A 232,814-nucleotide genomic window follows, 5' to 3' on the forward strand; every position below is an offset into this window, starting at 1 on the left:
GGGGCCATCCGCTCCCTCCGGTAACGCACAGCTGCCTCCTCGGGCCCCGCGTTTCCAAGAGCGACCCAACGCCTGCGGCCCCCCGGCACGCGGGCTGCCGGGGCCGGGGCCGCGCCTGCGCGGTACCGCCGCTCGGCACCCGCGGGGGGGCGGAGCGAGGCGGTGACGAAGCGCGTGACGCGGGGGCCGGGTGGGCACGCCCAGTGCCGGCGCGCGGGGCTCCGCCCCTTCCCCCGCGGCAGCTCGCGCGGGCCGGCCGGCCGGTGTGTGACTGTCAGACGCCGCCGCGCCGGGGCCGCCGCCGTCCGCCTTCCCCCGCCGTCCCTGAGGAGAGACCGCGGGCGGCCATGAAGATCTGGAGTTCGGAGCACGTGTTCGGGTGAGGGGCCGGGCCGGGAGGGCTGAGGGGCGGCCAGCCCCCCGCGCCCGGCGGCCGTTGAACGGCGGGCCGCCGCTCCAGCGCCGCACCGGGCTGGGACGGGCCCTGCGGGGGAAGCGGGGCCCTGGCAGGGTGCGGGCGGAACTAGGAAATGCCGCGGGCGCGGCCGGAGGAGGGAGGCTGGCAGCCGTGGTGGCTCCTGACCGGTTATACCGGCACCAGGGCTCGGCCGGCAGCCGGGGAGGGGGAAGGGGGGGCGCCGGCTTCTGGCGGCGTTCGATCCTCCGGTGAATGGGGTGGGCTGGGGACGGTCCCCGGCGGTGCGCCAGCGCTGCCCCCGCCGCCCAGCTTTCATCGCCTGAAGCTTTTTCCTGCGTGGTCGGACCCCGTGCGAGGGCTTCTCCCACCTCCTGCCGCTCGCGGCGGGAAATACCATTCCAACAGGCAGTGGTAGAGCTGGCCCGGCAGTGTAATTGCTTGATAAAGCTGCGGGTATTTAAGGAAAAATAACTTTCACACTACAAAAACAAAAAAAATATCCCAAACTACTAACATACTTGATGATATATTCCAAGAGGTATGGACAGAATGTATCTTACCTTAGCCGTCAGATACTCTCGCAGAGATGCCTAGCAGACAGCCATTGAGTGATAGCTGAGTAAGTTTTCTTACCGTCAGTCCTTTCCTGCATTGAACGTGTTTTGAACGTGTCGTGGTCATCCAATTCCACTTTTGTGTAAGGAGGGAACAATAGGCAAAAGTACCAACAGGTATGTAACAAGCTATGCCAGGGAGCTGATGTGGAGGATGGCAGCAGCTCTAGTGCAGAGCTTAAAATGCCACCAGTAACTCATCTGCTACAGGTCTCTTAAAAATCTCGAAACCTGAAGAGCACTGGGGGTGATAGTACTTAAAATGTTTCCAAAATATCCCAGATGTGCAGTTTTACACTTCTTTAATTACTTTTACACAACTGAATTCATTACACTGACATAGGTATTAGGTGTTTAACATCAGTCTGGTGTAAGTAAACTAGCTTCTAATATGAAATGACAGGCAGAGGCTAGTAAAGGCTGCTTGTGTATGGCACAACTTCTGAGTTTGAGATGAATATCTGGGAAGTACAATCGATTTTTATTTGGCATTTTCTCAACGAGATCCGTATTGGAACACCCCCATATTACAGTGTGCAGGTGTAGATAGTTCAGTTCAGGGGTTAATAAAACCTTGTTGTGCCTTATCAGATCTTTGACTCTTAAAATCCCTCAAGGACACTTAACAGAAATTTGACCTTTTCAGTTTGTGTATCTTCTGTTGATTATGATGTATAGTCTCTGAAGATAAGAAGGAATGGTCCTCCAGCTCTCCTGATGTAGGAATTGAGGGCTTTATTGTTCCTTCTTGCACCAATAAAGCTGAAAAACCTTTTCTTACTCTTCTTGCTGGAAAAAGAACTTATTTTTCCAAGCTTCTGTTTGCTCTGGCGGTGGTGTACTGTTGATACCCTTGTGTACTGGTCTATTTTAAGACCAAAATTAGTGTTCATAAAAATCAAATCCATTTAGGGCCCTTAAGTGCAGCTCCTATGCACAAGTTGGCACCCTTAAAGCCTTGTTAAGTAAGGTATCAATAGTTGAATTTTTGAAAGTACCTTTAAAGGTTACAAACCTTTCGTTCCACATCTATCAGTTACTCTGAATACAGAAATCATTGCTTAGGGACAGAATTTCTGTATTGGGTCAAGTCCATGATTTCTCTAGCCTCTTCTGTTTCAGAAGAAGATACATGAAGTCCCACACCAAGAGCTATGTGGACAGCCTGTCCTCCAGTACCGGGGCTGCTCTGATCCCAGGAGTCTGAGGTTATCAAAACTGGTTTCACAAAACCAGTTCCGTATTGGGAAGAGTATCCGTAAATGTAACTCATGCTACCAAGCTGCTGGAATCAGTAGTACAGGTGCAGACTTATGGCAGTGAGCTGATCTGGTTTCTGAAAATCTGTTTCTTTATTTTGAACTTCCTGATTTTTTTTTTTAGTTGAATTAAATTTCAGTTTGCTTTTTTGCTATAGGAAGAAACAGAAGCTAATGGTGTTTTCTTTGATTTATTTGGTGTTTATTCTTACTTGGTATATTTATTCTATAATTCTAAATTAGAGAAGAATTTATGTTGGAGTAGACTTCTGGAGGTCATCTAATCCAGCCCCCTTCCCAAAGCTAACTTAAATGTTATGTCAGGTTGCTTTTCCGGTTGGGTTTTGAAATGGATCAAGATTCAACAACCTCTGTGGACAGCTACCCTGTCATTGTGGTGTTTTTGCATAGCTAATTGGAATGTCACTTGTAGCAATTCGTGACTATTGCCCCTTGCCCTTGTTTCTGTTAGTCTTGGGTTAATAATTCCTTTCTTCATGCTAGGGAAAGGAATTTTTTTTTTTCTGTTTCTGTATCAATACTTTCCTATTGCCTTTCCAAGCATCACTGAATTCTGAAGGGACTTTTGGGAGCTACGAAGTTGAGCAGCACATGCCATATTACGCAAGCTAGATCCCTCGTTTAGTGTTGCCTGAATACTTGCAATTAAATACAAAATACTTACAAGTATTGTCTCCTTTTTACAGACACCCCTGGGATACGGTGATCAAAGCTGCTATGAGAAAGTACCCCAACCCAATGAATCCGTGTGTGGTAGGAGTAGATGTCCTTGACAGAAGCCTTGATAACCAGGGGAGGTTGCATAGTCACCGTCTTCTCAGCACGGAGTGGGGATTGCCAAGTATCGTAAAAGCGGTACACTTTTATAGTCTTCATCGTTTATTAAGGGTGCATTTTTGTGTTATCATCTGAATTGGAGCTGAATTCAAAGTAAAAGCTTAATTTATAGGAAATATCATCCACAAATATCACATAAGCTGTAATTAGCATATGTAATAGTGAGAATATGTTGTGGGCTTTAATATGCCTATAGTGTGTCTATGTCTATACGTGCCTTCCAGACTGGTCTGTGTCATGCTATATGATGGATACAACCTACCAGGGTGTAGTCTTACCACTGTGCTCTGATATCCATTAACTACTTCGTATTTATTTGGGGTCACTAAGGCCTTGATGTTAATGCATTTCAGGTTTTTTATTTAAGTTTTGGTACTTTTAAACATTTTTTTATTTCTTCACTTTCAGATTTTAGGAACAAGTAGAACTCTGACTTACATTGAGGAACATTCTGTGGTAGATCCAGTGAAAAAAAAGATGGAGCTTTGCTCAACTAATGTGAGTGGTAGCTTAAGAGGTTTCGGGTAATTAGTTCTGGAGATTAGATGTTTTGCTCTTAACATTTAGGTTAGAAATGTGTTTGCATCTTCCATCAGGAGGTGGCAATTTCTGTGTCTTAGTTGGCATCTTAGCTCTTTTTTTTCCCCCTCCTTCTTCTTCCCACAAATAGGGAGCGTTAAATAGTTTGGGATCAAACATCTGTGAATGTAAGAATATTTCTCAGAATGCATGTAAAATAGTTTGACTTTTAGATAAATAACATGTTCTACATTACACTGTCATTTACAACAAAAGTTTTAATTTGAAATGCCTTTTTTCACAAAATGTAAATGAAGAATTATGCTCTAATTTGGTATCCTGGGAACTTGTAGCTATCAGATTTAAAGTGGCGTTGTCTGTAGGAGAGCCTTGTGTCTGTACAAGAGGCACTGTCTTTCCTGAGTATTATATTTCTGTACACTCCCAATAGTGTTATGGTGGTCTTGGTCTTGAAGAGCCTCTCGGAATCTCATGCCATAAATCAGAGAAGACTCAACATTCAGAGAAAATAAATGAAAAGCTGTTTGTACTTTGTACTGTGAATAGGAACTTAGCTTGATATAATTAGATCTAGGATAGGAGAAGATGCATCACCCTTTTAGGTCTTTTTACTGACTGTGTTCCGGGTTTTATATTCTGTGTACACTGCTTTGTTGCTCTGCTATTGAGTAGTGCTGTTGATAAGAGGAGAATGAAAGGCGGGAAGTGAGGATTTCAGCTCTTTTTTTTCCTTTGTAAGATTACTCTCACAAACTTGGTGTCTGTTGATGAGAGACTGGTTTACACGCCTCATCCTGAAAACCCTGAAAAGTAAGTAAGGATATTTGTGTGCTTCTTTGTGTATAGGAGACATTATGTTAGTCCAGTTCAGTTTAGGTATTAACTTTTCTTTATTCTCTTACAGAACTGTGCTAACTCAAGAAGCAATTATTACTGTTAAAGGCATTAGTTTGAGCAGTTACCTGGAAAGCTTAATGGCAAGCACAATATCTTCTAATGCCAGAAAGGTACATCTTTATTCTGTTTTCTCCCTCTCTCTCCCCACCCCTTCCTTTCTTTTTGTTGAAATAGTAATTGTCAATCACGCATGCTGAATACTGTATTTAATTTCACTAAACTTTGTGCACAGAGTTTCAACTGATTTTTTTTGTAGGACCTTGGCAAGTAGAATATAATTTCCCAAAGTATGAAGAAGTCTCACCACTAAATCTCTGTGTTTCAACCAGAAGTGCACAGCAGAACAAACTTACTTCTATGAGTGTGCTAGTTACATATCACACATACATATTAGCTGGTTTTGTTTGGTTTTTTTTTTCCAAAGCACCTTTTTAAACACTAACCTCCAATTTTCAGGTGTTAGTGCTAGTAGTGAATATAGCTTCCTTTTCAGCCTTTATAATCTGGATTCAGCAGTTAATGCTAGCATATTTTTTGTGCTGCTTTGTCAGTTGTTCCAGTTCCTGTCCATTATTGAGCTGCCTCCTTGCCTTTGACTGAACGTAATGTAGTGTAAGCAGAGGCATATTCTTTGAAGAGGTGAAACTGTGCTGGCTTTCGTAGGTAACACTACACCGACTCCTCTGTCTTGTGCTTGCTTTTTCTACTTGGCTTGCAGCCATGGAGCTGCACTTCAGCACAGGCAGAGCTACAGGAGTGCTTATTCTTGGGCACTTTGTCCTATCCTTCTTTGAGGAGGGTGGGGAAGAGAAGGGGTTGCTAGAGTCTCTGCCTAACAGCAAGATGAGTGCACCTGAAATTTCAGTTTGTGCTCTGCATTGTTGGAGATGTTCAGCACAGTGGGAATCTGGCCCAGGTAACTCCTACTCTGCCAGAGAGTCTGTGCTTTGGCTGGCCCTTTGTCCTTGTGAGAGATGTTGCTTGACCAAGGCGGTGTAAGCCAACTTGGTAGGAGGTATTGACCAACTAGATCAGAGAGGAGAAAATCTCCTTTTCCTTCCTTCTATGTGCTTTTCCAAAAATGAGAGGAAAACAGGTTAAAATCAGGGAATGAGGAAGGAGTGATGGGTAACTTCCAGACACTGAGGAGTAACTTTAACTAGCTGAGCGCTCTCTGTGTTGGTTTGAAAGTCATAAATGGAATGTATTTCAGATAAATTACAATTCTGTTCGGATCCAATTTCCATTTAAAAGCCTGTATGGGGCATATATTCTTGAAAGAGGAGTCCAAACTCTGGCTTACAACCAAACTTCGGGCAGACTCAGAGGTAGCAAAGCACTAGCGAGTTGGAATGGCCAGATCAACTAGGCACACTTGAAAGCGCTGGCTGAATTCCTCTCACGGCGTCTGTCACATTTGCATGTCTCTACTGAACTCAGAGAGTGTAAATATTTCTTGGTACCTGTTCAGGTGCTGCCTGTGTGAGCTCGATTTCTTTTAAAGATCGGTCTTCTGTTCTGCCATTTTCAAGGAACACACTGGCTCACAAGCTTCCTGCAAATAAAAACCACTTTGTCCTGTGTGCCTCACTGAGGAGTCTCATTAGAGATGTTGAACTTGGCAGGAATTTGTGCTTGCTGTTACCAGTCCTTTCTTTGCTAGCCAGTAACCTACTCTGCTATTACTAGCTCTTCTCACATGCTGTGCTGTGCCTCAGTGTTCTTAGCACCCCACTTAAACTTCATGAAAGTTGCTGAAAAATGTTTTGTTGTTCTGAAGAAATAGGAAGTAAGTATTGAGATTTTGCTCTGAGGTAGAAGTGGCAGATGATGCGTTATTATTTGTAATGATGATGGAGAAAATCATTTGCCATATCTTGTAAATCTTTTCTGTGTTACTCCAGGGGTGGGATGCTATTGAGTGGATAATTCAAAATTCTGAAAGCGCTCTAAGCTAGCAGTTCTCCACATCTACAGTTTGTACTAACTAGTGGTAATGCCAGCATTCTTCTTCTTGGTACAGCATTTCAGCTTTCTAGCAAATATGTGCATGGATTGTTGTCATGTGAATTTCATGAATTAACCTGCATGTATGTTTTATATACATTGCATACAGGAATGGCAAACATGTTCATTACACTGCAGTTGTAGAGAGTGAGAGTAGGTCCGATCTAGACTGGATCAGTTAACCCCTGCTTATGCCACTGGACAGCCAACCTGCTGCAGCCATGTCTTGTGCCACACAGCCTTGCTTATGGTCTGGAGGTGGAACAATGACTGCAGATAACTAGGCACGCGGATGAGTCCCTCCAGCAAGTGTCTGATCTGGTCCTAGTTTCTGTGACTTCAGTATGTAAAACTGGAACCTGAATAAATTAATGAATTGGTTAGTGACTGGAATTGGCATTATAAAAATGAAACAGAATTGTATTCTTAGGGTGTAAAATTGATTTCTTGAAACAGGTTGCCTAACAGGGGTAATCTTTTGCATAGTGAAATTGTATTCATTTTTCTTATGCCTGAAGAATATTGTTGCCCTTCTGTGAACTTCTGTGGAAATCTGTACAAAGCTTGAAGCTGTCAGAATGCCAGACTGTCCGTGTTTTTCATTGGTCTCGTAGTTATATTCATTTCGGTAGTGACGTGTCCCTTAAGCGATGTGACTATGAAAAAAATCTGACTTCAAGGTTGAGAGAACGGAGTGTACTTGCCTCTATGAAGCCTCTGTGCAGACTGTTTTCCTTCCACTAGTCAGTGTAGCCTGTCTCTGTCATTCCTGTATTGGCTTATGCTTCAACTAATAAGATTCCTTAAAAAAAGAAAAAATTCCTTATGCTGCTTCTCCTACTTAAGAATGTAGGGTTTTTTACACTGCTTACTTTGAGATCAGTGTATGCCATGAGTGTTTGCTTTTAGTTCTCATTCCACTAAGCTTTTATGGCTGTTTTTCTGGAAAACATCAACTACAAAGGCTCAGCATTTATCAGTCACTTAAGCTCTACCAACAAATCTTCACATGCAGCGTTTGGTCTGCCAAACACATCATACTGCTAACATATGCAATAAAGACTAATATAATATGCATGCTTGGTTATGAATGTGCTTGCTTAATGACTTACTACAGATTTTGTTGTACCGTATGAAACTTTATAGATCAATCCTCTGTCAGATTTTTTTTTTTTTGTTGTAACTGGGTAGTTCTACAGTACAGGCTTTGCATCTTGTTGAGATTTGTAACTTAATTTCCCATGCAGAATATTCTTGAAATCTTCCTTGCCAATATCACTAGTTTATTCTTAGCTGCAAATTACAGCATATAGCATATGCAGGTCTATGGAAACATGCAGACCTATGTAGTCTCAAAAGCTTAAGGAAGTACCTTGGTGCTCCAGTTGGATGCTGTGGCTTTTTAAAAAATGTTATTTAATCTTGTCAACATATATATCAACTAAAACACTATGACCTGGTTGTTTCATAGCCAGGGCCTGTAAAGAATCTCTGTTTTCGTACTGAGTGTTATCTACGTCAAAGGTGTTTGACTTCCTGACAGGTCGTCTTTGCGTGATTAGACAAATAAAACATCTAAGCTGTTGCTGTCTTACTCAGTTCTCTGTGCCTGTGTCACCTAAGAGAGGACATTCTAACCTGACTTTTAAATATCCAAATGCGTACTTCCTGAAAGATGATTCCCCCTCTCTCCCCCCACTTTGTTCCTTACAGAGCTCTCCACCGCTAGGCTGATTCAAGGCTAGTTACAATTTGTTGCTATGCACTAGCCTACTCCTGTCTGGGTGCTTTTATCCAAGCTTTGCTGGTGTTCCCAGGTCTTGCACAGGATGTAGAGACGGTGGAAGTTATCACCTGCTGAAGCATGGTCGATTTGGTGCTCAAATGGAAGGAACTCAGAAGTTAGATCATATTCTACGGATTTTTTTTCAGCAACCCATACTTAAACTGGACAATTTAAATCATGTTTTCTTGATTATTTTTGGTATTTTTTAAAGGCATATCTTGAACTAAGTTAACTTAAAGATTCTTGAGGTAATTCTGGATAGAGCTGAATCCCCCTTTCTGAGCTCTGGCCAAGAGTTGAACACTTTGTTGGGATACGTGGATAATTTTTCTCAGGTTAAGGACTGGCTGCCAGTGCAGACATAGCAATTACTGTTTATTCTGTCAGTCCCTGTAATATGAAAAACCTGAAGAGAAACAGAGTCAGCCCTTCACTGAACTTAGTGAGGGTCTTGAGATAAATATGCTCTTATTCATACTAAAACTTTATTTCTTTTAATAGGTTACACTTTGCAACCTGGAGCTGAGCCTTTAATATTATTCCAGGGGTTCTAGCCTCCAAAAAATTCTTCAAGAGTATGGGGGCGGGTGGGTGGGGGGGGTGTTGGCCTTTTTTTTCTTTCTTTTTTTATGTTTAAAGTTTTCACAGAATCACAGAATTCTGTAATTCTGTGTGTAGGACTGTCCTCCCCCTTTCCTTCAGTCTCTGCAGAGGCCTTGAACACTGACACTGGCTCCCCTGAAGTTTGGGTTCAGACCCTTTATCTCCAGAACTCCTCAAGACTTGGCCAGAGCCATGTGGCTCCCAGTTACTGCTCTCCACTGTTTGTACTTCTTAGTAGCGTAATAGAGGTGAATGTCTCTTGGCTTCTCTTTAAGTGAAAAAAGACCAGGTGTTTTGCTGGTCTGATCCCATCTGCTTGTTTTGGCAAAAGCTGTCATTCTGAGATTGTGGAGCTCTAAAATCTTGCACTTTTGTTTACTTAAAGTGCCCCTCTTTATTTTCTTGGCTTGATTGTGCAGCTGACTGCGTGCTCATCTCGTGGTCATTGGAGTGCAGCTGCTACAGGGTCTTCTTCAGGTAAAAGGTTTTTGACACGCTTATTTTTCTGGATTCCCCAGCTCTTACTAAAGCATTGGCTGTCAATGCCCAGCTTTGAGGCACTCCCATTCTGAGAACTGAACAGAGAAAGACCATGTCTTGATATAAAATGTGCGACTGTACTCTCTCAATTCGTCTTGTTTTATATGCTGAAAAGTTGATGTGCGTGAGTATAGAATTCAGTGCAAGTCCATCTCTGGATTCCTGCTAGGTATCAAACCAGTTAGTTGCTACTTCAAATAGTACTTGGAAGACTATCTTTCTTTGTTCTGGATCTTCTCAAAAACTGTCCATATAACTTGGTTAATGGATCTGAGAACAGAATCTAGACTTTGCCATAGATTTGCTGATATTCTTTGGGTGGTGGGAGCAGCAAACTGTAAAAACAGCAATACTCTTACATAAGGGAACTTGACTGCTGAATCAGGCTTTTTGCCTAGGCACGCTACTGGGAGCTCACACCAATATTGCATTTACTTCTTGCTTATGGGTTAAGCACACGCCCTTGCAGTGAAGTTTCCATAAGAAGATGCTAAGAAATTATCCATATAATCTGGTATCGAGCTACGCAGGGCATGAAATTAATTTTAAACTTAGTCTTGTGTCTGACAGAGGAAAAACTATAGAAACGCGAGCAGTGGTGGTGTATCTGTTCTGATCCTAAACTCCGGTGTTTTCCTGGCAGGGTCGGGATGCCCTGGAGTGGGTGATCAGCAAACTAAACACAGAATTGGAGGAGCTGAAGTCAACGCGTGAGGGCATGAAACCAGCCATGGCAGCAGCATCAACAGAAAAATAAAACCAAAAATACCAAGTAACTGACAGAAGAGTTTTATCCTGCAGACGGCTTTGTAGATCTCCCTTCCAAGGCTGATCTGCAGAAGTTTTATATATTTATAAGAATATTGGATCAGCGGAAAAGTAACCTCATCCATCATCTCCACAGCAGCTCCTGTTGCCTACTGAAGATTAAATTGACCTCCTGCACATGCTCTTTTCATTTAAACCATTTGTTTTTAACACTGGAAACAAAACATTTAGCACATTTAAAAATGCCTAAATGTGCCTTTTATAACAAAGAGAGTATGTTATATTTACACCATCTTGTTTTTTCGAACTCAAACTTGAAAAGAATGCATGTGTGATATTAAGGGTTTTCCATGTGAACGTTTGTTCTGTGAAAGGCCAATAGGTACTAGAGCACTGGATTTTGTCTGTTTTGTAATCTAAGAGTGTTTTATGACCATTTAAAGGGAACTACAGGAGTCAGAACATGATACTGTAGCATTAGATATCTATCTAGAGGATCATCCCAAAAAGCTAAAACTTGTGTGGTACTAACTTTTCATATGTTGTTTAAATGTGCTGCCTGAACATGACACACTGATACTTTACCTCTTAGATGTTTGTATCCAAACAAAGATAAAGTTTCTATTGATGTTAATAGCCTAATACAGTTTTTTGGTGGGGAGAAAGGTATAATTTATTTTCATATTTATTAACTTGCCCTAGTTTCTCCCCTTCCAATGGGGAGGGGAGTAGTAATTCCTGGAAGGTGCTGGAAAATACTTCTCTTATTTATCTCCAAGAAGGATACTTGTAGGCTACTCGAATGAAGAGACTGTGCTGTTCCACTGGTTCTTGCTCTTCACATCGTGTCTTAACTGAGGGAGAGAATGAAGCCACAATCAGAAGAGTTGAAATGTGAAATAAGCAGGAAATTTGAAATCCAAATGGTAAGGTTTTGTGAACATGTACTTTTCATGCCCTGAATGGAGAAAACAAGATTACAAGAGGAACAAATGGACTCTCCTTCTTGAGTGCTTTCTACTGACAACCAGTGTAACTGAATTTTTTCAGCACTTTTCCACGTTGGTACAAAATGGTTTTAGGATCATTTTAAATGCTTCTCATTATCTGGAAAAATACTCCAGTAACTACAGAAATTGCTTTCTATAAAACACGCATAAATATATACTGGTAACAGTCCTAGCCTTGTCTGAAGTTCACAGAATATTCATATTTGGTCCAGGTGTAGTATACATTTCTTAGACAGCCCTGTTAGGGCATTTTAACTTATTTTTGGTGTGCACGCAAAGCGAAATAAATGTTGCAAGGATGTTTACTTGTTCAAGTGGCAAGCATGTGTCTAGGAAGCTGTTAAGAGCATGAGTAACTTCTGAAAAACTAGAAGAGTAAAGTGTTGGTCACTGTTTTGATCTGGTAATTTTAAAGTGTCTGTAGCTTAAGGGAAATTTCAGCCTTCGTATTCTGGTTAGTTTGAAAGTGAACATTAATTTGGGTGTAACTATAGTCTTACTAAATTATATGATCCTAATGAATAAACTTAATTTAAAAATATATATATATATTAGTCGAAAGCAATTAAATGAGTAGCTAATATTTACATTGCTCTTTTTATATGGACCTAAAGCCTTTCTTATTTGGAACAGAAACTTAGAGCTTAAAGTCTGATAGCAGCTCCTTTCAGGAAGATTCACTGGAGAGCTTTGGTGCAGGTCAGTTGTGCTTCTCAGAGGAGTGATGCCGCATCCTGGATAAAGAATGCAGAAGATGTTCTAGCTCCTGGTGGTGTCCTGCTAGGAAGGGGAGAGCAGCTCTGGCAGAGCTCTGCAAACGAAAGGGAAAGATGAGTAAGTGCATGCATGTGTGGAAACCTGTACTACAGCATTTCCATACGAGCCTACTGGAGATGATGAAAACATAACTGGTGGGGGCGGGGGGATAGAAAAGTCTTTGGAGAGGTTTATGTATTGCTTCAGTTTGGAAAAAGAATTGTCTAAAGCTGCTGCTTGCATCAGGTTTGAAATAATTGTGTAGTGTTGACTTAAAGCCGACTGACTTGTGGATAGCACCTTCCAGCACTGGCTGGTGTCCCAGAAAAGACACCCCCGGCTCCTGTATTCTGTCAGGGCCGAACTCCTCTGCTGCACCTTAGGGTCAGCACCAGTTATGCATCAATTTTCTGGATTACTTTGAACTTTGTTCCTTCTTCCAGAAACAAATCCTTATCTGCTGGTGTTGCAGCATCTCCTTTCTGTTTCATTCCCCACCGGTTTTGGGCTGCTTCCTCTCCACGTTCCATGCTGCTTGTGAACTCTATGGCTAGGTGCTCAGGTTTCCAGTCTGTGTGCTGCTCCACTTGCTGCGGATCAGCAGCTTGCCTGCTTGTGCTCAGTCCTCTTCTGCTTTTCTCTAGGCTAAATGGGAGTGGGGAAGCTTTGGGTAAGAAAAAAGACTAATTTCTTCCAGAGGCCATTTCCATCACCCAGCTGCCTTTCCACTGTCGGACAGTGCTGCTGCTTCTCACCTTCTTTGGGGTAGGTGACACTCCTGCACCTCTGGGCTTAGTGATCTTCCTGTGGTTGGTCGTTTTGCCAGTGTGTACAAAGGATCTTGCAGGCAGTGGTCACAGTGGGACCAGTGTTTAGCAGATGAAGTGATTCATAATTTCCCGGAACTTTCCTGGACACTTTCACTCTTTTCCTTTCTGCCCATCTCATTTGCATACGGGGCTTCCACCCTTCTCCTCCCTTGACCATGTGACTCTTCTCCATGGGATCTGTAGCTCTGTGTTCCGCCCTGCTGTGTGTAACCCTGCTTTTGAAGCACCCCGTTTCCCACTCCAGGTCTGTCACTGTTAAGAGTCTGAGCTGACCCTTGGGGCAAAACAACCCTACCTTTAGAGTTGCTTATCTTGTTCCTTCCCTATGGAAACTCCCCATCTTTTCTTTAATTAATGGAAATGGCTAAATATAATTTCTAAAGTCAGCTTTATGTCACAGGCATTGAATGAGGTGTCTGTTAAAGACAAAAAGCCACATGTGAGGGCAAGCATTAGGCTGCTTGCAGGAGCAGGGCAGGGTGTAGCTTTTTTTTGATTGATATAGAAACAGCCACGTACGTAGGAGGAAAATAATTTCTAAAGAAGAAACGGCATTAAGTCAACACTCATTAACTTGGAAGGCTCTTGAAGTGCTGGGGACCAAGCAGAAGAAAGCTCAGCATTTGTAACCATGCTGATTAATGGGTAGCAAGTGCCATTTTGAATAAGAATTCTGCGCTTTGAGAGTTGGAAATAGAATTAAAGTAGAGTTTTGTGTGTTGGGGAGGAAGGTTGTTTGCTGCTACTGCTGCTCTTCAAGCCACCGAGGCTTGCAGTTGGGTGTTTCTGAGCCATTAGGTTGCAGTTCATGGGAAAGTGGGAGATGTGTGTGTAGGGAGGTGGTTTGGTTTTAAGGATTTAGTGCCAGTGTATCAGGTCTCCAGCCTGGTTAGGAGCATGGCTGCTCAGCCTGCCCGGTAACTCCAGCTGCACGGCACACGCCTGCTGCGGAAGGCTGAAGCTGGGCAGAGCTGGTTCCCGGCTGCGGGGGAAGCAGTGAGGGAAGATAGCAGCGGTGGTTCCCAGAGCGTGGCAAAGTGGGCAGGTAAGCTCTTGGCCCTGGAGGATCTCAAGATGTTGAAGATACCGAACTGGACGTAAACTCTGGTTTCTGGTTGATGTCTATTTTTTTGTGCTAGTGCAGACAGGCTCATGTTAGCAACAAAAGGCATTAACTTAAAACAGTGTAATCAAATGGTCTTGTGTGTAATGGGTTTTGTGTAGACTATCCCTTTTTTTTTTTCTTCTCTTTTTTTTTATTGACTTGCCCTTGTGCCAGTGCGAGTCCTCCATGCTCCCCCATACTTCTTTTCCCCCATCAGGTCAGCAGGCACAAGGCGGGGAAGGGTCATATTTGTTGGGAAAACGGGCAATCCTAGCGTCAGTTGCAGTATTCTTGACAGACTTGCATAATGCAAGTAAAGGCACTGAACTGCAGCGCTAAGCATGTATTGATGGATAGCACATAGCAGGCATTGATGCATCTGACGATGTAATAAAGTAGCACTGGGTAGGATCACCAGTGACAGTCCTTGATGTGACACTTCTCATTTAACTCCTCAGGTGGAGCAGTGAGTAACACCGTTCCTATTCTTGCATCTTCCTAGATTGTAAGCTGTGAAGGGCAGGACTCTGTAAAGTGTCTGTGTACACTGTGGTGCTATCTTAAATAAATGACATCCTAAGTTTAAAAAAAACCACTTCTGGGTGTAACTGCTGTCATATAAAATGGGCTGTTGGTTTTCAAAGAAGGCTGCATAAAAATTATTCGCGTTAGTCTGTGCTGGGTAAGGAGCAGGACCCGGTACCAGGCTCCCTGGAACGCACTGTGAGCCACACGCAGTACTGGTAGAAAGCTCTGCAGGGCTCCTCTGTGCCTCAACTGGTAACTCCAGCGGGCGCTGGCAGCTGCTTCATTCTGCAGTAAAACAGAAGGAGTCATCTACAACTACTAGCTGTGACTTGCAAACAAGACCTTATTTATCTAATAAATGATGTTCTTACCCCACCAACACTGCTTGACACCAGTCAGAATCATGCAGGTTAGGGGCTGGCCTTTTAATCACAGCTCCAGGAAGTGGGTCATGCTTTTGCTATGAATTTGTTCGATGAAAAGGCATTTTTGTGAAGCACAAGTCCTGTCCTCTTAATTTTTCCACAGCTGAGGTGACTGAGGTATGATTTTCATTTCGTTGGAAGGCAAGTGAAATCATCAGTAAGGGCTCTGCCTGACCAAGCAAATGTGGAACATGCCCGTACCAGCTATGCTGTGTAAGAAATGATGCTCGCCCTCCTTACAGTTAGCTCAAGAAATGAAGAGCAACGCAATGTCATTTTAAAGAACTTTTTATTAGTAACGCATAAACAAGGAATTGCATTTCAGTACCACGTAACATGAGAACAAGCAGAAGACAATTCTATTGCCTTTCTCTGTTAGAGCTGATGCCCCGGGTGTACCTGAAGCCGCGCAGATGGTACATGTGCAGTGACAGCACAGAAGCAGGAGAAGTTCAAAGGAGAAGGGTTTGTGCTTTGGGCCTGTTAATGTCCAAAAAGTGCATCTCCTGTTTGGGATTTTTTTTTTTTTCTTTATTAAAAGAGGGGGGGTTGGGGAAGGGGAACCAGCTTTAACAGAAATACAGCTCAAATACACTCCTCATTGTATCTTCATTTTGCTTTCTAATTCACAGGTAATGTAACCACCAGCCCTTCAATAGGAACGTGCCCATCTTAAATGTCTCAGCCGAAGCTGGGCCTTGGCCTCTACCTGCCCTGTAAGCTGGGCCATGAGAATGCAGCCTCTCTCTATATACGCGTCAACTTAACCGGTGCTTATTTCCACCAGTCTTTGGAAGCCAACTTCCTGCAGAAGTTGCACCAACTCAGGCCCACGTCCTTTATTTCTAGATTTAGCAGCTCCTGAAATCCAGTTTAACCATCCCACACTGCAATGTTTGGCCTACAGCCTGTCCTGCAAAAGCTGAAGCACTGCTGGCTCCCATGGCTGAGCATTGACCTGACTGGTTAGAGAAACGCCAGGAGGACCCATAGCTTAATGTAAACGCTACAACTGCATGGGAAGCACCAAGAATGTATTTTTTCATACTGGATGCTCACCTTCTTGCACTTGCAGGGGTTTTTTTTAATCAGTTGGTTAATAAACCAGGTCTTTTCCAGCTGTGACTATACATTAAATAGCCTGGCACCTTGAAAGACTTATCTGCTTAAAAATGTATTTTTTTATTAGCTACAGAAAGGCCTGTTCCACATGGCTTCCTCTAGAACTGTTCTACAAAAACTGTCTTGATGCCCGTTGCAGACGGCAGCGGCTTCTGTTGTTATTTCAGGAGAGAGGGCCCCGGCTCCCTGCGTACCCGACACAGTGCAGCCAGGCACTGCCACTGCCGAACAGCCCGGCCCGAGGAGAAATGGGAAGGTTACCGAATTGCAGCTCAGTGCAAATAAACAGGCAAAGCTACCGCCACATAAAATTTGCTGTGTCTATTTGATAACTATTTAGCTCCAGCTCCCAATTATGCCCTATGACACTTGTTGAGTGTGGACTACCATGGTAGAATTCATTCACAAAGCTTTGCTTGTCAGTGTTGTAAAGTTTCAACTATCTGGAATTCAGTGCTGCTGGAAGTGGCGCTAATTGTTTTCAAGTACTGAAAGCTGATGGAAACTTGCAGTGCAGGATCCTGTCAGCTCAGACACTGAGCCCTCACCTCTCTGGCAGCAGCTCTCAAAATTCTTTAAGGTGTTGTAACCACATTGTAGTCCCTGTTTTTGCAGAAGGGGACCCTGGGGCAGGGAAAGGCTCACAGATTGCACCAGGTCAACTAAGCAGCAAGAGCAGCTCCAGAATTGTACAATGTCAAGCCGAGAGCGCAGGGAGGGCAGTGGGCTCCCTTTGCTTTGGGCTGCCGGAGCCTGTGGGTGCTGCTCAGTGCCTGCCCTGGCCCACGGGAGCTGGCACCAGCTCTCCCAGCAGGAGGGACTGCAGCACTGGACTCGACTGAGCTGCCACAGGGACAACGCTCATGAACTTGCGCTTACGTGTCAGGAAAAGGGTTCTGTGTCTTTGTGTATCACGTCAGACTGAGCTAATGCCCCTCTCGTGGTTCTTCTACCAGGAAATTCTGGTGAGTAGTAATTTCAGGTACCCAAAAAACTCTGAAACAACAGTAGTAAAAATCAGACAGAAACAACAAAACAGATCTTTATAGATGGAATCAATATTCGTAAACATTCTCAGATTGGCCTTAAGATACATACATACATACAAAAGAAGAAATAAACTAGAGCAGCTCCAAGTTACCAACATGGAAATACTATAAAATTTTATGGTAACATTAACATAATCCATATGCTGTAGCACCAGAGCGTACAGTCGCAGCACCTTTCCCTCATGCCTGTGTGCTGTGACTGTTTCACAGATGAGACTGAGCTCGTAAGAAACATTCCTAAAAGATGTACAGAGCTGCTGGATGAGGTAAAGCATGAAGGTAGCCAGCAGGAGTCTGAAGTTGGAGCTTTTAAATTAGTTTTAACCTACAGAGCATGCAGCCAGTAACTACCCCTGGAAGCTGATGCTGAACTTGCCTGGGGAAAAAGGGGAGCTTGAAATAAAGGAGAGGACAACATAATAGTGGTGATAAAAATGTTCTTTCCACTTCTGGTTTAAAAACTAAAAACAATCAAAAAACCTCTCCAAGAGACTGCCAACATCTCTCTCCCAAAGATGAGGGATGGAGATTTCCCAAAGCCTGTACTACATGCAGGACAAGCGCGCCTCAGCTACAGACCATCAGTGGTGGAAGCAGCAACACCCGGTTGGTAACAGAGGAAGGTGGATGGAAATGCTGACTAGGAGCTAATCACATCACTGGGGTTACACAAGCGGTTTTATTGCTATTCTAAGAGTACTTCGACATGTTTCCATCCCTTCATGCAGTGCAGCCACTGTTCAGCTGTTATTCAATCATTTTCATTAACAATTCTTTGCCAAAAGAAACATCTGACTGATCTTACAAAACTATAAAAGCATGAAAAAAAGGAGACACACAGAACCTTTAAATCAGCTTCCACATGAATAATTAACACAGACAAGGGCTGTAACGGAATGGCATTTTATTTTCACCAGGTAACACCCTTCCCTGTATAAAGGAAGTAATGGGGAAAGGGAAAAAACCCACCAAACCCCCAAAGCACTACTGTCACCAGGATCATTTAAAAGGTGAGGTTTGAGAGCTGTAGCAGAGGCCCGCTCACTTCCTCCATCGCTGCTGTGAGGCAAAGCTGGTTTTGAATTCTCCACAACCAGGTTCACTTACAAAACAACAAGACTGATGCTGCCAGTGGCATTTTTAACTCCTTGGGTCTCCTACGATATATTTAAACAGAGCTTGGGCACATTAATAAAGCTAAAAAAAAATTAAAATATTTTTAAAATTCATGGAAGGGAGCTCACTGTGCGAGTCCCACATTCTTTTCAGCAGTAATTCACTCTAAAATGCTTATGGAGTGCAAACTGTATTAGGGGGCTGAAAGCGTTAACTCTAATAAAGATAATAACCAACACACATATAAATAAGACTCATTTCCTTTTTAAAACATCCTGGGAAAATCAATTCCCATTGCATGACTGATGGAGACTTCCTAAATATTAATAAATATATTACACATATTTACAAGCTTCTGATTTCATCCTCTGACGCCAATGCGAAGTTCAAACTGTAAATAGGACACGCTGGGCAGCACCGCGGGGTGCGCAGGCAAATGGCTGCAGTGGATTTGGGATGCTAGCGCAAGCGGCGAGATGGAAAGCTAAAAATAGCCCACTCCGCAGAGAGCCAGGCAACCAGCGAGATGAGCTCCTTCAGGCTTTGTGTGACAAACCAACCCGCTGCTTTTTCTTCTGCAGAATGAAATGCCAGGATAATGTAGAGCAACTGTGCCAGAGAGGAAGGGATGGGAGGGAAGGGGAGAGTCAGCCCTTCGCACCACGTTTTCTGGAGCCTGCCACAGCGTGTGTCAGCAGCCTGGAGAGTTTTTCCCAGGTAAAAAGGGAGGTTATTCAGGCCCTGCCTCATGGCAGCTCTGCGTGAACAACACAGAGTGGTTTGTACAACCACCACGTTGTTGTCAGTGTTTGTGCCTTGCCCGGCCCTGAGCCAAGGGCTGCCGGGCATCCCGGGAAGGCAAAGGCCGGATGGCGAGGCTCTGCCGCTTCCCTCAGCCGCCCCGGGCACTGCCAAGGCGGAGGGGGGCACAGCTGGGCCGTGAGGGACTCATTTCCCTTCGCACACTCAGAATTTACTTAGTCCTTGATCCTGCCTGCTCTGCAACATCCTAAATCCCTCTCAAAGGGGAAATAAACATGCTGGATACCCTGCACCTCAGTGGCTTGAGGATGCCAGGGAAGAGGACTGCGAGCAGAGGACTGAGTGATTGTAACGTGTGGCTGGGGCATTTCCAGGAGAAAACGATAACAACAACAGGGGAGATGCAAAGTGAGATTTCCTGTGTTCCTTTCAATCTAGTTTTCCCGATGCACTGTGCAGCAAACACACGGCCTGGTTTTGGCACAGAAACAAGAAAAAGTGCTGATGTGACTTGAGATCAGGCAACTCTTCCAGCAACAGGAGACCTTTCAAATCAGCCTGTCTGTGCCGCTCACCCCCTGCAGTCCTACATCCTCATCTCACGCCAGTACGCCAGGTGCTTTAACATACAAGACACTTTTCCAGAGGTACCCCGAGGAGAGGGCCATGACAGCTGACCTTACACGGGACAGCTATGAGGGAGTTAGCCTTGAGCCCTGCTTTTCCTGCTTGCATTGGTTCAGAAAAATTAAAAACATTATTTCAACAAACCCTGCGTATGCAAAAATTATCATTTTCCAAGGGGGTGTTTAAAGAAAAATAAGGATGGATGAGTCCCTGGGAAGGTTTAAGAAGACTTTTGCCTGTGCTTTTCAAATCAACTTAGAGGATATGAGTGGCTGCTCCGAAGGCTGCAATGTAACATGCAAATACATTTTGAAGGGGAAACCTTCTTCCCCTGGGCAGCAGGAGGCAGCCCACAGTGGGACTGGAGCCCAGCGACCGTGGGGGAGACAACCACCCCTGGCACCCCACGGCCCCCACACCGTGCCTTACCAGGACAGTCTGCCTTCTCTTGGGCTCTTCAATGCACGAGATTTGGGCAAGAGAATTTGTTTTGATTAATACATCTTTAAAATCATGTTACAGAAATCTAGTCCCAGCTACTTTGGAGCAGTTCTGAGGTATCTCTCATTAATCCGAAGTATAGAAATGTTAATAAATAGATCTGAAACTCTTCTGCTATGTCATTCTATAATACACTGCTATATAGATATTAAATATGCCTCAGGGTATTAAAAAAATTATGAAAAAGTTACAGTAGTTGATTTTCAAGTATCATTAACTTGGCTATGTTAGCTTGTTTTTAAACACCAAAATGATCTGGCCCCAAATTATTGACTAAACTCTGGCTATGCCTGAATTTAAAAAAAAGAATTTTGAATTTAAAAAAAGTGCAAAAAAGCATAAGATGTCAGTTAACATTGTAACATTGTTGGAACTTCTAAACAACTAGTCTAGCACTCTTTCATGAGTGAATTAAAAATGGAAAAAGAATGAAAAAAGATTAAAGAAAAAAAGAGAGATTGCTCCCAATCTGAGACAGCACTGTCCCAAATTTCAGCAGAACATGAATTTTTACAGCCAAGTTATAAACCCCAGAAAAAATGGGGTTATCAGTGGATATGCTGTCAGACATAACTATAGCAGTATTTGTGTGCTCCATTATAATACAAATGTACACCTTACCCACCATTTTCTCTGAGTAACCACGAGAACAACTTTATAGGTATTCAGTTAAAATTAGAAGCCTCCCTTATTTCCCATCCTCCCCGTAAACTGTACAACTCTGTCTACTACTAAAATTCACTGCTACTAGTAGTCATCATCATACATTCAAGATAGAAAGTAAACTACTAAAACCTGCTCAGGAGACACTTAGAAGTACACTAAGGCTTAAAAAGTACAGCAGCTCAGGGGAGTGGCCAACCACACGGGTGAAGAGCTTTGTCGTGTGTTTTGCCCCAGGACACAGATTTGTAGAGTCCTGTGCTGAACCCTGATCTCAGAGCAACCGAAACAGTTCAAAGATAGTTTTGACCACAGCTGCTCACACTCAGTGTCTGGTGTGGGATACAACCCTCTGCTGTTTCAACTAGGACGTGAGCATTACTAGGGTGGTAATGCCAATATGACTTACTGTTTGCTACTGCGCTAACACTGACACTTGGTTAGATTTGGTTCTCCATTAAACATAGTTTTCAGCTCATCTCCTGAAACATGATTCAAAGCATGATTAAAAAAAGATTGAAAGCAAGAAAAGGCTTTCTAGTTTTAACACACACATACAAAAGAGGCAACAATTTCAAACTATTGATTTTCTTCCAGTGCGAACAGCTGACCCGTTGCGTATCATTCTGCACAGATCTAAACATCACGTTCTGTGTCTCTGCGAACCATCGGAGTAGGAAATCCTGTGATCTAATGCAAATTCAAGCCAGTCAAGTGAAAACGAAGCAACGGAATGGTAATCCAGTTTCAGTGACCTTGCCTGTGGATGATGACCTCATGAAGACGAAAGCAAAGAAAAAGGCACAAGGCTCAGATCTCATTGATAGTCCTTTCAGACGGGCAGTATTCAGAGGTTCCCGGCGACGACATGTAGAAGGACTGCGTTTTCCTTTTTAACCTGGCTCGCTTGTTGGCCAGAGATAGGCTGCGCCGGCTTGAATTGATGATTTCTGAAATAAACTTCTTGCAGTCCACACACACCTCCATCGTGCTCCAGTCCTCCATCAATTCTTTGGGAAACTCTTCATGTGACTTATCCACAGATTTGGACCTTGAGGTCAACCTGAAAGGCAAAAGAGCAGGACCTGTCACATTGTTTAGCAGCACGGCAGTGGGCCCAAGGGATCCCTTCAGGAAACAGCACATTGGAACGGTCTGGATATAAATCTTCCTTTCTCCTGTCCCAGAAATGACACCAAGAGACCAAACACCAGAGAGGGCAGCTTCTGCCTGGTTCGGCAAGACTGCAGCGTCACTGACTGAGGGCTTGTGTAACACTTACCTTGGCAAAAACAACCTGACTAATAACTATAAATAGATGATGTGTTTGACTAATTTGACACAGCATCATAGCACTAGTGATTAATGCAGAGGGTTTATACTGTAGATCCCCTCAAAAAGGAGCATTTCTTTTATATTTAATTTCTCAGATTAGCTTTGACAATCATCTGTGTATAAGATATAACACCAGTAGATAACTTCATAACACCAAAGTGAAAAAAACTAGTGAAAATTAGAATTAGAAAAATTAAGGGGGAAAAAAGATAAATCTGTGCAAGACATCATTGAATTCCCATTCAGTGCGTGATTCTAGCCCGTGAGATTTATCTCTGGAGAGTCTATTCACACCAGAAAAAAGACACGCTAAGGATATTTTTGCAGAGGTGCTACAGAAATACAGTTATCCCAGACTCATATAATTTTTCACCTGTAACCTGAAAAGGTTTAAGACATGCTGTTACTATTGCTATTTCTGTAAATCAAAGCAATGAGTGGAAGAGACATGGAGTTTCAGGCTTCAGAAAAATTACTACAAGCATTAGAAACACTGGCAACTACAAAACAGGTAGCCAGCATCTTCTTAATGATTGATAACTCAATATGAAACACTTAGGAAGCACATGAGCTTGGGTTCTTTCTCACCTGGACATGCTCCGCAGTGAATGGCGGTGACTGGTAGAGGGTTTCTCCGGCCTCATAAAGCTGTCTCCTCTTTGCAGGGTTGAAGGTCCCAGTGAGAAGATGGGGAGAGTAGAATATGGCTTTGATGGCAACCGCATCTGCGAGAATAGCAGAAGAAACATGCAGGATCATTGCAAAGATAACAGCTTTTTAGAAAGGGTCTAACCATAAGCTTACTTACTTTTTTGCAACACTGTGAGCATACAGGCCTGTGTAAGAAAGCAAGAGCATGAATCATTTCACTGGGAAAAATTACATTTAAATCAAGAATAAGGGATAAATATTTTCAGGAATTAGAATCCTCCTCCATCCCCCCCTTAAACAAACATTTCCATTTTTAAAGCTTCTTCAATGTAATAACTTCATTCAGAACACGAAGCCAAAACCAAGGAGAAATGCTAAACAAGAATTACATCTAAATTAAAAGCTATTAAAAAAAACAAAGCTGTTTTTCCTCTAAAGAAACCTCCTTTGGTAAGTGAGACAACAAGTCAGTGATTCCATAGCTCTCCAGACTTACTGTCTCACTGTTCAACTTAAAATTTTTCATTTTGCCTGCAAATGATTCCTTTTCCCTTCTCCCCCAGCCAATACTCCAAAAAGAATATAAAAGGTAAATTGCCTTGAAATGTTTTCCCCAACACCAGATATTATGGAACTGTTGATTAGGGAGCCTGAGTAAATTCCATCTCGCTCCCCCATGAGCATAAAAAAAACAGACGAGCGTTTCTCTCACTTTTAGCCAAGAATTTCAGTCCAAGGAAGCAATTCTGTCACTTAGGAAGGAACTGCTTTTGCATAATTTCTTTTTAACATCAGATGTTACAGAAATAAAAGCAATCAACAGTATACAGTGGCAACATTTGAGGGTTCCTAACGTGTAAATCAAGTTGTCCCTCTGAAACCATACTCGTTTATTAACAGATATTAAATATTTACCTCTTACAGAACTGGCAAGTGTAAGACCAGGTAAAGAAAGAAAACCTTCTTGTTCGACAGCAAAAGCAGAGCTAAAAGAACAGAGGAGTCCACAACGTTAGGCAAGGTCCCGCACAGTAATGACTTCATCTATCAGCTGCTATCAGTGAGACCACAGTTGCAGTACTACATCCAGTTCTGGGGTCCACACTTCTAAGATGATATTGAAAAGAATGGTCCAGAATTGTATCTTCATATATTTAGAAATACTCCTTTAATATTTTACCTAAATTAAATACTTGCCAGTTAATTTATTAACTTACTTTTACTTCTCTCTCACTGATGTTTATATCATTACTACACAAAAAAGCAACGGGAAGGTAAGAGTAACAGGAGTAAGGAAGAATAACTGTTATGATGGAAGAACACAAGAACAAATGGGCGTAAATTCCATAAATTCAGACATGAATACATTTAGGCTGGAAGTGGTTCCTAACCATCTGGGTCATGATCTGAGACACAAAATTTTTGCCTCTGACAACATTTGATGATTTTCTTCCAATCCTACATTCTTGAAAACTAGAGGACGTGCAGGAAAGAGCTATAATAGCAATCCTACTTGATGAAAACTTGCTTTAAAGTGGGATAATAAATCCCATCTATTCAGTTTATTCAAAGGAGGGGTAGGGATCACAGCTTAAGAACATTTCTAGGAAGGAAAGGCATTGAACAATGAAAATTTGTGCAGTCAAACAAAAGATGACATATTAAGATCCAGAGATGCAGGTGAGGCTACATAAATTTGGTTAGAAATAAAAGTGAACAATTTTAATAGCGGGGTAAATTAATTAAAGCATCAGCTTATGTTGAGATTTGATAAAAGCTCATTACTAAGCTTTATATATCATGACAAAAGGCAACAGATGAATCTAACGAATGACATTTTAAGATTCTTGTTCCTCCACCTTAAATGTATTAGATCTTTAAATTAAATCTGCATACTAGACACAAGTAGGCCTGTAGGCAAAATACACTGTGAAGTCAAAATACAGTTCCTGGAGGTATTCTAGCAGAACTAGTCAAAAGCGTGAGAAAAGGACACTGCTTCTATTCATAAATACCAATTCCCAATCTGCAGTTTACAGAAAAAAAAAGTGTTAGTGAATGGATTCTCTAATACTAAACCTCCTTCTGGGGTCACATGTTGTCTGACTTCTCTGCAGGCTTTCATTCCCTCTTTGCTTGATAGTAAGGATTCATATAGTTTTCCTACTGCTATCTGTAATTCTATTTTTTGAAACAGAAATGCTAAGCAATACCACAGAAGGCATGGTGACAGAAATCACTTCAGTCAACGAAGTTTAAAACATACACACACAAATATGCTCTGATAATTACAGATGTTACTGCATTTTTATAAACAATCTGAACAAATAAGCTATTTCCATGAAAAGTTTTGATGTTTCTGCACATAATTCAAGGAAGCTGACCCATGTGTCATACATTTAAGGGGATGCTTGGTGGATCTCTCTTCTTTCTCTCCAATACAGGGTAAGAAACAAATGTGTAAATGGGAGGCTTGTGTGACCGGCCTCCCTCAATAAGCTTCGGAGCCTCAGCCCTACCTTCCCTTTCTTGAGAGCAGTGTAGACATCTTTATATTGCTGGTACTTTTCCAGCTCCGCCTTCACCAGCACCTGACGGATGTGCATGACCTCCTCCACCGTCAGAGCCAGACATTCCACCGGGTAACAGAACTCCTCCTGGAAGCCAAAAAACCTGTATTATTTCAAAGCCAAATGGCTTCTTCCAGACTTCAACCTAGACAACCAGCCACCTGGTTAGTAACTCCAGAAACAGAGGGTTTCTCCCTTCCAACTGGAATAGCACTGGCTCATTCATGGGCATCACATGAGTTCCAAACCATTGGAGGCTGTGTAAGTGTGACCTAGATGGTCTGATGTTCAGCCTTCACAACAATGACAATTTCTTCATCTTTTCTCCTCAAAGTCGTTCCTTATGAAGATTTGTTTCAAACCAATCAATGTTCAGGTTTATAGTTTGAAAGGGAAAAGGTAATTTGGCAGATGGCGTTACTTTTAAGTATACTGTTTGAAGACACGCAATTTCTCTGAGACTCTGTGATGCCCAGAGTGGCCAAGGAAAGTTGTTAGTAGCCCATTCTAGCAGAAATTTTTATTCAGTGGTACCACGTCTTGGTGCTCACATGATCAGAATCCCACCAAGACTACAAAACATTACGTCACTTCAGGCAGAAAAGTTCTCCTTTCTGCCCCAGGAAAGTAACAGTAACAATTTAGGCTTTATAGAATAATCTGCAAATATAAAGCAGGAGGACTGGTTACCCAGTGTTGCATTAATAATGGCAGAGGCTCAAATAGAGAATAACAACACAACCTTCCACTCACGAAATTTTGCATCTGTTCTGTATTACAGCATTTAGGAGAATATTGAGTAGAGAACTCCTGAATTTGGTACCAGAGAATAAAAAGCACTAACCCAATTTGTAATCCAGCCCTGTAGTTGATTATACATTTCCAACAGAAAGACAGAAACCTCTGTGGGAACTTCCATCGCTTTATGCTTAGTGAACCTTTTCAGTCAACCCAGAGGGGCTACTGGGCAGTAATGACAATGACATGTAATGCTCTCTGAATAAATGAAGGAAATTTCTCCTGCAAATACAAAGATGTGGCTGACAGTTTGGAGATCTCGTTTACAAATTGAAGTGATGAATTGGACTAGTAGTGAAATGCTACATTTCCATGTAGTCAGAGGTCTGTTCTGTCTTTCCATTAGATTCAAAAGAAAATCTTTCCATGTTGCAGACCTGGCAAACATTAGCATTTAGGAACCACCACATTTTTAAAAACTGTTGTCTTACCTATCTAGAAAGGGAACACAAAGAAACTTCACTCTGTTTAAGGTACCCCACAAAAGACTAGAATTGAATTAACTTTGTTAGATTTGCCAGCTAAACCTTTGGGGTATAGAATCACTAGTTGTCTGGAAAGAACAAACTACATCAAAAGCAACTGCAGTTTGCTCTGAGGTGTAAAACTGCACAGCCAAAACAAAGTAACTTCTGTTCCTTATGAGCAACTTTGCAGCCAACCAGCAGCCCTCAGCATTTCATTCTGGGTTCTCCCCATAGCAACTGCCTCGCTATGGAGAAGGCACGGCTGAAGGCTGGGGCGAGACGGGAGAGGAAGTGGGTGGGAAAGCGTGATGCATACAATGCCAGCAACACCCCTCGATTCTGCATCGTGGGAGACTGAGAGAAACTGTCCGAGGTGAATGAGGCTGACTGAATGCTTGTAATCAATCAGAGCTTTAAGTCATTTAGAAATACATTTCTTACTTGAAGCTCTTCCTTCCCCCTCATGAACGCCCATTCCTTTAATTTACAGAACGATGATGTCAGGGAATATTGCTCCTTGGAAGAAAGTCTGCGGATCTGCTACAGGTGTAGAGCAGGTACTAGGGGAATAGTGTGGGCCTGTTGTTGTACCAATCGGAAATGATTATCACTGAAGCAAATAGCAATAGCTAGCAGGCAACAGGGGAAACATAGAAAATGTTCACATGTTTAAATGCTAATGTTTTAATTCCAGAGGTTACACAAGGACAACAAAATGTTAATGCAACATTAAATGGAAGATAAATATTATGCTGATTTCAGAAAAGAGCGTGATATTTTTTTTCCCTTTTCAGAATAGAAGTAAGTACATAAGAAAATATTTTGTTTCTACACTACCTCTAAGCCATTGAAATTAATTAAAATTACGCTAAGCACTGACTAAACTTCATTAAACAAAGATGCTTTGGAGTTATTGCTCAAACTTCCAACAATAATCTACACTCAAGTTAGGCAGCTCCAAGTGAGAGAACTTCAGCTCTCTGTAACACTTGCATACAACAGAACGTACTAAAGATAAAATGTGGTTTGAATGGTCTTGATTTTCTGGAACTGTACTCAACACACATTTTAATATTAAAGAGACAAGTCAGTACTCTTATTTTTAAAGGAAAAAAAAAATCTTACTTAGAAATAGTATTTTGAACTTGAAGTTTCCAAGATCCTCATGAGAATTGGCTTAACACTTTGACTGTGCAGTGTTATTATCAACACCGTAATCGCTTAAGGTGTGTATGTGTATTTTTTTTTTTGCTCGGGAAAAGCAAGTAGTAAGAATTACATATGCATAATGTGAAATAAAGTGCTTTGTAGGTCATTCTCAGCATACATGCACCTAATAGCTCCTTATGACTAACACATTTTTACACTAATACATTCCTTGTAAAACTTCTCATTATAGGGTGACACTAGGCAATCAGATGAGCTGCCCCAGTGAATTGCAATACGAAGAAGTGCCAGACTGGCCTCTAAATTCTGCAATTCACAATTCAAGCACTCTAAACTCTCGTTGCTTTTGCAGACTGCAAGTTTCTAAGAAGTCAGCTGGATATCTCAACTATAAACTCTCCAACAGGTTTTACACTTTCACTTACTGGTTGAGACAAGAAAAAGAAGGAAAAAATTAAATTATTCATGTTCACTTCTACATAGTGGAAAATGATTCAGTTTTTCTTTTTAGTGGATTTGCCTTCCCTAGTACATAGCTATTAGTTATTCTACAAGTTCTGATATGTAAGTGTGCTGAGGACCAAAACCATATGTAGGTTTTCAAGTAAAACAGATTGCAAATGCCCTTCCATTCTACATAGTGTATCTTGTTAGAAACATAAAACCTTATTCTTTTCAACATAGTCCAAGGATTACAATAGTTTTGCTGGATTTTTGCTGCAGAATCTTCATGTGCTGTAACATTTAAGGTCTGTTCCATTGATAATCTTGTGATGTTGCATTTTTAGTTTGCTGTCCTTTCAGAACTGATTTCTTTTCCCCGTGAGGTGATTGAAGACAAACAAATATCCTACACACACTGAAATCAATGTCAATCAGGTGCAACGTCCCAGCCTAAGCTTTAATTCTTGCCACAGCTTAGGAAGTGCTCCCCTAGGAGGGAACATGCTGGTGAAGGTGATTTCCAAAGCCAGCAAAAAGAGGCAAACCTTTGCGGGTTTCCACCTGCTGGCAAAAGCTCTCTCACAGAGATAGTACATAGCCCCTGCCACCCCACACATGGCTGCTTCAACGGGATGAGAGCTGAGCAGAGAAGCTGTTTGCATAGTTGAAAAAAGTGGTCTGAAAGTCATCCTTGGAAATAAACTGGTTATCCTAGGAACCTGAACAGTAGATAGGAAGCAGAGAAGCGAATGCTGTGTATAAACGAAACCATTAGCTTTGGTCCTCTGGGTCATGAAAAATAATAATGATAATAATAATTAAAAAAGCAAACAGACTACAAAGGCATTCATATGTACAACGCAGGACACTGGCTTCATCTCACTGATTAAGCACTGAGTCAGCTCACAACAGTGAGCACATCACAAGGCTGACCCCCTGAAAAATCACTGAGCTGCCCCTGCCTTTCCATGGAGCGCTGGAGGGTGACATATCAAAAGGACTATGTTTGGCATCTTTCCAAGTCTGTTTCCCCTCCCCACCTACTTAGGTCTAACTCCTTCTGTCTGATGAGATGCCAGTTCACAAAACCATCGTTAGTATGCAAGGCAGACCAGTTTCTTGCTAATCCTGCTAAGAGACTGTAGCAAACTCCTGCCTGTTTTCACTGGCATTGAGGGCTATTTATTGACGAGGCCTCTTTCACCTTGGAGAGAAACTGCGGTCACAGGATCAGGTGATAAGAAATGAAACTCCATCAATCCTGGAGGAAGGGATGAAGAAGTGTGAAGTCAAATATAAAGTAAATCATGTTCGGCACTTATTGAGAAGCGTTCACTCCAGGAACGGCAATGTTACATACACAGCATCTGGCGCAGCCACGGAAAGAAGCTGGCATCCCTCCGGGGAAGGAAAGACTTGCAGTAAGCCACAGCATGGAACTGGGCCAGTGCCAGCATATCAGAAATCATCTACCAAAACTAAAAATAAAAGTATTGTGGGAGTTGTCTGTCACACCCTAGAGGGCACTATTGCCAAGTTAAAGAATTAGCTCTCTAGGCATTAAATAAAATAGGTTCTTATTAACAGAATATCATTTCACTACCGATTTTCCTTCTTTCTCACTTCATAGCCAAAACAAAGAGAGGTGACAGTTCTCTAAAGATTAAAAAAGCCCAAACAAACGAAAAAACCCCAAGCACAAAAGAAACTAGTAAAACCTTCCCCATGTGTTCCCACATTAGCCTGACTTACCTAATGGCTTTTTCTCCCTTTTCCTTTAGTATTTTTAAGAGGGAGTGGAATAATTGGGTTAGTTTTTCTGCAATGGTTTTATTTTGTATGTATTTTTCTAGGCATATGTCAGTGAACAGACTGACAGAGCGAAAAATACTTATGTCATCAAAAAGGTCCTGTTAAGAACTTGATTGACCTATTTAAAATAAACAGTCTCATATATAAGATTTTTAAGTTGCATAATTCCCTCAAATACATATGAGATCAATATTATGATGCAACATATTTAGATACACTAAAAGTGTGATGGAGCAAATGCCTCAGTATAACATATAATGCTCTCTCCCCTCCTCCCGTTAAACAGTATGTCTGTGAACGACTCAGCCTATCAGAAAATAAAGCTTGTGCTTCCATATATAGTGAGTGCAGCAGGCAATGATGGGCAATCCATTTTATATGATCATGTCTCCAAATGCATGCTGAAGGAAGCCTTCAGCTTGGTTCTGGTGTGATACATCCTGCTCCAAGTTCAGTTTGGCAGAAGTCTACTTTTGTTGTGTGTTTATCAACATGCTACTACCTGACCTTCACCTGGAATGAGCAACTACATTCTACTTGGAAGGATATAATAAACAAAACCCAGCAGAGCCTCTGAAAAGAAGAGGAGGAAGCATGTTGTGGGAATATTTGAGATTATTTTCTTGTTCAACTTCATCGTCTAATAGGTTTGAATCCCAGTCACCATCTCTTGGGCCAACAAAAACACTCTTCAAAGCCTAATAATACCACTGCACTACAAGACAAGGCAAGTGAATATTCCCTTCCTTTCAAAACTAGGATGTGTTTATCGATTTTTCTATTCACCAGCACCTCATGGGGCATACTTTGATGCCCTGCTGGTAGAAAAAGAGATGAGGAACATATCCTGCATGAAATTACAAAGCACTAATCAGTATGTCAGCATAAACGAACCAGGATTTCATATCCTTTGCTGTTTATACTCTGTTGGAAAACAGCTCTCAATTAAAGCTAATTGATCAAATGTACTGTACTTTCTTTTCAAGCAATAATAAAGGTTCTTGCCTCAGTAACTTCAACAAAGTAACACAGACAAACCTTGATTTGGATTACTGAAAGAGCTTTCATATATATAAACATTACCACACAAGTTCTTAAGGTGGGAGGAAAAGAAACCATTCCATTCATTCAGACATTAACTAAAATACTTCCAACAACTAAAAAATTCCCCCAAATCCCCAAATATATCACTGCTTTGGAATTGTCTCTATTCAAATGGAAGATCAGTAAGGTGAAGTTCGTCTGGTTTGATAACATTCTGAAATAAAATCAAGACACATGGCTTTACCCGGAGTCCTAATCAAAGTGCAAATGTTTTCTGAGGCACCTGTACCTGGGATTTTGGATAAATATGCTAGAGACACAAAGTTCAAATCTAGGTTTCACAATGTCTTTAGTAGCCAAGGGCTGTTTCTGAATTGAGGAGTTTTCTTTGAGTCAAGTTCTAATCACACTGAAGCCAAGTTTTAATTTTCATTATACTCTTAGCATGCCTCTTTTTCTCTCTCCTACCACCCACTCCACTTACAAGTGATCTGGAGCTCTGTTTTGAAGGTGGTAGGAACTGTCTCACATTGGTTGGCGTTTCCTTTTCAATGGAGTGTCGTCTCTGAGGTGGCTGCCGTCTCTCAGGCTGTGGTGTAGATGATATGGGCAAGAACTTTGGAGGCACTAAAGATTCAACCAGTATAAAAAAATTAGTTCTTATAAGACAGACTGTTGGATAAGATTGCTCAGTACTTAAACCAGTCATTGATTTGATAGAATTCCCACCATTGATGGCTGAAGTTTCACACCCATACTCAGAGCATCTTCAAGTCAAGTATTATATTAATCACATTCTCCAGGTTGAGAGAATAGGAATACTCATAAACCTAGCAAATATGGGCATGCTACTGTCCAGCTACCATTGCAAATAAATTCGATGTTTCAGGGTATTGGCTTATTCTACTTATTTCACCATGGTCCACAGAAAACACGGGCACAGATAACATGTTTCATTACAAAACCTTTCCATTGAAACTGAACCACTTGGAAACAAATTAAAAACATTGTTACACAGTAAAGCCTACAATAACTGTGCCTGAAAAAAAAGAACAGATCCTCCCCACTTCCCAGTAAGTACTTATGAGAAATACTGGTGATTGCTATGTGTCTTTCAAACAAGTACAGTCACTGCCATGGTGACAGAGATGCAGGAAACATTGAAATTGGGTCTTAGGTTAGAATGTGTTTCTGCAGCAACAAATTCTTTTACGAGATGACCATAGGGAAACTAGCCCCTTTTCACTTGTGACTTCCTCTGCAGTTCCACACCAACTTCAAGCATGAAACCTGTTTCACAAAGATATCCACATACAGTGAAGGCTAATGCCTTCCAATCGTTAATCACATTTGATCTATTCAGCAGATTCTAGGGTTCAGCTTTAGAGATTTATTCCATTAACAACACTCAGCTTCAGCTTTCTATAAAAGTTTCAGATAAAGTTCATAGAACAGAAGACAACAGAAGTGTCTAAAAGCAGCCACTGGGTGTTCTCATCAAAACTCACTCTTTCTGCTGCTGGTACCTTCTTGAGAGGGGTCTTCCACTTGTGAGGGAGAGATGCTGCTGCTACTCGCTGATTTGTGCACTGATTCCTCCTGTATGGCAAGAGGAAAAGAAAGAGAATTCCCCAGGGATTGTTTTTTCTTCTCTTCCTGCTTCTTAGCACACAGAAATCACAAGCTATCAAAGGTATTTTGCTCCATTCAATCACTCAAAGCCCTAGAAGAAGTCCTGAGGAAAACATTGACACTACACAGCACTGAGTAAATGGCATTTTCAACGCTCAATTTTTTTTGAAACTGGGATAAATGGTACATAGTTTGGAATTCAGTGTATTTAACTATACCATGAAAGAACAAGATCAGAAGAGAGGTGCATGAATACACTGTAACCTGTTAATTTTCCTCATTGTATTCAAGGACTTCTAAGGATTTGTAGCTACAGCAGACATGTTAACTCAACTTTATTTCTCACACTTGGCAAGGAATCAGCACTTGGATTTCTCTGGTCTCCAAAGGAATGAGAGCCACTCATACAAATGACTTGGGTAAAGAGAAATTAGTCTCATCTCCACTGCACTGTTCTCTAATCCCTAATCCTGTTGCGTTTCTCCTTTCTTCTGTATTTAAAAGAAAACTCATGCATCATATAAGCATGTTTCATCACAACAGCCAAGAGCAATTCCTGCAAGTGAATGAAAGTGAAAAAGGCTTTGACTAACACCTTTCAGACATCTAAAGCACCCAAATTATTAAATCCTTTGCTTTCCCCTAAAAACTCTGTCTTCAGCCACCAGATACCGGCAAGATACACATCATCACAGGAGCCTCCCAAAGGAACAGAGATGAAGGACTGAGTGTGAATGCTCTTTAGCTCTAATGTGAATGCTTTTAACCGAAGAGACTTATGTCATTTAAACTGTCAAGATTTACAGATCAAATAAGTGACCTGCTCTAAAATCCAGCAAGTGACTGAGCTTCTCTCTCGTAGATTTCCTTAGTTACATGAATCGCAAGCAGGAAAACCTCCACTGGCTGAAAGACTGCCGCCTTTGGTAACAGCAAGTCAGAAAAGAAGAGTTGCAGGATCATCTCAATGAGCACCATGCATCACAGCACAGAGGCCTCTACAAATTCCCATCAGGTGATCTGTACTTTATGCTTAGCCCAAGAGTCTGCGTTGTATGTGAGGACACTGATGTACACCGTTCCCACATACATCCCATAACACAGTATTCTGCAAAGGGACTCAAACCAGCTCAGACCCCAAAACAATATATTCACTGTAACAGATCAAGTGTGACCGCACAAAACAGTTACGATGGGGAGCTTGTAGGGAAGCTTGAGCAGCACATTTAGCTACACCAGCTATTTTACTTCCAGAAACCAGCACAGTTTAGCTACAGAGCTAGCTCAGATAGCTTTGCATATCACTTCATGCTGCACGGTTGCCTTAAACAACCACTGGAGAACTTGTAAGACAATTGGATGCACTGTTCTTTAGAAGGGGTGGAACAATGTTCACAAGTCTAGAGTTAAAAATTTAAATTTTGTGAAAGAGAATAACCCCTGGACAAAGGGAACTACTCAACTTTTCACTTTGTAGAAGTCAGATTCTTCTGACTGGAAGACTACTTGTCCATTGCTGGAGAAGCTAACAAGCTAAGACAAAGAACTAAGTAACCTATCAAATTAAAAAACATAACCATAGTGCTGTGCTGCTCATTTTTATGAACGAAGAGCACCAGAGCTTCAGAGACAGCTTTCTGAGGATCAGGCAGGGAACAGTTGTATCTGGAGCACAATCCAAGCAATCCCGGCTCTAGAGAAGTCTCTTGTTCTGTGGGACTCTATCTAGTCCTGATCAAAAACTACAAGTGCTTCAGTTGTTGGTGTCTTATGCTGTAGAGTTCTACAAAACACTGAATCATGATTCAAGCAACAGTCTATGCATTGAGTTTATTTTCATGCTTTTCTGGGGTTTTTTATTCTTTTTTTCTTCCATTCTTCCTGTGTCTGAAACACTGGGACAGAGAGAAGAGAGACAAAACAAGGTGCACAACTGAGAATATCAAAAGCCTACATATATTTTAATGTAAAACTCTAAAATAGGGATTACAGAAATGTTTCACATGTCCATCTAATTTGGATAATTGCCATCTTTCAATGGGAAGAAATAGCTATTGACCATTCTTCATTCCACTTCTGAACTCAAGATGGACATGACGTCTCAGTCACATGTTGCAAAACTAGGTAGCACACAGATGTCTCCATCTTGCTCCCACTGTTGTGAAGGATTTCTAGTTACTTCCTTCGTAATAGATGAACACTGGCTATTCCAGTGGCCTAGGAGTCTCAAAAAAAAAAAAAACCAAAAAAACAGAGGGAAAGAAATGGACAAAGAGAGTAAGGGGCTCCTCTATGGTAAAGACCTGAAAGAAAGATTCCAGGAGCCACACTTCTTATTCTAAAGAATGAGATGGAATGAACTGTCACAGCCAATGGCTAAGTATAAAAAGTAGTAAGTATAAACAACCAACCCAGGGAGAATGGAAGCCAGGAGTATGTTAAATTTAACATATCAATCTACTTAGATAACAGGTATTCCTGGTTTGCCATTTCAAATGTTTGTGCGCTTTTTCTGTGCACAAACACATGCACTGAAAATGCTATTACTGCTCTACGATTTCTCAAACATGGAAGGCTTTTTTGAGAATGAAGTCTTGTGTAGGAAGCACTGATGAGCCATCATATGAATTTCTTCATATCAATACTGTAACTGTGGACTATTATGGTAGACTATCTGACATTTTATATTTGATGTTGGATCAACCCAATATCCAGGACCGTGCATTTCTCCACAGAGCGCTAAACAATTAGCATTTTACATGTATTTGAGAAAGCTGCAGCTTTAAAGGCATCACCTTAAAACATACGAATATGTTACTGACATGATTTTTGTCCAGGTAACTGTAGCTTCATTAGGAAGATACCGTTTTTATGTCTGTATCAAAAATTACTATTAGATTGCTACTCCTCTTAGCCAGACAAAGCAAAATGGCATTTCCTGCTCCCCCTCTGAAACTGTGATCCTAATGATGATGCAGAAAAAAGCAAGGACAGAAAGCAAGAGCGATTCATACAATATTCCTCCTTGCCAGCAAACGGGCATAGGGCTGTATTAGACCTTCCCTTTCACCGCTGGCTGGGAACACTGAATGTTGGGGCGTAGCCTGCATCACAACACAGCTGAGAGAAGAACAAAGGGGATGCAGGGGGAAGAAAACGTGTCTGCATCATAGCTCATTTGGAGGTCCATAGCTCAGCAGTGCAGATATTTGCAGTCTGTAATTTAGGGCATTTGTAATGACAATTTAACTCCCAGTGAGTAACTCTAAATAGGTTAGGCCCAATTCAAATTGCAGGCAAAGAGGTGGCCGAGTCATTTATAGGCAACAGGACAACACGTACACTCTTCTGTGTGTTACATACAAAGTAAAAGTCAGGAAAGAAATAAGACATTTTGACAGAGTCACTTTCTTCAAATGTTCTGTGTCCTACCCCCTTCAACATCTCAGAAAATGTCACCCAAACTCCCTTCAGCTTGTTTATTTACAATAGTTTAGCAGTGTTCCTGAGCCCCAACCAGTATTCTGCTGAGCGTCTTAATTGCTTCATCAGCTACTTCTGTTGACTCAAACCAGTACAGCATCTGTTCCCTATGACAGCTTGATGTGCCTGATTTATTTTAAATTTCTCTTTTGCTCTATGTTCCAGAGCTTATTCTATATGACTTTGCTTGCCTATACAGCATTCCCTAATCAATAGCCACAGTCAGACATCTTATTTTTCCCTCCTACAAGAATCACTTCCTTTATTTCCCTTTACAGAATTTTCTTTTACTGACTTTTACTCCTTTTCCCGTGTGAAATATCATGCTGCATTAGCTTCAGGATGCAAGGAGCTACAAGCTGGGAAGCTGTAAGTTCAAGATCCAACTCTCACTGACAGGTCTTAATATTCCTGCAGCCTGCCCAGCTTCATTCATATTAAAAAACCTCATATAGCCTCTATTGTAATTTTAAAGACTGCTGAGAGATTTCAGAATGCAAATCTCTTCTGCTTTCAGAACAGATGCACCAAATATGCACCCACATAAGTCACCCATAGGATAACCCCTAATACAAAGAGGGCCAACCTTTCAAAGATCAAGAAAGTATGCAAAGAGATAAATTTCTCCCCACATATATTTCTCCTCAGCCTCCTATCTTCCAGCTTAGACGCTTTTGTAAGTGCCCTGTCAGGAAACCCCTCCTTCTGCATTTACTATAGAGAAAGAGAGTCAGGGAAGACTGCCTTCCCCAGGCTAAAATCAGCCTCTGTGAATAAACCCTGCCTGCATGTGCTTTCCAGACAGCTTAACTTTCAAACTCAATTAATAATACCACTGGTCCAGAAGACAAAGCTCATTCTTGAGGATGTAATGTTGGTACTTCTTGAGGATCATATATAATGCAGCTTTCAAGCTAGATAGCTTTTTTAAGCTTTTTTCCTTTTTATGCTTTTTAAAATCTTTAACTCTCCATTGAGAGAGGATGGATTCAAAAGTTGTTTCTCTATCTAAGTGGTATTTGCTTGTCCCTGTCTATGAAACATTTGTTGGATGTTACTTCCCAAGCCTATATATCAAACTAACATGCTGACCAAACTGCAACCACTCTGGCACAGCTGATGCTCTTTATTTAATAGCTGGTACTGTGACAGTGGCCTCACACCTGAGTCCTTTAGTGACAGTTCCTGCATGGGTGCCAGAAGGGTGCAACACATTTGCCTATATTCCCAAAAGTATAATTGCTACATATACACTGTGGACAGATACTGGGCATTTAGAAAAATAAGTAAATACTGGGTTTAAGGCCAAAATTAGCATTTTATCTCTACAAAGAATATTCTAAGTTTTGAGGTCTTATCTAATATTTTTGAAATTCTGTGGGCTGACAAAGCAGTCATGGAAAATTCAGATGATAATCTCTAAAGTTACTTCTCAGCCGAGCAATTCAGCCGGTTAAGGAATAACAATCAATTCTGACAAATCAAGAAGCAAGTTGTGTCCTGATTTTTTTACCTCTGAATCTGAGCTGCCAAGTTCAGCCAACGTGGGAGCCTTAAGGAGTCTCTTGCGTTGTACTGTCACTTGTGTGGCCCCATTCTGCTTTCCTTGTGGTGCCAGGCCACCGTTCACTACAGAGGCATCCACTAACTTTCTTCCAGCCTCTGGTGTAGATACATCTAGCAAAAGAAACAGAACAGTTGGTGTTTGTACTTAATTTTGCCTTCTCAAATCTTACTGTCAAGGCAATACACACAAAAGGAAAAAAAATCATTGTGATAGTTGTTTGTGTGCAATTATTTTACTTTAGCAATACATTGCTCAGAGAACTACAGGCAATAGCTTGTGGCACAGAAGCAGCATGAAAGAATGAAAGCAGTGGAAAAAGCAGCAGACTAACACCAATCAACTTTAAAATAAAAATCCTGTGTTAAACCCAAAAATATCCTTCCTTCAACTTATAGTCTATAATTAACTATATAACAAGTATCAGAAGAATGCACAACCGTATCTGGACAAGTCGGCTTCCAGAGAATCTGAAGACAACGCCACACAAAAATTAGGAGGTTTAGCATGGAGTAAACCTAGTTTTTCCTGTGAGGACAGAACTACGCTTTATTTTGCAGTATACAGAAAAGGAATGAAAATGAGCTAAATAACTAGCATTCATCAAAAATATGCACAATTCTTAGGCTTGCATGGTCATTTATATTAAAAATATGTCTGTGATGTCTAATCTTCATGTAACAGCAGAAACATTAGGCTCCAGCTCCATTTTCATCTACATGAGTTTTACAAGGATGTAATGCCACTGAGTGAATTACTAGGGATTTCTGCCAGCATGCAATGAAGATGCATCTTGGATAACGTAAGCATTGGGCCTGCTGTGCTTAGCCTGTGCTTAGACACTAAGATAATGACCTAGGCTTTGATATTTTAAGAGAGCTTACAGTTTGGTCTGATAAATCAGTTTTATCCCTGTAAAAGTACGAAGTGCAGCATTACAATCTGAAGAAAATTATGTCGGAGGTAGAAGGAAGAGAAGCTCTTAAGCTCCCATTTGCATGTATGCCTCAGCATCTGGTCTTTCTACAAATGTGTTTTTCTACCCATGTAATTATAGGACTCCTTCCCCAGTCTTGTAATAACAAAGTACCTCCAGGTATTTTAAGGCTAAGGCAATGATGAGTTATTATTCCCATTTTTATACCTGGTGAAAAGAGGCACAGAAGGTCAAATGACTTGTACCTTAGGTTACTGGGAGGACTATGACAGAGAAATGATATCATCCAGATATCCCCAGTGCCAACAATGTAAGTACTCACACATCATTTGGAGTTACTCACATAGTTGCCCTGGTATAAACAGACTCAGTCACTGCTGCTACAACACAATTTGCATTGATAAAAGCCATTCTTGCACTAGGTAAATTAAAACTACACAGTCTAGACAAAGCCTCAGTTGCAGTAGTAGGTCTCTTTTACAACATTCTCACCGGAGTAGCTATTGAAAAGGAATAAGAAAAGGAATAAGTTAAATCAGTATATATTTTAAAGAATTAATTAGGTTATTGTTAAACGCTGAAAACAGAGCTAGAAAGGACAGGATATATATTGAAGTTCCTCTATAAATCATACCTTCAACTGGGAGTATAAGAAAAGGTGATTATTTGGACTATTAAAGTCATGGTGACATTCCAAGCCTATGAATCTGTGTACTACAGTGTTATTACTGCCTTCAGGTCCTCCCTACAAAGAGTTGCAATCAAAGACTTAGACTCTCTAACCCTTAGTTCCTATCTTCAAAGGCTTTGCTAATGGGTGTCCTGACTAGCACTATGGCTTATAGGTCATTTTTTTCCTCCTAGATTTCTGCGAGTAGAGCATGGGCGTCCTCCACATCAAATGCATTCCTGCTCTAACAACTGCTCAACGCAATCCCAGAAAGCGACAGCAGGAAAACAAAACCTGAACTGCCTCACCTCCCTGCTGCCAATACCACTTCTTGAGACCTCATAATTAGCTGGCAGGCAGTTGATTGAAGAAGCTCAGGGTTTCCCAAATGAGCAAGAGAAAAACCTTTGATTTGTCTCTTGATTGCACAGGGTGGTTCCTGAACAGACAGTCCAATGAAGCAGCCCCAGCACCACCAACACAACAGCCAAAGGTGGTGTCCCTTCTCCGAAAAACTTCCTGGTTGGTGACTCCCCTGCCTGATGGCAGGGAGGGTGAAGAATGGCCTGTAAGTACTGTTGGACTCACTAAGAGAATCAGTGATGGGAAGGCCAACAGTATTGCCTTCCTTCCAAAAAAATAAAACACACGATAGGTCTGGGGAAAGGAAAGAGGAGGGAACATCCACCAGACATCCCCTAGCACTATAGGAGGTGATGGAATGGATATCCAGGGTACATTGTAAATTGTCTTCTGTGGGTTTTGTTGTAGGTTTTGGTTGGGGGGGGGGGACGGGGGGTGGGGGGGTGGGTGGTGTTGTTTTGTTTTCTGAGAGTTTAGGCCTCAAAAATGGAAACTTCTGATCCATTTTGGAGGGAATTTATGTAGCCAATCACTATCTACAAAGCCTAAATCAGTTGTTAAATTCACACATGTATGAGTTGTTCGTATGTTGGTTTATAAGTCTTCGGAAAGACCAGAAAAGTTTTAGGTAAATCGAGAAGACAATCCACCATATTCCAACTCAACATTTATCCAACCCAACATATTCCAACCCAACATTTATCACCATTCTTTTGTCTAAAGAAAAAAAAAAAAAAAAAAAGGAGTTTTTACAACTTGCAAGCACTAAAGAATAAATAAAAAAAAAGAGTAAAATTAGAAAAACATCCAATTTATAAAATCCGTTTTGTCAACAGTGGTCAAGTTCAGTTTATCATTCCTGCACTTACAGTACTGGATATACATGAACAAAGGGATTATCATAATTTAAAGAAAGGAATTTGAAATCTTACAGTTTCAGCAAACAGATTTCAACAAAAATAACTTGTTCCAAAATTAAAACCAGAATTTGTTAGCAGACACAGACCAAAAAATTATTACTTTAAGCTATTTTAGTGATGTACTCAGACAACAGAAACATTACCGGGTGGCAAATAATCGTATATCATTGTAAACAAGATAAAATTAATCAGGATAAACAAGTCAGAAACAACCAATAGACTAATGCTTATAAAAATTAATATGAAAGATTAATGGACAATTCTTTGAAACAAAAAAATACTTTTTTTTTTTTTTCATGGATAGTAGTTCACAATCTCTAGTTTCATAGATCTAAATGTTTTGAAGATGATTCAAATGATATTAAAAAAGGCCTTGTGTGAGTAACAGCCCGGGGTTAAGATTTTATTAGAGAGTCAGACACAGTGGGAGAGTGTCATTTCTCTGTGTTTTCAGGCAGCAAGTACAATGAACAGTACCTGCAAACTGGATGAAAACATTTGGTTTCTTTTGAGTTTCTTCTAAGCTATCATTACAACAGGCAAATGAAAGAAGAGAAGGTCTTGATTTGGTTACTTGATCTTTGTGTTGGCCTTCCTTGACCAGCCTTAAGAAAGGAGAGACAAAAAACCCACTCTAGGATAATATGAGATGCACCTTTATTTACATGTAAGATTACGACTCTTACGAAACAAGGAATTAAGCAGACCACAGATTACATGCAAACCACAGCAGTCATGTAACCATATGCTGTCTGCCTCCTAATCAGATCTCCTTGGCAAATAATGACAACAGAAACCTGAAATTTGTTCTATACAGCAAACAGAAAGTCCTCAACCTTATCATTTTTACACTGAGTTCAAAAGAAGGCTAAAATGGATTTCCAGAATTAATATAGGTTTACTTTTTACTAGTTATGATGACGATAATATACTGGGAAAGATTACATAATGAACAATGGTAACAGAGATGTGCTGTTCCTTTCAATGGACTTAGATGTTGAAGTCAAACCTGAGAACTAATAAATCAGTATACCAAACTGCTAGTCTTTTGCTGGTGTTTGCATCACATTTATTATTGTGTTATTTAAATTAAAAGGTTACCAGGACCTGGTGGAGTTCCTTCCTCACACTGGTCTGAGGCACAGATCATGTAAAGCCAACAGTGATACACATCACCTCACGGGGTTCAGAACAACAGGAATAATCCCCATGAAATTTGGCGTTAAATGTTTCAGTTTCCTTTTTCTTCTCTCCCTGCACTCCCTCCACCCAAAAAATGTACAGACTGTTTCTGAAGTAACAACTTCAAAGCAGCCGTGCATACAGCTTTGAGGTAAGAACTTGAGTGTTAAGAGTGGGAATGACTGCTCTTTTGAGCTGCATTCAACATAGTTAGCTTAAAAGCAGCTTAATGTCGATTATTTTTCTATTAGAGGAAGTGGGCAATGACTGCCCTGGTCCCTAGCTGATGAGTATCCCTCAGATTACTCTCATTACAGGTGGCTACTGATTGCTCCTTCTATTCTACCAGTACAAAACAGTAGTGTAAAAGAAGGTCCCGGGCACCCCTCCTCTCTTCTTCAGGATAACAGCAGGCAGATGCATGGAGCCAGGCACTGTGCCATACCAACTACACCGGCTCAGTGCCAGCAAAGATCTTCTCAGAATTTGTCTGCATCATCCCAGTCACAGGCAGCAAGCATAATATAAGCCTGCACCTGTCCTTTAGCACTTAGTAGGAAACACTTCTGTTTTTCAGCTGGTTTGCCTTTTTTTATGACAGCAATTCCATCAAGCAGAGAGCAATGAAAGCAGTGAAAAAGCAAATATGTGGAAACAGTGATGAAAGCACGGTATAGCTTCCCCACCTCCAAAATAATGAAAAAAGTAAAAGCACACAAAGCAACAACATTTAAAACTACTGTTATCTGCTTACTATCGACATCCCAACCCATCTAATTCATCTGTACTGCTCATCTGGTGTTTCACATCTACTTAACTGGAATGTTTTAATCATCTTGAATTTACTTCTAAAGACAATTTATCAGATCACTCCGTCACACCATATGATATGAGAACCACGTGACTTGAAAAAACAAAACCAATCACATTTGGAAGATGGATAAAGAAAACAAGAAGAGTTCTTCGGTGGTCAGTCAAAAAGAGCAAATCGAAGTACAGTATAGATTGCTATGAAGCTGCTTCTTTAAAATAAAAACATTATGGTAATGAATTAATGGATTATGAAGGGAGATTTTACAAAATACTGTTTGAATTTAAACATGAGGATGTCTCAGGATTCTTAGAAATAAAAGGCAAAAGAAGCACACAGACACATGTAGAAGGACAGATCTGAACATTTCCCTTTTGATGGTCACTGGTGCATTCAGTTTTATAGTCTTAAAACTGAAGGAACTTTTGGCATATCTGAAAGTAGCAATACTTTTTGAAAACTGAAGTTTGCCTGTTTATGCTATTATCTGAACCCCTGGGGACCCTTCAGCTTTCAGTGGAGTAAAACATGATACCAAGCACATATATAATTTGAATCCCACCAGACAGCTGTAGTAGCTGTAAAATACGCCATGAGTGTAAGGTTTCACAAAAGGGCTTGAGCTGGATTAACAGCTTGCCACCACCTCTGACGGGGAGAGCCTGTTCCTTCCTCCCATCCACCCATGCTCATCACCTGCCCTCAGCCAGCTCTCTGATCATCTGATCAGATAGTAAGCAGGTTTAAATCACTAAAAGAACAGAAAACCAAGCTGGTAAAAAAATATAGGTATTGTTCCTGGGTTACATGAGTTTAATCAGGTCATCTTATGAATAAGTGAGCAGGACTGGCACAGAGAAGGAGGGAGAATCACACGCTTAGAGGGGAGCATGAGGAGGAGAGGGAGCAGCGAGAGCCCCTCCTCACCTCTTGACAGTGGCAAGTTGTTTACTTGGCTCAGCCAGAACATGAAGCCATGTTCACAGATAGGTCACTTGTGAACTTGACTTCCATATTACAAAACTACTGTAATTTTTTTGTTATGGTAATCAAAAAACTTTTATATAGTCTTTCTAGTTCACAATATGGTAGCATTTCAGTCAGATTATGCCTTTCTATGGGGAAAAATAACTACATGAGGTTAAAGGGTGCATGGAGAAAGGGAGGATGAAAACTCTGCAAAAGGCCCAGATGAGATGTTTCTACATGCAACTGGAAGGAAGTGGGGAGGGTACAGCTGCTGTTGCTTCTTCACAAAATGAGAGCATGGATTTATTTGGAGACTATTTTTCTCAGGAGTCACCTAGAGGAAATTAGGTAAGAGCTAGCGTAAGAGCTGTCCTCAGAGGACAAACCTTTGAGCCTAATGTAGAATATTCTCAACCTCAGTGAGGGGTTGGGCCTGAGTATCCTGGAAAGTTAGTGTACAGTCAGGGAGGAATGAATTTATTTTCTGGCTAGTAGGCACAAACTCTCTCTGATGTTGTTGTCTCTGAAGTAGAACATGTTCATACAGTTACTGCACGTCCTAACTAATGGCCCACCAAGACGAAACTTTAAATTTGATATTAGATAGGTGATGAAGGTTCAGCTATTGAATCCTCTGTATCAGCTGTTACCAGCAAACCTTAGCAACTTATTTTGCTAACCAGTAAAGGAAGGTTTAGCCTCTTTTGAGTGAACGGCTTTGATTTCATGACTCACGAAGCATTTACTGTAATGATGCTCAAAAGAACTGAAGTTCTTTTCTAGATTAGCATTCATAGGTGTATTTCATTTAATCTAGAAAGGTAAATGAGTTCAAAATGAGCTTTTGGATCCTCGTTACAAATGAAGTACTGCAAAAGACAGTCTAATCAAAAAGTGAGTGTAAAGACACAAAGGTCAGATTAATAAATAAATAAATCAGACTTGAAGGTGACACTGATTTCTGCAATCCTTTCTAGAGTTTGGAATAGCTCTCGGCCACCTTATTTTGATTATTTAAACAGAATTCCAGCACTCTAATTCAGGTGAAATACAGTTGTTTCCTATACCTAGTCGTCCTTTTGTGGCAAGGGAAATGTAGGTATTAATAAGTAATTTATCTTAATTTTTATTTTCACTGACCATATCTTGGAAGAATCCCTTCAAGTTTCTTTCTTAAATGGGAATTCAACAAACAGATGGAACAAATTTCACAATAAGCACAATAACCACGTCAGGTGTTGTTGCACCTTTTACCTGACAAGTCAAAACTGTAAGACATGCTAAGTGGCCGCATTGCTGTAAAAAAGAAACAAAAACAACAAAAAGAAAACGATTCAGCTATTAGAAAAGCAGAGGAGTAATGAAAACAAAAGATTAACTCCACTTGAGACATTTTGAATTTTGTTGCCTAAATCCAAAATGTGTCAGACATGCTATTGCTTTACTGTAGTATAGCTCAAAGTCTGAAAACTACAGTAGCATAAATGGGACTTGCAAACAGAGCAATTATAAATATATTTGCATAGTTGTAGAATGAGGTTTTTGGAATTCAATAAATCAAATATTAAAACAAGAGGCAAGTATCTTAAAAATGGAATATTTTCAATTAAATTGCCATGAAACAGAGAAAGGGGAGAAGGAAAAGAGAGAGAGGAGACAGAGCTGGAAAAAAATTGAAAGTACAAAGCCACATTTCACACAAGTTTCAGTGACCTGAAATAAAGATATTTCTAATTTTTTTAAGCATAATCTCCGATGATTATAATTAAACTAATAAAGAGAGACACTCAAGCTGAACTTGAGCAGTAGTTTCCTTGAAAAGGATGGAAAAAAAGGCCAAACACAGTGTGATTTGTGCTGATTCTTGTTCTTTTTGAAAACCTTAGGTGGACTTAGCCGTTAAATGTATCCATAATATTATCCTCTTCTTTTTGGGTCTGTAACCATTTTATTCCTAGACAAGAAAGTGGTCAGATGTTCTTTATTTCTGGAAACACCTATCTATATTTCCAATTAAACAGTGTAATTCAGGGAACAGACACGCAAAATATTTCTCATCTGAAAACAAAATTTCAATGTGCTAATCCAAATAAGCAGGCCAAGCCCAGTTACAAGAATGTACAACAATGAATCAAAACTGACATCAGCTTATCTGTCTAACTTGAAAGGTGATAAACATGCAAGCTATGTTTAGGTATGAAAGGGCATGTCAGCCACACATACCACTGCATTAAAAGATGTTTAAAAAAAGGTTGTGCTGGGACAAGTTTTGCTCATGAAAATAAATCTATGTGGTGAACACAGTAGGTGGCTGACTTAGAGCCAAATTTGGAGTCAGGGTATTTTTCCTGTAGTTCATTAACTAGACAACATCAGTCACAGATTAACAGTATCTAAATCCCTGACCAAACATAGCATAAAGGCAAATACATGTTAAAGCATAAGGGTGTTTATCACCTAATGCTGAGTCCTAACTGAAGGTTGATAAAACATGTACATGAAAAAGTTTTCTCCAAGCTCCATTAGCTCAACTTGCTTGAGTCACAAATCCATGCTTTTAAGTAAAAGGACATGAACCTCAAGGCTGTGTTTGTCTCGATAGCTTACTCTGATGATTTTATGAGGTCATTTGAAAGCTCACTCCAATTCTTCTACTCAAACCTCTCCCTTTGTGAGAACAGCTTCCAAGATTAAATTAAATCTCCAAAGAAGTTTTAGACTGAGAGCAGCCAGCCACAGGCTGGCTTTTCTCAGTGGCAGCTCAGGGTACAGAAGATCTTACCTGTATGCATGTGTTGTGCAGAGCAGAGGGACAAAACCTGTGGCTACTGGGAAATCCGTGCCATAGGTCCACCCATACTGCCAAGGAGGAACTGCAAGAGTAGAGTCCCCCTCACTCCAATAGTCAAGTGTAGTTGTGCACCTGACTGCTATAAACTGAGCAACAAGGAGTAACTCTGGGACATGTGCAACATACTTTATATTCCCAAATATTTCACTCTAACACTCTTTTTCTTCCTTCTTTTTAATAGCAACAAATATTTCTCTCCAGATGGTGCAAGTGCCCCACATGGTGTTTCTACTTAGATTTATAGTCCTTAAACCTCATTACCTTACATGTTGTTACACTAAATGACATTCAGTGGTCATCTAAACTATGTGGCTGATCTATCTGTACCATACTGAATGTCACTAGCATTACTCCATTCCCAATTCTGCACAAACACATTTTATTCTAAAGGGAACTTTGGACATAACAATCATTTTGATGTGAGAAAGAACAAAACCTCATATTTCAGCACAAGATAAAACTACCTTCAAGGCCTTTTGCTCTTTTCTTTGTGCCAGCAGCAAATAAAGACTTGGGAAATAAAACTTGCATGCGTGCCCTTTTACACCTCCAGTAATATGGCATTTAATCCAAACAATTCACTGGACTGAAGGGGAATTACCACAGTTTCAAACCTCAGAAATTTAATTCTTTAATAAAAAATGAAGAATTGGTGCAAGACAGCTATCCCTCATTGGAGGCCATGCCCTGAAATGAGCCCATGAAGCCCTAACCAGTAATACTCCAAAATTTGACATTGTTTTTAGAAACTGATTACTAAATGGGTTTGATGTCATTTGTATCAATTAGAAATTTTAAAGATCTATTAGATCAAATCTGCTGTCCCTGAAAGGACATGATACTTCCCAGATGGAGAACATTTAAAATACTGAAATTGAATGTTTGGAAGAAAAGGCATTGTTCCACATTTTTAGAAGCTTTGTACATTAGGAAAAATGTCTAGGCCTATTACAAACATTAATTGATACAGCAATCATAAACTGAACCCAAACCAGAAACTGGAAGGCCCAAAGAAACAATATTCAAACCACCATGCTTTTAAAAATGCACCCAAGCATTCACCAAACTCTACCAAGCATTTCAAAAACAATTCAACAAAGCAAGACTGATGAAACTGTTTTTCTCCAAAGACAATGGATTGTTACAATCCACATGAATCTGGACCAGTGCCTTTAAGCACATGTGGCAAGCATGAACAGTCAGCAAAAAGCAGCAATAGGGAGTACATACATGGATTATTTCATGCTTTTCAGCCATAAAATGCCACTTTTGCTCTTCAAAAATCCAGCTAGCTCAGTTTTTCTGATACAGATAAATACTGTGCTCTTAAAGAAACGTAAGTCACAATGTAAGACTGTATTTGTCATGCTTTTGTCATCAGAACCACTGAACTTATGTAAATTGGTGATCGTTGGAAAGCATAGTATTTGTATAATTTCATAGTGGGTTGTTGAACATATACTGCAGAAATTAAATGCTTTGTAGTGCAAGTCTGAATTATTTGCTGAAAATATATACAAACACACATTCCATAACTTGGAAAATGAAGCAAAGATTTAGATTCAAAATAAAAGCAATAGATTCAGCAAACAAAATATAAGCAGATTTTAAATTAAGGAAGTTGATGATGCTAACAACAGGAAACAAAGAGAATAAAATTAATCAAAACCAGACATGTAAAGATTACTTGCAGATATGTAAGGAATATTGCACTGGGCAGAAGTAATACCCATTCCATTCTGAGCAAATCTAATATTAACTGTCATGTGCAACAAACACTATAATGCCATTAAATTTATCTAATACTTACATGAAAACAGTATCTTATTTTTAAATATAACTTAGCACAAAGATTGCATAGCCCTAACAAAGCCTGTAGGTTCTTTCTTTTTCTAAAGGGATGAGAATAATTTTATCTTCCATGACATCTACACAGACATTGCTAATATTACTGCTTCTTATGTGGGAAATTTTCTGTGGATGCTGCAGGTAAGAACTAGCAGTGTGCTTACCCAGCCTGCTACGCCTTATCTCATCAGGTGAGACCGGACGTAGCTTCCTCTCTGCCTTGATTTCCTCCAGAATCCTTTCATGAAGGCTGCGTGGCCGTGGTGGGGTTGGTTTCAGTTTTCTTGCCGAGGCCTCAGGATATAAAGATAATCATATTTACATAAAACAGTGCTTCCTTGAAAGTAGATGTCACACTCTTTCAGAAAGAAAAGTGGAACATTGTGATATGATTTTACATGCAATCAATTGTAAAGTTCACATAAATTCGAAAGAGGATTGTATTTTTCCCCAATTCATCACGATTTCCCAGAGATAAAGGGCTGCTGGTAATAACAGCTATTAACTGGTAGCTGCAAGATACTACACACTGTTCTTTCAAGAGATCATGTTCTATATACAGAAGACAATATTTTTGAAAGTCCATGTCAGAAAATGTAATATTTAACCTATTCCCTGGACACAAACATGCTCTAAAAAGCCACATCTTTGTCAGGAATGAAGCCCACTTACAGGATTTAATGGAGGTCGCGATCGGATGAAATCCAGGATTATTTCATGGGCACTCTTTTTTAATCGGGGTGGAATGTCACCGTTGACCTGGAAAGGAGAAAGTGAAATATATATTTCCATCTTTTGCATTCATATTCATGCAGATGATGAGATCATTTGAAAATTCACAACAAACCTGACAGAGCTTGCAGTGTTCTAACACCTGCACAGACGTAAAACCCCACCAGTCCTGAGCAGAGCAATAATCCATATGCAGAGCACAGGCTAGCAAAAATGTTGACAACAGTTTTTCAGCTTTGCAGATAGCTGCAGAATAACCACAACGGCAGCAGCTTTTATCAGCAATACTTAGAATTCTGAAATTATGAAATCAAATGTCAAGGCTGCAATCATGTCTATGGGATAATGCAGATGAAGACTGTATCTTGCTTGGAGGAAAAGTTGACAACATCATTTTTCAGAACAACTATTTGCATCGTGTCTCACTGCCAACCATTACACAGTCTCTGATACTCTGTGTTCTTAGCCTCTGAGGAAACGTGGATGCTCTTTAAGGCCCCAGTTTTCTTGATCTCCTTACCATCTCCCAAGCACTGATGAAAGCAAAGCTAAATCTGGCACAATCACCAATGATTTGCTTGTAGCAATGGATAAAAAATATGTTCTCCTTGGTTTTTTGTCTCTGCTGCTCTAGCCATGAAGAGGTGTCCCTGTGTTTAAATCCCAGAAGGAGAGGAAAGCCCTGAGCATGATTTCACAGCTACCTCTTCACCTGCACTTTAAAGATTACTCAAGTGTAAACCAAAGTTTGTTAATATGTCTAGAAAGCAAATCACTAGAATGCTATGGCATGCCACTGGAAGTCACGAAGCGTGTTTCCTCACTGTAAATTTCTGTAGAAGAGGGGCTGAGTGAGGGTTGTTTGCTTGGTTTTCTCCAGAGACACAAACATTTCTTTCTATGATACCTCATTTAGACATAAAACCATATAAAAGACATCACAGGAGAGTCAGCAATTCACTATATGTCCAGGATATAAAAGGCAGCAATGGAACTTTTCCTATCATATGAAGCATTTGTAAATTGTAAACTAGGAATAAGTGTATGGATTTGCTTAAAAAAATCCACCTCAGGTTTAGTGTTCATACAGCACAGCGCCCAAGAGCACACAGTTGAGGATGAGACAGCATCCCCTACCATACATACTCCTGGTACCTTCTATTACTACACAGTAGCTGTCTATCAGCCCTGTCTTCCAATTTGACAGGAATTCCCATGACACTATATTTCTTAGACCAAGTGTCCCAAATTTCAGCATTTTTTTTTTCTTTTTTCTTTTCTAAGGATCAGTTGGCTCATTTTTCTTTGGGAGACTCTATTCATACAACCTCTGTAGCCAGAAAATATATGTAAAGACACAGCTCTGGTTTGTCATATCACATGCACTTTTACTAACCAGAAAGAATGCTGCAGTCAGAAAAATGGGTTTAAACACCCATAATATGATACCTGAATATGATCCCTAACTGAACTTCACTAATGCCATGCAGCTTCCATATAAGCTCTGCTCACCTCAGACATGCCCTATGTCCAGGCTGATGCAGAGCAACAGACTCCCAGAGAAGATTCATCCCTTCCCCGGTAAGGAAGCAGATGCAGAGTCCCTCCTGGAAAACAATTCATTGCTTTCCCAGGGACTTTTTCTGGAGGTATCCTACCCCAGACATGATCCAAATTCTGTTTGTTCCCCCACCCTCTTAGCTTCCTTAGACTGAATTTCATATAGCTTGGCAGAGAATACCAAGCTGCTAAACTCTGCAACATGCATCACCTTCCTAAAAATAGTGCGAAAAATTAAAATTTAAAAGGTTTATATTAAACAGTGATTTGACATTTTATGTTGAGGAAAATATTATTTTAAGCAGTGTGATTGACTATTCCCGTTTAAAGACTGAGCAATTTTTTGAGGCCAGCATGCTTTACAGGATTGTTAATGAAATGAGAAGTCTCTCTTCCCCGAGTTACTGTTCATCAGATGTCAAAGTTGATAGCTGAAGTTGAGAGTTATTACCATTAGAACAGCCATTTTGTAAACTGATAATCCCTGTTCCAGCCTTGGGGAACAACCTTCTGCATGACAATAGGAAATAAATAATACATGGATCTGAGCCTTTCACCTCAGGGCACTCTACAGCCCTGACAATGTCACGAGGGTATAATTAGTATCAGTATTCCCATTTGATTGGAAAAGGAGAACTGTAAGATTTGCTTAAGTGATTTTCCACAGGATACATGGGGAGCTGGTGGCAAAGCAAGTGGATGTTTTGCAGTCAACAAACCAAGAGCAGGAGTGCCTGTGGCAGAACCTACTTTCTCATACTTGGCACCCAAACAAGAAACTGATATGAAAGACACTGAAGGGAAGCTTTTAGCCTCTCTCTCCACACTAGATCTATTTCTTTACTCAAACTAACTCTCTCTGTAATGAGCAATTTCACATACATCTTTTAATTAATTAAAATTCACGGCTCTTGATTAAAGTCTAAATCCGCGATATCTTCCGCAGATACAGCCACGATACGTGCAGGGGAAAAAAAACAACGAACAAAATTATCTTTTTTTTCACATACCAGATTGGACCCAACTGCAAACTAATATTTAAATAAATACATCAAAACACTGTAAAACTATCTTAAGTCCTCACATGTGTAAAACTGCTTTTGTACAGCAGTATGCATTAAAACTGGCAGTGTGGGGAAAGCATAACTAATGGTTATAAAAATCAACCTGAAATTTACAGATCTAATCAGCTAAAGCACAGAAAAATTACCATGTAATCATGTCCTCACTCACAACCTGCTACCCCCACATTTTAATATATAAATATGGATTTGCAGTTTAAAAAATAACGGCAAATGATACTTAGTAACCTTTGGCTGAAGCCCGAGCTTTAAAAATGGTGATCCCAAACAAGAAGTACATTGCACATGATTTTCACAAAAAAATAGATCCCTTATCACTGACATTCAATTATCTCAGCCATTTATTCGTCTCACTATAAAAGGTGACAGCATTAAGTAGGAGAGTGCTCTCTCTAAATAACAGGCAACATGAAACTGAGAGTTTTGAACAACAGTTTTGTACTATCTAAAAATTTTCATTTAAACTTAAATTGCACGGACACTGAAACAGACAAGAGAGGGCATAATTCCCATTTCCAGAACAGCTCATGATAAAGTTCTGTTGTGAATTAAAGTATTCCAAGTAGGTAAATATTTTCCATCTTTCAGTATGCAGACAGTATAGTGCTTTTGTTAACACAGTCGTAACACAGTTGTTACACAGTGCATATTTGACACCCCACAGCAAGCTCAAGCAGCAGCGTCCAAGAATGAAGTGCTTTGGTACTTCACATCGTAAGCCACTGTATCCACACTGCTGCATATCTTACAGATACAAGTTTATGATACCACATGATAACCACAGTACTTACACTCCTCCTCTGAATGCCCCTAAAGCATGATTAGGAACTGTAAAGCTCACTGCTTTACCTAGGATGACTCCTAACTTCTGCAAAAACACGTGATGAAGGCAGTAAATGAAAAAGGATAGTTCCTTGCTTAAAAGCAGCTGAATACCACTCAGTAAAACTGAGACCTGGGCGTCAAGAGAACAACAGATCTACAATGCCCAGCTGGACTAACCAGTCAGTCTTTTCCTCACATTCTCCAAGTCCAGCTTGAAACATCTGAAATCTTGCTTATGAAAACACTGTCCATGCACAGCTGTTATTGCAACTTAATGAAAGTACTGTAAGATGCTAAATACTGTAAAGAAATAAATAATTTTTTGTTAAAAATACTCAAACAACCACGCCACGGGATTCTCAGAGTAAACATTCAAATAACTGGATATTTTTGATAATAATAGCTTCAACCTATATGCTGAAATTCCCCTTTTTGCAACATGGCCAAGATAATACCACTGCATCACAGGTATTTGTGAAGAGCTTGACTATGAAGACAAGAGCATCATTATCCATGAAGAATTTAACTGTTATGCAATGTAATGCTGAGTTTCAATACTACATAAAAGGTACCTTATGGCCATGCACTGCATAAATAACATAAGAGTTATCAGTTACTGTTCAATAAGCACTGCTCAAGAAATGTAGTAAACAGTGCACATCTTAGAGGAAGGGAGGTGAGCAGGAAAGAGAGCTAATTGTGAATCAATGTGGAATTAAAAGCTGTAGCTTAACACATATGCATAATAAAGAAAAATTAAGCCTGTAAGAGTAATTTAATTCTTAAATTTCCCCATTACCAAGTGTTGAATCTAACATTGTTCATAATTTTTAACTTTTTGGGAGTGAGTGCTCCACAGGAGAAAAATGCTATTACATCTCTCCATGTGGACATTTAAAGATTATAAAATGCCAGAATGCAAGTTATGTTGTTCCCACAACAACCATAGAAACAAGGACTCTTGCATCGGGATAGAGTGGACAAGTTTTAAATTATTTTCATATGTACTGAAATAGAAATGCCAATGTCACTGAAACTAATGAAACCAGATATTTACAAAAAGCCCAGAATTTGACGTTTTACATCTTCAGAACATTTTGAATATTTGCACTATGACAGAAGATAGGCAAGAACAGACAGCTCCAGTTATTGGCATCTGTTAACTCAACACTTTTGATAGGAACTATTTTGGACTAAGTAATGTACCTTTCCTCACTTCTACTGAGAGTACTGAGCAGTCGGGGACAGATCAAGCTACTCTTTGAAAGACAGCATTATATTAATAACAAGAACAGTAAAGACTTCAGGTTGCATATCATTTACTTAAAAAATGTACTTCACCTCTTGTTATCATTAGTAGCATATGCATTTTCACAACTTACCAAGCCTAAAAATACTACCTATAAATTTAAAGCAAAAATTGCTTTTAATAAAAATTCTGCCCAACTTCTGTTTGGACTGATGGAAAGAAACATAATCCATCTTTCCCAGGCTGCCTTAAAATTCAGATTTAGGATTCTTGTCCCATTCTCCTCTTCTCAAGAACCATGACAGTTTTCTCTGATGGGAATATATATAATCAGCTTTGACCCATGACGGTCAGCTAAAAGATGCTGTATTTATGCAACCTAACTAGTAATTCTGTGTGAATCCTTCAGGCTCCACACATTTCATGTCAAGCTGCACTCCATTGTGCATGCTTTGCACATTCTTCAAGCAGACCCTGCAGCAGAATCCCAGTTACTGAATTTAAGGTTTCTAATAGGAAAGAAGTTATTTTTCTAACACAATGTCATTAATAGTTGTCAGACTAAGCCAGCAATTGCATCACAGACAGTCCTATAGGTACTGTACCTGCAGCTGACTGTAATCCCAATTCATGTTTACGCCCAGGGGTCACTTGGAACAATCTACCTAGTAGACAAGATAGCAGGACAAAAATAGATGCTTGCAGGGATTTTGTATACAGCGAGAGTCTGGATGAGCAGAGGAGCAGCTGTGCCTCCAAGACCTACCATATAATGAAGAAAATCTCTTCTGAAGAGGCAGGAGCTTGCTCAGCATAAGATGAATTAAGGGCTAGTCAGACAAAAGCAAAATTAGATGACCCAGGGGTTCCCATTCAAATAAAACTACTATCCTGACTGCATACAGTAATCAAGGTCCTGAGGGGACTGTTCCTCTTTTGCAGTGGGTAGTAGGAACACTTAACACAGTTCTCTGAATTGTTAGTGGAAAGACAGACAACATCATTACCTGGGTATATATTTTACCCTATCGATTTAACATCTAAGCAACATCTGCTGCAGAAAATAAATACAATCTAATAGTCTAAATCCAGATCTTGACTAGGAAAGTACTTTCAGCTCATACATAAAAGGCATTTGTATTTGTAACAGAACTCATTTATTTGCTCCCCATGCAGTTGTTCCAATTTTTGCCTCCTTTATTCTTTTTTATAATGATCTCTGATAGGACAAACTGTCTCTCGTCCTGTCTCCACCCCCACCTCTGAATTTTTCTGCTGGAATCACAGTTTTCTCACTAATAAAGGTTGTGTGAGGTTTTGTCAGGAAACAAAATACATCTGAACACCGAATATTCTAAGACAATGCTTCCACTGTAACTAATAACAGGCAAAGATAAGCAAGTGCAAGGTATAAATATTGACATCGACCAAATACATGCTCTCTGACAAAGGCATTAAAAATGTCCTATTAGGAACAAGGAGGCCTTTAGATCAGTTGCTAGCATATCAAGAACAACATCTTAATGTTGAACACAATATAAACCAAAAGGAAAGAAAGAACGGGGGGACACCAGTACGTATCAAATAGGTTCCGATAAGAGTGCCTCAAGTCAATCTCACGCGCACCTTTATGAGTATCTAGGAGGAGGAGACCCATCAACACTGTCTGGCTTGCTTTGGCATATTGTCTTGACTTGAAAGCTGCAATAGGATACACTGAAAATAATTAAGCTCAACTTCTACAAACTGAAGATCTAAAATTTTTACATAAAGTATTTCTTGAAAATTCCTAACAGATCATGGTAACATAACGCCATAATATAGGTAGTAGGTAATATAAGTTTTCAGCCGCTGTAGGTTTTACTTTCCTATCACAGTATCACTCATGTAACATGGTAGCACTTTATATCCTGGAATTCCAAAAATTATGTTGTAGCTCAAAATAAATATTCTCCCCAATAAGAAAACCTGAAACAATCTCTCCGTGGAAAGCGTAACATGTCTTTTGATATGACTCTTAAGGTTATCATAAACCCAGCACAAGTAATTTGTTCAAGCATATGATATGTAGGTATGTCTGTCAGAATTTTAAATGCCTGCCATATGGAAAACAAAATACACAACATTTGTTGGTTTCATGTTTTTCCCCTCAATGTACTATGTAAATTTAAGATGCCATACAAAAAACATGAACATTACTATCTACATGAAATCGTAATTTCAAGGTTCTCAGAAAAAAAGAGAAGAAACAAAGAAGATAAAAAAGGAAAAGAACATTTCAGATTTTAAAAATTCTAGTGATTCTCTTGACTTACCATGACCTTCCTTAAGGTATAGCGTTTGGATCTAATATCATCCATCAGCATTTCATAGGGTGTGAGCTGATATTCTATTGGGAGCGGGTTGTACTGACGCTCTTGAACCTTCTTAAGTTTAACACCATTCCGTAAATCTCGCATCACTTGTACCCAAAAACGAGCCTGAAGAGAAAAGAGAAAGTGTTTTATTTGATACCTTACCCTTGAATATCACCTCAGGTTAAACCAGAGTTGTTCATTCCCCTTTCAGGACACCACCAAATACGTACAGCTGTACTGTTTTATTTTTAGCACATCAACTAAAACCCAATTTATTCTATGTAAGCCTATTTTTAACCCTCATGAACGTAATAAAACTTTGCAGCAACTCAGCAGGACTGGGGAGTCTCACTTCGATTGATGTTCATCTCTAAGATAATACACAAAAAGGATTTGAAATTCTCATACCATAGATCTATATTTTCATTTCAAGTGTACTGCAAGCACGTCAGAAAAGTTTCTAGACTTATAGCTAATACTATGTGAATTAAAACAGCGATTGAATCCAAAACTTTGTTTCCCTTAGGCCCAGAACTAATTTTGGAATGGACTCCAAATCTTAAGGTCTAGCATTATCCTCTTAGTACTTAACTTCCTTTTGCTCTGCCTGTAAGAGCACCATACACTAACACCTCCCTCTCATTTTCTGGGCAGTGAGAATGGCTGGAGAGGAGGAGGAAGAAGTGGTAGACAGAAGATTGGGAAATTGAAATCAAATACTTTTAAGAACCTCATAATATTCCTCTATGAACTGGCAAGAATAATAACTAGAAAATAAAACAAACTACTTTCTATTAAGATTTTTTCTTTAATATTTTTCTTTTACCACTGGAGCAGCTCAGCTGGTGGCTCTGTGTACTGCCTGGCTGCCCCTTTGAAGGGCAGTCAGCATGCTACCTGTCTAAATGTCCAGTCTTTTTAAATTGCAAGAGCCTCTCCATGAAAACAGTCTAAAGAAAAAAATGTAATGCTTGGATACTTGTATTGTTTCATTTGTCTGCGAAGGTAGGCTGAGACTCCCATTTGGTTCTAACTTGACATGAGTTACTATTAATTCATATGTTAAAAAAAACAGACACTGATTTTAACACAAAACAAACAACTTTAGGTAGGCATTATAAAGAAATATAAACTACTAGTAATGATGCTGAGTCACTATTCAATTGTTGTCTTACCCAGTCAGCATTTTTTAAGTCATCAAGATCTGTGCTGGATTCATCACTTGCCTCTTTGTCCATTTCTTGAATCTTCTTCAGATTCTGCCAATGAAAATAAAATGAGTCAATAAATGAATGGTAGCATTAGTCTCAAGTAAGACTGAAGCTTAATTTTTGACATCTGTTGAATTATGTCGTTTGTGTATTCTAATGAACATTTTATGACTTGAATAGTAATACTGTAAAAGTAACTTGAAATACTATTTGAATATATTTCTCTTAACTGCAAAGTGGACCTTAAATGCTGGAAAAAAAAAATCTTACATTTTGAGTATGAAATTACTTCAGATGAGGAGAAGACAGAGGAAAAACTATACATAGAGATGTTAATATTCCTAAAATTGGGCTATGCACAGAAAAAAACCAACCACCTAGCACATCTGTTAAGCTACAACACAGAAAACCTTACTGACTTGGTAGGGATCCCACTCATACCAGAATTACTGTTATTTGTTGAATTCAAGACAGCTCGTTTTTGTAGAAGGAGAAATTCCCAGAACGTTAGTTGTGAGGAGAAATGAACTATGAGAAATCCTTTGAACTGGATAGTGACTTGCATGTATATTGAAATCATGGTTATAGATTCTGAGTAATAAAATCATGTAAGGAAGAGAAACAAAGGTAAAAAAGAGAATCAAAGGTAAAAACTACTATTTATGAACAAGATCAGATTGGGCAAGTATGATAAAGATTGTCTGCAAAGGAGCACAAAAAAAGCTTTCATACTAACAAGAATATGAAAAATGATCAAACATTACAGCACACCAAAGAATAGTCAAGCCTGCACCCAGACAAAAGCAAGCAAAAGATTTAAAAGGCTGTGGCTTTACGGAAATTATCTTATACACATAAACAACTGCACATTCAAAACGCTATTTTTGGTTACTTCTGTATTGAAATGTTCTGGTATCAGCTGTACAAACTCCCAATACTTCATTTACAGTTTTACAGAGTTTTCCAGAAAATCTTTAACAATGTTTAATTTGATCTGTTTTCTAAGTACTCACTAACGTATTCAAGCAACAGGTCAGAGGTCTGACAGATATATTTATTTATCAAAAATCTTTTTCTCACTTTTAAGCACTCAAGGCCTTCCTTCAATGGAACTGAACAAACAGTCTCAATTTAGCTTTTGAACTTCCCAGAAAACTTAAAAATAAGCGTATTTTGTAAAAAAATATTTTTCCTGGAAGTAGTTCCAAAACTGCCAACGTTTCTGTGGAAAAAATGGAAGCACTGGAAGAGTGCTTAACTTGCACACTTAACAGAGATAGCACATGTGAGTCAGCAACCACAGAAGTTTTAGAAAGAGAGCAGATGGGTATTTATTGTCTTAAGTAACACACTTGCTTTCATATCAGAGAAGAAATACTACTATTGTCCTATAAAAATAAAATATGTAATTTACAGGAAGACTCTAAAAAAACCCCATAAATCACCTACACTACAGAAGCAAATATATCATCTGACAATGCAGGAATGCTTTGTCATGACTTGCAGTGTCACCACAGGATACCCAACTGGGAAAGAATGTCTTTATGGAAACTTGTGTTGGTCTTGTTGCTGCAGTCAGCAGTCAGTCTGACATTTACACCCTTTTCCAAGGGAAAAAAAGAAAAATGGAAAGAACAAGTAACATAAAGGCCTCGCTTATATCTATTTTGCCATCCAGGGTTTTTTCTTTTCTGTATTATACAGTTGCAGAGTATCTGTGAACTGTAAATTACTTGCTTTCTTACAAACCGCTAACATTTATTGATAAACTGCAAAACAAAATCCTTCTGATACTTCCTCCTTTTCTTCTTTGCAATCAAAAATCTAACCTCAGTAAATGAGCTCATAACTGTCAGATTTGCTCCTCCTTTCCCTACTGGAAGGTACACATTCATTTTAAAAAAATTAACATGTTCTAGCTGCGTTTTAACCTCTACTTTGACTGTTCAGTAAGAATTGCAGCAACTACCCATCTCATCAACCATGTTCCCTACCATACAGTTTACTGTGCTGGTTTATGCCCAAAGGCTGATGCCTTTTGACTGACATAAATATTCCATGAATCTAAAAGATTACAACCTGTTTTTCTTAACAGCAGAAAGTAAGAAGGGGAAAAAAAACCAAACCTGAACAGCTGAAAGATCTTCCACATAAGACAACCGTCTAATTAGTTTCTCTGGAACATAGCTAGAGGGGGTTTCTACCCGAGAAAGCACAGGTGTAACTGATGCTGGCTACCACACACTGGAGAGTTGCAGAGCAAAACCTGCCAGCCAAGCGGTAAGTCCCTCAAAGTGTAGTTTTATGATACAAATGAGCTGATAAAAGCACAGGCTACTACCAAAGCCGGGCTCCTATTACTTCCCATCCTAGTGCTGAGTGCTCTGGCTGCTTCCCTCCTACTGGCACAGACACCCACTTTGTAGGGACAGTACATTCCCCTCCCCAGCACCTAGCTCAGACCCCTAAACACAGCTCCTCATGCAATTAGTATAGAACAGTAGAAAGGAAAGAAATTTCTATCATTACAGAAGTTAGAAAGTTTTGGAGGGCTGGGAAGAAAAAGAAACAGCAAATGCTCTATCCTTGCAGCCAGTGCTTAGGAAGGCTTCCCTAAATCTTCTCCACCTGTCATGTGCTGCTTAGGAAGGAATAAATTTACTGTGACAAATGATTATGTTTAAACTTCTAGACTAAATGAAATAGTATCATTTCCCTCCAGCACCCCAAGCCAGCATCTGTGAGTTTCGCATTTGTTTCAATCGTAAATTGTGAAAACCAACACATTTACAAGAGACCATTTACTAGAACTTAACTGTGATCCAAAACCTGTGAGTAACCTCAGCTGCTGTAGCCACTTGTACTTACCCTTTGGACAACAGCTTAAGAAAAGCTGTTCCAGTATAATAAATACATGGTCTAAATGGGTTTCCATTTCAGAAAGCAGAAACATCTTAAAAGGGTTTTTCTAAATGATCCCAGAACCTCAGACCCATACCACAGACCTATTACAGCCTGGGTGTTCATTCAGGAAATAAGGGTTGGATCTGTAGGAAGTGAGTGTTTCAACAGCTTTGGCTTTTTTAAAACCATTACAGCATTTGGCCATATTTTTTTAAAAAAGCTGCATTTTGTGACAAAAGCTAGTAATAAAAATACCAAATGTCTTCAAGTGTCTTGCTGCAGTATTAAAAGCAGGCAGTTGATTTGCTGCTGCTGTGTGTCCCACATTTGAGACGCGCTCTTCTGTGCTCAGTGACAGATGGGAGTTTATATAAGACACTTGTCAGCACAGCGTCAAAGACTCACTTCCACAAAATGCTCTCTAAAATGCAATGTTTTAATGAAGATGGAATTCTTGGGAATCCAGATCTGGACTTTGCCTTTCACCAGTTGCAGAACACCGTCTACTGCAGTTCCCAGTTTATAGTTGCAATTAGGAATCCTTTTGTTCACTGATGCAAGTAATTCTTATGCTGCTATCTGTGAAACTAATGAAATATTCTTGGACCTCTAGGCTCAATTAAAAAATATAGAACCTGCACAAAGGGGAAAAACTGCGTATATATATATCTTCAGCTATTCCACTTGGGTTTAAATACCAAGGGCTTGGCCAGCAGCATTACTCTATTTCTTTGAAAAGACCCAAACCCCATTTAATTCAAATGTGGGAATAGGATCAGTTAAATCAGTCCCTGAAAACCTCTCAAGTGGGTATCAGACAAAGTTCCTCATATATAGTGGTACGGGTTGATGCACTTTGCTCAGCTCTGGAAAGGGCAATGGTCACCATGTTGCTCAACATAACTATTTAAGAAGAGGCAAATAACCCCAAACCAAATGCATGTAACACTTACCTGCATCACTTCAGAGAAAAAAAAACAACACTCCACACCCCCAAAAAACCCAAAACAGCAGCCTTTTCCTTTATTAAAGCTCCTAAACTGAGGGATCAAACGTCGCAGTGGGGGTGCAAGCCTGACAGAAACACAGTTTCAGAAGTGGAGTCATTGGAAAGCTAGAAGTATAGGCAAAAGTGAAGTTAGGAGCAAAGTTTGTGAATCAATTTCTTTCCCCAGCTGTGCTTTCTGAAAACCTGAGCAGCAGGGTATTTAACAGCTTTTACAGTCACGAGACTATTAAGAGTAACTTGGCTAATGACAGTATTTCCAAAATAAGTTAGCCATTGACACTGTTTTGGTACCTATTAACTACCTCTATTATCATATTTTGTACAAATGATACACCAGTATAGCCATGGTAAGTGGAAAGTAACACTTCACTTTTTTAATTAACTGTTTTCCAATTGAGTCTTTGCATGGCATGAAACTAAGAAAAAAAGAAAGGAACAATTTCATTTCTACTTGTGTACTTAATTAGAATTTGTACGTTTACATTTTCATACAGATCTGATTGAAATATATCCAGGCAGACTGAAAGAATAATGTTTTCACATCAGAAGGGACAGAAATGAAAGGCGGCATGATTTAAAAGAACAGTACAAAGATGACAGATTGGGAGCTTTATCTGTATTGTACCAAAAACTTAATTACAAGGCATACTGTGGATAATGAAATTATGGACGATTTTTTGATTAATATGGATTTTCACTGCAATTGAAGATGTAGGCAATTATAAAACTATACAAAGTATTAATTAGCTTGGAAGAAAATTAAACTTGATGTGTACATCAATCTCTAAAAATTTTTGATATGAGTCCAACCTACTGCAGCAGATTAAGACACATCTGCCTACTGGAAACTTCTTGTATTTCATGCTGGCCAGCATCATATGGTGTCTTTGAGCACCAGCTCTGCCAGTTGTGGAGTTTATCACCCACAGCCCACTCACAAATGCTTAGCTCTGCTACAGGCTGGCATCACTATTTACTGGTGCCACTCACAGACTCACAGACCGTTTGAGGTTGGAAGGGACCTCTGGAGGTCAGCTGGCCCAGCCTCCCTGCTCAGGCAGGGCCACCCAGGGCCAGTTGCCCAGCATGACATCCAGGCAGCTTCTGAATATCTTGAAGGATGGAGAGTCCACAGCCTCCCTGAGCAACCTGTGCCCATACTTGGTAACCCTCACAGTGAAAAAGTATTTCCTGATGTTCAGAGGGAACCTCCTGTGTTTCAGATTGTGCCCACTGCGTCTGGTCCTGTCACTGGGCACCACTGGAAAGAGCCTGGCTCAGTTCTCTTTGCACCCTCCCTTCAGGTATTTATAGACAATGGTAAGATCCCCCTGAGTCTTCTCTTCTCCAGGCTCAACAGACTCAGGTCTCTCAGCCTCTCCTCATATGTGACATGCTCCAGTCCCTTCAGCATCTTTGTGGCCCTTTGTTGGACTCTCTCCAGTATGTCCATGTCTCTCTTGTACTGGGGAGCCCAGAACTGGACACAGCACTCCAAGCGTAGCCTCAGCAATGCTGAGTAGAGGGGAAGCACCTCCCTTGACCTGCAGGCAACATTTCTCCCAACGAAGCACAAGAGACTGTAAGGCTTCTTTGCAACAAGGGCACATTGCTGGCTCACTCAGCTGTTAAGTGCACGTGGAGCATTAATTCCAGTAGAAGGCAAGACTGGGCAGTAACAGGGAGCTGAAGGAGGGCTAGGGCAGATGCTCTCTCAGTAAAGCAGGTTCACAGTGTGGACAGCAGATCAGGTGGATCCCCGGTTCAATCCAGAGCAGCAATTTCTGCCTTCTTATGCTTGCATAGTCTCTCCCCGTCTCTCTCAGTCACACTTGATGCCATTTCCGAGCAACGTGTGTGACCTTTTCAGATACTCCACAGAACAAACATTTGCTTTATCTCATGGACATCACTTATTTGGCCTACAGTTCTATCTATGGCTAGGTGCCAACAAAGGTAGCCTCAATGACTAGAATGATCCTGAAAAAGATAAATCTTTTCTTTTACAAGGCCCATTTTTAGCAGATATTCAAACTATCTTTCCCCTCACCACACGTGCATGCATTTCCTCCGCCTTGTTGACCATTCTCACACACACACAATCAAAAACAAAGGGAGAGATCTCTTTTTCATTAAATTCTCCTATTGCGATTTTAAAAGCTCACTGCTTGAGATAAGAAACAAGCTGTACTCCATTTCTGTCATCAGCTGTAAATGCTTAAAGAGCAGAACACAGTTAGGAGATCTTGGCCCATCAAAAGACCACTTCTGGATGGCAGCAGATGGTACCCAGGGTGGATCTGCAGCAAGGGCACCTTCCACAGAGCCTGAGCATCATACAGATGCTGCCAGCAAGCTGAGAAAACACCCCAGTAAACTTGCTAGAAAAACTTCACCTTGCAAAAAGACGCAAAATTAGATCAGGTAAGTTAACTGAATTTCAACCCTACCTTTGGAGTTGCTGCTGCTATTCCACAGAAATACATCTTTTTATTACTGTTACTCTATTTATTTTTATTTTTTTGCTATTGCAATAGTAGTATCACGCCCTTCTGAACTCTGACTTGAGTCCTGTCCTGTGCATCCACTACATTAAGCATTTCATTCTCTTTAAGAATGGAAGTACCACCTCCCTGTCTGCAAGTCAGCTTTACTGCTGACCTTATATACGCAAGGAATCAGACTGGAAATAAAAACCGCATGGCATCAAGTACATGACAAAGTGCCTAAAACATTTTATTTGACATCCATGGAGATGACCTGAACAGCTCACTCATTGCTTCATCATTTCTGATTAATGCACTCACTCAAATGCATACCAGTAAAACCCCTTCTGAAACTACGCTCCATTTGTTATATGACAGTGACGTTCACATGGCGGACTGGAGAGCACATGACTACTCAGTATATATATTAGTAACAAAACATATTACAACCCTATAGGCCTAATCCCTCCTTCCTCCTGCAACTTTCAAAATCCTGGCAAGTTTTTATAGTGCCAAATTGAAAACAGCATCACAGCAATATTTTTTCTGCCTCTTTCACAGTTTATTTGCCTTCTAAACTTGTCCTGGGCTGTAGTATAAGATAGATCAGATTTGGTCCACTTCTAGCAAGTGAATTTCTGCAGATAAAAATTATCCCTCTTCTACACAGTGAAGTTGGCTGTTAAGTGTCCACTGAACAGAAAATATGAACTTCATATACCTGGGAAACAGATACCCAGATGCCATCCAGTGGCCCTAGAAGGAACCCAAGGAATTTCCAAAGTAGTTTTTATTCATAGGAAAGTTATTTTAAGTAATTTTAGAGGATTTTCCCTCCTTTTTAGTGTTTTTAATTTCACTTTGATCTCACGTCCACAACTATGTCTAGGTCTGAGGGATTCTAAAGGAAGCTCTCCAAGTAAAGCTGCCAGTTTTTGAAATTGTCCTGGTTTAACCAGGATAGGGTTAAGTTTCCCCAGCAGTGGGGGAGGAAGCTCTAGCCGGGTTATTCATATGCCATGCTGACCTCAGGCGCCAGAGCGAGGGAAGAATCGGTGATCGCATGGTTTGTGCCGCCAGGTTTTCTCTCACTGCTGTATTGGTAGATATTTTGCCCTGTTCATTGTTATTACTATTATTCTTAGTGTTATTGTTGTTGTTTGTTGTGTTGCTATTGCACTGCTGTATTAAACCTGTCCTTATCTCAGATCGGGGCTTTGTATTTCACTCCCTTTGTGGGGGAGGGGCAGCGGACGCGTGGTCTCAGACCCCAGCAGGGACTAAACCATTACAGAAATAAACTAAGAGACTAAAACTCCTGGCATCTTCAGTGTCACAAACACAATATTACACAGTATAAGGCTTTTTTAACTGGAGTTGATGTAAGTAACTTGGGTTTTTTCCCCCAGTTATCTGTCAATGCAATCACCACAAACTCATGACAAAAAAATATCCTTACTGAAGTATTGTTTCTCTGTTTTATACCCAATACTCATATGACCACAACAAAAAGAAAAAGGAATTTATTGACTTTAATTGTATTTAACTGTATTCTTCATGAATTAAGATTCTTCTATGTATTTGAGAGAGAGAAGAGCATATAAACAATACCACAGCTTTTACTGGCACAAATCAAGTGTGATCATATGATTCCTGCTTGTCTCAAGTATAAACTAAGAGGTAATTTTAAAATGGTGTAACAAGATTTACAGCATTCCACCTCATATTTTCTTCATACCTATTTTTGTCTTTGTATGCTACATTATTTTCAAAATTAAATACATTCCAAATCTATAGTTGGATAAGAGCTATAAGCAAGAATCAAGTGCATTACAAAACCAAAGTATTCAGATTCCAGAAGCTGCTTGTAAGATAATTTTCTTGGTCACTTCTTGTATGCCTACTGGGGGACTGATTCAGAATAAAATGAAAACAAAAGATCAAAATTCTGGCCTTGGTTAGGCACAGCAATAAAAGTCTTGCTGATTTCAGTAGGGCCAAAATTCCATCTATAAGGATTACTTCCTTTGACCTAAATGTGCTTTGAATCAATCCCTAATAGCCTTTGGGAGGCAAATGGTTTCTTTCATTTGGGATTAACTCATAGTATGCTGTACGGTGTGATCAGATGTTGTTGGGTTTTTACATCCAATTACAAGGTGATTAAATAATTTGCAAATTCAAAACACCCCTCTACTTTTTAAATAAATTTTAAAAAATATATTGTTAAGACTTAATTTTAAATGGTTATAAAACACAATATTTTACTTTGACATTGACACAGAGATGCTTTATTAATGCTTACTCTGGCCAAAATGTTCAAGAATTACTGGAAACATATTCCCCTCTGAGCAGAAAGAACTCCAAAGAGTCTTATCTTTGAGCCTCAACATGGACTTGCAATAGCTGTTAGTTGAGGTGTTTCTAGCACAGGTCTCTCAATGGTCAGAACACTAAGGAGCAGTCAAAAGCCAAGATGTGAAATTAAGGACATCAAGGTTCAGGATACAGATGTAGCACAGAGACACTGTATCCTGTTTGCTCTCTTTATCAGGGGCACTGGATGCAGATGAACCGTAACACAGGCACTTCAGAAAACAAGTGGCTCTTTAGCCATGCTGATGCTATCAAAATTATCCTTGTATGATACTGCTTCAGTTTAAAAATTGCTTTCAGTTTGAGTAGGACTGGAGGAAAAGGGGAGGTGAAACTTCACCCCATACAACAAAAAAAAACCACCTCTGAAGGATTCTCCTCCTTGGATGGATGCATCTCAACCAGGAAGGAAAGACAGCACCAGTCCCTTATGCCTCTGACTGGTTTGTGTCTTCCACCACCAGCATGAGGATAAAAGCTCTCATGTGCTGCTCTGAGGCTCAAATGACCCTTTAATGAGCTGATTCAGCTCATTAACCTGATAAGGAATCACTCATTTTTTTTTCGTTTGGTATTTGCTGTGTTTGTTTCTTAGAACCAGAGGAAAGAAAACAGTGGAAGCATGTGTGTGTGGGTGGAACAGCTCTGCCTCTTTCAGCAGCAAAATTTTTAGATCAGCCTGTAAAATTGTATCTTGCTTTTCAAAAGTCCTGTAGATCTTGACTTAGAAAAGAAAAGAAAATCCTTCGGGGATTTTTTAAAAAGAAAAATTATGCAAGTGTTGTTACTTGACAAGTTGGCTTTGGTGAAGAAAGCAGCTTTAGGAACCATGCCCTTTCCCTCACCCACCAGTTTTCCAATGTAACCAAGATCTGCACTGTGTTAATACAATTGTTTATGGAGCCATTTTGCAGGCCAGACCACTGAAGCTATCTTCATTAAAAATCATCTGCCCACCCTCAAGGTTATTCTTCAGTCAAACCATTTAATTGCATTGGATGGCCTTTCAGGCAACAGTAAAAGCCAAGCAGGCAGTGAACATAAGCATCATGACCTACATGTGGAAATTTTTCACACTGGCTCTGTGGTGAAGCCTATGTAACAGACAAACAAGCCAATCATACATCAAAAGTAAGGGAAGCTGCTAACAGGAGACAAAACATGAGCAAAAAGAACCTTAGATAATTCTCAGCCAGACAAGGCACGAGAAGGAGCCGAGGAACAAGAGGCAGAAGAGCTTTGACACTTCACGACATCCCTGAAACGCCAGACAAGTTTTAGACTCAAATATATATACGCAGGAATGGATGCACATATGTAATGTGTAACCTTCCAAGAACAACTTCTGGTTTACTCCCAGATAAACTAGTTGCAATTAATAACAATTTCTGTGAGACATCTGTATATGGTTACAGGCCAAAAGAAAAAAAAAACCTCAGCTGTAGAACTGCTCTCCCTGAACACTACGGATAATTTCCTCAAGCATCTGACATTCACTACTGGCTGGGTACAGAAGCGATTTTGTAAGCCTAATTCACACAGTAATGAGCTCAAAAGCGGAAAACCTTCTCAGACCGCTTACCTCTTTTGCACTTTTAATTTTGGCCAAGAAAGTGTACAGTTCCATTGTTTCAGCAAACAGAGCCCGACATACTGCTTGATAATGGTTCGGCGCCTCTGATCGGGTTGGCAGGTGGGCAGCACACAGCTAGAGAGAAAAATAAATAGCAATATCAAAACAATGTCCCATTGCTTTCATGTATGTTACAGAGCACGAGATAACATGAAAGCAAATGCAACAGAATATTTAGGGCACAAAACTCTGTGAGACATTTAAGTTTAGGCAGAAATTGGGGTGTATTTTCTAAACCTTCTGCTACCATTTATTTTCTGAGAAGAGTTCTGTAAGGACGCCAAGGGGACTGGTTGACCACATCCTGGAAAACTCTGAAAACCAAGACATTGCCTTTTCATTAAAAAGAAAAAACAGAAACATAATTGTGATGGGGAAAAAAAGCAATCTTGCAGTATGAAATTTTGGGAAAATGTACTTAATTCAAACCAGCTTTAACTGCAAGTGTTGTTTAGCTTCCTATGGATGTGAAAGAGAACTGTATCTCTACTAGTTTATGAAAGGATGGAAGGTGAAGCAAGGAAAAAAGTGAAGTGTTATCATCAAGCTGAAACTCTGATTTAGCTTATTTCAAGCAATACAAAGATGTTAAAAATCAGCAGGACTCATGGAAGCATAGGCTTATTGCTTCACCTCAGACATTCATTAACATTTCCAGACACAGGCACAGCTGATGTAAACATCGATAGATGTTTTCATATATGCTAAACCTGCAAAACTCTGAAAGCCTACTCAAATCACTAATAATCATTCACAACTCCTGTTAAGCAGTCAGTCCAGCACTGCTTTTAAAGTAAAACATGCAGCTCCTATTTCTGACGAGAAGCGTCACTGCAATCAGCCTTTATATTTCAGAGAACCCAAATGGTGTGAGCAACATCCAGCCTCATGAACATGAACATCCAGAATAGCTCAGCACTGATGCTAATAGTTGTAATATCTTTTTCCCCTAAGTCAAATCCATCACCTGTAAGTATTTGTCATGGAAATCTTGGCTGGAAAATGACAGAACAAAATAACATCTACAATTTGTTCCTTAAACAGTTTTAAATCAAAAAAACCCAAAGCTGAAACTAGAGCACCCATATCATATATCATACTAGTGTATATATTAAAATAAAACATAATCTTAATCAAGGTCTTAAAATCTGTCTTGTTACTGTGGTTTTACAGTAGCTATTTATTATATAAATAGCTGTGTTTATAGCTATAGAGCTAAAAACTAAGAACAAGCCAAAACCTGAGGCAGTAGATGGCTACATTCAGACCTCCAGAACTAAAGCTTGAGACAAAAGCCTCTTCAGGAGAGCAACCCTTAATTAGCTGAGTGGCACATTTGCCTAGATCTCTCCTGTTATTACAGTGAACACTGTGGTTACTGAACACTGTGGTTAACAAGGGGCACAATGCATGTAAAGCTTGGGCTGCTTTTTCATATTGTTTTCAGTTTGACTTAAATCCACACTGCCACTAAAAGGTGTGGTCCTGTGGCCTCCAGCTGTATGCGTCCACTGATGCCCTCATGCTGGCACCAGAGTTCATGCCCTAACTCAGAGAGGATTACTCACCCCGACAAAAATTAACAACGTGAAGGAAGTGGAGGAGACAATTACTCTTCGTGGCATGGACACACACACAGTAGCGCAGGCAAAAAGGAGCAAGGGGAACACACTGCCAGCGTGTGGAAAGGGAGGAAGGGCTGAACAATTGCTTTTGGTTGCAGGCAGATTTAGATTGGCTCCATCTCACTGACAAGTTGCTTTCTAAGGCCATAAGCCCCTTGTTATCTTTTATTTCTTCCGATTAGTATAACGTGACAGAGTTCAGGGGTCAGATTTGGTCAACTTCTCTGATAAATTTTTACAAGCACAATTTGGAGTCCTGCAATATCCTATGCTGATTACTGCACCCATATATATACATATCCTTTTAGTGGTAAAAAAGAATATATGTAAAGTAAGGTTTTATGTGTGTGTGTGTTTTCCTCCTTTCCTATATCCCTTCCCTACATAAAGGGAATGCAAGGCAGAGATGTTCACAAAACCACCCTTGATTCCTCCCTTTCAAATTTTTGATGATGGCCAAAATTTTCTTATACACTTCAAATTTATTTCTGGATAATCACAAGGACATAGTTGACAGAAAAAAAAAAAAAAACCACTTTTTACTTTTTTCCTTTCTTTTTTCTTCCTTTTTCTTTCTCCCTCTCCCCCCTTTCTTTTTCCCTATTTTCATTTCTTTTTTTCCTTTTTAACAAATCATAACATCTCCTTTGCAGGTAAAGGGAGAAAAACTGAAACAGATACACCTCTAATGTGTGCTGCAGTGACAATGCACACCACGAAGAAGCTATTAAATACTTCCCTTGACTTAATGAAAAAGTCAGAACATTTAAAAGACCAAATTCTAAGTATGGTTAATTTGTGTTCCTTTCTCTCAATAACTAATTAATGTCCTTACCTGCCTCACTATGTTTTCAGTAAGCTATTTCTGGATCTTAATTATAGTACAGATAAAAAGGGGTTCATTCTAAAATACACCACTTAACAGGAATAACAATAAATATAATAACAACAGCAGTTTCAAAAAGCTTATAAAATGGTACAAGTCTTCATAGCTGAGAATAAAATTTATTATACAGATCGCACATGGGTTTTTAAGAATGCTTTTTTTCTTTATTTAGAAGCATGTTAATTAGAAACAATTTGCATCAAATATTGAGAAAGTTAATGAAATGCAGCAGTGGCAAGTTCAAGCAGGGGATGGATATAATCTTGATTCTATTATTGAACACGAAGTAAAGCAAAAAAAAATTAAACAGCTGCTGCTGAACTTAGTTACAAAAGCAACCACATAAAAAGTTAACCATTTGGTTGGTAAACATTAGACTGCAGATATTAAAAGGTGGCCAGCAGCTCCTACTAACTTTCATGTTCTGAAAAAATCAATCTCTGAGTGATCTTATATTATGTGAAGATGCATTACATACAAAAATCCCTTGTGGTAACATTAAGTGATTTAGCATAAATTTTGGATTGGGAAAGGTAAGCCTGAACAAAAAGGAAAATGCAAATAGGACAGACTGATTTTTTTCCCCCTTTGTTGTAATATATTGTACTTGCATGTTGTTCAGAGCGCTTGACAAGTTATAACTTCTAAATGAAAAGATACTGTAAAATCTAGGCAGGCAAGGCAAATCAAGTACGAACTGTCACTTCTAGCCTGAGCCCAGCATATTTATCTACATAAAAATTTAAAATCACATCTTTAATTTTATGACAGTAGTGTTTGAAAAGCTATGTTACTGTAACAGACCACAAAAATCAGAGTCAGGATGTTTTAATAATTGAGATATGAAAGGACAGCCACCTAATGAACTCCTCCCTCCTCTTACCATGTCATAGCAGTCGTGGTGCAAGAAGGATTAAAATCAGGTCTGCAGTCTTTTCCAGCCGTTTAGAGTTCATCAAGGAAAGGAAGCCTCTGTATGCTGCTTATTCTGACACTTGCCTTTTCATCCCTCATGATACAACTTAAAACTATCCTAACGGGAATGAAAGCAAACAGTGCCCAGAGCTTGATACAAGGGCTGTTTGTTCTGTTTCCAAGAAGTCTCAAAAAGTATGGTTGAAAACAAATGATGTGATCTTTGCAAACTGGAGAAATATTAAAAATATTATCAAATACTGAAACATTAACTAGCTCAGTCTGTAAGTATTTCCATTTGCAATCACTGTGAAGAGCTGGGATTTTTTTAAAACTTTTTTTTCTTCTACCTGAGCCTACCCAAAACCCAGCTTGACCCAAAGCATTCAATCTTTGCTTAGATCACTAAGAAGATTAGAGACTGTTTCCATCCACATTCAGGGTTCACAGAAAAAAAAGGCATTATGTAAATACCATAGCCTTGCCAGCTCCTCTATCCAAATTCATCCTCAATTGACTAGGAAACAGTGCACCAAGCCAAAACAGTGTTAACAGAAATCACAATTTAAGCATTCAAAGAGATCAAACACTATTTCTTGCATCTGTCTGAATATATTCCATCAAGGGCACCGTAAAATTACAAAAAATATGATTGACTCACCCACTAAAATTCAGGTAAGTTTTGCAAAACCATTTTGGCTAGATATATATTGGAAGCTTCATCAAAACACCTGGTCTGCTGGAATTAAGATTTCAAAAGACAAAAAGTGTTTCCACTTGCAGCCATCATGGGCAGAGGGCCTGTGTGAATGCACCACAAAAAAAAAAAAAAAAAGGATTTCTTTTTCCCATGGGCCACAAAGACAAGCTATTGATATTATGGAAAACATACTACCAGCCTGCAAATGCCAAGCTTGTTAAGTGTTTTGAAAGCCTTGGAGTATCAACATAGGCTTAAAAGATGTACTTTTTCTTAAACAACAAGAAAAAATTACTTTAACCAACAGATCACTGAACATGCAACTGTACTAGGTATCTGCCTCATCCTTTGCAGTGTGGTACTGCAACAAGTTCAAAGAATTCAACTTGAGAATCCATCCCATCAAGGTTATTTTCTGAAAGATTTTATCTCTGTGCAGATAAACTAGACCTTGTTGGTTTGGCTTTTTTAAAAAAAATATATATATCTTTTTATTCTTATGAATATGAACTTCAAGGAGACATCTGCCTTACCAGAAAAATCTTACCAAGACAATACCTGGGCACCTGTAAAACTCAAACGAGCATTTTGCTTCACTTTACTATCCAGAATAATGTTAAGGGATGACGTCCTTCCAGTACTTAAAGGGGGCCTACAGGGAAGATGGGGGGGGACTTTTTGCAAGGACATGTAGTGATAGGACAAGCGGTAATGGCTTTAAACTGAAAGAGGGTAGATTTAGATTAGATATAAGGAAGAAATTCTTTCCTGTGAGGGTGGTGAGACACTGGAACAGGTTGCCCAGAGAAGCTGTGGATGCCTCTTCCCTGGCAGTGTTCAAGGCCAGGTTGGACGGGGCTTTGAGCAACCTGGTCTAGTGGAAGGTGTTCCTGTGCATGGCAGGGGGGTTGGAACTAGATGATCATTAAGGTCCCTTCCATTCAGAGGAATAAGAAGTGTTTTGACATGAGCCTGTAAGATGTTTCTGCCTGCTAGGACCACCCCAGTGCATAGTATGCAGGACATAGGCACAGTGCAAGTTTTGAGGTGGCTTTCAAGCAGCCAGCTTGCCTGCTCCCTACCAGTTCACAGAGGCTCTCTCAGAATTTGCCCCTGGCTCCACCACTTGTAACTGCAGTGGGCCAAGGACTAGATGATCCCTCTGATAAAGGACATTCTGGGAATACTAGTGAGGTAAGACCATGATAACACAAAAGGGATGGGAGCAGAGTTAGCTATTAATCCACAAAATAAATTCACAGAAAGTACAGAAAGTAGTCACAAAAAGGTACCCTTCACAGAGAGCTACCTGCAGAAGCTTTGTAACTTTTAAAATTGATATTCTAAATGATCATCTCAAGTGCCATGGAATGTCCAATTGCTTGACATGTAAGCTCCTAATTAATTTTACACACGTCAAGGAAAAAGTAGGTTTTGTGGAAATTGAGGCAAATTGCTAGTTTGCTGGTGTCAAACACATCTACTTCATTATTTAAGTATTCACCAGCAATCTGGTAGGGCCTTCCCTTCGTGCTGGTATTTGTTGTTTTGATCATGTTTTTCATTGCTTTGAGGTGGACAAGAGAAGAACTATGTAGTTCTCTACTTACACAAGTTCAGAATTTAACAGTTTAAGTGATCCTCCCTGTAAAATGGCTTTACAAATACATTATTTCTTTACTGATCTTCATTTCTAATACGAAAACCCAAATGCAGCAGCAAAGCTATTGCATTTAGCAGTAACAAGTACAATTTGATGAAATAGTGGCCTTGGTTGGTTCCCTCTTTCAGGATTGTAAAAGAAAGAAAAAAATGTAGCCGTTGAAATTAAAGCCAAAACTGCAAATGGGAATTAGATGATGCAAGGACTGAAAACAGTGCTTTGCATAAGATCTTGATCCTTAAAGAAATGTCCAGTTGTCTGTATCATACAATCTTCTTCATCATCATTAACTACACTCTGCTTTGCAAACTCTGAGGATTATAGGCCTTGAGCAAACTATTTATATATATGCTTAAATGCCAAGCAGGAATGGACTAACAAATGTTTGCAAATGCTCTCCTGAGTCAAAACTTAAGTGAGTGTGGAAGTAGAGTTGAAAGACTCAGGTGAGTAGACTGTGTTTGGGAATTGCTACAGTGCTATTTCATATGCTGTAGTTGTTTTTAGAAATACAAAGCAAAGCTTGAGCAATTCAGCAATACTCAGGATGAAACTGGTGCACACCAAAGGACTCTCCTCCACTATTTTCTTCTAAACAGAACATCCATCCTGACATGGTTTCCTCCAGGTACTGATTGCCTTGAGGTGCTTAGCACTGTGATACATTTTCTTTCATAAAATCTTACATTTCACAGCTGTTTGAAGAGTCTTAACTACTTTTCCACGCTATTAGACAGAATTTTAGCAGTCATGAAAATCTTGATAAAATTTCAACAGACAGGAGCTGCAAGACTAACACCTCACTAAACCCTTTCCCTTATAAACTAGAACCTTTTCCAATGACAAAAACAATTAAAGGTGAAGACAATTTGTATTCTGCTACATTTATACAATACTATCTTTAGGGAAACAAGTCTTACAAATATTTAACACAATTATGGACACTTTTGAAAGCATTTAAAACTTAAATGGGTGTTAAGAAATTGAAAGCAAACTACAGTATATATTACTGACTACATTTCAATTTTTAAGCCCAATATGTATTTTTCATGCTCAGTGAACCATATTTTTATTCTTTTTTAGCTTTCTAAGTACAGAATTAACACCTTGACGATCAAAATAGACTTAAAATGAAGGTCAACCTATGTTTTTGTGAGAAGATATTTCCACTAGACATTTTGACATTGATTTTTCAATGACGAATTTTATGTGCTAGCACATACTTCTTGACAAAGCTGTGTTTGCATAAATTCTCATTTCTTCTTGAAAACTATTAAGCTATTTTTACCCCTCAAATACACACCACCCTCACACATACAGCTGTTTCTGGAATACGTGTTAGGTGTATTGTTACACTGTCTTTACACAGTGGACTAACAACATCCTGCTTCTCAAAGACGCTTGTTTCAAAAGAGCCAATTAAGTGAAAACCAATTCTACATTCTCTCTTAGTTTCAGAGAAACTGTGCTCTGTTGTTTCTTAGCAGAATAATGGAGGAATTAATAATATAAATATGCAGCAATCTGAACTGGCTAACTCTTGTTGCCTATTCAGTGGAACATCAATGAGATTATTCATAAGCAAGAGCAAAATCCTACATTTTTTTTTTCCATTCTTTAACATGAAATGTCAACCCCTGTAACATTTAGCAAAACCACTAGTTTGCCTGTCAGCAGCAACCATTTTCTAAAGCTCTCTGCTTCACAACAAGGCAACAGCTCTGTGTGCATTCAGCAGCTCTCATCTGTACCACTCACACATCCTCATTTCATGCAGGAGCAGCAGCGCGAAGGACGGGATGGAGGCATCTGGATAAGAAAACTACCTTCAGAAGTGGAGTAGACGTGTAGATGAGGAAACATGATAAAATTGGATAATTAAAGGAGAAAGGGAGTGGCTGTACATATTCACAGGGCTACCTGTAGTCATTTAGCTAAAAGGCCATTAAGATGTGGAACCACCCTTTGCATTATTAAATCACTTAGACCCAAACAACCGAGAGCAGAGATGCACCCCTGTAATGTCATTTTATATGGTTGTCTACCATGCTTCTCAGGACCTCCTTAGGGCTGGAGGGTGCCTTCTTACTGGAACTACTCTTCTGTCCAGCAGAAAAGAGAGATCGTTTTGTACCAGGCATACGCAGCAGAGAATGAGAGCAGCATAGATGCCCTTCTTTCTTCCCCTCTCCCCAAGCCTCCATACAAGCATATAAAACAGCCATTACAGTCACGGTACTGCTTGAAAAAAACCAAACAGAGCATCTCTGGAAAAACATGAGAAAATAGTGGATTTTTCAAACAGAACAAAAGAGAAAACAATTTTATCAAAAGGCAACAGAAAATGGGGGGAAATGACTCTCAAATCAGAAACCAAATCTCACTGACACACATAAAAAAAGGGAGAATAACGCAGAAGAGAGGTTGTTTATCAATTTTCCAATAATGCCCATCAATGTCATTACTAAACAGTTCAGATGTTTGCATACTTACTAAATGAGAGACGATATATTAATGTAGGCCAGTTTTATTCATGAGCCACTTAAAATCCAATTAAAATATATCAACTAAAATAAAAACACGCGCTTTCCTTGGCAGCAATTTACAGTTCACATATAGAGCTTTAAAATGTATGTGTGTGGGAAGCTTGTTTGTTTTTATGTAAAGCACTGAAACTTCTCTCAGCAGGCATAATAATAATTTGCTTTCATGTTTTGTCCTGAAGCATGACTTTTTATTCCTATCCAAAAAAACAGATTTCCAGCTGCATAACCAAACAAACTGCATTACTAAACATAACAACTTCACTTCCAATGAATAAATCCAGCAACTTCTAACCAGTCTCATTTTGCTTTCATTAGATTTCAGTGTGTAGAAACCTATTCTATTCCTTCATGTATGCCATACACCTTATTTGTAAGTACCTTTGTCAGGGAAATCAGGTCTTGAAACTGACTGCATGAAAAAGGCCTACAGAAAAATTCTTCCTCTTCTTCTAGGCAAGTATACTTAACTTTTTTTTTTTTCAATTTATAGCCATTGAATCTACATTGCAATTGTCTTGTCAAGCATATCAGTTACATAAATGTTAATACTTAAAACATAACGCCACTTTAAGATAGGTGTGAACAAAATTATTTAACTCACAATTGATTAAAAAATAAAATACTGTAATTTTGATTCAAATACATATCCTTGTTTATTCAAGCAGAACAGATATCCAATAAGTCAGAATTTAAAAGGTGTTTTCTCCTGAATTCCCTCTATTTCTATGATGCCCTTTTCTGTCCTTTTCCTCTATGCACACTTCATTCCTGGAAATTGTCTCCAGTATGGTAATTACTAGAAATTGAATTATCTGGAGTCAATGGCTTTGACATACACCCTGTATATAGGTGGGATTAAACACCTGTAGGGACTGCAGATGGTGTTTATACTGCCCTGACTGCTCAGAGACTTGACAGAAAGGCAGCTTTACTGCTTTGCTTTTCTTGCCAACAGCAGCAACAGGAGTAAAATCACCACTCTGTCAAGTATTCAAGGCCACTTCATATATCCCAAACTGCACCAAGGCTACACCACGGGGACTGTAGTCGTGCCATAGGGGCTCCATCACAGTAGTTGCCTCGCAGTTGATGCTGCATGGATTCTCTCATCCTTGTGACAGTAGGAATTACCAATACCCTTCTTCCAACAGAGATCTGAGGCCAATGCAAAGCCCACTGAGCTGGTCAGAAATCTTTTCTAATAAAGAAAATTTTAAAATTCTGCATCAAAGACATAGCTGATCAAGTCACATAGGATGCTACAGCATATTTTTCCATCATGTCGTCCCTGCTTTGTTGCTCCATTTGCACTCCTATCTGCCAGAAAGATTTCAGTCTGCATATGAAAATTTAGAATGGACAACTGTAGTGAATTATTATGCATCTCATACTAATTGGTGGTTTTCATGAAATCTTAGGTCCTGAACTCGTATGAATACATATGAAATGCAATCTTCAATATTTCTAATTAAGCGATTATAAAGATTCTAGTATAATCTAAAGGCTGACCCCTTGCTCCAATCTTAAAATATATTAGTTTTATTTTAACATCATGACTCCTTGGAGGGGATAGAAATGAGTCCCTGCTTCTAAAATGGATGAACAACACAGACATCAACACAAGATGAGAGCCCAAAGATACAGAACAAGAGAGATCCTCTCTTGCTAATAAACTAGGTTCAGAAACATTTCTTCTTCTTCTTTCCTAGGGTTTGGCTGTTCTTTCTAACAGTTAGCTTGCTTATTTCAAAATATGTCATTTGTCAATTGAGGCAAAGCCATGCACCATGGCCAATCTCTGATTGCAAAAACAAGTGAAGTTTGTTATATTTTCAAAAAGAGCTACTTGCACTTTCAGATGCTGAGCATTCTTTTTGAAATTAATTTCTTTGCACGCTCAAAAAAAATGCATTGGAACAGAAATACATAAAGTATTTGAAGAGTCTTCCCAGCTCTTATTACCTTGCTTTTAATTAACAGAAAATAATTTTGCACGTTAGCTTATTTCAACCACATCAGATAAGTCTTACCATGCTTATCTAAGAAGGAGCCTTGTAGAAACAAGCACGTCCTGCAGTAAAAGAGATGTGTCCTTGACAGAGAAAAGTTAAGGGAAAAAACGAACAATGAAAAACAACAATAAAAAAAATACACACCACAACCCAGCTACCAGCCACCTCTTCACAAAAACCTTATTATCTGAAGGGAAAAAGAAAAAAATAGAAGGAGGCAAATCACTTTCCTAGTTCTCCAGTCAATTGCTGCATGGAGTGCTTTGTTTTCAAACACAGCTCTTAAAATAATTAAACTATTTCATGCCAAGTATTCTAAGGACCTGTACCATAGATAATTATTTACCTGTTCTCAGTTACATATCATGAAAGATGTATCTCTGCAAGTCAGGCAGGAACTCCCAGCTCAGTTCTTCAACTTCAAAGCTACCTTTAAAACCCCTGGCACTTGCAGAGGCATCTACTACATGTCCATTGAAATAGATGCTTTTTCATTATATGTTTACCAATGCCTTCCAAAGCAGAAATATAAAAGGAATTAAATCTCTGGAAGGTAATTAATACTGTAGTGACCTCAGTCCATAGAGAGTAAGGTTATCAAAGGGGTGATCGTGGTAGAGCACTCTCCTGCATGTAGTCAAAGACCAATTGTTACTCTTGGGTAACTCTTTTCTGTACTGACAATTTTCAGGATAAAGCCACTTCTGAGGGCCAAAACTCAGGGCAGTTATTTTTAAAATAAACAAGACTTAAGAGCAAAGTACAGGTAACTAGAAATGCAAATATATAAATCTATTTCAAACACTGCTACCTTCAGCAACATGAAAGACGGTTTAACATCAACTTCATACAGAAGAACTTGATAGCAACGGATAAAGGGACAAATCTAAGTCACTAGCAAAGTGCCTCAACTGGAGTTTGTTGACAGCTCTGAACTGAATTTAGAATGTACCATCACATCTACAAAGAGTCTGGTGTAAAACCGATGAGTGTTAAAGCTTACAGCTTGTTCTGCCAGCAAAGATAGCTGAAAACATCACTCGCTTGTCAAAAAGCCCCAAACTAAGTGTTTCTAAAGGATTTCTTGCCAGTATCCTTAAGTGTACCTCAGGGTCTCGTAAGAAAGATGACTTCAAATGGAAGCTGGGGTAGGCGGGGAAGGTGAGGGGGGTTCAGTTCCCTCAAACTCTGCATGACACCAGCAGGGAACTGCCAAGAAACCACTCTGCTTGCAGCATCTTCATTAAAAGGCCTAGATAGCTGCCAAATTAACCTCAAAGAGAGGTTATTGTTATCTGTCAGAGTGGTGAAGAAAATTATTAATCATTTTATTGTGGTAGGCATGTAAGACAATAGAGGTTAGTGAGGGGGTGGCCTAGTTATCTTGCCAGTTATCTCACCTCAGCAGTTCACTGCTGTGCACCCAGGCAGAAGTAATACCCAGTGGGAGACTACAAACCTCTTGAGTTTCATCTGGACGCCACAGAGACACTAGTCCTGTTTTACCTGCTCGTTTGACCCTAGAGACAGCCAAGGACAGATGGGTGCCATCCATCCCCTGGCCACCGGGAGAGCACCTTGAAGGAGCGGGCACATCCCCCTGCCTTCTTCAGCCACTCATGACAAAAAGCAGGCCCAGGTAGCAAAGACAAACCAACCCACAGTGTTCAGAGGTACAGTTTTTGAACTATTTTCCAGTTTGTTTTTTTTAAAGGTTTCCTGTAAGGGCAGATTTCAGCACTTGTGCTGAAGGTGACACTATGAGGCCAAGTGCCTCTGGCAGCCAGACTCTTCACTGGAAAGTCCCAGCAAAGTGTCTTGGCTCCAAATGCAGTAAGCACCATCTCCAGGGCAAGAAATTGCAATAAACACCCCTCCTTTGCTCACTAACACATTCAAATGTGAAAAGGACTGACATCACCCTTTTAAAACGAGCACAGTGGTTATTTTCAAAGTAAAGCAGACCACGTGTTGACCTCCAATTACACTGCCTAGAATGAAGAAAGAGGACAACTGTTTAAGACACCAAATGACATCACTTTAATTAATGAAACCTGTCTATCAACATAATTCACTTAAACACTTGTCACATTCAAAGCTGCTTTAAAATTACAGTAAAGGGATTTACACAAACTGTCCCCAGCTTTCTTGATCAAGCTAAGGTACAGTAATCCCTTCACTTTCTGTACAGGTTTATAAGAAATTAATCAGTAACACAAGGGCAAAATTAAATTACTGAATATTTTCATTTCCAAATGTGTGTGTTGCCTGGAAAATGTATTTTGTTGTGTTTTTTTTTTTTACCTCTGAGCCATTAAAAATATTTCTACTGTGACACAATTCCTCTGTCCAGACATGAAAAGACTTAATAAATCATGCTGACTAATACTCTTCTGAACTTAATTTTTTTAATTTGTTTGTTAAGATTACATGCTACCACAGAAGTCAAAGTTTTTTAAAAAAACAAACCCTATAGCTCATTTTCTTTCCACAATGCCATCATGTTTTCAAACATCACCATAATTTTTCCATTTTAAAAAGTGGATTGAGGACAGTAGCATTTTACATCTACCTGTGCAAGTGTATATGACTGTATAAAATACATATATGGGGGCTTGTTACACACATATGATATAGTGGACTGATCAACATGAATTGATTAGAAGAGACCAGTTCATAAAAAGGTTTGGCTTCATGAGAATGTGCTCATCTAAAGCAAGTGTTGGTCTTAGTGCTCACATCAAGAAATCTTGGCGTGCTGAAAAGGAAAAACAAATACAATTGCTCACTAGGACCTTCTTGTCCCTACTCCAAGCTTGCTTTGTCCGAAGAGAAAGCAAGGCAAAAAACCATAGAACTCTCTTTTGGCTTAAATCACCCAAAGTATCTTGTTCTTCCTTGCCATCATGAACTCAATAACAATAAAACAAATGCCTGTTTTTTCTAGTGTTTAAAATCAAGTTTCTAGCCTCCTTCTCAGAAATGCAAATACATAAATAACAATAAAACAAAGGGGGTTGTCTTCTCTTCAGGGCAAAGGCAAAAAAACTCCTCTGTTTTTCATCCAACCAGACTTCCAAAAAAAAAAAAAAAAAAATTCTTTCTAGTGCCTTCTTTACAGGCTTTACACAAAGCAAACTCAGCAACGTATGAAGCATTGGCCCCTGTGTGTAGCAGTGCCCCCATGTGTAGCTGCTTTCCTTTAGCACGGTCCCTTAGCTCCCTGCCCTTGCCAAACCCTCAGATAAATCTTTTTTGTATGATTTAGTTTGGGCCTCCAAACAACAAGCAGCCATGGTCCTGCCAGTTCGCTTCACCTCCCCACACAAAATCCCTGAATTCCTGTTCCTGCTGTCTTCCTATAGCATTCCAGGCTAGCCTACACCTTCCCTTCAACAAATGCTCTGTCAAACTTAGTAGATTCAAGGAGTTTGTCTCTTGGGACCATTTTGTTCAATTGCACAAGTTAGTGCAAGTTAGTAGGAAGGCTGCTAGATTAAAACGTATGCATACTTGTGGAGAACTTTGAACAAGGCTCATCTGCACAGATGCACAAGCGATGCAGTAAAGCAAAGCTAAAATTGCCCAAGAAATGCACTGAAGCCATCACCCAGAATAATACTGCTTTTCCCATTGTGTTATTTCATTTAAAATATTTACAAATCAATCGTTTAAAAATACAGAGGGCCATGCATCCTGCGGACAATAGTCTTTTGAAAGCTTACCCCTTTAGACTGCTTCAGTTACAATACTATTTAAGGATGTTGCAACTACATGTTTTAAACAAAAAACTACTGTAAAAATCCTTTTACTAAGAAATGCAAAACATTCCCTGCCTTCAGACCAATCTTTGGGATAAATATGATATTCTGACTTTCAGATTCAGATCTTCAGGAGACAGAGCAATCTAATGTACACTGTGTATTTCTTTGTATCAAATGGCTTTATCTCACTCAAATATTTTTCTAAAACACAGCATGCAACAGTGCACTAAGCAAAAGGGAGCAGAAAATAGCATCATGGGAACACAGTAATCAAGAGCATATTAAAAAAATCACATAGCTAAAATAAAGAGATTATTATTCTGGAAAATTAGTGGTACTTTTAAGTCAATTCAAACAACTTTCCTCCAAATGTTTCATTTCTTTTAATACTGTTACAGGCACTGAAATAAATGCACCTAAAGAAACTTTGCCTCAAGCCCAAGGTTCGCTCTTGAATAATTCAAAAGCAAGAAGATCACAGTGGCTTAATTAAAGGGCCCTCACTCCATTTCTACACTTTTCCCATGTTGCTCTTACAGTACAACATGCCTCTATAAGGAATTAAGTGATTTTGTAGCATCTGTGCTACTTTCACTTTCTTTGGCAATGCAACCATATCATCCTTAAAGTGACTGTGAACTAGCAATACTGACAACTGAAATACCCATAGTTTTTTACACAACTGCTATCATCAAGAAAAACTTCAGACCATGTTCAAATTTAGTCATTTGTGTCTTGACAAGAACTAGAAAACGGAAAGCTTCCACAGCCACTTTTCTTGACCCCTCTCCTGAACAGGGTGGTGGATTGTGAGGCTCTAACACCTCACAGAAGTTAGAGACTCCAAAATTTATAGGGGACAAGCACTTGGAGATTCTGCTGTTGGACCTTTCATTTCAGCCTGGAAGGACTAACGTTTTTTCCCCCAGCTAATTCAGTTGGCCTACTTAAGAAGTTCGCCCCCACCCCATAAATCTTGCTTCTCTCATGCTTGTAGAGCATTACAGCTACAAGAACACCTATACTGCTCATTTCAAAGAAGAGCTGTATATGCACAACTTAAACTGCAGAAACAAGTTAATCTACTGTTTTGAATATGGTCTGTAAGAGCAGCTACTGGGAACCTTCAACACATAACGCTATACGAGAGAAAATGGTACAGCAATTTTGCATGTCACCGTTAATTTGTCTACTAAAACATATATCACACACATAATGTAAATAACACAAACAAGTATTGCTAAGGTATATAGGATATTCCCTACTGGGATGTTGGCATTACATGGAAATCTTTCAAAGAACACTTGTGCCTTACAAACCTAATAGAAGATATCATGTGAATCTGTAAAAAAATGGCCTGCTACTTTTTAAAGTAGCAAAAGGAGCCAGTAGAGCTAAAAAGCTAGCTGCAACACGACGAACATTCGAGACTGCAAAGTCTACACTAGACTCTGACAAGATGAACCTTTGCCAAACCCTAACGCAAGACAAGCTGCTGTCCTGGCTAATTTTTCTGAGCAGATCTACTGCCTTTACCAGAGTGACAGTGAATCTGAAAAATCCATCACAGCCTTCTGTGCGCTTATCAGTTTCAACACCTGGAGAGGGGAGGCGGTTGCAAGTTGAAGAGACTGTCAGGCAGATCCCTTCAGCTTTGGACAGGTCAGTCTGCACTGCCAGGCTGAGTGCTGGAGTTAATCAGTAGGGCAGAGAAGATACCAGTCACTTTTGTAAAGGCCGCTCTGCTCTTTTTTTACTTTGCTATGGGTCACTACAGCATTAGTGTGTTAATTGACCATTACCCTGATTTCCAGTCATTAGTTAGAATTTCAAATTAATCCGATCAAACAAAACGTACCTTGTGAAAGTAAACACTCATTGATCTTCTGTAGTCTCCAGGGTCTATTTTAGGCAGCGCAGGCTAACACAGGTTCTTTGATACTTCAGATTAAACCTCGTATTCAGATGTGTTATTTCTAACAGCTTGCTTTGCACGTTTTAGACATTTGTATTTTTAAAGGGAAAACTGGAGCTCTGTCATGACAAATCTGCATTTTATACACTACAGGACACCATTACCACCAAAGAATCCTTCCACCTCCACTAAAAACTGGAATTTTATTTTTACCCATGTATAAATTATTTATAATAATTGCAGCATAAAACAGATAGAAAAAAAAGTCCATAACCTACTCAGCTTCTTTTAGATGCATAAAGGCCACACACAAATTTAAGGTGTATTCTTACCTCCCCATACATAAAAATAATCTGAACACTCAATCTGTGTTTCCTGTTTTTGTTGGACAACTCCTTGGATTCCTCAGACTATTTTAGACCTTAGACAGGTTATACCAGTATAATTACATGAATTATGGGTACAAGGGTTTTTAACTGGTGTAGATGCATTACTGTGAGCCATAATGGGAAGGTAAAAGTCACCACAGAAAAGGTGATTTGGTTTTGTCTCCCAGCCTGGAATAAGACACTCCAATCCATCTAAACCCACACCAATGGAAGGGATGTTTCCACTGTTTTGTGTGAGAATAATCAAAGCAAGGAAAAAAAAAAGCAAGCCCTTTTTTTAATGGGAAGACTGAAGTCATGAGGGACAACTCCTTTGCAAGTACATTTGGTATAAAACAGTTCTAAGCAAAACCTCTCAAAAGAAATGCTGCAAACAGTACAAAATTACTTCCGCTTCTACTTATCTTTCCTTGCAATTGTCATAAATCCACTTGCTCTGCAGCTGTTTATAAAGCCCTTCATATCAAAACACAACTACTGTTGTTAAATAATTTTATTTTAAAACCCACAACATGGAGATATTGCTCATACATTATGAAGATTCAAACATGCTTTATTTTGCACCATCTGTCCCCAGCGCAGCTCCCTGGGCCTGCACAGTACCAGTTTCAAATGCTGACTCCTTTCATGACTGAGCCAACAGCACAGTTTACTCCACCAGTCCTTCAGTTGTGCCTGTACAAATGTTTGAGGTGCAAAACAGATGTTTGCAGCAAAACAGATGAAAAAACTGATAGAGTTAAAAAACCAAAACCAACCAAAAAAACTTTCAGGATGCTTTGACTAAATATAGGTGACATGGATCCCAGCCAAGGTGACAGCACAGACAGAAGAAACACACTATGGTTTGAATGAATAACCATGATGTACAAGGCTTGCTTGGACAAGAGAAAAACAGCAGGTTTACCGCATTTCTAAGAAGCCAAGCTAGCTCAAAGAATGGAGAAGGAATAAGAAAATGCCTGTGGATGGGGTCCTATTCAGTCAAGATCTATATATGCCTTTGTTAACTAATCTCAGCAATTTTTTTTCTGGGATCTTCACAATGTCTCTGTGTCTGTCTGAAGACACTGGGTAGTTGACACAAAAAAGGTGTACTCTCAGTCAGTATGCTTTGGGAGGGTAAGAGCCCAAAAGGGAATGTTTTTAAGCCTCTGAGCGCAGCAGATGAGCACTGGTCCTTGGGACTTCGCTGCTGAACTCAGAGGTCCTACTTCTGTCAGTGCAGCACAGAGAAAAAGGGTGGCCAGGGAGTATTGTCAACATAAGTCGTCTACCTGCTCAGACCAGCACTATGAAGGTCCACCTTCAGAGGCCCCAACTCCCCAGGGGCATCCATCTGGGGGTGCCCCATCATAGCAATATGACATGGGGGTGTGTTCATAAAATCATTTTGGGTTTCTTTCTAGCTTACAGTCCCCAAAGAGTTAAAATGCAAAATGGAATAGCCAAAGGAGAACTTGTGCCCTCACAACTTAAGAGCTATAAAAATTAGATAGTTGCATTTTCAGGGACCCAAACAGTTGGGACAGGAGGTTCCTCGACATTACAAAAGGGGTCTCAGACACCAGGTCTTTGTGGACAATTGAAGACCCACAGGTAGAAGATGATGAATTTTTGGTCAAGCCAGCAAATCAAGCTCAAGTACTGTGACAACCAAAATTAAGGAAAACAAAGACTTCCAACCCACTGTAATTTAAAATTTTCTCCCCATCAATATGTGGAGACATAGATTGCCTTTTTCTAAAAGAAGATGCATCAAGATAAAGATTAGCAGCTGACATTTAAGTACACTGAGAACAGGACTCAAGAGAAGACAGTTAATCACTTGTCTTTACTGAGCACAATGATTTTCACAAATGCCCAGTGTTGTTGCCTTTCTTTTTAATATAAAATGTACTAACATAATTTGGGGCATTGGTTACCATCTCAGTAAGGTTCCAAAATATTCACCAGCTTCAGACAGAGTTACAGGGTACACCGCAAGTTACTTGTTTTGAAATGAAGCATAAATACTGTTCTGCAGGCTCATATAAAAATGCTAAAGCCAACACAGCCTTAAACAGAATTACACTCAACAGAAAGGTGCATCTTACTAACTTTAACGTCATGGACTAGGCAAAATTATGGGCCTTTGAATTCGTGTAACTTGAACTCTTTAACTGTCTGTCATAAACAAATACCCAGACTTGGTTTTAACTGCATTTTCTGGTTCCTCTCTGACACGTCCCCATATTATACTTACATGGGGTCATACTGTACATACGATAATAATGTATGTCCTTGAACTCAGAGGGAACCTCCAAAATACTTAGATCTAAATGCAGATCTTCTCATCCCACCTGTTATTACATGGAGACAGGACATACTCTCCTTTTCCTCTACAACTCTACACATGCCATAGATAGTTGATCTGTACTACCATCGGGGTACTCAAAACAAAACACAAGCAGATCAGTATCACCACTGTAAGTTTCTGTTCCTTCCAGCTGAAAGAAGTCAGTCATATACTTGAACTACCAAGGCAGACAAGTCACCTAGACTTACAAGTTTCTCATTTTAGAGACCATGCCAATGATTAAAAGACAATTAAAATATCTGAGATATGGGGGATTTTTTGACAAACATAATTTATTCTTCCTCTTTGCTTAAATGGAGAGCACAAACATGAATTTCCACCAATAAAAATATTGCAAACCATAATCTTGCTTACGTTTGTTATAGCGAGATAACACAATAACGCACATGTTGCTCTGAAAATAATTTTCATACAAATTAAGAAGTCAGCACAGAGATTTCCTAAGTACAAGTTTTGTTTACTATGGGATCTGGGTCACTAATTCATCATTGTGAAGCAGCAGTTGCACGACAGTTAAATTTTGGTCAGAATTAATGAACATTATTACTGCACTACCTGAAAGTGATTATTTAGATAAGGCCTGGGACCAGAGGCCACTGAGCACTGGGGGCCATCCACCTATATTTGTCTCTGAGACAAAAAGGTGTGGCTCAGGTACAGATCAGGTTCCTGTTAAAGTTGAATTTACTTTCAGGATGAAAGGTGAACATAAGTAAGAGCAACATATTGGTACAGGTAAAGCACTGCCTCCTTACGTATCTTCTACAAGACCTGCAGAAAAAGGTAGCAGAGGCAGTGACAGAGGTTAGTGTCACAACTTGCAGATACTACTGACAAGACCTCTAGGTTAAGTCTAGTACTGGCAGTAGTGATTTGGCTACAATGACATTCAAAGCTGGAAGAAATGACAGGACTAGGGCTAGGATAGCAGTTCAGCCCAGCAAACACCAGCACAGAATAAAACCTGCTATCAGAGGGTAATGTGGCTTTAGTTACATCTGGAATTAGAAGAGGGTGCTGGCCTAGAATAAAGGATAATACTGGAATTGGGTTTAGGGTTGGGGCTCAGGCCAGCAGATATCAATAAACTACAGCTTAGAAAGCGCCTCCAGGTTAATAGGAAAAGTGGTGCTGGCTTAAACCATCTGACTGCAGAGATCTGTGGGATAAGGAGTGAGATAATGTTAAGATTAGGAGTGGAATTAGTGTTTGAACACACTCTGGAAGAGGTTGATAAACTGCATCATCTCGTTTCAGTATCAGGGAGGGCCACACGCCATGATAAAGGTGCCACATGACAGGACTTCACACACCCTTAGCAAGCCCAACACCACCCAGCACGCCAGGCCTACTCTGTCTATATCCTCTGTTGACCCAAGGCTCCCCAAGCCATACATATGCTGTCAACCTGATGCACTCCCGACCCCTCAGGATTACTGTATATGTACACTTCCGTCCTTGTGTATGTGCACAGCAAACCTGGCGCTCCCGAGATGTACAGCTTTCCTGTACCGTATGTGCACGGTGTGTATGTACTGCGGATGGGGGCAGGGAAGAAGGCCCCAAACAAGGAAAGCATCTGTCTGAAAATGTCCAGTTCTTACTGTCTCTATTTCTCCCTTCATTTGCACTAGGGCCACCATATCTGAAATACATCAAAGACTAAAAAAGTTAATTGTCTGGCAACCTATGTCTCCCCTCTTCATAGATGCTCTTTTAAAAACAGTGAATTAAGTCTGTGCAGCAGGTTGGTCCTGCCAAGGAAATCAAAAGCCGAATCAGCCAAATTATACCAAGAAGCAGCACAAAAGCTTGTCTGTGTCTTCTCCAAACAGGAGCTTTGCCAGTGATGATCTTGGCAGAAGTATTTAGCACTCACCCTTTTCCCAGTTCTTGGGAATAGGTGTCCACCACGTTACTCAGTATTTTCCAGATTAGGGGAGGGTTCAGGATTGACCTTGTCTACTTCACATTACAGAAACACCTGATACACATCTTACCTATCTCTGTGTTTTAATCGTAAAATAGGCTCACCCACCCACATTAGTGATTAATGGTGAAAAATTCAGTCTTGGCGACAGACAGGCCCTGGACCTGACAATGACACTTTCTGCAGAAGGACAAAATATATAATCACATTTCAAGGACAACATCATGTCCATACTGGAGACTATATAGTCAAAAACTTAAAAATAAATAGAAGTAGCATACAGCTTATCTCCACCATTTTCCAAGCTTGCAACTTAAGAGAATGCAGGGTAGGCAAGAATGACAGTTGCTCAATTCAACAAGCAAACCTGCTTCAGCATTCACTACAAAGTGTAGAGGAGAAAGCTTCACAGTGAGTCTTGCCAAGAGGGAATTACAATAATCGAGCCTCATGGTCACAAGACCACACACCACTGTTGTGAAACAGTCACTGGGTAAATAAGGGTGTAGCCTGCACCCACAGCTGGGGAAAAAAAACCCCACACGTAAAACATGGTCATACCCCTGAAAAGGTACAAAGTCAAGAAAAAATGATCTTATAAATCTGCACTCATGTCAATAATGTGTCAGAATGATGTTGCCATGCTAGTACTGTCAATGCAGTAATCACACAGAGTAGGGAATAAAGGTGAGTCACAGAGTTAAGCCTGCAGCAAGTAATTTAGGGAAAAGCAACAACAGCAAGAAAAGAGAATTCCAAGGGATGGAGCAGTAAAAGTTAGGATGATGCAGAAATGACAGCTGAACTTCAGTTCACTAAGGTGACATCATAAAAGCGATACATTTCCAGAATGATAAAAAATGAATAGCAAATAATAAAAGTTAAAATGTAAGATGCTGATTTTAAAACATATAAATAGGCAGGTACCTCAGACTAGCAGGGATGCACGTTAACAAAGCAGAACCAAAAAGACACCATTCAGCAGCCTTAACAGTTGAAACCTGACCAAACATTTTCTTATCGTTTTTCTATTTCAGGGATATGTACCAGTGTAACTGAAGGAGTTCAGCAAAGTTTTCCAAACTTATCTTTTCTTGTTTGCAGAAATCAAGTAAAGAACTTGCAACATAAATCACCTCTATAAGCCACTGCCCTCAGCTCTGTGTATACAATGTTCTCGTCTGCCTCTGCACTAAGAAAAACTTCCTCTAATGAACCAACTTTTATTGTCCCACCAATTCATGGCATTTTTGCCAAACTAGGGGGAAAGAGGATATATTGCATTCATCTTCTACCTAACACCATGCTGTTAGGAGCAGCCCCCATGGGGGCTTAGCAGGGTGCTGCTGGCCACTTCTAGAGAAGGTGACTGGGCGACGGAGAGCGGCCAAGGGAGGAGAGAGCAAAGTACCTGCCCGCAGCAAGGGTACTGACTCAGCAAGGCTGGGAGTGGCAGGGGCTTCAAGGGTACTTCAGCCAGCCAGGCCCACCCCATCACAGGGGAGCAAAAAGCCATTTCATTCATTTCTCACTCTGACCCCTCCTTTCTCTGAGGGAGGGAGAAAAAACAAAGCCGTTAAATATTTAGCATTATTTCTAATGCAAGGATACAAAAGCATCTCAAACAAAAGTTACTCCCATTCCAATCTCGTAAGGGCTTCCCTCTTTACTATAAACCCATCAGAAATGGCAGGTTTTAGTGGGCTCTTGTTTCTGTACGCTAATGTGCCCTGATGTGCGACTGGGCTCAGCTTCCACCACTACACTCTTAATTTCTCTGACACACTAAGCTTCCAGTCCTTAGATACGACTTGCATTTACGAAGAAGCAATATACAGGCTTCAATCACCTGGTACAAGTTAGCATACAGTTTTCCAACCTCTATTAAACTCTCAGATTATTTGTGAGGTAAACCAGTTAAGCATGGATTTTGACAAAATTTGTACATTAATACCTTTGTCTGTGCTAAGAGCTCACTGGGCTCTAAAATTTGTACTGAAGACTACTCCATAGAAAATAGAGGGTTAATACTTTTAAATGATTGTTCATGGTAGCCCAGATAACATTAAAGAACCTGTTGCAATTAAAATTCATAAGCTCTATTTCCAAATCTCACAACTCAGGTCAAGAACCACAACCATAATGATCATCAGTGAAATACTGTATCCTGACTCACTCCATACAAAGTACTCTTATAAAAGCACTCCTTTGCTTCAGTAGAGGAGGGTGGCAAAGGAAGAAACTGATAAGGAATAATTAAACTAATACCGCACTAATGAAAAGGTGAATTAATTGAAATAGCCCATGAAGTATCCAAGTGTACACAAAGTAATTCAACAGACATTACACTGGAAGGCTGACTATCCAGTGCACGGATGAAATCACAATGTGATATTAACAGCACATCCAACGATAAAGCTGATCATGGATTTTCTGTTGCTTACTGTCAAACATGAAATACTACTGCATGTCATTTTTGCAAGCAAACCTTCCAGAATGACCAGGGAAATCAGAAAACTATATAGCCAGTATCACACTGGACAATAACATGGAAAATAGAGTTGATTTTCTCATTGATAAAAGCAGTGACATATCATATAAACTGCTCATTACTGTACCTTCATTACATCTTTATAGGAATGAATGGCCTCAACTTCCTCTTTGTCATCATCATCATCCTCCACACCTTCATCCAGAGCATCATATCCTTCATCCCTGCTTCCATCTGTTTCTGTGGTATTAGTCATGTGGTCAATAAGCTGCTCCAGGGGAGGACTTAATTCCCGCTCTTCATTGTCCTTCAAACCATAGTCCAGGGCTTTATATATAATAATCCCTAGTGATTCAATAACCTATAAAAGTGAAAAAGAAATATTTATTAATGCCATTTATATGAATGGATAGGTCAGCCTAGGAACACCCTTTTCTGATGTTTGTATAACAAACTTTGGAACCAAGAAGGCATTAAACATCAAAGTTAGAGGAAAATGGTCCTCTAACATCTACAGTAGTTCTTCAGTAATGCAAGATAAATCATGCAAGAGCAGGTCATACCACATACCTACCGCTTTCTTATTTCAAAGTTTGAAATAAAAAAAAAAAAAAATCACAATTTAAAACAAAGCAGAACCTTGTTAGAATATTTTCCCTTTTTCCTTCTAGTATGACAAACTTCAAAGTAACATTACTCTAGACTTTGTAAGACAATATTACATGCCTATGACCTTTACAGGGGGGGGGGTGGGGGGGGGGGGGGCAGGTGGGAAGAAACTACAAGAAAGAATAAACTAACATGAGATGCCTCCCTCCTCCCACAAATTAAAGACACTTGGAAACTGTGCCCCTTCAGTTTCTGTATTGACCTGGGGGTGTCTGGACACAGCTGTGAACATCTCAGTACTAATTCACTAAGCACTGGGACATCAGCCCATAAGAATTCCTTTGCCTGTCGCATAGCCGGTGGAGGCACACATGTTCCACTGAAACTACTAACAACTGGACTTCATAGTCATGATGTAGGACCTTGATTTCTCATTGAGCTTGAGGCTTCTTTTTTGTGCTCTGTCAAGAGCAAAGCAAACAGACGACCTATTACTCAGTGTAAGCCAGCAAAAAATTGTCATCAACATCCCAAAACGCTAAATGCGCATTTTCTTTCTTGGCATTAATTATTTTCCTTCCAAGTAATATTGAAGCTTCTAGCATTTTAAAGATGTAAAGAGATGGCATTTCAGACTGAGGAGCTTGGAATTGGGTATTAATGGAGAGGGAAGGGAAAAAAGGCTTGCAAGAGTAAACCACAGGAAGGTAATGTCACTGCTGGGAGATCCTTGTCTGACAACGGAAGTAGGACTGGAGTTACTGCGTGTAATATCTGATCTTCCTTGTGTGCTGTGATGGCTAGCATGTCACACAAATGACTCCAGTGTAGGAGTAGCTGGCACTAGAGCAACTTTAATAACAGGAGCATTTCTAAACATACCAGACCTTGTCATCAAATTTTCTCTCATCTGGCTTTCAGTACTATCCTGGTCAACACAGTTTTTAATACAGATTTTTGAAATTCTGTTTGGGTAAACAGAACAACACAAATGGATTCTTAAAATATTAAATTTGACTCCAAGCTTACTTATTTCAGCACAACAAAATATTTTTGGTCTGAGAATCTGGAGGTTAGCAAAGACTTAAAATGATATTATACCTAGACAGACAATTTAATGAATGAGCTATAGTCTGACAGATTTACACTTGCATACTTCATTCCTCTGTTGAGATTACTTTGCAGTGCAAATTCACTTTGCAAGACAGTGGCTAATAAATAAACAAACAAACATAAAACCCAATACATTAAAAACATCCTTTTATAATTTTTTCCAATAATTTTGATAACTCAAATATAAATAGTTTTCCTATGCTATTCTTAAAATGCAGTTAAGAAAAGTGATCAGGCAAATTAATGAAAAAATTGGCTTTATTTATTTAGTTCAAAGAACAGCTTCTGACTTGGGAAATGCTTGTGAGACAGCAACGTACACCAGGGAAGCATCACTGCATGCTTGCTCAGTGCTCATATCCTTCCCCAGACTTCTGCCATGACCCACTTTGGAGACAGGACACTGCACCATATAGATCTTAAAAATAGCTGTAACGGATCAAACTTAAATTTGCTGTGTATCTGGCTTGCTTCTTAGAGAAGCTATTTTGTAATAACTGCCCTGTAAAACTTGTATTGTTAACAAAAAAATGTAAAAATGTGAAAATTTCACAAAATAAAATATATTCTACTGGTAGAAATGTATGTTTCCTTTAACTCAGGTTCCAAGTACAATCTCAACATCCCCTTCAGCAACTAAAAGGGAACAAAGAATACCAAGTTAATTCCAATTTGAAGTAGACCTAAAAGAAAATGAAGTACAATTGAATAATTGCTTTGATATTTTAAACACTTGGGAGTAAACACAATGTGAGTAATTTCTAACTTTAATAAAAACTCAATTTGAAAGAACTTGGTGTACATGAGGAAGACTGAAATGTCCAAATTAAATGCAAAGAAAATAATGTCTTGTGCCATGCAGCGCTGGCTGCTGAACACAGCTTCTGCATTTTGCTACACCAACACTTCAAAAAAATAGAAGGGGGGCCTATAAAGAAACTGCACTCTCTCTGCCTCCTTCTGTTTGGGAAGAGGATTAAGGCATTCAAAAGCACCGTGGCTAAAACTGGATGACAGCTGCTGCTTTCTTTGATGTATCAGCAGTGGAGCTTTTGCAGTTCAGTAATATGGTTTGTGCATTTTTACATACTATGAGCAGATTTCATAATACATGTAAAATTAACACAACACGAAAGCCTGCAACGGCACCAATTCAGACCTATATTTCAGTCTCTCAGCTCCTTATTTAGTTGTAATCAAACCCACATTTATTCAGTGTCTGTCAGTATCACAGATTCTTCTTGCTGAAAGACAAAGCAGCAAACATCTCAACTGAGAAATTTTGCTTTGACTTGCATTAAAACTGAAAACATTCAGCGCTCTCAGTAATACTGGCTTACCAAGTATCTTGTAAAACCACAAGTGCCATAGGAATATCAAACAAAAGTCACAGAATCGTCAACGCTTCTTCACATGTACAAAACCACTACAGCAACTTCACACAAATAAAACTTCTAGGTCTATATAACTAGAAACAAAATATACAAGGTTAGACAGCCAGCTCATCGCTGCTTAAACGCATGAGTGCTGTCCCTTTGCCTGTAATACAAACCAAATACAAACAAAAAAGGAAAAGCTTTTCACAGCTGAATGAATTGATAAATTTGTGATTTTTTGAGTTGGATAATCAGGGACTATCACTTTTTTTTTTTATAAAAAAGCATCAATTATTTACAAGGAAGTCACTGGTTCTAAACTGCACTGTGTGCCAATTTCACACAAAATAAATACTTCTGGCACCTAACAAGTGACAAGCACTAGCACAGTTTTCGATTATATCTGTGAAAGCAGAGGATAAGAAGTGACATATCAAGGCTCTTGTAAACCACAGAGTCGTACACTGATCCACCAAAACAACTTCATGACACTGAAATAAGTGCCAGCACTAATGATAAAAGATGCAGCTTGATTCAGATGGAAAAAAAAAAAAAAAAATCAAGTTCTGCAACCTGAATTTTAGAACTTACTTGTTCCCCATTGATTTAAATTTTGGTGAAGGACCTGATCTTTGCAAATCAATCAGTGGCTAAATAACTTTAAAAAATAAACAAGAAAGTCTGCATTATTATGCTTTACACCTTCTCACCAAGTTCTTTTGAAAGTCATGGCTTCAAAAAAAAAAATTTCCTACATTTCCCACAGATTGAACTAGTACTCTGTGTGCTTAAATCATTAGTGAAAGGGGAATTTTGTCTCACCGTAAGTGCATGTTCTTTCAGTTCTTACACCAGTCTGGGCTTGTATTATAACAAGTTGCGATAAAGTTGCTAGAACACTTTGATTTCAAACATGATGTAAAAGCAATATCCTCATGCTCATTTTACACACACAGTAAAAATAAAACTCAAACCATTCAGACAATTTTCATACACAAATACTTCATGGAACTTTCCATTCCATGTACCTTCCTCCAACACATTGAGGTACAACTCCTGGAAAGGTGTTCATTAAGGTTTTAGGTCTTTTATATGACACAAATTATGTTCTTCCAGTGAACTCTGCCAATCTCAAAAACTCTTCAAACATACAGCCTTTGTATAGGAACCGAACATGCTTGAGACTTACAAATCCCGAGTGAAATTACTGTACTTCACTTATCTTCTTTCCCCTTTTTTAAAAAAATTTCAGTGAAGAATCCTTTTTCCCCCTCAACATACATATCTCTGACTCTGAAACATAGATGAGAACAGGCAGAATCCACATGCCATTCCCCCCACTCACTGCACACACAATAGGGCGCTGTCTGAGCTTTCATCCCCTTCCTAGGCTTTGCCTCAAATTTTAAACAAAGCAACAAAGCCTAAGGACAGGCTTGTACTTACAGCAGCAAAGGGGTTTTTTTCAGCTCAAATGCCTGTCCCTCCCTAGAGTTCTCCCCTCCTCCAAAAGCCACTCAGGTTTTGTATCCCTAAACTGGGATTAAAGATGCCGTAAAGCTCCAGCTCCTAAAGTGAGTCAACTAACTTTGAACTTTCCCACAGGGACCTCAGATACGCAACCAGTCACAACAATATTTGCATTAGAACTACACTGTCTTTTATGAATTCTAATAAATTTTTTATTAAAAAGTTATACTACAATTATTATTATTTTTAAGTGCTCCCATTTCTTACCAGCAGATCTCCAATGCACCTTATGAAAGAGAATCACTCTGCCCTATGGCAACAATGCCGAGAGCCCAGAGCTGGCGTTAGCCATGGCACTCCTTAGGGCAGAGCTCCTCTCTGCCACCACCCCTGGTATTAGGCAGCACTTAGTCAATCTGCAAAGGCCAACCTGTCCCACTGCTAACTCTAAATTAGCCTGCCAGGAGCTCCACACAGCGTAAATATATCCATAGACACTCTTGAAGTCAAGAGTATCTTAAATTTTCTATGGCACATCAGGAGAAGACACACAAACATGCACAAGTTTTTGTGACAAAATTCTGTAATACAGTCCAAAAGACAGGCACGTTAAAATTTTATGTAAACCCAGCTGTTCCTCTCCAGCAAATGACAGAGGGAGCAAGCCATTGCTCTGATTATCATTTCTATTTGTAACAAAATAATCTGTTGCTTCTTCAGTATCCCATTCTGGAACTAAAAAAGACCATGCTTTTAGGAAGGGTGAACACTTTTTGGTTATCTACCTCATCCTTAGATGCCCTACATAACTCTCAAGAGAACCTCATGGAAGAGTATGTCTAAATAGGTTGCTACAAGAGATGTACTGCTGTCACTGCATACCTTGGGTATACGAATGTAGTTTTTACCACAGCATTCTCCAGTGGAAACAGGCTAGCATCACCCAGGTTTTAATAGCTGGGGACATTGCTAAATTTAAATATGACCTTCACTAAATTAGAACAACTTGAAACAGACTGTCAAATGAGAACAGAAGTGAGAAAACTTCCAAGTGCTTCCAGGTAAGCAGCAAGGATTTGGAATATTTCCAATGAATCAGATGAATCACTCATTTCCACAGAATATAGACATAAAATACAGGATTATTTAACTTCTGGGTGATGTTGGTTTGCTACTGAAATAACGAGATGCTGATTTCTGCAATATAATGGGCCTTGCTATTTAAGACAAAGCAGTAATAAAAGTAAAGCAAATTAAAAAAATCAGGGTATGTCAGGTCTAATAGAAAATAAATATGAAAGGAAGTTAAATACACCATTTTAACAAGATTCAGTCTGGTTTAGATACATTCAGAGTTAGGAAAAATTCTCTACCATATTCAAGGGAGATCTTTTTTCAAAGTATTTTATATCCAAGAATCTTTGAATGCACTAAGTGGGTAGAGACACCTGCTTACTGAATTCTTTTTACTATTCAGGCATACATTAAAGAGATTCAGTGGAAGAACTCCTGATCAAAGACACAAAATAAGCCTAAAACATACAAAGGGGAACCTTGCTTTTTGCTTTTTTGAGTTGTATTTTGTTTCCCCCCAAAGTGAATATGCAGAAATTTAAGCAGTTAAACGCTGTTGGACTCACTTCCCTCTAAATAAAGTAGCAGTAATTTAACTGTAAATTTATTAAGGCTCAAGTGTAATATAACTCTCCAATTTATTCAAAGGTTCTGATAATTATAAACATGGTTTTGGATGTTCAAGTTTCACTACAGATATTATCTAAGGAGAACTATAATTTATTAACATAGATGAATACAGAATTTATTTCATTGTATCAGTCTCAACTTACATTTTATCTGCTGCATTAAAACCCTCACTTTTCTTCTACTTTTTGTTCATAGATTATAATCCCCAAGATTAAGACAAATCGTTACTCTGTTATTAAGGAATTTATCTGACCTGAAGGAATTTCACCAAAGTGACAGTTCATCCCCAGAGAAAAACAAAATTAAATTCCCCAATTTAACCATGGAGACTCCAGTAATAGCTGAAGCTCCGGTAGAAGAATTAGGCGCAATAATTAAGTAACACAGATGGTGAAAGTAATTTGAAAGTTCTTAAACACACCTCTATTCATATCGTGGTTTTAAATACAGGTCATATTATCCTGATCCCATTTAAGCAAATGACAGAGATGGCAATTACATTAAGAATTCCAAGGTTGGAATATATTTTCTGAAACAAATAGGCAGAATGAGTATATTGTTACATTTCCCTCTAGGCTTAAAACTATGTGAAAATGGTTTTAAAATATCCTACCTATTTAAGATTTTAGGCACAGTATCTCATCTTGATTTTTTAAGAAACATTTTATTATCACAGTCTATAAAGACAATTTGCACAAAAACTTCATTCAAAATCTTAGTGGCTTCAAAATTAAGTACATCAAAGTTAAGTTCATGAAAGCCCCAATGACTGTGGAAATACTGTTTTAAAATATAAGGAAAATATGGTTTTTATCTTAAGTTAAAGACAAAATCAGACCATGTCACAAACTTCTGTTCTTGTTCCCTTCTCATGTACACCACAGCCATAAATCTGCTATTACTCTTCAGAGTAATGCTTCTTACACGAGGTATTTTTTTAAAGAAAAGTTTCAATACAGTATTAGTCTGATAAATCAACAGGTAACATTATTACTTCAGAATCATTTAATACTACACCTGTCCAATCAAATCAATTACTATTCTGTTGAGCACACGTAACCCTTCAGTATTGTACTAAATAAAGTTAGGTCCGAACAAAGTTTTTGTTGTCTTTTTTTTAAATTATGAAATATAGTTAAACATCTATATATAGTTTTATATAGAAATAAAAAGCAATCAGGTGAACTCCCTGAGTAAGTGAACAGAAGGAGCAAAGACTTTAGTTGACTACCAACAACATGACCAGGCCACAGAAACTCCAATGGGGTCAAAGGGTATAAAACACAGAAATTGCTGTTTGCCATATAAAGCTTTTGAATAAAGCTTTATCTAGATTACACGAGAGTATCAGATTAACTACAGTAAAAGATTTTGTAGTGAGCGAGAAAAGTGACCAGCTCAAGGAAAACTGGTATAAAGGAGTGTGAGACTAGTTCAGTAGCTCTGATCCTGAGAATTCGTGTGCGACTGCTTTAAATTTGGCTCATATTGCATACCTGCCTACGGTCTGTCAGACAAGCTATAGAAGAAAGATAATAAAATACTTACAGTAGCTTTGATTCAGTTCAATTTATGGTAGTCATGAAGCAATGCAAAATCAATGCCACTTTTATTCAAAATATCTACACAGTTCAACTAATCTACTCAAAAAGTCAGTTTGCATTAACTTCTCAGCCTTCCCACACAGATTTCATTTAAACCACTACAATTGCCTACTACAGGCTTGGCCCCCATTTAATTAATCCAAAAATTGAAGTGAGTAAACACCTGCTGCAATATAAACCATTTCTTCTCCTGTGAGTCAAGAACTTTCTCACACCTATTTTTCCCAAAATTAACAACTACAAAAGCCAAGCAAACAAAATACCTGCACAATGAAAGCTGTTCTTTTAAACACAAATTCTTGATTAGTTAAAGTTTTACATTTGCATGTATGTCTTATGAGCTTTCCAGCAACAGCCCTCAACAGACTTTACAAAAGTTAGGCTGGTTTCACCATATTTGTCAGACGTATGTATTTCAAGCATTGCACAGATGATGAACTTCAGAGACAGATGAAGCACCTGAACAAGCTCACACAGAGTTCCCAAACTCTTCTGGTTTGACTGTAGCTTTTCTAAAATCCGTCTCCTTCTATTCCTGAAAAAATGTGTCCTTCTGACTCCTAACAGGCTTGTCAGTCAAATTGTTGTAATTCCAAGATTTCATGCCTAATCTCAATGATGTCAAGAAACCAGTCCAAATGCAACCACACAACCGATCCTTTTCAAAGTGATGTGCCACAAAAGAAGGCTGACATATGCTGCTCCTTTCTAGTGACTGGAGTATTCATTAACCACACACAAAGCAATACAAATTTAATGCCACTTGTCTTAAAGGTACTGACTGAATGCTGATGGGAAGTCAAAATACCACCAGTAAGAAGGTTGCCCTTTTCAATCATACTGAAGGATAAACTTCAAAGGTGTCTATGGGATGTTGACATTTATTACGTAGCCACCCAAGATGAACCATGCACAGCTACCTCCACTGTCCTATGGAAGAGCACTCAGCCATACCTAGGCAGATATCTATATGTGACTTCTAAAGAACCTAAGGGGAATTTGCACATACAGCCCTTGAACAAAAAGCCAAAAAATTCAAGACTCTTACTTAGAGGTTTTTTGTTAGTCAGATGTGCAAGGAAACTTCAGCTTAACATTAAGGACATAACTTGATCATGAAATATGTGAATTTTCACATGCACTATCACGATAGTCCAAGGAGTTACTAATGTGCCAGCTATTCATTTAGGTCACGTATGATCTCTAACTATGTCATACAAACATAACACTGCAGGCTGACAAAGCCTCTGCAAAGCTCCTGATTTTATGAATATTCTTTCACGTCCTCTTCCCCATAAGCAGCAACATCCAATACAGGCATTTGGATCACTGGCATTCAAATGAATACACCTCCAAGACTGAATGCCTAAGTGAACATAAAATATTTTAGTAACGAGCAAAGGGAGTTACTGCACAATTAATTACCTTTGAGCTCTCACAGTGGCCTCGTTGGAAAGACTGGCACTTGCTAGAATAATTCAAGAAGGCACCAGTAGGCACTGTTGACAAGTTATCTACTCATAAGAAGATATAAGCTTGACATTATTTTTTAGGTCTGAAATTCAGATACAATCATAGCAGGAAGGCTGACTTACCTAAACCAAAGAGCAACAGAACATGTGGCCAAGCCTCCACAAAAAGCTTACTACCTGCTCTTTGGGCTGCAAAACCCCACAGAATCCATTTATGAAATGACACTCAAGAGTTTTCTATTTCTGTTTCTTTCTGAACAGTGAAATCTCCCCAGAAGAAATCCATATTAAAACATACCTTTATCACAGTTAAAAGTTATTGATACATAAAACATACAGTTTATAACCTCAGGCATGAAGTACCTTCGCACAAGATATTCTAGCACCTGCCACCTCCCAAAGTCATCAAAGTGCTGAACTGTGACAGTTTATTATCCTTAATGGGACAGCCATATTCCTGGATGACAAATGGCTGAGCATTATTTTATTGCTCTCTGACAATAACGACAATATCCATGTATTCTAGCACAGTGATGCTAACAAAGATTTGTTTACAGTCACAGTACAGAAGTGCTATGCTATTTAAAAAAAAAAAATCATATGCATTTTATGCTTAGATTAAAAAAAAAAAACACCACACACAACAAAACCAAACCAAAGCATTTCTAACTTTGGCTCTCTGTAGAAACCTGTATCACACAGCCAGATTTTCTACAATGCTCAGCACTTGGCCTTAGACTAGAGTAGAGATATTATCTAGATAATTCATTTAGCTGCCTAGAGAGCAGCCAAGTTACTAAATATCTAACCATTGGTTGAGAGGGATTAATTCCAACACTTACATCTATTTAAGCTGTAGAGGTAGCTGGGAACAAAAAGAAGGCTGAAGTTTAAAGAAAAAAAAGGTTTATGCATACCAATTAACTAGACTTACTGCCTCAAAATCTATAGTGAAACTCTCTGTCCTATTCAGTGAGCATTTTGCCATGCTTGGGAAACTTGACAGTCTCATAAAATTAGGCCTAAAAGAGCCAATCCTGAATTTCCGTTGTGCTAAAGTTAGTTCCTGTACAAGTCACTCTCTCACGCTCAGCCCCAGGAAAAGCAAGATATGTGTACTGGAGGTAACATGGTAGCAAGGGGAATGGGGAACACCAGAGCAGACTGACCTGTCACATGCACAGGACCACTATAGGACAGCTTTAATGCAGTCCTACACAATTCATCTCTAGTTTAAGGATTCACAACAAGCTCCTCAAGGCTTCCTTGATGGCTTGTAAAGAACAGAGCTGAGCTCAGGTGTACAGGGAGTATAAATCCCCTTGGACTTCTCATGCTTTGGAAATTAAAATACTGCTGCAATATCACCCTGTCTTTCTAGCTGCGTTATCATCCTTTAAGTGACAGAATGGGATCTCTATCTGGAAAGAGAAAGTCAAGGTGTTATGTTCATACTGTGGCGATTTTCCCGATTTTGAAAACATCACACTTCTTTTGTAAAATATCAGCTACAATTCAGAGTTTATAATTTCCAAGTAGGTGTTGTCAGAGCACCTTTAAGTCAGAATATAGTTGCCTTCACAATTTTCTTGCCTTCACAATTTTCTTAACACAAAACAACCAAAGAATTCAAATCTTTACACCCCCAAACTCCCCAGAAAAATAAGCTGAACTGCCCTTCCTAACCACGTTGTAAAACACAGGCATTGCCTCTCCCATCCAGTACTTGAGCCCATTTCAAATCTAGGAAGCATATGGGGCTGAAGGTCCTGTGGGGTTTCCTAACTGCTCATTTCTTGTGAAACCTCACACTGGTCATTTCCCCTCTCCTACAACAGTTTTACCACCTGTTATATGAGGATATTGACCCATTTTCAAAGCTCTGGATGAGAAGCGCTGTGCAAGTCTAAATTATATTTCTGCATGTCACGCACACAGGCTTAAACTCAGCTGGAAGTGCCTCTAATTATCCAGTTTTCCCTAAGACTTTTGTTCCCTATAAACTAGGGGAAGGAAAAATGAAGAAAAGTACATGCCTGAGGCTAATGGTTAGGCTTATCAGCTCGGTGCAACGCAACACACAAAACTGCTTTTCTTTAAGAATATAAATCAAGACATAAGAGTGATTTATTTAAATGTAAGTAGCACAGGTAGCCAGAGAAAATAGCTACTAAGATTAGACTATCAGATTGTTCTAAACTTAACAGGAAATAAATTCTGACAGCATCATCCCTTTGTCTCATTATACCAATGTAATTATACCTACCAGTCTACACTCTAGAGAATGAATGTCTTGAAGTTTAAGAAATGGGAAAAATAGCAAGGTTTTAATAATTTTGGACATTGTGGCTTTAAATTGTGATCCTTAATTTAATTAAGGATCCCTAATTATTTTTAATATCCTTTAAGAATTTAACATTTTACAAATTCTACCATATCCACACACCCTTTTGGGAATACCTTTTGTAATACATACAGCACGACAGTTCATACTATAGCTCAAAAAGAAATTGCCTGGCAATTTCTAAACTAAACAAAATGAAAAAAAAAAAAGCTGTTTCTTCAGATAGTTCTCTAACAAGAAATAATTTTCCTGGAGGGAATTTAAAAAAAAAAAAAAAAAAGGCAAAAAGCAATGTAACAGTCAGAAGGTCCATTACAAGAAGGAACACTAAATTCTGCTGGACCTTCATAGGAACCACAGCTTTGGAATAGCAAAAACATCCCTGCCTAGCCAATAAACAAGTTACTCAAAAGTAATCTCCTTAAATACAGAGACACATCTATTTGATTCCATCAGAGAATCTTTTTTTCTTGTTCTCTTATTTTGTAGCCCCCCAAAAGTTTAAGAAATGTAAGAATAAAAGAAAAATATCATCATATTACAAACATAAGCCTTGATTTCTTTAACTAAATGAGCACAGTCATCAATACTCTTTAAAGAGTTAAAGATACTCAATCAAATCAGTTTGAAAGAGCATCTACTCAACTATCTCCAGGGAAACAAATGTTCAGCATTTCAAGTGCCAGTGAACAATTTATATCCATGAATTCCGCAGCTCAGAGTAATGGCAGAATTTGTTTTTATTTTCTTCTCATTAACCCTTTTGCACAGATTATTTCTCACTTTTGTCCAGTCGTACTATATTTCATTAAGCAGCATGTTCTCATGTAAACTACCAAACAGGCAACAACATGAAAATGTTAGTTTATGCGAAGGCAAAACCTCACAAAGGAGTGGTCTTTTATAAGGATTGGGACCACAATTAAGTCTCAAACTGCAGTGACACCATTTCAGAGAACACTGGTTTTAAGGAATAACTGTTACTTCCCAAACCAGGGGGTGTGGGTGGGTGTCATCTTCCCCTCTCCATCTACCCTCTGCTAACATCATAGTGCTTGTGTTGCAGTGTGGTCTGCCAGATCAGAGAATTGACTTTGCTGAAAAGTCAGCCTTTCCAGCTTAGGAAAAGAAAAGGGGAAAAAACCCCAACAAATCCAACACCCAACTCTCTATGCTACCATATGCACTCTCTATGCATGTGCATATGCATGCTCTGTGCTACCATACATCAGCTTTGGCTTTAGGCCAAAAGAAAGCATAGCACTGCAGAAACCTCAAAGCTATGCTTACAGATAAAAGAAATGTCTATTTTAACTGGAAGAGCTAAAATTAGCCTTAACAAGGACTGACAGCATGACTGTTTGCCATAACTATTTAATATTCTTAGATAAAATGCTTGGTGTAAACATAATCCTTTATCTGACAATTTTTCTATGTTTTTACAATACACTGTCTTCCCTAATCTCCAGTTTTACCTCTGAACAAGGTTTTTTACCAAACACTTGTTATGACAGTTAGAGCTATGAGGAGGAAATGTTAGGAGGTTTTGCTTTGTATAGGTAAGATTAAAAAAAACCCCAAGTTTGGTTATTTTAAAAGTAGTATATAAAAATGAATCAAGTCAACCAAAAGCAAGACATGGTAAAATGAAAAAGCCTAATTCAAATCATAACATTATTTTAAACTAATATTTATTAGTAAAAGAAATCTAATAATTTTTAAGAGATTTCAAAGTGGAGCAAAATACTCCAAATACAGTGTTTTCTTTTAGATTTTAATTTTTTTTTAACAGAATTAAATAAACATCCTTAAAAAATTTCTAAGGGTTTTTCCATTTCACTTAAAGGTGTTTTTATGAAGTTATATGTGACATTCCAACAAAGCTCAGGTGCAAAGGAACAAGCAGACTGGAAACACAACCTTCCCTGCTCATTGCCCTTATCTAATTAAGCTAATAAAAAGTATTCTACTAGAAGAAATTAAGCTTTTCTCTGTCCCAGAAAGCTCTCTATTTTTAGATGGTGAAACCGAGGGAGTGAATAATGTTTATAATCATTTTAAACACATCTCCCAGCTAAAATATTTATTCCATGAATTGACCAACCAATGGAACTACATAAGTGTCTGACCTAGAAACTTGTACAAAAAAAAAAAATCCAAGAGAAGAATAATTTTTTTTTTCTTATGCAGAAGGTATACCTTGATTACTGCTCACTAGAAAGCATGGCCTCGGAGAGAAACTTCCTCCAGCGAGCAGATGCTTCAGCAATTGCTGCATATGTGGAAACACTACACAAAATCTGTGTCAGGCAGGATGGCCAGCAGCTACCATAACTCCTGAGACATCTTTAACTGAAGGCAAGACAGAATATTCTTAAGAGTATATATGGTATTTGCCCAAATCTCTCTGGCCATCTGACTACAGCTAATTTTTCTGGACTGATTTACAGCTGCTTCCTCCAAACGTACCTCATCTTACTATGAAACTTCCAGTTAATCCTCTATGGGACTATTTTGCTCTTCTCCAAAGTTTAAAAAATTCTGGTCAAATGTTAACATGAAGCTGTGCACAACAGACCACTTGTCACTCTTTTCTAATGAACAGTAGCCATTCAAACTAGGAGAGGTAACTTGAGATGAATATCTGACCTACCAGGTCTGCTACAAACATTTATCAATTTTGCAGCATTCATTACTGAGGGCCTGCATTTATGTCTCTTGTCCGGTCACATTTTTTGGCTACAGCATTAAACAAACACTGGACCTGTAAAAAATATTTTCTTTCTCTTCTATAACTCGCTAATTAGGAAGTAACTGCTTATGAATTGTAAATGCATAGAAATTACATTCACAGTCCTGTTTCTGCATTCATTACCCATCTCGTGATGAATGGGCTACAAAGTGGAATGATGTTTCAGACTTACTGTGGGTTGCTAAACTGAGGTTGGCACATGCTTGGATAAAGCACCCACAGTCACTAAAGGGTACTACAGCACTTCAGTTTTCAAGTAAAATGGGCTTTTATTAACCTTACTAGAACAGACTTTTGACTGATCACATTCCTCTTTGGGCAACTCCCACTAGCATTTGCATTAACAGATCAGAACAGCGCTTTTGAAGTGAAGCTCTCTGAGCTTTTGGGTTGCATCATGGAGTACTGTGCAAAATGGGGCTCCTTTTGGATGAAGATAAAACGGAAGATGAAATCCAGAAGCTCACCTAATGTACCCATTTTGCTAATGGCATACTCAGCCTAAGGCTCTCAGAAGAGAGCTAATTTGAAATAAAGCAACTGGGACACACATTCCATGGACACTGGGTCCTCAACACCAACTTTCTTGCTCTATAGACTTGCAACATGATATTTGTTAATGCAATGGACCGAGTCGAGACTGAAATACCATAAATAACTTTAACGTGAGACTAAAGAACAACTGAAAAGTTGTAAAATAAGCACAAAACTATTAAGCCAGTACAGAAAGAGTAACAGCTGCCATTATCTTGGACAAAATTTTGTAATAAAAAAACTGTGGTTTTAGTTGGGCAGCTCAGATGCAGTCTATACTTAGTTTCTGTCTAAATGGAAATTTATGGCAGGTGGCTGAACCTCTGGGGTATCTGGGTCAGCACTTACACCCTGTGATGAAAATCTAGCAGCATCCACTAGAGTTCCTTCCCCTAGCTGGAGGAGGATCAATAGCATTATGGATATGCTGATGGTAGAGAAGACAGTTTAATCACTATCTATAAGCTAGTACAGTAATGTTAAAGCATTCTACTTTTGAGTCAACACACACACTCAGCAAGGTAATGGGAAAGAAAGAAAATGTATTTTATATCCTTCACCTTAATCACAAAGTACATTGGAAAGAGAACACAAATTTGGTAAGGTAAAATACTTGAGAAATCAATTTAAAATACTCCCTTGCAATATAAGTGAAAATACTGACAGAACAGGAAAATTCTCTTTAAGATGAAAACCACAGCCCTATTTTGCAAACCTTTATCCTCCCATAGTACAGTATATCCTCCCATAGTATAGTACAAAATGATGCCTTTCACCAGTTTTTACAAAGTGCATTAAATTCAGTCAAATCACTGTCTGATTCCCCTCCTACACTTTAGCTTCTACTCTGATAGAAACTTCAGAAATTCTTAAAAATGTGAAGTGGATGGTTATGATCATTACAAAATATTTTTAATCCAGTAGAACAAGTGAAAGAGCTAATGTTTCTTTTAAAACCAGAAATGTTGATAATTCAGACATTTTAAACAAAATAGACTGGTTTTCCTCCTTTAACATCAGTATATTTTCTTGCTGCTACAAGTGTTGTGAAACTGCAAGTAATTATCATCAATGTAAAATTACCAGGGGAATGTAACAACCACCCCATAATCTAACAGATCTAAAATAGAATTTGGAGCTTTGGATATTAAAGGGTGAAATAATACAGGTATACCTATACTGCAGTTCAAACCAGCACCACCCACCCACTCTTCTTTACCCTACGTGAAGGAAATAATATGCAGACTAGGCAATGGATACTTTAACTTAAGTAAAAAAAAAATAAAAAAAAAAACCCACACCAAAACTAAAACAAAATGGGTAGCTTAACATCAATGACAAACATTGAGTTTTTTAAAATTAAATACCAGTGTATATATACACACTGTTCAGCCATCTATTTGGCTTCTTTTAGGACATCTATGTTCCTTACTGCAGGTCCAATTTCAATGGGACTACATATAATGAAATATGGATGAAATAAGGTTATAGTTATATGCTAAACATTTAGAATGTCCTGTGAATAATTAAGGCACTGTAGTTATAGTCTCCCAAGCCACACCCATCCCATACAGGATTCTTTTCACCTATGTAGTACCCAGCATGCAACTCTGGGATCTCTTCTCTGCTGAGTCCCTGCTTGCTGAGCAGAAGACTGAGATGGGAGTGATGCAGGAGAAGGAATTCACTGCGACTTGGCCGCTTCTACAACTGTGGTTAAATCTTCTAGTACCTAAAACAAGGGATTCAAGAAGGCTGGAGGGATTCTGGATTGTCTGCACTCACCAAATCTAGTTCCTCTTCCCACCCCAAGGTTAAATTACTTAACACTTTTCAATCAGCAATTGGGAAAACAGCTTCTCAAAGAAGCCAAAACAGGGACTGCAAGTTAAATTCTCAAAATTTTTCCTCTCTCCTCTGCAAAATGAAATCATGGCATTCATAACCTTAAAAAGGCAGGAAAGGAGGTATATGAAAACTAACAATTTTGAATACTAACAATGCTTAATTAAAACACAAGTGGAGCAAAAATATTCCCCACCAAAAAGTTCCTCAGGGTAGAAAAGAAGGCTTCTTTTGTCTGTCCTACAGAGCCTCTCAAACACTAATAAGCACTTGCTTCATGACAACAAATATTATCGGATGACTTTGGACACTATATAATATTTTTTTATTTCATCTCACAGTGATAAACTCACCCCGCTCTTCCAAAATCCTCCTCTTTATACCACAGACTTTGCAATAGGTTAAAAATCCCATACAAACAAAAAACCCCACATTTTTATCTACATAACCCTTACCTGAGATAACCTGTTTCCTATAGGAAATACCTGTATTTGAAAATAAATCCTCAGATAATGTGTCATCTCAGAAAACCTGCACATGTGGTGGTATCACAAAGAAGAGTAAGGGAGCTTTTGAGGGATCAGAATCAGGGGTGGGAAAGGTGAGGAGGACTGCAAAGAAACAGGGTGCTTGGTAGTAACTTACACCTTATACAACCACTCACACATACGTGAAACTGCACTGCTGAATCTCTGTGGGAAAAAAAAAGAATCAAAAAGCCAAGTGAAAACTGATAATCTGTGTGAAACGCACCTGAAAATACAGTCATTAATTGTGATCCATAGTCTCTAAAACAAATGGCATTGGGAACACAAGTGGATGCAGTGCTCTAAGCCACTTCATCGCACAGATCTTTACCAGAGAGATCCCCCTCAAATGAGCATTTATTCCAAAGAGGAGATAACTTCTGAGCAGATAAGCATTTGTCCGACATCACCTTGAACAGTTTGCCAGGCTGGAGCTACACTACAAGAGACTATAAAGGACTCTAATGAGGACTTGACTCACAAAGCAGCATTGATGTACAAATCTACTTTACAAGTAGTTATTGTAGTTATTTCACAATGCCCAGCCTGTGAGATGCAATCTCAGGTGGTCTACACCTGTTCTGCAGGGCTTTGGGCTGTCAAGGTCAGATATCTTGAGCTGGTTGTAACTCGAACTCTGGCAGAGTTCAGATAAATGCAGTTAAAGAGGGAAGAGAAAGCTTTAGCGTCTCTCAAGTATCCTATTCCAGCAAAGAGCAAAGGGAAACAGAGTTTGTAACACAGGCTTGGCTCTGTCTTTTTTCCTTTCCTCTCCTGTCCCCAAACCCACAGGCATTGTTAGATGTCTAACTTTAGTCTCAGATAGCAGATATCTTTTTCATAGCTTCTCCAAGCAAAATTAAGTAATAGAGGGTTCTTAAAATTTTAAAAGGGCAGAAGAGAATCTGTTGAATCTCTTGCTGTTACCATTAATTATAGGCACTAAACAGATTTAATTAGACCAACCAAACAGAAAAACATGTAATCTATGCCTTTGGCATAGTGTGAACCATGCAAAGGGCAATGAAGCAACCCCCTGCCAGACAATTTCATTAATTTTAAGAGGAATACTCAGACCAGGATTCAGCAAGGATATTTCTATTAACTGATACACGATCACTGTTTCGAAGAGTAAGCTTTAAAACCACAGTACGTTTTGAGACAGTAGAATGCCTCATCATGATACATGAAAATCTTGTTATGTGAGCACAAGAGGTTTCCTACTGTGACTGAATGGGCAACACTAATGTTGCTGTTTCCCTGTCTCCCAACTCTCACATGCATGAGTTCATAGGTTTTATTTTGTGAAATGAAGGGGGGGGGGGGGGGGGACGGGACACACACTAACAAAAATGAGATCTCTCAAAGCATTACTATCAAGACAGCTGTAAAACTGTAACCCTGGATATAAGCACAATATAATGCTCCTATCTTCCAACTTTGACTGTTTTATCCCTGGCAGGTATTTGCAGAAGGAGAGCTCCCTGACACTTCTGACCAGGAACATTTCAAAAGCATGTGGCCTGTCTCTTCCACCCCCGTGCTCTTCAACCCATTCTTCACCCTGTTTGTTTTCATAATGGAAAAAATTAAGATATAATGTGTTAAGATCAGGCAACCTTTTATGGGTAAAACTTTAGTCCCCACTGATTGAAAGACTGGCTTAAAATGTACATGGGTGTCCATGGCTTTGGTTTTCAGGCATGACTTTTCTTAGCTTTAATAAAATCTTCTACCATTTAGTCACAGTAGACCTTTACAAAGACCAGCTGCACATACTTAGTACAGTTAGCCGCTAAATTTTATACCCTTCTCTTCCTGTAAGCTTGATTTGATAATACAGGTCTGAACAACAGAGGCACTGAACCACCAGAGCTGAAATGGAAATCAGTGAAAGCTGTGCTCTTGGAGCTTGAAGTGCTGAATAGCATTAAGTACTCTAAAAGTCAGGCTCTAGGTATTCAGAATGGGGCATCTAAAATTAGATTATCTGTACAACAAAATGAAAACATATTATGAAAATATACATTTGTAAAACCTTTTGAAATTACAACAGTTAATATAATGGTAAAGCCCATGAAAGAGTCAACCCTTCTTTGAAAATTGATTTGAATGTTGCAACTAGAACACAAGATGACTCTGTGAAAATCCTGTGGAAAACCTGTAAGATGATGCAAACACAGAAAGGAACCAAACTGCTCTTGCAAGGCCACCAACAATTAAGGGCATTCTTAGTTTGTGAACTCTTGAATTTACAACCTCCATAAGTTTTTCCTTTTTTTAACATGCATGTATGTAAAAATAGTATCACACACAGACCTTACTTCAAAAGGATCTTTTAAAATATATCTGTACACAGCCCACTACTACTGTTTTGATGTGCACATACGGTATGCACACATGTGAGTGCACACGTGCACATACACACAGAAATACCATTACCCACAGCAGTTAATTATTTTCCTGTCTATCCCCTGCTACAGCTTTGAAGCTAAGCTGCTTATTTTAAAAGAGTTGAACCTACTCTATTTACTCTGGAAGCTTATTAGAAGGAGCAACTTTAGAGTGTAACTGTTAGAGGGATAATTGCTTTTAAAAAGCAAACTGAAACAAAAAGTAGGTTTGCATTTTTCTGAAGACCGTAAAATGTTCCACCCTCTGTCTAGTGCCCGGGTACTTCACAAAGTAAAGACCAAACCTGTACTTCAGCAGTTTTATTCCTGTGGGAGAAGCTACTATAGAGAAGACAGGCAGCCTTTGAGATAACACTGTCTGAGCCCATTTAGGACTTTGAACATAAACTGCCGGATTTAGAGCCACACCCAGGATACAACTGGCAGCTGAGAGCAATGCAGGGCACAGGCACGGCACTAAGCGCTCTCACCCGTGAGCTCCACACAGTAAAATTGGCATTTGTTCCCTTCATGTGGCCTCTTAGTCATGCAATAGTGAGCTACAGATGCCACAATTCAGTCCTTCAAAATAGGACTATTAACTACAGCTAAAGAAGCAGTCAAGAGGAAGGGGTTTGGAGCCCCATCAGCAAAAGGTATCAGATGTTAACCATCACCATTAGTTAGCAGCTTGCTTTAAATTAAAACCAATAACTTAAAGGAACACAAGTGGATGCAGCGCTCTTAAGTTCCAGCCTAGTACCACCCACAAATTTCAAGCATAAGGTCAGTTCCACAGAGCTTGTGAAAATCAGCTTATGCTTTTTTAATGCTTAACTTTAGCAAGTCTTGTTTACAAGTGTTTTACAGTGTGATTACGCAAATTGTAAATTCAAGCATAGTTTGAACGTACAGAAGTTCCATTTATGAAACGTGACTTGCAAAGGTATTACATGGATTTAATTGGGAAGACAATAATCATCTAGAACATAGTAATTACGTTGTAAAAATTAAACCCTTAGCCAATTCACAGCTATCCAGAATTAGGGAGTTCAGAGTTAATGTATCTAATACACTACTGTTCTTGATGTTCCTTTTTTTGTTTGGTTGTTTTTTTTAAAGGAACAGCTGTAAGGCCTGTTATAAGACGAACCTTTATAATCCTATTGCTCTTTCAAATTAATGATGCCATACAGGGAACAAAAGAACAATTATTTCTAGACATTTAACAGACTTAAAAGATTTTTAAATCAGCTCTTAATAAGATCATGGATTCACATGTGAACTTCCACACCTCTTCAAAGATACATGAGGAGAAAGACAAGCATTTCAGTCAATACAAGCATTACCAGCAAGCTGAAATGGGAGATCTTTGTTGTGACAGAATGGTTTAATTTTTTGCACATGCTTTTCATGTGTACCTATTCACATCAAAATATTCTAAGGATTCCACTGCAACATAATTTCAAACACTTCTGCCAGCAATGATAGAGAAAAAAGTCAAGGGTGATTACGTATGTCCTGCAGAATTTTGTGCAATTAAGAGTGCCTGACAGTAGGAGAAAATAATTTTGGAAGTATATGCAAATATTTCACCTAATAAAAATATCATCTAAACAATGTTACAATTACACAGAATAGATAGCACCAAAGAGGATCTCCTGGTAATTTTTAATTAGGGAGTTTGTTAGTAAACACCATGACTAGTAGCATAACTAGGAATCTTGCTCTGTGCCTGCAAGGACAGAAAGGTTAAGTGCACAAAGCTTCTTTTTTATGAGCAGGAAGAAAGAAGGTGTCACAAAAGGATTTTTTTTCCCCTCCTTGCTTTAAAAAAAAAAAAAAAAAAAAAAAGGGATTGGAGAAAAGCTTGGTTAACTTTTTATCAACACTGAGAATTTTCTTGTTCACACAAAGAAGCAATTTTATTACAGCAAGTACCTCTACTGTTTTGCCTCTATACTAAAAAACAATAAATCCCAAGAGCATCTTGAACATTATCAGTTTCAAGAATTCAAAACAAAGAGTATCAGAATAACTGCTAGCAAAATGATAAAGATCTTTTGTTTTTAAAAGCACACAGACCTTCCTGCAGAATGTTTCCTTCACTGACAGACTGCTTTCCCAACACGACATACTGTTTCCATGAGCACTAATTCAAAACTACTGATGTATCTCATACGTCTCCACTTATTCTTAGAGTTCATTTAAACAAAGCCTTGATGAAGCAATCCAAGAAAGTCTCTAGAAAAAAAATTATATGAGTGGTTACAACAGATTCAAAAGTCAAGCAAACAGATAATCAGATAATATGGGAGAGCCTATTATACTGCATGGTTCAAAAGCTTAAAAACCCTCCTCATTAAGATTTCATCTTTAATCATTAAAATACCCTGTATCCTTATCATAGTAAGGTTCTTATATCTTTTAATGCCACATTTCAAAGCAGTGAGTTCCCAGACCAGGCTTTGGCTGTGAATAGCCTGAGTTCCCTTTCTGCTCGACTTCACAAAGTTCTGGAGGTGTTCCTTTCCGCCTCTCCTCTCCCCTACTCTGCTCTAATTAGCCCCTTAGTGTTATTTTACAGTCTCTTAAAAAATAATTTGTTGAAAAATATTTTTTAAAAAATCATAAAACCCAAGAATTAAAAAGACAAGGGGAACAGTCCCTGGATGAGACTGTCTTTATTTCCTTTATTATAGATGGTTGGGTGCTGGAGCATTTGCCATTAGAGGAGAGGCAGATGGACCTGGGCTCCTTCAAAGCTGCGGAAGAGAAAGTTTTGAGGGAGCTAAGCATAGCCTGCCAATCAATACCTACAAGGTGATCACTGAGAAGACAGAGCCAGGCTCTTCACTGAATTGCACAGTGTGAGAACAAGAGACAGCGATCATAAAGTGAAACAGGAGAGGTTCAGACTGGACATAAATTTAAAAAAAAAAAAAAAAAAAATCACCTGGGGGAAAACTAAGCCCTGCAACAGGCTGTCCAGAGATATTGTGGAACCACTTTCCTTGGAGGTTTTCAAAACCCAACTAGACAAAAAGCCTCAAGTAACCTAGTCTGAACTTAGAGTTGACCAGAGGACCCTTCCAACCTAATGGTCTCTGGAAATTTTTAGGCAAATGTTTATCTTTAAATTTTAATATTGCAGTTGCAATGGAAACAGTGGTTGGCCTAAAGTAATCATATTGATGGCCATAGCTAACTTGTGAGAAGCAGCAAATACAGAAACAAGGGATTTTCTTTTGCTAGAAATATAATGATTAATCATCATATAGATATGATTTTAAAAAGATTGTCCCTTAAACCCCAAGTCTTAGAGGCTGTCTGCATTTATTAGGTTTTACCTTTTCTTAAGATGCCATCTTTTCATGGACATGAGTTCATGCACATGCATACAGTATTATTATCTCTTTATTGAATAAGTGCTATTCTTGTGTGTTATTTAAATGAAAATATAGAAGTCACTATATATTCACGTATGGCTATTTGGCAATAAAACTGTTTACAGGATTGGTGTTTTGTCTGGCTGACAGAGAATAAAGCATTTTCCTGGCAAACTGATTAAAAATTTGCACATGACAATTCATAAATTATAAACTGATAATTTATACAGTCTTAAAAGTACAATTTACATCAAATAGAGTGCAAATAATTATCTATAAAAAGTTACCCCCCCTTTTTTTAAATACTTGAATCCCTGTATTTTTTCTACTATTATTTTATGTGCCCTGATGATAGCAATGTACTGAAGAACTTCCAAACATTTTGCTAAATTATAAGGGAAAGCCACCAAACATGCCAAAGAACTAAAAGTCACTAAAAATCTGTAAGAGCCAGAACCTACTCCTGATGTAGTAACTCCTTTTGCACCATCTGATTTAGCTGCCTGCTCTGCAGTAACCAAACATAAATGCATCCACCTTGTTTCCAAGCCTTTATCTTAACAGGGACAAGACCAACTTGAACACAGTCAACTTAACTGAAGATGGTACGGCACCATATCATATTTGAAGGACAGCAAGTAGGAATAGATTGGACATAATGGGGAACACATCTAGGAAGATTCTGGTATATTCAGGAGAACTCCTGAGTTATGTAGATATTTTATAAAAAAGATCAATATTGACCGGTTTGATAAAGCTTTCCTCATCTGAACAATTAAATACTTCAATCAACTCGCAGAAGTGCTGCTGTTTGACAGCCAACTCTCTGAAATACTGTGTAGAGTCATACTATAAAATCCAGGTCACTGTCTCTTCTCAATAATTATGGAATGCATGTTTCCACCAGAACAGCCAGTCTGTACCAGCATCACAAAAATATGTGTTAAAAGCAGAAATTATGCCAATGTATTCTGACTTTGCCAGATGAAGGTTCAATTTATGAGTCATATCCAGAAGTGGTTCACAAAAAATACCTTTATTTCCATCCCCCCACCCCCCCCAAAAGGAGGCTAGGAGGCTTCATTGCAAAGATATAAGTCTTCAGACAACTCTTTGTTCAAGGACACTTGTTATTTTGCTGTTCTTGATGCCATTTTTGGGTAGCATAAAAATGCTACTTCTCCCATTTTTTTTCTAAAATATTATGTTTACTTCCAGTAATATGGTATAGCATATTTTAGTTGTATCAGATGACTGTAGTAATACAATTTATGTTCCAGACATTCCTTGGGAGTCCAATAAAACTTGTCTTGAAAAATGTTTAATGAAAATGTAAAAACAAACCCTTAAAATACACAGATCTTGGTTTAAGACAACTGGTAAGGTCTGTAGCACAGCAGCTATGAAAAAGCTATCTAGTTACATTTGTACTAAAACCTTTTCTGTCTTGAGACATCTTTCCAATTGCACTTGAGATATTAGTTACCAGTTCTCATGATTTCATCAAAAGACTCATGCAATTTAGCCTGTTCCTTACAGTCCCAATTCCCGAGTTGTACAACAGAGTTTAGGGATTTTTGGATGTTCATTTTACAGTGGGGTTTTTTTAGCCTTAGAAGTTCAAGTAAATAAAAACCAAAAATCAAACCCCAGGAATTCTAAAAGGCTTGGGGCTTTAAGGAGGAAATGAAAGAATTCAAACTCATGAATTTCCGAGGAGAAAAGTTTTTTCTAAAGCCTGACCCAATTTCAAATGCTTGGATTTTATACTACTGTTTTGCTTCATTTCAGATTTATTATGCCCATACTAATTGTTATATAACTTCTACTTTTTAACAGCTGCAGATTTTCTAGGGATGCTTAAGATATACAGGCTCTATATACATTTTACACCAACGTTATAAGTGCTAGGGAGGAAAATGAAAAAGAAGAAAAACCCAAAGCTGCACTATCCCACTATCAACATTCTTGCTTCTACAAACATTAAGCTATTTTTAAACACCAGTCAAATCCTGCCCAAGAAGGACTGTATTACTAGTGACTATAATTATAATACTTCCCCAGTATTTAACTAACCAAGGCAAAAACACACTACGTTGCAAAACCCAAGCTTACTGCACCCTGTATGCTAATTGCATGCAGTAAATTCACAGACTTTCAAGCAATTAACGTAGCATACAGAATAAAAGCAGAATACAAAGGGAAAAAAAAAAAAAAGAAATGCACCATTCTTCAAAAATCATTAAGCATTCAAAAAACAGTTTTTACATTAAACCTCTCCTGAACTTAATCTTAGCTAGCTTTTCACTCTGTCACTTCCTCAGACATAGACCAGGCAGCCCTTTATTGTATCCAAAGGATTTAAAGAATCTGGAAATATCATCAAGAGGATAGAATATTTACAGCACAGGTGGTAGATCTATTGTGTTACGTTAACCCAAAGGCATGAAAGCCACCACTTAGAAAGCAAAAGATAAGGATTCACATGCCTTCATAGCTTCTTTTTTTTTTTTTTTATTACTATGAGCATTAATCTTTCATGGTAGAGAAAGCAAGAACCAAGAGGAGCAGCACAGCAATAAGCAAGCAAATTGACAGGAATAAACATGTAAATCAACTACTTCCCCAAGAAGAAACCATCTAGTGAGTGAAAGGTGATGGCAGATGGCATAATTTAAGACTTTTTTTCTGCTTCCACATGGAAGGGAGAATTATATAAGATTTCTAAAAGTCCGTTCTATCCACATGTTTATGATTCTGTGCTTAAAACAGCTTCAGGCAGCTATAATCACCAAAGACTCCCACACTGAGTATGCAAGATGTCATGAGACCTAAGAAACAGAATGTTTCTATTGTTCTGATGAGATGGCAATATCCTAAAAAATATTTTCACCATTCTTCCTAAAAGGCAGATGCGATGTATTTATAGCATGGCATTATTCTCTTAGAAGTTTATCTATCTTGCAGAATTTCATGTAGGACCTGCAGTCTTGTGAGATTTCCCACTTTCACGTTCTGCTGCTAACAGAAGAAAAAGCAGCTTCAACCAGCCATCCACAGTATGACAATTTTTGACTTATCGTAGGATATGACATTAGTTTTGGGCACATCTGTTAGGTTAGCGCATGTAAGTACTTCTATTGCAAAGTGACTTCTGTCTAATCTTCCTTTGGAAAGTACATTTACATAATCATATGAAGTTTGTATAAAGATATTGCTAACGTTCACAGGGTAGCCCACCAACATTATGTAACAGTGAAATAATACTATTTAATAATGAAATTGCGAGTCATCTCATCTCATTTTTTCTTGCTCATATTGGAGAACTGCTGCAACAGGCAAAGTCACAGTCATCAAAAAAGATTAAAAAAAGAAAAACAAGTTTTGCTAGAAATATAAAAATCAGTTGTTCCCTGCCTCCCTGGTACTTCTAAGTACCTTGAATATCTTCTCCCATAACTATAGTAAGTTTGACTCCTCGATCATACCCTACATCAGAGAAGGACTCTACATCCAGTTTTGCAACTAAAGAGCACTTTTCAACAGCAAGTAGTGTATCTATTCTGCGTTGACTTTGAGTGTACAAAGTATATGCCCACACTGTGCACACTACCAAAATTTCCAGCAAGCTACAGCTCACACCAGAAAACTATCTGTCGCACTAACCAAGAGCTGCTGCAGGCAAACCAGTTTACAGCAGTGTGCCCAATGTGGAGCTGTGGGCCACCACGGTTACCTGCATTCAGAAATAGCTCAGGCAAAACTAAGAGCCCAGTATTCCCTGTGGTTACAAGTATTAAATTTTGATTTTCTGTTTGGGAACTATGGCTGTCATAATCTTTCGGCAAGACAGACTCGGAGTCCAAAACTCCTGCACAAACACTGAAACTCTTACATTGCAAGGCATCAGTGAGCCAAGAGTTAGTTACGTTTCCAACTGAGGTAACAGGCATTTATCCAGTAATGGTGGTCCTTCTATATTAGATATTAATATATAGATGGCCACATCACAGCTACATAGATTTTTTTTTAATTTTTTTTGAAACTTTTCTAAGTATTTGGTTTCCAGAAAAATTGCATGCTCAAATCCAAAGCATTGTAATCTCTGCTCCGTTAAGCCTTGAAGGCAGCCCAAATACATCAGTCATGTCAAGATGGGAGAATCTCAACTACAACTTATTGGTTGGGGAATTTCTGCCCACTCTACGTCAATTAGGATGTACTCAGTCATGGCAAAAAGAGTGGTCCTCTTGCAACACAGCTACCAAAAAATATCTGTACACCATTTCATACTCCAACCACTCTCCCTGGTTCACAGCCTCAGCCAGTGTGCAGTCAATCTGTAGATACTTTAGTCCAAAAAATACTTTTTTAATGTAATATATGGGTATTTTCTGCTCTTGTTTTTAATGAAAGTCTATATTCATAAAATAGCAACGTCTAATTAGAGGAGCCAGAATGGCAGAAAGATGTGAAAAAGGTGGCATCAGATGATGATGGGATGCTCACCTTGTAAGATTTGTTAATATAATCAGCTGACTAAATAACAGATTCTTCCTTTAACGCATAGGATTCTTCTATTCATAGAGCAGCCACACAGTTCAGAAAACAACTGTCATCTCTGCTGAGCTCTTCTAAAATATTGTCTTAGGAACTGAGAAAAGGAAGATTCTGTTCCTTTGCCAGTTTGCAATAATAGCATAAGCAAAGCTATCTAATAAATATTTCTAGCTTAAGAGCTCCACAGATACGTGAAGTATGTTATCATTCCTCTTTGGAGAGCAATGAAAATGGGCAAAGGATGACTTTGTGTTCTGCAGAATCCAAAATTATTTTGGTATGAAAGTAGGGCTAGTTTTGACTAATACATTAACACTATGGAAGTTGCAAAACTGACATTCCTTGAAAACAGCTCCCAGTTTAAATGTCGCAAGAGGAGAACGGGCATAGCATTCACTTTGTTATGTATACTTAGGAAAGGCTTTTACTGTTCCTGTTTACAGTAACTGAAGTTCCCTCTCTGCATGTACTATCCTCTTTTCAGAGAGGGGACACAAAATGTATTAGTTCGCTTTAAAACTGTTTTTTGCAGTACTGTGTGATAATGTTAACATGCTAATGAAAGTAAGTGGGGGGTACTTACAGTATTAGATGAGATGATTTAGTATTTTCTTTATTATTTTTTGTTGGCCTAAGAGTTTAAGCCTACTCTTTTCTGACTCATAAAGTAAGACATCATAAAGACATCATAATTTCTCTTCTCAGGAGTTCAGTGAGAACATTTCTCTCCAAATATAATTTGCTATGAAACAATTGAGATGTTTGGTTTTCCACACAGGAATTTCTCTCAATCACAAACAAGTCCCTGACCTTCAAGCAAACAGGCACAATGATCCCAGTAATAATCTAAAATTATATTGTGACCTGTTCACAATGGCCACATAAAACAGACATCAAGGGCGGGAAGGTGGAAAAATGGATAGGCTACAGTCATCCCACTGGCTGGTTGGTGGCTCTTCTACAGATGTTGCTCCTGTCATCATGGCATCTCCACTGGCTGGAGAGAGGATGCAGATGTAAAATACTGCAACAAACCTGGGATGAATTTCTCAGACACTGGGGCATGCTGACTCCTGTCAGCAGTTAGGGCATGGTAATGCACCAGGACATAAACAGGACAACACAATATTTACTTTGATATACCACTATGATACTTTAAAGGTGGATAAGGCATTAAAGCTGACCTTTCCAGATCATTCATAACTTTACCTTAAAATCCTTTGTACTCTGTGTTCTGCAAACCTGTACTCGCATGCACGTGTTGGCTGCCACGGCTGCAGGGAGAGAAAAGGAGTGCGTGTATCCCCACCTACAGGGTTCAGCATCCACACATGTCTGTATTTTTATGCTGTGATCAGAGAAAGGAAGCATGCTTCCCTGTATTTGAATGTGCAAAGAAAACCACGTGAGGAAGCAGCAAGGGAAGGTGAGTCAGGAGCTGAGGATGACCACAACAGAGGCAGGGACAGTGCCCTCAGTGACCAAGGACGCAGTCCCAGGTATCCAAACAGGAAAAGCAGAGCAGGTCTGGTGACAGAAACCAGGGTCAGCCACAGTCCACAATCACCAAAGAAGTCCCAACAGTGATGAAGCAGGTCTGAGGCTTGGCCAAGAAGGCAAGCCAGCGGGTCAGGTCCAGCCAGGGACATGGCTGGGCACAGGAAGAGCTGCAGCATAGCTCAAAAGACAAAATGCAAAGGCTCAGCTTAAATGTTGCTCCTCAGAAAAAAGGAGGAACACCTGAAATGAGGCTTCTCATGGCTCTTCACAGCTCTGACATGGCTGTTTTCACAGCCACCTGATCCAAGGTTATATCTGTCCCACAGCAGAGCTGGCCTTGGGCACAGGCAGCCCACCCCTACCAGGGGTGTGTGCACAGGGCCCTGGCACAGGATCCTGTGGTTTGGCGCCAGGAAATACCAACACGCTAGGGAAAAAGTGTGCATTCTATTGAACAGTATGTGGCAACTATTAGAAAATAAAGTGTTACTGAAAAATCAGATGTCTGAAGTCAAGATCAAGAACAATCCAGTGTTCAGACATAACATCAGATACTGAAAAATATATATGGACTTTGAAAGTTAGCTTGTGAGAGAGCTGCATTGAACTTACCTTGAGTTTTCTTGACCTATGAGACAAAATAGGTCCTCATGTTCTTCAGGAAGAGAAAAACTTCATCGTCCTGAATGAAAATTTGGCAATTTGCTCACTACACTTGTTTCATAACTGATCATGAGACCTACTAACAAACCCGTGTTGTTCATTTTTTAATTAAATGAAGTCTATTGTATTTGGGAATCTCCTGGAAAATACTTGAAATAAAGTCATTGATGGGTTTGTGTGAGAGAACAATAGCCTTCTTAATTCAATACTGTTTATGAAACTAATGCCAATTAGATCCATCAACAGTATCACATAAGCAAGACCTTCCTTTAGAAGAAAGGATACCAACAACTGTTGCAGGAATTACTGAAAACAAACATGCGCACAACTTTCACATCCGCAAATCAGTTTTGGGTATCACACTACTGTGACTCCTGCCCTGGCAGACTCATTTCAGGTAGCGCGAGCCTCTCCAACGCACACATGGGTGATGTAGCAACAGTATCTTCACCCCGTTCAAACTTTATCCTTCATATGGGCCTCTGACTCTCTTTAAATTGTTTTAGCCAACATCATGGCTCATTCCTTCCAGCCATCTGACCATCCTACGCTCCAGTGACACTCTGTGAGTCAGCCAGTAGTCTGTGCAGCCAGGGCAACGCTGCTGCCTCCTCCCTGAAACCTCCCTGCACCATCTCTGACACCTCATCTCCGTGGGCGAGGTCAGCGTGGGCGTCCCAAGCTATTAAAATATTTCAGGACTCCCGTGTTTCAGGACTCTCTCTCTCCTCTCTGAACCTGGTAAACAACCAAACTTTATTTCCATCAAATACTTGGAGCGGATAATGCAGATGAATAAATACACAGCTAGTATTCAAGGAGCAATAAAAAGGATTGATTTACACACATGGATTTGGTCTTTTTTTACATAAACTATTTCATTACAGCAACATGAACTAACAAATCACCAAAGTGCTCCAAAAAGCATATGTTTGGACTGGTTTAACAAAATGAGCAGCTAAGAAAACATTACTAGTATCTGGGAAATATATAAAAATCTTTGCTTATCTTGAAGCCTTTTCATTTTAGAACTTATTTCTCTATATAGGCATATATATGAGCAAATATTCTATAACACATGCTGCTTGCTGTTGAGCAGAGGTCCTTCTATGAGAAACAGAAAATAATCTCAGGTATGTAAAGTCTATACAAATAATCACTGGCAAACATGTATCTAAATTTGAGACATCCATGTGGGGAAAAAAAAAAAAAAAAAAGGATGCATACAACAAAGTGAGAAAGATCTAGGATACACAAAGAGTTCTTAGTTTATGTAGAAACTGTCCAGTCTCATACGTCTGGAAAACATTTCATCACCAGCTTCACTGCAAGTAAGAAGTGATACAATCTAAACCAGAAAATGAAATATATCCAACTGTCTAATGACAATGGTTGCCTAACAGTCTTTTTAAGATCATTCGATTAAATTTGAAACTGGCTGCATTATGGTAATATGTTAGGTATTTTAAATATTAAGTAACAACAAACTTTATGTAACATTAGATTCAGTGATTTGAAGTCTCTTCTAAAACTTGTGATCAGTCACAAGGCTCTATGACTCTTCAGACTACCATTTCACTTAAAGGGAAACTGTTTTTTCCCCCCAGATATTTACATATTCAGAATGAGCACATATCTACTTGCCACAGCTTAACAAAAAGCTACCAAGTCTCACTTTACTTTTTCCATGTGCGACACGCTAATTCCTGATGTTGTTTTACATGTGTGCGAACCAAACAATACAATTCCGCTGCTAACGGGAAACACCAGCGTAGCCCCTATGCCTTCTTTTTCTCTGCTATTTCACCATGACAAAAACCAATATAAATACATACAAACACGTGTATGTGTTTTTGTTTGCTATGCATGATAAAACATGAGCTTTGTATCGGAAAAAGAAAAAAACAACAAAGAATACCTTAGAACGATTTGCAAAGTTTAAATAAGATCACTCATTGAGGACTGGCGTGAAATCACTAGAATGAAAACCATGTCAACCATTTTCTAAACATACAAGTACAAGGTTATGTGCTGAAAGGACAAAAGTTATATTAAGTTTTACTAAGAACAAAAGGTTTATTACCAGTGATCTGAGTTGCTCAAGATCTGTATCCCAAAGTTTCAGTACAGAAGGGCACTAGAGTTTGGAAAGTTTATTTCTAGCTTTAACAGTACTCTGAGAAGAAGCTCATGCCTTTGGTCTTTCATGTTGTGCTGCCATATCAATGCTGTGCTCTAAGCACTAACCTCCATGCCCTCAGTATTTCTCAACCTGCAATTCAAAACAAATGCTAGTAGATTAAATAGAAGACAGAAAGAATATACCCATACCTGTGGATTACATTTTCAAGTAACTACAGCTACTGCTAAGAACTTCTTTTTTCTGTGTTTGGGTTGTCATCTGCATATGTATTCTTCACAATGAGAGTGGCAAAACAGGGGAGTAGATTTCCCAGAGAGGTTATGGGATCTCTGACCTTGGATGAAATCAAAACTTGACTGGACAAAGTCTTTATCAACCCCATTTAACTTGAGGTTAGCGTTGTCTTCAGCATGCAGATCATCTGGTCCACCCCAGATGACCAGAAATCCCTTCTAACTATGTTATTCTACGAATCAATCGCATTGTAAGTTTGGCCAATTTCAAGCCCTGTCTTGCACGTTTACATTAAAGAGCAGATCACAGAGGCCTTCGTACATGGGAGGATCCAGAATCCAGCACAGTCCTTAGTAAACAGCATTGTTGCCAGAGTTTTCAGCAACGCCACGCAGCTTAATGAAGTTACAGAACTCCTGGTGGCCATGCCGAACAAGTCAGTGCTGGAAACCTTCCCAACATCAACTCCAATGCAGCTAAGACTCTGATAAAATAAAATCGAAATCAACAAAGCCAGGATGACCACAGCTAATATAAATCAGTCTTGGCACAACACATTAGCCATGTCAAAAGGATTTGAATAGGGATGGCCAACTCCCACAGTGGAGACAAAAATCTGAGAGACACTGTGAAGGACTTAGACCTGTGAATGTTAAAAGACTATTTTTCACATTCAGAGCAAGTAAATAAAGCTCATAAAACTTTGTGCATCCAGAAGGAAAACAGAAGTTAATTGTCTATATAGGAACAGCTGGCATAGGATCTTCAATGTCTCCTCAGAAACAACGCTGTGGTTAACAGGAAGACCAACTTCATAGAAAGACTAGCAAATATGTTGCCAAAGGTAAAAATTCAATAGGATGTTGTATCATTCAGTGTCTCATGATATAGGAAATAGGTTGTTTAGCATCTTATGCCCCAACTGTGTTCTCTGCAGGCTGGAAAAGGACAGCGCTTGTTTTTTTTGACCTGGAAGACATCCTTAAGTCAGTCACTGTAATGGATGAAGCTGAAGAAATTAGAGACATTATGTAGTAATTACATGTCTAAAATGGACTGCAGCAGCATGAGTTATTTCCCCACCTCAGTGTCATGAGGACGCAGTGCCATGCAGCAGGAGTCATGGAGGTCAGATGCCAAGGACATACAATAGACAGAAGGTATTAATCGGGACATCGCCTCCATAAGAGTCAACCATACATTCAGGATCCTCTCCCCCTGTAGCCGCAGGTGTCATGAAAGAGTGAAATGGCAGCAGTTGCTAGGCTTAGGGCAGTCAGAATTTAGCAGAACTTGTGGCTGAGGGCAATCATTTGCTGTATCCATTTGTATCTGTTCCTTTTGCTCAGTTTTTTTGCTCAGGATACCCTCATGAGATCTGCAGGTGAAATCCTGCACTAGGATGCCGAGGACTCCTGCAATTTGTAGCCTCTAGGGCCACGGCAAAAGTGGGTTGAGCCAGGGACAACAGTGAAATTAGCCTGGAACATCAATGGGGCCAACATGGTCTAAAAAGCCACCCGTCACCTTTACAAGGAGGGATTCCGCAGATACGGGCTTTTCCCCCCCTCTCTTTGTGGGACTTGAAACCAGTGACAACTCTGTGCTTACTGGATCTGTCCAGAGCAGCAGAGACACTCAGAGCATGACTGGATGACAAGAAGCATGCTTTGAGGAGGCTGTTTTCAGGAGGTAGATTGCTGTCTACCAGCAATTTAAAGAAAAGCAGAAAAAAAGGCAGGCTGGGATCTTCATTCACTGAGGAGCTAAAGAGGTCTGGCACTAAGAGGTGACAGGCAAAGTAATTAGAAAATAATTATTTTAAGGGAGAAAGGGATGCAAAAGAGTAGAAGTGAGTCAAGATCATTCCAACAGAATGAATCATAAAAACATACACTCAGAAAAGAACACGTCCACAATACGCAGTTCCTGTTGCCCTGGGTGATTCAGAAGGACAGACAAGCTCTTAACTAGATCTTCGGCACATCACAGGGATCCACAACGGAGCAGCTTGGGCGAGTACTGTAAGGATCTCTGATCGTGTATGTCTGTGGTGTACAATAACCCAGGTCCTGAATAAACATGGGAACTATCACTGAGAGATGAAGTATCATTTCTCATCCAAATTTATGTATCACTGCAAATGTAATTGCACATGTAGTTGCTTTGCATATAGGATTGGGACCAGAAAAACATAATTTTTGAGGAAAACAATAAATACTCTGTTAGTTTCTGTATAACTGATGTTAGGGCTTTTTATTTCGAAGTCTAACAATTCTCAGTTTCACTGCATCAAAGCCACAGAGGTTATAACTACCATAATGCCTGAAGCAGCTGATGTTCTTTGTTCCTGTAGCCATTAAAGAGGGAAAAAGCACAGCAATCAACACTTTTCTGTCTTCTATTCAGAAACCTTTTTGAAAATTTGCTTTCACAGTCACTTTATAAAATCTGTAATAGGCTATGTCAAACAAAAACCCCAGTGTCTCATAAATTCAGCCACCTTTGGTGAACAGTATCTTTTAGTTATACACAACAAAAATACAAGTACAATTGTCCATTAATCCATAACATCCACGTTTCCATGCCAAAATAGGAAATGCAAGACTCTGTGTGTGTGTTTATCTGCTGCAGTGCCTGTCTGGTAAGAACCACCTATCTAGATACTCACATAGATGTAAGATTGAAGAACCAAGATCTTCATACATATACAAGTTGTCTTTTTCAAAAACAAAAGGATGAGCCACTGACAGGAAAGTGCCTGGAATCTCATTAATTTGACACTTTGTGTTTCCATATGACATTTGAAATGCTAGAAGAATACCAAAATGCTGTGCTGCACTGTAAATCCACACTGAGGTTCAAGCTTGTTGTAATGATTATATCCTTGTTCATGAAACATCTGCTGAAAAATGATACCAGTCCTCTGAAGCAGATTTTGTGAAATTAAATTCTATTTTTAGGACCACTAGGTTGCTCACTTCTAACAGATCTTTTTTCTTCAAGTTCTCTGTCCTACTACTTATTACTAGAGTATTACCAAACTGTGAAGATAAACATTATTTCATCCATATTTTAATGACAATATGCGTCATTTGTTTCACTGCCTTCCAAATGCTGCAGTAAAGAAAGATTTCCTTATTCTGTTTTAGTTTTTTTAGTTATTAGTTTTTTACACTTATTTCCCTTTCACTTATTATTAACATAGTTTCCCTTTTCTCATGCCTAAATGACTCTTACTTCAAATCCCCCCAAGGTTGCTCTTTTCTTCTACGAAGCTATTAATTTTAATTTTCCCAAACATTCTACATCAGTTTTGAAATGCTTTCTCTGTTTGAAACATATACAGGAAATTTAGGGGTAAGTTAGTCTTCTGTGTAGGAACAAAGCTCAGTCTATATGCTGCCAGCAAGTGAACAATAGCAAGTAAAGTCTGCTTTTGTAATAGCATGGCAACATCTACATGTATGACCCTGAAAGATAAGAGATTTATTTTGAAAGAGAATGGGCTACTACTTCTAAAGAATTTTAAAGTATTTAAGAAATATACACAGAAAAAAAGGGATAGCCTAGCCTGCAAGTAAATTCCTAGTATCTTGATAAATGTCTCTCAAGGGAATTGGTATTTTCTTGTCAGTAAAGTTACAGGCTTGTTATTTTGGATAGTATTTAAAATCTGAAGAAAGATTTTTGGTTTTGTGACCAAAGCTTAAATAATCTAGATTCTATGCTGGATCCACCATGCAGCCCACATGTCACACTGGGCAATTTGCCTGATGTCTTCAAACTTATTTTTCTTTCTCTAAAATGAGAACAGCATTTATGTTCTCCCACCAAACATTCATCTTGCCTACTTTAGTGTCCATATAATTAAGTCACTGAGGCAACTCATAGAACCTCAAGTTCATCACACACTTCATTTACTGCTGGTCTGGGTTTTAAGTTGTGAAGTCTGCTACTGTATTTCCATATATAACTAGCCTAAAAAGACACAGCAATCAACTGGAGGATCTCAGAGTTGCAAGCAGAAAATACTCCAGAAAGCTGGGTGTCCAGGGATTAAAAACACCTTAACTTTTAAACAAGCATTTGCCTTGTGTAAGAGAATGAACTACTCTAAACTGAAAAACAATTTTGCTATTATCCCTCTAAGTTTAAAGTGGTAACATTCTCTCCATCACAGCGGCATTATTTTCTCCCTTTCTCTCATTTTTCAGAATAACTTTTTATTTAACATCCAGTAATGAGTCTGAAACATGAAAACCAAATTGTGTTCCCAATACATTTTCCTAGTGTCAATGCTTTAAATATTACAGGCATAAACATGCAGCTGACTCTCCATGAGCATGCAGTGTTACTGTTCAAATGTCCTTTAGACTGTGCAATAAAAGCACCAGACTCTGCATAAAGAAAGCCAGGCTCAGCACTAGCTCTGTCTACCAGATCTGAATAAAAAGCTAACTAAGAGCTGACAAAAGTGAAGGCAAAATCTTGAAGAAAGTGTATTACAGTAAGAAGTTTGTTAAATAAAATCATAGCAGAAGTTCTCAAGCACATTAAGTTGGACAGCGAAAGACAAAAGTATTATTAAAAAGTAATGCTGTATGTTCTGAACACATTCTGGCCAAGAATTGAGAACATTATTTCTGTTAGTGTACAAACAGATAAAAAGAGAAAGAAGAAGGGAGAAAAGAACTATTTTCTGCATACCTTACTAGTTGTCGGTTTAAAGCCAACTCCAATAGCAAATAATACAAAGAGCTATAAAAACAAGAGCAGCCATTTGGAAAATAAGGCAAAAAGGTGGCCAAGGACCAGAGGCCACAATTACTTCACTGTTTTCATGCAGTTTCAACTGTATTTATTTTCTCCATGCCCAGCTAAATAAAACATTTCTGTAAGACCTAGGAATTGCATGGAGCTTTCATTCCAAGAATAAAACTGAAATACTCAAATATTCAAACAGAAGCAAAACAAATGCTCAGAAAACCAAATGTAATCTGACATGCTACAAAATATAATCAAAGGAAAGTAGTGATTCACAGTCACCAAATGGTGAAGGACTTAGAAATACATAGTTTAGAAGAATACACACACATTTTTCTCATCTATGTTCTCTGAAACATTTGTAAGAGCTTTGCTCCAAAGCAAACAGAACACACAGCGCAAGGAATGACACATCTTCCTAAATGAAGAGACCAGATGGAGCAACTTATTTACTTTGCAGTGAGTGTCTGCTCCAGACCTACAATAGTAGGAAGAAGACAGTCTGAATGTGCAAGCCAGAGGGGAAGAGAAAAGGAACATATAACAACCCCAAAACTATGATGCAGCCAGAGGAGGGTCTTTCAAAAAACTTTGAAGAACTATTTTACATCATTGCCACGAAAGGAGTAGGTGGCAGGCAGTTTGCATTAGCCAAAGCAACCCAGCAAAAAAACACACAAAGCCTGAATTATCATCTTGGCAACAGAGAAGAGAGGGGTGCTTTAGCAGACGGCAATTAAGGATTTGGCAAGCATCTGGAGGAAAGGAAAGAGTGTGAGTCAAAGATAACGCTAATATCACAAGTCCAGATAACAGAGAAAGATAAAGACACAATGAGAAATACATAGCAGAGGAATAATGAATTCAGGTAGCAGTACAACATCTACTAGGACCAACAGAAGAAACAAGCAGAAGTGCAGGGAGCTGTGAAAGAACACATTTGGAGCAGAGAGTCATCTCTGTAATGTTGAGAGTCATCAAATGTTGCGTGGAGGCAGTAACACACACCCACAAAAGCAGATGATTAACTTTTTGGTTAGGGAGAAACAGAAATAGAGGAAGTTAATGAATGAACTATAAAAGATTTTGAAAGAAAACAGGAGAGGGAGGCTTGGAAGTAAAGGTACAATACAGATGAGAAACGGTGATTGGAGACTCAGACAAGGGTGTTTCAGGGTTAGGAACAAATACATGGAAGAGAAAAACTGTCAGTTTAACAGAATATCCCCACCTACCTAAAGGAAGCAGGAGTTAATCTACGAAGTGTGAACAGCTTGCCTTGTCCTAGTTAATTATTTAACCCTCACTTCTTGCTGAGGGTGAAGTACTAAAAGCTTTACAGGTGCTTCATAATTACTACTGGTTAATAGAAGAAGGGGACATGATGAAATACACATTTAGAATTCAGTCACCCCTTTGTTTTATCTGTATGTTTAATTTACCTTCTGTATTTCCTTTTGGTAAATGTAAGTACTTTACTTCACATGCCACAGCACACAGCAACACTAAATGATAATCGAAGAGTTCAGCACTGAACATCTTCTAGAGTCCTTCCTTCACACCGTTAAGGAGAGATCTTGGAGCTTGCTTTGTTTTCTCATGATTGACATTACAAACATGTAAGTGGCAGACAAAATTAAACAGTTTAAGATGAAAACGTTCACACTGGTAGGTCATGGGGAGCACAGAAACTTAGCAATTGCTAAAAAGTTCACTTCGGAACAAAAGCTCAAATGTTTTTGTTCACTGTGTCAAGTCAAACAAAAGAAAAGTACACTAAGAAAGAAAACTAACAAAAACTCCTTTTTGCCTCAGTGAGCCCCAAGACTGATTCAGTATCCTCTCTGCCAAAGAAAGCACACAGTGCTGCACACTCTCATGACTCGACTGCAAATCTTGCTTTAACATCTCAACTTCTCAGGTCAAGTGATTTAGATGAAAAAGCTACATGTTAGTGTTCATGTGATGAAAAACATTTAGTCATAGAACTGAAAAAAAAAAAATTATCTGAGCATGTATTAACCAAAACCTAGGAACTAACATAAAAACCCACAAAAAAACCATTATTTTCAACAGTTTGTTTTCCACTGATCTCACTGTATGCTAAAATAAGCCTTATGATTTTTGAATGCTCAGAGACAGTGTTACTGGGAATTTCTGAACTGGCCACCATGACCTGCCCTGTTATTAACCAACTGAAAATGAGTATCTGACTAAAATTCCAGTTAAGTTTACTCTTAGTATTTTCCTGAGTAGCCTTTGGAAATCCTGCGAGGGGATACCATATTTCTCCTCCCTTCTGTTGCAGTAACTGAAGCTTCTGCATGTTCACAACCAGAGGACAGCAGCTCTTCTTGCTCCCAGGACAGAAACAAGATAGCAGAAGGCTGCAAGAGAAATTAAAAGCTAAACAAAGATTAACTACACTGTCTACTCGTTCATAAAAATTCTACATGTTCATCTGCATTAGGTCAGCTAAAGCTGCATTTAAAAAAAGCCCTTCATAATGTTATTTTCCCAAGTATAAATTGCTGGGGGTTCTACACATGTAAAGTGGCTAACTAGAATTTTGTATGATAAAATACGATCTACATCATACAAGAATGGTTTAGATGAACTAGATCAATATTTCTAGACACATTCAAAGCAGGAATGTTAGAATGACTCAGTGTTAATATAAGTTATCACCAAAAAGAGGAGCACAGGTGTCATTAAACAAAGTAGGTGGGAGCATTCTGGATTTGACTCATTCATAAATAACTACGTCTCTCACTTTAAATCTCTTCACATTTTGAAAATAAACTTACTGATATTATTAGTTTCACCTTCCAATCCTTGCCTCTTTTTCTTTCTGGCTAAATTTAAAACAACATTTACTTTGAAATTATAAATTGGGAAGACGGTACCTGGTAACTGAACTGCTGAAGTGAGTTTGGCTTTCTTGAGTTCCTGTTTTCTTTGACCACTGACCAAATTCAAAACTGATAAACAAGCAATTAGGTTATCTTAGCTATGTTACAATTAGCCTAATCCAGTAATGCTATAGTTGAAATAATGCTGCTTAGATATTCAAGGGCCTTTATGTTAAGAGTCAGAGAGCTACTAAATCCAGCCACCCAGAACTAAGAAAAATTAAACCTCAATTAGGAACACATACACACAAAAATGTCTATTTGAGCAATTTTCTCTCTTAAGGTGATTTAATAATCTAATAGGACCATAACATTAAAAAAAAAAAGTTTGTTCTTCATAAAACATCACTAATACCCACTTCAGTCAGAGGAAGTTACTCATGTTCTGCAGCAAGATAACTATGATATCAAAAGTAGTACATCTGGAAGGAAAAATGCAGTACAAAATGAATGCAATATATATTCAGATACTTAATCAGCTCAAAGTGCTCCTTGCTCTCCTAAAAAAGTATGTAGTAAAGTCCGATTTCACTTGGTTTCCCAAAAATCAAACCACCCACTGAACTGATTCAGTACTCCCATCTTCATCACTGCAAGTGTAAATGCTGTGTGGGTTGAAGTGGTGCAGGGGAAGAATGGCTGTAAAAGGAAACCTTCAGAGATTCAGCTTCTTTGTGTGCTTTTCATCTGACATTTAATCTACATTTTATGTAGTTTATTCTTATCACCTGTAAATCTTCTGCATACTTTTTACATGATGGATGTTGGACTTCTGAGTGAATAGAGATATTCAAGAATAGAAGATTTGGGTTGGTTTTTGTCCCCCAGAGATCAAAAAGCCAACACTATCAGGTCAAACTTACCACTGAAACTGAACTTACCGAACTCCATGGTTGTATTTTACCTCAGTTTCAGAATTGCCCTAGGCAAAATCCACCAAGAAATAACAAAGAGCTCTCTCCATGCAATTGCCTGAACCACCATTACATCAGATTTCTATTCATCCCCAGAAAGCATACTCCTTGTCTGGATTATGTTTTTACTGTTAACTATTTGGTACTTAGCAAAGAGGCAGGAAAACACAGCATCTCTAACAGAAAACTCGCAGACTTCATAGAAAAACAATGTCATATGATCTCAGAAGCCTCTGAGGGATATAGCAGACCGGAAATGTAGTTATAACTTTTGTTGCTTAAAATTTATTTGCAATAACAAGCAAAAAAAAAAAAAAGTATGAAACATAGCATTCTCATCTCATACGGATACTCTAAACTTTTATTATATACAACAACAAAGGACCATACAACAACAAAGTACAACATACAAAGAGCCATTAAATTGTAGGCATGCAAACAATATCTAAAGCTTAATTTTTCCCTGCAGTTTGAATGACCGATCTTTTGGTCTGAACAGACAGGTAAACATGTCCACTGGCACTGTTCTACTAAAAAGCCAGCACCTTATAGCTACTTAATACGATCAATCAGTACATATGATAGCTACCATAGAGAGAATAGCATGCCATTGATATGATAGGTATTCATATAGAAAAGGTTCTGCAAAAACTGAAGACCTGTACAAGTTACCTTATTCTCACAACACTCTGATATCCCTTTCAGAGTCACATAAACTATATTTGCAAACTTTCACATTTAATATCGTGAAAAAACTGGGTAATTCTGTAGTTACCACAGGGTAACTATATAGGGAATATTTTTGTGCTTTAAGATTTAAAAAAAACAAAACAAAAAAACATCAAAAAACCACTACTACCACCTAACTTAATGTTCCATGCTCTGTTATTTGTGCATTTCACAGGCAAAATGTTCCCCAGGGGGACCAAAGTTAAGCAAGACCTAGTTTTCCACCAGCCATTACCTGAAACTGTCAGAAGACCAAGGCTAAAATCTGCCTCTGGACTCTTCCCCAACTGATTGAAAGGTTTACCAGTGGCATCACTGGAATGAAGATTTCATCATAAATCCTGTGTGACTTTAGGGCGCGTAGATTATTAAGGGCATGTTGTACTACATGGCAAAATTGCAAAGCCTTTCTTTACAAGGAACAGTTGAATTCTCTTAGACTCTGGACAGATGGCAGGATTTGACTATCACTAAATCAGCTTAGTCAAATACATTATTAGTTCTCCGGCCCAATATTCACTGTGTATTCCTAATGAAATTGCTGAATGAAAAGGGCGATGCGCCAACCTTATAACAAGTAAACAACAGAAAAACATTTTCTTCCAAGATCAACCTCCTCCTGATGTGCTGTAAATGCTTATGGAAATTACAAAAAGCAAAGCTTCTCTTTAAAAAGCAGCCCATCACAAAACACAAAAGATCAAAACCTGAATTCTACCTCTTTGTGTGTTTATTATTTAATCAAGTGTCTGTTAAGCTGCTTCTTTGTGACTATGAAATAATTCAGGAAAATCAGGAGGTCAGACTGACTGCCACAGAACCACTATATCAGTGAACAAGCATAATGGGCTTTCAGGTATCTAAAATAACAGGTCCCTAAAAGGCTGGACATGCAGCTTCTCTGTGAGATAATTCCATCAGCATGGGATGAGCGCTTCACTTACCAGATCTGGCACATAATGCCCAAGCACGACTTGATGCTCACAAGAAAAGATGCATGATTCTACTTTGATTTCTAGAAGGCAATCCTGAGTTCATGTTAGTTCTCTTAACAGCACAAGAAATCAAAAGCTTTGATAGAACTACCAGGTTTGTAACCAACCATTCACACAGAATTTTATTTTTTCAATGCATAATCAAAACAACTTATTTTGATAGAAGTCCACTCAGTTATATTTTACTATTTCTCATAAAAACATTTTCGCCTGTCCTCCGTGTGCTGACAATTCTTCTCCCTTGTCACCATTAGGTTAATGCTCAGGAAGTAGAATGAAGTGATTATCATTGTGCATGACAAAGATTGTTTGCTGCAGCAATTACCCCTCAATCAGAATGTTACTTTTGTTTACACTCAACAGGGATAAAAAAATGAATCCTCGATATTAGTATATGCTAAATACACATATTTTACACAGCTTGAATTCTGAGCAGGTGACACACTTTAATGTAGGTGTGGCATTATTTTTAATGCAAAATTATGACACCTCTTTTGAAATTCTAACATCCTGTGCTATTAAATACATGCTCTCATTTTCATCAGCATGACAGAGGTAGTTGATTTTGTTTGCATCTATACAGTGAACTAACAAGTATATTCCTCTTTATACCAAAGTGAGCACAGTATCCTTATAACCTATATATATTTATCTCCCTAAATTTTTAACTGAAATATAGTCAATATTTCAAGTTCCCAATGAAAAGGTAAAAAAAAGCAATTTTAGCTCCATAGACAAGTATTATAATTTTCACTGTATGTTAAGATTTTTAATAATTAGAGATACATATAACTGATAGCTCATGAATAGAATTTGCATACAGAGCACACGAAGTCTCCCTTCAACTGTAGAAAAAAACATTTCTACAGTTGATTCCTTTTGTGATTTGACATGAGCTGAATGGTGTTGAACAATTTATTCACCATTGTTCAGGACAGGCTATTTAATTAATTTTTGACTTCTCAACAAATGGGAGAGGTTGCACCTATCTTTATATTAGCATACATACTGGTTAACTGCATTAATCATGCACAACAGGCTTGTGCTCAGTTAGGTGAGTCTTTTCAAATACACAGCAATTAAACTCTCCTACATATGAATCACTTAGTATTCACAGAATACTTTCAATATGGAGTACTAAATGTTTACAAATGAGGCTGGCATATTTTATATAATCTTCACCACCTTGGTTGAGACGCCTGAGCGCTATTATTATGTGTACGTAACAGAGTCATAGACAGATGCAGATTAAATAAGATCACCTTATTCCTTACTCCCATCTTCCCATTATGGCTATGGCATCTAGACTCTGAACTTGACACAGCACTCACACTGCTCGCTTGAAATAAATGGTGTATCAATTCAGGATAGTTTACATGTTTTGCAAAAATGTTATGATTGTTATTAGTTTCAACTTTCACACAAATTCTAAGACATTCAATCAGGCCACACTCTTTTCCACAGGAATCGAAAAAGTGACACAGGCTGTCTCTGCTGAATTCCTAGTTCTGAAAAACACAAACATCATCAACTCTAAGTCCAAAGCTGCAGCCCCAAAGGAATTTTGGAGGAGGAAAAAGCCACTAACTCCTTCACAGCCTCCTTCAAAATGACAATTATAAACAGAAGAGTCAATGGTCATTGTGCTGCTTATTAGAGACAATTTAAAATGAAGCCTCTGTCTCCTAGGAAATTCTAATCTGCTTTTCTTTCCAACTATCAACAAAAAAATATTTTTAAAAGATCAAAAGTAAAAAACTCTTTTCCCAGGGAAGATGAAGTACAACATATCCAACTGACTCTCACTAGACATTTTCATTTGAAACAAAAGGACTTTTAACTTTCCCAAAATGAAATATTTTACATTTTGTTAAAAATATTTTAACAGGGTTTTATCATTATCTGTATTTTTAGTGTTGGGGCCTTTCATCACCTTCCATTAAAAAATGCAAAGCAAAACTGTAAACAATATTTAGTATGCAAAGCAAATGACACACTAGATTATCATTTGTAAATAAGGTATTAGATTTATGAACTGAGATTTTACGAATGCTGATACAAAACCAGGATGCATTTGCTTAAACTGAACCACAGGAAGAAACAAAATGTGCCTACTTCCAACTTCTGTACTTACATCAGTTAGGAATTACTCCTTACACTGTATCCTGCTGAAAGGACGTTTCCTTTCTTTATTAAGACTTGCAAAAATCTGGATGGCCTTAGCATCATACCATTTGTAGTTCAATTAGCTGGCCTTTCATTTTGTCGTTAAACCAGACATTTTCATGAACAGTTTATCCATGTATAAACCATTCAGTAACAGCAGTTTGTCACCTTCATATATATTATTGATGAGAAAACAGACAACCCACCAATTAAGATGCATGCGCTTGCCCCATCTCCAGGCTCAGCCCGAGGTACTGATGGAACACTTGAAGTAAAAACTCAGTTTTACATCTCAAAGAAGGTTCAAAGGCAGTGAGAAAAGACTGCCCTGCAAAGGACACTAAAATTGTATTTATTGCTGGAAAAGTTTTTTTAAGGAGTAGACCGTATTATTTACTCTGTATGATAATAAAAATTGTATCATATATAATGAAAATTATATACATCTTGTTCAGCAAGACATTCTACTTAGTTTTCCTTTCAGTCTTGGATTAAATCTACAAATCTACAAAATGATAGTTTGAACATTCTTAGAACATTAGTCACAGCTTAGTATCAAAGATACACAAATAATGGTCAAGATATAAATCAAGCAGATTAACAGGATTTGTGTTCAGGATTTTTTCATTCCACAACCTACTAGTCCTTTCTAAAGTAAGTATAACAAGGGAACTTATCCAACAGAAATTATCTAAAATAAAATATTCTGCTGCAAACATATTTTAAAGAAATTAACATCAAATGAGATTACATTGTCTGCATAAGGTATCTCTAACCTTGTTTCTGGAAAACTACATGGCCTTTCTTTCCTCTCTTTCTGAACATAAGACTAAATATCCTATGTTAAGATACATTCATGCAGCTGTTAATGAAAGTCATAAACACAACAGACATTTCAAGATACAACTTCGCAATGATAAGTCCACATTTATAAATGCACCACATTTACACTATAAGTTCATGAAAAATTGCTGAGCTAAATCATAACTAGCAGAGAGCACAAAATACTTCTTACCTCCATTTCTGTGCAGTGTAAACGGCTCGATTTATCTGTAATATGAAAAAAAAGTTTTCAGAATAAGTAAAAGACTATGGACAAATAAAAGTAAAAGCTTGAGTAACTTTTTTGAGTAATTGCCACATATTCTTTGCCTTACTTTAAATCATACATTTCAATAATACTTCCATTATATATGCATCACAGAATTAACAACAAGAAGGCCCTGCCCTTTTTATTTGGATCCTTCACAATACTCCTTTTTAAAAAGATGTGTCTTTAATGCCGGGCTTCATTATTTAAATTGTATGGCTGATGCTTGGCCATAGAGAGAACATGAAAACATGCTGGCTTAAATTAAGTAGCAGCAAATAATTATTTCAAGAGAAAAAACAACATTAATTCAAAAACCAGGGAAAAGCTACTGTTTCATCTGATACTTCTGGGATATCAAAGAGTTCAAAAACAACATGACGCTCAAGCAAATTAAAGTTGAAGCATTACTGTAATATTTTTGTAAGTCCCTCTTGTTAATTTCTGCATTTCCTCCAAGTTCAGAAACATCAGTCTGGAATTTATATAATACAGAAAAATTCAGTTTCTGAATTGTTTCATCAAATTGAAATCTCAATTTTCTCAAAGACAAAACACTTTGGTGTAAGTGGTTTGACAGCTTACAAAAAATAAGACTGAAATTTCACAGCATATTAGGAAGGTACCATTTCACTAAAAGCAGCAAGCTTATCATTTCATATTCATAATTCATATCAAAGTAGGGTGAAGTAATTCTGACAGGATGATATTCTGTTGGAAGAAGATATTCAAGAAAGTCAAGTATTCCACAGAAGTATATCCATTTCAAAGGGGGACTACCCAGAACTTTAATTTCAAAACACACAGATACTGAATTTTACTCTTTTCATTGGCTTTTTAGCTGCATTTCACCCGCACTGCTAGTTTAAAATTTACGACTTTGGGCCTAATGGCACTCACCCTAGGCAACGTGTGACACAATTCTGAGTCCCCACGTACTCAAAAACTAGAACAGCACATGTTCGCTTGACTGTGCATACACTAAGAGTGTATGTTACAGGTAACAGTTACTGAACATCACCCAGTGTGGTCAAAGGATTTACTGCAATAGTTTGGAAAAGCCCGCAATTTGTAGCCATAACTGGAAGGACTGTTTTATCAGATTGCCTGGCAAGTCCAAGGAAGTTCAACCAACTGGTTAGCATAATGTCTGCACAGAGGATTGATCATGCTGACTTCATATGTTAAATCTGAATGGCATGCAAAACCATTGGCACTAAGGAAGACTCACCTGTACAGAAAAAAGATTAATTTTTCATATTGAACTGGTCACCTTCCCTTTGAAGCTAAAGGTTAAACACATTTTGAATGAATAGAGAACATCGACCTAACAGTTAAAGCTGTTTACCTTCATTCTGAACTGTTGCCAATGCAAGCTGAATGCTTAGCACTGGTGTCTGACTTCAAAGTGAAGAACAGAAGACTGACTTAAAAAGGTAGCTTTTGCATCACATATCTTCTTTTCAAAAGGACTCATGATTCTGGCTGATTCACTTCAAGATCCACATAAGGGGTTTTTTTGCGTTTAAAATGGTAACATTAATGTGATTGCTATAAATAATAAATGGAAGAAATTTACTGAGAAAATTTTTAAATACTCCTATAATTATTAGCAGATTTATTAATATTAGGGGCTATTTCTGGGAAACTCAAGTGACAGATGACCAAACCAATGTATCTCCATGATACAGGATGATACTAGACTAATTCAAAGAAATGTAGTCAAGATGGGGGAAAAAAGTGTGCTGCCTTTTTTGGAAAAAACAGTACTATTTTTTTTTAATGACTACTTCAGAAAAAAGTAGTAATTTTAAACCTGTAATGATGCAATGGCATACAGAAGGCCAGCAATGTTTGCAACCACGGACAATTTAAAATATCTTGACTTGCATCTCCTATGGTCTAATGGAACAGGAGTCAAACTGTCTATTAGATCCTCTCAGTGGCACAGACACAAAGTACTCATTGTTACACCTCACAGCAATGCTGAGATCCTATGAAGATCCTTTTAATAGAAGTCCTAATCAAGTCCTGAAGCACGAAAACAAATAAATCGGCCCAGACCAAAATAAGTAAGGCAAAATTTGGATTTCTAAAAGGAATAGCCAGAAGCTTATCTCACAAGCCCCTTTGATAGATCTTCCTTCAGAAACTTCCATGAAAGCTGTTCTTCAAGGAAAAGCACTCACTCCGGAAACTTTCCTTATTTCATTTACGGTACTATCAAAATCTACTACTGCTGTCAGAGCAAATCATAATTCAATTTTTGTTTTGTTATAAAAATATAGGGAACATTTTAAACTGGATTATTTATTCCCACTCATACCAGCGTTTTAAAAAACAATACTACTGTCATGATTCCACATGCTGGGGAAGGAAGGTGGAGTGGTAAGTAGTTTAAGTCTCACACCAGCTCAAATGCACCGCAGACAGTATTCTAGACAGGTGCAAAGTACTAATTGACTTACAACATTTTAATATATACTGCATTATGGTAATTATTAACCATACCATTCCATACACCTCTGTACCTTGAGTCCACTTAGCAGATTTCCCTGAGCTGTTGGCACTGACTTATGGACCCCCTTCATCAGGAATTTCCTACACTTCTGAAGAGGCCAGCATTAACAGTATTGACCCAAGAAACATGCACTCTACTTGCATCTATCAAGCCTGAAATGAATTCGCTTTTGTATGGCCTATGCAAGCCAGTCTACTTATACTGGCTGGAAGTAGAAATTTCTCTTCTCTTCAGCTGACATGACTGAAAAAGCAGAATCTCTTAAATGTAGCCTAAGGGTCACACTTTCTGCATTTGACTGGGAGAAAAAAAGAACATCCCTGTAAGAAGTAATAGAATATTACTGCAAGCAGTATTAAGTGCTTATCTGGTAAATAGGTGAACACTTGTAAAATTATTTCAGCTTCTGCTTCTTAACATAGATGCAGACTGCTACAGACTTCACAACCATTCAACTAGATCCTAATCTGTGCAGCATTTTCACCACTCTTACTGCCAAAAAAGATTCAACAGTATTTTTCCATGACAGTTTTCAAATAGTGATTAATGCATTCAGTTACTAGTAAATAGCATAACTTTAACTGTGAAGTTAACTTCAATTTACAAACAAGCTACACTCTGGAAGATTATATGATTTTTTCACTCAGACTGTTGAAATGCAAAAAATGAACAGTTTTTGCAAGGAAAGAGCCTTAAATTGGAGGTTTCCTGTATCTCTGAAAACAGTCCTCAAAGAGACATATTTGCCAACAAAAAAAAAAAAAAGAAACCCCAAACCATCCAAACCATCACATTCATTTTCCATCCCTCAAAATTTCTATTTGAAAATTATTCTTATTTCAAACCCTCAACAGGAGGAGTCCTGCCAAACTTTCATCAGGCATTAGGGCACACTGTCTCATCCCTCAAGGCAGGAGCTTCAGGCTGCTATTTAGACTGGAAAAAATAATTCTTTTCACAAAATCTCCCAGAATGCTGTTAAAAAGAGACTATACTCAATTTATCTATAGCCTGTGCTTCACTGAAGCACTATTTCCCTGCCTTCTAAGGATTAACAGGTCACAGTTAGAAAGGGTCTTCATAGATTTAAAAAAAAATAGCGAGCATATTATGTACTGCTGCCAACAGTAAGAAGCACACATTTAAGACCGAATTTTAAAGGCAAAATAGAAGCATGTTGAAATGGACTGACACAGGATATTTGTAAGAAAATATGCAGGATGTGCAAAACCATTTGCACTCTGCTATCCGACGGAAAATTAAGCTACAGAGTTGGTGTTAGTGATGTGACACCACAATCTCACAGCCACTGTTTCAGCTGTAACCAGCTGCTCTAACAGCCCTGCAGCTGAGAGCCTCAGAGCATCTTCCTAGCCTTCCTCTAGTGGCTCAGATTTCTCTGCATAGATCCAAAAGTATGTGCCTCAAGACAACTTCTTGCAGAGCTGATATTATTAGCACTTGATTTTTCAGGCAACAGTGTAGCTGATGTACACATTAGCAACAAACCTGAAACTCACTTTGTCTTAAAGACTAATATTTTAATTCAATGCCACAGCCCATTTCTGCAGGTTTTGTGTGAAATCAAGCTGGTATTTCCACGATAGCAGAATTCAAGTTGCCTTCAGAAAAGACAGCCACTGCCCCTAGGTACTGGAGGACAGTGGAAGAAGGTGACCGAAGAAGGAACACAAAAGCTAATCAAAGGAAAGGGAGCAAGGGAGAACGCAGGAGTCACTAACTCAAGATCCTTAAATTGAACAGTCTTTAGACAGGCCCCCAAATTAACGGTAAATTGAATTTTATTTGCTTTCTAGCTTTTCAAGGGGCACTGTAGCTACAATAGTAAGCTTTTCCCTGCCCTTAAGAGAATGAGGAGCTCCTTTTAAGAATAGAAAAAGTAAAAAAGTTTAGACTCGCATTTAATCGTCTGATTGCAGGAACTGGAGCATGAGTTACCAAATCTGACAAGATGGTCAATACAAAAGTCAAGATTAGTACTAATAAAAGGAAAGGAAAAGAATGCAGAAAGCAAAGGTGACCAAGCAACTTAAGGAAAAGAGATGAATATGCAAAGAACAGGATTCATAATTAAATGAAGGGGAAAATATTGATGTAGCAGGAGTGAACCAGACTTCTGACAGAGGACAGATATTACAAGATAAACAGAGAAGGACAGAGAAATCTTGCATAATAAAAAGAAACAGAAAAAAGCGAAAACTACAAAGACAAATTAGGTAAAGTATAGCTTAGGAGTAAGAGACATCAGGCTGCAGGGAAGAAGGTCAAGAGCAGCGAGAACACAAGGAAGTGGAAGGAAGCAGACTGGATTAGGAGAGGTAATCGGAGACCTATCAGAGCAGTGAGCATAGAGACCCGTGTTTTTAAGTAAAACACTTAGGCTTTGAGGATCAACATAGCCTTCCTTTAAACTGTGTAATTAGAAGGCAACAACAAATGGAATGAGTTTTTACAGCTTGTGGCTTTTTGGATCTGATTAATGATTTCTCTATCAGCCTACAGCTGATGATTTAGAAATGGCATGCCTCATTTTTCCAGAGGAAAAAGGAAAGAGAAAGAAATTTGTAAGAAGAAACAAGAAAAATTCTTAGAGAGGTTACTAGACCAAAGGCAGCCAGAACTTTCCTTCCCCGTGTCAACCTTTTTTCCAGCCAGAACTTTCCTTCCCTGCATCAACTTTTTTTCATGCCTTCATCCTTCTCCTTGCAACATTTCACTGAAGTCACTCCTCATTTTGTACAGTCATAAGCCATCCTCTTGTACATTGCACAAAGAAAAGGTATTGACTAATAGGTCTTCAGTGTTAATACCCAGTTAAATTCTGTAATAAAAATTATTTTAAAATAATCTTTAATTCCAAATTAACAAATACATACTACCTCAGTGCTACCTTCTAAGATATAATTGAATGGTCACTCTTTGTCTTGTCCCATTTCTACTCTGCACAAGAAAACTAGCTGTGGTCACCGTACAATTCTTTCTATGTTCTGCTGCTCAACCTCTTTAGCAAACCTGTAAGTTTACCTAGGGATCACATCAATTTTTGTTAGTCTAAGATAAATACTGTGGTAGATACACATCTCCCAGTGCTACCGAGCTCTATTTGTAGCTGCCAGTCTCTTCTGCAGATGTTTAAGTACAGATACTACATTCACTTTCCTCTGGCCTGTCCAGGTATCAACCCTTCCCAGAAAGGGTGAATTTGCAGAGTTCACTTGTCTCAATTTTCAACTTTTTTTAAAAGTTCTGTCACTCTAATCATATTCTAATTTTTTCCAGGACCTATCCGCATGCCTGCTCATTCAACAAGTATGTGTGCTTGTGGCAGAATTCTGACCCCATTGAAGTCATCGGTAGTTTCTGCCATCATGTTTGATGGATCCAGAGTTTCAAGCAGTTTACAGTTTTTTTAAACTGGTAACACAGCACTGTTGGATCTGTTAAGAACTTTCACCAGCTGTTAATAAACTCTCTCAAGTAGATGAAAACATAGTTCTCTTAATTCTTCTCTACCTCAGCTATGTCTCTGCAGTCTTGTATTTACACTGTACAAACTGACTCATCTCCTTTTGTTCCTCTTAAATTGATCAGTAATAAAATTCAATAACATAGCTGTGCGTGTCATGCTAACTAACTTAAGGTTTTATCAGGAATAGAACAATATTTGTTTTGTCTCCTTACCAGATCCAGTGCTGTAATGTGATAAATTAACTCAGAAACAAAGAGTGAACACTCACCAGTTTCCTTTTAACAGGTATTATGAAAAAGCTTCCCCACTTTTATAAAGATATGTTCATTGCCAGCGTGGATCCAGGATATTATGTACTTTTAATCCTCTTGTCACCTGCAACATACCTACCACACAATTGGCAAATGCAGTCACTCACACTCGGGCCATGAGGGTCATTTTCACTGCCTGTCGCTCTGATCACATCGTGCTCTCTGAATCGTCCTGTTAAAGGTGTGCACTCTCTCTCTGTCACATCATACACTGCTACCGTCTTCATTTTCAAAGCCCTTCTCCTGCTACCCGAGTCCTACCCATCACCTCTCACTGGGTACTGTGGAGCAAACTGTCACCTCCAGCCAGCCCCTGAAGTTGCACTCCATTACCATTACTTTTTTTTTTTTTTTTTAAAAAAAAAAAAAAAAAAAAAAAGTACCTTTGTGCTTTCTCCAGTCATGCCCCATAGGGACATCACATTAACTCTCTGCAACATCATGGCAGATGTCTCATTTTTCACCCTACTCTTCGATCACCATTAACAATGACAACTACAATTCCAATTTCCATTTCTACAACAACATTTTTTCTGCACTAGTCAAGAAAACCTCCATTAAATTACACGTGTTATCTTTTAAGTTGTTATGAACGTCGGGCCCAAAACTCCTTAAAGTTCTTTGCTCTTAAGTTTCATTTAGGAACAAAGGCAGATTTCAGACAACACCAAATTACTCTTTATTCCTTCACTGCCTACTTACCATCTTCAACATTTCTGCATACAAATATAGGTAACCAAGGTCACCTACCACTGTTGGCAACTTCCTTACATTTCTTTTGTGCAGGCATTTGGAATATGCTGCTTTTTTTTTTTTTTTTAGCCAAAGACATTATTTTGTTATGTTGGGATCTTTTCTTTGCTTATTTTGTCCTCCCCCACCAGAACTGTCTACAATAGGGTCCCTAGCCATCTGCCTACATTCACAGAGAGCCCACGTAACCCCCAATGCGCAGGATGCATCAGCATAAGCCATGACTGGAAGCCTTCCAGTTCACCCTTAAGTACTGGGAACCACACTGATGGCAGCAAGCCTAGCATAAATAAGGCCTAAGCTTTCTCTCTTCCACAGATCAGCAGAGCAAGCGAGCAGAGATAAAGTATCAACTCACTGAGGCTCCTCTCTGCTGTCTAGTGCCATTTTCTTCCTATCTTGATTTCCAACATTAACATATCTGTATAGATCTATATAAATAGATATCTATCTATCTTAAAAGCCTTGCAGGAAAAGGGAAGGCTCAACACATCAAACCTTACTATTTCTAAATACAGATGTTTCTGAATACCCTTGAATAAAATCTGAATTCAGAGCATGATTAAGTCTTAATTCTAGAGGTACTATTTATTTTAGCAGTATTCATAGCAACCCTTGTTTTGAAATTTAAACAGCACACAAGACTACTCCCATCCATTATCTTTCAAAAGGGTCAACAAAATTATAAGCAAAGAGTCAGTACATTCATTTTCCTCTAAAAATCCTGCATATTTTTTCTCAGTGCTCCACAAAAGACTGACAGATGAGAATGTCTTGATGCACACAAGCTAAATTTGCATTTATTCATCCTATATTTCTCCAAGCTGCCTTCCAATACCTGGGCACACAAGGGTGTAAGAAGGACATGGAAGTCATTAAAACCGCCAAGACAACGTAAGCTATTCCTCTCCAGTGTGTCTCACCCTGAGCCCTCTGAGTACCGTGAAAGCCACCGCACAGTCAACTTTTCTGTGATCTTTTTGATTCAAAGCCAGAATACTCCATGCATTATGCCCTCCCGCTGAACACCTGGCATATTTCCAAGCAAAAAAATCTGCATAGTGCTTGCTTCTGATAAAACCAGCAGTAATTTCCCTCTGTGCTTTCTCCTCTAGGGCTAGAGGACAGGGAAAAAGAAGGGCCATCGACACTACCTGCAGAGGCACGCTCTCAGGTGAGAGAGGGAAGGCTGAAGAGCGCTGCATGCGCACCAGCCCTCAACAGCCAATGGCTGGAAGTCAGCATGGTTTGGTTTTCCAAATACCCACCTTTGCTCCTTCCCAAGATCCTCATGACTGTTCTTCTTTAGGAGCTCAGTGCAATGTCCAAAATCAGTGGCTGCCTTTGCTAAGTCAGGGATCTGGCACTAACAAAACATGTGGGGAGAACTCTCGGTTTTCCAAGCCTGCTCATCCCCAAAATTGTCCTGCGGGAAGGAAGGGGCACAGCTGGCACGCTGAGAAGCAAGAACCCCTTACCTAGCTCACAGTGACAACACGACCCCAATGAAACAGCCTCCTGTGCCCTATGGCATCCTGCTGCCACTAAATACTGGGCACGAGGTCAACTGCTGCTCTTGTGGGTTTTCTACTCCTGTATCTATCACTTTGTTATTGCTTCAAGTTTATAAAAACGCTTATAAGTTCTGTTCCACAAGAAGAGAGCTTGGAGGAGTCAAACCACATGTTTACACCAAATGTTTTAGCTTATTCAGAAGTTATTTTTGATTGCATCTGGCACTTTACTAGATGCCACCATTAGCTCATTTCATACAAAATGCAAGTAACAAAGAGACAGCTAACCACCCATTAGGTGAAATACATTCTACATTGTATCTCCAATTTCATCGTGGGTACGTCTAAGCAACCCACATTTCTGTGGTATTTAGATGTCAGACAGTTACAATGATTCATAACTGAGGTGACCACAGTGAGCTCTTCATTTTTTGTATATTCATGTTTATTTCTTACTCACTTCAGTTCTGTCAAAATGATAAGGTTTGCACCACGCCGTGAAAACATCACTTCGTGAGCGTCGCTAAAGCAAACTCTGTGACACAGCTGCATTTGCTCCTGACTTTGTCCGAGCCCCATTGACAGGCATGACTGATCACATCGTTCTTTGCAATCCTGAACAAAGCCCGAATGTTCGCTACCCAAAGACACCATTCTTCCGGGAATCTTTTATTTGCCCTCACAGGATTCTGTTGTTTACAAAAATAGAAACTAACAGCCAATATTTGTTCCTATGAATTACCCAAACCTATGCACCAACGTACAGCTATACATTTTTTATGTATCACTAGAACAAAATAGCTTTACAGCTCGGGGCATTAACCCGCAGAACCCCTCTTGCTCCAACAGACCTCCTGACACAGGCACTTAAACCTAAGTTGTCTGAAATACAAAAGCAGGAAAACAATTAGCAGGAATCCTTCCCGATGCTCCTCTTGCCAGGGATTCAGGTAATATCAATGCTTACATGAAAATGAATAACTGAGTGACATTTTCATTCTTTTTACATTTATTTAGCCAAAACCTTGCTGATTTTTTTTTTTTAAACATGATAACCAAATATTAATAGACCACATAGATAAAACTGGAAAGATCTAAGAATCAGTCTCTGGTTTTGGTTAAGGACAGGGATTCAAGTCCAAGGTTGTTTTTTTGCCCCGGTACCAGTGAAACTCATCTTTGTTTCCTATCTCAAGGACATTTTCTTCAATTTCTAGGTATTTTTACTTGGAATGTCAAGTATTGCGCATTAACCAGAAAACTGCTTTGTAGAAGTACCATTCAGTTTCTACATAATCAGTACTTCTCTTTAAGACAACCTTAATTTGTATCTCAAGAGTAAAATTAATGTGGCCAGACAGCTTCAGGGCCTATGCTACGATGTACTGCTCCTCAAGTAATAGCACCAGGGCAATGGTTCTTCTCTCATTGCTACTAAGCAGAATACATGAGCCTAAGAATAAATACCCAATTCAAGAGGCTCAGGCTGAAATTGGCTCAGAAAGCTCATTAATCATCCCCTAAGGACACCACAGTGAGCAATAAGGAAAAGAACTGGGACAGTTCAAAAGATACCAAAGAGAAGCAAGGCCACTGTCAACTCTTCAATATTCAGTATAGTGAATTACCAACATTCACTGCATCACACACACACGATATCTTCCAGGAAAAGCCTGTTACGGGTTCCACAAACCAAAGAAGAACAAAAGCCAGCTGACTAGGACCACCTTTGTTTCATGTTGTTGAGTGTTAACTCCCACGAACACACAAATCCTTTGTGAAAGCTTGAAGGCTGAGCAATGGCCTGTACTGAAGAAGTCTATTCAAAGTTCAGGAGATGAGGAAGACCAGGGACAGGGAGAGGACCCCAGGAGGAATACTGTCTCCTTTCAAATCCAGGCACCTACCAGCCTACACCTGATGCAAAAGAGGGATCACTGAGTATGGTTTAAGAATGGACATCTGTCAGAAATCTCCCCTCCTCCCCTCTTCTGTTATGTACACTGGAGAGGGTAGTCTCCCTGGGTTATCTCCCCCATCATGCTTTCCTGGGAGGTCTTGGCAAACTGAGTATCTTTTTACATATATATATCTATATATATACACACACACTAAGATTTTCAAGAAATAAGCACATGTATGTGGTGTTAACTGATCTACAACATAATACATACAATAATAAGGTTAAAAGAAAAGGTAAGAAAAAAAATAGTGTAGGGCTGGAAGATAAAAAAAAGTCTCATCTATCCAAAGATTTAAATGCAGTATCAACATACACAGGTTAGCACATGTTAACTAAAACATTTTAAAAGATTAATGCAGATGTGGAATGCAGCTTTAGCATAAACTAAACATGCTGGATGTCAGTGAGGGGCCTGACCTTTATATCCAGATACATCCAACACCTTCCTGTGGGGCATTAAAGATGTACTGTAAGAGGAAATAGAATAAGCCCACATATACCAAGGAAAAAGCAACAAAATAAAGAAATACATATTAAATCAATATATTTCCTACAGTAGGAAAGAGAAAGGAAGAAGTCTGATATCATCTCAAAACACTGTAAGTAAGATCAGCACACAATATGCAATACAGAACTCTTCAATGCTCTTGTGACACGCAGATGCCTTGGTCTGGAAAATATTTTCCTGGAACTTCTGGGTGTTGGTCTGGCATTTTATTAACATTACAATAACCTATTTTTAAAAATAGTTTTAAAAGCACATCAGACCACATTTAAATGGAAGTCATTATTAGACTCATTTCAATTGTGGAACAAAATTATGTCTCTTCTTCCACCGAGTATATTTTGATATTTGCATGTACCACTAGCTCCAAACTGCCAAAAGACTTTTCAGACAGGCACTGTATTAAAAGGATTCATTAAATTGTAACACCAGGCATAATATCCATGTTCTAAATGCTGAGGGCTCCCTTAATCCCATTTTGTGAATTTACCATAGCTTTCTGCTTCACGTAACTTTAAAATCCCAAAACCTCTGTCTTCCTGGAAAATTCAGTGACGCTGAACATGGACTAGGTTGGTACTGGGGAATACCATCATCTGCGTGATAACTGATCCCATCCCTCTGCTGCCTCGCTGTAGTTTCTTTTCAGAAACCAAGCTTCACTTACAATACAAAAAAATTCCTTTCTGCATTCATAATCAGAAGCTTTGAAACGCCGAGAAACAGACACGTTTTTCCTTTCCAATGCAAAATATGTTTTCCTGGGTATTTTAAAGAAACGGAGGGCAGGTGCTAAACCCCTGGTAGGTGTACACGGCTTTCTTATTTACTTAATGTCAGAAATAGATCGACTTAGAGCTATGCTAAAGGCTGCCTTCCGATAGCAAACTATTTCTGCAAGACACCGTAGGATGAGCAATATGGCCAAAGGAACTCCAAAAGCAGGCGCGATAGGTGGGGATGACACAGTATTACGCACCAAAAGACGACGCGATTATAAAACACCAAACCCGCATTCACCCCCCCTGTACCCACACGCAGGCCGTCAAACTCAAGGCGACCGTTTCCACCTTTCCACGCACGAAACCCAGATGGTGCAGGGACGGACACCCCCCACACACACACACCCCACACACACACCCCCCACACACACCCCCTCCCCCGGCACAGCTGAGGCGCCGAGCGCTCGCTCACCGCGACCCGCCGGCGGGAAGGAGACCGGACAAAGGCAGGGGGAGCGGGGCGGCCGCCCCCACCCGACACCCGGCCGCTGCTGGGCCGGGCCGGGCCGTACCCAGGGGGCACGGGGGTCGGTAGCGGCGGGGCCCGGCCTTACCTGCGGCGGGGGGGGGCGGCCGCGGGGTCTCGCCCTGCTCCAGGGTGACGGCGCCGTCCCGCCAGACGCGGAGGTGGGCGGCCGCCCCCAGCCTGGCGGCGGGGGTCTCGCCGCGGCGGGCGCGGGCCCGCAGCGAGCCGCAGCACTGGTAGCACACGGCCCACGCCTGCTCCTCGTTGATGGGCTGGTTGTAAAGCCTGAGGATCTCCTCCAGCGACAGCGCCTCCGGCTGCCCGCCGGCCCCGCCGCCGCCGCTGCTGCTGCTGCTGCCGCCGCCGTCCTCCTCCTCGTCGGCGGAGCGGCGGGAGGCGCCGGGCTGGGGCTCCGCGCCGCGCTCCCCCGGCAGCGCCATGCCCTGCTCCGCCGCGGTGCTCCTCGGCTCAGTGACCGGCCCCGCCGCCGCGGCGGCTGCTGCTGCTGCTTGCGCTGCTCCTGCTTGTACTGTTGCTGCCGCCGCCCGGTCCCGCCGTGCTCATCCTCCCCGCCCCGCTAGTGCCACCAGGCCGCCGGACAGCCCGGCCCGCACAGCAGGCAGGAGGCAGGCAGCGGCCGGCCGGCGGGAGGAGCGGCACCCGGGCCGCCCGCCGCTGCCGCCGCCGCAGGGGCAGACAGCTCATAGCAACGCAATGGCGTCCCCGCCCGCCCCCGCCGCCAACGGCCGCCGCCCGGCGCCGCAGCGCCCCCTGCCGCCGCCGCCGGGCCCACCCCGGCCGTAATGGCGGCCTAAGGCCCGGCTGCCAGGGTCCGCAGACGGCGGGATTTGCTCTGGCCCCCGCCGCAACCTCCGTGTCCGTGGGCAGCGCTTACATCTCCTGTCGAGACGCCGGGCTTCCACGTCTGCCATGACGATGTGGTGGTGTCACCTCACAGCCCTCGGGCCGCTGGTTCTGCGCCGAGGGTTAGTAACAACCCCCCTCAGAAACAAACGGCGCCGGGCGGAAAGCAGCCTGAAGCAACGACCCTAACCCCCATCTCCACCGCCGATGCTTCAGGTTTCGGAGAAAAACCGGAGCAAGTGGCTGCTTTCGCAGCAGGAGGGCGGCTGCGAACGCCCCCCAACACCCCGCACCCCCAGGCTCCTCCCGGCCTCGCTCCATCCCCGGGCACGGCCGGGGATGGGCCGGGAAGGCAACCGGCCTCCAAAGAGCGGGGAGCTGAGGCCCGGGCTCCCGCACACCCTCCGGGCACCAGGAGGGCAGAGCCGGCCCCTTGCTGCCAGCCTCTCCCTGAGCCCCTATCGCCTCTATGAGCACTGCCCACAGAAACATCGGCTGCTTCTTCTAGAGACGAAGTAACTCAGACTAAATAACACATACCAAAAAATCTTTGGGTCTTTTTCTTTAGTTTTCTAGAATTTTAGCTAGCACCTGTAAAAGGAAAGAAAAAGTTTCCCCTCAGCACCTCTTTTATATGAAAGACTAACACCTATAAAGGACAAGAGGGCACTGGGCCATGTCCCCTTGTGTGCCCGCTGAGTCCCGCACAGGTCACACAGCACCCAGCTCTCATCAGCGAGCTCCTGCTTCCCCTCTCACTTTTAGTTGTATTTCCTCTCACAAGGACACAGGTGTGTAACATACACTGCTGCAAATACAATGTAACACATACTTAAATAAAGCTAATTAATTCAGCATATCCACCATTCAGTATGATCCAGCCTTTCACACTATATCCGATATAAATGTACTGTCTGAAACTTTGATCAGAGTCCTGTACACTGTACACTTGATCTTTCAGGTATCAAATGAATCATAACACAAAACCAGATTTGTAAAGTCTTTGAAACCTGTTAGCACCAGGGCCAGTAAGCACATAATGTACTATTAAAATTTCAAGTTAAACCCCAAGTGCTGCAGTAGGCAGTATTTAACACTTTTGGAAAAAAAGACAAAAATAGTATCACCCTACCACACTGCTGCTTAAATGTACATGCAAAATGCCAACATTCACTTCTACTGTATGTGTTGCAAGCTTCTCCAAGATTAGTTATTTTTTTGCTCCAGCACCAGTAGAAAGACTTGGATCTTTCTTACAAGTAGAACAAAAGAAGGCAGACACGGCCTATCAAAGATATGAAATGGCTTCTACAGAAGAAATCAAATAGTTTGGGATTCTTCAGCTTCAAAAAGAGATGGCTGGAGTCCACGTGGTGAAAAACATGAGGGAAGGTATGGATAAGTTCAGTAAGTCCAATTGCTTGTCATTTCTCAAAGCACGAAGAGTAAAAGACACTCAGCAAACTCATCCTCCACAGGTTTAAGACAAATAAAACCACAGATTGATAATAAAGTATGGATCTGAGTGTCAGAATTAGACAAAATCATAAATGGTTAAGCAAAATGGCCCAGCCACAACTTCTACCTCAGAAACTTCCTAAGCTAGTGTCAGGAAAAAGGCATCAGGTTAAACCACTTTATCTAACCCAGCACAGCTATTCACATGCTCAGGTATCCAAGTCTTAAGTATTAAAAAAAAAAAAATCCATGAATTATTAAATTCATAGATTAACAAGACTACCTATAACTGACTGAACTGTTCTTAGAAGCTGAACACAGAAGCTACTGCTAGGTCCAAGAGAGGCAGAAATAAACTTTGTTGTGGAAAGGACACATGCTTAAACTTCAGTATTTCTGGATCTCAGTCACTCACAAAGTACATCCTGGCCACTGCAGGGAGAGGAGAGGTAAAACAGAGTTACGTGCCCTGGAGAGGTAAACCAGACTTTTTTCTAAATGAACTCTCACACCAGTTCGGAACTACAGAAGAGAATCTAGTACTTTATGCACACATTTTAGTAACTTGACCCACATTTCTGTAAGTATTAAAAGTAACTTTTATTAAAAATAAGAATAAATTCTCTTTATAAATACAATCATTACTGTGTACACAATCCTCTTCAATACACACACTGTGGTGTTCAAAATCACCGGCATTTATATAAAATACACTATCAGTTTTTAATTGCATAATTTTATACCCACATACATTTTGCAGATCTAAAAAGGTAAAATTTTTTTTTTTTTTTCTTCTTCAAAGGACAGAGCGGTATTTACAAGCAAGCATGATCCAAACAGCACATGCAGATTCAGGGTATGTAAACACTCGTACACGAACTGCGAGTCGCACTTGGTCTCCCCTACAACAGATTATTTCTTCACAAAAAGGAGACCTACATGACAAAAAGAAAAACAAGAGCAACAGATATTACTAAGCTATTATTAAAATTTTCAATTACATATGTGCATTTTTTTCAAATGTGACTAACACTTAAACAACAGTGAGTGTCATGAGTCTGTCATTACAAATAATAATACTGTTCTCTAGTGCAGGGGCTGTTGCCTTGGAGGAAAACAAGACCACCACTGATAATTTTTAACAAGTGCAGAGAAATTAAATTAACTCCTTGTTCTTTAATTTAACCCACTATTATATCACTGAGCTCACCAACATAACATAAAAGCTCTGTACCACATGACCCATTACATATGTACCATACAACTCCTCTTCCAGTTCTATTTAAGGAAATTAATTTTCTTTAAATTTCATTAATAAAAAGATGAGTTGCAATTCACAATTAAGTATTGCTATTTGGGTTTAAAATACGTATCTCTTTACATTTAAACTTACCGAAGACAGGTGGCAAATGCTCTCCTGGCATTTCTGTACACAAAATGGATAGGAAACCCTTTGAATGTGTGACCGTCAGGTACCGCTCTTCTTACAGCATCTTGAAACTCTTCATTTCCTGCTGAAATACTTGTTGTACGTTCGAGCTCATAGGCTGCTAATGCTGGTGACAACAGATAGGATAGATGGTCATCCCAAACAGTAGAAAGGCCAAGATCCTGTGAGGCAAGTCACAGAATGATGACAACCGTGCAGAATGAACATTAGGATATGACTAAGCTTGCATATTGTATAGATTCAAATAAATCCATGACAAATCTTTACTTTGTAGTTAATGGAAGTGAACCCATGAAGCAGTAAGATTTGTATATTGACTCACACCCCAACTGGAAGAATGAAACACCACCAACCAACTATCAAACATTTAGCAAGAAATGAAGTTAGACTACTAGACTAAAACAAGACCATCAGAGTTGAAGTGAGATGTTTTAGCTACAGTATCTCTGCGTGAAATATAAAAAGAGAGTGCATAAATACACAGCAAAAAAAAAAGATCAACTAAGATTCATCTCACATTCTTCTAATGTCTCTCACGGAAACCCACCTCTGAAAAAACTGCACAACAGTTCCCCAAAACACATACACATGTACATGCACCTTCCTCCTACCATCCCACAAATGCACAGAAGTAGGAAAATCTACCACATGTGTATTCAACATTGCATGAGACTCATAGTCTGGAATTACTTGCCACCCCAAAGGTTGAGCTTTGTGTGGGGAGACAAAAATTAAACCACCACAAAACTCCATTAAAAACAGACATCAGCTAACAGAGATTTAAAATATCACCTCTTTTGTATCCAACACAGGAAGAATAATACCTGGCACGTTATGTCTTTGAAAAATCCTGATAAAGGACGAAACTAACTTCTAGAAATAGCTTCTGATTTTGTAAAGCAGAGTAAGCTGAAATCCTGCTTTTATCTAGGGACCAAAAACATTTGTGATGGATAGGCAAAGTCTACCAACAACCAGATTTGATCTTCCTACCTCTTTTACAGACCACTCATAAGTACTCTGCAGGTGCCACTAAGCTGAAGATCACAGATGCAGAACGAGAGGCAAAGGCATGGTGGGGGGGAAGAGCCCACACGAGGCTACAAATCACCACTGCAAATAATAAGCATGATGTCTAAACTAGCGCAGTAGTTTTTCCAAACAATTTTTCAGTTATTTCACTTTTCACATATCGCACTTCTGCAGAAGCTGATGGAAAACACATTGCAAAGACATGCTTATGCGAACAAACAAATGGCTATCCAAAACAAGCAAAACATGCACCTTCATTACCGCAACAGATCAATGACAATCTTTAAGCAGTATTACCTTTCTGTGTTCAGAGACCAGTAGTCTCAGCTGCAATTCTATCTCATTGCTCGTTATCGCAGCATCTATTGGGGAAGCACACAGAGGAGGAAAAGGGGGAACTGAAGATGTTGTTCCAGGGGGACATACAGATTTTATTGCTTCTCCACTCATGGGTTTCCATTTAGATTCATCATGCAGGTCAAACACACAGACCTCCACAGCGTCAGAGGGCTGACAATTTCCGAAGAACTTTTGATGGTTGAAGATACAACCGATTGTGCGATAAGGATACAGTGGCTTGGGTTGTTCAACTAGTGGAGGGTCATCAGGGTTGATAGGTCTGTGGATGTACCTAACCAAAAACATTCAATTTCTTATTAATACACCTTATTTCAAGGCAAGATAAAAATATTTAAATGGGACAGATAGAAGACATTTCTCCTTTAAAAATATAAGCCAAGTTTGTTAACTTTTTTTTTTCCCCTCAAAATAGCATTCATTTATTTACAGAAGAGTAATTATATGCATTTTGGAGGCATAACATACAATGAAACAATACATCACTGTTTTTTCTTTAGATCTAGAAAAATAAGCTGATTAATGAAGCAGACACTCAACAGCAATTAAATTTTGCAATTATAACAACATGCCCACACAGTTTCCCCACTATTCATCACATTTGGAGAAATACATCTTCAAATGCTAATCATAGGATAAGCAATTCTGTTTTGCCACTGTTTGTGTATTTTCAGTACTGAATATAACAGGTTCCAGAAGCTTTGGAATACAGAACAACTACATATGCCCTTCTAAAATGACTCAAGCGAGAGAGAATCTCAGAGAACCTGCAGAGATATCTGCAGGGGAAAAAAAGTAATGTAACACTGATTTCACAGATGAAATAAGGAAAAAAATATGGGTTCCTAAACACTCATATCAGATTTCATCTCCTTCTTTACAAATGATGGTAGCAACAGCACCAATGGCAATCAGCTGCCATAAGACACAAACCAGTTACTATACGGTATTAAAGCAACTGAAAACTATATTACAAACTGTTGAAATACTTCACCTCACACTGAACCAGTTATTTTCCAAACAAAAGCAGTACACGGAAAAAAGATTCAGAGACAAAAGTCACCTGGATTACATGACAGTTACATGATGGGGTGTAAAGATAAAAACCAAAAAAGCAACAGGAAAAATATCCCACGCAAACCTCAATATACATCATTCACTTTTCTTATACTTCTTTTCCTCACCTATGTCCTGTTAAGCTCTCCCAAAAAGTAACTGTTCCATCAGTTCCACAAGTCATTACCCACGTGTGGGGGACTCCTTTTGCTTTCGTTCCAACACACACAAAGGCTTCCAATCCAAACCCAAGAAGAAGACTGCACAGCAGGTTAGCATGATCTTCACAGTCACCCTAGACAGTAAATATCAGTAAGTTGGTTTGAGTATCAGGCATGGATAAAGTCTTAAAGAAAAAAAAAGGGTGATACTTCTCTAACCATTATTTAACAAGTCATGTTTCCCTTCTGTTTCCTAAAGCACATTTCAGAGTCAGGATTTTAAGGTTTAAACTTGATAAGTTTTACTTTTCTGTAATAGAATAAATCAGTTAACATTAGTAATACTTTCTAAGGATAGACTATTTATATTTTTTATTCAAATATAGCGATAACTAATACTGGAAAACATTTCTTCTGATTATAAAGATACCTTTAAGTAACCCAAAACCTGTGAAGACAAAAACAATATTCTAATTAAACCTAAAAACTTACAGAAGGCAAATACCTGAGGTAAGACTAGAAATTACACAGTATTTTCACACAGGCAATTTAGTCACCTAATAAAATGTAATTCTACTGTTATTTCACTGCTTTGAATGTGTTGTCAAAGTTCAGAAATTAAACAAAGATAAAACAACCTCCCCCACAGATCTAATTATAAACCAGCTGAAAGTCATGTGTAGCTGCTTTTCCCTTGAGTCAGAAAAACATTTCTTTCATAAATAATTACTACCATTGATAATTCAGAGAAAACAGTTTCCAAATGTGATGTCTAATATTCTTTGTCTCAAATTCTTTACAAATGTTAGCTGTAAAGTAAGAGCAAAAATTCCTCATGCAAAGAAGACTTCATAGTACAAAACACAGCATTCAGAAGTAGAAGCGTAAGGCTCTTCAGTCAAAAACTGTTCAGAATATTGAAAAAGTAAAATTCAGGGTCCTTGGATGTATCTGTTCATTACACAGATTAACAATCTTCCCCTACCATAATGTACAAGGGAAATATGCAGAAAATGAGGTTTAAACAAGTTCTCTGGTGTTCATTTAATAATGTCATACCACTTTCCAGAAGTAAAACAATAATGGTCCAGCTGGTGTCTCGGGGGCTAAATTCAGCTACTTTCTATAGAGCTTTCCACTTCTGTCTTTCTCTGTGCCTCCAAACACAACAGTCCTCAAACTGAAAGTCGCTATCATCACCTCCATCTGAAAGCCAGTGGCTAGCCACTGGTGGCTTTATATGGTACCTACACATGATGTGATATTCAGAAACAACAGCTAATGCCTGTTCTGTGTGATCTTTCAAAAAAGGTCTAAAAATTGGGATACAGCTCCTGCTGCCAAGAACCCATCATTTTAATACATCAGTGACATTATTTTTGAACGCAGAAGTATCTCAGTGTCAATGAAAAGCATCGACCACTCCAAAGAGATATTAAAAGGAATCACTACTACTTGTGTAGTTGCAGTTTGTTTCATTTATTGTAGTCATATGATGCAAGTGCCAGATCACCAAGAACTGGGCCGAAACTTTTACTGAAAATCCCTATCTTGCAAAAATGGAACATAAAGACTGTCAGTATGTTTTAGCCCACCTAAAAAAAAGTTTTTCAGAAGAGACTTTTTCAACTCTTCCTGGATTGGCCCAGAATTTAAACTGGTGTCCAGCACACTAGCAGGGATCCATTAAATAATTATATGGGATCTTAGAAAAACAAATGAAGAAAAGCAAGCTCACTGTCAAACAGATGTACTGAAAAATGGATCCCAACAACAGCAGTAAAGAAAGTCTGCTCCAAAGCCGCTTTGTCTACTATTAAGCATCTGTTTCTCTTTAAAAAGATCTCTGCTGGTTTTGGCTGGAATAGAGTTAATTTTCTTCACAGTAGCTAGTATGGGGCTGTGTTTTGGATTTGTGCTGAAAAGTGTTGATAACAAAGGGATGTTTTAGGTACTGCTGAGCAGCGCTTACACAGAGTCAAGGCCCTTTCTGCCTCTTGCCCCACCCCACCAACGAAGAGGCTGGGGGTGCACAAGAAGCTGCAAGGGGACACAGCCAGGACAGCTGACCCCAACTGACCAAAGGGATATTCCATACCATATGACATCATGCTCAGCATATAAAGCTGGGGGAAGAAGGAGGAAGGGGGGGATGTTTAGAGTGATGGCGTTTGTCTTCCCAAGTCACTGTTTCGCATGATGGAGCCCTGCTTTCCTGGAGATGGCTGAACACCTGCCTGCGATGGGAAGTGGTGAATGAATTCCTTGGTTTGCTTTGCTTGTGTGCATGGCTTTTGCTTTACCTATTAAACTGTCTTTATCTCAGCCCATGAGTTTTCTCACTTTTACTCTTCTGATCTCTCCCCCATCCCAATGCAGGGGGGAATGAGTGAGTGGCTTAGTTGCCGACTGGGGTTAAACCATAACAAGACCTTAAACAAATTACTGTAACAGAATTCTCCAAATTTGATTTAATCCATGTATTTACAGCCTGGTTTAAATTACTGACTTCTGTTAGAATATGACACCAATTCTGTTGTGCCACACAAGGACTATTTTCTCATACCTTGTTTCTACATAAAAAGGCAAGAAGGGTGCACCACTGTTCTTGTTTGCCACCACCTCCTCCGATGACAGGAGCTCTTTCATAACCCAGGACACTGACAAATCGTGCTGCTTGTCTAGGTGTGTCTAGTAACCGGCCTGCTCGAAGTGGTCTGATATATGAACATACTGGATGGTTTACTCCATTTTCATCCTGAACATATAAAATACGGTTATTTGCCAGCCATACAGATATCACTGAAAATTCCTCTTAACTTACAACTGCTTTTTTTGCAATGGGATTTACTCTCCCTGAAATAAGTATCACTCAAAAACATTAAGACACAAAAATACTTCTAGAATTAAGACACAAGACCATTAAGACAACTCATTTAGAGACATTACAGTTATATTTTTCTGCTGGGTCTGTCATAGGACATTCCAGACTAGATGTTCAAAAACCTGGAGCAGCACAGGCTGCAATTAATTTTCTTAAATGGGTGAGGAACTCTTCATGTTCCACCCACTATCAATTTCCACATCATCATCAAGCAAAAAAACCAAAACAAAACAAATCCCCCCCTCCAAACCCACAACAAACCCAAAAAACCACACCCCCCCAAAAAAAACATTAAACACTCAGCAACTGATTTTAGAGTTTAAAAGGTGTCTTTGTGCTTCTGAATTTAAATACTGTACCTCTTGCTATAACACCAAAAAGAAGTAAAATTTACTCACAACAAAGTAACTAGGATTTATATAAATTAAGAGTATAATAATACTAAGAATTTCTAATTTCTTGGGAAAATGAAAAAATAAGACGACTGGAAAAAGGTCTGTTTTATTACATACTGCAGGGAAATACTATGGTTATCAACTATGAAAACTATTTCAAGAAGTATAGAACTCTTCCTCGCTGGGCTAAATTGGTACTTTTATGTTCATGTATTTTTAAAAGGGATCAAAGCCTTTTAAATCTCTGCAGTTTCAGGAAATTATGCTCTCATATTTTTACTGTAGTCACATACTGCCCCCGTTAAGGTTTTGTCATGCTTTTCCAGCAAGTTGGTGTAAGAAAAGCAGTATTTATTTGAAGCTGACTGGAATCCCATTGAAAATTATTTCACAGCTTGAAAGCAATCAAAAAAATCACAGGCAGGATTCATTATTTAATACAGTTTTATATATGTAACGCATGCTTCTGCATTAGGCATATGAAACTGGATGATAACTATCAAACAAATCTGATAATCTCATTTCTGTTCCCAATCAGTTCTACTAACATTTGCTACGGCCAGCAGGAGTCTCAAGGTAAGCTCTCTACAGGTACTGAACTAGCAGGGGGTCTAGTTCCTACAGCATTCTGAAGGCTGCCAGTTTCTATACTGGCCTGTAACAAGGAACTTAGTTCTCTAATCCTATCCACAAACCCTTCTTCCTCCAACCTTCTTCCCAACCCTGCTGTAGCCTTCCAGGTGCAAAAAGTAGAATACCATTAATTCATACTTTGCTTTATTCTCAAAATAGGACAAGTCCCATTTTTACATCATGTCCCCAGCCAAACTCCAAGTTCTAGAACTCCCTACTTAATTATATATTTGCTTCTCTATATACCCTGCCCTGAAACCCTTAAGCCTTTGTACTGGGTCTGGTTGGAATGGAGTTAATTTTCTTCATAGCAGTCCCTATGGTGCTGTGTTTTAGATTTGGGACCAAAACAGTGTTGATAACACAGCAGTGTTTTAGCTGTTGCTGAGCAGTGCTTGCACAGTGTCAAGGCTCTCTCTGTTTCTCACTCTGCCCCCACATGGAGTGGGTTCAGGGTGGACAAAAGGCTGGGAGGGGACACAGATGGGACACCTGACCTGAACTGACTAAAGGGCTATTCCATGCCATACAGTGTCACGTTCAGCAATAAAACTGTTGGGGGTGTGTGGGGAACAGACTTTCTCTAAACTTGCCCCAGCTTGGAGACTAGCTGGGCATCAGCCTGCTGGTGGGAGGGGGCGAGTGATTGTCTTTGCATTGCTTTTTTCCCACTCTTCCATTCTTTCTTTCTTTCACTTACTAAACCACCTTCATCTCTACCCATGAGTTTTTCCTCACTCTTGCCCTTTCTATTCTCTCCCCCATGCCACTGGAGTGGGGTGAGTGACTGACTGGGTGGGTGGGGGCTCAGCTGGTGGCTGGGATTTGGAAGTTCACATCACTACTGACCACTCACGGTACAGCCAGAATGGAAGTTGTTACTTGACTGAAGAGAAAGAGGAGGCACCGATGGCTTCAGGACATTACTCTGAGATGATAAGCTACTGTGCATTATCTGCTAGGAAAATTGCTACTACACAAGCTAAATTCATAGCACAAAAAATGCAAGGATCATACCATTCCTTTTACTGAGGGACAGTTACCAAGAAGTAACTGACACAGTAATTTATTAGCCTACAATAATTGTGTCCATAGTTATCATGTGACATTAACCAGACAGATTGTTCTACAGACCACAGAGAGCTCAAATATTGTGTGGATCTGTTCTAGTAGATCTAGTAAGTCCCTGTTTTATCTGGTGTAAAATTTGTTTGAAATATTTGATCTGCACAGATCTTTGCCATTTGTGAGTATTCAAGGAAAAGATTAAACAGGCTTTATCACCTCATACATCAGAGGTGGTTGGAGCAACCCTTCTGTCTGCATCATGCTGTTAAGCCGATTCAGTACGAACATAAATTCAATCCTTACAAATTTCATTTTTTGCATGATACATCACACGTAGCCCTGACCTGAATGTAACCATGTCATAAATCTACACAGATTCTATATACACATAACCTTCAAAATATATCCAAAACCAAAAAGATGACTTGAAGAAAGGAATCATCTATTTGCAAAATTTACAAACCTGTGCGAAAATCTTTACTAGCCTTACGTTGTGCGTAGGTCTAATCTGTAGGTATTCTCTCCACCACTGTTTAGCATATACAAGAAATAACCGTTCTTTTTCTGCTGTTTTCTGACGTTCCAAAGCAAACTGCAGGTAAGAAAAACATAACCAGTCAAATATGTATTAATTCCAAACAGCAAACAAACCCATAATCAGTAAGTACATTAACACCAAATCCTGGCATATGCAAAATAAAGCTTAATATTTAAAGTGTGTCATGCAAACACTGAAGAATAGTATTTTTAAATGAAAATCCAACGAACAAAAACCTCAAGTTACATTTCTTGTTTGTAGGCTCATACATCAAGCTTGACTGTAGTGTTAATCTTAAGCAATGCATTTCTGTACAGAAGGATTGCTCAGCTTTTGATGTGCAGAATATCTGCATGCACCTTCAGGCCCACATTTACTGGCTTTCCAGGCAGACTAGCTAATTTGAAATTATTGTTTCAAATGGGAAAGAGCAAGAAAACATATACTACCTGAAGAAACTTAGGTATATCGCATCTCTTACTTTTCCTCTTAAAGTTTTGATACAAGTAATCAGGAAAACTACTAAAGTAATATTTCAAATAAAGTAATGTTCAGTATAAACAAAGTAGTTTAAAAAAGGTAATTATATTTAAATTTAATGGAAAAAAAGAAGTATTGAACATTCAAAAACCCACAGCCCTCAACATCTCACGTAATTCTGTACTGAGCTTCCCCTTCCCCCTACCCCCGCCAATAAAAGAGTAAGTCAGCCCTCCCAAAAATTACTTACTTGAGTATTAGTTACTTCTGGAGACAGCGTCTTACTAAGCTGTGGATACATTTCCAGTCTGATGTTTAAAACACCAACAGAAACTTTTGATTCTGTACCTTTGAACCAAAATCAATTTTGATCAGTTCTCTCAAATTCAATTTACTTAGGACATTTCAGTCAAACAGGAGCAGATAATTAATGTTAGCTATATAATCACAAAAAATAACTAAATGTCTCTAAACAGATGCAAAATAAGCATCTTCATTTAAATTTCAAACTCACATGAGGCGGTAAGAAAGCATAATCTGGCCAAAAAAGCAGACATCTAGATCTGAGATAAATATCCAAGGCCCTTTTTGCAGGGATGTATGAGATGGAACGGCATTCTAGAAACATCTAGAAAAGATACCTAAAATAGAGCAGGAGAGTCACACCCTGTAAAAGTGCCTATGCCTACTGATTACACAGGTAGCTCAACTTTAAGTAGTTGGAAATAGGTGAAGTTCACCTTCCGCAAGATACAGTTGATGATGAAGGACCCAGAGTGCCATACAAATAGACTAATCAACTTTAAAAAAAACCAAAACAACAAACAAGTGAACCACAAAACCCCACAAACCTAATGTTTTTGCATGATGCTGAAAATTTAGAGTTACATAAAGAACAAAAAGTATTACAAAACAATAGAGAGATGGGATTATAAGAAATACAAGCAGCAGAAGCCTCACATAATAGATTGTGTATCTGAGATGGCAGCAGGCTTTGATGTTCTTGATACATTTTGTACAATGACAAGACTTCAGAAGAGGAGAAAAAGCACTGAATTTACTGGATTGATACTTTATGACTTGGACAAAAGCTAATGATAATTAGGTTTAACCCCTCCCATCACCCATTTGACTATGAAACTCAACTTAATTGTTATGCATTTCCAAGCCATTATAAATAAAAAGCTCTCCATCTGAGAGACTATCCAAACCCATATAGCTCACTAAAGTTTTGCCAGTGTCAGCATTTTCAGAAGGAAATGAAGCTAACAAACATATTGGCAAATAAACTTACTAGATATGCATTTGCTGAATAAAACGCTACACCAAATCATCCCTCTGCCAAAAAGGAGGCAATAGTGATAACAATCAGGAATAACTTAAGTAGTATATTCAATCTTCAAAATATTTTGAAGGTATAATTTAATCTCTTTTGAAACTATCAAGGACTGCTCACCTACCTAACAGGTAGAGAAACTGTGATAAAGAATACTCGACTCAGCAGCTCAACTCAACCAAACTCTGGAATAGCTAGTGTAGGAAGTCATGATAAACCAAGTCCTAGATCTAGCTTGTATCCACTAAATCATAATATCCTAAAAACTTAGGTTGGAACTCCTAAAAAGGGGAGTGGGGACAAGTGACACACAAAAATACACATGTATACTAACTGCTAATGACCTAAACAAAGCTGTTCAACCCTTCTGTCAGAAAACATGTTTCCTGCTACTGGAACAAATGGCAGCACAGCAGAGATCACTTTCTCTAGCAGTTGATAGTTTGCTATGAAAGGGGCACAAACTAGATTTTACTCTTCAGTGCACTGGTCTGATATATTCCTGGAGATGAATTGGTTGATTTGTGTTTGGTTGGTTTGGTTTTGATAACTCAACCAGATTTCACAGAAAATCAATAGTGGGAGTTTCCAGACACAGGGTCATTATTTCACAGGATCTGGAATACATGTTTAGTATTTTGGTAACAGAAAAATTGGACCATTAGTCTCCTACACATTGTCTAAAGATACCTTATAGTAATTTATGAGTTGAACTAAAATTAAACTACATCATAAATACTGCTTTAAGCTTATAAGCAAGCTTAGTACCCAATATTTTAAGTCATCATTACAACCTTATCATTCATCCTTACCTACACCCAGGAGTTCAACAGCCACATTTGTTATGCCATTCTCTGCAGCCAAGACAGATCGCCACTCCAAGAAATAGGATGCTACTAGTGTTGTCTCACCAAATGTGTCTGTTTTGATCAGAATGATATGCACTGGATCACATATAGATAACATAGTGGTTGCATCCACCATCTTACTTCCATCACCTGCCATTATTAAACCAAGATAAGATAGGAAGAATATTATCATCCCAAGTCCTCCTCAAAATTAAAAAGTATGCATTTACATTCATTGCACACATTGCATTTTAAGAAAAATCTTGAATCCAGAAATGTAAGCAACAATCCCATCTTAAAAAAAATCAAACTCCATTTAGGACAGAGCTACAGAAAGATTACAGTGAATTTACAGAGCGGGTAAAGAGATTTCTCGAGCTGAGTGCTCCAATGTAACTGGTTCAACTGCATGAAAAATAAAATGGAATTAGCGTTTAAGAAAATAAAGAATATTAAAGCACCATCAAGGAAAAGCAATTGAAAAATGTTCTTTTAGTAAATTGGAATGTGTCAAGTCAACTTACTAAACATCAGTATTTAAGAAACAACGTTCTCCATAGTTAAGCTTGACCCTATGATGTAATTCGCTCCATGGGCAGCAGAATTAACAAAATCCGTTTTTCTTTGAATTCGTGGTATATTAACTCCCTTCCCCAAGCCCAAACGCAGTAACTCTGGCTTTCTCTCCATTCACTGATATTCTATAAACTACCTTGGACTTCTACAGGATTCAGACAATATCCAGAAGCTTTTCTGTAACATACTTAGCTCCTACCATGTTCCCTGGTTACCAACAGAAGAACAGTAACACAGGTTGTGGGTGACTGACTTGACTGCAGGTATTTGCAAACTGGTGGGCAGTTGGAACTCACACTGAAGTTTTTCCTTTCATATGACAAGTTTACATTTCCCTTCTTCACATGTCAACACTAAGTTCATGAAAATCACAGCCACCTTCGTACCTCTTAGGATCTCTGACACTGTCATCTCACTGTCAGTGGTAGATAAAGTTGGTCAAACTCAAGTTATTTTAGAGTGGAAAAGGAGGAAGAGGCAAGAGTAGAGAAAGATCTACTAATAAAGTAATGTTTCCTTAGGAAAACATGGTAAAAAATAGGAAAAAAAGCCACTAAATAATACCAAACATATTTCACAGTAACTCTGAAGTCATAAAATATCCCAATAGCATCAGCTTTAAACCCACAATATTCCTTACCTAGGCTATCCTTGTGTACTTCAAGTAAAAAACCATCATGAAAATCTGGCTCACAGGCACAGGGTACGGGTTTAGAACGGAAGCGCTGGTTTCGAAAATGTAAACACAAAGTGAAAGTAGAACAGATTTGGCCAGGCAGAGGCTCCGGTTCCTGAAGATGTTCCAGAAAAGCTTTTCCACCCAAAACCTGAAGGTAAAGATACCTCCGTGTTGGGTCAATGTTAGCTGTAAAGCGTAGCAATAAAAATGAACAGACTACAAACAGATCTTAGAAAGCATGTTAAATATCAGTTAACTAACAGGAGACCAGAAAAAAAAAAAACTTTGAAAAAAGTATTTAGGAGAAAGCGATTTTAAAATGTATGGAAGTTATCTTAATGTAAATAAATTACATTTTTTAAAAAAAGTCACATTTTATGCAACACTAATTTCTGATGCTTACATGAATTTACTTCCTGTAGATAAGCAGGAAAAACATCTACCTTTATGCCAGTTCATACTAGATTACTAATTCAGAGTTCAAAAATCAGAGACTTCAAATTTCTCTCAAAACTATGATCCAAATATTAAAATAAACAAGCAACATACTTTTTTCCAAAACTGGTGGTTCTCTGTCAACAAAATGTGTTGATGGTTTTGGAGCTGAAGTCCTCACCTTCTCATTCACATCCTGGAATCACAATTAAGACTTTTAAGGCATCAAAGGATGCAACAGTGTTCCTACCACAGTTCTCTAAATATTAAAAAATCCTTCATTTCAACTGAATGCCATTCCTCAGGTCTGCTCCCTTCTAGTACTTGAGATGTAATGAAACTGAAGAAATACTTTCAACATAGTATTATCATCAAACCAATTTTAGCATATGCATTAAGCTGTTCTGCTCCTAATATGTCACAAATCAGTAGAGCCATTACACACCTTCAGAAGTAGTGCATTTTCACTTTGTCAAAACACAAAGTCAGTAAGAGGAATAAGCAAAAATATTTTCACTCTTCAAAAGCTACTTACAGTTACAAATTTAAGTTCCTTCATAACATCATCAATGATTCCTCGTTGTCTTAAGGCTTTTATCAGATCTTCTGTGGATAACTGCTGATGCTCAGGTGCTAACTCTTCACGTATAGTCTCAGCAAGAACTTCTCTGATCTTGCCATGTACATCCATCTGAAAGAAAATTTACCATATGCTACAACTACAAGCTCTTTGTATGGTAGCGGTTATGACTAAACCCTCTATGAGACTAAAGGTATTCTCCAAGAACCCAAAAATAACTACACCAAAGTATTAATCCTTTCAGAACTAATCAAACAAGTCACAGTATCTCAACCAAAGCAGCCCTACCAGTTAAAAAAATCATTAGCATACCAGTCCTGAGCATTTTCACTGCTCTTGACAGCATCCCCTGCCTTGAACTTCCCTCCTTACAAACACGTTTGCAAATCCATCAATTATAAAATTGCCACTGTTTTAACTTCTTGTCTCCCTCAAAATTCAAACTTACAGTAACAGTTTCTTATTCTTTAAGGGTAAAAGTACACCTTTATATACTTATAGGTAAGGCACAAAAGTAGTAAATATCTATTGCAAGCTTCCTCTATGCTCAAAGGAAAGTCAGGAAATTTGTGTCTTTCATCTCAGCTGTGAAACTGCATGGATTTGTGAAGCTGTTTCTCACACAGGAAGGATGTTAAGGCCAGTGTCACTGGGACCTGAAATACTTTGCGAGATACGAATTAAAACATTCGTATTTATCTCCCCGTCAGTTCAAGAGCCAGCCCAAGAACCTCGTTCAAAAGGCGGCAAGCAAAGGGGGGAAAAAAAAAAAAAGAAGAAAAAGCCAAGCCCCTGTCTCGGGGTGCTGACCCCGCCGCTGAGCCCGTCAGAGCATGGGGCCTTGCCCCGCGGCTCGCCCCACACCGCCGCTGTCCTCTCCCTGCCCTCAACGGGGTAGCCACACAGGCAGAGGGCAGCAACGGGGCGGGGGGGCGTCGGCCAGGCCGGAGGGGCCCCAGCTCCATCTCTGCGTAGGCCAGGAAAGACGGGATGAGGGCGAGGCGTGGAGGCAGCAGGAAGAAGGCCGCAAGCCGGGGCAGCGGTTAGACGCGAGCGCGAACCGCCGCTGGCCCTCCTGGAAGGGGGCGCAAACGCCGCCAAGGCAAAACGGCGCCTAGAAGTCGGGCTGAAGTCGGGAAAACAAAGCAGGGGGAGGGGGAGGGAACGGGCACGGAGCGAGCCCGCCGCGTGCCCTGCCACCACCTCAGCGGGCACCGCTGTCACCAAGGGCCGGGGGTCCGCCCCGCCGACACGGGAAGCGGCCAAGCCCGGCCGGGCCCCCCCTCCCCCGGGGCTTCCCCTGGCAGGAGAAGCCGCCCCACCGAGGAGACACCCCCACCTTGACCAGCTGCTGGTGGATGATCTGCTTCAGCTCCGAGGCTTTCTCCGGCGGCAGCGACATGGCGGCAGCGCCGAAACGGAGCCGCGACGCTTCCCGCCCCGCGCGGAGGGGGGGAGGGGACGCCGCGCGCCAGGACCCGCCCCCAACCGCCTTCCCAACGGGCGCGGGCAAGAGCCCAAGTGCCCGGCGCGCGCGGCAGCCGCCCCGCCCCCTGTTACGGCCGCTCCACCCCGCCCTGCTGAGGGGAGAAACACAGCGGCCCCTGCTCCTTCCTTCCTTTCCTCCCTCCCTTCTTTCTTTCTTCCTTCCTTCCTTCCTTCTTCCCTCTCTTCCCGGCCGGCATGTTTGTTCCTTGCGACCGTGGCGGGGGCTCCGCCAGCTCCGACTTTAAAGGCTTCACTCTGCTCATGGTAGGTCGCGCTCCTGCTCTACCCCCCGCCCACCCCCCACCGCCCTCGATGGGCTTGACGGAGCATCCCGGGGTGGGCGAGAGGGCCGCGCCGCTTCTCGGGGCCCGGGCGCTGAGGGCTTCCTTCCCCCCTTCCCTCCGCCCTGTGGGGCGCGGGCGGGGGCTCGTCTCCCTGGCCTATCCGCGCCTGTGGAGCGGAGGGCCGGGGCGCCTCGGGCTTTCTTTCCCCTGCCCCGAGGGTGGTCCCTGGGTACTTGGCTGCGGGAAGGCGGAGAGGCGCTGGGCAACCGGTTGCAGTGCCCGTATCTATGTCTTATCAGATGTTTTGCCGAGTAAAAAAGGATTTGCAGGGGTCCTTCGCAAAACTGTTTAAGCTTAATGCCGTCTCTTCCGTTTCCGTCCAGTTCTCCCTCCTCAGCCCCTCGGTTTTTGCTCCTGTCAAGCTGTTATGTGCCGAGCTATAGCTATATGCTGTCTCTCCAAGATTAAAATGCCGAATGTCATTTTACAAGATTTGTAGTACCTGTGGGTTGCCACTGGACTAAAAGGTTATTTTTTTCATTTAGATGCGCTATCTAACAGTTGTCAATGACAAAACCCCTCACTTCCGCTATATTTAAACTGCGATTAGGATTGGTTAAGAAAGTGTTTTAATCACCTTCGTACATGGTATGAAATGAATTTAAGGTAATCTACCAGAGATTACTTTGTTTATTGTGGGGTAAGAGTTCCAGTGCAGGCTTCCAAGTAGCAAACCATTATTTTTCCTGCTAGTGAGTCTCTTTACCGTATTATTGAAAGGTAACCTTACCACCTTTCATGGAGGGCTGCACAGGCTGGGATGACTCTGCAGGCTCACGGGAAGTCATTCCCGATCAGCTGACTAGCCCCAGGAAACACTTCACGGCTGAGTTCTTTGTCTGGGAGTAACAGGCCGTTGCAGGGACAGGGAAGTGATCTTACCCCTGTACTCGGCACTGGTGAGGCCGCACCTCGATTCCTGTGTTCAGTTTTGGGCCCCTCACTACAAAAAGGACATTGAATTACTCGAGCGTGTCCAGAGAAGGGCAACAAAGCTGGTGAAGGGTCTGGAGCACATGTCGTACGAGGAGCGGCTGAGGGAACTGGGGTTGTTTAGTCTGGAGAAGAGGAGGCTGAGGGGAGACCTCATCGCCCTCTACAACTACCTGAAAGGAGGTTGCAGAGAGCTGTGGATGAGCCTCTTTAACCAAGTAATAAGCGATAGAACAAGAGGGAATGGCCTCAACTTGTACCAGGGAAGGTTTAGACTGGATATTAGGAAGTATTTCTTTACAGAACGGGTTATTAGGCAGTGGAATGGATTGCCCAGGGAGGTGGCGGAGTCCCCATCCCTGGAGGTGTTTAAGAGTAGGGTCGACATAGCGCTGAGGGATATGGTGTAGATGGGAACTGTCAGTGTTAGGTTAATGGTTGGACTAGATGATCTTCAAGGTCCTTTCCAACCTAGATGATTCTGTGAATACCAGCCAGTTTGGAGTGACAGTCAGTAAGTGCTGTTACGTCCTCTTTCACCATGAGCTCATCAGTGTCAAACTCGATGTGTTTCCGCAACTGGTGGCAGCAGCAATTCGTAGACACGGACTTGCTTATAAATTAGAGGGAAGCGACCGAAAATTTTACTATTGTCTTCCTGTAATAGTTTCTGAGGAAGGACACAAACTCTTGAATTTCTCTTTCTGTGCCATCAGATTAGGTCAGTAGCTGCCCTGATCGGTGGATAACCCATGGCAACTCCTATGAAATAAATCCAAGATGATTCTTAGCATTTTCATCCTTAAAAGATGAAAAACAATTACTCTTGTATATGAGTCAAGCTATTTACAGGTTTAATATGTAATATCAATATTGCCGTTAGGTGTCACTTGAAGCCTGCCAATCTCGGCATTAATCCTTTGAGTGACTTACCTACTCTGTATCCAAAAAAAAGAGAGGGAGAAGACAAGTTTCCAAGCCTTTATTTAAGTTTACAATGAGACAGGACTATTCACAGAAGTGGTCAGGATGTTTTTGTGGGACAGGGACCAAAGTCTCTATTAGTAATCTGTTAAGAAATAGTCACCTTTGTCAGAGGATGAGCAGCCACTTAAAGAAATCATGTTTGATCAGAATTGAAGTAATTTAGACTTTCACTATTTGAAGAGCATCCTGTATTGTCCATAAAACACGCTGTAATTCAGTAACTTCTGTTACTTTAGCCAGCAGTGTCAGTGGGAAATGTTGGTCAACTGGCAATAGATCTAGTGATTTCCACGCTTGACATGACTAAAGTTGGTTACTTCTACACTGATTGCCTCGTGCCGATGGTTGGAAATAATCCATATGCAACAGGAGAAGAAAACTCACTGGAGCTAAGTATAAATGCTGAAGGTGCGTATTGAATGCTGAAGGTATTTGGAAGCTGCATAAGGTGCAGAAATGTCACATTTACTTTTTTTGTTGTTACATTTTGCTTATGGGAACAATGTTTAAACTAAGGTCAGTAATAACTTCAGTAACTTACAGATAAGAATGTATTTACACTTCACAGAGGAAACTGTTACTGTTGTTATTTTGGATAACCAATTTGACATCTGGAACCGGTAAGAAATGTTGAATTTCAACCATACTACCGTGCTGCCAAAACTTTCTGCAGTTTTAATCCAAAGCAACATGAAGTGTGCACATACTTACAGTAAACTGTTGGAATGCGAGCTGAATTTTTGGTGTAGAAGGATATTTATCCTCTCTTCCTCTATTGATCATTGCATTTCATTTCATCTTTTTTTACCCTCTTAAATCATGGAAATCTCACAATAATCTGTCAATCTTTGTAAAGCTGTATAAAGAGATTATCTGAATCTTTACAGGAGGCAGATCTTCATATATTTTTCTTCATTCAATCCTTTGAATTTATGACAAGTGAAATTAAGTCCAATGAAGACAATTCACAAAAATATGTATTTTCAACACTGTGGATATTGTCAGGCTTTCCCATATGAATTGATCTGAAAGGTTTACTATCCTGAGGTTTGTAAATGGGATAAATCTGGATATCTCTAAACCCAGATGTCTTGCTTTCTTCTCACAAAACTTAATTACTTCTTCTTGTAGTGTATTCGTTACCTTCAAAGAAACTTGTAGTTCTGCAGATCAGATCACCTTTTATAAAGGTACGTGTGTTCACAGATTGTTCTTACTTCACTATTCAGTTTGTATAGTTCTGCTGGCAAATAGTTTAAGTGGCCCAGCAAAATATTTTTCTGCTTTGTGCTATAACACCTTCTGCAGTTGATACAGTTTTAGCTAACAAAAACTGACTTCTGCATTCATTGAGGGTTAAGATTTTGTTTTGGTTTTCCAAGCCCCAGAACAGCCCACCTATGTTGGTAGATTTTAGTGTAGATATGTCCTTAGTTATTAACATTCTTGAAACTACAAAATGGTCTGGGTTTTCCTTTGTTTTTCCTTTACATTTATTGGTTCTGTATGTTCTTTTATTGCAATAACTTAATTTTTGGTGTCACTCCAATTTAATTATTTTAGAATATTCTATATTAATTTAAACTGCAGTCATTATGTAAAAAATAAGAATTTAGAATTAGTCATTAACTGGACAGTGGCTGTAATTTAAAATAAGCAGAATACCATGCCAGAAGAAATTTTGTGATGCAGTTTTTAACAGTTCGAAGTGTGGAAAAGTGCTGTGTGATCCTACCATCCCATCCTACTCTAAAGCTTTTTCCATTGGTATTAATGGCACACAAAATAGGTGGTACTGTTGTTGTTAACAGAGTCTTAATGATAATTTTTATCATTCTACATATAGTTTTGATTAAGTAAACAACCAAATCAGTCCTCTGCTTTTTAAAAATATATGCAAAGCTGAAGACTAAATGGATATGAAGAAAAATTTACATCACTGCTAAACGTTATAGGTAACACCTAGTATTGTTGGCTTACAGCTTTTTTTTCTAAGGACAGAATATATTTTTCACTTTTTTTCTCTGTCTTTGCATAAAGAACAAGTACAGGCCATTCTGTCAAACACTGCTTTCCTGGGTGAAAAGCAGCAAATGTGCCAGAGTCGTTCTTCTGTCTAGCAGCCATGCATACCAGCGTGATGATGAGCAACTTCTTGGGTATGTTTGTGTCATTAAAAGACCTAATTAACGTTTCTGTGCTTTTCGATAAACTGACATATTTCCCTCTACTGAGTACTTTTGTCAGGGTTCTTTTGCTTGGCTGTGTTCATAGGTGATGAAATACTTAATATATTAAAACATTATGTTCTATAGGATTAGTCTCTGAACTTTGTTAGTTACTAGTGTCGAAAGTACTGAGCAAATAATAAGCTGTAAGTAAATTGCACTTGGCCTGCACTGTCAGGCAACAGAGCCTCAGTTTTAACTTCTTACTTTCTTGTGGCTGCAGGCAATGTCAGGGATTAGCTGCTAACATGCAGGTCACAAATTACATTTTTAATGGTTAATGAGAATATTGGTTGGTTTCTTAACTCTTCTTCATTATTCTGCATTTTGAAGGTTGTCTTTAATATAGCAAGTTGTCATTCTTTTTTTTTAATAGGATGTTATCAATTCTTATTTGTTGGGAGGCAACTGCAAGGTTCAGACTATATATATTTTTATTAGGTGTTACCCCTTAAAAAAACAAGCATTACTTGCTGATTGAGGACATCATGAATGGTGGTGGTTTAATAAAAACAAATAAAATTCAGTATTTTTGCAGAAGACCAATTGTTATCCTCAGGCCGTATAAATGTATACGGCCTTAAAGGAGGTTTAGGTCTGTGCAGGTCCCAGATATAGTTACCAGTAATATCTGCATACAGTTGCAGGATGGCCAGCTGGCATCGAATGAAATGAGAGGACCGATGGTTATTCAACGCGATCTGAGTCATAACTTGTGGTGATTTAACCCCCTTGCCTCCCTTAGCACCACAGAATAACTCTTATAGCAGATTTACTAAAGAGCAAGGGTAGTGCATTCAGAAAATACTTAGACTTGACTGAAGTCTGAATGTACTTGTAGTGCGAGCTTATTAAAAATACTGCATCATGGTGAAATCAAAGTTTACCCTAACAAACCTTAAATTAATCACCTCCTGTCTGAAGGAAGAAAAAGCACATTTTAGTTGTAAATCATTTTAACAACCATAAGCAGTTCTTCTTTCATGTGCTTATGTATCTGGTACTTGCCAGTTATTTGAGCCTCTGAAAAGAGGGTACTTTAGTTCTATTTGTGGCAGAAAGTTGAGTAGTTTGTACTGTTTTGAGGCCACAGGCTACTTTTTTTAACTTTAATTTGAGAAGGAAGGGCATGTCAGTGCTATTCTTCATTGCAGGTGTGAGGTGTGAATGCTTGCAGCTTCTTTCTGTCACAAGTGGTAACCACTGGTGTAGTGTCTTTTGTTGTCAGACTATTCTTGATTTGTTTCTAGGACACCATTACGCTACCTACTTACACCTGATCTTGAGAAAGCAGTGGGAGGCCTTATAAAGGAGCTAAACTGGAAAGAAATGGAAAAAGTAGCAGCTTACCCTGGAATAAATGATACAGAAAAAGTTCTACATATTCCTGGAGGTGGCATCACAAAAATGTTGTTTACCGAGAGGTGAGTTGCCTAAAGATAAGCACAGAAAGATATCAGAAGTCTTGTTTTTAGTACATGGGTAAAATTATCTTTTAAACTGCTGTCTTATAGGAAAAGTCCCTCTTTTCATAGAAAAGGATTTTATAGGAATAGAACTTCTTCCAGATCAAGCCCATAATTAAGATGAAAAAAATAGGGAATTCTGCATCATAAAGTTAAAAATTGATAAAAATATAAGTGAATGGGCTAAAGGAAAATAACAAAGCCTTTACAGTTGAGATCATGATTAATCTGGTATCTGATTTTATGCAAACTGCAACTTGTAAATAGAAAAATTCTGTCCCTGTGATACTGTTTCCTGTGACAAATAGTTCCATCATCAGTTGTTTAACAAAAAAAAAAAAAAAAAAAAAAAAAAAAAAAAAAAAAAGATAAAATTCTGGAGACTAAGAATGAGTTAAGATTTCGGGGCAAGCAAACAATTAGATGTGGGTGTTTTGTTAAAAGGTGTGTGCATCAGAAATTGTGCTGAAAGCATGTCTGAGCTTCAAATTTTGGATAATAATACTCATTTGTTATTGTACAACTCTGTTAGCTCTGCAAAAGGTGTTTGTTTTGTAAACGTCAGGTGGAAAATTCACTTCTATTTTTTTTTTAGCTATTGCTTTTGACACCTGTCCAAACTGTTGCATCCAACAGCCGGAGAGTTACTAATACCATGCTTACCTCTGTACTGACTTCAGTATGGAAACAATGTACAAATGCAGGACTTTAGGAAGAAAAATAATAATATAATAACAATCTTCATATCTAAATGAAAAAATGGGAATATTGTGAGTAAAGTAGTGATCTGCAGCCTGCCAAAGTGCTGTTTGAAATACACAGAAAGATAAGGAGTGATTGTATCAAAGGATCTGTATAAATGCAAACTAAGTATGTAAAAGAGGCCCTGAGTAACTCTTCTGTGACCTAGGATTCCTGCCTCACAAAGCAAAGAAGAAGTTCAAGACTAAGAAAAAGAACATGAAGTATGCAAATGTAATCAAGGAATTATGGAGAGGAAAACAAATACCTATATGTATATGCATACATTTTTACTTTTTCTTTGGTTTGGGGTTTTTTTAACAAGCCATATGCAGATTGTTGTTGCTCTTAATACCTAAATATAATTGTTCTGGACTTAGAAAATAAGTAGAAATGCCTGCTCATTTTTGTTGCAGCTGTTCAAAAGGAGTGCAAATGGCAGTTCTTCTGAAATTCTGCTCAGAAGGGGACAACATCCCTGATGCATTTGCTCTTGTTAACTATCTTAATGAATGGCTTCAGCTAATTAAAAGTGAAGTAAGTGCTTTTTGATCTAGAGTTCTTACTTTCATATTTTATATCCGTTATTTTCATTTTTCTTCAATATGGAACATTAAAAATATTACTCAGCTGAATTTTAGAAAAGTTAAAAATGTATGGGTTGGGTTCATTTTGGCTCTTAATCATCAAGGCTATGCCAAAATGAATATATATTTTGATTAAAATCTCACCTGAAAAACCAAACCGGAACACCAGTTCTTTTGTCTGAGGGGTGGGGGAAAATTGTGTAAAGGTTTGATCAAGTTCAAGCTTCCATTGCTCTTCTCTAAAGCAACCCACAATGATACTGACGCTTGAAATGCTGCCCATTATTTTAATACATGTGCCAGAGCTACAATGACATCATTACTACTTAAACTTCATGAATTACTCTGTTTTTGTTGCAGAGCAATAATTCCACAGATACTTCTTCACAATGGAAAATACCAAGTTCTTGGCGCTTACTTTTTGGCAGTGGTCTTCCACCTGCACTCTTCTGATTAGTTTTGAATTCTTCTGTAAGTCACGTGTGCAGTCTCAAACATCCCTTGCGAAGGTGATTACATAGTAATTGCCAGGCAACAGCAGCTTACTTTGTCTATATAAATTTTTTATTTAAGAACAATTCTGTTCACATGTGTGGGTAGCTAAAGAAATTAAGGTAACTTTCACAAATTGACCAAAGAAATATGTTTTGTACAGTTGCTTATTGAATAACTTTGGTTGAATGTTTTTCTAATAAAATATTTTTTAAAAAAACTTTTTCTTTGGTTAAGTGTTATCGCTATGGAAAAGCTTATGGTGCACCTTCTTAATATAGCTGACCACTTGAGACTGATGTGCAGGCATAGATTTTCTTATGAGGATAAAACCCTACTCTTCCATATCAATGTGGATCTTTGCTTTTTTCAGAACCTTCCTGGTGATAGCACTGAAGCTCAGAAGTGATCTAGTTCTGCCTTCTTTTCCCAGTGCTGTCGTGGTAGCTTCAGCTGGGGAAACTGCCAGCAATAGAGCAGCCTGTTCTATCTTTTCTGGTGTACCTCCGTTGTATAACTTCCCTTCTGCTTCCAAGGGCTGCAGAGATGCTAAAACTAAAGCTTTCTAGGAAGATGAGCCTTCTTAGACTAATTTGAGGATGAAAACAGTGCTCTGAAATACAAAGGAATTAGAACATTGCCCCAATAGCAGGCAGCCTCCTATCTGTATATTTTCTAAGCTTAGTCTGAGACACCAGCTGTGCGATGCGTAATTCGTGTGTTTAATGTTTGTAATGGTACTTGCTGCATTATTAAGCTATATATTCAATCTTTTGGAAGTGCTTGGTCACATCAGCTTATTTAGAAGTAACTTTAAATCTAGAATTTCAAAGTTATAGCTTATGAATTAAGAGGCATTGACATATATACAGGGTATAATTTTAAATATTTATTCTGCTAAATAGATTGATTCTTTTTTTTTGATTATGGTATTGTCATGCCAGTAGCATAAATGATTCGGAAAGGAACAGCAGTGGCCCTGAAGAGATCTGTTAAAGGTGCAGGAATAAGATTCAGTAGTTAGCTTCACTTGAAAACTTGTGCCTATTGGTAGAGAAAAGCAGTTAGTGAATGTGACTGTTCACCCAGAGCATGCCATATTGTTTGTCTGTTGGGGTATTTGAAAGCTTGAGATGAGAATCATAGTGAATGCCTGTCCCAGAGGACTAATGTTTGCATGAATATTCAGTTACTGTTCTTTTTCCACAAAACAATAAGAAATTTAAGTGTTTCCTAGTCTTAAATCTGCTTTGCAGGAGATAATGCAGGGCAAATTGAACCTTGGAGAACTGGTGTGTGGAGCAAATGCTTTATGTAATTGTATGTCCAAATACCTTCAGATAATATCGTACAAGGTAGGCAATCTCAAATACTGTATTTGAATCAGTCACAAACCTAGATACGTGTAGAACAATGAGAGTGTGAACTAACTGTTGCTGGCATTAGGCAAATTGAAAAGGCTTCACGATTAATTAGATCTGCAGTGGTGGGTTTTTTTAATTTCTTTGTTTTATAAATGTTTGAATTGTATTAACACTAATGCTTCTTAGCACTAAATACCATGCTAGAAATGTAAAGTAATCCTTTGCTCATATTAATAAGCTTTTATAGCAGTAATGCACGAAGATGCCACGTTGCACGAAGATGTCATGTTTTATGGTGTAAAAAATGAGCTGTGAATAGATTTAAAGCATTCAGGCATGACTGATGTGCCTGTGATTGTGAATCAAAAGAAACTTTCAAGCTGCAACCAGAAGTTGAACCAAATAACATGACTGAAAAGATCACATTAGTCTGAGCTCAAAGATTTATTTTGGCTCATGGTCTTGTAATTGTTTTATAAGAAGCTTGACTTTCTATAGCCAAGTGGAAGGCTAAACCATCTGCAGCCTGCCTTAATATAGATCCCATTCATGGTGGTGGAGTCCCCATCCCTGGAGGTGTTTAAGAGTCGGGTTGACATAGCGCTGAGGCATATGGCGTAGTTGGGAACTGTCAGTGTTGAGTTGATGGTTGGACTGGATGATCTTCAAGCTCTTTGCCAACCTAGACAATTCTGTGATTCTGTGATATGGTGATACTTCCTGCTTGCAAATACTGTTTATTCAAATTTTGCATTTTTAGAAAAGGACTAATGACCTAAATATTCTTCTGATGTTATTCTTCATTGTAATAGATTCTCGGATTCTCTGTAACACATCACCTGTAACTGGACAGTAGTGAGCACAGAGAGATTTGGTAACTGTTACGAGTGTAATTTACTGCTGTACATGTACTGGTATAAACCAGTACATACTTAGAGAACTTCCTGACTTTAAGCACGTAGTCCTGTGTAAATCACAAGAATTACTTGTGTGGTTTTATGCACTGCTAAATCTGGAACAGAGTATTCATTTTCCTTGATTAGAATCTGGCCTTCTTAAAAGTCAGAAGTTTAAGTTGATCATGGCCGTGGTTTGGGCTTTAGACCTGAAAACCAGCTGGGTGTATCAGATTTACCAGTAAAATCAGCAGGTGACCTTAGATTGAATCTGTAGGAGATGCTCGGTTCTCCCTTCCCTGCACTGACCCCTCTGCACACTCTAATGTCCGTGTTTGGTCTGAGGTGGGCCTTTGCTGATGTACTAGAGGACAGCTCAAGAAAGAATGATCTAGCAGGTCGAACACACTCATCTCAGAACACGAACTCTCTTACTTTAGAAGGGTGGATGGATGTGGGTAAGAAAAATACTTTGAACTGACAGCTGCTACGTGGCATGGTGGCTTTTAAAGGGGGCAAAATATTTAACTTGGGGAGTTCAGTTGGAACTGCTGAGCAAACCAGCATGATGGAGGTGGCTGTTTAAATCAGCTGTACCTTCTTGAAGCTCTCCCAAGATGAAAAGAAAGAAGGGGATGAACCGCTGACCTCTGCATTGCCTCCGTGTAGGTCCTTCTAGTAGATGAGCATGGGCATATTCCTGCATTTGTGCAGGGCTCAGACAGTTCCAGCTGTAAAGAATGTCTTCTATCACATGGACTGGCAAGGTACTGAACAGTGCCTATCAAAGAGCCAGCTCTTCAACCAGGGCTTGCGTATTGCGTATCCAGCTATTGGAAACAGCTACAGATGCACTGGAGCTGCTTCAATGAGGCTCTTCCAACCATCACAGGATGTTGGTGTGGGGAAAAAAGGGATTATCAACAGGCACAAGCTTTTTACGTTTCTTGGGGGAGGGTGTTGGTTTTTTGAGACTTCTTTGTTGGTTTTATTTAAATAAGTTGATTGTATAAGCTTTGTTTAGTTGGCTCTGTTTAAGTACTTAGTTCCTTTGGGATCAAATTAACCGCTTCATTCACAAGTGTCATCATTATTCTAACACCTGTGAACTTCAGCCATGCTGCAGTGGACTTACTAAATGTCTCTGCCATCTGCAGCCTGGTGTTCTAGATGATGCTCAGTACTGCAAACAGGTTGTTGAGTACATGTGTTGCATCGAAGGAGTCAATTTGCATAAAGCCTCAGGGTTTAAATAACTTGCCACATACAAATAGCAAGCCCAAACAGGGTTTGCTGCAGCTGTTTGGCCCAGGCAAGGAACATTGTTCAAGATCCAGAGTACATTGTGCAGGTCTAAAATGTACAAGGTACTAAAAACACTTGAAATACTGCAGTCAACTTCTGTGGGTTTTAAATGATATGGTTTTACCCTTCCGATTTTTTTAAATTTATCTGGGCAATAAGCAGGGGTGCTTGGGCATCCACAGAAAGGTAGGAAAAAATTTTATTAATTGGTTGTATTAATCAAGATGGAGGCTGATGTATGCCCAGCGGCATTTGGAAAGCTACAGTTCAGAAGTATTTCACTGCAAAACTATTAATCAAAATCAAAGCAGCTGTGATAATAGAGTAAATTTCAGTCAAAATTAGTATGGCTTGGAACAAGGAGAAGTGGTGAAAAAAAGCTAGAGGAGGGATTCTGAAGCACCAGCAAAGGCATGTTTGACCACAGCAAAGAGGCATTCAGAATTTTGGAGGCATGGGAGTTGTTTTTTCTTTCCTTCTTTTACTGATTACAGATAAAGGTGTGATTTCTCATGAAAATATTCTTGCAAATAGCTTAAACACAGTAATTTTTACTATTGTGATTTTGGCTAAACCAGTACTTTTGGCTAAACCGGTACTTATGTTGCAAACATCTTAGGAAAATATATCTGCTGGCTAATGACAGAATACATAGTTTAGCATTTTCTTTTTTTAAATAAAGATCAAGACTTTTTTAAAAAAAAAAATCTTATAATTTAAATTCTTTCAACTGTTTGCAATTAAAGCAATGCAATTAATGAGTGCAAGCCAACCAAGATTCTTTAACACTGTTTCTAAATACAGATCTGCTGGTAGTCCCTTAGGATTTCTGTGCTCTGGCTGAGCACTGCACTACCCACCTCCTCTGGAGGTTAACGGGAATTGGGGCTGAAACGTTGGTTTCAGAGAGTGGCTGCCCTACCACCTGCTGTTCCTTCCGTAGTTACACATCTGAAGAAAATCTGTTCATGCACCGAGAGAATACATCCTATGTGACAGCACCAGGCTAGCTCCGACTTCTAACACAATGGCAAGATCCCCAAGAAAACAGAAAGTAGCATTTGAATGTGTTTTAACTGAAAAGCACCATCGTGTAGTTAACTAGCAGTAGCTAGGGTGGCTCTCCTGCCCCTTTCCCTTAAGATATTCTTTTACCTTTTCATCTAGATCTTGCAATAAATTTGTGAGAAAGGCAGGCAATGGGAAACACAAAATTAAGATTTGTTGGTCTTATTCTCTACTCTTACTCATTGGACTGACTGACCTTTATATCCATGCTGGTCCTGAGCAGCGTTCCAGTACTGGCATCTCTTTTCAGCTATTAACAAGCAATATGAAGCACAAAATCTAATATTTGAAAGCAGTTAAAAGTTGTTAAAGGCTTAGAGATTCAAAAAGTCCAAGAACTTAAGTTCTTGGGATTTTGATCACTGGTAGCTCTTCTAAAATTCTCCCCGCTCTCTAAAGTTACGATGAACTCCATGCTCAGACTTGCATCAGCCTTCTCCCATCCTGGGTTTGGTTTCTGGGTTAACTGTCACACTGCCATCTCTCCCTCTGGAGTGCACAGGGCCTCAAAACAAGGGCGAGCTGAATTACTGCGTCCTCCAACTAGGAGTTTGCTCCTAGGGCGTGGACGGGTGGTTTTAGCCAGCGAGATACCTTGACTTACCTCCATTCACGGCTGTAAAAATGATTCCATAGGGCGCTCTGCAGATTAGGAAGGAGCAGTACACAACTGATCGCTATACTGCGGGAAAGTCTGCTCTAAGGCTTGGGTTATAAGATACTCACTGGTAGTAAAGATGAAGCCTGACCATTCCAGACAGGCCACAGACTTTTTTTTTTTTAACGTAATTGTGAAAAATAGCCCTGTGGCAGAAAAAATTGCAAGATTCCCCAGAGCAATGCTCATTACTTAAAAAAATCAGGATTTGAATTGTGATATCTGCTATCTGATGCTGTAACTACAACTCCTAAGCACTTATCTGAACACAGCCTGACTGCTGCACCCTCCTCGGCTGCCTGACCCTTCGCACACCAAAATCTTGCTGCAGAACAAGGTCACAGTTTCATCCTCCTGTTAAGATGACTAGCAAAACCATAAAGCATGTACCTCTGCAACATTGCTCCTGAGGATGGAAAAAAAATATGGCAGCCAGTAAATTATAGCTTTTTCATTTAAAAATCTGCAAGTCCATGATTCTTCTAACCCCATTTCTTTCAAGGCTGCAATTACACGCTCAATTGTCCTTTGTTTCAGAAGTCAGCCTCTCCCTTTCCTTCACCTTTTAAAATACATTTTCCCAGTAGCAGTCAAGAGTTGTGGCCTTGTGTAGAAATAACAAAACAAGTGCGTCTGTCAGGAGTCCCTGCGCCAGTGAGCTGACTTCTGCTGTCACAAGGCAGCCCTCAATAAAACCTGACAAAGCTCAGCGTGTGGAACTACTCCATCTTTAATCCCCTTTGCCTATTCATCAAGTTACCCTGCCATCAAAGTTAGTCCAGCAGCTCAGAAGATGAAAACTATTTAAAAAACAAGAGCCACCAGCATTTTGATGAGTCCACTCTGCAACAAGGGCCAAAGAACATTTATCCCTCTACACCCCACAGGATAACACAAATTAGTCACATATTTGATAATTATCTGTGATAACAGCAAATAGAATAAGTGAAGCACGTGCACATCTCCAGTAGTCATACACCTTACGCTTACTCGCAGTTCAGAAAGGACAAAAATAATGAAACCCTAAATCATGGGTAAAGGGCATAAACTGCTGTACTCGAAGACATATCAAGCGGCATAAACAGGCTCCATTCCTGTATTGGACAACAACAGGGTTTATTGCAGTGGTTTTTGCAGACCATGATCTCTCATTATAAACACTCCTGGTCTCACAGCTGCACCAACTTAAAAATGAAAGCTGAAGGAAGCTGTGATGTCCTTTTCTCCTCCAACATAGGTTAGGAACAATACTAAACATCTAAAGAAATTAAAGTATTTAGACAAACCAGACTCTGGTGATTTAAACTATTTCAAGATAGTGTCAAGCACAATACTTAGCTCAAGTAACGGCATTAAGTACTGCCCCGATTCAGCTTCACCTTCAAGTTAAACACAACTCTGAGTACAGTTGCTTTCATGAATGAGCCTCGAAACCAAGTTAAGATTCCAGGTTGCTTCTTACTTCAGCAAAATCTGCCTTAAGGGGCCTAGATTTCCCCCCTCTTCCATGCTTTACTTTCAGCAACTGTATAATTTGCACAAAAACCTGATACAAAAATATGCGGAGTACAAGTTACATATAAACTCCCACCACATCGTAATTTAGGCAGTCATATTAAATATAGGTTTTTGGTGAATTAAGGTTTATCTGAAACAGTCGGAGAACATCAGCAAGGGCAGAGTTGAGATCAGCTGTTAAAGCAGGCGCAGGGCTGGAAACCCTGTTGAGTCCCAAAAGCACCATTCCAGCCTGCCCCTTTCCAATCCCGCTGCGCAGACTGTGGCAGGAGAAAGGTGACAAGAGAGGGGAGAAGTGAAGTAAAATACCGTACATACAACACGCTGTGATGGCACAATCCAAAACCCATTTAATTAGAGACACCACTGACATTGTGCGCTTTGCACCTGGCCCTCAGCACCCATTAATTATATATGACTGCAGGCAGTGAGAGGTCAGCTTTCCCATTGTTCCCCCCTTTAAAACATCACCAACAAAACAACTTCCCTTCACAAAGTGACTCTTTTGTGCGTATTTCATAGCAAACATCAGAAGGATTACCAAACCAACTGGTCAGATTAATAAAATAATATTCTTAGTGGTGTATTACAAAAGAAATGTGCAAGAGTTCCTCCTAGCTCAAACTACAATACTTAGCATTAATGAAAATATTTGCATAAAGCACATTCTAATCATTTTGCCATTTTCCAGTTAAGACAGGATAGCAGGAAACCTTAAGGTAAAACATTTCTTTTTCCACAAAACAGGCTCTTAACAGTTTCTGCCTAACATAATGCGCACACAACCGTGTATTGTCAATTTAAAAAAATATTTAATGCTGCCAAAAAGTATAAAAATACAATAAGAATGGCAGTACAAAACAAAATATTTCCTAATTTATTTCTTTTACATCTTTCTACAGTAATACCGGCATTATAAAAACACAAGATGGCAAATTATTTTGTTTTGCAAAGTGGCATGCTGCTGGTGGTCTTCATCCCCTCGATGCAGTTTACGCTGTAAACAGATAACTGAGGTCTTCTTGGTACTTAACAGACCTCACTTTTTGTTCCCGAAGAGGGGTTCATGTCTCGCTTTGCATGTCAATAATTTGCAGTTTATAGCTGCAGAATATTCACAAGTCTTGAAGGTTTAGGTGTCAGTCAGTCTCGGCCTGCGACATACAACGCAAAAGAAAGTCACCGATTCAGTACACAGTACAGAAAAAAAAAAAAAAAAAGCAATAAGAACAGACAGGGGGTTTGCAATTCACTATAAACACCAAACAGCTTCTCATGCATTCCCTGTGGCAACTACTGCCTACTGTCTGCCCGCAGCAAGCGCTCTTGGAAAGCCATTGCTTTTTCAGAGGTATTTCCATATTACGCTATAAGGCACACGCTTGCTGGAGAGCTTCACATATAGGCCTCAGTGCACCAAGCCACTACTCATGCACTTAACCACAAGCACTGCAGAAGTCGTCTTGGGCCCTGGTGGGACTACAGAAGGCTGCATCTCTCAACACTAACATCCCCTCTCATGGCTTTGTAGGCCAGTTCTGGCACAGCAGCATGGAAATAATGTTTCTAGGCAAAGGTTTCTCGTAGTGAGGAAGACATCCCAACACTGGGCATTTTGTTCTTAGGGAAGGTAAAGCTCTACTCTGAAAAACACAGAAAAAGACCTCGGGACTCACAAGCTACTACAAGTAAAACGCTTCTAAATTCTGCAAGCACTACACTGATTTATAACACAGCTTTCTTTGATCAAAGACACATTAAAAAAATTCTTCCAAGTATTTATCCTTCCAATTTAAAGAAAGACTCAGACAGAGGTGCAATTTTGAACACATTTATTTTTCATACATAAAAATGAAAGACTGACCTAAAGCTTCAGGGGAAAACAAAAAAAGCCCAGGAAGACTACTACGTGTTATGTCAACTTTGCAAATTTCATCCTCTGACTTAAGCCACTCGGCCATGCAGAAGACTTCCTCTTTTGTCAGTGTTAATTTAGTTTCTTGTGCAGTCCTCAAGTGACTCAGGTTTAACTGTAACGCCAAACAGCAAACTAAATAATGTGGTTAACGTTCATTAAACTTAAAGCCAGCCAAGCTTTTTAATCGCCTGCACAATCCAGCCACACATACATGTATACACATTTACACCTCTTCCCTTTTCAGTGGGATATAAATTGATGACAGTAAATCATTTCACTCAAGGTTTTACAAAATAAGCTAATTTTCACTTGCAACATCTTACTTCCATAGAATTAATCCGTAATGTTTTTCAAATCACTATTTCATGCTGAATTCAATTATTTCACTTGATACATTTCAAGAAAAATACAGATGTACCGTCACTCTAAATGGACTGTCCCTGCACCAAGCACATAAACAGAAAACCTAAAGGACTAATTCCTAATTTGCAAGACCCTTACAACAGAGGTCCAAATGTTTGTTAGTGATTTTTTTTTTTTTATAAAAACAGGCATGATTTGTACAGAAGTGTTCATCTGAGGGTCAAACATTGTTTAATCAAATTAAATTAAGTCCACTATGCATCAAATACTTTGACTGACGTATTTCCAGAACAGAGGGAAAAACCCAACACAGTAACACTTTGAATCGAGTGCAACAGCATTTTAGAAGCAGCACGGGACCAGCCAGCAGCTTGCCAGAAACTGGGGGCAGGGGGGGAGGCAGAAGAGGGGTCAGAAGGCACATCCATCAGTTTTACTCTTTCTTTAAGCATTTCCTACGATAGAGGTCACTGGGATTGACAGTTCTTCATTTTGGCCCGTGTTTGTTCTTACTTTAACATCCAAGTTGTGCAAAACTGCTGCAAGTTTAAATTCTACAGAGTAACAAAGTATCACAAGGGCTCAGTTTGCAGTAAAGAGAACAAGCCTCCTCCATTTTGTTTTTTAAGGATTACTGACCAACCAGAAATGAAGAGTTTTATCCAAATTATCTCCTGGAAGGTACTAAGGGATCTAATGTTTAATTTCCATTCCTACACCCATACCATTCTGGACAATTCACTGTACAAAACAGATTTGCCCAAAACACAATGTAATGGTTTCTGGTCCTTAAATTATTAACAGTTAAGACTCTCAAGACAGATACAATCATGGAACCAAACTAAATTTTTACAGATCGGCGGTTGAATGTGCAAGTCCCGCTTTATTGCGTCAAGAAGTGAGGGATGATGTCAGATGGCCCCCTCCCACTCTGCCCCACCCAGAAAAGAGGAATGCCTGCTCAGGATCGAGAGAACAAAAAAGCCAGAATTCAGAAGACAGAATCAAGAAAAAAATTCAAGTGACAACTTGGGAAGCCACAGTTAAGAGCTCAGTGTCTGCAGGATACTGGTGGCCCAGAAACTCTCTCTCATGCAAACAGAAAGGCGATAAATGACAGGGTGATTTCAGTGAAGGCTGCATCTGCACTTTTTCCTTAGCTGCTTTTAATTATTTAGAATAAAATCTTGAATATTTCTGTTACAAAAACATTTAATTACATTCCATGTGTTTTTCCATAATCAAAATATCTTTTATAAGGCACATACATGTACACCTACTATCAGTTATATTTGATACTGAAAAACCTGTCTTCCCAATTCAAAGAAAGAAGGAAAGAATCTTTTGCCAAGCCTCGTTGGCTAAAAGAGTTACTGTGTTTGTAAAAATTATGAAATGTCTTAAAATACGCAAGCTGCCTGCCTCTACTGTGTCACAGCAGCCAGTAGGTCATTTTGCTATTAGAGCTGCGTAGTCGGTCAATAATGCCACAGGACAAATTGTCTTGTTTTACTGACGCAATTTCCCAAATTCAGAACTGTATGAAACTACACTTGTTTTCCTTATCTGGACCCTTAAGCATTTGTTTACTATATAAACAGCTTAGTCCAAAATAGTATTAGCTATTGTGAAATGAGAATTTCAAAGAGTAAACTCAACTTAGCTTTGCGTAGTAAATGTCAGATGATTTGGGCCCCATGCCTGGTATGTTACTACTAAGCTTGAACGTACTGGAAACCTTTCAAGTTAATTCCTTTGGATAAGGAGCAAAGTAATTATCTAGCTCTTTTAGTACTTTTCAGCAGTAAATCCAAGAAGTGCTTTACAAAAGGAGAAAAGGGGAGGGAGGGAGGGAGGGAGGGAGGGAGGGAGGGAGGGAGGGAGGGAGGGAGGGAGGGAGGGAGGGAAAAAAAGAACTCACCCTCAAACCCCTGTACCCAACAGAAAACAACCAAGCTAGGAAAATGGAGAGAGAGAAAAACATGACTTCTCTGAAGTCACCCAACAAGGCAACGCTTGAATAAATAAAACCCAGGTTTCAAAGTGCAGTCCAATACTACGAATTATTAGGTCTCAACTTGAATGACAGCAAGCTACATACAGCCACATATGATCTCTGTATTCAAAGAGAATTTAAAGGACAGCAAGTGATTTGTGTTGAATTACTACTTAGAAAGTGTTATCACCCAACTAGTGGGAAGGAACTGCTCAAGAATTTTAAAGTGACTGTAGCATAGGTATTCCCAAAATCCTAGTTATTAAGTGTTTTAAGTCAGGCCTCTACAGTGCTGGGGAACCTGAAAAGCAGTTCTAGATTTTGTGAAGCTACAGAAGTGGCTCATACAGCAGAACATACTGTGTACAGGAGAATACTACCAACATTTGTTTTCTACTACAACCACCCTTGGAAGTCCAACTCTAGTTTCCTTTGATATGCTTTCTACACCTATTACTGATGAATGAATTTTATTCTTTCTAGCAATTAAAATCTATAGACACACAAAACACTATGTTTCACATTTAATGGAATGTCAGAACTTTAACAATGTTGGCCTTCAAACAGTAGTTGAAGTCTGAATACATTAATCAACAGTATGCTTTTCAGTGGGGGCTAAGTTCTCAAAAGCCTTAAAAAAAAATTCCAAGCCTTACTTAAATAATGAAAACTACAAAAAAATAAATAAGGAATGCAAATTAACAGAATAGAAATTGGTAAGTGCTTCATCAGACCCCTAGCTGCTCATATCATAAACTGGAGAGTCAAAATATGGGGAATGGCTGCACTATTATTTTCATGCACAAATTATAATTACATTTAGTTTCAAAATCAAATTCTTTTTGGTCAGAAATTTGTACAAACTGAGCTTTTAAAAGTACAGTGAACTACAAAAAGATTAAATATGCAATTATAAAATATATTTATCCTAGGTCATAAGAATATAAAAGGTTTATGTCCATGTCACTAGTACATTACACATTACACACATTTAAGGATAACTTTGCATTAATAATGTAAATGATACAACACTGTTTATTGCTTATGTCAGGCATGTAAATTTAAACCCAGACAGCCTTCAGCAGCTAAACCTCTGTGGTTCAGGGTTTGCTTAAGATCTGGTAGAACACCATTTTAAAAAGTGTATAAACAGTTGCAGCAAGTTTGTACCTGCTCATATAAACAAAAAACATCAACTTTGTTGGGGGGCAGCAGTTCATTTTTCTAAGTACCTGCAGTGCAAAGTCCTGAGATGTTGACATGTGATCAAGTTTACATCACTTCTCTATTGTATGTAATAGTCTGTACCCACTCCAGGTGTAAGGAGTTTACTGCTTAAAGTCACACCCCTAGTCATTAACTTGCAGCAGAATGAGCTGCTGGAGCAGACAGGCTTACTGTTTACTTACAAGGAATGTTCTTGAAAATACATTTTCCAGCAAGAATAAGCGCCAACTAAAATCAGTGTACCAAACCCAATCTTAGTGAGAATAGGTTTCCAATATAACCACCTTTTTCTTTTTCTTTCAGTCTCATTTAGCTTCTGCTTCATCTGCTGTAGCTTCTGTGCTGTGTTTGCTTTTCTATCCTCTCGCAGTCGTTTACGGACAGTACTTAAAGGGAAAAAAAAAAAAAAAGGTAAATCCTAAATCATAGAACAGGGAAAAAAGCTATTCAAATAGTAAAAACCTCTTCCCAACACACTCCCGACAGTTAACCAACCCAGCAGCAGCATATGGCAGCAGGGTATAAAATCTAAACCAAGTAATCTTTACTCTGTTTTAACAACCTTTCAGGTCAGTGAAGCCCCATAAAGTATGTAAATGACATATGTTAAAGCTCTAAGTGGTGCTTTGACCTATGTGTTCAACAAGGAACAGAATTAGCTTAATTATCTGAGCTTAGTCTTTCACTCCCATCAATGCCCCATTTGGTGACTGAGATTTTTGGAATGAAGGCTGCTTTTATATGCAATGTCAGGTACTATGTGCAAACATTCACAGTATTCACACTAGCCTCACTAATCCTAACCTACTCACATCTGCATACTGACTTAATGCTGTTCATCTTCGGCTGTAAACCAAATCTTCATCAAGGACACAGGCTAAAAATCAGTTGTGTGTTGTTACACTTAATCAGGGCCAACCTGTAATTCTTGTCTCTAAAAGTACCCTCACAATGTGTTGGAGTTACACTTTCTTACAGAAGTGCCCCCCCACTGCTTGTGAGGGGCTCCTTCAAGCATCTACAGAATCGCTGTCATTGTCTCTCAACACTCATCAAGACATGGAAAGATAAACTCAGCAGTGCATTCAGTAATCCATCTATTATTTCAGAATTCCAGCCTATCTATGCTGCACGGCTGCATCTTGTCTCAGACTGGAGCCCTCTGGGGCAGACACTGCCTCCTCCCGTGCAGCGCAGGCCTCAGCCCACTTTCTGGGTCTCTGGCCATGGATCCACATTTGGCCGCCCTCAGGTGGGCAGGCCCAAGTGACACAGTGCCTCAAGGTGCAGCAACTCCAATGGCAATTCCCCACACAGCAGCTTGCAGCTGAGGCAAATATTCATTACTGCTCATGAGGCAGAGAACTTAATAGAGAAAGACAAATTCATATGACACAGCTAAACCACAGTAATCTATTTCAGTGGTAGATTTAACATGAGTGGAGGGTGACATATAGCTCCAGTGACACAATTTCAAACACCATACAGAAAGTGATAGGTGATAAGAACCTTGTGTTTCTGAGGTATCATATATTTTTCCAAACAGAAGATAGCATTGCATTCAAAAATCAGTATCGACTTAATGTTGGGCACTTTTAGGACCTAATTCACACTGCACAACAGAGTTCACAGTCTGCAGGAAAATGCTTTCAAGCATGAGGTTTAGCTGCTTCAATTCGAGACATTTGTTTCTCTTCTCTTGACCTTTGAACAACAGAACTTTATCACAAGGAATAACTGGTAAGTTGTATTTTTAAAATAATTAAGACAGTCAAATACCACCTGTCCTTTCTGTCTACTGAAGAAAAATCTTTAAGTTTTCTTATGATAAGAAAAGCATACAGTAATTCAGCCTTTTAAGAGAGTGTATCTGTCTTCTAAACAGTCTTCATCTTGCCTACCTTTCAATGTTTCCATCTGTGATATCTTGAACTTTAGTGGCCAGGTCAGTATTTATTTTCTCCATTTGATCTTTGTTCTCCAGGCCTATGCTGTTCCCATTGTACTTCTCTGTGGTTATTTTTGTTGGGTGTGGAGGGGACTGCTCAGAACTTGGCGCTTGGTCCTCCTTAGAGAGCTCTTTCCACCGTTTCTGCAAACAAGGAGAACATATTTCAAACATTCCCCTAACACTGAAGGCCCTCTTTGCCTAAGATGTCTTCCAACAGAACAGTCACAGAGGTAGATTAAAGGAACTACTAGATCAAGTAGAGAAAAAAAAATCTAGACGAAGAAATAAAGTTAGGTGAAGATGCATCTTGTCCAACAATTTCTCTGGGAAGATGCAACTGTGAAGGTATGAGGCCACTATCTTCAGGGCTTGTACTGTCTGTCCACAGCAGCTTCACAATGAGGAAGCAACTTGTCTTGTATAGTCCTGCGCTGTCCAGCACTTGCCATTTCCCTCTACTCTCTACGTGCCTACACTGTGCTGTTACCTTTCATGGCTCCAAAACACAGTAGGATCTTGTGTGCAAGAACTGCCTAAAAAGAGAGAACTGGAAAAAATTTGCAATGCCAGTAATAAAAAAACTGGGGTTATTTATGCCAAAGTCATGGCCTACTATTTCACCTAGTGTTCCATTAGCCCAGAGAACTATTGCATCATAAAACAGATATTCATCTCGTTTTGAGAAGTAATCTGAAATGAGATAGAAGGGGAAAAAAAAAAAATCAGAAGTAAAACTGGTTTGCTAGATCTCTGTCTTGATGGGTAACTGTCCTAGTGATGAACAGTCTGAAGGATTTCTTGCAACAAAATTTCATGCAGAAAAAAAACCTAGAAAAGTAAGAGGAAGGAAAAGAATTGCCTCTAGAAAACAGTTATTTTCTCACACAAACCAGCTAGACTGTATAGAATACCTTGGGGGAAAAAAAAATCAGTTACTTTTAAATGTCTGTGATAAGAAAGATGAATTGAAAATTGACTCTGCACAAAATGAGTGTTAGATTCTTGTCTGTGGAATGAATTTAAGACTGCTGGTCTAAACTAAATATCAAACTCAGAGCTACTTATAAATGAACTGCTGGCAGAATGATCTTTAACAATGAACAGACTCCTCCACTGTAGAAGAGCTTCCAGTATAGATCTGAAATTCACAAAGGGAGTCTTCACAAAGAAGACACTTCACTCTCAGAGGTTTTTGTTGTTTTGTCTTAAGCAAACAAAAAAAGACAAACCCAAGAAAGAGCCACTAACAAATGGAAATCCACTTAGCAGCTCCCTCTTACTGTCATGGAAAAAGGCCTTTTAGAAGACATGGCAGTGTCCATAAGAGACTTGCTGGCTAAGATAAACACTGATTACATCTGCAGCGATAAACCACACAGGAAGAACTGAAATCAGAGGCAATTTTACTACTCTTGTCAAACAGAAGGAATTTCCCACCAAGAATTCTATTTTAAACATGTAATAACAATAGCTCAGATGGCTGGTAATTTTAAGTTTAAATATCTATGACAAGACTACGTGAATGGCAGGACTGGTAAAATAATGTACAACTTGAAGCAGATAGACTGTGGAGGACTGTGTTGCTAAATTACCTTTGCCATTTTATGATAGTACCTGCAACTTCACAAAAAAGAACCACAAAAATATATCTCGGGAACTCAAATACTACACTGCGTCTTGTCAAATTAAGTGTGGAAGAAACAAAGAAGTGACAAAGTTTAAGATATACAATTGTCCTTAAAATCATAGCCAAAACGCCTGTGTAGGGGAGCTAAGACTTAGAGTCTGTATTGCCTCTTGGAATGAAAGGAAACAACAGAAAGGCATGTTAAGATATTCAGTTGACAAAATCAGGTGAATGGCAGATACAGCTTTTGGATTCACAAGTTTCAGTACAAAATTATAATATTCTTGTTCTCTGTTTGCAAAACACATCTACAGATCTAAGGAGTTCAACCATCTTTGTCCTTCCAAAGCCACAAATTTATTTTTCCAGAGACCACTCATTTCAACAGATTTTTCTGAAAGAGTGATGGTTACTCCACTATGTTGTTGAAGCAATATTAACGTATCTTTATTACAAAGGAATTTTATAGAAATGAAAACTTCACCTTGTTCCACCTCACCCATTATATAGTGCTGTACTATAATTAGGAAGCAAGTAATTGTTTCAGCTACGGCCCCATGCAGCAGCACACCAACCACATGCCTCTGCAGGGTTTCAGGGCAACCTGGGTGAGTACGATCCTTCCTTTCAGTCACAGGTGGAATCCCAGAGGGGCTAAATGAAGGGAAGAGACTCCTTGCCTCCTGATACAAGTGTTGCAGTTGCAGCCACTAGATGTAAGCAAGTAAAGGTTCAAGCATATGTTGTGCTTGTCTGTACAGTTTACGGACTTCTGGAATCCATGGAGACGTCAGAGATGAACATTTGGGTATCAGAGAAGCGTTCAATGACTTCATGCCCTCCCCATCGCCAGCAGAGAGAAGTAAACACTTCTCACACTCTGGACAGTATAACTGTTCTCTACAAGGGGAAAAAAAATGATCTAGGTGACCTCTAAAGCAGAAATATTCCTATTAAGCACTGCCAATTGATTTTCTGCACATGACCCTGAGGCCTAAAGAGAAAAGCACCAGGACAACTGCCTGCACTGCAGAAAACACTGGTTTAGGAAAGATCATCTGAACAATCATAACAAGAAAAAGAAAAAAGAACAAATGAGAAGTGTGCCTTCTTAGGCATTCTCTTAGTATTGAGAAATAACACACTTGAACCCGACAAGCAGTATTTCGAGATGACAATGCTTCCTTGTATCCAGGAACAAGAAATCTCGTGATCTGGATGGGTAAGTGTGGGAGTCAGAACTGCTCAGTTTGGAGCATGGCTTTTTAAAAAAAAGAAGCAGAAAAATTATTAGAGAGAATACCCTCATACCACCAGGAACAGCTTCCAGAAAATAAAGAGGCTAAATTGCTATTAGTGTTAGGATGAATCATGCAGTCTTCGAGGACTATGGCACAGGTATCAGACTAACAGCATACTACCTAAGTGTTGATTAGTAGTTGTGCAAAATAATTTCTTTACACAGCAAGTCAAGAAACATTTGTCAATGAGAAGAATCTGATAACTACCAAAACCACAGAAAAGAGGAAACGTGTTTTAGTTTATCTGCTTCATTTATGATTTTAAGAGACCAACAAAATAAAAAAGCCCTAGCATATGGAAGCAGAATTAAGTCTGTTTCACAGCCTCTCCTCCCAGTTCTCCCTCCCACCTACCCCCAGCCATTTAAAATAGCTGTAGCTACTGTTACATCTGCAAACCACACTGATAAAACAGTGAAATTTGGTAATCTGTTTACACCAAAACTTGTTCTAACACAAATTTTAAAGGATATGGAGGAAAAACAAAAGGTAACTTTACCAACACACCTGATCTGTAGCATCAGGTAACTTTACTGTTAGGAAAATATATACAAAGATCAAGAAACCCTAAAAAGATCCTTGCTATCTTTTCAAAGTGATACTGGGCATTACTTTTGCTTTTCAGTATTGAAGGTATCAATGTAAGCTTTTTTTTTTTTTTAAACATTAGTACAGAGAAGTTATTTTTATATTTTATCTAAAAGGGGACAAATCCATAGGATTAAAAGTTTAGCTGATACAAGGCGCTGATGAGATACCCTCTAATACTTCTAGGCATCCACTGAAAAAGGCGAATTATTTAAATCCCACAAAGTTACATGTTTTAAAATAGTTCAGAGCTCGTTCTTAACTATTGTTAGCAGTCTACTGTTTCTGTTTAAATATACAGAACTAAGCATTTACCTGTATAGTTGAATCCCCCATTATAAATTTTGCTCCTTCTATTACAGCCATATATGAAAATCTTAGTTGATCAGGAGTCTGAATAAGTCCCATCCGATATTTTCTCATATCCAGTAATACCTTCTTAATATCTACAGAAAATGGGTCTTTTTTCTCCATCTGTAAAGAAAATTACATCAAAAGTATCACTGCTAGTGATAGAGACAACATATAAAAAATAATTACAAGTTAAAATGAGCCATAAAATTAAATCTAAAAATTTATTTCTTCATATTATATTTCCACTAGTTATATATGAAATTAACATCTCAAATGATATTTGAATTGTTTTTACAGGAAAAAAGGTAACCATCTAATGAAAGCTTATTATGAACAAATCAATGATCATGTATTAACTAAATAAATCAATACCCTAATATCAAGTCTTAAAATGAAGAAATTTAGATATGCTTGGTTTTATTCAGGCATGTATATGGACTTTGGAATAGGACTATAAGACTCAGAACCATAAAGCTGAATTGAACAGCAATTTGGAATGGCTGATTGTGGCACAAGTTTCGTTATTTAAAGCAGAACCCCTAATCTGAGCAATGCACACACTTGTCCCCACACTATATTCATGGGCTGTTTTTAACCACATACCTGCACTTCTTGCAATGTTCACTTTAATTCATCTAATATTAAAGTATACTTACATCAAAATATACACCTATGTTTTTCAAAATGCAGAAAAAACTGAAGAAGAAAATAAAAAATAAATTGAGAGGACCTAACCAAACCAGAAGATAAGTGTCTTATAATTTAAATTAAATCCTATTTCACTTAACCCTGTGCTGTACTTTTCACTATTACCAAGCACAGCCAAAGATAAAAAGTCTGTGTCTGGACTTGAAAATCAAAAAAAACCCCAGAGATTTTAAATATTATTTAATATTTAGAAGTTCACTCAAGTCATGAGCAATTATAGATGACACAGCTCACCAAGCAAGCAAAAAACCTACTCATCCATGTGGTACTGCAACTGGCTACCAAGCCCCACCTCCCAGAGGGCAGCACAGCTAGGGAAACTGCCCCATCCTCCACTACACACTGCAGGAGATCCAGGGGCGTGCCCTAGTTCTCATCTTAGTTCAGACACCAATTTTCTGTAACCTTAAGACAAGGGGCCTGTCAGACCTGCAAGATATCCCATGTTCAGAGAAAAAGACTTATATATTCACAAGCCTAACTTTAAGCTTGTATTGAAAAAAAATCTCAGTCTTTTCTAAGTACATCTTACATAAAAGGAAAAGAATGCTTACTATTTACTTTCCAGGAAGCTTTGAAAATGTGTAATGTACTTCAAAATGGATTTGTAAACGTATTTCTAGAGCTGTGCTTTTAAACCATTGAAATATGTGAAGGAAAAAAAAGTATGATACCATAATTAAAGTTTTCACTGGCATGTCATTAACTTAAATGCTTTTAAAGCCTTCTGATCACAAAGCGCATAGTGGGAAGGGAGGCAGGGTGTCAGGAGAAGGAAAGGGGGGACAGAGAAAATGACCAACACTTACCAGAACGAGACAAGTGTCTACTAATGAAAACGTGCCGGAACGCCCTATCCCTGCACTGCAGTGAACTACTGCAGGTCCGTGTTCAGGACTTAGTGAACCAGACTCTCTGACTTTAAAGAGGAAGTTCAGGAATGAAGCTGGTGATTCAGGAACTCCAAAGTCTGGCCATGTTGTATAATGAAAATGAAAGATCATCCTGGACTCACCACTCTAGAAGTGAAAACAAATAAACAATACAACTAGAAAGCATTCTACTTTTGTTTAGTTAGCACACATTTCCCCGATCTGAATCAATAACTATTTTCTATTTAAACTCCCCATTTAGACAAACAATCCAAGAACTTGCTTCAAGTTGGATGACAACCAACCTGAAACAGTTTTTCATCCAAGTTGGTAGTTTTCCCCTTTGCAGTTACTACCATACACATTTTTTTCTTCTCAAACTTTCAATACTGTATTTGGTTTGCTTTACTATTTGCTCCCAAACATTCTTTTTTTGCTACCATTAATGAAGCTTAATGACCGACAGCAGTTATTTGACTGCTAGCATTAATAAGCCTGAAAAAACTACCCGTCAGCATTGTAAACACTCTCCACTCTTGCTCAGAGCAAGTTGTAATATCGAAAGGTATTAGCATCTCCTTTATACTAACCACACTACTGAGAAGAGCAGGAAGCTTCATGCAAAAAGGCCTATAAGAACCCATACAGCAGGACATCCAGCAAGACTTCTGCTGGACATACTCATTCTTTGTAAGTAATAAAGAAGGATTCCAAAACCGTGCAGTTGTTTCAGAACCATGCAGCTCCTCTCCTAACACAACCAACTAACTGCAAGTATTGAAATGACAGCAAGTGAGTACGTACATATCCAAAAAGCTTTGATAACAAATTTGGATTGTATTTTTATGGAACTCACTTCAGACCTACTGTTAAATGCTACTCCTTGCCACAGTGATTTTGAGACAACTTGATCACTGATTTAGCTCAGGAATTTTAGAAAGGTTCAGTTACTTTTATCCTCCCTCCATTTCATCTTATTTTCCACATAGATTGAAACCTACGCAAACCTCCAAAAAGTTGGAACACAAGAAGATTTAAAATATGAACGTATTCCAGGAAAGCTATTTTTCTTTTTCAGCAAGAGTATAAAATATAGCTAGGAAATTCAAATAAATTCTACTGTTTTTCATCTGCTCAGTCTGTTTCAACTTCTTATGAGAGACCACTTACATAACAAAAATACTCTCCCATTTTGTCTTTTGCCTTCAATGCCTGATACTGCAAGACTGCCAATACTTTCACAGAAAAGTGGATATTAACATGACTCAAGCTACTCTCAAATGTACCGTTATCTTCCAGGAATATTTTGTCTCTCGGCTAAGAGCTCAACAAGGACAACAGAGTCTGATCCATCATACTGGGAAAATGAGTACACAGTAAGATTTCAAAGGGGGAAAAAAAAAAAAAATCTACCGAGACCCAAATTGTATGAATACACCGAGATTTCCTTTTCTTATTTGTCTGAAGCTAAGCATTTTAAAAAGTTTGCATTTTCAACTGAGATCTTCTTACTGATCTTCTGTACCTAGCTTTTCAACTAGTGAGTTAACTCACTAATCAACTGAAATGACCCATTTGTTTAAAAATCATGAAGAAGATATTTTTTTAAGAAATCTGGAAATTACAGAATTTTAAATAAGATAACACTCTTAAGCAATTTCCTCTAAGACAAATAACTCATCAATTTACAAACAAAATTAAGAGGAAAACTGGAGAGATGAGCTAAATGCACATACTAGGTAAAGCAAAGGTTAAAGTTGTTTCTTGTGAATCTACATGAACCTTAGAAGTGATAATGGATACACTCTCCCTCAGGATTCTTAAACAGCATTCCAGATGAAAGCCTTCCTTATACCTAAAAGCAGCAAAAATGCACTTATCTATAGAAAACAAAGGTGATCTGTAGGTTGTTTGGTTTGGGTTGTTTTGTTTTTTTTTTTTTCCAAATCCCATACTGTAACAAGCCCTAGCATCCTCTTCGTAAAAAAACAGTAGTGCTTCAAGCACATGGTCAAGTGTCACCCTGCTCATACACTAATCTGAAAATAGGTATTTCTAAAGGAGAGAGTTAACAGTGCTGTTGTACATCTTGTCCAGCTCTAACCCACAGAATTACTTTTTTCTCCTCCCCATGCTGTACGAAGGTTTTATCCATCCCACAGTTTTCCATCACTTCAGCTCATTTCAAAAATACCTAGTCTCTTCATCTTTCTTCATGGGTCCCATTTCAGTGCACCGGAACTGGCTGGTCTTCTTTGAACTTGCAGTTCCTAATCGTACAGCCAAATCCCATTTGAGTATTTCAAACCTCCCACATTTTCTCTCTTAAACAGAATGGCTCTTTCAAGTGGTGCTTGGCAGTCAAGCTGCACAGCTGAAATACTGTCTTTGTGTGAATATCTGTACCACCCTTTCTTAAAGAACTCCCCTGTCACTGAGCCATGCACCACAGCTATCACTTACGTGAAGTGATGCAGGACTGTAACAAAAAACCATTTGGGCTCGCTAAAAATGCACAACTGTTGATGGACAGAAATTCAGTTTTAAATAACAACTGATTTTATTGAAAGTATTATCAGGAAACTAGATATTCTTTTAAAGAAAAAAGCTGGACTTCAAGACTCAGGCAGTAATATAAATTGTATATATCTTATACACAGGGAACACATTTCTGCATGGTAACTGAAGACCAGCTTATTCTATGGTAACTACAAAATATTCCCCCAAGACTTATTCCCTAAGACTAGCTACCAAAAAACCTCATTTTAAAAATCCTTGAATAATCATGGGACAACATTTAAACAACTTTTCAAGAAAACGAGTCAAACCATTCTAGTGAAAGTTTCACGAACTGCTGGGATAAGCTTTTGGTAAATAACCAACATAGCTAAAACAGAAAAAACTCAGAAAGTTACCACCACACTGCACAGTTCTCCACTGACTGCTGGCAACACTAACAGCATAATCAAAGGATGATCAAACCACAAGCCATGCTCCAGGTTACAAGCAGACACTGACATGAGGACTTGTGCAGAATAACATAATGCCACTAGATTTACGTTCATCAAAACAAGCCTTGTCGTAACCTTTTTACAGTGACTATTCAATCACTCAAAACAAAAAGGTACAAAAATCTTGAACAACTTTAGGTTGTTCAGTCACCCAAGAGTATAAACATCAATGAAATACTACCAAACTGCTCAAAGGAAGTTGATGCCTTCAGTGTCAAGTAGAACAGGTGAAGACAGAAAAACACTGGTCTGTCAAACTTCACACACTCTTTATAAAAGCCTTCATTTCATAGTTTGGTCTAAGATAAAAAGGTGTACAATACACCTACAACCCCATAATGGTCCTGTATTTAATAATGATGCCTTAAGTGCATTAACAACTAATCTGATCATATAAAAAATGAGAAGGCATGCTGTAAGGGCAATATTCTAAGCACTGAAATTCAAAATCTTAAATCAAGTTTTACCACAACCTCTTCTATTTATTCATTCTAATGCCTGACAAAATGGTTTTCAAAATGTACATAAAAATGACAATGAGGATAATGGGGCCAAATAATTCTCACAAACATTATGGGGTTTTTTAATAATTAGTGTAAGTTATTAAAGTCAACGTGGTAATAGTTATGCCTACTGAATCTGCAAAACACTTGACATTCAAGTGAGTCTGGGTTCTCCTTTCCTGTTAGACATCAATACCTTTCCTAACAACTCGGTCCTATTTCTGCGGTCATGAAGACCAAAATTAATCCCTGTTCAGTTTGACAAAGTGATATGAGGACATCCCACAAGTTTAGAAGCTAGTGTATGCCATGTTTCAGAAATCCCTTCAAAACACTCCAGGAATTACATACATATACACATCCATATACAAAGATACAACTAGATCCCAGAACATCGCCTGCCATTGGATTGCTTGCCTCCACAAACAAAAAGATCTTCTCAGAATGTTTAAAATGTTGGACACTGTAAACTAGCAGCAAAGCAGATCTTATCCTCTTGAACTACACTGACTCTTCCTGGTTCATCCACAGGATCAGACAGTGAGGGCCAGTAAGCAGTCTTGTATCACCTTAATCTGACAGCAATGGCCACACAGAGGCTTGGTACTAAATATTTGCTATTTGCAGAGGACTCAAGATTCCACTTGAGGTTTATTAATGGGTCCGTACTCTAAAGTATCATACCACCAGTGTCATATCAAATCTAGTTTATTTCTTCTAGTCCTTTCTCCTCCAGCAAGTATTTTCTTTGCGAACCTCTCCTTCGGCTGCTTTATTCTTATTTCTAGGAACCCAGTCTGAGATACATTCATCAAGGTTCCTCCAGCAATTTCAATTCCTTTCCACTGCCCCATTTTCTCACCCAGTCAATCCCTGGTTTCCCTCAAGTACTGATGCTCATTTGGCCTCCCATAGCTTCCCTGAATTCCCCAGTACCAACCTAGTGGGGTTTTGTTTATAAGCATTAATTGTGTGTCACACTGTATCTTTCTCCAGGCTATCTGGGTTGCCACATCAGCAATTACTGAAAACGAAAGTTTTCTTTCTCTTAAGACCAGTACTCACACTTGTGACAAGAAAAGCTAAAAGCAGCAATAAAGAATAATAAAAAAGTACATAATCAGCACAAAGTGGAGTCTTCCAGAAGTTAGCTGTCAATATCTAACAATTCTCCCATAATATTGTCACAAAGCTTAGCAACCCTAGCCAGTAAGGTTATTTTACAGATTTAACAAAAGGCTCTCATAAACACCTATCACTTCTCCAGTATACTGGGAGACTTTGATTCAAATCACAGGCATGCAATATCTTCACACATAAATGATTAAGAATTTGTAACGTGAGCACAGTATTTTCCTTCTACCCTTATTTTCCAGCAGAGGCAAGGGTTTGTGGCAGCCTTCACAGTCAATCTTTCCTCAAGGAGCATTCTGATACTCAGCAATTACAGCAGAAAGCAGACATCAAGTTTCAGAAAAGCTGATGATTGACACCAGCAAAAGATGTAGGATACACAAATGAACGACAGTGGAAAGGCAGTTTCAAATTTCTATATTCTAAAATGCAGACTGGGTCAGGCAAAAAATAAGGAAATTCCACAATAATCACTAGCAAGGCAAAGCACATTAGAAATATTTTCAAAACTTTTGGAAAGATACCAATAAACACCATCTCCTCTCCAAAGATTTATTGGACTATACTAGCCTTAACAGCAAAAACAAATGTTTGCCTAGAACAGATATAAACAAATCAAACCACCCAATGCCTTGATCTAATCCTAAAAACCAAACGTTGCCCCCCCCACCTCCCCTCCCCCGTACTTCTAATTGCTCTTTAACAAAACTAAAACACCACCAACAAAAACAACCGAATATTCAGAGGTTGCTTCACTGGTAACAACATCAAACAAGCACTTTACTCCTCATACGTATGTATTTTGCTTATGTATTAGAGAGATTTGTTGCAGTAACACAGACTTACTTGAGTTCAGAATGGTTGCAGAATAAAGACAATTCTAGTTCTGTTTTCAAGGAACTACTAAAATTTCTTAACTATTCTTGGAATTCAGAGTATATTTTGTTCATGAGTCATCTTATATTCCAGGCATCAAGTGGCTAAATGTCTTCCTATGCCTCCACCAAAGTCCCCTCCAGAGTAACTTGTATAAACATAGTGAAGCTCACATTTCAAGTTACTGTGAGTACTCAGTTCCCACAAGTTTTATGGTATAATTATCAAATTCTTACAGAGGACTGCACTTAACATTCACAGTGTTATTCCGGAAAATATGTAGTTTTTCTGTTTTGAGTAACCAAGTATGTTCTATTTCTTGTAGCTGTCTTATACAAAAAAATATTCTTTGGAGTTAATATTCGTGGAGCCTTATAGGAGTGCTAGGGCACTAAAATAAAACTTCAACACAGTAGGTTTGCTAAGTATTTGTGAAACTGATTTACATGACATACAAGAAACTCTGTACAGTGCTGACAGGCCTGTGTTACCAGTCCAAAGCAAACCCAGAAATTTAAGTGCTCAATAGCTCCAACTCAAAAGCCTACTATCATGTACTTTGTGCTGTTCAAGGGATCTCTACATTTTGCAGCCAATGTTATGTCCAAACATACACATATCATGAAAACTCCATACTTTGAAAATAGGAAGTTTAAGATCAGGGGCCAACGTCAGCCAGACAATTCCACGAAGAAGCCTTTTCAGTAGTTTGGAAAACCTGCCTCAGCTTTCCAAAAGGAGTTATTCCTTCTCAGGAACTAGTTTGCAAGCACTAGTCCTCTTTTCTTTGCCTTTGCTGTCAATAAACAAACAACTAAATAGAAATTCTTCAGATCAGTAGGACAGAATTTCATAAAGCTCTTATATTGAATAGACCAAGGAACAACATGCCAAGTTTTATCATGTTGATCTCGTGAGGGAGGTTTCAAATTAACAAACATTATCTCAAAGTACCATTAATAGTTACTATAAATTCAAATTATTTTGACCAAATATATCAATGTTTAGTTGTATAAAACAACATGCAAAGGAACACCTTCAAGCTTTCCCTTCCCAAATCCACTGACAAGACAACCTTGAATAAAACTTGCCATACTAGCACTTTCAATTAATATAAGGCAAGGTTTATAGGGAGAGAGAATATCTTACAAGACATAGCTGGAACAAACAGACAAGCTCTTCAATCCTGTCTTCAGCTCTGAAACAGAAGCAGCAAATTCCAACCCAAGCTCAGGCCAGGAACAATTTTTTTGAGCTTAACTTGATTAAATTGTCAAAGTGCTTAATTTTTAAGAGAAAAGGATGGTTGGTCCTGTGGAGCAAAACGGGAGGTAAGCAAGATGAGATAAAGTTACCTATCCACAGGTGGTAATCACCCCTCCCCCCAAAAACTTAGATAGCTGGACTGAATTACACGGAAAACTAAAGCTCCATTAAAAAACAGTAATTACTGAGTCTGATTTCTGATATTCAGAAGAAATCAGAATCTTCAACTCCTAGGTTCTTCCTTTTAGGGTATTTCTTACAGGTCCTCTTAGAATCATCACTACCATCAATTACAATTCAGCATGTTAAGGTACTGCCAAATGAAAAATACAAGTATAAAAATGCTGAAGCTGTTATCTGTTTTAATGTATAGATTAACTCAGATCTAACTCACTTGCTTATATGCCACACATACATCTTCAACATTATCAGAAGCACAGCGTATTAAAATTTTCAGTGTAAAAGCTCACACAAACCTGTAGTGACAATATGCTAAACAGTTTTTCATTATATACTTAAGCCCAAGAATATATGAGCTACACAGACTGAGAAAAGCTTACGTTGATATTTTCTAATTGCAGTAGATGTACTGTGTAATAGGATTTGACGTCTTCAGATACTAGCCTCACACGGAAACCTGTTTCACTGAATGTCATAACTTCCTCTTCTTTTGTTGGCCAGTATTGTGCACACTTCACCTATTTATTTTTTTTTTTCAAAAAAAGGAGAAGAAGAAAGGAGGAAAAAAAAGAAAGAAAAATCTGGTTAAGTATCCTAGTAGCTTGGGCTTTGCATGAGCAGGTTCTGAGACCCCATTATTCAATACAGTAGACTCAAGTACCTGCTCCCAGTCTGGGGAATTCTCAAAGTCCATAATGTTTACAGCCAAGTTACTACAACTGTTTCACTGGCTATTATGCATGCCTGATTTATCTGTTTATGCTTTCTTTCATCACAGGGCTAGCATCTTCTCCCATATACCTTAACCCTTCTATCTCTACCCCCTCTAGTTCTCTACAGTGAACAGAGATCTTTACTCAGTTATTTCAACAACACTTCCCCCCTCCATTTCTGATGTGCACACAAGCACATTTACGTAGCTGATGTAACACATCCAGTTTTACCAACGCTTGCTGAATACTGGAAGATTCTAGTGAACAAAAGAATGAACTAAAGCAGCAATGCAAAACTGTTCCTTGTCCTGTATTCCCCTTGCCCTGCACTCAAACTTTCTGTAGGAAAATTTCTGCATAAGAAAATAAGTGACTTCTTAATGGACTAGCCAAATCTCTTTCACTACCAAATCTACTCTGAAGAAAAACCATAAACCTCAAATGACATGCATTTATAACTAAAATCTAGTGATTTTAGGCACATTAGCAGAAAAACTACTTTGTAACAGAAGATTTCATGCACTCTGCATGTATACCATCAGCTGTAAAGAATCAAAAATAACTAGATCAGTTTGACAGTTGCAGAACAGCAGCTTGTCTTCATTGTTATAAACAAGATAACTATATAACAAATATACTGCTCTGTTAAATTTAGAAGAAATAATCTAAAGATACTTTAATTCAAACTGGTTTTCCCACCTTCCATTTTTTCTAGAACAGACACTGCTTCTACTCCATCTTATCTCTGTCTGTACATCCTCCTTTCTCAGGATGTTACTTTCACCTTTCTGGATGTATATTTATTACAGGCTGTTTTCACCAAACCAAATTTTGTGTCTTAGCTCCATTACTTTAATGTTATATTAAATACATGTTATGCTGTATATCAGTGAAAAAGTGTTAGTCCTTTTAACAATCAAACATTGTTCAACTGTATTAAAATGATGTTGCTTACTTTACAACTTTAGGCCTAGTATCACTTACCGATTCTTTTTCAACAGTTCTGTTCAGCATAACAACTGCTTTGGTTTGCTGTTGCCACACCATTAGCCAAAAATGACAACATGTATTAGGTAGTGGACCCTGTGTAGTAAAGAAAAAAAAAAAAAAGGGTGTGAGAACATACAGGCAAAGCAGTGTTTGAACACAGTTAATAGTTCACCATGTGGAACAGGAAAAAGTCTTCCTCTGAAAAGATTAAACAAATTATTAATAGAATGATAGGAATGACAGGCAAGAAAGTAAACACACTGCACAGATCATTCCAGTACTTCAGTGCTTTGTTTTTTCTAAAAAACAAACAATATAACAGTAAGAACTCAGGGAAGGGATGTTTCAGTTTGGGCATCAATACTATCGTGCTGTTAGAAGAAAAGCTACTGCAGGCACGCTCAGAAAGTACAAGATGAAATAAGGGGTAAAAGTATTGTTGCAACCTATTTCCAAAAGAACTGAAGAGCAATAAATACTTGAAAAGCTTTATATGCAGTAAATTATTCATACTTAAATATTCCCTTTAGCTTTTTCTTAAAATATAAAATAATGTGTCCACAACTAGATCTAACAGGCAGTTAGTATGAGATATATATAATTCACAGAGACAAGGAACCATCCAAATACAATTACCACTGTACAAATTCCCCTTCTCCAGATTCTCCATCCCTATAACCTAGTAATTGGTACTACTTACCTGCGTTAAAATATAGTATCTCTGGGCTTCTTCTATGACCACTAGGCTGGCATTGATATAGTCATTCTCAGAGTTCTGCAGTTTTACACGACTATGATCATCTAAAAATCAAAGAAAATTAAGAATTAATGATGCAACCATCTTGATGAATACTCTCTAACAGGCCAGTTTAGGTCTGACAAGCAATTAGAAATAAAATTCTGCAGTAGTAACCAAATGACAAACTATAAATATACATGAAACTAATTTCTCATGTAACTCTGATAACTGCCTGTCTCATTCTTCCCTCAGCACTCCATCAGGGTAATTTCAGGCAGCTATTAACAGAAGCTGCTCAAAAAACTGGAATACCCAGTTTTCTTTAAAAAACAGCCAAACAAAATAACCCTCCCACACATGCCAAAAGATGCTCACAGCCATCCCTCAACAGCTGCATTTCCTTAATACAACAGCACCACAACCCACACCAGGCAGCGCTCTGTTCTATCACACCAGTTTACTCCACCACATGGTTTCCTTTAAGTTCAGAATTCCAAGATTTTTGGCGAACTGAATAGGTTGTGGTAGAATCATAAACTCACACAGCTAGGGAAAAAATAGAAAAAATCTACTTGCAATAATTCAAGATTTGATCAATTTAATTTCCCCTGTAATTTATTGTTTAATACTACACAAATTAAAAATACTAAAGAAGGGGCACATGCAATAATGTACCTATTTAATAAATCTTCCGATTAAATGAAGCCTAATCTAATTACACAGTTTCAGTCTCATCATTACACAGGCAAGACAGATGATTCCCCTATTTAGGGCAGAGGCAAGCAAAGGACTCCATTTAAAATTATACCATGTATATGAGAAAGATTATCAGACTGTCATACTAAATCACTGTGTAATAAAAAGTCACTGTGGCTGTTCCTAGCACCTTTCAGTATCCGATTTATCACATTCTAGGAGACATTTAGGTAATCAGACTTGTTCACAGCAAGTAATCCTTTAGCCATTTATTAGAACTGTATTAAATAAACAGCATTTTTAGTTTAGAATTTGTACACAACTGTATGCTAGGAAATCAGATCCAACTGACTGCAAACCCCTTGAAGCTCAACTGCCTAGACTATGTATGAGAAGAGTAAATAAAAAATAGCAAACTAAAATTAATTTAAGAGACTTCAACCCATTTCAGGAAGAGATGGAAAAGATTCCATAAAAAGCTGACAGAGCTGAGAGCAAATTATGTTGTAATCTCAGCTTTTAGCCTATGTTCACCAGGTCTAACCCACAAAACTCATTTGGGGTGCAGACTGATGGCACAGCTGCTGTTAAAATGCCAGCCCACTTTTCCCTGTCCCATTCCTGCACTGAAAGGCTAACTTCCTTTTGGCAAACATCTTGGGAAACGCACAAAGTCCATGAGTTTTGACAACAGCAACTACCAAGTACCATATTCAGTGCAGCTATGACAGCTGAACTCCGATTTAAGTCCCTGTATCACAGCCAGTCCATACAGCACAAGGCTTATCTAAGAAATTAATGAATATGACCCAGATAGACAAAAAGCTGAGGAATCAAGAAACAGTTACTGAATTAGACTCTTGCTCTATGGACCACTCATATGATTTTTATGAATACTTTCCATACGTTTGGAAACCTGGGAAAAGTACACTTACTAGCTCTTGATCTGCTTTTATACTCTTCCTCATCTATCTGCTATTGACAACTGTCAGAGAGTAGCTTGCTGGATTCAAGTAAAGAAGTCAACAGCAAATTACTACTTTTTTTGGTTTGTTTTGTTAAGGACTGAGATTTGGGTTTTTATTCTATCTCCTTTAGCTGCTAGCTTTTATATGCAGTCACGTACAAACGTGCAAAGAACAGAAATACGCTGAAAACCTTTTTTTAATATAAAAGTATGAGAAAGTTAATGGTTTAGTCTGTTTTCATTAGCATTCCAGCTGTAAGGCAACACCATCTTGACTTTCAGGAGTCTTAAAACAATTTATGATACATCTGTATAAAGAAAAAATATTATCAAAGCCAAGACACAGTAAATTTAAGACATGTGCATTTTAAAGTAAAATATACCTCCTTGTATTATTTTGTCTGGATAGCAAAGTGTTACTTTTTCCTTTCATGTATCAATTTATCTGAAATGTTTCTACTGGAGAGAAACCAAGACCTTTGTAAATATTACATGTCATTTGCCAACAGGAAAAACTTAAGATCTTGTTATAGTAAATCACACATACCGGTACTAGTGTTCTCGGAAAGATGACGTAAGCAGGCACTGTTAACAGTTCAATCACCCAGCAGCAGCTGCTGTATTGCTGCCAGTAGGAGATAACTGCCGAGGCCCTAATGAGGTTTCCTACTATAATCCTTACACACATTTTCAGCCTCATTTTTTCCTTCTTATACATTCTGCTTTGTAAACATGACAAATAAAATTCTGAAAGTTTTTTTAAAAGCCCCTTTAACAACTCATTCTATGCACGGACAGCCTCCCTCCTCCTCCCCAACGAAAACAGAAGCGATCCTACAAACACACTGGCATACACTCCACACGACAAAGAAAACCACTAGAATATATTGATTTCCCTTCTTTCAAGGGAAAAGGTTCCCAAAGGACACAATGACCTAGAAGCCTCATCCAAGCCCTGGCTTGCTCTTCTGAATCAAATGAAGAAAGCCAACTTTTGACAGTGACTTAGCTGTAACATACTTCCCATATGTAAATTATTTCCAGTTACAAAGTACTTCAGATTTATATGAATGATAAACCTATCTTAAATCTTATCTTAAAGATTTATCTTAAATGTTGCCATGCCCACAACAGCTAAAATACAGTACTCATTTTCTGAAGTGCTAATTCCCCTATTTCAACAAACTGTGCAGCCTGAAAAGGAAGTGGAAACCTTAAAACTGCTTCTCATTCTGGCTCCTGCACTAAGAAAACTACTTCCAAAACGACCCTGTCTCAGATAAGCAACTCTTATTACCCACTCCAAGTGAAACCCTGTCCCACTGATATCACTGACAACACTCCCCAGGTCTCAAATAAGACCAAGACTTCACATTACCCATCAATTTACCCACTCCCTGCTAAAAAGGAAAATGACATAGCCAGTTAAAACTGATATATGAAATATTTAGCATTTTACATCATAACAGGTCTTGCAGCTGGTTAAGGAAAGGTTTTTATCTGAAAACAACTGTGTTTCTAGAAGTGAAACCACTGTATAACTTAAAAATTATCTTTTATCCAAGAGATCTCTCTGGCTCCCCAAATACAGAGCTATTAACAACAAAGGAGGGTGAAATGTTATTTAGTGGATTAAAGAAAGTAATAAATAAAACATGTAGCCATAAGACATCCCAATGACCCAGCCTGACCCTTTCCCACCTACCAGCAAATCCCCTTCTTTTCACTAATCTAAATCTAGTCTATCTGAGCTGCTAAATTATTCAGATTACAATATTCTGTCACTAGACTTAGAGTCTCAAGTTTCAGAGGTAGCCTAAGGCAAAGGAAAGGCAAATTGACTTTTCCCCACCCTGTCACTGGTTGTACCCAATGAATGCCATCATATCAATCATGGCCTAGCTCCTAACTGAAACGTATTCATATGGAAATATATACATGACTACTGCACAGGATCCTTACACTTTTAAGCAGGACTGTGAAAAAAACTTAAGATATAATAAAGTTTATATCAGAATGTGATATAAAATTCCCCTCTTCCCCAACCCCGAAGAAGTATCTCCAAAACCAGCATGTGGAGTTTGTTTATTTACACCATGTTTCTGGTAACAAGGTGTTTTAGAGAATCATTAGGTAACATCATAAAAATCATCAATGTCAGCTTCTAATATGGACAACAAGAAGTGCAGGAGGCTTATTTTGGACAGAACATCTCCCTGTTCTCAGCACATACACTCAAAACACAGCACAGAAAGGGAACATTTTCGCAATGATTATTAATCAGCACTACATGGAAAACCATCCACATCAGCTCCAATTCTGTTCCCTGTAAAGCACAATAATCTTCACATTCCTCACTCCCTGGTATATACTCCAGGAAAACTGTAAGCCAACAGTTGAAATGTCCAACACAAAGTCTAATGGCCACAGGAAGAAAACAAGAGAAAACAACTACCTCTTAAGATCCTCCAACAGCAACATGATCTGTCAGGCAAAAATGTTCAGATTACCTAAGATATTGGGCTACACACCACATTACAAACGAAGGCTAAAGATAAAATTGCGTAAACCCCCATCTACCCTCCAAAAAAGAAAAAAAAAAATCCTGCCAATTTTGCCTAGGGGATTTCCTTCTTGCCTCTAAATCTGGGAACACAGTAAGCAGATCTCTAAAGGTGTTTACAGTCAATCTGAGACACTAGACTCGTCTGATGTCAACTAAGGATAAGATTTAGAAGGAAAGTAACAACAGAAATCTTAGAGTTTCATTAAAGTTATCAATAAAAAATAATAATCTCACAAGTGATTTTCCTCTCTTAACCCTGTTTTCTGAGAAATGGTTTCATCTGTCAGGAAATGACTGGCTGTCAAACCAAACCTATTTCAGATTAACTTCCTGTTTCAAAAGTACTACATAGCCAAAATATTCCTCTCCCTATTCGAGACTAATACCAAACTGTTAGACTGCTATTTTCTTTGGCTAGGCAGTAACTCTTGAGGGCTTTTACCCAACCAAACTTATACACACGTAGCTCTTCAGCCAACAAAACTGGACACTAACAAAAATATTTATGAAACTGGAGACAATGTGAAACTCAACTGCAATGGGCAAAGATGATTAGCCTTTCCAAATCAACTTTTACCTAGAAATATGTGTAATGGACACAAACCGGTTTCAGTGTATCTGTGCTGTGTATTATGGTTGAAATGGGGAAACCCAACCTTTTCTGCATTTTTTCCTGCACTTGTAATCGACATCTTTTCTGCAAGACAGAATCTTTGCATTTCCTCTTGCAGACATACCACCTCAGATTTTAGACTGGATAGATCTTAAGTTTAACCGCTAGTTCTGAAGGCCTTTGACTATCAGAGAATATTAGTATTATCACACATTTTTCATTTAAACACTGTTAAAGAGCAGTAAAATTTGCAAAGTGAAGGACCAAGATGTTAAGATTGTGTAAGACTGAGCTGTCTTGCATTTCTGCAACACCAGTTCCTTGCAAACATACACCACAATTAGATGTGTTCACCACAGTGACCAAACGGCATGGCTTTTAGCCGAGCTGCTTTGAAAATTCAGGTACTGCTATCTTGGAATGTTATTTATCATATATTCCCTTCCAGGTCTCTTCCTCCTCCCAACTCTCACCATTGATACAGAAACAATTATGAATCGTATTTGAAAACACAGATGTAAAATTCAACAGGAATTAGTTCAAACACAGTGTTTTGCTTCTGTTCTCATACAGCCTTGCTGCTCCTAGTGCCCAGTTCTGCAGGCTACCTTGGTGGCCCAATTCAAACCTTCTTTCCTTCATAAATATTAAAAACTGAGATATGCCTCAAAGTTCATCATCTTAGTTCAGTCATCATGTTATACTTCATGTCAACTAGCATGTAATGACTCTAACCTTTTCCTGAGCCCAACTATTACTTCAAGATTAGATTTTATCTGTCTCTGCTCTTGCACAAGGCCCAGGGATTATTAATACAATCACATAAATAATTTCCTCCTGCCTAAACAAGCGTTTCAGAAGCAGGCTTTGCCATGACCAAGGCAGAGGTATTTGGTGCTCTTTACTGTTGTAAAAGGCACGCTATGATTAAGGAACATTTTGAGCTCAAAAAAACTACAGGAGATGAATACAAGTCACACCTTTAAGATATTACTGCAAGCATTATTAGATGATACTTAAAATAATGCAATGTATTATTTATTTATTTTAGAAACACTCTTTTTAAGAAGAAAGAAAAACCACAAAAATGTTGAAGGTAAGCTGCCGTTCTCTTTGCAGTAGTGCCTAAGTAATGAAAAATCCATGGATGGGAGAAATGGCAAATGCATGAATACAGCTTTTGCCACACAAGTTGTACAGGATATTGGACCCAGGAATAGAACTTGGGTCTCATGGGTTCAAATCCAATCTCCTGCTTTCTCTTCTTACAACCCTCATCCCAATTTAGGTATGAAACAGTGAATAAAACACGATCTACTTTACCACCAGTAAGATGCTAATGCTGTGCTGTTCACAGGACAGCAAACCTGGGACACGTAAGCACCTCTGCATAGATCAGCAAAGGCCCAGCAGAGGCCTATCTCCCTTTGCGGAGCATACAGCGGAAATTGTTAAGCCTTGACTCACTTGAGGTATCTTCTTCAGAGCTGTACATTTCTCAAACAGACCATATGGGGGAATGCCACGCAGACACAGCAAAGAGGTTGTGCACTGACTCTTAAGTTCCATTTCACCAGAGTGCAGTACCGAGATTCAGCATTAAGCCAGACTGGATCCATTTGGTGCAAATACGCTGTGCCAGTTAGTGTTCTGGCAGCAGCCTGGTGAGCAGCATGCAGCACTGCATCTGACCAACATGACTCAACCCGAGACCCTCTCCATGTCATTTTGAGAAGTGCTAGGCACATGCTGTTACCACAACTTTCAACTGGAAACAAGGAGTTCAGCACTTCTCCAAATCTCATAATAGGTATTCAGATTAGGCTCTCAAACAAAAAGCCCCAATAGACCAGCAACCCTTCAAAAATGCTAGATCCAGTAACAAGAAGGCTATTATGAGCTTTTGGTGCTCTGGGAAACTTCATACTAAAGAGCATGCAAATGTTTAACCTGTTCCAACTTCAATATTTTGTAGAAAAATTAAGACTGTACTGAATTTTTTCCTAGTCCTTTTGAAAGTGATTTATGATAGCTTTTGCCAGCTGTAACTACATATTGGTAATCTTTTATTCACATGTCTTTTTATAATGATTTTGGATTACAGTTTCTGAAGTGAACACTGTTGGAAAAATGCCACCACACCTCAGTACCAAAGAAGCTGGTAAAAAAAAAAATCATGTCTTCACCTCAGATGCAAGATCATTATGTCACAAAGACCATTTTACGGCAGTTAGTAAAATACAAAGCACTCCATACCACATCTACTCACATTGAGAAAATTAAAGAACAACTTCATGCATGCATTCTTCTGAACAGACAAAAATAACAAAATCTCAATTAATTTTAAAGCAACAGTAGAAATCGGTGGCATTTATTCACACAGTCTTATAAATGTGCAGAATCACTTAGCTCAAAAGGAAACTGTGTTAGTCAAGGCTTATTAACTTCAGTGCTCAGCAGATTTTCATTTTTTAACGACAGATAAAGCAATATTAAACAAATAATTTCCTTAGGAGAAAAATATCTTTAAAATATTACTTTGCAGCTCACAAACATTTACCTATACACTAATAACTATGATTTGCAATCATCTCTCATTCACCATTCAGAACAACCGAGTTTAACCAGCAGATTCTTCTCTCTCCTGTTATACATATTTGTGTATGTGTTGTGAAAAACACATTTATCATAGGATACATGCCTACAGAAATAAACAAAATACAAAACGATGGTGACCACGATTTATTAGCTATAGTGTTTAAAAGTAAACTGGGTAAGCAAAAAGCCCATAGAGTTTACTGCAATAATTACAGAAAAGATACTTACATGGACTAACATCTCTGTATCTGTTTCGATTTCTGTTTTCTGGATATTTTGCAACTTTATGAGGATAGTCACTGGATTTATGTCGAATTTCCTTTAAAAGACAAAAAATGCAATTTACTTATAGCTGGTAAGCTGATTAAGATTAGTGTTCTACACATCCTATTTTAAGAATTTCAAGCTTATTGATTAATCAAGGTTATTAATAATTAACATTTTTAAACCAACCTTTACTATACCTAGTGTTATTTTCACTCAGAAAACGCATGTCTTGTTCTTGGCCAAGCTGTTTCCATTTAGATCTTCCCACACTTGGCTAACACCACCAAACTAATGTAAGTGCAATCTGGTAAGCAACTGATGCAGCACAAACAAAGGGGAAAAAAACCCAGGTATTTATTATGCTTACAGTTTACCTCAGACTTGCATGTTATCTCCCACAGTAATAAGAGACTCCATTAGACAGAACTAACAGCAGTGTACCGCTAGCTCCTTTACACCAACGGGCAGCATAAATCTCCACAAAGGAAAATAAACTAGTTAATGATTTTATGGCTGCTGTTAACAGCCACAAGATTATTCTTGGTGGTTTGACAGTTCAACCCATATAGCTGTACTTAAACATGACCCAATATGAAGGAGCAATTCTAGACTCACAAGTATCAATGTGAAATCACAGACTGCTTCTCCCCAGGCATTCATACAAACCTTTCAATAATCTGCATTTGGAGGATATTCAAACATACTCATTTACACACAATTTTAAGGCACATACTGTTCGCATACCCTGAATGTTCACTTTTACTAACTTTTTGCCTCTGAGCATACCTTTTCCACAACTTCACTAAGATATACAAATTTACCTTACATAGACAACTGAAAACACAGCTACGGTGCTAGTGACGAGCAGCCTCCAATGAACTGAACTATCCCTTTATATCTCTGCTGATGCCATCTCAGCAGACATTGTACAATACAGAATTAACAATATTTTATTTTGAATTCTTCTTTTACTTTTAGATGATGTTGCTACCTGTGATCATTGTGTCCCAAAGAGCATTTAAACTTCTTACAACTAAGCATTTCTCTCGTCTTCTATATGTTCCCACTAACTTCTTTGTCTTCTCAAACTTCCTAGTCTATATATTCCCAGACAACAAACACAGCCAAGAAGGACATCAGTGGAACTCTAACATACATAAGGAAGATCCATATTTTAGCATTTGGTGTATGACATTACTTAACTGCAGTGCAAACCTGTAAAGAACCTAAACCACAATGTGGAGCAGCAACTGTCAAGCACCAATGCTCTACATATTTGTATAAAAATCTCTTGATCCATTAGAAAAAATTTTTAAATTTGATACACCACACTGGAACTTGTCTTCTCCTCTACTTTATATGGCTTATCAGCTTTGGGGGCAACCACATGCACACTGAATAAATGCATCAAGTTCCCATGAAACGTAAATTTTGTATTACTCCATAACAGGATGCAACATATTTTGTTTTTAAAAGCACTGGCATCCTCTGTGCACAGAAACAGACTTGTAATTTGGTCAAGAAACATTAAAACAGCCAGAAACACTACTATAGTGACTGGGGCGGGGGGAGGCTTACTAAAAAGAATTAAACTGAAGGAAGTTTAATGTCTAGTTCTAAAATCAGTTTTCCCAGCCATCCATCACAAATCAGAGAAACAAACCAGATGCCAGATGTAACGTAAAACTTGCACTGAAAAAAAAAAAAGTGAAAATTCATATTATTTATTCAGTCATTAATTCAGATTGGATAGGAGCTCCAGGAGTCAGCGTACATGTTCCCAGCTTCGCAGGATTTTACCACAAGTCTTGGCAAATTCATGGAACTGATGAGCAAATATACAAAACCCGTCTCAGCAAGAAGAACAAAACACCCCTAACAGCCAATTTTTTTTTTTTCTTCAGAGAAACTTACACTTCTCAGGGCAAGTATGTATGTTTCTTGTACAACACTGTTACAGGAAAATACCTTCCTAAACAAAAACCCAGTGTAAAAACAAGTAGTCAGCGATTAGAGTATTTTCTACAACTCTGCACTATTTAAAAACATCATTTTTACTTTCCCTTTATGTTTTTACGCAGATCTGTATCCTCTTTTTAATATAAAACAAGTGCATTAAGTACCCTGAAAAAATCCTGAGCTTGCAAGATCTACAAAATCAGGGAAACATAGAATACCAATACAAAAAACTTTATTAAAGAATATTTTACAGCATAGCTGTAGTAAAGTTAGGAAGCACATATGCAAAGTTTAGCAGAGCTTAACATACAATTTTCTCTTCAGTTTACTTCTCCAAATACAACCAAATAATATTAAAATTACTTGGGAAAGCCAACATGCTCTGTCTGGATATACCAGATGTAATGCATGTGTACTTTTCTACCTCATGAAAAATACTGATTGCAGAGTTCTTCCCTTACAACTTCTATCTCATTAACTTAGCACAGTTTATTTCTGCTATTCCCTAATTCAAGCCACAGTTCAGTTCCATAATACCTGTCTAGAGATTATATATTTGAAACATAGTTAAATCAAATACACTGCTAATTTAGCAGACAAAAAGCACAACTTAAAAGTTATCAAAGAGAACTTTCATTTTGCGTTAGTTTTCCTCATTTGTGAAAAAGCACTGTAAAATACCTACTTGCTCAAATAACTGCTTTAGTATTATAAGCTTAAAGTCTACTTTATGGAAGTGACCCAAAGACTATTGGTGCAAGTTAGCAACCTCGTTGTTTCTAAAGAAAAAGGCCGAGTAGTGCATTTTCTGAGAGGGAACCGTGCAGGCCAAGCAGGTGGAGGCAGCGGTAACAGGCGGCTGACGAGGGCGAGCGGGTGCCTGAGGAACCGCTGAGCGGCGGTTTCGGTGGCAAAGCCGCGAACCCAGGGCCCTTGACAAGCCTTGACCGGATCGATATTATCAGGTGTAACTTTCCCGTCTGCCTGGAAACCGCGGGGAAAACACCCTCGCCCGGCTCAGCCCAGGCCGCTCACTTCAGCCCTCCGCGCCCCGCCGCCAGCACCGGCTGAGAAGCCCCGGCGGCCGCCGCCGCGCAGGCGCAGTGGGCCGCCAGCACCCCCACCGGCGGGCGGCGCGCACGCGCACCGGCACAGCCCGCGCACAGCGCCTGCGCGCTGCCCCCCCTCCAGGGACAAGCCGCGGCCGGCTGCCGGGAGCATGCGCGGCGTCTGCCCGCAGCTCCGCTGCGTGCACCTGAAAACGAGTCGTGGCCCAGCGACTTCCGCTCCCCGCCCCAGCGGCGCGTACCGGCAACGGGCGCTGCCGCTCGGCGGCCCTCTCCCCGTCCTCCCTCCCGTCCTCCGGCTGGGGCAGAGCCGGAGCGACCCCCCGCCGCTCACCAGATAACGCGCCTGCCAGTCGTTAACGGCATCGATCTCCTGGAACTCCTGCTCGATGGCGGAGGACATGGCGGCAGCCAGAGCGCGAGCCTGCCCGGCGGTCGGCAAGCTCCCGGCACCTCGCGCGCTGCCCTCCACACGGGAGCGGCGACCGCGCTCCGCCCCGCCGCCGCCGCGCGCGCACATACGCTCGCAACGGGTCCCGCTGCCGCCGGCGCCAGGCGCATGCGCGGCCCCGCCCACCGAGGGCTGCCGAGACCACGCCCCTGGGGAGGGAAGCACCTGGGGTGACGTCACGGGGCGGGCGGGAGCGAGGAAGAGGGGGCGGGGGTCCGCCCGCAGGTGCCTGGGGGCGCAGCGCGGGGCCCGCCCCGCTTCTCCGCTGCGCCTCAGCCGCCCGAGCGGTGACTTGTGCCGCCCGGCGGTTCGCGGCCGTTTGTTGCCGCAGTGTCACTGAAAGGGCGAAAGGCGGGCAGAGCGCCGTGGGCGAGCGAGCGCTTCCAGCGAGGAGCGCGGCGCCGCCGCCGGCGACTCCCCGGCCCGGTTCGGCGCGGTGGCGGCCGGCGTGCGGCCTGGCCTGGCCCGGCTGCCTGCGCCCCGCCTGCTGCTGCTTTTTTCGCAAAAGCAGAAGTACGAAAATACGAACGTGTCGGACAAACAAATCACGGCGAGGCTGGTCACCTCAAAAGCAGAAATGTAGCGAGGCGAAACGCGGCAGCTCTGGGCGATTGCTTCAGAGCGAGCAAGCCCCGAGGAAACAGCTGCGCCAACGCTCAGCAAAGCTAAAGGTCACACGGAGTTTAGCAAGGGCTGCGTTGCTCAAGCTGCGGGGAAATCTGCTCGGCGTAAGGGAGCGGTGCCCGCAGCCCCCCCGACAGGCGAGCCACGCGTCACACCTCAGCACCCCTTGCTGATTAACTCATGTGTGGCGACTTAAAAATTGCGTCGTCTTAATTAGTACCGCAAAGGACAAGAGATTAAAGCGCTGGGCTCCCCCCTCATACGCCAGTGATGGCTCTGCCGTTGGCTCAGCCACCTCCTCTCCCTACGGTTCCTGTCCCGGACATAACTCCGGTCCCTCCTGCCCCCTCATGAACCGGGAGGTTTCACCAAGAACATTTTCCTCCGCCCTCTCCCACACCCGAGGGGCCTCCGCCCCCCGCCGTGCCCTGGCCGCTCCCCTCATCCCTCCCGCTCCACCGCCCGCTGGCCCTTAGCCCCGCCCCGCTCTGCATACCCTGGTCCGCCGGGGTGCGGTGGCCCCCTCCTCAACCCCGGTACCCCTCAGAGTGCCCCGTCGCCAGGCCCCACCGGGCCCCCCTCACAGTGCCCCATCACCGGGCCCCAGGGGGCCCCCTCAGCCCCGGGCCCCCTCAGAGAGCCCCGTCACCGGGCTTGTACACGCGTGCAGGGGCTGAGCGTGGCATCTACAGCCCCCGTGATAACAGTCCTGCGCGTGGCTGTACTGCCACCACGCTTCCGCGTGTGCTGTCACCGAAGGCTTGCGCATCCGCTGATGCTGTGGCGCGGGGCTGGGCCTCGGGTGATTTTCAAGAACAACTTTAGACATGTGAGGAAGAAAGGTCAGCAGCGCGAGGCGCTCCCACCGTTAACGTGCTGATGCAATTCTGCCAGTAAGCTGCTGCTGAGGTAGTGTGCTGGCCACCAGGAAAGCAGCGCAGTGAGAAGGCCACGGTAGCACGGTCAGCCAGGGACGATGCCTGGCACGAGCGTTGTCCACGTCACACCTGAAGGCCCAAAGTTATGGGCTGGAGAAATGTGGCCACAGGGCTGCATCAGCTGAGTTCACACTTTCCTCCGCTGTGGTATTTTATAGAAAACAGTGACAAGGGTCACTCAGCATGACGCAAGAAATGTATGTGTGGTCACACAGGTAAGGCAAATATTTTTGGAACAGACTTCTGGTTCTGACGTCCAAATACCTGTCATCAGATGTTGCATTTCCTTCCTGTCCATGGGCTGCAGTGCAGTACAGCGCTCCAAATCCTCCGGCTGATGCGGTCCCTCAAGTCCTGTCAGGACAGTTGGTATCTTGTATGCCAGGGGACTGCATGATGCACCTCTGAAGCATAGCTGAAGGGACAGTATACATCAGCAAGTTCATAGCATGTTTTTCCAGGTAACTCAAGGAAATGTTGCATAAGATTTTCTTGAACTAGGGGTTCAAACTTAGAAATTGATATAGGGAGTGGCTTTTCTGAATTTGTCTGTCTGCAAGACTGAGAGAGGCCATGTCTGTAGTTTTGCAGGTGTTCTCTAGGTAATCAATGTGTTATGTGTGATCAGTTATGAAATAAGTAAGTAAGACAACATTTGTGAATTATGGTTATGGTTTAGGAGTGCAGAGGAGAATCTAAGTGCCCATCCTCAAGGTAATGATTCTTTTTCATTTAAAATATGTTTCTTTGAATTCATGTTTCAATGTACAAAAAGTGTTCTTAACCTCAGAAAACTGATCTGGCACAGGCTGGGTGTAAGAAAGTAAAGAGATACATAGAAACTGTCTAAATAACAAATTTTAGTAAAGAAGTTAAGACACACAGCTTCCCCACCGATTTTGGTCTTCAGTAGGCTTTTCTCTGGATACGAACTTGCTGGCTGCTATGTATTTGTAGCACTTGTTATTAAAGCCTTTTTTACCCCTCACTGGAGCTACCTGTAGGTCACATAGCGATGCCCATGAAGCCATCTGACATGGATCACAGCTACAGGAGGCCCAGTCAGTCAGTCCTGTCAGTCCAGGGAACAGAGTGATGCTGCCCAATGACATGTTACTTTTTATTCTAGGCCAAAGGCCAGGGAAGACTTGGAGGTCGCTGCCCATGGAGTGTGAGATGGTCGTGCTTGAGTCCAAGGACAGCTCTGTCAGCTAAGGAGCACCCTGTGTGTATCGGCTGAACGAGCCATTGAGATACTGGTGCGTTTTGAGGAGGACACAGGAGAAGTGGTAGTTTTGATATATAAACACAGGAACGTGTATTCTGCTCTTCCAGCCACCAGCGGTCATGCATATGAGAAGCTTGTGCTTGTCATTGCTTGTGGTATTCAGGGATGCAGTTCATATTGGGAAAGCAATGTAATTATGATCTTAGGAGAGGGAGTTTTATGGTGGCAGCTATGTTTAGAATCTGTAACGCAAATCAGTGCCTAGAGACAGCTCATGGAAAATTAAAGGAGGTGTTTATTAATTGTGATTTACAGCTGGCTTAGAAGAGCAATAACTGGTAAACCAGGGATTTCTGGAGAAATTGCCATTGTTTGCTTTTTGGTTATTATTTTTTACTGTGTAATATGCTGAAATGTTGTACCAGTTCTCTGGTTTTTGGGAATTGAGCCTAGTATAGGCCCAGGACTACAGTTATATAATGGTCTATGGAAGAGAACTGTGTACGCAACATAAACCGAGTACACTCATTAGAAAACTTTCTTTATTCTGTTGCCAATAGTATATTCCAATTCTGTATTAGCTGTGCAGGCAAACCCAGATGAACTACTACATAAACTCTTAAGCCCTTGAGACAGCGTGAGACGTATGCAAAGCAGGATAATGGAGTTGCTGGAATGTATGGTATATTTTTAGTGTTTTCTGTCTTAGTATAAACACAAACAAGTAGTTATTGCAATGTTTTCTTATTAAAATGTCTGATAATTTGAGAAGCCCCTTACTGTGCCGACAAAACAGTCACCCCAGGTTAGTTGGTATCCACAGCAACTCTGATGTTAAAATTGGTTTTGGTGCCCTTGCTCATCCAAATGAAAAAGACTATTCAAGGTAACTTTAAATGGTGTTTGTCCAGTGACCTTGGCTGAACAATTAACTTTAGTACCAGTCTGGAATGGACTAAGTGCTTATTCCTCCATGTGTACATTTTTTTTGCGTCATTCACTGGAATTACTTAAGTATCATTTATTGGAAATGATCTGTTTTGTGCTGCTTTTCTGAGAACCATTTTGGATATTGGTAGATGAAGAACAAATTCTACCCTGAGGTGGTTTTATTCACAAATACACTCCATATCAATCTTAGCTGTTAAGGAAGAAAGCTGTAATGTGCTTAAACTTGCCACAGTGTGAGAGGATGAGAACACATCATTCCTGTTTTATAGCCCAAGAGCTAAAAGGAGAAGAGGATCCTCCCTTCCCCCACAAACTGGATAGGACTGGAAACCCAGAAGGGCTGGCAACTCTTCTGGTATCTGGTAGGGAGCAGGAGAAGCTGAATGAAAAGATCCAATGGTCAGGATGAAACAGGTTTCATCTATTCTGTGCGTTTACAGTGGAGTCTTCCTATTTCAGACTTTTGGGGTGTGTATTCCTTGTTCAAGTGAATATTAAAACTCCTATTACTGAAAGTGAGTGCCAGTGTAAATACCTGTCCTCAGCTATATTATTGATTTCCTTACCCTGCCCAAAACTGTATTTTGGCATAAAACAAAAGAAAAACCCCCAACCTTCAAAATGTATATAGTAAAATGCAAGTCCTTGTAGCAGCAAGAGTAGCAGAATGGCAAGGGGCCCCTAACAGGTTTGCATTCAGCTAAGGAAGTCTGTCACATCAGTGACAGGTCCACAACAGTGGGATTCTAGTGTCCAATGTCTGTTAAAAAATGGCTATGTAGTAAAAGTGATGGAATTACGGAAGCTGTAATTATGCTTTGAAGAGAACGACAACACAGCTGTGCCCAGATTAAATGATTGCCCTAACACTGTAGTTTGGAGTTCTGGGTAGAAGAAATTCATGGCCAAGGGAAGAAAGGAAAGATTAAGGTCTATAAAGGAAGCCCATTTTATAGTCCAGAGATTTGTGCCAGTCTTTATGGCACTGGACTCCTACCGTGAAGCTGAAATAAGCGTGGAGTGTGAAACAGCAACTGGCAGAGGTGCTGTCATGACTGAATGGACACTAGCTAGCAGGAAAGGCAGCAAGCCAGGACGTCTGGTGGGGAGGACGACTTCAGGATTGGCTGTGGGTTTGTGAAGCAGCCCTTCCAGCAACCTAAGCTGGGGTGTGCAGTCAGCCACAAAACCCAGTGCCTCTGTGTCAATGCAGGGGTTGTGGGGGACAGCTGCAGGAAGAGGAGAAGAGCCAGTTGCCAAGAGAAAGACAACTCCAAGTTATTATTCTTATGGCTTGTAGAGAGGATCTTGTGTGCTGGGGATGGTTTGTATACGTTACTTGATTTTCCGTCCCTCTTTCCTTTTCACCCCTAGCTACAGTGACATTTATTAAAATAATAGTTTGCAAGTGAGAAAGTCTAATTCAGTGAGTGTCCAGAGTGGCTTGATCTCATTCCACATTCCTGGTTAGAAGGTCAATTTTTACTAGAAACTGCATCTACAGAACCTGCCTATAGCTGGCATGAAATTTTCACATTGAAAGTTTACTGAGACTTGCATTTGTTTGAAGATCACTGGTTTATTAGATTTTAAAATTGTTTTCCTCACTGACTGAATGTTCCATGCTTAGACCATTTCTAATCTCACAGTTACTATTTCAAAGCATCACTTTACATTACTATATAATGGTTAAAGAGGTGTCTAAACTGCAGTTCTGGAAACATCTTTATGTTGCCTGGTGAGTCTTTAATTCACATTCTCTCATAATTTTGAAATCATGTTATCAATATTGTAACTTGCCTATAGCACAGATTCTGTATTTTAGTGGCTCCATGCTTGATTATATGTATTTTCATCTACATTCGAGATTATCTTCCAAATTACAAAATTAAGGGCTTTCTCTGAATTACACCCAAAAAAGTCGTGATACACGACTCATACCACTGTTATTTGCTAAGAGAAGTTCTTGTAAGAAAATACTGGTTTGGCAGAAGAAGACTTTGTACTGAGGAGTATCGGTAAATGTTTCTGTTATAAATTTGAGTTCTCAATTTTATGTTCCAGTTTTCTTTGGGTTTCCCAGCATCTGAACAAAGCAATTATGACTATTTTAATGGGTGTAGAAATCTCCAAATTGTGTTTGCCTCCCCCCCTCCCCCCCCCAATAGTTTGAAATAAAGTTTTGGCAATGTGATTTAGGATTGTAATCCATTTTGTAATTCATGTTTCTGCGTTAGACAACCTGAAGTGCCAATAACAGGAAAGGGTTTTCTTTTACTTCAAGCTGTAATAATGATTTAAAACATCTTATTGTTACCAACTTCATAGAAACTTAAATTTACTATGTGGTGGTGAGCCTTCAACATATATTACAGTAATTACTTCTGCCTTTCCTATGCTAGCAGAGGTAGATCTGTGCAAGATTTGTGCTATCATTGCCTGTTTTTAAGTTGGCATTTATATATCTGATTTCATACAATTTCCCGTATAAGCTTGTCCTATTGAGATAATCAGCAGCCCTGTAGGAGCCACATTCTCTGAGTCACTGTTTTGATGGCAGGGTTCCATGAGTGTGTGACTAGTTCTGTCTGCTGAGATGTCCTTCGGTATGTTAGATAGAGCAAGGTGTTCACGCTTCTGTCACTGTGTAAAGGCACTGAATCTTGTAAGGACCATGGGATACTAGATAAGAATTTGCATAGCTACATTTAGTTGGCAAGGCAGGATGGCAATAATTGATGCACCTCTCCTTTTACCCTCAAAGTAAATCAGAAAGCAAGGAGGAAAATAGATTTTGCCTGTAGGTGGCAAAGAGCCATGAAGAAACTGTTAGTTTTTCAGGCAGTATGACTTCCTAACAACAACAAAAAATTAGTAGAGCACGTAAAATTTATCTTTGCTTATTTTCTTGGATACTGTTTCTTATAAAAATGGCTTTGAGACTAGTCTACCAAAGTAAGGAGTCTTCAAAAAATCTGTTTTGCATAACACGCATATTACAGTTTCTGAATGTATACTATGTTTTCTTTGGTCCAGACTGTTAAAACCTCTAATTCATACCCTTATGGCATATGAATTGCTGTCACTGCTAAACCAATTTGTTTGTTTTCTCAAAGAAAAGAAAAACTGAGTGCAATATACTGAAAGAAGGATCCATAACACAAGTTTTCCAATTGGAATGCCGTCAAGGTCTTTAACATTTTATTTTAGCCAGTGGAACAGTTCCAGCAGCTCAAGCCACGACACCACCACTTACTGGAATTATCAACCTGGGGAGAAAAGCGCCCTTGTACAGAACGTGTCCAGTATCAAAATGGGTGTATGAAATTTTCTGCATCTTTTGAATTTTAGATATTTTTTCCTCCTGTCTCAGGCAGGCAAAGAGACATCACTAGTCACCAAAAGATGTACTTTTCTTTTTAAAAACCTTATGGTACCACTTCTCAAACGGACCACTGCAGCTTCTGTAGTGGCAGACAGTAGCACCCTCTAAATACACTGTTTGCAATTTGTCACAAAGAAAATGCTCAAGGTGTCCATTTACTTTACTTTGCCACCCTTTTGTATCAGAAATGGCTTGATTGTGTGTTAGATCACTCAGAATCAGATTCTTCTCAAGATTTAAGTATAAAATAATGTATTTACTAACACAGATTTGCAGTAATAGAACAGTGCTACAAAGAGATAAAGAAACAAAGTATGTTGTTATTATATTTGTCAAGAAATATCCTCCAGGGTCACTTTAGCATCTCAGCTACCTTCTAGCTCCCATTCACTTACACTAATTTTGGAAGCTCTATTCACTTGAAATCGATTTTCTTTGTCCAAGATGGCTGTTTTCTTCTTCCCAGCCCCCTCTTAAGCACTAAGCAGGAAAGGTTGGACACAGAGCAAAAGCAGAGGGTTTTTTTATGTATTCAAGCAAGACCACCTTAGTTTTGCCCTTTGTTTTTCTTGATTAAGAAAGAATATTTAGTTGAGTCTGGTGATTAGATTCTTGAAAGTGATTCTGTGAGGAGGGGATTAGGACATATGACTGCCATAAGCCCGTATCTGCATACCCAAACAAGTTGTTACATTAACATTTATATCGTAATCAGTATGGTCCTGATTTCCCATTGCTTCTCAACACATTGGTAATGCCTTATACATAATGTTATCGGAAGTTATAAATGAACAGTCTAAATTCTAGATTCAGAATATATTTTGGCTGGCGAATACTATATAGGGAATAAATATGACAGCAACAATGGTGAAATGAGAAGTGGGATGCATTATTTGTGAAACTGACACACATACACACACTCTTGGTTCTAGGGGTTTTCTCTGGGGAACGTCACAAATCCTGTGATGCCAGTATTTCTTGGTCCCATAAAAAGTGTTGAGGATAATTCTCACTTAATTTCTGGAGTTTCAGCAACCTTGGAAAGTAGGATGGGGCAGGTAATTGAAGGAGGTAACCACATTAGCCATTACAGCTAAATCTGCTGTCAAATATGCATCAACAGTGTGCAATATTTCTGTCACAGCAAATGGAATAAATCCTGAATATCTTTGGAAAGGAGTTTCCAATGAAATTATTCAATTATTATGTTTTTAAAACATAAATACATATGTATGCCTTTCAGGGTGACATGAAAAATTTTCCTTCTCTTTCTTTTACCTCTCACTTTCCTGAGAGATGAAGTAGTTGGAAGTGCTTTGTCCACACAGAGGAGTGACTCTTTAATAATTCAATAATGAATTAGATTAATGAAATCTATGCTGCAAGTTATACCCCCTCTGGTTACTCTAACTGGAAACTTACACGCATGGCATTTTATACAATTGTTTTGTCATGTGAGTTGCGTATATGTGTGCCTTTAAACCTACTAAGTGTTACCAGATGTGATGGAAATTAAATTAGCTAGAATTACCAAGTGCTGAATTCTATTTTTCTCAAGAATTAAAAAAATATTTCTATAAAAAGTAGGGTCGATACTTTTAATAAAATTATGCAGATAACTGCATGATTAACTCTTTGAAGTTTACCTCTTTCAACATTAGAATATAGGAAAAATGGAAATAATATTTTCGTTTGACTAGTCTGTGTAATTCAGGAGACAGTAGATAAGTAAACTCCATGCACAGAACATTTCTGTTCATCATTTCATGCTTGTGTTTATACTCTGTGCATAATACTTGTGTATATAAATATCATCTGTTCCTGCTATCCTCCCACAGAGCGCTGCAATGTGCTGTGAATTCTCTTTGTATTTCAGATGTCTCAAGGACATAGGCTCAAAAGTTATGCTCAGTACTTGGGGACAGTACATCAGCCACTCACCAAAGATACACAAATCTGAAATAATTATATTTCAGCTTGTTCAAAAGCAGGTAATTTTTGTGAAATGTTCCGTAAGCTGTGTCAGTAGAAATGATGCCTGTTAGGTGTACATTGTTTTCTCCACAACATGGCATGTGAGTTACCTTGGGCAGGAAGCAATTGCTGGTAATTAGCGACACTTACCTGACCTTTGCTGAAAGGAGTATTCACTGTTCAGCAGTTGCTAATAAGACTCCACAATAGAGAATGTTCAAAGTGCCATTAATCCTAAGGCATGATGTGAACATGCCTTAAAATACTCGAGTGCTCTTTTCAGTGTGCTCATATGGTGGATGCTGTCTTAGCTTTGGACTGTGTTTGTTTTGACACGTGTCTTGAGTTTTCAGTTTTCAGACAGTAAATAACTGTCACAGCACAAACATCCCTTATTCCCGTAAGGCCAGCTAACCATGCTAATTAGTACAAGTCCATAGAAAAGAGACTTAACAATATGCAAACCTGATGCTTGTCTTGCAACAGTGAAGTTTAGAAATAATTTAATTGAAAATGTTACATCAATTATGACCATACAGTTTACATAACAATTTAAAATTATCTCAATTCTTTGCTACATCTGATGATTGGTCCCTTGGGTAATCTGTCTTCATAGAAATTCCTGTTGGAAATTTCTCCTTGTTATGATTCCGATCTAACAGCACCTCTGGGTTGAGACGTGATGAATAAAGTAGTTGGTGATGAGTATAAAATCACTGTACAGTTTCTCTTGGAAGGGAGTGCACCTTTATAGCTGACTTTAAGGCAACATTTTTGTAAGTGAGAATTTTGCTGGTGGGGGAGAAGCCTTAAGTGAGCACAACACAATGTTTTCAGAATTTTCAGTGAATGGGAAATTAGCTTTTGTAGTCATGTGTCTTCTAGAAATTCAAGCATGCTTCCCCTGGAATCTTGTCTGGGATTTTTCTTAACCCAGATGTTTCAAATGCTTTGGAAACAATGACCTATAATTATTGTCAGAATAAATTCATCATCTTTGCTTTTAGAAATGTCAGAGGGAGGAGGAGTGTTTAGCAGACCTGTAGGGAGTCTTCCGGTGTTCTCTTTACTGGAGTCTGAAACCTTCCTAGACAGATATGTTTAGCTTCTCCTAAGGGTGGTTGAACTAGAAAATTACTCCAGCATTGTCCATTTAACATTTGCTGATATATATTATCTGGACTATGCTCCCAGACTGTTCCTTAGTTAAATTATCTCCATCTCGTTATGTCTCACAATAATCTAAAAGCTATATATTTAACATATGGCATTCATAAATAGGTGATTCCAAATCTATTACACAGTCTACCCATATGCCATGTGGAAATTTGAAATGTGAGAGACAGAGAGGGTCTATTCTACATGAGAAGAAATGCAAGTGTTTTCTAACAGTTTGAAAACCTTGGCTATGCCCTTTCACATTACCCTCTCGACAGTATTCCTTGAGTCTGAAGTTGTCCCTAAGTACAGCCACTTGCCCTAGCTGGGGTTCCTGTTAGCCCTGGAGCATGTAATAGATCGTGATTCCTTAAGCACTTACTTTTAGATACATGAAAATGGCCTCAAGGATTATTCTTTTGCTGGAAGTCAGAAGTATAAGGCTGTTTTAAGGATGGGCCCTGTGTTTGTTAAACTGCTGCCCTTGTAGATGCAGAAATATATTAATGTCCTTGTATAGCTGCTTAAATAATTTTTTAAAAATGGGTAATCCTGTTGGATTTGGGGAATATGTGGTTTTCCTAAAACATTAATTTCAAAAGGTCTTTAGCCTATTATAGCTAAATAGCATTTTAATGAAGCATGTTTGTTACACTTACCAACAACAAAAGAATTGGTCAGGTAACAAGAGTAATGAGCAAGTTACTTCCATAGCTGCAATGATAACATCGTGTTGTCATCATCTTTCAAACTGTGTTGTACCACCTCTGCTGCACTACAAATTCAGATTTTTACTAGAAAAATTTTCAGATATTATGCCCTAATATAAGCATTTATTCTTCTTTTTACAAATGAAAAAAAAAATTCTTAAAGACATTTATTTCTACTGATAGGCAATGCTGAAGTTTCCATTTTAACTTTAAGAGTCTTTCTTATAGTGAATAGAGAACAGCAGGCCCAGCTGCAGGTATAGGCAATGTAGGCAGGTTGCCTGTGGATGCAGATGTTCAGGGTGGTGAAATGGGTCCCAATAAAGAGCAGCCAAGCTCTGCTCTTTCCTCTGCCAAGGCCTTTCTCCTCTGGAGAGGAAGACCACACGTTTGAGCTGTTTGTGCTATGTGAACAACTGATTTCTACCTCCTGTCAGCAAACTCTCTCAGCCTGAGTAATTTATACTTTTATACTGTATATATATGTGTTATACTGTACTTACATGTGTTTTACACTCACTCTCAGAGTGAGCATGCACCAGCAGCAGTAGCAAACCTGACCCTTCTGACTCAGTCCTATCTCTGCCCTTCCCTGCACGGGAGCAGCTGGGCTCTGGCAGCAGTGCAGGAGATGTAAATGATGATTTGTTTGCTGCTTGAGAGGTAGGCAGTGTGGGCAAGGGGAGGCACAACCCCCTGAATCCAGAGTGGGGAGGGCTGGGATCCAGTGACAGATGAAGAGGGCCTCTTAATTCTACTCCTAGTCAGCCGAAACCCCACTGAGTCTTCTCAGCCTGTCTCCACAGTAGATCTCCCCACACCTTCCTCTTCTCTTTCCTCCACGCTCTTCTTCATGCACCTCCACCTTCCACAACCCCCATGTTCTTTTTTATACAGACTAATACTGCTGCAAAATTCAAATTTTCCTGTACGTGGAGAAGCCTTGAGACAGCTCCAGTAACCAACCACTTAAAATTTTCCAATCTATTAAGCAGATCACATCAAGTTGTATATTCACTTCAAAAATGTGAGAAGAACTCCAAATAAAGGAAAAAATAATCTAAATATATACCTGTGGTAAATGAAATAAAGTCACATTTGGGATGGATGGCATCACAAAGTGTATCTGGCCCCAAACAGTACCCTGTGAGAAACCACCTCATGTAATGTGGCCCATCCCTGCTTTCTGTGTCCCACCGCAGCTGTGCTGCTGCCTCCACCTCCTCAGAGCAGGAGGATTGCTATCTGGAGAGTGTCTCCATCCCAAGGGTGAGAGGCCAAAAAGGAAAAGCTGTAAGATTTGCTCCTTCCCTCAGCAGCATTGCTCTTCCCCCTCATGAGCTGCTTGCTGAATGAAATGAGAGTTGCCTCATGTTGGGGGTCCCTGAGGGGCTACAGGCTCCTCCCTGGAGTTCAAGGCCAGGTTGGACGGGGCTTTGAGCAGCCTGGTCTAGGGGAAGGTGTCCCTGCCCATGGCAGGGGGGTTGGAACTAGGTGATCTTTAACGTCCCTTCCAACCCAAACCATTCTGTGACTCTAGAAGGCAGGAGGGTATTCGCTGAAGGAGATGTACACATCAGGAGACGGACAGGTGGGATAATTCAGTGCTGTGCTGCAGCTTTTGACATGCAGAAGGGCAGGCTCCAGGCCTTGGGAAGGGCAGTTCATCTGGGGAGAAGAAGAATTAGTGGGGTAAGATCTTTCTTCAAACAGAGTTCACCAAACCCTGTCTGACCCCACTGTTCAAATTAAAAAATATTACTATGGTACCTGGTGGTGCGGTGAAATCTTCTTTTAAGGCAGTGAAAGGTGCATGTTACCACCCACCAGTAAAGGCATTAAAGGCTTCCTTAGCTTATAAACAAGCATAAATAGCCATTCTGTAAGCAACAACTTTAATACTGCATTTGATATTCAATCATAATTGTAGTCTGCAAAAATGGTTTAACTGTCAACTTCATAAGCAATTTATACATTGTCTTCTACTTCTGCTGTTTCTTTCCATACACACCAAACCAGACAGAGGAAAGCCACCACTGCTAAGTTTAGACTTTTCTGTCTGTTCTTACTGTGAAAACTCTCAGGGCCAGCTATTTTCCATTTTTACTCCTACAAGCTCTGTTTCTGTTTCCCAGCCAGAGATCTCTAGTTTAAAGATAGCTCTGATGTAGTTGTGCGATCTGAGATCAACCTTCATATTCATCTGTTATGAAGCCATTAGTATTCCCTTCCGAGCTGTCAGTTATGTTGCTTGTCAGTCTGTCATTTGTATTTTCCCTTCCATTTCTTTGCATATTCATATGACTGAGAGTAGTTTTTCATCCATAAGCTTCTTGCCTATATAACATCACTTCTGTTTCCCCTTAATTCATCTTTTAGGTGCTGCCAAAGCTATACTTGATCATGACTGGGTACCTGTTTTGCTTGAATGACATTTCTTGGGCTAATCAATTATTATTTTGCTTACTTTGTCTTCCTGTACTCCATTTTACATTGTGTGGTAAAATGTGATTTTATGGAGTTGGAGCTTATCTTTTTCTTGCATCTTGCTAACAGTCTTTCTTAGGTAAACAGTAAGTTTTCATCTTGGTTTGGGACATTCTATTGATTTGCTAGCTAAACAAATAATAACAGGTTGTAAGGAACCTGCAACCTGTAAGGACATGTTGTAAGGAACCTCTAATAACAGGAGCTCTGCAGCAGCAACAAAGCAGGGTGACATATAAAGAAAGGTTAATTCTTCTGCTTTCTTTAAATGCGTGTAGGAGTTTTACTCTCAGTTTACTCACATAAAGACTTGGGGACTTTATTAACCCTCATTTTTGCCCATGAAATCTAATTTTGCTACCAATTTCTTTCCACGATCCACCAGTCATGCCTGGTCAGTGATGCTCTTAATTTGACTTACCCTTCACAGCAATAATTGCTGGTGTTCTTTTTCCTGAACAGGATTTCAGCCTGTATCTTTCACACATTGCTGTGATTATGATTGCTTTCCTCTGAAACATGCACCTTTAGATTTCCAGTTTGTATGACACAGTATGTTACATATATAAGACTACTTGCTGGCAGCATGCCTGACATTTTCAAACTCTTTCTAATCGATAAGTTTTAGATTCTCAAAGCTAAGCAACCTACTTAATGACTGGGTTTACTAGATTTTTTCCCTGAATCTAATTGCTCAATAATACCACTTTGTATTTCTACAGTGCCTTAACCCAGGAATCTCAATAGATATTATTTTACTCCCCATGGAATATTATGAATTTTGGGGAATCCAGTTTCTAACTTAAGGAAAGCATGGTACAGAAGAGTGTATGAATTTCGCAGGGTCAGGCAGGTCTTCCCTCTCAACAATAATATTTTTAAATGGTTATCAGGAATGGAACCTTTAACTATGCTGTAAGTTGTTTGCTGTTAGCATGATAATCCATGGTTGTCTGTAACAGATCAGCTTCTAGCGCAGACAGGACTGAAGCATATTATAGAGGCAGCTTATAAGACAGGCTTCCTCACCCTCTATGCTATGCCGATATAAACATCCTTAATGCATACAGTTCATGATTTACTGTCTTTTGGGCAGGCCTTTGTATCTTTTAAAATCTCCCTCTAAAGGCAAGAGGATCTTTTACTTGAAGAAGGTAGTCAAAAGGGAAAAAGGAAAGTACTAAGTGTATTTTCTTTAAATCCAAGGCAGTGTCAGTTATAGTAATTTTGAATGGGAATATCTCTACCAATGCTAACACAGTTACACTGAACTTTCAGCAGAAGTAAATTAAGTTATGCAGCTTTATACAGTCAATTTGAGAACAAAATCGGCCTACTGTGTCAAATGTGAAAAACTAACCTTATTATAGATACTTTTCTTTCTTCTCCTATGCTGTGGTTCAATTCAATCTAATCTAGAGATAACACTGAACCCAAATGTTAAAACATACGTATCGAGATTGTCATAATTCAGTATGGCCTTCCTCTGCATGTGATCAAGCAAACAGTAAAGTTAAAATACAGCTGTCCTTTCCACCTCATGCACACCGTCACCATGAACTGAATGTTTTCCTTTACTGTTCAGCTCCAGCTGCAAGAGGAAGTCACTGAGGTTAGCTAATAGTTGAATCCTAATTCATGGCTCAATAACTGGAAGCTGCAAATTTCCTGGGGTTTCCATGAGTTCGAGCATGTTTCCCGTTATCTTATTACACAGCACACAGTGTTCTGGTTACCATCAGTGGTGACGATGCTTATGCCCTCCTGACCGCGGCGGTGGTGGCTGCCCACTGCTGCCCTGCAGCTGGGATCGTCCTACTGTGCCTGACTTTACTGCTCTCTGCGTGCTCTAGGAATGCAGCAGGCAGCTGCAGCGCTCAGTGCCTTGCTTTCTAGATTTGTTGCACCATTCAAAGCGGAACGTCTTGCTAAGCAGTGATTTAGAATTCATTATTAATTTCATCTAGATAAAGATAAAAAGAAATTGAAGTATTTATTAATGAGATTAAAATCAGGCAGCAGAGTAACAGAGGTTTATATTAGACCTAAGTGAGGAAGAAAAACATTTAAACTACACATAATATTCACATTATTTCCGTCTGATTTACCATACTGCCCTAGATGTCAAGACTTCTGTGGTCCTAGATATCTTATGCTCATGTTACATCATGGGAGAATCCCTCTTTTGATGTAGCACGTTAGCTTTTATAGCCAATTTCTTTTACAGCATTTGAAATCTTCCTGAAGAGGTCCAGAGAGATTTGATTCTATTCAACAAATTTTATTTTACTTTTAATCCAGGAGATGGTTGGGCCATTTAAAAGAATTGAAATAAACATTGTTTCATTTCCCAGAAGATGCAAATGCCTCTTCGTTAGACCAGATGTCATCCACTCTATTTGATTGTCTACTTAATGACTTCTTGCCTTAAGAAAGGGTCTATCTTGTCCCCTCATCCCTTTGGTAATTTTGGTGTTTCACTATGAAGGATTTCCGCTATTGAGCCTTGGTTCTGTGTCAGTCTTTCCACTGACAAAAACCACCTGATACAAATGTCTACATGGGATAAACGTATATATCTCATTACTGGATATTGACTGAAATCAGACACAAAGGTAAATTAACAATCTGGCATCACAATCCCTCACATATTTCCTGGACTTTTTTTAAAGTAAGTAAAGATTTTGGACCCAGTTTCTAAATAAATGTAAACTGACCTACCTGCATTGAATCTAGAGACTGAGGACAGGGGTAGATTGTGTTTAAATTAATAAATAATTGTGTAAGTGGGTATGTATTTAAAAAGATAAGGGGATTTTTTGCTTACTGACCAAACTAAAATGTAAGAAAAAAAAAATCTAGTCTTGAAATTAAGCGTACAATTTTTGTTGTCAAAGAAAATAAACTTTTTAGGTCACACAGGACCATGCATTTGTGCCACATTTAAATACTTATATATTATTCAAATGATAAAGATTGATGCCAATTATTTGTGAATCTGACAATTTTGCCTGCTCCAACTACACTGATACTACTGGCTGAAGAAGTAAACTAAATTTAAGAAAAAATTTGAGAAAAATATGAATTCACTAGTTGTAACATACTCTGAGTCTTGAAAAAAATCATTACATTACTAAAAATTGCAAAAGAATGGGGTTTTGACAGCAGAATCACTGTCTGAAAACAATTCTTCTGAAAAAAAAGACACAATTTTTTATAAATATAATCAACGGTTTACAGTAAAAGACATTTCCAAAAAGCAGCTAACAAAATCAACCATTCAGAGACACTGCCATGAACTAATAATGTTTCTTAGGCACTGTCTCTCCAGCTATTTGAATGAAGCAATAACTGAAGTTTCAAAGTATAAATGTCTCTAATAATGCTGAAAGAAGATAAAAAAATATTTCTTCTTAGCAATCCAAATAAGTGCATGAATATTATGTGGGGGGCTTTGTTTGTTTTATTCTTATATATAACTCTTTTGCCTCCAGCACGAAAAATGTTAATACCTCTCTAATTACAGCACTGGAACAATCAGGAACAATCAACTTTGCGTTCTTCTCTTATCGTATTATTTAAATTTCACCTATTATTTAGAAAATACTGAAATTTCAACCTCCAAAGTGATTGCATGTGATTGCAGGGGGGTAAAAAAGGGTATGTTGACCAGTGAAGTCTGCAGTGAAGTTCTCTCTACCAGATAAATTGTGCAATACCAGTTCATCTTCAGAAACAAGAAAATGTTATTCCCTTCCTTTCATTAGCTCCTCATTTTTTTAAATGCTTTACAAATTTTCTGTCTTATTTGCAAACTCCAAACCAAATTCTCCACTAATATAAATAGGTAGAATTTAGAGGTCTTAATTTTCTTGACAACAACTTGCAAATTCCTCTCTTCAACTCCATCTCATGTTTTTCA

At 39.3% G+C, this 232,814-nt stretch overlaps 5 protein-coding genes across 12 annotated transcripts; 2 read left to right on the forward strand and 3 right to left on the reverse strand.

Moving 5' to 3' along the window:
- Positions 1-220: 220 nt before the first annotated feature.
- On the forward strand, positions 221-14,583 carry PRELID3A (PRELI domain containing 3A). 3 transcript variants are annotated; one of them, XR_012623056.1, is made up of 7 exons: positions 221-379; positions 2,999-3,167; positions 3,558-3,647; positions 4,429-4,499; positions 4,594-4,696; positions 6,491-6,603; positions 10,166-14,583. XR_012623056.1 is itself a non-coding variant. In XM_074822317.1 (7 exons), the coding sequence occupies exons 1-6, from the start codon at positions 348-350 to the stop codon at positions 6,542-6,544; spliced, it is 519 nt and encodes a 172-aa protein (XP_074678418.1). In that variant the 5' UTR covers positions 221-347; the 3' UTR covers positions 6,545-6,579; positions 10,166-14,583. The 3 variants fall into 3 exon arrangements, 2 of the variants coding, with proteins under 2 accessions (XP_074678418.1, XP_074678414.1); XM_074822317.1 differs by having other exon boundaries at positions 6,491-6,579; XM_074822313.1 differs by lacking the exon at positions 6,491-6,603.
- Positions 14,584-15,216: 633 nt separating this feature from the next.
- SPIRE1 (spire type actin nucleation factor 1) lies at positions 15,217-149,715 on the reverse strand. Of its 3 annotated transcripts, none has more exons than XM_074822290.1 (17): positions 149,120-149,715; positions 136,652-136,686; positions 91,049-91,282; positions 67,676-67,801; positions 57,283-57,366; positions 56,066-56,230; positions 48,975-49,061; positions 48,467-48,596; positions 37,701-37,864; positions 32,599-32,671; positions 31,557-31,699; positions 28,762-28,935; positions 25,290-25,427; positions 23,686-23,756; positions 22,928-22,955; positions 22,708-22,844; positions 15,217-21,847 (listed from the first exon to the last, which is right to left on the reverse strand). In XM_074822290.1, the coding sequence occupies exons 1-17, from the start codon at positions 149,469-149,471 to the stop codon at positions 21,595-21,597; spliced, it is 2,394 nt and encodes a 797-aa protein (XP_074678391.1). In that variant the 5' UTR covers positions 149,472-149,715; the 3' UTR covers positions 15,217-21,594. The 3 variants fall into 3 exon arrangements, with proteins under 3 accessions (XP_074678391.1, XP_074678381.1, XP_074678401.1); XM_074822280.1 differs by having other exon boundaries at positions 32,581-32,671; XM_074822300.1 differs by lacking the exon at positions 28,762-28,935 and having other exon boundaries at positions 32,581-32,671.
- A 2,213-nt stretch (positions 149,716-151,928) lies between these two features.
- Positions 151,929-167,489, reverse strand: CEP76 (centrosomal protein 76). 2 transcript variants are annotated; one of them, XM_074822336.1, is made up of 12 exons: positions 167,201-167,489; positions 165,817-165,972; positions 165,396-165,477; positions 164,808-165,032; positions 163,556-163,741; positions 161,658-161,755; positions 160,853-160,981; positions 157,976-158,167; positions 155,377-155,543; positions 154,133-154,466; positions 152,747-152,964; positions 151,929-152,288 (listed from the first exon to the last, which is right to left on the reverse strand). In XM_074822336.1, exons 1-12 carry the CDS (start codon positions 167,261-167,263, stop codon positions 152,150-152,152), a joined length of 1,989 nt encoding a protein of 662 aa, XP_074678437.1. In that variant the 5' UTR covers positions 167,264-167,489; the 3' UTR covers positions 151,929-152,149. The 2 variants fall into 2 exon arrangements, with proteins under 2 accessions (XP_074678437.1, XP_074678446.1); XM_074822345.1 differs by lacking the exon at positions 151,929-152,288 and having other exon boundaries at positions 152,767-152,909; positions 167,201-167,327.
- Positions 167,416-181,394, forward strand: PSMG2 (proteasome assembly chaperone 2). The gene is made up of 7 exons (XM_074822392.1): positions 167,416-167,613; positions 169,850-170,021; positions 170,745-170,803; positions 171,654-171,772; positions 173,092-173,265; positions 174,465-174,585; positions 174,996-181,394. Exons 1-7 carry the CDS (start codon positions 167,545-167,547, stop codon positions 175,086-175,088), a joined length of 807 nt encoding a protein of 268 aa, XP_074678493.1. The 5' UTR covers positions 167,416-167,544; the 3' UTR covers positions 175,089-181,394.
- Positions 181,395-182,728: 1,334 nt separating this feature from the next.
- PTPN2 (protein tyrosine phosphatase non-receptor type 2) lies at positions 182,729-215,524 on the reverse strand. Of its 3 annotated transcripts, none has more exons than XM_074822378.1 (10): positions 215,321-215,524; positions 211,922-212,012; positions 204,215-204,315; positions 203,509-203,607; positions 202,192-202,329; positions 194,779-194,988; positions 193,223-193,381; positions 189,342-189,532; positions 187,725-187,826; positions 182,729-183,090 (listed from the first exon to the last, which is right to left on the reverse strand). In XM_074822378.1, the coding sequence occupies exons 1-10, from the start codon at positions 215,504-215,506 to the stop codon at positions 183,069-183,071; spliced, it is 1,299 nt and encodes a 432-aa protein (XP_074678479.1). In that variant the 5' UTR covers positions 215,507-215,524; the 3' UTR covers positions 182,729-183,068. The 3 variants fall into 3 exon arrangements, with proteins under 3 accessions (XP_074678479.1, XP_074678461.1, XP_074678471.1); XM_074822360.1 differs by lacking the exon at positions 182,729-183,090 and adding an exon at positions 183,752-186,173 and having other exon boundaries at positions 187,623-187,826; XM_074822370.1 differs by lacking the exon at positions 182,729-183,090 and having other exon boundaries at positions 186,725-187,826.
- Between the last annotated feature and the right edge of the window lie 17,290 nt (positions 215,525-232,814).

The sequence above is a fragment of the Strix aluco genome, chromosome 1, assembly GCF_031877795.1.
Source record: "Strix aluco isolate bStrAlu1 chromosome 1, bStrAlu1.hap1, whole genome shotgun sequence".
Taxonomy (NCBI): domain Eukaryota; kingdom Metazoa; phylum Chordata; class Aves; order Strigiformes; family Strigidae; genus Strix; species Strix aluco.

Excerpts from the sequence above, each read along its gene's own strand:
- PRELID3A (XM_074822313.1), top strand. The coding sequence starts at position 348 with ATGAAGATCTGGAGTTCGGAGCACGTGTTCGG. Across the intron at positions 3,648-4,428 it reads TGGAGCTTTGCTCAACTAAT|ATTACTCTCACAAACTTGGT; the intron begins GTGAGTGGTAGC and ends TTCCTTTGTAAG. Across the intron at positions 4,500-4,593 it reads CATCCTGAAAACCCTGAAAA|AACTGTGCTAACTCAAGAAG; the intron begins GTAAGTAAGGAT and ends ATTCTCTTACAG.
- SPIRE1 (XM_074822280.1), bottom strand. The coding sequence starts at position 149,471 with ATGGCGCTGCCGGGGGAGCGCGGCGCGGAGCCCCAGCCCGGCGCCTCC. Across the intron at positions 136,687-149,119 it reads GCCGCCCCCCCCCGCCGCAG|ATAAATCGAGCCGTTTACAC; the intron begins GTAAGGCCGGGC and ends TTCATATTACAG. Across the intron at positions 57,367-67,675 it reads AAATTAAAAGTGCAAAAGAG|AATCTGAAGAAGATTCAAGA; the intron begins GTAAGCGGTCTG and ends TTTCATTGGCAG.
- CEP76 (XM_074822336.1), bottom strand. The coding sequence starts at position 167,263 with ATGTCGCTGCCGCCGGAGAAAGCCTCGGAGCTGAAGCAGATCATCCAC. Across the intron at positions 165,973-167,200 it reads TCCACCAGCAGCTGGTCAAG|ATGGATGTACATGGCAAGAT; the intron begins GTGGGGGTGTCT and ends ATTTTCTTTCAG. Across the intron at positions 161,756-163,555 it reads TGTTGAACTCCTGGGTGTAG|GTACAGAATCAAAAGTTTCT; the intron begins GTAAGGATGAAT and ends TTTGGTTCAAAG.
- PSMG2 (XM_074822392.1), top strand. The coding sequence starts at position 167,545 with ATGTTTGTTCCTTGCGACCGTGGCGGGGGCTCCGCCAGCTCCGACTTT. Across the intron at positions 170,022-170,744 it reads GCTAAGTATAAATGCTGAAG|TGTATTCGTTACCTTCAAAG; the intron begins GTGCGTATTGAA and ends TTCTTCTTGTAG. Across the intron at positions 173,266-174,464 it reads AAAATGTTGTTTACCGAGAG|CTGTTCAAAAGGAGTGCAAA; the intron begins GTGAGTTGCCTA and ends TTTTTGTTGCAG.
- PTPN2 (XM_074822360.1), bottom strand. The coding sequence starts at position 215,506 with ATGTGCGCGCGCGGCGGCGGCGGGGCGGAGCGCGGTCGCCGCTCCCGT. Across the intron at positions 189,533-193,222 it reads TGGGGGATTCAACTATACAG|AAACGGTGGAAAGAGCTCTC; the intron begins GTAAATGCTTAG and ends CCTTGTTTGCAG. Across the intron at positions 186,174-187,622 it reads TATTTTCAAGAACATTCCTT|CTTGGTTGTTTTCTGTTGGG; the intron begins GTAAGTAAACAG and ends CCATTTTCCTAG.